This window comes from Rutilus rutilus (assembly GCF_951802725.1).
Source record: "Rutilus rutilus genome assembly, chromosome: 5".
NCBI lineage: Eukaryota > Metazoa > Chordata > Actinopteri > Cypriniformes > Leuciscidae > Rutilus > Rutilus rutilus.
The window spans coordinates 40,209,984-40,497,283 of record NC_140213.1 but is presented as its reverse complement, the minus strand read 5'-3'; the positions used below and the strand labels follow the sequence as shown (position 1 = coordinate 40,497,283).

The window sequence follows — 287,300 nt, the reverse complement described above, 5'->3', positions numbered from 1 at the left end:
GTGACTTTCAGACTTGCGGTCTTCAAATCCACTTGAACATTTGGGACAAATGCAGGAAATACGAGTAGTGCAAAAAACACAAATGCTGGTTATGGGAGTGATTCACTGAATCATTCATTCAACCGCTTCGATCAAAACACTTAATTTATTATGAATCTTTTACTGAATCGATTCACTAAAAACTTGCAATTAATTTAGGAACGAAAAACGTAAGTGAGTAACTGAATAATTCACTCATGGTTTGTTCAAAAACTCTGTGATTCACTGAATCATTAAGGCAAGCAATACGCTCAAAACACTTCATTCATTCAGGAACCATTAATTGAATTGTACTCAAATGATTCGTTCAAAAACAATGATTCTTTCAGGAACGCGATTGAAGTGTTGCTCGAATACAGAGGTGCACAATGGTAATCCGGCTTTTCTACTTCTGTTCGAAGCAAAGTAACTGGCAATATTGTGTCAAAAATGTAACATAGACCCTGTTGTCACAGTATAGGCCTACATGATGTTGACAATTATGCGTTTGATAGATGCTAAATGCATTCAATGTATACATTTCATTAGTTAATTCACAGCGCGTCTGTCTTCAATGGTGTGTAAAATAGTGAATTCTTTCAGTCTTACTTAAAATATTGTTACATCAGCAGCTCTTCCCTCGCCCAGAAACAAATGTGCCATGATAGATAATAGCCCTTAAATTCCTTCTCCATGTTCACTCATTAAATTCAGGAAGACAAAGGGTAATTTATCACTCAGGAAATCCTGATATTGCCCATTCCAGCTCCAAGCAAAACTAGCACACACTCCCATATTAAAACTCGGCCCAAGGGGCTGAATCTAGTTTACTTTCTGGAATTCTCTTTCTCTTCACGCAGATTGCTAGAGATAGAAAATGTATATTAGCTTCTTTCCCTCGCATTCCTTCATTTTTGTTCGGCCCTCTCTCTCCTTTTCCCTCTCTCTGTGATAGATTCATCAGAAAAGAATCGAGGGTAAATCTGATGTGTTGAGGTAGATACAATGAAATGTGAGACAACATGGGCTGATGGAAAAGGAAATAGTTTAAAGAGATAAAGAGGGGATTTATATGGAAAGAGAGTGAATGGATATAAGATTGAAACTGTTGTAAAAAAAAAAAACCAAAAAGCAGATTCTTTAAAATAGATGTATCAGCATAGATTACTAGCAGATGAAAACTTGCACATTACAAATTCTGTGAAACTGTGAAATTTATGGCATGTATCAAATGCAAATAGTCAGGATTTGTTTATTACACTGTACAAATTACATATTCATAGACTATAATGCTGAAAAATAACAACATGTGTACACTAATATAGTTTATCTTTTATAATATAATATTTCCCTTTACTTAAAATATTCACTTAACATTATTTCCTATGTGTTTTGAATCTCATTTTGACATTGACGACCACAGAATTTAACTTTTAAAACTTGTTGTCATCCTAACAACAAACAGAGTGGTTGTGCGTAATGGAGTGCAGCAGATACAAATGCAGTAAATGCATTATATTGATTCATTTAATTTAAATGGAACACTGCATAAACCTCTTATGCATGTTAAGAAATCTTAATTGGTAATTGCAATGCAAACCCATCTTTCTTTCTTTCTTTTTTGCTATGTCATTTTCATAAGTTGCTAGTAAAGAATAGTTTCTCTTTACAGTGATTGACTTGCCTCTATATACTAAATCAATACTTGCTTACACGCTTGGCTCTGTATCTCCCTATGGGCCCATTCTCCTGGCCAGATGAGAGTCTGCTTCTTCTTGTATTTCATGCTGATAAAAGGTACATGTTTGTTTTAATAATTATTAATTAATAAAAACCAAAGTGTCACCAAAAATGATAATCAAAATAAGGGGTTGCCTATACTGTTTGTGTGTGTGTTTATGAGTGTTTGTGCTCTTACAAAGCTGTGATTCATTTTTCACTGCTGCCATATTTTAATTCCCTGCTGAGTTAAGAATGGTCCCTGAAAGAGTCCCTGTGGAAATCACAGGAGGTAGTGGTGGGCTTGCAATTGCTTTGCACTCAGGAAAAGAGTAATGAATAATCTATTGGCACTACAGGAGGGGCGGGTTAAAACGGATATTGGTTAGGAGGGAAAACATGGAGACGATCACCACACACTGAAGTGTGATTCCTACATGTTTCACATATGGTAGTTCTCACTGACATCGCTTTATAATGACCTGTTCTGTACACACATTTGATCCCAATGGTATTAACCTACTTTTTACAGTTATGTTTTTCTTCTATATTGTCACAGACAATTTTTAGCTTCCACAATGCTCAAAACAATACAACTTTTTTACAGAAACATAAATATAAGCGCAAACATTATTGTGACATTCGTTAAAATCGTTAAATGTCGTTAAATATATCGTTAAATATATCGTTAAATATAAGCGCAAACATTATTGTGACATTCGTTAAAATCACAAATGATTTACTTTTAGCTTCTGACCAAGGCTGTATCTCAATACTAGTTTTACTTGATCTTAGTGCTGCGTTCGATACTATAGATCACACAATACTCTTAGATCGACTACAAAATTATACTGGTGTTCAAGGACAAGCATTAAGCTGGTTCAGATCATACTTATCTGACCGCTACCATTTTGTCTATTTAAATGGAGAAAAATCGATCATAACTCCAGTAAACTATGGAGTGCCGCAGGGATCTGTGTTAGGCCCTCTATTATTCTCAGTATATATGATGCCACTTGGAAATATTATAAGGAAACATGGAATTAGTTTCCATTGTTATGCTGATGACACTCAAATATATATTTCATCACGGCCAGATGAAAACGCTAATTTATCCAAATTGACAGAGTGTGTTAAAGATATAAAAGATTGGATGACGCGAAATTTTCTTTTATTAAATCCAGACAAAACAGAGGTACTAATCATCGGTTCAAAAAACCGCCCACAAAACCTCTCGCAATACAACTTTAATATAGTAGGATGTCCTGTTAATTTATCCTCTACAGTAAAAGACCTGGGTGTTATACTCGATTGCAACCTGTCTTTCAAAAATCATATTTCATATGTTACAAAAAACGCCTTTTTCCACCTTAGAAACATTGCTAAGCTACGTAATATGCTATCAGTTTCTGATGCAGAAAAGTTAGTTCATGCATTCATGACCTCGAGACTAGATTACTGTAATGCTTTATTAGCCGGTTGTCCTGCATCCTCAATTAACAAGCTACAGTTAGTCCAAAATGCCGCCGCTAGAGTTCTTACTAGATCAAGAAAATATGATCATATAACACCGATTTTATCATCACTACATTGGTTACCTATAAAGTTCCGTATTGATTACAAGGTATTGCTACTGACTTATAAAGCCCTAAACGGCTTAGCTCCAGTCTATTTAACGGATCTTCTATCGCCCTATAATCCATCGCGCTCTTTAAGATCACTTAATTTAAGGCTTTTGGTCATACCTAGGATATCCAGAACCACCAAAGGAGGGAGAGCATTTTCACATTTAGCTCCAAAACTCTGGAATAGCCTTCCTGATAGTGTTCGTTGCTCAGACTCGCTCTCCCAGTTTAAAACTAGATTAAAGTCGCATCTCTTCAGCCAGGCATTCACATAATATTTTTAATCTTACAGTTCAAATTACAATCCGGCCTCTAGTTAATAAACGCCAGAGGAGAACTGGCCCCCGACTGAGCCTGGGTTCTCCCAAGGTTTTTTTTCTCCATTGGGTCACCTGATGGAGTTTTAGGACACTATTAGGTCACTTGATGGAGTTTTTCGGTTCCTTGCCACTGTTGCCTTTGGCTTGCTCAGTTGGGGATATTCTGGGGATATCTAATTTGATTTTATCAATAAATTCCACTAGAAACAAACCTTGTTGTATTATTTAAATTTAATACTGTGAAGCTGCTTTGATACAATCTGTATTGTGAAAAGCGCTATACAAATATACTTGACTTGACTTGACGAACATCATTTTTCCTCCGAGGAAATGTTAATTAAAAGGCCAACGGTTTCTTGTGGGCGCCTGGTGGCAGAAAATGTCAGCTCTGCAGTTGCAGTCTATGGAAGTCACGGTAATTTCGAGTTTATATCTCACAATTCTGAGAAGAAAAATCTTTTCCTCAGAATTGTGAGTTTACTTTAAACCTTGAAATTCTGACTTTTTTCGCCCCTTTAGAATTGTGATAAAAGAAAAAAGTCTAAACTATTTAGTTAACTGAAAACAGGGCATATTGTGACAGGAAATGGCATAAGTTGCCACAATGGAACCTGCCAGATGCCACGAGATGGCAACCCGTGACGGATTTATGCATTTGTCAACACCATCAGCACCGAAATGAAACTGCAGTAGTCAGGTGGTACAAATCCAAGCTCTGTAAGTAAGTAATAGCACAAATAAATACAATCAGGGCAGGACTGAGGGGGCATGGGGCCCCTGGACATGAGTTTATGTTGGGGCCCTACCAATGCTACACATGACCTCAACTAGAACATCATTATGAGCACAAAATACACAAAAACTAAAATATGTTTTGAAGTTCCTAGAGCAATTAATATGCAACATGCCTAGCCTAGTCAAAGTTTAGATGTGATATTAAATATTATAATACAATAAAATACAGGATTTGCTCTCTCAGTTGAGAGAAGATAAAACCCCTGAAATAACACTGAGCAAGAAAGCAAGAGATGAACAGTATGGCTATTGCCAATCAAATATAATCAGTATCAGTAGGCTATCAACAAAATCCATCTTTGTATTTACACTAAATGCAGCTCAGATGCGGCATGAATGGATTTACACTGCAATTATAATTACATAATCCGTGATAACATAATGCATAACTAATTCATGAATTACTGTTAAAGGGATTACTTTTAATTTTGGTTTAATTTCATTTAATTACAGCTACTTCTGATGTAATTCCATTAAATACTGTATAGAGTACATAACAATTCTATATAAAACAATAGATTTAACATCAAAATGTTTATTATGTTCAAATGTAATGTATCCTCCCTTCAAATACTTTGGTCAGTTCAAGAGCAATTTATGCAATTTTATATTATTTATTTGAACAATTAAAAGAGCAATTTAATGTCTATTCTTTGCATTGCTCAACTGGTCGAGGTTGATATGGGATTTAGAAAGTAATTAGTAATAACTAATGGAATAATTTTAGAGAGAGCGTAATTAATCTAATTACACTCTTGTAGATGTAATTAGTAGCTAGTAATTAATAACTTTTTTTTCTAAAGAAACATCCTTTGCAAACACTTTGCATAAATTATGTTAGGAGATTAATGTTTTAAAATAACAGTTTTAATGTAGAAACATTAAGGGATTGAAAAAAATGAAATGATAGGCTACTTTTTAAATACGAAACTACAACCAGGGAACTCAATTTATTTCTACTATCTCAGTTTAATATTCAGGGAGTGTTTGGGAAACAGGCAGTATTTCATTTTGTGCCACTAGTGTGAATGTGTGTGTTTGCTGCTTCTGGAGCTGCTCAGATAGTTCAGAGATCTCACTCAGTATTGAGCTCACTGTTGTGACATCAGTGGAGATTCAGTTCTGGCGGCTCTAAACTGCAGCTCTGACTCTGGTCTGCTGTTGGTGTGTTAGGAGTGAATAGATAGAAAGACTTTCTGCAGATATCAACAACAAATTTTGAACTTGCAGCATTCGGTGTCCATAATGGCAGTGTTTAGCAGTGTATTTAGACTTGAGAAGTACCAATACCAGCTGAGTAAGACTCAGCCTTGAAAAGATGGACATCTACACCAGATAAAAAGAGAGATGCACAGTCTGGAAAAGTTGATTCCAAAAGTTGGAAGTGAGCTTAGGGAAGCTGCATGAGAAAAGAAAAGGAAGGAGAGAAAAAGGAAGGAACGGGAGATCACAGAGCCAACGCCACTTCTTGTGGAGGTCAAATCTCTGCATACTACAGTCAGATCTTCCTTCTTAAAGCCAAAAGAGGGAGAACTAGTGCTTCCAAGTGTCTCTGGACTCCTCAGTTGCTCGCTTCAAACCCCTTCCGCCAGTGACAGAACCACCCGCTCCAGCACCTGAGAATGTGTTATCCCTGCCATGTTCTCCGCTTCAAGTGGATCCTTCCAAACTGTTGGCGGTCCCTCCATGTCAAGTCAAGTCAAGTCAAGTCAAGTCAAGTCAAGTCAAGTTTATTTATATAGCGCTTTTCACAATATAGATTGTATCAAAGCAGCTTCACAGTATTAAATTAAAATAATACATCAATGTTTGTTTCTAGTAGAAAACGTCCACGTTTGGTAATGCTGATCAATAGTATTGTTGATTGATTAATTAAATTAAATATCCCCAAATATCCCCAACTGAGCAAGCCAAAGGCAACAGTGGCAAGGAATGTCCCGATGAAGTTGTTTCCCTCCAACGCTCTTCATCCCAGATGGTTCCACTGGCTGTTCTTCCGCTTCCCACTCCAGCACCTGATGAACTGTTTTCCATTTGACGCTCTTCATCCCAGATGGTTCCATTGGCTGTTCTTCCGCTTCCCACTCCAGCACCTGATGAACTGTTTTCCATTTGACGCTCTTCATCCCAAGTGTGTCATCCCAAACGACTTCCTCCGAACCCCACTCCTGCACCTGATGAAGTCATTGCGCTGCGACGTCCTCCCAGTCGTAAGCCTCAGCCGTTCACTTCTTCCCCGTTTGAGCCACCTCCACAACTCATGCTGGTTGACATGGAGGATAAGGAGAACGAGACACAGGGAAGACCATCCGGGCCAGTGACTTACTCAAGTCTGAATGCCCTCAAATGCCGGAGGCTGAAATGAAACCGAGAAAGATGGTTGTGGTGGAGGTCCAGGGTTTTGAGGAAGAGGAAGGTGACCCCAGTGAAATGGGAGACTCCAAGGCCATTCAAGGCCATTCAGATGATGTCTCTCATATTAGCTCTTCTGTGCAGCCTCTCCTGCCGGTCCCAGGAGTGAGACCCAGCATAATTTTAATGTCCAGAAAAAGTGCAAAAGAAAAGTGCCACTTGTTCTGTTCACCTAGGTAGAGGAGAAGGCCAAGAAAAAGGAGGAGAAGAAAATAATCAGGGGGAAGGAGAGAAGAGAAAAAGAGTTGCTGCTTGAACGCTACATGAACGATCCGAAACTGAAGCACTTGTGGATCAACAAGCACAATGGCAACTACAACCCCTCCTAATGCAGATCATCGTCCCTCTCGCTGATTCTTTGACGACTAAAGCTCGAAGACACAGTGGTTCTGTTTGTTCTGTTTTCTTTGACGGAGCAAAAACAGAATGTTTCTATGAGTAACTTGTTGTGTATTGAACTGTTGTATTAAATCAGTGCCACATTTGCGCTCGTGCAGATGTTGGAAAGATAGCACTCTTGCTTGTGTGATAACTCATATCTCTTACGTTATAAATATAAAAAACAGGAAATCATTGTCTGTAAAGAAATGAGGCGGGCCTGCTCTGAAGGGAGGGTGGGATCATGCTTTCAAAGCTAGCTTGCTATTGCTAGCCATTCTGAAATTGCCTACCCTGCCTTTAAAGTAACATATCAAACCATTGTTTTATCCAACCAATACTATGACATTTAAAACGCATGAAAATTTGCACTAATAAAAATGTGAAAATTACTTATAAATATAGTAATGTTATTTATATTAAAAGCGTAGTTCAGAAGGCAGAATTCAGCAACAACAACAACAAAATCCTAATAAAGAAAACCTTAAAGTAACTAAGATAAAGCCATTGTCATTTCCCCAACGTGACAACTAGCCCCGCTCTCCCCATTAATCCACAGATATAAGAGGTTCAGCTGAAAAGAATTGTATTCTAAAAATAGAGCAAGAATGTTGGATGTTAGCTTTTTGAATTATAGTCAGATTCCTCATGTTTAATAGCCCATCCTTTGAGGCATCCATTCACCTTTAATAAGTCCGGAAATTGTATGTGTTTGGTATGAGAGGAATGTCTCAGATAAAATTCTCTGACTCAGATTTGTGGAATTACATTTTTGAGAGTGTATAATGAAGACAGACATTTCGATTAATAAATAAAACTCCTTTTTATTAATTAATAGTCGTCAGATTCATTTCATGTTTAAATTTCTTTTATAAAGCCTGCAAGGATTCCTGTCATGTTGACATTTATCAGTCGAATATTTTCAACGAAACACAATCTGTTGGAATAAACCACAGTTTCACTCTTCAAGCCCGTCAACTGCCCACCGTGTGCAACTCTGACTATACAGAATGTTCTTTAAACTCAGGGAAGGGTCACGTATTTCAGTGCCAAACTCTGAAATTAGATTTTACTTTGCTCCCATCAAACAGTTATTGAATTACTTTGACGACTTCACTGTATCCCATTAGTGCCTGAAAGCAAAACCAGGGCAGAGAGGTTTTCTTTCCCAAAGAATCTTTTCTTCTGAAAGCTCCTCCATATCTCTGTTTGACTCTCTTGTCTGGGGAGCAACCCAGGCCACCTTAGAAGTTAAGAAATATGAGTGTGAACCAAGAATAGCATATCTGCAAGAAAATGTGTCTAGAATTTTATGTCTTTCTAACAACAGATTACGTTGCCAAATCACTGCATGGTTCTTCTGTGTAAAGTTTAAGGTTTCAAACGGCAAAGCGGTCTGTTCAAGATGTTCTTTCACAATCGTCCAAATATTTGGACATCCAGTCTAATCTCCATGCGTAATGAGCTAAGGGAATTAAATAATCGAGGTTGTCTGCTATCAACAAACCCAAGGATGTTAAATGATCTCAAACTGGACTTTGCACTCAGATGACTGCCAAATTTAGTGCCCATTTTGCCTGTTCCGGCGCTCCAGCCCTGACAGCCCCACGGGGTAAGACTAATTATCATGAGAATAATTGAGAGAGAGGAAGAGTCAGTGCTGCTTTTAATAGAGCTGTTTCTATCTTCATACTGATAAATAATGCACAGCAGTCAGCATATTTGGATTTAACGGATGATATTGACCTTTTTGGGCAGATAGTGAGTGGGGTGTGAGACGAGGAGAGAGAGAGAAACTGAGAGAACGGATGAAAGAATGAGAATGAATTAAGAGTGAGAGAGAGGGACGGAGAGAGACAGCCTTGAAGGCCAAGCAATCAATCATGCTGATATTGTTGATTTGCTTTGCATATTGTTATGAAGATAACAAACAAACATAGATTATAGAGTGACAAAGTCAATTTAACATTAAAGAAATCAGTCATCGTTTATTGGAGGCAGAGCAACAAAGCCTTATAGGACTGAAATTAAATTCTGTCATTGTTTACTCACCATCAAGTTGTTTCAAACCTGTATGAGTGTCTTTCTTCTGCTGAACACAAAAGATGATATTTTGAAGAATGTCAGTAATCAGATAGTTGACCCCATTGACTTCCATAGTATTATTTTTTTTTTTTTCCTACTATGGAAGTCAATGGGGTCCATCAACTGTCTGGTTACCGAAATTCTTCAAAATATCTTCCTTTGTGTTCAGCAGAAGAAATAAATTCATACAGGTTTGAAACAACTTCAGGGTGTGTAAATGATGACAGAATTTTCATTTTGAAGTGAACTATTCTATTAATCCATCATTTTGCACCACACTACATGTGATATCATGTGAAATACAGGGTTAATTTTGTCACTGTGAAATACAGCATGACACAACAGTTTGGTCAGTCAGCGTTCCAAGAGTGCTGATATATAATATAACATTCCAAAAAATGGTGGGGCTTTTCAGTAACTCTTTCTGCAGGTTACATTGTTATACCGGTAGGTGACTAACTTTAGTGAATCATTGAATCATTCATTGAACCAATTAGTTAAAATCACTTGATTCATTCAGGAACAAAACAAGTCTTGATTCATTCAACGGATTTGTTTAAAAAAAAAAAAAAAAAAAAAAAAAAAAAAACACTAAAGGGTGCGTCTGAAATTGCATGCATCCCTAATATACAGTGGGTACGGAAAGTATTCAGACCCCCTTAAATTTTTCACTCTGTTATATTGCAGCCATTTGCTAAAATCATTTAAGTTCATTTTTTTTCCTCATTATTGTACACACAGCACCCCATATTGACAGAAAAACACAGAATTGGTGACATTTTTGCACATTTATTAAAAAAGAAAAACTGAATTATCACATGGTCCTAAGTATTCAGACCCTTTGCTCAGTATTTAGTAGAAGCACCCTTTTGATCTAATACAGCCATGAGTCTTTTGGGGAAAGATGCAACAAGTTTTTCACACCTGGATTTGGGTATCCTCTGCCATTCCTCCTTGCAGATCCTCTCCAGTTCTGTCAGGTTGGATGGTAAACGTTGGTGGACAGCCATTTTCAGGTCTCTCCAGAGATGCTCAATTGGGTTTAAGTCAGGGCTCTGGCTGGGCCATTCAAGAACAGTCACGGAGTTGTTGTGAAGCCACTCCTTCGTTATTTTAGCTGTGTGCTTAGGGTCATTGTCTTGTTGGAAGGTGAACCTTCGGCCCAGTCTGAGGTCCAGAGCACTCTGGAGAAGGTTTTCGTCCAGGATATCCGTGTACTTGGCCGCATTCATCTTTCCCTCGATTGCAACCAGTCGTCCTGTCCCTGCAGCTGAAAAACACCCCCACAGCATGATGCTGCCACCACCATGCTTCACTGTTGAGACTGTATTGGACAGGTGATGAGCAGTGCCTGGTTTTCTCCACACATACCGCTTAGAATTAAGGCCCAAAAAGTTCTATCTTGGTCTCATCAGACCAGAGAATCTTATTTATCACCATCTTGGAGTCCTTCAGGTGTGCTTTCATGTGTCTTGCACTGAGGAGAGGCTTCCGTCGGGCCTCTCTGCCATAAAGCCCCGACTGGTGGATGGCTGCAGTGATGGTTGACTTACTACAACTTTCTCCCATCTCCCGACTGCATCTCTGGAGCTCAGCCACAGTGATCTTTGGGTTCTTCTTTACCTCTCTCACCAAGGCTCTTCTCCCCCGATAGCTCAGTTTGGCTGGACGGCCAGCTCTAGGAAGGGTTCTGGTCGTCCCAAACGTCTTCCATTTAAGGATTATGGAGGCCACTGTGCTCTTAGGAACCTTAAGTGCAGCAGAATTTTCTTTTGTAACCTTGGCTAGTGATGTGACATTTGAACCGAGGCGTCGGAGCGTGTGTCGAGAAAAAGTGGGCGTGCCAGATGAAGCCGCGATTCGAGGCTTGTGTTGTTAACGTGAAAATCACGTGACTAATGACAAACGAGGCCTCGGTTTGTGTAAATACGTCATCGGTTCGGTCCGAGTGTCGCTTCCGGATAAAAGGATTCGAAACTCGCGCCTCCTTGTGGGTGTTGTCAGGAGTTGTAGTAGTGTCAGAGAGTTAGAAAACTATCATTGTCATTGTCGTTATTGTGTCATATGTGAGGGCTGTAGGCCTATATTATTACATTATTAGGTTAGAATAGTTATAGTAGTCTATATTATTATTATAGTAGGCCTAGCTATATTATAGTCTTGTTATATTAATTAGATAAGATTATTTGGATTGCTCTGGATTTTTGCATCTGGACTGGATTGCTTTTTTATTTGGATTGCCCTTTTGGATTTGTTTGCTTTTTGTGACTCTTCCTTTTTCCTGGTAATGGAGCCAGCAAGAAAGAGGGAATCCTCCCCTGTCTGGGCTCAACAGAAGCATCAGTGTCCTCATTTATACCAGCTGGCACTGGCATTTATATGTTCCCCTGCATCCTCTGGTCCTTGTGAAATGATCTTTTCCAAGGCTGGAGAGATTTTGTCCAAGAAGAGGAATCGTCTAAACCCCAACACACTTGAAATAATTCTGTTTCTCAATAAAAAATCTATTGTAATCCTTCCTTCCGGACTATTCTGTTGCAGTTTACTTTAATCTGTTATCTATAATCTGCTAAATGAATAAATGTACTTTATTACACTCCCTCAAACATAAGCACTGCACTCAACACGGTGTCACTGTTGTTGTTCATAGAAAGATAGGCTACATATTTTATATTATACACAGTAATGGACAAATGTCTGATCATGTCTTTTTATTATTGCAAATGAAAGGTTACAGACATCAACAGTGAGTACAAAATAAATAAATATTTTTATTTATAAAAAAATATTTTTATAAAATATATATTTAAATATAAATATACAAATAAATATACATATTTATTTGTATATTTACATTAAAAATAAATATTTTTATTTATAAAAGTATTTTTATAAAATATATATTTTTTTATAAAAATATATAATTTATATAAAATTAGGGAGGGTCTAAATAAAAATATTTATTTTTAATGTAAATATACAAATAAATATGTATATTTATTTGCCGGGGGAAGGCGCGCCCTGAGAGAAGGAGGTAGGTGTCACTGGTTCAGAATGAATGAATTTGTCTGCTATTTCTTTGCACAGTAGCTAGGTGTCACTAGTGAGCGATGCTGAATGAAGCTTCGAGTAATGAACCTTTAGCTGAAGCAATGGCCTGCAAGGTCTCAGTGGTTCAGGAAGCCTCATTTTGCCATCACTAACCTTGGCCAGATCTGTGCCTTGCCACAATTCTGTCTCTGAGCTCTTCAGGCAGTTCCTTTGACCTCATGATTCTCATTTGCTCTGACATGCACTGTGAGCTGTAAGGTCTTATATAGACAGGTGTGTGGCTTTCCTAATCAAGTCCAATCAGTATAATCAAACACAGCTGGACTCAAATGAAGGTGTAGAACCATCTCAAGGATGATCAGAAGAAATGGACAGCACCTGAGTTAAATATATGAGTGTCACAGCAAAGGGTCTGAATACTTAGGACCTTGTGATATTTCAGTTTTTCTTTTTTAATAAATGTGCAAAAATGTCAACAATTCTGTGTTTTTCTGTCAATGTGGGGTGCTGTGTGTACAATAATGAGGAAAAAAAAGGGGGTCTGAATACTTTCCGTAGAAGTATGTGAAAAGAGTACTATGTCCGAATTCATATTCATTAAACAGTAGGCGAAAAGTCCTTCTGGGAGGCACCTGAATAAGTAATTACTTTGTGACCATTAAAAAAGTACATTCTATATAGTATAAATGTGTGCAGCATGAATGCATTCTGGACATACTACATTCTTCATGTTGTCGTTGTCAAATGGCCTAGTGTCATCTGCCATTCATAAATCCTCTCCCATGGCCTCATTGGATAGAAAAGTGTCCATTGGATTTGCACTTCAGAATCTCACTAGAAATAGTAGATCATCTGAGAAATTTTTGCCTACTGTTTTATGAACACTACAAATTCAGACATGCTACTCACATACTTTTTTTCATCTAATATATAGTAGGGAAGTATGCGATTTTGGATGCAGCCCTTGTCTTTATGACTGAATCACTGAATCATTCATTCAACCATTCCGATCAAAAACACTGCAGTGTGTTGCTTAGGAATGCACAATGATTAATTCTTCTTTTCTGCTATTCTGCTCGGAACTATTTTCGTGTGTCACTCATTACTCTCTTCTTTTATATTGAACTATTCTGGCCATAAATGCAATAGCCTCGCAATCGTGTTGGTTTTCTAAGAGCTGCCGAATCACAGCCGTGCTTTCAGAAATATAGCACTTTTGATTGTGTGATATTGCAAAGGTGTGTTCATTTATAATGGACGACAGGAGGTTCTTTGTAAAGCCTCCTATTATGTTACATGATATTTTGTCTGTTTTGATTTGACATAAAACAGAAGTTGCGATAGTCTTTCTTATTGTGATGTATTTCCGAATACAACGGCCTCTCAAACAAGAAAAAATGAAGGGCGTGACATGATTTTGTCTATCAAGAATTGATTGGATTTTTGTGGTTTGCTTTTGTTGTGATCTCATGTGAGTGACAACAATGCAGTCACATTGTAAGGCATGATGATCTGCAAACTTCATACATCTATCCTTCATTTCTCGTTCTTGATTACTCTCTCTTGTCCCAGCTACCATCACACTGTGTGTCAACACTTTCTCACTATGCTTGTCTGATTTTTTTCATTCGGATAGTTGGTGCCCTTTTGTGGTAATGGATGGATCTGATCCAGCCTTTTACTGCAGGGACACAAATCCACTGGCATTTCCTCTGAGCATTAGAAGTTACACCGCATTATATTATCATCTTGCCCTGCTGGAGCAATTGTGAAGCGATTGCTTTTTTAGAGTGGTAATATCACAAAAGTCCAGAAATAAGAGTTCAGCGGCTTTACCCCTTGTCATGGGTCATATTACAGATAGGGCTATGATAGAAATGAAATAATTAGTCTTAGAAATACATTCAGGTGTTTTTGTATTAATGAAGTCTGTAAATGCATTCTCTTAGTTTAGCACTACCAACAGCACATAACAAAACCTGAACCAGTGAAATATAGCAACAATTTGCTGCTATTTGGAGTTGATATTATTTAAAGAACAGCACCATCTATTGGTGGATGAATCGAATATTTTGCGAGGTGTTGTGTGTCAAAACCAGAGGTCAAAACCTTCTCAGCATGAGAAGAGAATGGACATTCAACTGTAATCTAACATGAAATATATATATTTTAAAAAGAACATGAAATAAAACAGCTCATATAATAAACAGGTTGACCTCCTAATGTTGATGTTTCAGGCCCTATTTAGTATTCTACATTAATTATTTTCAATGCAAATATAGGCTTGAATACTGAATAAAAAACAAAAAAATAATGGAGAAATATTTATCAACGCATTACATATATTGACAGGCTGGTATAAATTCATTAACTTAAGTAAACAAAAAGCTTAGTGTTAAAAGTGTAGATCGTCATATGTAAGTAGTCGTCAAATTGAAGCAAGCTACGATACATGCCAAATAGTGGGAGAAACAGATTTGTACAATATAAAAGTCCCTTCATCCGAATCGTCCTGAAAGCGAAAAGTAGTTTGTAAAGTGAAATGTTAAATAATTCGGGCTTTTGTATTTTTAAAATTCGACAATAATTGCTTTAAAATGACACCTTAATTAAGAAATGGCGCAAACTTATACTTAATTTAAATCGTACACCTTTACAATAGTACAAGAGATAGTTTATTTGTATGAATAATTAAACTTTGCAAAACATATTGGTTTTAACAATATGTAGATTAAAAAAGTATTTGTGCAAACTCGGATACATAAAGAACTAGCTATGAAATGAATAAACAATAATTTAAAATAAAATAGTTGTGACAATAAAATAAATTGTGCATTTCAAAAGATAAAAAAATTCAAGAAAAAAAACTACAAATTTACAAACGTCTTACATTGATGAGACATATTTCACAACCTTTTGTAAATTATTTCACATACTAAATTTTAAGCCAGAAATTAATATAATCTTACAATTTTACAATTCAGTCATTAGTCTGTTTGTACAGAATGCAGATGCATACATTGACGTTTATCCTAAAAACACTCGATTGACATTATCCGTAGTTTGTTTCTCGGCCAAATTTATGATTCTGGCTGGCTTCACGTTATTTTTTGCAGGGGTCGAAGCAAGCGGAGGTCTTTCCTTTCCCAAAAGAAAAGGAGGAGAAAAAAAAAAAAAAAACGGAGAGGGGGGAGAAAGAAAGAAAGGTCTACACAGGAAAAAAGGTGGTCCCACTCCGAAAACACCGTTTCCAAGCAGGCGGTCTCTATTCCATACTTTTCTTCTCATATCGCATCGCGTTAAAAGTGATACAAACACGTTAACAACCCTTATTTTTGGACTCAGCATGTTCATGATAGCAAAATCTAATGGGATGCTATCATTCTAGCAGGATTAAAGTTTTAGAAATACGGAAAAATGGAGAGAAGAGCTGAAACTGGGGTGAAGAGGCTGGCGCTGGGAATCTCGCCTTACTCCCACCATCGCCTGTAAGAAAATCCCTCTTAAGGTAATTTTCACATCTATTTGGACTTTTAAAGTTTCCAGTTTGGGTCTTAAGTTGATACAATTGTTGTTAAAACTACAACATTACGGAAACTTTGGCGATTAAGCTCGATTTTAGATCCAGGCCTCGAGAAAACAATTGATTTTGTGCTGGACGGGGAGGGTTTTTTTTGTGATTTTGGGGGGTAAGTTAACGTATATCCGGTGTATCGTTCACTTTTAATTATATTAATGGTTTGTTAACGACTTTGTAACATAACTGGCTCCGTTAAGGCATGTAACAGGTAACGAAAAGTTGAAGAAAAGTGTTTCAAGTTTGTTTTGAGCGATGAAAAAGTGAACAAGTGTTTGAGTTTGAGTCTTTGTGGGGGGCCAGTGGAATTTTTGTGGTAAAGTTTAGTTGTAAGATCGGTTTATAGTTTAACTATACTAGTTTAACAACATAAAGTGCTTAATTGATATGCTATGACACAACTGATATGAATAGTGGTGTCATAGTTATTCATTTTATTACCCAGTCCCAGACTCATCTTTTCTCACAACAGCCCCTAATATCAGTTTCTGACTTTTAGTGATAACACGGTTAAACTCTATAACGATTACATATAGCCTACGGTTAACGGAACAAATATCCTTTATGACTAAACGTTGTATAAACCTATTTTAGTTGGACATCTATCCATCCATCCATCCATCCATAGATGTGATATGATAGCATTTATTCAATTATATTGATGATTTTTTTTTATTCACTATTCCTTAGCACTTATTAATAGCACTAATTTACATAGTACATTTCAGAAATAATAATAATTTATATAATATTATTTTATCCATCCATCCATCCATATATGTGATATGATATAACTAATATGTTTTATTATAGAATTTACAGTATAATTTACAACAATCATTGTTACAAAGTTTTATTTTCCAATATCAGCATGAACTGTTACAATTCACACTTGATATCAACCATAAGCAAAAATGTAACCACCCATACTTCATGCAAAATATACTTGTTATATACTTACTTAATATACATAATCATATATACTAGTCTTAATAAATGAAGTATTTTTTTTATTTCAGATTAACATCTGATTAAATTAACATTTCACGTCGACTGGAATTCACACAGTGCCGGTGTGTTGACTGAAGAGGTAACTGAGCGTGGGACTGGACGTGTTGCCCAGGAGATGAGGATGTGCTGCTGGCACCAGGAAGGAAGGATTTTGATGTGATGGGGTGCAGGACGAGCAAAGTCCTCCCAGAGCCACCCGCTGACGTCCAACTTGACCTAGTCAAAAAGGTAGAGCCGCATCAGACCGATGTCTATAAAAACTTCATCAGAAGTGAAGGTGGCGGGGAGAAAACAGGCTCGCCATCCCCTCAGGGTCAAAGCCAGGCTGCTGCGAAGGTGAGCCAGTCCCCTCCACCAGCTAACAGCCAGACAGAGCCCGCTGACCCACACCGGAAAAAAGTAGCCAAATACAGGGCCAAATTTGACCCTCGAGTGACTGCTAAGTATGATATCAAAGCTTTGATAGGTCGGGGCAGTTTCAGTCGGGTAGTACGGGTGGAACACAGGAGCACACGGCAGCCATACGCCATCAAGATGATCGAGACCCGCTACCGTGAAGGCAGAGAAGTATGTGAATCTGAACTTTGCGTCCTGCGACGGGTGCGCCACACTAACATCATCCAACTGATGGAGGTGTTCGAGACAGCTGAGCGGGTCTACATGGTGATGGAGTTGGCCACCGGCGGAGAACTGTTCGACCGCATCATCGCCCGTGGGTCTTTCACAGAAAGGGATGCCACGCGGGTGTTGCAGATGGTTCTCGATGGCGTGAAGTACCTCCACACATTGGGCATCACGCACAGGGACCTGAAACCTGAAAACTTGCTTTACTACCATCCTGGTGCTGACTCCAAGATAATGATCACAGACTTTGGCTTGGCCAGCACGCGGAAGAAAGGCGACGAATGCCTGATGAAGACGACCTGTGGAACGCCTGAGTACATCGCTCCTGAGATACTCGTTCGTAAGCCGTACACCAATGCAGTGGACATGTGGGCGCTGGGAGTCATCTCCTACATACTGCTCAGTGGCACCATGCCTTTTGAGGATGACAATCGCATGCGCCTGTACCGACAGATCCTCAAAGGGAAATACAGTTTCTCCGGCGAGGTAAGGACTATGCGACCACTTTAAAATAATCATTCATTGCGATGTCAGAATGATATGCATGTTCTGTAGTGTACATAACCTATACTGCATGTGTACAAATAATATACTTGCGGAGTCTTTAATAACGTTTGTGTGATCTCAAGTCAACGCTACCAAGCATTAAATAGATAATTGTGGGCTTACAGATTTGAGATCAACCTCATTAAATGGTAAAATATGTATTATTTCAACAATGTGCTTGTCACACACGTTACACCTGAAGGGAGTTGATTCTGGAATCCACTGCTGCGTCAATGTATGTCTAATGTGTGATTATAATCAAGGTATTAATCAATATTTTAAATTCCCTAACACACCACGCCTTCACGTCTTATAGATAAAACTTAAAAAAAGCTTTTTACCAAGTTCAAGTCAGCATGAAATGGACGTTGCGATAGCCTAGTAGTTTCTTCCCTATTATTGGCGTATGTCCAAGTGAAAGGGCTTCTCGAACAAGAACAATTGTAGGGCGGTCTTGATTTTGTCCCTAGGAATTGATTGGATCTTTGTCGTTTGCGATTGTTGTGATCTCATGTGAGTGACAGGTTGTCCCGCCCTCATGCCAGTAAACATATCATCAGAGAAGAGAAGAGATGTTACTGCAAGAGGGAGGGTACGGTGGCCCAGTAGTGCACAACACAACGAAATGAATCCACAACACAACGGAAATAAGTTTTCCTTTCCATTGTTCTATGTCAATAGAGTCAGCAGTCTTAATATATCAATACCACGATTAGTTTTAACAGTATGTAACCATTGTATATTGACATAAAATATTACTTTAAAATCACCTACATGAATTATAGCTGTGTACTCGAGAATGCTTTGACGCGCTTCCACAGCGGAACGTCTGGCAATTCCCCCAAGTGTTAAAACGTATAAATTATTATAATATAATTTGATAAATAAAAATAAAAACCATTTGGTGAATTGCAGAATTACAGGAAGGTATTGGCACAATTTCACCTGTAATTAGTCAGTCTGGTCACTAGGAACCTACCACAAGCTTTGGGACATGAAAAAAACAAACAAAACACCTTTAGGTGAATTACAGTAGGCCTAATGTTTTTATAAAAAACTAATTGTGTACTGTGCATACAGGGAGGGAGCTATTGGCACAATTTCACTTGTTGTAAGTCAGTCTGGTTAATAGGAACTACAACCTTTGAAACATGATAAAAGAAAAAAAACTTTTACAGAAATTTCCTAAAAAATAATTGTTTACTGTAAATACATGAGTCACCTGTAGTAAGTCAGTCTACTACCAATACAATCAAGCTTTGGATTTTGAACATGTCTGTTTTTGAATGTTAAAAGTCATTGTAATTAATACAAATTATACATTTAACAACTTGGAGGAATTGGCAGACATTCCCTCAGGGATCGCTGTGGTAGAGCGTCAAAGCATTCTAGAGTATAAATATGCAACTATAATGCACGTAGGTGATTTTGAATTAATAAATGTCGATATAAAATGGTTAGCTACATACTGTTAAAACTAATTGTGGTGTTGATATATTTTTTAGACTGCTGACTCTATAGAACAGTGGAAAATGCTCCGAGAGCCCTCTAGTGGTCGGGGGCATTTCTGTTGTGTTACGGCTTTATTTTGTTGTGTTGTGGTCATTTCTGTTGTGTAGTGGATTCATTTAGTTGTGTTGTGAACTTATCTTTGCTTTTTAAATTTCGTTGTGCACTACTGGGTCACCGTAGGAGGGGAAGTCATTTTTACTAAAGATCACGAGGGCATGTGAATTAAAAAAGTGTGTAATGTGTAATAAATGCTGCAATATTCATGGTTACTTTAAAGTTTCTAATAAATAATAAACTCGATGTGTCATACCCCAAAGGGATAATCAACAGAGATAAAATCTTCTTAAATGATGTACCCTAATAATGCCTGTTTTTGCACTAGCTGTAGTTATGTATATTTCTGAGCTGCATGAGTGTGCTCTATATATATGAGATTTATGTGAGAAGTCACTTCAGTGTGGATCATGCATGTGCAAAACAAGAGTTGCTGGGAGATTGGAAATGCAGATGTTTTTGATTAGGTATAGAAGTGCTATAAAGCATATGCTAATGTGACTTGGTTTTATTAAACCCAGAAGTATTTGTGTGCCATGTTTTTGGGCTCGCTTGCAATGTTCTATACTTAATGATTTATTTGTTTTTGGCTGACTGCTCTTGCAAACAAACAAGCTCTCATGAAGTATATGTGCTTTATGTACATGTTAATGGGTGGTGGTATTCACCTTTAAATGTCCTTAAAGTGCTCTGAAGTGTTATTATTTGATGTTACCCCAAATTTAATGCTGATGTGTGTAATTGTTTTGTTATGTAAAAATTCTTTCTCTTATGCCCGCTTGCTTACATTTGTGCAGAGACAAGTATAAGTAAGCCAGTCGTAGGTTGATTTCCCCGAAAAGCGTAAGCACTGTGGTCTGTGGCGCTTTCAGCATTGCACTGTTTGTTTGAGCGGCTTGACATAGCAACATTGACTCAACAAATGGTTTGAGTTTGGGGCGGTACTACCTGTTTGTCCGTTGGGCGTTAAGGGAACATATTTTTTGCACTTATTCAGTGCCAACATTAGAATTTAATTATTCGTTTTTCATAACCTCACAAACCCCCTGCAGTTTTCCCGTAGAATATAGCGGTTTTCATCTCCTGCATATGTAAAACATAAATCAGAATTAAAATGTTTAAAGTCTTTAAATTCTTAAATAGAACTGTATTATTATAAACTCATTTACATAAATAATTTAGGAATTTATGCATTTGGCAAATGCTTTTATCTAAAACGACATAGCATTTAAGCTTTCCCTGGGAATCGAACCCATGACCTTGACATTGCTAGTGCTATGCTCTACTTTTTGAGCTACAAAACAGATGTGGCAGAATTTCAGTTACAGTACATCTGTACAGTTTAATAATGTCTGAACAACACTTCAGTATGTGTCTTTACCTCTATGAGTGACCCCAGGAAAAACGGTCTTCATTATCATGTGGCTTAAAAACATTATTTTCTTGACATTTCTTGAAGACTGGCCTATTGTAACAATGCAATTTGTTGGATTATTTTTATTTTTTTTCAACAGTGAGAAAGTAAAGAACAATGACGTGTTGCTATATGGCAAAATATCATAAATGGGAAGGGTTTGTGAAAACATTTGGTGCCACTAGTGACATATAAAGCAAACAGCAGCTTTTACTTTAACTTTTAATTGTACTGCAAAATATATAAAAATTCTAAATGCGAGGAATACATATAAATTATTACATTTACATATGTACATTTGCAGATGCTTTTATCCGAAGCATCTTGGATTGCATTTAAGGTATATTTTTTAATTAGTTCATCCATTGGCTGACTAAACATTTAAAATGCCAAAATGTAAATTTTTAAGAAATATTTAATTAATTTGAATTGATTATATAAAAAAAAAAGGTTTAGATGAATGACTCAATGACTCACTCATAAAGACTTCACTTGTTTCATTACTGGATTAATCGACGTTTTTAAACGCATCTCTTGAATGATTGATACAATGACACTTTTTTTTAATAGACAGCCGTATCGTTATCATTTCGGAATAAGATCACATGGGTGTTTTAATCCAGATCGCAGTCTTTTAACAATTAATCGTGTAGCTCTAGCATATATTTAGTGTCCGTAGTCTGGTGACTAAAGGCATTTTGACGTGTAATCAATGCCTAGGCCTATTCGCTTTGAGGCCATCTATATGCTAATATTCTCTGATAACTTGACAAAATTAGCCATTAGCAGATACACATTTAAAATGTTCAGTCTTTCTTTCTGGTAAAACGGTCCAAAAATACTGATGACTCATTCTGCACTACACAAACTTTTAGAATAAGAATGACAGTGCCCCACTGAAAATGTCTGTCTCCTGCTATATATCTACTTGAGGCTTTTATACAGTCCATTCAGATCTGCATTCCTAAATAGAAATATTCCCCACAAAGCCACCAGAACACAACAGGCCATGATAGTTCTGCCTCTTTCTGTCTTTTGACTCTGGTGTGCTCTGTTTCTATTCTTCGCAAAGTGCTTTTCAAACACTTTAAACTTTTGCCAACCATTTTGTCTTTGTCTGTTGACCTTGGATTTCTGAGTATGTTTATTTGCAATGCCTCTATTTATCGTATGAGTATTTATATGCAAGTTTTGGTGTGTTCGCATGTGCTTGTATTTTGGGGAGAGTGTGTGTGTGTTTGTGTTAGCTGGACAATACCCAGCGCAGTCCTGTCATCGTGTGTTATCCCGCAGTAACCCCCTGCATGAGCGTGTGATGTAAGGCCACAGAGTTCCTGGCAGAGTGTGTGCGTCAGGGCCTATCTGCTGCTGTGAGTCACAGACAAGACCAATGTGGACTTTACAGGGAAAAGCCCTGGAGAAGTCATGCTAACCAACAAAAACTCAGCCATGTTTTGTTTTCTCTCTTGCTTATAGAGCTGCTAGTGTTTGGCCAGTTGTCATAACATATCAGGACATGCACGACTAGTCTAAAGATGTTCTTGGAAGAGTGAAAAATTAACTTAAAGTAACTAGTTTGTATAATGTATTTTGCATTGCTGAAACCTTCTTGTATTGGTCCTTGCTTTCTCTTTCAACGAACTTGAATTATGCTCTCCAATCTCGGCTATTGTTATAGTTGACTGGACCTTGTTTGTTTCTTGTTATATTATATTATATTATCGTTCAAAAAGTTGGTAGGTACAGCAAGATTTTTCATTTCTGAAAGAAATGAATGCCTTTATTCAGCAAAGACACATTCAATTGATCAAAAGTGACAGTAAAGACATTCATAATATTATTGTAATGTTTGGATTTGTACTTTGTTTAGAGTAAGAATCTTGAAAAAAATGCATCACGGTTTCCAAATTTTTTTTGAATCAGAACAACTGTTTTCAACATTGATGAGAAGAAATGTTCTTGAACACCAAATCAACATATTATAATGATTTCTGAAGTTATTACAGTTTTTATTCATGTTTTAATAACATGTTTCATGTAGTAATAACAGCAAGTTATGCATAATTACAAGTATTAAAGGATTAGTTCACCCCAAAATGAAAATTTCCTAATAATTTACTCACCCCAATGCCATCCAAGATATCCATGTCTTTCTTTCCTCAGTGGGAGAGAAATTATGTTTTTTGAGGAAAACATTTCTGGATTTTTCTTCTAACGATGGACTTCATTGGTTACCATCGTTTTTAAGTCCAAATCAATGCAGTTTCAAAAGTCTTTGAAGTGTTTAAACGGGCTGTGCGCGATCACAGCTGAAGAAGAGGTTGTTATCTAGCGAAACATTTATAATTTATAGACTTTTTACCTTCAATAGTTCGGATTGAGCTGATCAACAAACGGAAAGGTCACGCCGGCGCCGGCAAAACTATTTGAACTACTATTCATATTCATCAGAATGTTATTCATATACTACTGAAATTCATATTCACTGAATTCTATTACTATATATATATATAATAGCAAACAATACTATTTGAACTATCCTCCTACGTACGGTCGCATTGTAAACAGTGGGGCGGTACTTCTGCCGGCGCCGGCGTGACCTTTCAACGTGATGACGTAGTTCCCTGTCCGTTTGTTGATCAGCTCAATCCGAACTATTGAAGGTAAAAAGTCTATAAATTATAAATGTTTCGCTAGATAACAACCTCTTCTTCAGCTGTGATCGCGCACAGCCCGTTTAAACACTTCAAAGACTTTTGAAACTGCATTGATTTGGACTTAAAAACGATGGTAACCAATGAAGTCCATTGTTAGAAGAAAAATCCAGAAATGTTTTCCTCAAAAAACATAATTTCTCTCCCACTGAGGAAAGAAAGACATGGATATCTTGGATGGCATTGGGGTGAGTAAATTATTAGGAAATTTTCATTTTGGGGTGAACTAATCCTTTAAGTATACAAGTATAATTAAAATGTATTATCTTATATTATAATTATCTAGGTTGTTGTGTATACAGACCAAGTCTCAAAATCTTTTGAGAATGTCTGAATAATTTTATTTATGCCATTTTTCTATTTCTTTTCTGTTTTCTGACAGCCATGGCCAAGTGTTTCCAACCTTGCTAAGGACTTCATTGACCGCGTCCTCACGGTGGATCCAAATGAGCGTCTCACTGCGGGCCAGGCACTTAAACACCCTTGGATTGTCAGCATGGCAGCTTCCTCCTCTATGAAGAACCTGCAGCGGTCCATTTCCCAGAACCTCCTGAAGAGAGCGTCCTCACGCTGCCACAGCACTAAATCAGCCCAGTCCACTCGCTCCAGCCGCTCCACAAAGTCCAGCAAGGCACGGCGCGTTCGCGAGAAAGAGCTGCGAGAACTCAACCGCCGGTACCAGCAGCAATGTAACGGTTGAGGGCGAGACGTAAAGACTATGTGACAAACATTGGAGAGAGCAAAACAACATTGTGCCTCAACTTAGATGTCAACTTCCTGCTCCATCACAACAGAGCCAATTAGCAGAAAACCTCCTTCTAAACTTTTCATTCACTTTCTATTTTTCTGCTGTTTTTCTTTCGTTTATTATCTTTTATGTGAGTTTTATTTATTTATTGTTGGTGTATTGTCATGTTTATGTTGTCTTTGGAAATTATCTCATTCAGCCTTTTACCTGATTGTATCTGTTGAACAGAATTTTACATAAGTTGCTGGAAGGACTAAGAATACACCTTCCTGATTTTTGCTGTGAATTATTTGTTACGGTACCCACCCAGAAGATTGTTCTTCTGATAGGGGAAATGTGCTGTTTATTCATTATTTGCAACAAATCACATGACCTAGTTATAGTTTATTGTGCCTTAACATCACTTTGAACATGAGGGGAAAGTTGATAATTGCTTTGGAAGCGACCACGCAAATCACATTTATAATAATACACACTGCTGTTTAATTATGAGCCTTAAAGGGATAGTTGACCCAAAAATGAAAATTCTGTCGTCATGTACTTATTACCCTCGTGTCATTTCCAAACCCCGTATGACTTTTGCGGAGCACAAAGGATCATGTCTTGAAAGAACTGCTTTTACCAATACAATGAAAGTCAATGGGGTCCAAAACAACACTGGACCTCATTGGCTTTCATTGTATAGTCTAAAAAACATGGATAAATAAATAAAACTCTTCTTTTGTGTTCTGCAGAAACAAAGTTATACGGGTCTGGAATGACAAGAGGGTGAGTAAATGTTTACAGAATCTTTGGGTGAGCTATCTATCTAGGGACCTACATTGCCCAACATGTCTGTTGTTTATCCTGAATAAGACGTAACTGACCCTTTTCCGGACGTTTCTGCAACCCTACTAATAAGGACCCTAATTGTAATAGCAATCATTAATACCTGTCGGAAAATACACCGAAAAAAAGTGTAATCAGGATTTTCAGAGACTTTAATTTGGTCAGTGAAGAAACTCGCCGTGATTCATGACTTCTACTGTTGTAGTGTCTGATATTGATCGCTCTCAGTGTATGGGTGGCCAGTATCGGGAAGCCCCGAATCAGAATCGGTTACTTTCTCTGTCACCAGCTGTTGTGCCTTGAGCAAGGCACTGAACCACCGTGAAGGCCTTTTGGCAGCCTTTCCACTCTCACTCCCCTCTGTCAGAAAGCAGCAGAAATGTGCCAAAGAAACTCCTGTGTGCCTGGATTACCGAGCAATGTTTGGTGAGAGCGGACATATGAAAATAATTAGTATTAAAACTGTGATGAAATGAAGACTTTTTAAAATATGTTCTTAAATCTGTTCCTTGTTTTATATATATATATATATATATATATATATATATATAAAATCATATATCAAAAATTAAAGGGAAAAGTAATCTGTGTATCTGGGTTGTATCCCGTTTCACAGCAAGTGCCTTGAATTTGTTATACAATTGATGTAACGAGTGAATAATATTTTGAAACAAATTGCAACCACATTGGTTTTGGATACTTTGAATAACTGTTTGATTACAGAAATATTGTCATTTTTGGTTTCTTCCACATTCTCTCACTTCTAAGCTTGTGTAATTTTCTCAGACTTTAGGAAAATATATTTCCCTCATTTCGGTTACATTTATTAGCTACATTTTTAAACCTGCAAAAATAATAACTCGAAATTTGAATCGGTTAAAGTTTCTTGAGGGTTCATGAGTGTTAAGGCTGTCATACATTACTTGTTAATTTTAATCTAGTAGTATCCATTAAAATATCAACATCAAAAATGACTTTGGGAAAACCACTGTTTGTATATGCCTTTATACCCCAAATATTTTTTTCTCTCTCAAGGAAAAAGCTATTTTATATGTGCACGTCAAATTGAGACTAGTAAAGAAAATGCTCTTAAAAGTGCAAAAATATTTTTAATTTAGTGTATCACCAACATTCATGTAAGGAATGTGTGTTTGTAGCTTCAGTTGAAATAAAACTGCAACTGTTGTCCATTTGTTGAGTTCAGTCCAACACTGTCTCATGTTCCTTTTTGTCCATTTTTAATGAACAATTACAGAATATTGCTTTTTTTTAATCATTAATTTTTAGTAAAATGTTGCAATTAAATAAAAAAACAAAGGCTCACTTTGCTTTAACCTCCTGGGACCCAGGAATAGACTTTTGTCCACTGTAGTGGACATTATATTTTAGGGAATTTCTCTGACACCATACATGTCACATGTCACATCTGGGTGTCCTGTAAAGGTCCCACATTCAGGACTTTTCAGATGTTTGGAGGTTTCACCATGAAAACAACTTATCCTTGGTCTTTAAAAATGTCTGACATTCATTTAGTGATCAAATGTAGCACTCTTATGGAAATATGATAATATTTTGAATTTATCATTTAAATCTGACTACTTTTCAAATTGTATTTCATAAACCAACATCTGAGGAAAACGTTATGGGGTTTCAAAACAAAAAATGACTTTCTGTTACAGAACAGGGCATTGATTTCATCTGTATCACATTTCATAAGCTTCATATGAGCTAGGACATCAGGACTTAAATCATGTTTATCAGGCATTTTGGTAGACACAACAAGTGAATATGGAAATAAATGATACATCAATATTCCTATGAAATATTAGATATTATAATTAAAATGTTGCTAATTATTACTCCAATTATTACACTCCTTTTTTCATTAAAAAATGTATTGGTGATTGAAAAAAATGTATTGGTGATTTTTGCCTATACATAATAATTTCATGTCATTTTATTTGTTAAAAAACGAAGTCCTAGTGTCCACTACAGAGGACATAGTATAACATATGAATAAAACATAATTTAAAATAAAATAAAATAATTTGTACCATTTGTTTCTTATGCTCTAAACAATGTGATGACATGAAGAAAAAAATGTCTGGGTTTCAGGAGGATATTATTTTTGTGCAACATAAACTATGATCAATTTTCCTTTAGTACGGATGAGACAAAGGACATGTTAGTCATATATCTATGAAGCAAGATGTTTTCACATTGTGTAAATTTTTTGGCTGCTGTGCTTTGTAAAACTGTCTAACTGTCTGTTATAAAGGAAGACAAACAATAGTGATTCATTGGTAAATACACAAGTCATGATGTTCAGCTGTGACGTAAATTTTTAGGCCAACTGGTTTCCGATATGTAGCCTAAGTAAAATAAGGTTTGTGGTCAAGGGATAGTCCATCTAAAAATCTTTGGATATTTGGATCATTTACTCACTCTCATGTAATCCCAAATCTGTATGACTTTCTTCTGCAGAACACAAAAAGAGATAGGCCTATACTTTAAAGAACAATGTGTATACCAAACAAATTGGAGCCCAGTGAACTTCCATTGTACGGAAAAAAAAAACACTGATACATTTCTCAAAATATCTTCTTTTATGTGCAGAATTTTCATTTTTTGGGGTGAACTATCCCTTCAAAATTACTTGAAGAAAAAGATTCTCCTTTAATATAATTAGGCTATACACAGTCAAACATCAAACAAAGTTGCCACAGTTTTTTTTTTTTTTTTGATACAACGCACGTTGCTATAACAGCTTTTTAACAGAGAAAATATGATGAAAAGTTAAGTTTGTTTTAAAATATAACTAAATTGCCAGGCTGTAGCAAACGAAAGCTAGCAGACGGCAATGAAGCTGACTTTTATTTTGAAAAATAACAACAACAAAAAAATGGCGCCATGAATTCTCGCAGCTAGCTTCACATTTCACTTCAGCACAAGACAGGTCTGTACCGGTCTTTACCTATGGTCTGTACAGTTATTCGCAGATTTATTTATAATTGTATAATATTTATTTTATTTATAGCTTAATCTATATTTTAAATTATTTTTCGTTTCATAATATGTTTTATTATTTTTATTATTTTATGTGGCATGGCATTCTGTGTCAGCCTTGCAGAGTCTGAAACGAACAAATCAATGAATTGCAAAATAATGTAATCTTTGAATGTAATGAAGCAGCCTTCCTTTACATAATCCAGACATGTCTAATGAATGTCACCCTGTCCTATGACTATTTTGTCTTTTATGTACTTTCAGGTTCAGAAACAAATAATCAGCCTGTTGTTGTTTAGCTGGTTGATGGGATAACATATGAACAGACCGGTATGGAGTCTCGGATGGGGAAAGGCAGCTCTTCTAATAGAGGCAGTGCCAGAAAACTCTCGGTCACGAAGAAAAATAGCCAGAGAGTCAGTGCAATCAAAGAGAGAACAAGCAATGGAGGTGGGGCTGCTTCCATAACTTCATTTTTCAGGAATACACCACCTTGTAAACTGGCCTGTCCTCTGTGTGGCAAACTTGTACCTCGTTACAAGATTAATGAACACATAGACTCTCAATGCCAGAGGTTTCTTGGAGAGGATCATGAAGATGCATTGGCTGTCAGTGATGACAAGCAGGAGAAAATAACCAAAACACCCTCTAAAGTTGCAGTAACTCGAAATAGCGGGAAAGAGAAAAGCCCAGGAGAGAAAGATGCTGATACGAGTCCATATTTTAAAAAGAACTGTGTGATGAGGCAAGAATCATCCAAAACAAATGTACAAACTAAAGCGGTTAAAAAAGTTGGTCTTGGGAGTTTATCCTCTAAACTGTCTAGAAGAGCACTTAGGCTTTCAGGGGAATCTGAGACGGATAATACTCACGTCTCTGGAAAAGAAGAGGCCTGTAATGCAGAATCGAGCAGTTCACAGAAGGAAAATTACGTGAGGAGTTTAACTTTTGAATCTAAAGCCGATGGCATGGATACAGATGACACGCTACCAACAGCTTCAATCCAACCTCAGGTGAAAAACGTTGAGAAATCTGTGGCAGTTCTGGCAGAATCTAGCAGCAGCGCTGACGTTCAGTCAGTGAAATGTTCATCCTCATCCAGAACAATGAAGCGGAAGTCAGAGGAGGTGCCAAAAAACGACACAAACACTACAGAAACCTCCATCATACATAAGAAAAGTAGATATATTCAAAGTAAAACTGAAAACAGACAGGACACTAATGTCAAGTCAGATCAAACTGATGCCTCGTCCAGTGTCTATGATGTTTCATCATCAGAGAGTCAAATCAAAAGCAAGACCATGTATGAGGACATTGAGACTACAACACCAGCTAATGAACCCAAAATGCTTGCCGTAGAGAAAGCCAATGAGGATTCAGAGCATCAGCACACCAGGCGGCCGTATTACCTGCAAAACTTTCGGACTGTCCTTGAGGCGGTGTTGGAAAATGAGGATGATAGGCTGCTCTTCAATGAAGATGACTTCTCAGCAATTCACACTTTTCAGCAGCTTTCAGGTAGAGGAACTACTTCAAAGTCACTTTGAAGTCTCACTTCTGTGCTTATGTGCAATAATAGTCTTTTAAAACTCAATGCACTCCAGGGAAGTTATGTAACATACACTATCATTCAAAAAGCTTATGGTCAGTATGATTTTTTTTTTTAAAGAAATTGATACTTTTATTCAGCAAGGATGCATTAAATTGATCAATAAATATCAAGATTTATCACAAAAGATTTATATTTCTTCAAAAAAATCATCCTGAAACCTGAAAAAAAATGCATCCACAAAAATATTAAGCAGCACAACTGTTTCATCACTGATAATAATAAGAAATGTTTCTTGAGCACCAAATCAGCATATTTTAATCTTTTCTAAAGGATCATGTGACTGAAGACTGGCGTAATGATGCTGAAAATTCAGCTGTGCATCAGAGGAATAAATTCCACATTAATTAAATTAAGATAGAAATAATTTATTTTAAATAGTAATTATATTTCACAATATTATTGTATTTAGTGTATATTTGATCAAATAAATGAAACCTTGGTGATCACAAGAGACATCTCTCTCTCTCCCTCTCTCTCTCTCCTGTAGTTCCTGGTCAGATGCTTTATGTCCGTCTGTTCCAAAGGAAGCTGAAATGGCTTCAGGTCAGCAAGGTGGAATATACAGAGATCAGCTCAGACCTCAGACCTGTTTTTCAAGAACTGGTCGCATGTGGCTTCTTACAGTCAGGTTAGTGGTGAGATTTGTCGACCCTTTTGATTTATCAACAGTTTAGAACCCGATATCAGTCAACATACTTAACTGCAGCTCATGACTTCTTCCCTATGACAGAATCGGAGCTTCACGACATCCAAGAAGTGTTAGATCTGCTTCCTGCACCAGAGCTCAGAAACCTGGCCAAAACATTTCACCTTGGCCGTGGAGGGAATGGGACTCAGAAACAGCAGTTGGTAGAAGGGCTGCTCCAGCTGGGGAAACAGCGTTCGCTCTTTGTTAGTCAAAACAACACGTCTGCAGTCATTCTCAAGAGGTGAGATGTTCAAGATACATGCAGCATCTGTACTTATATTGACTGGGTTTCATTACCTTTTAATTTAAATTGTATAATTGTACGTTTTATTATGATTGCACTTTGTAAAGCACTTTGTGATTGTATCTGTGAAAAGCGCTCTATAAATAAATTTTACTTACTTACTTACTTACTTATATCCCAGTAAGTGATGTTGGCCAAAGGTTATGGTATTAGGTAATGTCATAGACATTAAATTAAAAAGATGTGTTTAGCAGACACTGATTTATACAGTGCCTTTAAAATTTTTTAGGTCAGTTAGATTGTTTTTAAAGAAATTAATACTTTTATTCAGCAAGCACACATTAAATTGATCAAAAGTGACAGTGAAGACTTTTACGTCATTACAAGACATTTCAAATTTCTATTTCAAATAAATGCTGTCTTTTTTTACTTTCCACTCATCCAAGAAAATCCTGAAAAAAAATCACAGTTTTAAAAAACAGATATATATACAGTACAGGCCAAAAGTTTGGAAACATTACTATTTTTTAATGTTTTTGAAAGAAGTTTCTTCTGCTCATCAAGCCTGCATTTATTTGATCAAAAATACAGAATTTTTTTTTTAATATTGTGATATATTATTACAATTTAAAATAATTGGTTTTCAATTTATTATACTTTAAATTATCATTTATTTCTGTGATGCAAAGCTGAATTTTCAGGATCATTACTCCAGTCTTCAGTGTCACATGTGACATCCAGTCTATCACATGATCCTTTAGAAATCATTCTAATATTCTGATTTATTATGAGTGTTGGAAACAGTTCTGCTGCCTAATATATTTGATGAATAAAACGTTAAAAAGAACTGCATTTATTCAAAATAAAAAAAATATTTTCTAATAATATAAATCTTCTTTACTATCACTTTTTATCAATTTAACACATCCTTGCTGAATAAAAGTATTGATTTATTTCAAAAAAAGAAAAAAAAGAAAAATTACTGCCCAGTAGGCTAGTGTATATTGTTGTTACAAAAGATTTCTATTTTTAAAACATTTGCTTCTTTTTTTTTACTTTTTATTCATCAAAGTATCCTAAAAAAGTATCACAGGTTATGAAAAAATATTAAGCAGCAGAACTGTTTCCAACTTTGATAATGAATCATCATATTAGAATGGATCATGTGATAGACTGGAGTAATGATCCTGAAAATTCAGCTTTGCATCACAGAAATAAATGATAATTTAAAGTATAATAAATTGAAAACCAATAATTTAAAATTGTACTAATATATCACAATATTACCTTTTTTTTCTGTATTTTTGATCAAATAAATGCAGGCTTGATGAGCAGAAGAAACTTCTTTCAAAAACATTAAAAATAGTAATGTTTCCAAATTTTTGGCCTGTACTATATATATATATATAAGCAGCACTGTTTTCAACATTGATAATAATTAAAAAAAGTTTCTTGAGCACCAAAAACAACATATTACACTGATTTCTGAAGGATCATGTGACACTGAAGACTGGAGTAATGATGCTGAAAATTCAGCTTTGCACCACAGGAATAAATTACATTTTAAAATATATTAAAACAGAAAAGAGTTAATTTATATTGTAATAATATTTCACAATATTGCTGTTTTTACTGTATTTTTTATTTAAAAAAAAAACAAGGCTGCATTTATTTGATCAAAAATACAGTAAAAACAGCATAATTTAAAAATCGTAGGCCTAATTTAACAATCTTACCGACCCTGATTTTTTTAACACGAGTGTATAATGTAAACTGTACAAAACAGATGTCCTGTTACGAGTAAAGCTTGTCTTTTTCAGGGCCAAGCAGGCTGCAGGTTCCTGTGTGCGTCTGTGCCGCAGGTCCCGCGCTGTGTTCTCCCGCATCCTGCTCCTGTTCTCCCTCACAGACTCTTTGGAGGAGGAGGAGACGGCCGCTGGAGGTCAGGGGCAGCTCTACACCATTCTGCTGGTCAATTCTGGCCGTCTAGCTTTCCCAGAGTACACTGTACATCGCTCAGCCAGACTGTTTCAGGACAGGGATGACCTCATCAGGTCAGTGTTATATTTATTTTTTAACAAAACTTTGATCAAGTGGTAATCTTACTCCAAAATCAGAAGAAAAGAAAAAGATCCTATTTGTCTATTTCAGGACCATTATGATTTTTTAATTGTGATTTTTTTTTTTTTTTTTATGACAATTATGTATAGTAATTAAAAAAATCTATTTTGTAACACAAACATGTATTAATAAATTAAACAAGCATAAATTATAGGAACAGATACTACCAGGATGTGTGTGTGTATATATATATATATATAAATTAATTAATAAAATATTTAAACATAATTTACTGGTATATTTTGGTATATAATAACTCTGTTATTATTCTAAAATGTTTGATTCTGTGCATATTCTTCTGTACAGGTACGAAACTGCGATGCGTACACTGCAGGAAGTGATTGCTGCAATGCAGACAGGCAGTTGGGAGGACGCCCATGACCTCTATACTACAGCAAAGGCCACTTGGCAGGAGATTAAAGACTCCTGTGACATAAGGTTTGAAAAAGAAATTGCAACTTTCATTTAATTTGCTTGCTGTTATAAGATGGATTGAGTTTCAATATGTGCGCAGTCATCAAGAACAACTGCCTGTTTTTCTGCGGTGTTTCACTGTGGGCTGGACCTACACCCGTATACTGTCCCGAGGAGTTGAGATTTCACAAAGACTTCGCCGCTATGATGTGGGTGGATAATACATGGAATGAATTATGCCATTGTAAACACTTTATTCTTTATATTGATTTTACACGGGTTCATTAATTCAATTATTTATCTTTGCGTTTCTGCATTGTAGGAATCTGTGGAGGAGCTTAGGAATCTTCTGTCCCAGTCAGTGTATTGTGTAACCAGTAGGGGGCGCTGGTGGGACAGACTTGCTCTCAATCTCCAGCAACATCTTAAACAACATGAGCAGGTACCTTATTCGATTGTAGATAAATCTAAACAGAGATATTGTTTTAATGCTACTTGTATATGGGATACATAAATGTTCTTTTAAAGGACTGAATGAATTTGACACCTTTTGTATCCAGGCCATCTGTGCTATTCGGGATGGACTGAATGACCCTCTGGTCCGAACAGGCCACAAATTGTCACTTCATCAGCGAGCTTCCCGAATGAAGGAATCTGCTAGCTTGAAGAAGTACCGTCTGCTGCTACGAGATCTGCCCACTGTGCACGTACAGGATGTCACTCATGTGAGTCTCCATTTCTTCCTTATTTTTGATTATAATATAGTGTTATTCACTGTATATATTTTGTGGTCAGAATGACTAAATACTAAAGTTGTATCTTTTTAAAAGCAACACTGACTTACAGTTTACAACTGTGTTTTAACAGGTCACAATTCGAGGCCAGCTCTTTCCTCACGAGGGTGGAATGGGCAAGTCAGTGTTCCTTAGAGCAGCCAATGAGCAAGGTTCCAGAGAGGGACGAGGGACTATGGTCATGTGTTCTGTTGAGGAACTGGCTCTGGAACACTACAGAACACTTGGATTTGATCAAGGTCTGGCATCACATTTTGTTTGTGCACAATCAAGATGAAGGAAGTTAAAGGATAATTCACTCAGAAATTAAAGTTCTGTTATCATCTACATAGCCTCATTGTCATTTTCAAACCTCAGAAATGACATTCTTTTTTTCTGTGGAACAAAAAATGAGAAATTTTGAAGAATGTAGCCTGCAGTTATAAATGAGGCAGAAGATGAAATCTTGACATCTACTTTACAAGCCTAGCTCTCCTTAGTGCATCAGAGATGTACAGATGTCTGAAACATTCAGAGTGGTTCTGAACCAGATCAGGTGATTCATTGAAAAGATTTGACTTCATTGAAACAAATTTGACATCGCTAATTACGTCATGTACAGATTTACACTGAAAATTGTTTAAATTTCAGTCTGTTTCTCTCTTTAAAAGCAATATATGACTTCAGAAGCATTCAAATATAAATGATAAAGACCTCTTTTATGATCCTTAAAAGCTTGAAAGCTCCAGTCCTCATTCATTGTAATTGCGTGTAAAGTACATTATTTTTTTGGTGTTTTAAAAAATATATTGTTTCAGAATCATTTGCTAAGAAGAATCAAATATATTTTCATAAAATCATTCAAATTTGTAATTAAAGCTAGCAAATACAAGGATTCCCAAACAATTTTTGTCAGCCTAACCCCTTTGATCTAAAATATTTGCTTAAAATACTGCCTGAGATTTTACACGTTTGCATGTTCACGGTTCTCTGATGCCGGATAATGGTTACGTGCAGGGGTTAAATTGTGATTTATTATGTGGGGGGGCTCTCCCTAGGGGGGTCCGGGGGTATGCCCCCCCGTGAATTTTTTTGAAAAATAAACTATTAAATGGCATTTTCTGGAGAGTTTTGTGCAAAGAAATGGAGAAATTGAGTCTTACATGATATGTGAAAAACTGCAAGGTTAAGAGCATATTTGCATTGTTGTAGTATCAACAGGTATTAGGACATTTAGCATTTACATTACTGTTAATCAGCAGTGGTGGAAGTAACGAAGTACAAATACTAAGTTTCTGTAGGCCTACTTTACTTAAGTAGAATCAATAGTGCATACTTTTGACTTTTACTTCGTTACATTTTGCAGCAATTATTATACTTTCTACTCCACTACATTTCTACAACGTTTCGTTACATTTTCTGATCAGTTTTCCCCCTGCCAAAACAGGGATTGAAAAAAATGTCCTGTTTTCGGTGCTGATGCGGTGGTGACGCGTTCATGTAACATGTGAGGGCGGCGCTGCCAATAAAGCACCTAAAAGTTGTCACAAAGAACCGGTAAAAGTAATGATTAATATGTAAAATATTATAGCAAGGAGACATTTTAATTGTTTATTAATAAACAAGAGTTTTCTGTGTCAGTGCCCTGCATAGATGAAGTTGACGATGCTATCCTCGCAATCTTCGCAGTAGTGAACTCGCCAGAGAGAAATGCACATTTCATACGGATTAGGCTACTCAAGCAGCGGTCTGTTTTCTTTTGTTTTGCATTGTTCTGTTTAAAAGAAGACCTTCCAAGCTTTCTATAGATATATTTATCAGGTCTGTCAGGCAAGTATAGCTCCCTTATACGCTGAGTTTCGGTTCATTTATGAGACGAGAGTCCAGTTCACTCGCCGGCGCGTCCGTGTCGTGATTATCTATTGTCTATATACTATTTTTACTTCTTGTTTATTACAGGCAATTGTTTGATGAAACATTGATTAAAATTAAGATACAATTAATACAAAACGAAATTCATTTTAAAGAAAGGCTTTGTGCTTTCTGTTTGAGGTCTCAGTGAAAGTTTTAAACAGTCTTTTAGTGCCGCTTTCAGAGCGGTCCCGTCCGTAACATTGTTTTTTCCTCATAAATGCGAACATGAAAAATAAAATAAAATAAAATGAATATGTTATGTTCTGTGAAGAGCCAACCCTTCTTCATCCGGTGGGTAGTATTGCTTTGGTTTGCAGTGTAATTCACAGAATTACAAAAACATATTTTGCCACCTAAAAGTTAAAGATTTTTTTGTGTCACGTCCACGGCATGTGTAGCCTATTTCCCTCATATTAAATAAAAAACGCTTGATTACACATTGTATTACCTTGTTATGATAGTGACCCACAATGTGCCAAACATTTTTCCTTACCTTGTCATTCAAGGCCAGGGCACTTTTTGTACAACCAACGTTGTGCTGAACTTGACAAAACTGATCTGTTGCTGCAGCGGCGGTCAGCAGCTAGGTTTTTTTTTTTTTTTAAGGCAGTAGAAGGTTCTGGAACTTTTGCGCGCTTCCACATCCCGCACAACTACGGATCTCCCAGGAACATTCATTATTGCTGCGTACATTTATCCATGTCGGAGTTCTGAGTAGTAGTTTATCTGTAGATGCGCATGGCATGCGCGAGCGGTGCGCGATCATGGTCGACTGACAACGAGATTAAGCAGCTGAACAAGAGTACGGGCGTGTTCCGATTGTTCTCATCTCAGCTCCGCCGAGACAAAATAGACATGCCATTTCAAAATCGTTCATTTATAATCAGAAATATGTTTTCAAAAGCGTCACTTTCATCAAATTTTATGTGACATAATTTCCAGTAGGCAACTGACTGCAAACGAGCAGGCTTATGTGCCGGGGCTGAGCCCCGGAGAGCCCCGGCCCAATTTAACCACTGGTTACGTGCAATTAAGCCAATACAATTTTGAAATCTTTTTTGTTTTTATTTTTAAATTATTCATTTTACATTTGTATGATGAATTATTAGCTTTAAATCAACTCACAAACCCCCTTCAGTTGCCACACGACCACGAGTTTGGGAAACCCTGCACTAGCGCATACATTCTGCATTCTTTATGTTGCTGTAATCTGTTTTCCCATTTTAAGGTATTCACGGAGAAGGCTCTACATTTTCCACTCTGTTTGGACTCCTCATGTGGGACATCATCTTTATCGACGGGGTTCCTGATGTCTTCCGAAACCCATACCAGGTACAGAATAATTAAGGAAGGAATGCTGTGTGCTTTACTCGTTCAGGGTCTCGCTTTATTGTCAGGTCATACCACCCCAAGAGATCAGTGATCAATGACTCTATGCCCTTTCCCAGACTTGTCCTTTAGATTTGCACACTGATTGTTTCTATGGTAACCGGCGGGAAGCCATCGAGGCTCGCGCTGAGATGTTGCGCGAGGCGTCTGCAGAGACGCTGCAGGAGCTGCTCGCTGATGTGTGGACCGCACAAGAGGGGAGAGTGTGTGCGCTGATAAACTGGGAGCGCTTCTCCTCTCTTCAGCAGGCACAGGTAATCACAGATTCTTTACGCCATGTTCGTTCTTACATACCATCTTGGTAATAGCTTTCCGGCAGCTCCGGTCTACTTGAATGGGGAACCTTTTTGCAAAGATTAACATATTTCGGTCACACTTTAGATTAGGATCCAATTCTCACTATTAACTAACTATTAACTATGACTTTTGCCTCAATAAACTCCTAATTACTGCTTATTAATAAGTAGTTGTTACGTTTAGGGATGTAGAATATGGTCATGCAGAATATGTGCTTTATAAGTACTAATTAACAGCCAATATCCTAGTAATATGCTGATAAGCAAGTAGTCAATAGTGAGAAATGGACCCTAAACTAAAGTGTTACCCATATTTAGTTACTAAACCCATATTTCAAATGAGCAATAAAATCAAGTTAATGTTCAATTGTGTTTTAGAGTAAAAAAAACAGACAGCATCTCAATCTAAAAGACAATTGGCTCTTTTTCTATTGCTGCCACATTGAGTTTTGCAATTGCTCCCATTCATTTTTCTACTAGTGGTCCGTCACTCAAAGTGTCTTTAACGTCATTAAAGGGATACTCCACTTTTTTTGGAAATAGGCTCATTTTACAACTCCCCCAGAGTTAAACAGTTGAGTTTTACCGTTTTCGAATCCATTCAGCCGATCTCCGGGTCTGGGGGTCCCACTTTTAGCATAGCTTAGCATAATGAATTGAACCGGACAAGACCATTAGCATCTCTCTCAAAAAAATGAACAAAGAGTTTCGATATTTTTCCTATTTAAAACTTGACTCTTCTGTAGTTACATCGTGTACTAAGACCGACGGAAAATGAAAAGTTGCGATTTTCTAGGCTGATATGGCTAGGAACTATACTCTCATTCCTGCGTAATAATCAAGAAACTTTGCTGCAGTACCATGGGTGAAGCAGGCGTAATGATATGATGCAGCACCTGATAATAGTCCCCAGCTCAGTAGCCTATTATCAGGCGGCATGCGCTGCGTCATATCATTACGCCTGCTTCACCCATGGTACGGCAGCAAAGTTTCTTGATCGAAAGCCTAGAAAATCGCAACTTTTCATTTTCTGTCGGTCTTAGTACACGATGTAACTACAGAAGAGTCAAGTTTTAAATAGGAAAAATATCGAAACTCTTTGTTCATTTTTTTGAGAGAGATGCTAATGGTCTTGTCCGGTTCAATTCATTATGCTAAGCTATGCTAAAAGTGGGACCCCCAGACCCGGAGATCGGCTGAATGGATTCGAAAACGGTAAAACTCAACTGTTTAACTCTAGGGGAGTTGTAAAATGAGCCTATTTCCAAAAAAAGTGGAGTATCCCTTTAATTAAAGGTACACTATGTAACAAATTTAAAATAATGAGTCAATGCATGATCAATCCTTTTTCCAAAACATGTTTTTGTCTTACCCTGATTCACTATGGTAAGCTTATTATTAGTGTTTATATTTTAGACCTGTTGGAATGGTTTACATGGGAAATTGCGTACTTGCATCCCTCGCCCATGCTTATCTTGTCATATTGGTACAAAGAGAAAAGGTGCTCCGGCTACTTTGACGAGTGTATGGTGTGGGAGTGGCGTAGGTTAGTTGTCACAACGAGTGAGAAAGGTTGACATGAAGCAAAAATCTCAAACCTCCGATAAAAAAAAAAAAAAAACACCGATCAGGGGAGAGTCTGCTGGCAAAAAGAGAACTGAGTGATTGTAAAAGTGACAAGGAGATAAATTGAAGAGTTAATTGTAAAGCATCATCTATTTTTTACTACTAGAGAGCCAAAAGTTACTTAGTGTTACTATAAAACTTACATTGTTTAATTTTTTTCTTAGACAAGCATACTTCTCTTAGTGTATTTGAACATTTAGAGTCAGCATGAAACTGAAGTTGCAATAGTCTTTTCTTCCCTATTGTAATATGCATATCTGAGTGAAACTTCTTGAACAAGAAGAAATGTATTGATTTTGCCCACGGGGAATTTATTGGATCTGTCATTTGCTTTAGCTACGATCTCGTGTGAGTGACAGGTTGTCCCTTTCTCGTGCCAGTAAACGTCATCAGAGAAGAGAAATTTCTGCAGGTGGGAAGGGAAGTTATATTGATTAAAGATTACGAGAGCACATGAATTAAAAAAAAATAATGATGATAATAATGCAATATTCCATAAAAAAACAAGGATTATCAGTTTTAATTTTATGGTGACTTTAACATTTTCATTCGACATCATTAAAATATGAACTGATTATACTGCGTGTGCCAGATTGTTCACTACCGTGAACAAGCACATTGTACTTAATTTACTTAAGGCACTTTGTACAAAATTTTCTTCGTCTGGTTTTAGAGTCTAGTAGAGTGTTTGGGTGGCCACTTCTTAAGCGGTGTGGTCCTCAGAATGGCAAAGGACTACAGGCACTGCAGAGGAGGACTTCCAGATCTGGTAGTCTGGAGCATGTCCAACAAGAAGTACAAGGTGAGTCAGAGACGTAGCTTGCTAGTTAGGAATTTCACTGTGTCTTCAACTTTTAAATACTCCACAAAGTAACTTATGTAACCGATTTAATACGATTACGGTGTTACGGAACAACGGAAATGCTTGAAAACATTGCTTATTTGAGTTGTGTTCTTCTAGCTGGTGGAAGTGAAGGGTCCTAATGACCGTCTGTCACAGAAGCAACAGATCTGGCTGGACGAGCTGCGTAAGCTCGGGGCTGATGTAGAAGTGTGTCACGTCACTGCCATTGGAGCACGGGGAGTGAGGCGGGAATGAGGCTGCTGTCACTCTGAGAAGAATGAAGACTCGAGCATGCATGGTTTACCAAACAAGCAAAGTTAGAAATGTTTGAAGCACACAGGACGGATTTAATGTTGTATTAAAACCTCAGCTTGGCGCTGATCTGGTGATGTAACAGAAGAGTATTATTAGGAAGTTTAAAAAGACTTATTCTCCTGAATTGTTAACTTACCTCATGGCACAGAATGGCTGATTTTTATTCTTGTGCTCATTGTAAAGGACAATATATTATATATATATGTACTTTTCTGGTGTAAATAATTTTAAAGACATTGAATAAAAAAATCACATTTTAAAAGTTTTTGTTATTTAATGCTTAAATATTTATGGAAGACATAAGCACATCATTTTAATGAATCATGCTTTTCAGTGTAACCTTTAAACATTATGAAGTTTGCAACATCATGCCAATCACTTTCCTTAATGTCCTATGCAGACCAGACAATCTCAGTTACTTCAACATTTCATTTATAGAACAATGGGGATGAACAGAATCACATAGAGCATTAGAACACTGAAGCAGACTACATATATATATATATTCATATACAGGGCTGGAAATGGGGGGTAACGCGGGGGGGCGGAGTCCAGGGACTGAATTCCGAAGGGGGGCGGCGTTCCAGTTCATATTGTTTAAAAAAAATATTGGGAAATGAAGGGATTTCTGTCATCACCAGCAGAATGTGATGAAACGGGTTGTGAGAAGGAGGGGGAGAACAACTCATTAATAGGATACTCTTTAAATTCTTGGGGGAAAAAAAAGTAATTGGCAGTTGAAATTATTTCAGAGAATTAAATTAGACTAGAGCAACATGTTTACGTAGCAATGTTTAAAAAAAAAAAAAACCTTCATGTCATTTTATTAATTTAGGAAAGAAAAAGTAGGTTAGCTGAAACTGATCTTTGATTCTCATACTAATTGCTCATATGCCTCTGGACACAGAAGGATTGCATTGGCATTTGATTGAAATCCGTGAATCATTTATTTAAGGCCATTCCCGTTTCGAATATGTGATTGTGTATTGTCAACAATAAGCATACAAATATTCGGCATTTCCATTTTGTGGTGTGGGTCATTCATTGCGACATTTAAACTGATTCTCATCTGCTTGACAAAAGCATTTATGCTACTGCCCACTGACATGCTTTTAAAGCTACTGTCAACCATTTTTTTTGACCTCGGTATTTATAAAACCCTGCGTACGGCCCTGATGGTAACATCCTCAAAATATCTTCACATTTCAACCATTGTATAAGAAAAACAATGTTTTATCCAAAAACGTTTATCCAAATTATTTTGTATTTTAGAATGCACATCAGCTTACACTGGATTCACCTTTAAATGTTTAATAATTGTTGATTTTAAGTACTAAACTGAGAGGCTGCTATCCAAAATATTCCTCCGTTTTCTTTAACCCGAGGTCAAATGTATTTAAAAGGTTTGTGTGACCTGTTCAATTCTGTATGCACCACATATACAGATCTTTAATTTGACCAAAATCAAAAAGGTCATTTTCTCCAAGCAGAGATTCTGTTGAATAAATGTGTTTCTGCCACACACAATTAATAAATGTTGTTTATTGACCTTTCATGTGCCTGTCTTGATAATTAAGAAAATATTATTTGGAGGAAACATGGAATCAGCGTGTTTAAATGCTATTATAGATTATATAATATTTAAGAGTACATACTTTTAGGGCGTAGTATAAGTAGGCGAATTGAGACGCAGCATTGGTTTGAAATCGCTGGTGTTTCTAACGTCAAAAACTACCTTGTAACCAGAGCCATATGTAACCAGTCATGTCAAAGTGTGATCGTCAAGGAGTATGGCAAGCCGTTTTAACTTTTATTAATTTCCAGGATATCAACAATAAAATGTTCACTAGTTAAAATGATAATTTTTTATATCTGTAATTGTATTTTTACTAGTGAAATGTCACCATAGGCTGCCATTCAAATTCAATTGTTGATATCAACTCACATATGAAATACAATTCTTACTAGTAAATCCTTTATTTTCGATATCAAGAATTCAACTGTCACTAGTTAAAATGTCTATTCTTGATATCAACAATTGAATTGCTACTAGTAACAATGTTAATTTTTTATATCAATAATTCGATTTTCATAATTCGAGACGTTGGTGTCCGTGCCGGTGTCCATTCCGGAGACGTTGGTGTCTGTGCCGGAGACATTGGTGTCCGTGCCGGAGACGGTGGTGTCCGTGCCGGTGTCTGTGCCGGAGACATTGGTGTCCGTGCCAGAGACGGTGGTGTCCGTGCCGGAGACATCGATGTCCTTGCCGGAGACGGTGGTGTCCTTTGCGGAGACATTGGTGTCCGTGCCAGAGACAGTGGTGTCCTTTCTGGAGACGGTGGTATCCGTGCCGCAGACATTGGTGTCTGTGCTGGAGACAGTGGTGTCCTTTCCTGAGACGTTGGTGTCCATACCGGAGATGGTGATGTCCGTGCCGGAGACGGTGATGTCCGTGCCGGAGACGTTGGTGTCCGTTCCGGAGACGGTGGTGTCCATGCCGGTGTCTGTATCGGAGACGTTGGTGTCCGTGCCAGAGACGTCCGTGCCGGAGACGGTGGTATCCGTGCCGGAGACGTTGGTGTCCGTGCCGGTGTCCGTTTTGGAGACGGTGGTGTCCGTGCTGGAGACATTGGTGTCCGTGCCGGAGATGTTGGTGTCCGTGCCGGATTCGTTGGTGTCCGTTCTGGAGACGTTAGTGTCCGTGCCGGAGACGTTGGTGTCCATTCTGGAGACGTTGGTGTCCGTGCCGGTGTCCGTGCTGGAGACGTTGGTGTCCATGGCGGTGTCCTTACCGGAGACGGTGGTGTCCGTGCCGGAGACATTGGTGTTTGTGCCGGAGATGTTGGTGTCCGTGCCGGAGACGGTGGTGTTCGTGCCGGAGTCGTTGTTGTCTGTTCTGGAGACGGTGGTGTCCGTTGGTGTCCGTGCCGGAGACGGTGTTATGTTAAAAGCCTTAGGGGGTATGATCCTCTAAAAAGTTTGAGAACTTAACTCAAGTCAACTTAACTTGAATTTTAAACGGACATGGTGTTGCGTTGAACACCCTGTTCTGATGACGCAAGAGTTGCAACAATGGCAGCTGAGAAGGCCATTCTTTGTGTTCTTTTAGAAGAATTTTCAGAGCCTGATGAAATCGGTATAAATATGTGTTTATTAATACTGCAAAATACGCTTGATGTTACAGTCACTGCCCTTGCCATCCAGAATAAAAGAGAACATCCCAATCGAGTGAAGGGATTTGTGGAAACTGTGGTTCCTAATTATTGTAATCCAACATTTGCCAAACATTTCAGACTGAAAACACATCTATTTAGCCTCACATTCTGCTGACTAATTATGTGCACCCCATTTAATGATCTTTTTTATCTCCTGCTAATCAATTCTAATTTTTATTTATTTCTGGTTCTTACTTTTTTAATACCTTGCATTTCTTTCTCATTTTTATGTAAAGCACTTAACCACTGTGTATGAAATTTGGTATATAAATAAACTTGCCTGGCAATGATATATAAAAATGTCTGCCTTATGATCATAAAATACATTACAAAATCTTATCTTATATCTTCTGTAGGCTAGTGTTTATTGCATGCCTATACATTTTTAAATTAATCACAGCTATAATCTAGAAACATTCTAAATAGATTCATAATATTCCCCTCTGCTGTGTTCCTCATTATCATTGCTCATACAAACAAAAAGGTGTGTTATTTTCGCAGTTCCTCACAAAATTGAATAAAAGCATGTGAAAATGTTGTTTAGTTGTCTGCACAGTACTTCAGCTGCTTGAGTCTGTGAATGAGTATAATTGATGGATGGTACTTTTAAACAAGTTTATGAACGTGGTTTCGACAACAAATGTACAACTGCATAGCCTAACGTAAATAGTATGTTATTAATCAGTCAGCAAAGCCAGACTGAATGACCAAATAGACTAGTGTGTACACAGTGTAACTTCAGTCTGGCCATGCTGGGAAAACAATCGACCTCACAAACACCAAATTAGACCAGGGGAAACCATCTTAAACCAGCTAAAACTTGGCAGCTAACTACTTCAGGCCTGCCTTAACTGTATTCCGCTATTTAAGCTATTAGGCTATGATCGGATTCTTCACTTCATGCTAATGTAGCAGTTCAGGGTAAAACTTTTTTCAGTATGGGGAAATCACTGCGTGCGCCTTTAACGCTAGCTTTTGAAGCACCCTATTATAGGTATCGTAATAACCAATCAAATGGAAGCGCAAAGGAATAAACGTTTTCTATTGGCTGAACGCACATCCCTCCCGAGTCGAGACGTGACGCAGCGATCGATAATTGGCTACTGGTTGTTGTGTTTAATACCAGTTTCTCACGTTACAGTCTAACAGCTTGCGCCATTAGCTTGTGTACAGTTCTAATATGTAACTTATTAAACCTAAGATACGAAATTTGTCAGACAACCTATTCCGGGAGTTAATCATTTCCTGCGTCACCGTTGCACATTCCGTTAATAGTAAGTATACATATATTATAAGTATAATATGGGGTTGTTGGTCATGTGTGGGAACTCTTATGCTCATGCTTGGCTAATCTAGCTGTTAGCTTGTAGCAGGATGGTGGCGAGGCCACATGCTTGTCTGATTTAGAGACAAAACATGATCTTTGAAGATTTTTTTTACATGAGAGGATAGTAAATAACGGGCCATTCTGTCAAACGGCTTTACGCAACTAACATTGATGTTTTGGCGGTGTTATAGCTAGCAAGACATGCTAGTGTTTTTGTCTTTAGCTAATGTGCAGTGTATTGTTGAAAGTAAAATAAATTAAATGATATTAGATCTATCCATCAGACAAAGTGTTGTGGTCAGTACAGAACCAAACCAGACTCCTTATGTTATTTTTTACTTCCAATTTGAGCATTGCATCCAATGCAGAATGCTGTAAATGCTAAGGCTTTGTTCAAATATCTTTTGCAGATAATCTTTTGTGTGCAAAAAAAAGCAGAGCTGGTTATCACTTCGGTTTCTATTTGATTCACATATATTTTATAATTTGTTAAATGGCTAATGCTTTGGCCAAGAAAACAATGGCTTTTGCAGGCCAGTGTCTTTTGCTGATAATAATTGGCCAGAGGCTGGAGTAAGTTAAGTGACTTCTGCTCTAAACTACATGGTCAAAAGTTCAGTATTGCTTTAGTTGTTTGTTTTTAAGGAGGATCCACCCAAAATGAAAATTCTGTCATTAACTTACACAAGGGTAGACACAATGACAGATGTGTGCTGTGTGCTCTATTCATTCTGCCTAAAACCATCTTTTGAGTTCTACAGAAGAAAGTGGTCAAACAGGATGAGTAAATGATGACAAAATTTTGGGGGGTGAATTACTTTAGCTTTTACACTAACATCCTTGATTGTGCTATTCTACAAACAGAATGAAAGTAAACATTGATTCTGTTAAGATCACATCCGTTTGACTTGTTTGCTCTGGCCACCATTAAAGTTGCGATTCCTTTTCACTTTTCCTGCTGTTCTCAGAAGCTAAAGTTGGGTCAGCTTTTATAGTGGTGAACAGACACTGTAACAAATTTATTTTGAGTTCCCAATTCCCATTTGCTCCAACTTTAAAAGAGAGGAAAAAAATATTGAGAGTTTGATTAACTTGGTCAGTTGTATTAGAAATGCTCACGCAGCAGCGTTAACTAGTTTTCTGCAATTTAATGCCAAGGTAATATATAAAAAAAATTGTGTTATAAATGTAGGCTTCATTGCTGTTGTTAGATTTACCATATTAATGACTGTGGAAAGGCGTCATCACAGTCTGTGAAATGTGGATCAGATTGAGAAGAGCACCGCAACAAACTTTTAGCCAATCAGCATTGATTGGGGCGTGTCCACACATGATGGGGGAGGAGAGAGAGCGAGCAAGAGGGAGATTTGAAGAAAGACTGTAGAAAGAGAAATAGCTGAGAGACATTACAAAAGAGAAAAGTTCAGAGGAATATCACTGGAAATAAAAGGGTTATGATCAGGCAAGAGTTTTAGGACCTAAAGGATTTTTTTTCTGTCATCTTTGCTTTATTTTTTAAGTATTATTTTGCTTCGCTTCTGCTATGATAAGAGACATTCTTGCATGCCTTGTTTGTGCATTTTGGGGGCGGAGGAATAAAGGGAAGGGTATGTTTGTTTGGGTTGATTTCAAATATCAACAGTGTTCAACAATGATTTTGAGAAACCGCATCTTTAAGCTGACTAAGGGTTTGGAGAAGTCCTTCATACGTCACCAAAAATAAGTCTGTTATTTTCACCGGTCAGATTGTGACATTTTGATTTAACATTATGAGGTCAAAACATTTAAAAATAATAATAATCATGCAGGAATGAATTGTTTACAACATCTATAACATGCATTTAATAATTTGGTGAGCTTTTTTTCTTGTCATGTTGACACAAGTCAGCAGGGATGGTCTGGTCTGTAGTAAAGAACCATATGGTGTGCATATTGAGCTGCATAACAGCTCAGCCCATCTGAGTTAAGCCCACTTCTTGGCGTTCACAGCCTGGAGTCAGTGGGAAATTAAGCCTCTGGAAGGGTGCCTGTGGGTGGGGGACCGTGTTTTCAAGGAAAATGTCCTTCACATTATCCTGAGGCTAACACTTTGTGGTAAATTACAGGCATCATTCTAGATGTCTTTAATGCAGCACTCGAACTGCATGAGCGGCAACAGACAGGGGTAACACCAATCCGACTAAACCCGATGAATGTGTATGTTGCCGTCGGTCTGCGTCTGTCAGTGCAGAGTGGCTTGGCCTTAACCACACTTGATTTTAAAATGAATGGTCCTTGTCATTTGAGTGTCTTAACACTACTGTTCTCTTATGCTCACATAGGCTGCGTTTAATTGAGCAGAAATAAATCAGTAATGTAAAATTATTACAGTTTAAAATAACTGTTTTCTATGTAAGCTCGATTGTAGAGTTCACGCGCATAGGTTTAGTACTTATGATCACGCGTGTGAACTCGACAATCGACTACTGTGGACTTCGACCGAAAACAGGATGTGAATACAGGTATTTGCGCTGGCTGAATAAACATCATTTTTATTCATATCTTTCACATCTACTGCAGTCAGATTAACCCGCGTTCACCCTGAAGGAATCACTCACATGACCTGTGCACTTGTAATGACACATCAAGGATGTTAAGAGGCTAAAAGCAGGTTTAAAACTTGCCCCATTGAAGTCAACAGGGTGCAAATTTTAAAAAGAGGATAACTCGGTGTAGGAAACACCGATTTTTGTCGTTGTTCTCTGTACTGACAGCACTCCAAATGTACAAAAAAATTAGCTCAATGTTAAAATTGACCGGAGTTCTCCTTTAAGATGGATAATTATTGGCTAAATGTTGACCTTTTGAAATTTGTGTTTTCCAGCAACTAGCTGAACGTAACTATTGTTATTCCCTCTCAGCCTACAGGAAGAATAGAAACCCTTTGGCCATTGTGAGGAAGCCCATCACCAGATGAACACCCCTCCTGATCTACTGTAGTTTGTTTTACACTTTCATGAAGATGGCCCCTCTCCTCCTCCTCCTCAGGCTGCCACACTGATCACCTCCACTGGACCACAAGCACACAATGGAGAGAAAACGCAGAAAGAAATGAATACTCAAGCCGTGCGTTATTCAGGCTTCTCTGCATTCTGGACCTAAACTATTTCATAAACTGCAAATACCCATACGCATTTGTTACCTTTGAGGACACATGTATCTTTAGATGGGTAATAACCAGAAACGGACCACAGGGACCATGATTGTACGGCTGTGCTTGCTTGTGGCTGCTTTAGGGGGTCGATTGCCTCTGGTGGGCACAGAGGAAAACAGAGGGCCGTTCTCAACTCCCTTTCATCCTCCTCTGAATGCTGATGCACTCTTGAGCTCAAACTGCTCGCAGATCCTGCTGAAACTGGACTTTTCTACCAAAGTGGTCAAGCATGGTAAGTGATTTCATTTTACACTGAATAAAACTTGACTTGTTTGTGTCTGTAACAAAACAAATAGGATTTAATTTGTCTGAGGTTTGAGATTGACCGCGAGGAGAATGCTGAATTCTTCATCGGCTGCAACACGTTCAAGACATTGTGTTTTAGTACTGTAAGCACAATCATTTAGTGCTGTATTCTAGTATTTAGTGTTGATAATGACATTTTATTGCACTGAAAATCAGTTATCAACCGGTTTATGGACCTAAATGAGGGCTTAAAGCAGCTTTTGCACTTCTCATTGTAATTTAGGGCAGGACAAAACGTGAACGCTTCAGGTCAAACAGTGCTGGTGTAATGTACTCCACTGTGTCGCAGCTCTCTCTCAGGACTCTGTCCATTCATTGGCTGGATCGTGCCCTCTGTTCTGTGTGTTTGCTGGCGTCCGGCCCAGAGTGTTGGCAATACATTCCTAAGACTTAATCTGAGTCCAGCGTTGTTTTCAAAGGGCAGATATTTCACTACATTGGGTGTGGTTGGGATGTGGGTATACAAGACCAGAACGTAACACGTTATTTATAGTGGCCTGATTACTGCTCTATGAATGCGGCCCTTTGTGCCATCCTCTAATGTTTAATTCATTGCCACTTCCCTCATCCAAAGCTGTGAATTGTGGGATTGGCAAACATATTTTAATTCATTCCCACTTCCCTCACCCAAAGCTATGATTTGTGGGATTGGCAAAAAGATTCGTTTTGTTCGGCGTTTCTAAAAGTTGATTTGATCTGTTTGGATGAATTGTTCTCAATAAGATGAATAACATGCTGACTTTAATTGTATCTTATTATTTGCATTTGTTTCTCTCTGCTGTCCTCAAAGTCACTAAGCCCTTAATGTAGTCTGTGTCTGTATTTTTGTATTGCATTCCCTTATGTACTATGGGCTTTGTTCGTAGTCGTGTCAAGCACTCTGGAGGACGGCCACATTTCAAAGCATTCTGATAGCGTCTCTGTTCAGGTTTGTCAAGCAAAGAAAGAATATGGGTGTTCCCCTATACCCGCCCTGGCCTAAAGTTTCACTAGCAGCCGTTGTTTCTGTTAAAGGCTCTATTGTGGTTGTTAATGCAAGGTTGGAACTTGGATCCATTTGAATGATGTGTTGCCCAAATAGAGGCAGAACCAAGACGTTAAGTGAATGCGAAACCTTGCTTACGGTGCAAGGTTTTCTCAGTAAATACACGTGCATTTATTCTGTGGGGTTTTGCAATACCTTTTATTCTCTCTCCTGTCTCTTCTAGAGTACATAGTTGCATTTAACGGATACTTCACAGCCAAAGCACGCAGTGATTTCATCAGCAGCGCCCTGCGAGATGTGGATGCGGTGAACTGGCGCATCGTAAGGAGGGACAATCCTGCTAGCGATTACCCCAGTGACTTTGAGGTGGTGGAGATCCGGCAGGACACCCGCAGCAGCCTGCTCACCCTGCAGGACCACCCCTATATCAAACGAGTGACGCCTCAGCGCATGGTCCTCCGCAGCCTCAAAATGACTGACTGTAAGTTGTACTGTACCTTTATAACACTGACATTCAGAACATAGGCATAATACTGCTATCTATCATACCTTTACTAAAATGCAGTACTAGTACACGGTATTATATTGTACTGCAGTGTTTCCCAACCCTGTTCTTGGAGGCACACCAACACTACACATTTTCCAACTCTTCCTAATCAATCACACCTGAATCAGCTCATCAGCTTGTTATTAGAGACTCCAGCCATGAAAATAGCCTTAGATGCTGACATGGCATTAATTAAAACAATCTATCTATCTATTAGAGACTCAAAGACCAGAAATATATGGGTCAGATAAGGGGGGCATCCAAAATGTGCACTGTTGGTGTGCCTCCAGGAGCATAGTTGGGAAGCACTGCTGTACTGTATAAGTCACACTTGAACCCTGCAGTGCTGTGCACTATCACAGAGGTTACATGCAATTTATTCTTTCCCAGCTCTCTGGGGTGGCTGCAGGGAGGAAAGTCATCAGCAGGGGGTGAACCGAATAGGAAGTGTTTATTTACTGCATGGGGTGGAGGAAATGGCTTTCAGAAGTGTTTGAGGTGAAAGAATGTTTTGTCTTTGAGCACTGAGTTCTCCACCATTAGAATAAAAAAAGAAATCACTTCCTCTGCTGTCAATCTGTAAATCTACTGTCAGTGTTTAGAAACTCTGGGAGAGTGATTACAGTTTACTGCGTCATAACATTGTGACATTCTTCCTTTACCAACATCCTAAACAAGCTGCACGGCTTCTGTATAATGCTTATGTTTACTGCAAGATTTTGCAGCATCATTTGCAGATTTCTGAAGGATCATGTGACACTGAAGAAGACTGGAGTAATGGCTGACAACTTAAAGGACAAGTTCGGTATTTTACACTTAAAGCCCTGTTTTCAGATCGTTTCTGATGAAATAGAACGGTTAAGATTGAAATTTGGACACATGCTGCTGGCCCGAGAATTTTCGGTTTCTGTGGTAGCACCCCCCCCACCTCCACAATGGCTGCATAGGTGCACTGGAACAATCCTTCCTAAAACGCATTAAACTTTCGTTTACAAAGACGTGAAACTCACCGAGTGGTCAGGGGTGTTCACTGATATGCTCACACAAAAATCGCTGCAAAAGATGCTTTCCAACAGGTGTTTTACCATTCGTTGTAAAACTGTGGATCTATTTTTCCAAACGCCTCACACCCGTACATTCTTCCGTTGAGAGCTTCCGCGACTGCATAATGCATAAGACTACAGAAAGAATACAAACAACCCCATTTCCGTTTCCGGCGGCGGAGTAATACCGTACCTCACAGCACATCCAATACAAGTCAATGGAGTTGGACAAAAACTACGATAAAACCTGTTGGAAAGCATCTTTTGCAGCGATTTTTGTGTGAGCATATCAGTGAACACCCCATACCACTCGGTGAGTTTCACGTCTTTGTAAACGAAAGTTTAATGCGTTTTAGGAAGGATTGTTCCAGTGCACCTATGCAACCATTGTGGAGGTGGGGGGGGTGCTACCACAGAAACCGAAAATTCTCGGGTCAGCAGCATGTGTCCTTTCAATCTGAACCGTTCTATTTCATCAGAAACGATCTGAAAACAGGGCTTTAAGTGTAAAATACCGAACTTGTCCTTTAAATATATTTTTGCCGACAGCACCATTCTGAATTAACACTCAAGGAGCTGCTTATCAGTCGGCACCCCTAAATGCTAGCATATCTCACTCTCCCACTACAGAGTATACATAGTACAGCTTCGAGGCACTTTGGTTTCAGTAATAAGAACAAAAATACATCATTAGCTGCTATTAGCTGGGTCTGTTTCTCTAAGAATAACCCCTGGTCACAGTTTGAGAGCATATATGCAAGTAATTATCATTTAAATGGTGTCTGGGTCAGCTCTACAGGAGCACGAGTGGGGGATTGAGATGTAATATAATTACAGTATATGCACTAGTCTCGTCTGTATAGCTCTAGGGGGTATTAATGAGCAGTAATCAGCCAGAGAGGAAGACTGACATGTCAGGGCTGGTCAAAGTGGTTGGTTCTGCAACTCAGCCACGCTTAAACGCCTACGATTCCTTTCCAACCGCTACCGCCTGCACTTTACAAGAGTTTTGTTTTACTCTTTAAACCTTTATGATGACACTTTTACATAGAGTTAAGGTGATCACTGTTATTAGCACTTTGCCCCATTTGAATATTCCTGAAAGCACAGGCTACTCATCTCTGGTCTCGCCGGAAATTATTCACAGGGCCAATAAAAATGCTTGTGAAGGTGTAGATGTTGATGCTGTGTGCTTAGGTTGGTGTTAGACAAATCTAGAATCTGATACTGGGCAAGCTCCGTTGATATTTACCTCCAATTACAGGTTTAACAATAAGGATAGCCTAATGACTTGGGATAAGTGTGAGAGGGTTTCAGACTAGAACTGAACGATAGAACTGTCACTTTTGGCCCATTGTTGTTGAATTTAGCTGTCACCATGGTTAAATTATCTAACTAGTCTTAGAAGCAGTTACAATGGGTTGAAAAGTATTGACAAATTATTCTATACTATCTTTAAAAACCTCAGATTGTTAATTTTAATGATTTTAAGACTTAATGAAAATTATGAAAACTAAATGTGAAATGAAAAATTAGGAAAAGTCTAATAAAAATATTTCCTTATGACATACGTTGCTAAAAATGTATATTATATTTATAAAATATTAGCAGGGGTGATAAAAAGCTGAATTTCTAAAATTGTTGAGCCCTGATATTTTTTTGTGAGGTTTGAAGCATTCATGATAATCACATTTGAGTTCTTTGGAGATTGTGTCTTCGGGGAGGGCATAAAATTGCTATTGAGTTATGAGAAATAAATGTGTGCACTCATAAAGTATTAAATGGGGAATAGCCTGAAAGAGTGATAAATTGAAATCATTCAAGAGGAATTGAAAGACAGGATTTGAAGTGAGTAGGACATTATGGCATATTCTATGGGATGGCAGAAATTGCAGTAGAGGTTCTTCTATACCATTTATATTGTATATCCATGGCACAAATAAAACATTCAAAAGGGATGAGGTATAATTTATTGAGAATGATTTCTCATTGCTTTTCTCTCTCAGCGGGCACTGATGGGGCGTCCCCTTGCAATGACACACGCTGGGTGCAGAAGTGGCAGTCTTGGCAGTCATCAAGGCCGCTTAGGAGAACCAGTCTGTCTCTGGGCTCTGGATTCTGGCATGCCACAGGAAGACACTCCAGTCGCCGTCTCCTGCGGGCCATTCCGAGACATGTCGCCCAGATACTGCAAGCAGATGTGCTCTGGCAGATGGGATACACCGGTATGTGTGAGAGAATGTGAATGTGCGCTACCGTAATTAATGTTCTACTATTGAAGATCAGGTTTGCGTTAAAGCCTGCGTTTCTGTTTATATGTGTTCATATACAGGCTCTGGGGTGAAGGTAGCGGTATTTGACACTGGGTTGAGTGAGAAGCACCCTCACTTTAAGAATGTTAAAGAAAGAACCAACTGGACCAATGAGAAAACACTGGATGATGGTAAGACGAATTCTCAGTGTATGTCATGAAACAAGTTTAAACATGTTTAATCAGTCATATTTTATTATTGAGTGAACTTGAATGAATCAACCCAGATTAAACTTTTTCTGTCTCTTATTCTTTCTTCAGGGTTGGGTCATGGTACCTTTGTGGCTGGGGTTATCGCCAGCATGAGAGAGTGCCAGGGCTTCGCTCCTGATTCTGAGCTTCATATCTTCAGAGTTTTTACTAATAACCAGGTAACGACATACATACCCATTTCCGTATATATGCAACCACTTTCACATGTCATTAATGAAAGTAATTACATTGTCATTAGACAATGTAATAAAAGTTTTCTATTTCAAATAGATAAGTTTTTTAAACTTTCTATTCATCAAAGAATCCCCCCCAAAAAAAGCACAACCATGATTTCTACAAATATGAAGCAGCACAACTGTTTTCACTATTGATGGTAATAAAAAAAGAGCACAGAATCATCATATTAGCATGATTTCTGAAGGATCATGTGACACTGAAGACTGGAGTAGTGATGCTGAAAATTCAGCTTTGCCATCACAGGAATAAATCACATTTTTAAATATATTAACATAGAAAAGGTTTTTTTAAATTGCAATAATATTTCAAAATATTACTCTTTTTATCAAATAAATGCAGCCTTGGTTAGTGTAAGAGACTCCTTTAAAAAACATTTATTATTGTTTATGGATGTATTATGTTTTTAGCTATATAGCCCAGTTCTATAACGGACATCAGTTTTTAATTTCTATTTTTTTATGATGTATTTAAGAAGATTTTACACGCCTCCTCCTATATGTTATTCTTAATTTTTCTCTTCTTAGGTGTCCTACACCTCCTGGTTTTTAGATGCCTTTAACTATGCCATCCTGAAGAAGATAGATGTCTTAAATCTCAGTATAGGGGGACCAGACTTTATGGACCATCCATTTGTTGATAAGGTTTGGGCAGATTTAATTAAATTGACATTCAGCAGATGCTTTTATTCAAAGCGACCCACAAATGCGCAACATGTCAAACAATTTGTCACAAGTGTATTTTTGCCGGTACATTAAATATGGTTTATGCACTCTGCAGTGTAGTCCTCTAATAAAAGCATAACTTCTGTTTAACAAGGTTTGGGAGCTCACAGCCAACAAGGTGATTATGGTCTCTGCTATTGGCAATGATGGCCCTCTCTACGGGTAAGTGGAGCAGATCAAGGACAAATTATTTAAGATTTGGTTATTAGTCCCAAAAACTTTTTATGTTTCTTCCAGAACTCTGAACAATCCAGCAGATCAGATGGATGTTATTGGTGTTGGAGGGATTGATTTTGAGGACAACATTGCCAGGTTCTCATCCCGAGGCATGACAACATGGGTGCGTTCCTTCTTGTGCTGACGTCTCATTACTGCTTTTTTCCCTGTGCAGCTGCCTGAAGAGGCCAGTGAGAACATGTCTGTGCTTTTTGATCTGACCTAAAATAGGCAGACAGACACCTCCTGCTAGACAAAGCTGGAGATTCCTGGACTTCTCTCCTTTAGGAAGGAGAGTAAATTGAAGAGAATTTACATAGTCTTCAAAAATCCTCTGTTACACCTTTTGAAGTGGTTCAGAGAATTATGGCTTTGTAGATTTACAATATAGCTGTACATAAATGAATGGCCTTGATGTTAATAAGGAATTTAAAATAAAAGCTGAATCCCCTGCTGTAGGATTAGGTGATATAGCTACAAACATAGAAAAAAAAAAAATTAGATTTGGCCTTCTATAAATAGTCCAGTTAAAATGAAAAGGAATGTTTTCACAGTATTTATTAATTAAAACAAAGATGAATATCTAATCCATTTTATTTATTTAGATGCATTATAACAAGTGGCAATATTTACCTAAATATATTAAATGGTTTTAGTAAAAATACATTTGAAAAATGTCATGCAAGGACTTAAGTTTAAATCAAAACAAAACAAAAAAAGTTGTGAGACAAGGAATGTTGTCTAATTAGAAAGTAGTCTATTAACATGTCTTTAGAAAAGGTTGAATAAATAAATGCATTTAAAAACATTGTAACGTTTCATTTTACCATAATGACACGTTCAAACCCCACAAAATCAGCAAGTCAGGCTAGTAAGAGTGAAATCCCAATGTGGGGTTCAACACATCACTGGAGCCATATAAAGAAGTACACCATTTCTGGCCATGTGTGTCTGTAGAATTTTGACTCTGTCTCCACTCAGCCACTTGTACTGCTCTTCTCACTCATCACAATATCTGTCAGTCTGTCTTGTCAGCTCAATTGACTCGTTGCTTCCTGTGCTATCTGTTGATCAGGAGCTGCCAGGTGGCTATGGCAGGGTGAAGCCTGACATTGTGACGTATGGCTCTGGTGTGCGTGGTTCAGGATTGAAGGAAGGCTGTCGTTCTCTCTCTGGCACTAGTGTTGCATCACCTGTAGTGGCTGGAGCTGTCACACTGCTGGCCAGGTGAGACACAGTTGAACAAAATGTGTATGAAACTAAAATATTGTGCATTAATATTCACAAACTCACTATCCAGTCTACTGTTCTTTTTTATTTATTTTTATTTTGAATTAGACACCACCACCTACAGTGCATTTAAACTGTTTATATCTTACCCCACCGTAAGTAATAATGCTGAATTTTCAGTATTATTACTCCTGTCTTCATTGTCACACTATCCTTCAGAAATCATTCTAATATGCTAATTTGGTGCTCAAGAAAATGTATTATTATCAGTGTTGAAAACGGTTATGCTGCTTAATATTTATGTGGAAACTGCAAATTTTTTATCAGGATTCTTTGAGTAGAACGTCTAACAGAACAGCATTTATTTGTAACATTATGAATGTTTACGGACACTTTTGATCAATTTAATGCACCTTTGATCGATAGTGTATGTATACTCAACACCTAAACTAGCGGTATCCAATTTTAGGCCTTGAGATATACTCATAAAACGTGTCTACACCTGACATAATGAAAGAGAATGCTGTTTTATTATCAATTTTCATCAGCGATTCAAAATAGGGTTTCATCATATGACCTATTTTTGCTGCTTTATCAGGACGCAGATAGTGATTGATAGTGGGCTCACCTGTACTTCGTACATTTATTGCTATAAACACACTGCTCTTTGAAACATATGATATGAAGTAGAGCTAAATAAATTGGTTCTCTAAACCTATGGTTTTCTTCAGAATTGTTTTTGTTACTGTGGCCTTATGGGGAAAAAATGCATTTGTAAAAAAAATAAATAAAATACAGCCCGCAAACAAAGAAAAACTAGAAACAAATTAATTGACAGAATGTAGCCCCGCCCCTTTTCAGCGCTGCACTCGTTGTCTTTTGTCTTCCGGTCTGTACTTTCACAGCGATCTTACGTATTTATGAATGAACAGCTCGTTTTAAAATCTTCCCGGTCTACTGACATTTGTTAAGACATCTGCTTTAAACATTACAATCTTCATGATAACTTTCGTTACCTTTACAATAAGTAAATCCACTTCACCAGCTAATTACTCCTCGACAGCGATGCTATTGAAATACACAGAGCGACCGCAAAAACGATAGTTCAAAGACAATATTCTAAAGATGGCTGCACGCTTGTTTCTCTGGTGCATAAGGTCTATATATTTGATAGTCCATCCTCGCAGTCTGATGGCTAACGTAATTTTGTTGGTGTTTCCAATTTGTAGAGTTTATATAGCTCTCATTTGTATTAGTCTCTTATTGGTACTTGACCCCATCCACCTCTTTGCTTTATGGCCTCTGAGTGACCATGTGTTTCTTTTAAGTCTGTTTTCCAGTCTTCAGCCTGCACTGAAATGATATTCCATCAAGCCTCATCCATTTAACTGAAACTTGTTTATTTGTCTTTTGTCTTTCCAGCACTGTGCTGAACAGAGACTTGGTGAACCCGGCCAGTATGAAGCAGGCCCTGATCGCCTCAGCGCGCAGGCTGCCAGGTGTCAACATGTTTGAGCAGGGCCATGGCAAACTTGATTTACTCAGAGCCTACCAGATCCTTAACAGCTACAAGCCGCAAGCCAGGCATGTCTCTCGCACACGCACAAATATTGTGTTCTTCTCTTTGCCTTTACACTTACGTATTTAGCATGTATTTACTTTTTATCCAAAGCAAATTACAAGAGGGAAGTATCTTTCTCTAGCTTTCTGCTCACATAGAATGCTCAGTTTTTTATTCATGTATGCAAAATTGGTCCATTTAAAATGTAGCCAGCGTCTCCATCGCACACTCATTCGGATTTAATTACATTCCAGCCTTTTATAGAGTAGATTTGACCTGGTTCATTATCTTGCACTGGCTCTCAGTAAGGTCATCGTCCTCTAATGAATTTCTGATGGTGTTTTTATTCTTTAGCCTGAGCCCGAGCTACATAGATCTGACCGAGTGCCCTTACATGTGGCCCTACTGCTCACAGCCCATTTACTACGGTAGCATGCCGACAATTGTCAACGTGACCATTCTTAATGGTATGGGTGTGACTGGAAGGATTGTGGACAAGGTAGGGAATAATAAAGAGACTGACTGCAATTCAGTGTAAACTGATATGTTGTTTCATACGTTGAATTTTAATTTCAAATATTATTGTCCCCTTTGAAAAATAACAGTTATGTTTGATGTTCACAGCCCATCTGGCAGCCCTACCTTCCTCAGAATGGTGATTTTGTAGATGTGGCAGTATCTTACTCACCTGTGCTCTGGCCCTGGGCCGGTTACCTGGCTGTTTCCATATCTGTGGCCAAGAAAGCTGCATCATGGGAAGGCATCGCTCAGGGTCATGTCATGGTTACAGTGGCCTCGCCGGCAGAGAATGACGTGAGTATCAGCACTGTCCCTGAGATCTCCAATAAAGTAGTACAACATGCTATTTTAATTTTATTTGAAAGTGTGAGTTAAATTAATTGTATTACTTTATGAACATTTGGGTACTTTACACTTCTAAGTGTAAAGTAGTGTTCCCCCCCATTGGAATTTTCTGTCATTTATGACAAAGCTTCTCTGCCATTGACAGAACTTTCCGGCAATCCATGTTTTCACTGGTAGGGGGCGCTATTATTCATCGTCTGAAATAGTACAGAATCTCTAAATCCAAAAACAAGCAAAGAAGCAGAAACAAGCGATAGAAGGATTGCTTAGGCACATGTAAACGAACGCAACCATCAAATATTAAAATTAACATGAAGAGATTTAGGACTGTGCAGCTTTGGGGGTGTTGATGGAAGCAATTTACTCAATCTATGATTTGATCATTGTTCTGAACCCGATCCAGCCAGTCTTTGAAAAAAAAACCCCTGCAATTTTCTCAGCCTTTTGTTCAAAATGTTCAGATATTCATGCAAAAAAACAAAACAAACAAAAAAAAAACCGCTGGCAAGGAAAGAGTTAAGATCCATTCACACCAAGGGCAATTACTATAATGATAAAGATATAGTCCAAAAAAATCATTCTAAATATAGAAGAATAGCTTCAGTCCACACCTCAACCAATGATAACGGCACAGAGAAACGATATTGGTAGAATTACTCTCAGAACAATTTTTTCCAGTTGATGAACGATGAAAACATTGACAGCCAGTCAGAATCCATCCTGCTTTAAAGAGCTCAAGCATTTAAAGCTTCAGATGACAGAACTGCAGCCCGCGCTTAGAACATACAGAACAATATCGTTTGCTGGTGTGGACTCGAATATAGTTATCTTTATAGTTCTAGTTCTTGGTGTGAAGGAGCCAAAATGAAAGATTTTCAGAAAACTTCTAAGAAGCCTGAAAACCTTCTAAAAGCCCGAAGTAGTGTAAATCGAGATCGTGACCTGCTGGGATCTGTTTTCCATGTGTTTGCATCCAGTCAGCAATAGGTGGCGAAATGACCTCCACAGTGAAGCTACCAGTGAAGGTAAAGATTGTCCCCACTCCTCCGCGTAGTAAAAGGATTCTGTGGGATCAGTACCACAACTTGCGCTACCCGCCTGGCTACTTCCCCCGAGACAATCTGCGCATGAAGAACGATCCACTTGACTGGTGAGCCTCAAATACCAAAAATGATCCATATTCAATCAGTTGTTAGAAAACACAAGAGGGTAGCTTTTCATAGCTGGTCTCTAGTACCATTATTCACTTATGATGGTGTAGATTACATGGGTTTTCTCTTGTTTTGCAGGAATGGTGATCATATCCACACTAACTTTAGAGACATGTATCAGCACCTTCGCAGCAATGGCTACTTTGTTGAGGTCTTGGGTGCACCAATAACATGCTTTGATGCCAGTCAGTATGGTAGGTGTTCATTCAGTATAAAAAAATTCTGTCTTGAAGATGAATTGTTTTGGGGAATATGTAGTGATGGAATAAGGCCTGCTTAAATCATCTTTGCAGTCACCCCTGTCTGTGTGTTTTTTAGGGACCTTGATGATGGTGGACAGCGAGGAAGAATATTTTCCAGAGGAGATTTCCAAGTTGAGAAGAGACATAGATAATGGCCTGTCTCTCATTATCTTCAGTGACTGGTACAACACATCAGTCATGAGAAAAGTCAAGTTCTATGATGAGAACACCAGGTACAGAGTACATCAAGGCACAGTAATCTTGAAATATATTATTCATCAGTCCACTGTATTGCATGTATATCTGGGTAAAATGTTCAGTGGGGTCCAATAGTCTGATGCCGCCACCGAAAATTCTTCTGCTTTCTTATATTTATTTTATTTCTTCTATAATGAAAAATAGTAAATAAAATGAATTTCAGAAATAAATGTATTTATTTTATAATAGATTAATTAAATCTAAATTAAATGCAATAATGTTTTTCTTGGTCATAGATGTTTCTTTAAAGTCCCTGTAAAGTCAAAATTAAGTATGTGTTCTGAGTTTGTCACACCACAGAAAAATGTGTTATTAGCCACCCAGCCAAATTTGAATGTTAAAAAAAGCCGGCAAGTACATAAAATAAGCTATCAAAATCTTGATAAAATGAGCATTGGTCTCTGCTCTCAAACGCTGGGGGCGTGTCCGCTGGCTGCGCTGAAACCACGCCCACTCGCGGGAAAGCTGTCGTCGCCACACTCAACTGTCACCGCTACAGATGGAATGGATGCTCCTAGCAGCTTACAAAGCCATACATGTTCGAGCCTGGACTACCAATTATAATTATAACATAAGCACACAAGGCAACTTACACTCATTGGTGGTCGACGGGAGGATGAAGGCCGAGACGGGAGATAGTCGGTTCGGCCCCATTTACCAGTAACAGCGGATTATCAGTGAATCCCAGTTGTCTCCGACGGAAGTTTATAAAACTATCCCGTGTAAAATGATCACTACAGAAGCGGGTTTTGGCGGTGATCCTCAGCTGTCCATCAAGGTGGCTCTTCACAAAATGAATCCACCTCTTCTTGATGTGATTGTTTTTCGGAAATTTAAATAAGGACACCGATCTGTTTTGTACGTGATCGCATCCAGGTAGTACGCATTTCCGTGACGAAGGCATAGCTAGCTAGCAAACTGTAGGCTGTACTAGTACTGACAGTAACTCGCGATCGGCAAACTGATGTGAAGGTGCTATATTGTTAGGGGAGGGGCCAGCGTCAGGGGCTCCAGTGCGTCATCGAGTAGGGGCGTGTCCAGGAGCTCAGGGGCTCCAGTGCGTCATCGAGCCCCCGTTTTAGCCCCGCCCAAAAAATCCGGAACACAGCAATGGTGAAAAACTGTTTAACGGTCTAACTCCACAATTCAGCACTTCACAGTTCACAGTCTTTGTAATATGTTTAAGCAATACATTTCTAACATTTATAATGTGTTTAGAATTTTTTTTTAGAATTACCTTTACAGGGACTTTAATATTGTAACTTTTTTCTTATTGCTATAAACCTAATTTAAAATTTATGTGAAGTCTCTAGGTATAAATAAAAAATATCATATTTCAGTGTGTTCTAAAACTGAATATGGCAAAAATATATATAGCTCATGCTAACTAGCTCATATCAAGACTGCCTTGCTAATTACTTGATTAATTGTGATTTCACCTGATATTTTTATTTCAGCATTGTGTTTGTCTAATTTTCCAATTTCTTTGTTTTACCTGTCCTAATTTAAATGAAAGTGTGCTTCCCATTAGGGTATTTGAGTGCCCTAATTCGTAACTAATGTTATTTGGGGGGGATTGAAATGGTGTGGTTTCTATTATTGGATCCGACAAATAATTTTTAAATGGGGCTCTTAGTAAAGTGTCCAGTTCAGGGCAAACGTGTTTTTATCAAATAAAGGCAACTTTTGTAACGTGCATTACACATTAATTCACAGGCAATGGTGGATGCCGGACACAGGGGGCGCTAACGTGCCAGCTTTGAATGAGCTGATCTCAGTGTGGGGTATGGCCTTCAGTGACGGTCTGTATGAGGGAGACTTCACAATGGCAGATCATGACAGTAAGATGATATAACATTGCATAGATTTCGGTTAAATACACAATATTGAGTAGATTGTTTTAATGGAGACATGTTTTCCTAAATTTTATTTCAATAATGTATCTTGTCTTGTCGCTTTTCAGTGTATTATGCCTCAGGGTGCAGCATCGCTCGCTTTCCTGAGGATGGGATTGTCATTGCTCAGACCTTAAAAGATCAAGGTACACGGATCACCTGCTGTGATCATACATCTCACATCACTGCTGTATCCATGGAGACCAGCTAAATGCTCCCTCGTTTACTTAATCATCTTGTTATTGTTATCCATGTACTCAAATTTCTAGGTCTAGAAGTCTTGAAACAAGAGACGGCAGTGGTGGAAAATGTGCCTGTGCTTGGTCTGTACCAAACACCCTCTGAGGGGGGAGGTCGCATAGCGCTTTATGGAGACTCCAACTGCATTGATGACAGTCACAGACAGAAAGGTAATGGACATATAATGGATATATATATATATATATATATATATATATATATATATATATATATTAGGGCTGTCAATCGATTAAAAATTTTAATCGATTAATCACATGATTGTCATGAGTTAACTCGTGATTAATCGCACATTTTTTTTATTTGTTCTAAATGTACCTTAAATTAATACTTTTCAAGTTAGTAATACTCTAATCAACGTGGGCATGGATAAATATGGATGCTTTATGCAAATGTATGTTTATTATTGAAACCATAGTCAACATCGAGCATGAAGACGAGACATGTTTCAAAGGTCATAGATGTTTTTCAAAGAACTTGTTCATGTCTATTAGACACATGCACAAAAAACAAAGAAATACCAGGTTCCCATTACTTCTCTTTCTTTGCACTGAGCAATTAACACAAACATGTTTAGATTTTTGCATGACAGGGCAGCTCTTCTGAAAATGCTAAATGTACATTTATTATTTATTATTAGGCTACATTATAGTTTGTCTCTCTCTGTGCCCATTTTGATGAAGCTAAATTCTCAATAAAACGGTTTTCATTGGTATATTTGACTGTTTCTGTTGTCAAACAACGGAATGAATATGAAATGGTGACTGAAACGTGACCCATTAAGACATAACCAGCTCTCCCTTCCAAGATAATAATCTGCACAATAATCCTGATAATCGAGCCGTCGTCTGATGAAATCAAATACACATAAGATAAACACACTATCTGTTTTGCGATTTCCGCTATACTTGCATGTAAAATTAGAGAAGCAACATCATATCTGTGTTTAACTGAATTAAAGCGGTGCTCCTCTCTCCAGCGCGAGACGCAGAGATAGAGCGAGAGAGAGAGAGGCTCGCGCGCGTGCTGGGAGAGCAGTACCGGCGGTACCGGTAGATTCTCAGAAACTAAATAAGGTTTGGGCGCTTTGTTGAAGGGAAAAAATCGCTAAATGGGTCTGCAATGTCGCTAAGTTGGCAACACTGTGTATCTCCATTTCTCCAACTAGGTTTTGGGCCACGGGTCAAACAGAAAATACACGCTGCGTTAATCGAGCGTTAAAAAAAATAGTGCCGTTAATATGATTTTGCGTTAACGCGTTATTAACGCGCTAACTTTGACAGCCCTAATATATATATATATATAGATAGATAGATAGATAGATAGATAGCTAGCTCACATTTTGTGCAAACAAGTCTGTCAGATTCACTATACATTTTCAGACTTGTTAATTTAATTTGCATGTGTTTGGGATCTCCTATTTAGACTGTTTTTGGCTGCTGGACGCTCTGCTGCAGTACACCTCATATAGCATGACTCCGCCCAGCCTCACACACTCTAAAAACAGAGTGGTTCCCCCTACAGGCACAGACAGGCCATTACCACAGAGATTGGAAGGTGATTTATTTTTTATTTTCTTATAATTCATTATTTTTTATTCATTATATATTATATAATTTTTAATATATATTTTTACTGCTTTGTTTTTAATTAATTAATTTAATTATTTATATATTTATTATTTTTAATTTATGTATTTAATTCATTTTTATGTATTTATTTTTTTGTTGTTTATTTATTTTTGTTAATTCATAATTTTTATGCATTAATTCACTTTTTTATTAGTCATTAAATTTGATTCAATTTCACTTAAGTTTATTAGTATTTTTTTTTTCGCTTTTTTATTTAAAGTGTATTTTTAATTGATTGTTTTAAATTATTTCTATTTATTTATTTTTTGGTAATTAATTTATATATTTAATTCATCATTTTTATTCATAAAGTAATTTTTCTCATTTGATTTTAAATAATAATAATAATTTAATAAAAATAATTTAAATAATAATAATTTTTTTTTTAATAATTTCTATAATTTGTATTTAATTCATTTATGTGTATAATTCATTATTTTGTATACATTTTTCTCATTTAAATCAATTTATCGATTTTATTTTAATTCATTGTTTTAAGTCATTTATTTTTTGTCAATTTATTTATGCATTTAATAATAATTTTTATTTATTTCTAATTCATTATTATTTATATTTTAATTCATTGTTTTGATCAATTGAACATCATCATTATTGTTATTATTATCATTATTTTGGCAGGTAATCACCTCTACCGTTACTCCAAAGTGCTGGAGGCTCATCTGGGTGACCCCAAGCCTCGTCCTCTCCCTGCATGCCCTCATCTGTCTTGGGCTAAACCCCAGCCACTTAATGAGACTGCTCCCAGGTCAGTACACATGAGACCGGTGCCATTCTCAGTGCAAAACAGATCTCAATCTGGACACGTTGTATTTTAATATCCCCATTTGACTAGATTTGTTGACTCTTTTTCTTTTTTTTTTCTTTTTTTCAGCAATCTGTGGAAGCACCAGAAACTACTGTCAGTGGACATGGACAAGGTTGTTTTGCCTAATGTAAGGCCATATCGGCCTCAGGTTCGACCCCTATCCCCTGGAGAAAGTGGAGCCTGGGACATACCTGGAGGTGAGCAAGGAGCATTTGCTGTGTGTTTAGAAAATAATCAACTAGATATCACCCGCAAAATGGCCTTTAACATTCAGACAATGCATTGCAGTAATCCAATTTCTGTGTGTTTCCTCAGGAATAATGCCTGGCCGCTATAATCAAGAGGTGGGCCAGACCATCCCGATGTTTGCATTTCTTGGTGCCATGGTTGTGCTTTCCTTCTTTGTGGTGCAGTTGACCAAGGCCAAGAGCAAACCCAAGCGCAGAAAGCCCAGAGTGAAACGGCCACTTTACCTTCAACAACAACAACAGCAACAACAAACCCCTCACTCAGGCAAAAACCCCAGTGTATGATTGGCCACATGCCACATCTGGACAAACTAATAAGGAGTGTGTGGCCGTAACCCAGAGATAATGAGATTGTGGACTCTGAAAGGCTGTGTCTGTACATTCTTGAGATGAACCAGCCACCTGCGCCCAGATAAGGGCCTTGCTTGGACATCAGTGTTCCCTCTCCTGTCTTTATTCAACACATGCCTTTCAATTCAGTGACCAAATAGAGGAATGTTTCCGTTTTTAATTTATTGATGATAATTGACTATTGACCCTTGCTTTGTATGTCAAATTGGACAACCAAAACCAGCCATTCAGTTTTTTTGATCAACATATTGGACTTTTCCACATGTCCTCTTTTTTGTATTCTGTCCGACTGTGTTTTTTTTATAAAACGGTTGTGTGCTTGCATCTTTTGTAAATAGCCATCATGATTTTACTTTTGTTGGTGTTGAATTATCAGTGTTTTAAATATATCTTATCCGATATAAAGCAAGCAAACCTGCCTCTGTCTTTGTAATAGATCTTAGATGACAGTCTTATAAGGTTTAGAATGGAAAAGAACAAGAACAGTCTTCATCTTGTTTTTTTCATGGGATGATTCAGGTAAACTGTCAGGAGCATATGTGCCTATGGATCGGTTCTGTTTACTTTTGCTACTTTCGATGATGGATGAACCTATTTGTTTTTTGTTTGCATAAGATACATGTGCATAAGATAGATGAAGCTGTCACGGTTTGATTGTGTGGCCCGCTAGTTTGCCTCAGTGCTCTGCTCACAAGTAAAATATCACTTCAGGACATTATTTTGGAGGAGAGCCATATTTAACTTGATCTATCTTTTTGCAGTGATCTTCATTACACCAAACACAAGCATATATGCTGCTGTATATCTGTCAAAACATGTTACAAAACCTTTTATTAGATTATAATTAAATGCACATTATATATTTTAAACGCATTTAAAAATGTAATGTATTCCTGTGATGGCAAAGCTGAATTTTCAGTATCATTACTCCAGTCTTCAGTGTCATATGATCCTTCAGAAATCATTCTAATTTGCTGATTTGGTGCTCAAGAAAAGTCTCGGTTACGAATGTAACCCTCGTTCCCTGAGGAGGGAATGGAGACGTTATGTCAGTGAATGACGAAATGGAGGTTTCGCTTAGAAGCCTATCACCTTCGAGTTCTAGAAAACGAGCCAATGGCAAAACAATGCCATGGGTCTGCGGAATTTGCTTAGCACAACTCTGTCCCACCGCGTGGGTATAAAAGGAGCAGCGCGGCAATCTCGCATTATGTTATGCTGAGGAGCCGAGACTGAACTCCCGGGTTGTGGCAGGGGGACGTAACGTCTCCGTTCCCTCCTCAGGGAAAGAGGGTTATACATGTAACCGAGACGTTCCCTTTCGTTCAGTCACTATGAGTTACGTCAGTGAATGACGAAATGGGGGTCCCAATTCAATCACGCCACAGCGGCTGTCTTCCAGTGCCCTCAGCAAGTCTGAGCTCCGTCATGAGACTAGCACGGACGAAGGGCTAGGCTTTACGCAAGAAGACATGTTACATATCCAAGGTGGAATATGTAACACTGCGCCTACCCGTAGGGAGGACTTAGAATACACATATGACCCGAGAGCGGGATGCATATGGAAAGCTCAGAGGTATCCAGCCCGCTGGGTGGAAAGTTTCAACCTCGAGATGTCAAGAGGTCTTGCCGAAGGAAAAAACGGTGGAGACTTACCATGGAAATACACATGTGGGGGTTGCCCAAGCGGGGAACCATGCACATGGAAGCACCTAGCAAATCACGAGGACTGACCAACCTGGCATGGACGACCCTGCGTCTGGTAAGCCAAGACAATGGCCTCCACTATCCAGTGAGACAACCTTTGCTTGGAGAGAGCCTTGCCCTTCAGCTTCCCACCAAAACTGAAACACTGCGTTCTGTCTATGTAAGCATGAAGCAAGTACTGGGCAGAGCAGTGCCAAGGCTGGGTCTGCCTCCTCCGAGGGCAGCACTTGCAGGTTCACCACCTGATCCCTGAAAGGAGTGGTGGGAACCTTGGGCACGCATCCAGGCCGGGGTCTCAAGATCACGCGAGTTAGCCGGCCAGAATTCTAGGCACGCTTCGTCAACCGAAAATGCCTGCAGGTCCCCTATTCTCTTGATGGAGACCAAATCGACCAGGAGGGCTGTCTTCATAGACAGGAACTTAAGCTTGACTGATCGCAAAGGCTCAAAGGGAGCTCTCTGCAGGGCTGATAAGACCACTGCGAGGTCCCAAGAGGGTATAAGAGGAGAGCGAGGAGGATTTAGTCTCCTCGCCCCCCTCAGGAACCTGACGACCAGGTCATGCTGTCCCACCGTTTTTGACTCCACAAGGTCCTGGTGCGCAGAGATCGCAGCCACATAAACCTTCAGGGTTGAAGGAGACAGCCTTCATTCCAACATTTCTTGGAGGAAGAAGAGCACCGATCCGATCGGGCATTTCCTGGGATCTTCTCTGCGAGAAGAACTCCAGGTGACGAATAGGTTCCACTTCAGAGTATAGGCGTGTCACGTGGACAAGGCCCTAGCAGAAGTGATGGTAGCCACCACCTGAGGTGGTAGGGTACTCAAACCTGCCGCCTCCCGTCCAGAACCCACACATGCAGGTTCCACAAATTGGGACGTGGATGCCAGAGGGTGCCCCATCTCTGAGAAAGGAGGTCCTTCCTCAGAAGGATTGGCCTGGGAGGGGCTATCGCAAGGAGCACCAATTCAGAGAACCAAGTCCAGGTGGGCCAATGAGGTGCAACCAGAAGGACCTGCTCCTAGTCCTCCCTGATCTTTCACAGGACCTGTACAAGAAGGCTCATTGGGGGAAATGCATACTTGCAGAGGCAAGGTGCTGGCACACCCAAAGGAGGCAGCACAGCCGAGTCTTCATCTCCAGAAGACTCTAGCCCACCTTGTGATGCGGCGATAGACATGGTGTCATCTTCTGGAGCGCCGAATGAAACGTGGGGCACGTCTGAAGACGGGCCCGCGACCTCATTCGGCAACCTCATGGGTTGCAATGTGCAAGAGGGGGGTGTGGTCCGAGGAAGAATCCGTCTGGGCTTTGTTCCACACCGTGACACTCACCCTGGCCACCAGCCAAAGTATCCCCTCTCGTGGAGGAAATGGATTGGGGTGTGACGGAGGGGACTCTACCTCTATGGAGGTCGAGTCTCCATCGCAACATTGTGATGGTCATGTTCCCGCAATGAGAACATGACTCCTCCGCAAACGCTGCCTGAGGGTGATTAATGCCCAAACACACCAGGCAGCAATCGTGCCCATAAAATCACAACACCTGTCTACAGCACCCAGAAACACACTGTTGGCAGATCACTGTACAGACCAGCAGCAGGAAATGTGATCTCGCTGGAACACGCCGTAACACAACAGCACTGAGGAATCGCTCGTCTCGTAGAACTCAGAAAAGGCTTGCAGAGGAGTGAAGAAGACTCTTGGCTCCGAAGCAAAAACATGATGCGCGATTGCCGCGCTGCTCCTTTTATACCCACGCGGTGGGGCAGAGTTGCGCTATGCAAATTCCGCAGACCCATGGCATTGTTTTGCCATTGGCTCGTTTTCTAGAACTCGAAGGTGATAGGCTTCTAAGCGAAACCCCCATTTCGTCATTCACTGACGTAACTCGTAGTGACTGAACGAAAGGGAACATTTCTTATTAACAATATTTATAACTTTGCTTTTTAATTAATACTTTATCAAGGACACATTAAATCAGTATTTAATGAAGTAACCGTAGAGACATTTATAATGTTACAAAAGATTTCTATTTCAATGCTGTTGTTTTAAATTTGCTATTTATCAAATAATCCTGAAAGAAATGACTTCCACAAAATAAGCTTTATTTTTTTTTAAATTGATAATGAGAACCATTAATTATATTTTAGCAACAATAATTGAGTACTAAACTATCATATTAAAAAGATTTCTGAAGGATCATGTCAAAATTCAGCTTTGCCATCACAGAAATATATTGCATTTAATAATATAGTCAAATGGAAAACAGTCCTTTTAAATTGCAAGAAATATATCAAATATCAAATCTGAGATAAAAAGCATTATTCAGACTATCCCACACAATCATGATGTAATGAATGCAGGTGTAAATGGACAACCAAAATACGCTTCTTCCTCTTTGTTCTAAATCAGATCAGCACTGTCTGCTAAGCAGTCTTGTAGTTGCCTGTGCTTGTGCTTCGAGCCAGTGTGAAATCGACTAATTCCATTAGTCCCAGTGATAGGGTCTGGGAAGTCTTTCTAAATCTCGGCCCTGATCCATTTTTAATGGGAAGAATAGCCTGTGAAAATGTCACCAGTCTCTTTCAGGTGACGAAGCGTGATAGAGGTTAATGACATGAAGAACATGGGAACCAACCCTGACCAGTTATCTGTGCTTAAATGGATTTCCCAAATCTTGTCATAACGGAGGTCACAAGTTCTATTTAAGTCTGTATTGTGAAAATTCCCAACCAGCTTTGGGCTCTAGGAGAGTGGTGAGCCTGTAGCATCAGTGCCAAACTCCCACCCCTGGAACGCATGCTGTTAAATGTGGGATATCCTGCACAGTGCACATGATCTGCAAATTACTTTCACAATACATATTGTGCCAACATTTGTCTTTTGATCTGTAAAGAAAAGATTACGATTTCAAACAATCAAAAAGAATTCCTAAAAGAGTGGGAATTTGGGAGTGAATTTAATAGCACTGGAAGCGTAACAGTTTTACATCAATTTAAACAATTAACCTTCTTGCAAAATAAAAGTAAATAGTTTCTGCTAAAATAAAATAAATAAATAAATAAATAAATTACCATAGTTTCTATAGTTATTGGCAAAAATACCAATGCCATATAAAAGCAACCAATCTATCAATTAAATTAATGTTTGTTTGTTTGTTTGATTGAGGTCCTATAATAATTCATTATGATTTTACACTAGGCAAAAAGGTAGATTTAGTAAGGGATAATTTAATGCACAGCTAGCCGTGGATTGTCCCGCTTATACCATGGTCATTTGCCAGCATTGACAACTTAAAGCTGTTATCGATGTTTGTAGAGCAATATTTGATAAGGGTAAAACTGACGGTTATTTTTGCCAATTATGGCTCGCTAGATCTAGCATTCTGCCCACTTTGAATCAGACAGGATATTTGACAACATAATGTAAATCTCTTCCACTCGACCTCTTATGGCTGGTGGAACAGTGGAAACGGGTCCAGCGTTTAATTGGTCGAACACCAAACTCCACCTCTTAGTTACCTGACCTAATGTTTGAACTCTCAGAGAGGAACAGAGATTGAAACAGGGCCAAATATGGAGGAGCTGGCAAAAGAGAGCATCAGCTTTTTAACAAAGCCCTCGCTGGACACGAACGGGCCGAAGTTGGGCTCTTTAGGAGCGGTTTTTATCTTGCTGAAGTCCGCGCTGGGTGCAGGGCTTCTCATCTTTCCCTGGGCGTTTGCGAAAGCTGGAGGAATTCACTCTGCTGTCACTGTGGAAATGGCAAGTAACTCTTTGTGAATGCTATAATGAAACCAGTTAACCTGTTTTCATCACTGTGGCTTCAACCACATCAATCATGTGCACTAACAGAATTATCTTGTCAATGCATCCACTGGTCATTTGTTCAGTATGCACATTGTTGTTAACTCTATAATGCCTGAATGAAATATTTGAATTCTGTGCATGATATTATATATGATATATTTCTATCTTACATAGATTTCTCTTGTGTTCCTGATCAGCGGACTGGTCATCCTGGGATATTCATCTTCAATCAGTGGACAAAACACATATCAGGCTGTGGTCAGAGTCGTGTGCGGTCCTGCCATAGGCAAACTCTGTGAGATCTGCTACGTCTTCAACCTTTTCATCATATCTGTTGCTTTTCTAGTCATCGTGGCTGACCAGCTTCAGAAATGTAAGCAACATGTTGATGGGACTTTGATCTTTTTTTTATTACTAATTGCTCATATAGTGTCATTATCCATTAGATCTTCACACTGATCAATCTCCATTCATTTCTCGCAGTATGTCTCTCTATGTATGAGTTAATCACAGGCTTGCCAGAATCAGAGATGCCGTACCACTGGTACACAGACCAGAGATTTGCCCTGTTTCTCCTGTGTCTCTTCTTCATTTTCCCTCTCTCTGTCCCGAAGGAAATCAGCATACAGAAGTATACTAGGTGAGGAACTATATTCTGTCAATTTCTTGCTTATTTCCTTGACTGTGTTGTTCAAAAAGTAAGTAAGTATTGTTATTTAAAACAGTACCACTTTACAATCGTTTCATAGGTTAACATTAGTTAATGTATTAACTAACATGAACTAACCACAAGCAATACATTTGTTACTTTATTTATTCATCTTTTGTTAACGTTAGTTTATAAAAATACAGCTGTTCATTGTTTGTTCATTTTATTTCACAGTACATTAACTAATGTTAACAAATACAACTTTTGATTTTAATAATGTAATAGTAAACATTGAAATTAACATTAACAAAGACTATTAAATGCAGTAGAAGTATTTTCATTCTTAGTTCATGTTAACTAATAAAACCTAATTGTTAAGTGTTGCCACTAAACCTATTAAACATTGGTTTTTGGTATTTGAAATAAAGCTGAAATTAAATATATATAAAAAAAATAATAAATTTTTTTTTTTTTTTTATTACAGTTAGTTTCCAGGGCAATATATATTTATATATTTTAAAACTAATAAAATGACAAAACGCACATAACCAAATTACTAAAAACTGGAAATTGAAATAATTCAAAATAGTATATAGTATATAAATAATACTAAAATGACACTAATTCAGAAAACACTGTTGCGATGACCAAAGCAGATTTATTCAGGAAGGTGAAAAAATCATTAAAGTTAAAACCATTGAAATAATGGTAATTCCTATAGTAGTTATTTTTCTAGTTTTCAAGAATGTGTTTCAACGGCACTTCCTCAGAAGACACAGTGTCGTCCGATTTGTGGGCGAAAGATTTTTAAGTTGGTTCTTTTCAAAGATTTGTGTGCAACAAGTCACAATCTGTTCGTATTATTTATTAACAAATTTATTTTGAAAATGGTATGGAAATTGATTGGTCAAAACTGTGGAAACCCTGTTTAGATGGAAGGAGTTGAAACTGTAAGTGAATAAAAAGACTGTGACTGTGACTTTAATTAAATTTATGAAGCATTGTTATTGCTTCTGCTTTTCATTTATGGTCAATTGCCTTCACAGTGCACATTTTGAATAGCTTTAAAGGGATAGTTCACTTTGAAATTAATTTTTGATATGTTTTAGCTTACCTCAAGGGCATCCAAGATGTAGGTGTCTTTGTTTCCGCAGTAGTTTCAATTTTGATATTTTTAGGTCAAACCGTTCTTGTCTGTCAGTCATATAATGCAGGTCGATGGTCACTGGCTCAAAACACAAGCACAGAGTCCAAATTAAAACAATTCCCCATCGTCCAAATGAAACAATTCCCCATCATAAGTACACATTGATGGCCTAAGACACGAAACGAGCGGTTTGTGTGAGAAAACGAACAGTATTTATATCGTTGTTATCTCTTGAAAACAGCACACGTCCAAATGATCTGACGGCGCGGGCGGGTATAGATATATACATAGATGTCGCCTTGGCTACGGTTTCGTTCCAATGAACTGCAGTAGCCAAGGCGACATCTATGTATATATCTATACCCGCCCGCGCCGTCAGATCATTTGGACGTGTGCTGTTTTCAAGAGATAACAACGATATAAATACTGTTCGTTTTCTCACACAAACCGCTCGTTTCGTGTCTTAGGCCATCAATGTGTACTTATGATGGGGAATTGTTTCATTTGGACGATGGGGAATTGTTTTAATTTGGACTCTGTGCTTGTGTTTTGAGCCAGTGACCATAGACCTGCATTATATGACTGACAGACAAGGTTTGACCTAAAAATATAAACATTGAAACTACTGCGGAAACAAAGACACCTACATCTTGGATGCCCTTGAGGTAAGCTAAAACATATCAAAAATTTATTTCAAAGTGAACTATCCCTTTTAAATGAGACTGACTAATAAGCGCATTTTTTTCATCACACATCATCAAGATAATTTGTTTAATGTCAACTCGTCTTTGATATTTGTTTTTGTTCAGCGTTCTAGGAACTTTCGCTGCTACATATCTCACTGTAGCCATTACTGTGAAATACCACAGGAGGCCTGTCCATGAGATCAATCTGTCACCTCTTTACAGCAGTGGGTGAGTGGAGAGTGACTATGCTTTCAATTCAGTGGCAAGCTATATAAAGCATCTATACCTCCTCCTCATCATCTTTTCCTCCTGCAGTGCGTGAACAAATCTTACCGTCATGCTTACTGACCTCTGAGAGAAAGTAATTGGTTCATTTAGCCAGTGTTCAGGATAACGCATTACAAGTAATGCGAGTTACTTAATCAGATTACTTAAATTTATAACAACATATCGAAGTTACTTCTTCAAGCAAGTAATGCAGTTTACTTTATTTTCCATTGTACTGAATGACTCCTGAAAGAAATAATGAGTGAGAGGTAAAGGGGTTGTGTGCGCTATGTGAACATGATAGTTATTGTAGTTCTAGAATAAATGTTAGCATGCATTTACTCATCTCACTTGCACAAAAACTGATTCAGAATCCCTTAAAATGAACAAAAACAGTGAAATGCAAACTCAGAATATTATGAAAACCCACAATAATTAAATGTTAAATCACACAATATACCTTATATATTTAATCGCACTTTATTAACTCTTTCCCTGCCAGCGTTTTAAAAAAAAAGAAAAGTTGCCAGCCACCGGTAGTGTTTTTGATCATTTTCGCAAAAATGTCATGGCCCCCTGAGGATTTTGTTGTCTAAAAATTTGAACGGGCAATATATCAAAAGAAAGAACAGAGCCTCTGCTTTTAAACAACAACAAAACTTTTAACTTTTATCATAAATTATGGAAAATTTTGTCTATGGCGAGTAAACGTCATAAATGATGGAACATTTCGTCTATGGCGAGTAAACGTTGTCATAAATGATGGAAAATTTCGTCTATGGCGAGTAAACGTCATAAATGATGGAAAATTTCATCTATGGCGAGTAAACGTTGTCATAAATTATGGAAAATTTCGTCTATGGCGAGTAAATGTTGTCATAAATGATGGAAAATTTCGTCTATGGCGAGTAAACGTTGTCATAATTGATGGAAAATTTTGTCTATGGCGAGTAAACGTTGTCATAAATGATGGAAAATTTTGTCTATGGCGAGTAAACGTTGTCATAAATGATGGAAAATTTTGTCTATGGCGGGGAAAGAATAAACCAATGTTCTTGCTGTTGACCTTCGATGATCCAATTCAACCATAGTAATTAGCAAAAGTGTCTTTAGATAAACATGACATTTGTGTTTCATTTTTGTTTTGTTTTTATTGAAGTAAGAGTGTTGAACTTTCTTCTCCTGCGTCCTATTCCTCTGTGTTCCAAAAAGTAACTAAGTAATGTAATTAGTTACTTTTTTAGGCAGTAACAACGCAATATTGTAAAGAATTACTTTTAAAAGAAACTTTCCCCAACACTGCATTTAGCTGAAAGCAAAATGTGTAAAACCGCCTGTTTAACTATCATTGTTGTTATTATTGTTTAGAGTAAGCTCATGGGCTTCGATGTTCACTGTCATCCCAACTATTTGCTTTGGCTTTCAGGTGAGTTTTCTTGCGTTTATCCAACATACTAACATTTGACTCTTGGAGAAAAAGAGAAATTATTTCACTGAATATCATCACTAGTCCACAAATGAGGGGAATTCAAGTTGTTTTTGCTCTCACTTTAATATTTAAGGTCAGGTCAGATGCAAAGTGTGAAAAATGGGGCATCTTTGAGGTGTTTTATTTGTCAACGCTGGGGGATTGTCTAAAATGTAATTAAAGTCCACCGGCATGGTAGAATAGCGCAGAACTACTCTGTGTCCGCTGCCTGGGGCTGATTGATTACGAGGCGGGAATGGAGATATGAAGATATGAAAAGAGCTGTGTGGCAGGGGAACCGGTGAGGAATGAGCTAGTGCAGGAAGTTAGTTATTACAGGAAAAGCTTTTGTTTAGTGTAGACAGTGTACTGGAGATCTGATGTTTGTGGTCAGTTGTGCTTGTGCTGATTCGGTGTCTGTTTTAGTGCCACGAGGCCTGCATTGCTGTCTACAGTAGTATGGAGAACAGGAAGTTGTCCCACTGGGTCTTCATCTCTGTGGTGTCCATGTTGATCTGCCTCCTCATCTACTCTCTCACTGGTCAGTGATTACAGCTCAATTACCACAACTCTATATGCACTTCATATGCAAGCATGCTTCACGTGAATGAACTTTTTTTCCCATCAGCAAAAATGGTGGTGAATGCAGAATTTGCTTTTTTTTTCTTTCCAGATATATCGAATAATTAGCATTAAATAACGTTATATCCTGGCAGATGCTATTGCTGTTTTTTTGTATACACACTACCATTTAAAAGTTTAGGTTCAATATTATTTTTTTAAAGACATTAATGCTTTTATTCAGTAAGGATGCATTAAAGTGACCAAAAGTGACAGTAAAGACATTTGTTATATACATTTCTAAATAAAATTTGTTCTTTTGAACTTTCTATTCATTAGAGAATCCTGCACAACTGTTTTCAACATTGATAGTGATAAGAAATGTTTATTGAGCAGCAAATCAGCATATTATAATGATTTGTGAAGGATCATGTGACACTGAAGACTGGAGTAATGATGCTCAAAATCTTTTTTAAATTTTTTTTTGAACATAGTAAATAAGTTTTTACTGTATTGTTGATCAAACAAACACAGACTTGATGAGCAGAAGAGACTTCTTTCAAAAACATAAAAAAAAATCTTACAAGGTTCAAGGATGACTTGATTGAACCCAGGGTTTATATATGTCAGTCCTCTTGGCTCATACCAGATCTCTTTTTTTTTTTTATCAGGAAGAGTGTAATGGTTGATTAGGCATTTAGTTTAGTAATGAGTGTATTGTTTAACAGATGACTATTTTGCAGGAGTCTTTGGGTACCTGACGTTTGGGAAGAACGTCGCTCCTGATATTCTGATGTCGTACAGTGGAGGTGATGTGACCATGATCATTGCCAGGCTGCTGTTTGGAATCTCAATCATCACCATCTACCCCATCATTGTCTTGCTTGGAAGGTATGTGATAAACTGTGTCTTATGGTTATTAGGAGAACAGTTACATATATAGATAAACTGACCAGTCTATGCGTGTAGATCTGTGATCCAGGACCCACTGCTGCGGCAGCGACACAAACACACCGCGGTGACGGAGTCTTACGAGAGCCGTACGCGTGTTGCCTTGACCACAGCCTGGGTCACAGTCACTTTTCTCATAGCAGCGTTCATTCCTGACATCAGCAAAGTGATCAGTGTTGTCGGGGGAGTCAGTGCTTTCTTCATCTTTGTATTTCCAGGTAATTGTACTTGTAAGATTGATGCATGTCTCATAATTCATTAACAGAAAAATGAATATTGACATTTATAAAGAGAAAAAATATTCCTCATGATATGAACCTTGAATGATTTTTAGCTTGATTCTCACAACACTTTGTCTGAGCATATAAATATAATGTGAATCATTTATTGCTTTTCATGTTAGCATGATGTGTATTCATCTTTTTTATATTCATGTGCAAACATTTTTATTGAAGGACTTTGCCTTATATTTGTGGTGCAGTCAGAGTCAATTTCTCCTACAATGAGGTGAGAGAAGTGTGGTTCTTTAGGATCCTGTATGGGATGTTTAATAAAATTCACACTCATTCTATTACATGTACAATAACAGTGTTGTTATGCCTTGTTTGCCCCCAGGTATCTTTTGATTGCATGGGGAATGATCACACTTTTCTGTGGCATCTATATCTTTGGGCAGAGCACTTCAGTTGTGATTATGCAACTCCTAAGTGAAATTTAATTTGTTGACTGTTACAGGACTTTAAACTGTATGGTCTTTCAGAATTTTTGACACCGCTCCAATACTTCAAGTGTGGAGTAATTGCTTGTAATGGAGATTGATGTACAAATGTAATAATAATCCAACTCGAAATGAAATACCTCAGACAAATTACCTGTCATGTAAATCTGAATTATTTGTGTAGTCATTTTTTAATGTTCTGAAATTTTGATGTCCATTGTCATGTCAGCATAGATGTGAGCTAAATTATACTTAAAGAATAAAGGCCTTATGTGCCAGAGAAACAAGCGCACAGCCATCTTCAGTATATTGTGTTGAACTGTGGTAGTTCTGTATATATTTCTATGGCATCGATGTCAAAGATGAGTTATTGTAGAGTTAACCAACGTTATCACGAGCATTGTAATGTTTGAAGTGGACGTCATAACAAAGGTCAGTAGACCGGGAAGATTTTAAAACGAACAGTTCATATACAAATACTCAAGATCTTACCTTCGCAAGTACGAACCGGAAGTTAACACAACGAGTGCAGCGCTGAAAAGGGGCGGGGCTTCTTAAGGCTTAAAAAAAGAAGAAGAGCGGAAGCTATGTGTACATATTTTGACTCTTTATATTTCATTGGAACCGCTTTGGTATGCATAAGTACATTTGTAAATAAGTGACAATGTAAAAATGTTTATTCTTCTTGTGTCCTTTCAACAACCAATGAAATATGACTCTTATTGAAAATGAATGAAGCTGAAAAATGCAATGACAGATCCTTTTCCAGTACTTTATTGAATAGCAGCACTCTACATAATCTAGAATGTTAACAAATTTAAGACGAATATAATACTTTGCATCCCTGCAATAAATCTCTACACTCACTTATAAGAGAGAAAGCCAGTATACGGAAACATACATGGGTATAAGAAGTAGTATTTCATCAAACAATGCCATTAAAAGTGACTGCTCATATAGTTTTGTTCATTTAATATAGTTTTGTTTCTTTTTGTTCCGTTACTGGAGTAATATAAAAGAAAATAAGAAATGCACAAAATCCATTTAAAGTAGCATTGCTAAATTCTACGGCAAATAATTTACTGGACATTCATTTGTAACATGCACTCACTGTGAGGGATAAACAAACCAAACAGAAGGCAGGATTGGTGGGAAAGGAACGCTGCAACTTGGGCCGTGTTTGTTTCGTTGTTTACATTTCGAGCCAACCAGAAATTCACACAAATACAACAGTCTTACTGGTCAACAACATCAATTTTGAAAAATCCTCTATTAAATTTTGTCTTGTCCTGAGAAATGAAATGATTTGATGCCATATGTTTAATTATTTAGAAGCAATCAAACTGATGGAATATTAAGTCAGTGCCACTCTTTCCAAGATCCATATATTATCGGTCAACAATGGTCGACATAAAATTTTCAAGATAATTCTGTTATTACTCAGGAGGATATTCTCTACTCTCTATCAGCAAATCTCATTTACATAAGCATTTCAGCTACAGTTCAGGTACATTGTGCTTTTGGAGCAGATGTTTATTTGGTGTGTTGTAAATGTGGGCCCTTTGACTGGCAGTATGTGTCATGCTCATGGTTTGACAAAAATACCAGTCTCTCTATATCAGTGGTCCTGGGGACCCACAACTCTGCACATTTTGAATGTCTCTCTTATCTGAAACGCTCAGTTGGAGCTCTCTCCCTAACAATCTGATGATCTGAATCAGGTGTGTTAATTAGGAGACATACAAACTGAGCAGAGTCGTGGGTCCAGGTTATAAAAACCACTGCTCTACATGGCTCATGAAGATACAGTTCAAAGTATTTATAACACCAACCTATAACTAGTATCAAATGACCTTTACAGAAATGCTATAGTCCATGAACAGCTGTAGAAATACTTTGCTGCACAGTTTTTGTCTTCTCAGAAGTTGTACCAAAGGGAACTGTTTGCAAAGCAGCGAATGCATGTTTGAATTGGGATGAAATATTAATCAGCCTCGTTTAGTTAGAAGAGACTGTTTATGCAAGTTGATATTTCAAATGCAAATGCGAATCAGACCAGGTGAGGTTCCCAAATGCTTTGGGGAGTTTTAATGTCGTCTCTGCACGTTGCAATGGAGGTGAAAAGGGAACTGGGACTGTGTCCGGCGTTCTCTGCAGCCGACACTACTTTTGGCTCAATATCAAATGGATACCGTGTAAACAAGTAATTATAAAAGAGGAGACAGAGTGGGGGGAGCGCTGAAAGAGGGGTAGTTAAGATAGCAGGGACTGTGACAGGGATAAAGAGGGGGAAGTGGAGGAGAAGAGAAGGGTTTCAGGCATAAGGCGGGACCGTTCCACCCGCAGACTGGCTCGCTTCTCAGTCTTTGTTCAGGTTGCACCAGGCGGCTAGAAAGAGAGAGATAGCGTCAGTGTCATTATCAAACAGATAAGCAACAGTAAATATTTAATGCCTCAACTGCACGTCTTTATGTTTGTCCACCTTATTTTTTTAAGCTGTACAAAACAGCTCATTATGCTGGTTGATTTTGCAAACTGGTATTTCTTATTATATGAATTTAACGTACAGTATTGTCATAATTCTAAACACTAGTTCAAATGGTTTTACCGTTTACTGCATTTTGTTATTCTACTAGTTATTTACCTACGGTGGATAATGAATCGGAATTTATGCACGTTCGTTAAAAAATAGCTTGCTTTCACGTTGCAAAATAAGGTGGATAGAAATTTGTCAACCAGCATACATATACAAGCCTATCGTTTCTGCTGCGGTTCTGCAAAACGGTACACATGGCTGTTGAAATCACATCACGTTCAAAGAGAAATCAGACAAAAGGTTTCTATTATGCCATGGATTGGAATGTAGCTCATGCTTTCCTGTGGCTTAAACAGGTCATGGGTTCGATTCCCAGGGAAAGCAAGAACTGATAAGAATGTAAATGTGTACCTTGAAATGCAATGTAAGTCGCTTTGGATAAAAGCGTCTGCCAAATGTAAATGGGAAATGAGAATGTCTGATGGAGAAATTTGACTTTGTAGCAGCTCTCTTTTGAAATTACTTCTCTTAGGGTGTAGTAGTTTGGTTCGTTTGGTATGGGCTCAATTTTTTTTATAAAATGTAGTCCTGGTTAGCGTTCACTACATATAATGGTATTTTGACCAGCTGAGAACTGGTGAAGAGCTTATCAAATGTGTAAAGGAGCCAAAACAGCGGCAAGCGGCTGTCACACTCGAACGAAGATCTGTGACGAGACACGGTTCTGATGCCTGTACCAAACTGTGATGGGCAACATCGCGACTATGAGGAGAAAAAACAGGTATGCTTGAGCTTTCTGTCCTTTTTAGACTCGCCTGTTTTTGGTTCGTTTACATGTCTTTTGTCTATGTTGCGTTCATATTTCATTATCATGCACACCAACCAGGGTTCGGATGGCAGAGTTCACATTTATTCAAATGAAACGCACTAACAGAGCAATCGCACCAGGGTTTGTTTTAATCAAATCAAACATGCCAAGCGTGAACACACCCTAAATGCAGAGACTATCAGAGGACGTAATCCTGCAGGGCGCGTAATGGCTGTGACACCCCCCCCCAACTACGCAAGACAATAAATGTAGCATCAAAGGCTGGTTTGGCACCATAGCCCATAACAGCCTCTACGGCAGGCGGCAGTGAAACGCACCAGGCACAGCGACAGAGGACACAGCCTCGGGCTGGCATAGAGTATCCACTTTCACATGCTGGAAGGCCTTGCAAGCTGCAGTCTGAAGGTGCCTGAGAGAGAAGCAGAGACAGTTAGAAAAGGAGCTAAATAAACACAGTTCCAGAACTCTAATATCTTCAGATGCAAAGTAGAATCAATAATAAACTGTAAAAGTGGACTTCCAAAAAGGTTTGTTTGATATGTATATAATAATGCTCAGTTATTAATTGAAAAACAAGTGTTTGTAAAGCGTGGTCACATTTTGGCAAGATTCCTCAGACAAAAAAAGGTCCACTGTCTAGAGTGTAGTGATATATGAAGCTCACACAGAAGTCACTTTCTGTTGGTAAGGGCAGCAATTTCGAGGAAAACAAGTGAAATCTGCATGGGGAATTTTTCACTCTCATGTGAAACTCCCAATCACATGGATTCCTATCAAAATGACTGAATGATCGGCCACAAATTTTCAAAGAGCAATGGCAAAATACAGCACCTTAAATTAGGTCAGTTTAAATTAGTTTATAATTTGCTTTAAAATGAAAATTCTGTCATTATCTATCCACCCTCCTATCACTCGCAACACGAATGGAGTTTATCATCAAATTGTGAAAGCTGCTCTTTTCCATACAAGTTAAAAACCAAAAGACAAAAAATAAATTTATTTAAATTTAAATCTTTAAATCTAGGTCCCTTTTAGGGGGTGCAACGGATCACAAAACTCACTTTTCGGATCATATTACTTTTTTTGATACATGGATTGGATAGTTTTTCAGTTCAAAAGAAGTATGTGTGTGACTAAGATACAAATTAAATAGTGCTTCAAGTTTTTTAGGTCTAACAGTATTCAGGTAGAAAATGAATTATAAATGGTAAGATAACACTGCATAGTCTTTACTGTATAAAATATATCATATATTTTTTGTCTTTTGTTGTTATATAAACAGGTATATTAGGCTGCTGTCACTTTAAGGCCGAATGCACAGTATATAATGATACGCATCTGTTTTCTTTCTCAATTGGTTACGTTCACTTAAGACATAACCAACTATAAATACGAGCATACTCGCCATACAGGGTTTTTTGACAATATTTTGAGTATGTGTCTGTTCGAGCGCAAGGAAATATTAAAGAGATTTTGGGACTCAGAGTCCCGAATTCTCTTTTGTGTTTTCTTGCGCTTGAATGGTTTAAAATGGCTTGAATGTTTAAATTGACAGGACTTAAAAACATGGTTTTTATGGTTAATCTTTTCAATTAATTCATGAATCACACGCATTCCAAACCGTGGGACCGGGTCCCTACGGATCAACTACGATCTTTCACACCCCTAGTCCCTATATGCTAATGGAAACCATATCAATAGACTAATGCATTTGACACTTAACTTCTAAGTAAAAGCTTTTTTTTTCTCATGTCTTGTCTCGTGATAATTCAGGTGCTCATGACAATCGAGATGAGCATAGTTAAGTGTGAAGATCCCAGTGAACACAACAAACACAACAAGAGGTGTTTTACCTCTTCCACTCCTCCTCTCCGTCCCAGAACTCGTACACCACAAAGGAAAGGCCGTCAGGCAGCCGCACAGCCGTCACACTGGAGAGAGGTGAACAGAAGAACAATGACACTTACAATCTCACGTTTCACGAACACAGATTCAGCAAGCTGATGGAAAACAATGTTAAACCTTGTAGAAACAAACAGTGAGAATAAAGAAAACAAGGATCCTGTTTTCAGAGAGACGGCAATTAACCTGCCATACAGAAAACGTTAACAGAAGCATAATTATTCATTGTACTGTATGACCCTCCACTTGATGGCAGTAACTCTTCAGATATTTCTGCAGCTGCAGCCCTTTGAGCAACAAAACAGCAATGATTAGCATTAGCTCAATAAATCAACAGAAATCGAAACATTAGCAGGTTCTGACAACCCCCACTGACTCCTCAAACTCTCAGCAAACTGCAGCAAGTAGCTTTTTCAACGCTTTCTGGATGTGGAAATGATTCAAGCTGTCCTCAATCTTGGGTCGCCCACATGTTAGAGAACCTGTCAGGTCATGTCTCCAGCAGACATTTAAAGTCAACGCAAATATAAAAACTAAATCTAATTCAAAATAGTAAAGTGTATCAATGATATAATAGTATATCAATGTTATTAAAATAACACTGCTGTCACTGTGTAGCGATGCAAGTGGAAAGTCTTTTGAAAGGAAGTTACATTTGGATTAAAGATTATGAAGACATGATTCTTTCTTGCTCCAATGAATCCCTAAAAAAATGCGCATTAAGAAAGTAAATAGGTTCAATTTTGATGTTATGTTGACTTTAATAACTGTACAGAATTATTATTGTTGCCGAACAGTGAACAAAAGTATCTGAACAAGTCGGTCAGTGAGTTATAAGTTAATTTGCATAAAAAGTGCTGTAGTAGAAATCAAAGAGCATTTCAATCACTGTTTCACAAACAGAACATGAGAGGAGGAAAGTTGAAAGAAATAAGGGAGGCTACAGAGATGACAGTTCAGCAGAGAAGCTTGCAGATGTTCTCACTGATCAATTATTCACTAGTCTGATGTGAATCATGACGGCAGTAAATGCTGCCACACAAAACCCTCTCTCAGAGAACAGTCTCAGGGAGCTTCCATGAAAAACACTATAAAGGACCTCTTTTACTCACTGCTATTACATCATTATTTTATACTGTGGGGCTGAAAAATGCTCTCAGTCATGGCCTGACCACACTTTTGAAAATGAAGCAACCTACTGTTCAAATGTTTGGGGTTATTAAGATTTGTTTTGTTGTTTTTCAAAAAAGTCTCTTATGCTCACCAAGGCTGCATTTATTTGATCAAAAATACAGTAAAAACAGTAATATTGTGAAACATTATTAAAACTGTTTTCTATTTTAAATTATGTTAAAATTGTATTTGTATTTGTGATGGCAAAGCCGATTTGGGGCTCAATTAATTTCTTATTATTATAATTAGCATTATGTGCTACTTTTTTTGTGTAGAAACCATGATTTTTTTTTTCAGTTCAAAAGCATTTATAAAAAAAATATATATATATATAGTTTGTAACAATGTAAAAGCCTTTACTGTCACTTTAAATAAATTGAATGCATCCTTGCTGAATAATTTAACTATTCATTAAAAAAAAAAAATCTTACTGATCCCAATCTTTTGAACAATAGCTTATCCAGGTTTAACCAGGGGACAAAACTGAGTAACTTACTGATTTTAAAGTAGTTCGGAAGATTTCTTGTTTTTTTAGGGATTTGTAAACACTATCTATTGATAGTGCTGAAAAACGGCAATTGTTTAACCAGTTTCATCATTAATTCATGAACTAGAATAACAACACCTGCTCACCTGCCATCTTTATCTAAAGGAGGTAAAACGATACAGTGTCTTATTTCAACACATCAGGGATAAATACACATTGATGAGACGCATGTATTTATTAGAGGCACAGGTTTACTCTTTAAAGGTCCCATTGCATGAAAATGTCACTTGATGAGGTTTTTTAACCTTAATATGAGTTTCTCTAGCCTGCCTATGGTACCCCAGTGGCTAGACGTTTTGATGGGTGTAAACCAAACCCTGGGTATTTTTGAGAAAATGAAAGCTCAGACGGGCGAATCTAGAAATCTTCCCCTTATGTCGTCATAAGGGGAAAGGTCACCTCCCCTTTCTCTTCTTTGCCCGCAAAAAGAATTTGGCCCGCCCATGAGAAAATGAGCTGCGCAAGCGCGATATTGGTTTTTCCACGAGAGACATGATGGCTTGCAAACGAGTGAAGCATGGCAGTTGCTCAGTGTTTGGATGTAAATGAACACAAAAGTATTTTTTTAGTTCCTTCATCCGAGCCTCTGAAGAACCAGTGGGTAATGTGAATTTCTGATGTGTAATTGTTCAAGTTCAGACAGATAATCTTTCTCTCAAAGTCGTTCAATACTGTTTATGCATCAGTAAATCAAGCCAGTGGCTAAACTATCAACTTCACGTCGTTTCTCTTAGTAGGATGAAAATAATCTTACTTAAACTGTGATTATATACAGAAAGCGATCAAAGAACAATCCCTTTCCAATCGCCCAAGCTGTCATTCACACAGCGAGAGTTTATCTGGACACTTGCCAAAACTCGTTATGAAATCAGTGACGCTGTTACACTGCACAACAAAGCTCTTACTGTACTTACCTCATGTTTGCATTGGTGAAATCATTAGTGAGAGTGCAGAAACTGCGTTGCAATGATAAGATCTTCATTCACACGATCAACAGACTGTCATCTGCTCAATGCTCATCACTGCAACCTTTTATGTGATGGGAATAGATCTAAATACTTAAAAAACTTCTCACGATTCGTTAATCTCGATAGCTGTAATAGTAAAAACGTATAATAGCTGTAATAGTAAACGTTTTCGAGAGAGTTCCACATGTAATGCTAGTTATTTCATATGCAAGCATGTCAGCCAATCACAGCAGTGGGCGTTTAGTCTCACAGCAGACGACAAGAGCGTTCAAATCAGAGGATAAAATCAGGCTAGGAAATATGCCTTTTATTTCTAAATTATAACAACTTTTGATCTAAAAAACATACTAACATTATAAGGGCATCCCAGGAAACATTCTAAAATAATAAAATAATCCATGCAATGGGACCTTTAAGAAATGCATAGCAGTTATAGCAGTTATGCAGTACAGTTATTGCTACCCTCCAACAGACATTTTGAAACATTTGAAACTTAATATAGAGCATGTGCTTTTCCCTTAGCAGATAAAAACTGAAAACACTTAAGTCTGACAGCACAAAAAAGCACTATGTACTAGCATACTTATAAGACACAATGAGAGAGAAATAGGGAATTAGAAAAATACTCACTAGAAGGTCAAAGTAAGACAAATGAAGTCAACTCACTGGAAACAGTCTCTCTGAGTAGACACATTCTTCAGGTATTGTTTCAGGGCATCGCAGAACTCTCCCAGCTGCTTCTGGGAAACATTCATCTCCTGGCGGATCAGGTAGAGGGACTAAAGAGAGAAAAAGAGCGATAGGATGGGGACAGAGAGAAAGTGGTTTGAATAGTCTGAATGCATAATGAAAACTGTGAGTCTGGGGGGATTATGAGAATGTCTTGTCCTATTGTTAATATTCTCTTTAGGCAAAGTAAATAAATAAAACCAGACTTATTTAGAGACTCAAATCACAGTGTAAGGGTTCAAGACACTATACGTTATAAAAACACTTAAAGGGATAGTTCACCCAAAAATGAAAATTCTGTTATTAATTATTCACACTCATGTCTTTCCAAACCCGCAAGACATTTGTTTATCTTCGGAACACAAATGAAGATGAAATCTGAGAGCTTTCTGTCCCTCCATTGACAGCTACGCAACTACCGCTTTGATGCTTCAAAAAGTTCATAAAGAGATTGTTAAACTAATCCATATGAATTGAGAAGTTTAGTCCAAGTTTTCTGAAGAGACACGATCGCTTTATATGATGAACGGATTGAATTTAGGCTTTTATTCACATATAAACATTCATCAACTCGCACATCATTTGTGGTAAACAGAAGCTCAAGAACGTTTTCTTGACGTGTGAGAACCAGTGAAGTTCAGTCTCATGTTATGCATCACATTTGAGCTTCTGCAAGAACCAATGAGGTTGTTTGTTGCGTGTCAAGCAGGTTCGGTTGAGCTTCTGTTTATGTTCACTGATCAATGTTTAAATGTTAATAAAAGCCTAAATTAAATCTGTTCATCATATAAAGCGATCGAGTCTCTTCAGAAAATTTGGACTAAACCTCTAAATGAATAAGGATTCGTTTTACAATCTCTCGTCAAAGTTGTAGTTGCGTAGCTGTCGATGGAGGGACAGAAAGCTCTAATTTTTGGGTGAACTAACCCTTTAACTCTAACACTGCTTAGAAAAGCAAACGGTCTTAAAAGCTTTGATCCTCATTTAATAAGAGTTATGGTCTATATTGCAGCTGAAAGGTTAAGCAAGGGTTAATCTTCATTTGGATATTCCTTCAGGAGGAGAAATATATACAGTATGAAAAATACCAGAGTAAAATCAATTCAGCTACTCCTTTGGATTGTCGCCTAAGTAACTAATTAATTCCCAGTGTAATCTAAAAGATGTAGAATTGTGGGAGTGTGGTTGGCTACCAAATGAAGTTCAGTACAAATAACAGGGCAGGCTTTAAACCTGCTTCCCTGCAACAAATAATGAAAAAAAAGATATAAAAAAAAATAAAACCTGATTCGCTGTATAAAATTGTCATAACATTTCTTAAAGGGTAAATTTAGACCTTCACGGAAATGAAACTGAACTGCTTTTGACTCGACTGTTTCACATAATTGCACTTTTCTCATGTAACATGTCACTCAGGGCTCCCACTCGTTTCTAAATCTTCAACCAATTTTATTAAGTCTAAGAGATTTTATTAAATAACTAATATTACTAAGAAACGATGGGTTTAAATATTATAATTTCTTGGCAGACTATTTCCACACCGCAGAGCACCCCGAGGAGCCTGGAGCGTTGATTAACATCTGCATTTATATGCTGAATATCATGCCAATCTGCTTTGAGATGCCAATATGCAAACCATTTCAACCTGAAGTAATATCCCTTAAAATGTTTATAATACACTACCGTTCAAAAGAGTCAGTACAAATTATTTATAATAATTAATACTTTTATTCAGCATGTAAGCATTAAATTGATTAAAAGTGACAGTTAAGACAATGTTACAAAAGATTTCTATTTCAACCAAATACTGTTCTTCTGAACTTTCTATTCATCAAAGAATCCTGTAAAAAAAATTATTTAAGCAGCACAACTGTTTGAAACATTGATGATAAAAAGAAATGTTTCTTGAGCAGCAAATCAGCATATTAGAATCATTTCTGAAGGATCATGTGACACTGAAGAGTATTGATGCTGAAAATTCAGCTTTGCATCACAGGAATAAACAACATTTTAAAATATAGTAAAATAGAAAACTGCAATACTATTTAACATATTACTGTTTTTACTGTATTTTTGATCAAATGACTGACAGTTTTGCTGACTAACCACAAACTTTTGAACGGTTGTGTATGCAAATCCTCTGTTAGACCTGGTGAACTATAGAAAGAAAAAAGTCTGCAGATTCGGGGTGGGCTCGCCTATAACTTTTATATGCCATATTACAACCAAACAACTGCACCACAACACATGACATATCTTTAAAGGCCTAAAAAAAGTGAAAAAGGGCATGTTTTTTTTTAGGAGATATTAGGGCATATTTCGTGTGTGGTGTATGCTATAACTAAAGTGTCACATCTTCAATAGAGCATGTGTAGTTCCCCAGCAGGTGGGGAAGATAAAACCCAAGAGAAACCATTAGGCCCTTCGATTTGACAGCAGTCCCGTTCCCCGAAGGCGAGGGCAATAAAAGAGCAGAAGCCTGGTAATAAACCCTGAACTTAATCAAGAGCACTATGCCACCCAACACCAGCCAGAATGCAATCAGAAACACTACATTAGCCGACCTACACACAATGATGAGTATCATTCTGTTTTCCCATTCTCCTCCACTGGAGGCCTGATCTGATAGGCACATAAGAATAATTAGAGGAATGCATGAGGATACGCAAACCCAATTTTCTTTGCATTTCGACATCTGGCTGATCCGAACGCATTGAGACCGATTGCACTAATGTCTTTCATTAGTCTTCAGTGTTTGTTTGAACAGTGAGGGGGGCTTCATTCAGACTCAATGCCGTGGAATAAACTGATAAATCATAGCTTGGTAGACGATGCAAATGTGACCCATAGTGTAAGGCTTTGTGCTCTGTGGGATATTCTCATTGTATTATTAGAATCCTTAAATCTGTCGCTTTGACAGAAGCCAGATTAAATTTCCTTTAGCAATATTTCTTGGGTGTATTGTAATGTCTCTCATTTGGCTTTATGCGGAATTAGCAATCCCTGATGTGGTGAATGCGCTTTGCATATATGTGAATGATGTGTGTCTCTTTAGCTCAGAAGGGAACCTAAACTAATGAACCCTAAAGACCCCCATGTGGAGTTGAACTGCTCCACTTCTACATTATGCATCAGACTGTGACACACACACACAAACACAACGAGAGGAAAGAATATTTTATGTGCACAATTTCCTACCATGTGAGTGAGGAGATCGTCTCAGGTACAGTACGAGTCCTTAGAAAAAGTAAGAAACCTCAGAGGGTTTGAGAAATTTCACAGTTACCATGGAAACTGGGGAATACCGTCCCCTTTCTTTCTGATTGGCATCTTTCTACCCCCATTTATCCTTTCTCTGATTTAACTGCATTATTCCCCCCTTTTTTGTTTAAGTCCAAAAGGCATAAATGGGGGCGTCTCAATGTCCCTCTCTGCATCCGTCCCATAATTCCCTCCAAATGAGCAAATACGGCTTTCAGACATGTAGTTGTCCTTCTCCCTTTCTCTTTCGGTCTGTCCTCTGTGGTTTTATCAGCAGACAGCTGATTTATATTCCTCTTGGCCAATCAAGACAAGCACTGCGGGTGGTGTAAGTCTAGTGAAGTCAGTGAATACAGCCTGTAAAGTACTAAACTGCTGAGCTAACAGATGCATTGAGCCATTGGACTGATCAGTCATTAGTCCACTCTCTATAAACATGTCTTGAAGAGTAGATAAGAGCTCCCCCCTTCTTGCCGCATCTCCACTCTGCTATAGACTTCAAAAAGCCATTGTTTTCTTATATCTGGAGGTGGGAACACATTTTAGATGCCTGAACATTTTGTTTATATATGTATGTATAGCTCATTGCAATGATTTCCATAAATATTTACAGGAGGAAAATAAAAAAATTAAGTAGCAATAATTATATGCTAAAATATGCATTCATACATATTCAAATATATGAGGGTGTGAAGAAAAGCTCTACCGCTGCAATACTTAAGAAGATCTACCTGCTCATTTAAATATTCGGCATCACTGTTCAAATTCCTGTTTCTTGTTACTAGGATTAGGTGCATTGTTTTTTAATGTTTGTCATCCAAATGTCAAAACGCATGCAATTTACTAGAAGCAAATGGAGCAATAATCAGTTGTAAACAGGAATAGCTCTGAAATGGCACAGTTATTGTTTTAAAATGGCTCTTTTCTGCTCTGTGTAATATGGCAAATAACACTGCGGGAGACCCTGATATTATTATAGGTGTGATGAACTAATTCCAGAAATATCTAATGGGTCCCAAAACAAAGCTTGTGTTAACCAACAAACACAGAGGCACACGCTAAAGCTGTCAGGTGGAACCTGCCCAACCCCAATTTTGTCCTGAAATTGACAAGGATTAATGGATAAAAAGGAATGATTCAATTGCCCCTGATCCCTGCAATGTCAATAAGAAGTCAATTTGAGCTAAGATCTGTTACACACTGAACTCAGTTGCACTTTTTCCTTTTTTTTAAACACAGCAATCTTTTCCTTATTAGATCTAAAACTTTTAAACCACAAAGTTTTACAAGAGATTAAATCCCAGCACTCCCACACTTTAGCTGAACAAATCCGTCCGATATTTCTGTGCATTCCCATCATGCTCTGCTGTGTGTATCACTAAGTCCACAGAGCGAGATTGATTTGTGGCCAGGTGAGTTGTAGCTTTATACTGCCTCTTATCTTTTAGAGGCACAAATGACTCCTGGAACATGTTGGTATTAAACACACTGAGCTGGTGCTTTCATATGGAGAAAGAAATGTGACTTAATCCTGAGGAACAGGTGGCAGATCTGCTGCAGGTGTGTGGAACAGCATGAGGAGCTCTGGAGAGACCCAAGCTTCATTTGACAGGGGTTTATTCATTGGTTTTCAGTCTGCTTTTGTGTTTTAAGACGAAGGGAGGGGGGGGCATGCATTGTCTTGGAGGATTTTATGCAGTTTTCTATCATGCTCTTTGGTATATAAGACGTGCTTTAATACTTACTGCGCTAGTTGTGCCATCAGTGTCTGTTAGTCGCTGATGTAGGTCAAACCAAACTGTCTGCAACACAAACCAGAACAGAAAAGCCACCAGTGAATTGACTGTCCCCCTCAGCTGCCCCTCGCTGCTTCTGTCTGTCTGCAAACACTCAATCAGGTGAGCTCAGAGGAGATCAATCACAAACACAACTGCCTGACTTTTTACCAAGAAAAAAAATGTCTAAAGCAGTCTGCAAAACGTCTTGCGACTTTTGCATGACATGGTATTCTAAAAACAAGGCACTCAACTTTTAAAAAGACGCATCTCTATACCTTGCATTTTAAACCTCTGTAAACTGACGCTTATAATTAATTTGGTCATCAGCATTAATTTGTGTAATTGCCCATTATTCAATGTGAGTCAATAATTAATTTGTGAAAATAATGTCTAATTCTTTTTTATATTTGCAGGTAATTCTTGCATTACTGAATCAATGGTTTCAAACTGATTTGCAGCTCCATTTTTGTCACCACAGTCAGAAAATAATACGGTACTATAGCAGTGTTGACAAAATAACTATACTTTGCATTTCACATAAACATTAAATACAGTAGCCATTTAGTTTTCAGGTGTTGCTAGCTACTAATAGGATGTAAAATCTCACATTTCTTTACAATTTGTGTTATAGAGTTGACATATGAAAGATTATGGTATAAAAGTATAGTACAAAACAACAACTATACAGTAGAACTCACCAGGGCCTGTGTGATGTTGTGGAACTCGTAGCAGGATGGCAACTGACTTTGATTTTACCAGAATTTTTTTCTTGAATGTTTTGTCTAAATGTTTTCATAAATGCCTGACAGTGTTGTGAAAGGGTATAGAGGTATATTTTAATATGAACCTCTTTAGTGAGTTGCAGGGCTGTAACAACCATAGACATTGAGGGAGACAAGTCCCCCCTCAATAATTAGAAATGGCCAAATTGTGCCTCCCAATATTTAATATTCTTAATTCTGCTGCACTCCATTACGCATCGCTCTGTTTGTTGTTAGGATGACAAAATGTTTTAAAAGTTACATTTTTAGCCTGATCTGCCTCAGCGATCTAACAGCACTCATTATCATTGAGATGGCCAATCGAATCAAAGAAGGCGGGGCTTACTGTTCATTAAAGAGGAGTGCGAATTTCAACGCAATGCTTTAGTTAACAGTGAAAGAGTGTGTGGTGCTAGTAGCTAAACATTTAATATTTGACTACTGTTTTATGTTAGAAATGTTCAGCGACAGATAGTAATATCCAATTGAAAAGTTTACTATTCAAGTTTTGAATTGAAAATATGCTATCATTTACATAACTGAATGTGACGAGACAAGAACCATTTTGCGTTTCTGAGATATTAGATAGACACGAATAAGAGTGAATGTGGGCATATTTTTCAAATGTAAACATTATTAGCAAATAGTTTAAATTGATTACTAGGCAACAATTATAACTTATTTCACTTTTAAAAATTTTTTTTTTTTTTATTGTAATCCTTTATTTAATTCCTTTTAATAAAAAAGTAGATAAAATAAAAAGACAACTTTGGTTCTCCCCAATGTTTAAGGCATGGTTATGGCCTTGCTGAGTAGTACAGTTAAAAGTACACATACAGCATATACTGTATACAAGTTTTTTTTTTTTACATACAATTTTTTTTTTTTCAACTCTGATTCATTTCAAACTAGAAATGTTGCTATTTGATCAAATAATGGCAGGTAAAGTTGTAGGAGATGTTTTTTTTAGTAATCAAGAATCTGAGCACTGAGAGAAAGCCTGCTAGTATTATTTCCCTTCCTCCATGTAGAGGCTACAAGCACTGCCACTAGGATGCAATGATGAATGCACATAATAATAAAAAAAATACTGAGAACAAGAACAGTATAGGCTATGTTTCAAATATTCTCACTATATTCCAAATATAGGTACTTTATGAATTCAAGAGGAATTCACAGCAGCCCTGGCTCTGAAAAGTTAACACCACCGCAATGTAAGAATCATTATGTGCTTCATAAATGAGAGGCGCTGGTATCTCCTGTCAGACCATCCACATGAAGTGAACAGGGATGGTGCGGGATATTCTTTCCCATCATGGAATGACAGAGTACATAATGGCCAGTAATGATGCCACAAATTTCGTGCAGCTGTCTCTCTCACTGATAAAAGCGACAGCGGGTTATCCATCAAAAATAATAGCAAGAATGACAACCGCCATACTCTCGAGTATGAAGACTGCAGGACCGGCATGAGCGTTAGTCTCCACAGTGATTGGAGGCTATCAGGATGCCACAACTGGATGGAAAAGAGAAATGATGCGTTTCCTAAAGCTGTGGGGGCGCATTATGCAGACAACAAGAGCGCTCTGATGACTGATCCAGCTCTGAGCCAAAGCGGGTCACTGAAGTCAGGCTGCCCTGTCTGCTAAGCGACAGCGAGAATGGAGAACGGGACAGGACAGACGTGCAGTGCTATGTTTGACATTTCAATTAAAGTGAAGGCTCTGAGGATGGATGTTTAGAGGAACATGCGCTAATTCCTGCACAGACCCAGGTGTGCTGCAACAGTTGTATTGATCAACTATGGCAGATTTCACAGTGGACCGAGTTTGACATGGCAACTGGAAAAATTGTCCCTGACTCGAGAACCTTGAAGGCAAGCCAAACTATGACGATTGCAAAAGGTTGCATGGCTTGCAGGGGTGGGTGGAAAAAAGGTATTTCAAAATATTGCAATGTTTTACCTCAACACACTGAACTGACATTGTCATGCGGGGAGGACCACCACTGAGTCCTGCGAGAAGGTGTAGTATTAGGTCAACGCAGATATGTTTTCCAGCTATGCCATTAAAGAACCATTTTCATGGAAAATAACTTTTCATGGAACATTTTTAAAAAGAATTGGACCCTAAACTAAAGTGTTACTTATCAGCATGCATATTACTAGGATATTGGCTGTATTTTAGTACTTATAAAGCACATATAATGCCTCCAATACCTAAACTAACTACCTTACCTAACTATTAATAAGCGGTAATTAGCAGTTTATTGAGGCAAAAGTCATAGTTAATAGTTAGTTAATAGTGAGAATTGGATCCTAATCTCAAGTGTGACCAAAGAACCATATTTTTGTGTGAAGAACTTTTTAATAATCTGAAGAAACTTTTTCCACTATAAAAGAACCTTTCCATTGCACAAAAGTGTCATGTAGGTTCTTCATGGAACCACGTATGCCAATAAAGAACCTTTATTTTTAAGAGTATATTAATTACCGGTCAAAAGTCTGGGTTTTAATGTTTTGAAAGAAGTCTCTTCTGCTCACCAAGACTGCATTTGTTTGATCAACAGTACACAAAACGGTAATATTGTGAAATATTATTACAATTTAAAATAACTGTTTTCTTATTTACCATATTTTAAAATGTACTTTATTCCTGTGATTTTCAGTCACATGATCCTTCAGAAATCATTCTAATATGCTGATTTGCTGCTCAAGAAACATTTCTTATTATTATCAATGTTGAAAACAGTTGTGCTGTTTAATATTATTGTGGAAACCATGATATATTTTTCTCAGGATTCTTTGATGAATAGGAAGAACAGCATTTATTTGAAAGAGAAATATAAATGGTTTTACTGTCACTTTTGATAGTCTTCTTGCTGAATAAAAGTCTTAATTTCTTTTAAAAAACCCACTTTCGAATGGTAGTCTATATTACAAAATTAGGAATATTTATTTATTACGCGAATTAATTTAAAACTCATTTTCACTTCCTGCGTACAGTCTATGTGCATGTACCGTATCCTTGTTAATCTGGACTGACCCCAAACATCTCCCAGTGCCACTGCAGTCTCTGCTGCTCAACCCAGATATCCTCTCATTCATACCGTCTCACCAGGATGTGTCAGAACCTCCCTTCCACTGAGAGAGGAATAAACCAGTTGGGTTGCTTTGGCTATTCTTAGCTCCAGCAATAAGAACCTGCCTGCCAAAGACTCCAGTATTAACTGGGGACTCTATTAGTGCACTGAGCTCAATGTCTATCAGACACGCATCTTTTCTGAGAGAAAGAGAGATGGTAAAATAATGGTTAACCAAGAAAAAAAAAGTTACATAAGTGTTGAATAAAAAAAAATCTAAGGGTAAAAATCAGCCATTAACTATTGCATTACTGTTGTTGTCAGGTCTGTTTAATTGCTTCCTTTGTTCTCCAATTCATTCCTGCCCTCCTTCACTGCTCTGCATCCTGAGCAATGGAAGTAATAACTGTAAGGAGGAAAGATTACTGGCTTTGCAAAATGCAATCTGAATCTCATCTCATGCTTTTACATATGAATGTGTGTAATTATCAGAGCGTGCTTGTGTGTGCATGAGTAATGGAAATTACAGGAGGGACAGAAAAGCTCCACACCAAAGTTTTACTTCCTAATCGACCGGTGGACTTCTGAAAGGAAGCAAAATTTGGGTTTTTAGACTAATGTAAATTCACGTTCAAGCTCCATATTGATATTTCCAGACCTTTCAAAAGTTTGTGGTCAGTAAGATTTAAGGCTGCATTTATTTGACAAAAAAAGGTTAATACAATTTAGAATAAAATAGTTAATTTATTTATTCCTGTGATGGCAATGCTTAATTTTTTCAGCTGCCAACATGATCCATGTTGAAAAAAAGTGCTGTTTAATGATACATATTTTTCCAGGATTCTCTGATGAATAGAAAGTTTAAAAGAACAGTATTTCAAATAGAAATTGTAATATTGTAAATCTTTTTACTGTCACTTTTTTATCAATGCATTCTTACGGAATAAACGTTTTTTTTTAATCTTACTGACTGACTTTTGAATGGTAATGTATACTTCTTGTACTATAATATTTGTTTTCAAAAATAATAACTACAATAATGCTGTAACAAGCAAAGCTAATTTACAGACTGATATAACAATAACAGGGATATCAGCTAACCACCATAATCTGAAAACCTTATTTGACTTTTTGGCCTTTATTTCACCCCCTCACAATCAATAACTGCCATCCTCTAAAATATAAACAGTTTAGGACAGTGTTACTTTAGATATGATCTTTTTATTTGAAAAATAAATCAATAAAATAAATATGAAATATCTACTCTATGTATTATAATCTTTCCATTTACTGTCAATCATGTTTTTATGTTCTGGTTATTATAACACTGGATAGTATCTGCACAGGTCTGTGGATTCTGACTCTCAGTATTATAAGACGTTTCCCAGGAGGAAAGCACTTGACCTCTCAGTATTATAAGACGAGCCTCTCTTACCTTGTTCTCCAGACGTCCAATCAGCTCAGCCAGTCGGTTGATCTGTGCCTCGAGTCCTTCTTTTCTCACCTCCACAGCTCCTGACAGAGACAGAGAGGCACAGTGCATAATTTGCAGATAGTTTCAATGATGTTTTACTCTTCCTGAAACCTCGTCTCAGAGTGGCTGTCATAGCAATGCGACAGGGTGAATCAAACGTTCAGACATTATTAGTGAGCTCAAGTCATTACATAGATTACAATGGACATTTACACATTTTTGCCAACTTCTTTGAGTGCTGCAGATGACACTTATAAAAGAAGCACTGAAATATGCTTTTTTGGACATGGTATTACCACCTGATACCATGGTACTGCCACCGCGAATGATAAAGGAAGAGTACGCGCTGTAACAATATTGCATTTCGCATAAAAAACAAAATAAAGTGGAGAGCGATTAACATGATTTTCACCTTTCCTTTATTTCTTTTATGCAATGACAGATCCTATTAATGAGGGAAAGGTTTTCCTGCCTTTGAAATCAGCCCCACTTGAGGTGCCAAACCAATTATACTCTAACACCTCCCTTGTGTTGATGAGGCCAGCATAATGGGGAGGGGAGACATTTTGGAACACATTAACTGTGTTACCATAGCAATAGCATGACCAAGTGAACAGGGCCTGAAACCTTTTAAAGGCATAGATAATAATGAAAATCATAGAAATAAATAATACAAATAATAATATTCCACAGAATTCTAGAAATTTTACCATAAAATCAGCACAGAAAATGCTAATAAAGTTTGTAATTCCATCTTGGCCTTAGTAATACAACAGACATTTCTTCATAATGCACTTATAAAGACTAGAATGTGTGAAGATAATCTGGGAGTCTTGCCACATGCTCTTCCTACTTAGGAGGATGTCATGTTAATTATCTTGGGAGCTTCAGCCACAACATCAGTTCAGTTCAGGCTCCAGTCAGGACCAAAACTTTCCCTGACCACCTGCTCCTCTCCCGATTTAATGCTGTCAAATGAATAACATGCACTATACAGTTTCTACGGAAAAATTGGAAAATGTTACAAAGTCTTGCCAATAATAGAACATTATGAAGTACAATGACCCTTTGAAGAAACATCTCAATGAAATTATTGATTATGTTATGCACTGTAAAACAAATAGCCAAATTCTGACAGTAACATACTTTTTTCCCCATTAAAACAGTAATCTGCTGTAGAAAACAATGTAAAGCAACTGCTGTTAACTGGTACAGGCAGAAGATTGAGGCAACCCTTGTGTTAGGCAACCCCCGTGAGGCATGGCAGGGGATCAAGACCATGACCAATGTCCCCCACAAGGGCAGAGGGAATCCTTCCCTGATTCTGCCTGGAGGTGAGGGACTGGAAAGGGCAAACCAGCTGAACGGCTTCTCCTGTCGCTTTGAGAGCGGCAGCGGTGCTGGAGCTGGCAACGTGCTGCCCCCTCCATCCCCTGCATCTGCATCTGTATTAAACATCAGACAGTCGGATGTCTTTCACCTTTTTAGTTGCTGTAATCTACAGAAAAGTCCTGGCTCTGACAAAATCTGTGGTAATATCCTCAAGCACTGTGCAGAACAGTTAGCAGTAACAAATTCATGCACTAGCACTTTTCAAAACAGGCACTTTGTTAAATATTCAGATGACACAGCTCTAGTGAGTCTGCTACAGGATGGGGGAGGTAGATCATGGGCCAGTTTTTGACTCCTTTTTAGAATGGTGCAATAAGTCACACTTCATTTTAAATACCAATAAGACCAAAGAAACGTCCATAGATTTTAGAAAGTCACAGCAACCCACCGACCCTTTTATCAATGGGGAGATTATTCAGGTTGTTACAAACTATAAATACCATGGCATTGCACTGGACAACAAGCTTAAATGGGACTCATGGACTGATGTTTTGCACAATAAGACACAGCAAAGAATGAACTTTTTAAAGAAACTGCTTGTTTTTAAAGGAGTCATAATGTAGAAATTTCACTTTTCCACGAGAATCAATGTATGTTATGATTGCATAATGATTATACACTGGCCGGGAAGCCGATATTTAAAAGTGAAGCGTTTGTTTACCTCGGGGTTTGTAAAATAGGCCACGTGCACGCGCACGAAAAAACAAGATTTTGATTTCTTCCCCTTCTTGACGTCAAGACGGGGGAGGATATACCAAATATGGACACCGCAAACCTATGCCGCGGGAAGCCCGCCCCTCTCCCCCTCTCCCCCTCAGATTCAGTTTAGTTGACTCGAGAAAGATGGAGAAATCGAGTGCACACCTGAGATGCTCTGTGGGTGACTGCCACAAACAACATGCAAATGTGTTTTATCTACCAAAAACGGACGAAACTATCAGGGAACAGTGGATGAAATTCATTTTTAATGACGCTGTCCCAACAACTCTTTCAAGTGGCGTATCGTTAGGTGTGTGTGCTAAACATTTTACACCGGAATCTTTTACAAATTTGGGGCAGTATCAGGCGAACTTGGCCTCGAAGCTCCGTTTGGGAAAAGGTGCCATCCCAACCATCAGGGACTTGCCAGAAATTGAAAAGGTAAGACTGTGTTTTTATACTGTGGTTAACAAATAGCAGCTAACTGCTAATGCGGCTATTGTATGTAACGTTACCTTCGAGGTAAACACGGGGAATGGACTCTACGAATGCTAGCCACATCTTTCCACTTTGTTTTACACTAGCAGCTACAGTAGTGACGGTACAGGAGTCCATGCTCAGTGGCTAAAACTGTTTAAATGCAAGTATGAAAACAATATACCACTAAACATTATTAGCCAAACTCATGCAAAACATGCAGTTTGAAAATAGCTTTCAGTTAGTGGGGCTTCTGTAAGAATGTATCTGGCAATGGTGTATTTTTTCTTTTTTCTTTGGTTGTGATTACAATTTCACTAACAATAAGTACCGTCACATTTATTGAGCTATTGCAGTATTCTGTCTATGTTTTTGTACCGCTTGGAAGTAGTAAAATACATTCCTGCAACCAATCAACGCGCCCCTCATTTGCATTATTATAATGACCGTCCACGACAGCCAAAACATCGCATCAGATCTCGCGAGACAATAATGCCTTTAGAAATAAGGGTCTGAGGGGCTCTGTGTTGATTTTTTTTCCACTTTTCTTTTTTAGAAGTGCCTAAAATACTATAATAGAGCATTTGGGTATCCAAGGTAACACAACATTATGACTCCTTTAATGTCAATAACAAAATGCTTCAAATGTTTTATACTGCTTTTATTGAAAGTGTTTTAACTTGCTGTATTATCTGTTGGTTCGGAAATGCCACTGAATCACAGAAAAAGATAATCAGAAAAACAGTTACTACTGCCAGCAAGTTACTTGGGATAACATTACAGAGCATTGAGCACATTTACAAAGACAGAATGGTGAGAAAGCCAATAACATTGTATGTGATTACACACACCTGTTGGCATCTCATTTTAAATGATTGCCATCTAGGCGTCGTTTCTGCCCACCCCTTATGACCAAGAACAGATCCAAATTTTCTTTTGTAACATCAGTCATTTCTGAAATCATAACATTTTCGTTCACAAGCCATAAAAGCCTTAAATCAGTCAAAATAAGCTAGATGTCCAGCTGGCCTGGTCAGACCCAAGGGTGTGTATTGCATTGTATTGTATTTGATTGTGTCATATGTTCGATGTTCTGTCATGAAGTGCCTTGCGACTGCGCCGCAAACCCAATTGCCCCACGGGGACAATAAAGTTACCTACTACTACTAATTTACAGCCCATTTTCAACACCGATCTACTGTATTAATGGATTATGGTTTTGTACTGTAGTACCCAATGCATTGTGGGCTGGTGCATTTTTGAAGCAATAGCACAATGCCCGACCCAACACCCGTATACAGGGTGTTTCTCAGGAGTTAGAGTAAGAGTAAGTCTTCCTAAGTTCGCGGTGCTCATGACAGGAATATGAAGAAAATAGAAGAAAACTAATCAAAGTGGAGAGGAGAGGGAACTTTGAAACTGACTGCTGCGAGGAGCGCGTTGTTTTTAAACTTGACCGGTCGGAGTGTTTTTTCTCACATCCAAATCACTTGAACGATGACTGATGAGCTGGAACTGAACAAGCCGGAATAGCGCTTGAGAGTGCTTATAAGTGAGTGATTATAAATGCATTAAACAGAGATACGCTGTAATACATAATTTATTCCCAAATTTCAGTGTTTATTAAGGCTTTTCAGACTGTGTATTTCCTGGTGGCACTCAGCCTGATGGTTTTGCCCATCTAGTGCTCGTTGGCAGGAGAAAAATAAACTAAACGAAATAACTGGTCAAATTTGTTCTTAAACATGATTGATTATTAAACTTTTAAAACGCAATTTCATTTACCTGTATAAGCTATACAACAGAGTTTAGGTTTGCATTCTTTAAGCTAATGCAATCTCACAGTATTCATAATTACAGCTGATTGCTGGCGTCTCTGCAGTTAGTAGTTTACCGTTATTTGATACATTTAGGCACCACAATAGTATAAATGTAATATAAATGTAGAAAATAGGAGAAATTAGCATGTACAATTAAATATTCAATATTGGTAATCCAATATCAGTATTGATTAGGGCTGCCCCCTAATAGTCAACTAAACGTTAGTCGACAAGAAGAGGCTTAGTAGTTAATATAAACCCCCCTTAATATAAACGTGCAATTAGTCTACTAATGGCTTAAATGAATGACTACTAGTCGCCTAGAATAATCTTTAGTCAGGGGCAGCCCTAGTATATAAATAAAAAATTCCTATTAAATCTCTACATAAAAAAAGAAAAGACTCACTGTATATCAATAAATTATACAGTATATCAGATTTATTGCTTTGAGCCTGTGTGTGTGTGTGTGTGCAACATGAACAGAAATAGAGAGGAGAGTAGAGTAGAGTGAGAGAAAGAAAGCAATTTGAGAAAAGCGTATGATTGACTGATGGGAGAAAAAGTGCCATGTGCAAAGCAAGTCTCGCAGAAGTATTGATCAATATTCTCATCCCGTTGCTCATAAACTACAGCTTGGACAGTATGCTCCAATCATGGCTCTCCCTGCCGGAGCTGACAGCTAGAACGGCGCTTTTATTGTGAGCCGAGTCAGCTTTATCTGTGTCTTGGGGAAATTTAAAACTAGTGCCAGTGTTTGAACGTCACCCATAAAACAGACCTCTTCGATTCAGCGCTGTGGTGTCACTCGAAGAATATTGGCATTTCAACAGGCCAACCTTACAATAAAACTGAACGAGAGGACAATTGAGATCTAATGATTACTGCCAATAAGGAGTGTGCACATCGATGGGAACTTCTTTTACAGCTTTTTGTGCTGAAATGTCAAATGGCGTTTAACATACCTGCTGAAATGAGGACTAAGATAAGCCACTACTCCAAATAAGCTCTGGTTCTGTTGAATGATAAATCCACAGCAACAGAAATGTCTGTATTGCTTGGCTGGTTTGGCAAGAAATTGACTGCATGACTATTCTTTTAGCACTGAGAAGAAGAGGAAAGTGAAATGGACATTTAAAAAAGATTCATAAACTGCTTTTCTCTGTCTTACAGAAAAAAGAAAACCACTAGAATTAATTTGTTACCATATCTCCAGGCGCCCTCTAACTCCTGACTGAAGCTCAGAAACGCTTTAAAGAAAGACCTTTTTTCCACCTTCTCATTAAAAACTCACACATTTCTTCCGTTGCATCATCCATACGAGACGGTCGTGAGCGTGTGGTATGTGCTGACTTGGCACACGAAAGGCTTTGTGTTGTTTTAGTGTCTCTTTAGAGCGGTTTCATTTCCAACTCAAAGGAGCTCAGGCCCAAATCTCATCAGTAATGGAAATGTGGTGTATGTTGATACAGAAAGCCCACGGGAGAGCCTGCGAACCACATCTTTGACTTTGCTTTCGGCAATTAGACGGCATGAGAAATGGTAAATGCGGATGTTTTGCGTGATAATGTAGTTGGCCACCAAGTCTGCACCACAAAAAAAAAAAAACCTTACCGAATTGATTTATGCGATGTTTGGAAAAACATACCCCAAGAAGCAATAAAGCACCATGCCTAATAGACCTTTAAACAAGTCCTTGAGTAAACCAAGGAAAAAAGGATTGAAAGAGTGGCTAAAATGGCATCTATAATCTATGTGCCAATTGTTCTAACGGGGTTAATATTGCTTAAGTCAGTCTTTTCCTCTCACAGACCCTGGCCGAGGAACAGCCACCAAGTCTCAATAAAGATTTCTCAGAGTCTCCATTTGCTTGTGACTCACTGATTGATACTATAGTAGTTTAGTATTTTTATGCATTTTAAGTTATCATAGGTGAGGTACAAAAGGTAGGCAATTTAATTATGCTGCCTTCTAAGATATCTTCTGTTGGCCAAATTCACATGTACTGTATACATCACAAGTAACACCAGAATAGATGAGAAACGCCATATTGATATTACATTCTTGTTTTTAGATTTATTTATTTATTACTATTTATTTGTTTGTTAAGCACTGAGAGAAATGTCATCTAATTTCATCTAATGACAATAAAGAATTCTATTCTATTCTATTCCATTCCATTCTATTCTATTCTATTCCATTCCATTCCATTCCAAGTATTCAAATAGAAGGAAAGCCCAGAATGCATTGTGCTGACCTCAGTGAAAACAAAAAAACACATCATAGATGGCAGATGAGGTGAAAGAAATGATTATAAATAAACATATTTCATTCAATATAAAAATAGTTATAGTATAATAGTATATAGTATAATAGTGTAATAACAGAAAATTATAATTTTACTCTATATTTGTGTGTGCTGTACACCGTTCAAAGGTTTTGGGTCAAGTTTTTTTTTTAAAGACATACATTTATTCAGCAAGGATGCGTTAAATTGATTAAAAAGTGACAGTAAAGACATTTATAATGTTACAAAAAATATTTCTATTTCAAATAAATGCTGTTCTTTTGAACTTTCTTTTCATCAAAAAATCTATCTATCTCTCTATCTCTCTATCTATCTATCTATCTATCTATCTATCTATCTATCTATCTATCTATCTATCTATCTATCTATCTATCTATCTATCTATCTATCTATCTATCTATCTATCTATCTTATTTATCAATTTTTTTTGCTTATTAGGGAATTGTGACATTATATTAGCAACATTTTATACCATTCCAAATCAGTCACTTCATCTAGGTAGTAGACAGCAAGGCAGCTCACTAGGGTTTAGAACAGAGCTTATGTAAATGAAGAAATAAATGAGAGGTTTCTTGGAAAAGAACTCTCTGGCGTATGAGGCAAGACCCAACTATTTCATCGCAACCTTATTCAAAATGCCTCATCACAGCTGGTTCTGCTCACATAAACAGATGCATGCTGCATTTATGCTGATACTTGGAGACATAAGTGGATTCAGTCTGTAAAAGTAAGTCACTTAGCAAATTTTGTACCATTGTGGTTATTTTAGATTCTTTCAGACTTGAATTCCAGAACACATCTACTGCATAAGTACATACATGAGTTCCAGTAAATTCATGATGCATAAAAATGCAAATGGTGAATGGTGTGCACTATAATATTAGTGCTATTATAATGCTATCAAACTCCTTTTGTAAACAATTGAATGCATGTATCTTGAAAGGTGTGTTTGGAAACAGCTGGATACAGAAGTGATCCCCTCACCTGCACCTGTGTTGATGTTCCTCATGCTCTCCTTTGCACTGACTCTGTTGTTGGGAGGATAATCTGGCACCGGGGCCTCATAGCGCCTATCTGGGACGCGTGGGCTGGTCTTACTGGGGTAGGATCTAGGTCACAACAGGGAAAACAAGGATGATTAAAGTGTTTGAAATCAACTAAATATGACTTCATTTTTGTGTTTTACTAGAAATAGTCATCTTCATTATTTAACTTTAGTTATCAAATCATATTCAAATGTATGATGGCAGCCCAATAAACAAATTTATAGATTGCTTTCAGTCACATACCCGGGTGAGATGCCAAACCTGCTCTATTATTATTGTGCATTTAAACCCCGCAATTAATGTAATGTAATCTACTTAACTGTTGATGACTGATGTCCTAATGGACATTTATGTTGATGGAACTGTGGTACACATGCTTTGGGTCATGATGGGTGATGCTCTTTCTCACCCCACTGATGAATGCTGCTCATCAATGGCATCCACAGCACTCTCTACAGAGTTCAGCAGAGACTGGATCTGATTGGCTGATTCCTTCAACAGGAAGCGGGTCACAAACTGCTCAACATTAGTTCCACGTTCATACACCTGCAGTGAGTGAGGGAGAAAGAGACAGAAAGAGGAGATTGAAGGAGGGAAGACAGATAAGAGCACATCAGCACTTTTCCGACGATCTTAAGCATGTATATTTGATGAAGTCCTGTTTAAGAAACTCTAGCAAACTTTGCTCCAGCTTTAAGCAAAACGCGATCCAGAGGTCTCAGGGAAAGAACAGAAGTGGAACGAGTTTAAAGAAAGGAGTTCAACAAGATGCTGCTCATGTGGGTGAAAGCTTAGGGCAAGTTAAGTTCTGAAAGCTCGTAATGGTGTTGGACATTAGAGGAGCCAACACTCATTGATCCAGTGACATTTTGACCGCCTCCCCAAACACTCAGGGTCTGTTTTACACCACAGAGGCATAATGTTTCACAAAGGTGTTGTATTGGAAGTAACAGACTTTGAAAGTGTTAAAGACTTTGGCCCCGAAGCTGCTTTAGTGCTGAACTTTAAGCTTTATAATTGTACATATAAACACATGGATTCTGTCAAACACTCCCAAGAGCCATTGTGGACTCTTAGTTTAGAGTTTTATGACCTTTTAACCACACTTTTTTTTTGCAATTTCCTCATATATTCTTGATCGTTGTCCTATATTGTCTATATGGCAACAAAAAAAAAAAAACTTCTTGTGTAGCAGCCAAGCCATAGACATTGTAAAAAGTGAGTTAACATCTAATCTCTGGCTTGCTCAGTCATTGTCCATTGGCACTGAGATTTTGCTCTGATTTGCAGAAAGATTGTCACGGTCAGCGTTTTAACCAAACCTGGCCTTCACGGATCGCAAATGAATATCTAAATGGGGAGGCAGCATTGGCAAGGAAGTCAAATTGGACTGCAGTGCTGGCCTCTGTAAGGTCTCTCATAACTTATGCTGCATTGCCATGCAGACTTAGGATGACTGTGTATAAAAAGACCATAACAGAAGGATTAATAAAGGAGACTGGGAGCACTGACAGCCTGGACATGGAGGGGTTTGCAATACAGATGTTGTCCTATTCACAACATGACCATGTGTAGCCGCCACAGTGGACTACTGCGTCTAATGAGGCAGAGGCAGAAACGTAGGAGGCTGGTATGAGCGGCTTTATTCCATTCCAACATGTCTCCGTTATATTGTCATTTTCTGCTCGTACGACTTTCAGCATTTCTATATAACAACGTCTGACGTTTTACGTGGCATGAGAGAGTGACATAAACCAGTGCGCGAAATCGATCAGAGCAGTCAGACTGAAACGGATTTGCAGGAATGCGATTTGAAAAGTATTTCAAATCACATATGAATGTGATTTTATTTATATTTTTTGTCATTCACACATGCTTAAATCTGATCGGATTTCAATCGGATATGCACAAAAATCGGATTTGGACTGACAGTCTGAACGAGGCCTTAGCTTTTAAAATGACTGATTTAATTTTTTTGCGTTTTAGTTTTAATTGAAGTAAAACAGTATAGAATTTTAATATATAGGTTATTAACAATTATTCATTTAACATTGTGCATAGTACCGTTTCAAGGTGAAACTGCATTAAAAAAGACTTCCTCTGGCCCTGTTTGTGTGGTGAAAAATAAAGATTCTTTTCTAAATGGAGGATGGATGCTAGTGTTTGTCATGCTCACCTGCCTGAACGAGGAGCCACCAGGTGATGACGGTGGCGGTTGGGAAGGCTCAGAATGATTTATTCTAACGGTATGCCAGGTCAGTGGTTCTGCAGTGCGTTTTAGTGCCAGCAAGGGCCTTAACACAGACCAGCAAGCGCGGAGGCAGGGCTTACTGTCCATGCCAAAATAAACATGATTTCTCAAAATAACTTGCAAAACAAATAACTTTTCAAATCCAGAAAATTGCATCAACCAAATGACAGCAATGATGCCGTTAGACGTAAATCAAGAAGTAAAACAAATAACCTGAAGATCAAAACTCTATATAACCGTGGCAGGCCTTTAATGAGCTGTAAATGTGTTTGAACTCTCAGGACAACAACAATGCTTGGAGCAAACTAATGATTTGGTGCCCAGACTGCATGAGTGCATAAGGATATGGGTTGTCATGAAATATTCATTCTTCTCTATTATGGCTCAGGCAACACATATACCCGAACACAAATGTACAAATGGTCTGTCACCCTTCTGTAAAATATGCTGTAGGCACTTCTGAAAGTATGACTGATAAGGTGAATTACTGAATAACAATGAGTGACATTCTGGACTAAAGCATCCTGAGACACCTGCGCTCGAGCCAAAACCTAAATATTCGAAAAGAGCATTATATGTGATGCACAAATACAGGTTTTCCACTAAATAAACAATGTCACATACAAGATGAATACCATCAGGGGCTGAGGGGGAGGTTGTGAGGAATTGTGATCTTATAGTTGGAGATTTTCCAGATTGTAGATTGTATGTCACCTTTGGTAACATTTTTTTTTATAAAATGGAATCCTGACAGCTAATATTTTTTGTCCTTTGCAGAGTGAGCATTAAATATTATAAGCATGGCAAATGCAGACAAGTGCTTACTTACGCAATATTTCAAAGTTCAAAGTAAAACAGGGTATTAAGAAATCCTCATATCAAGTTTAATAACCAAAGCTGGTCATTTTAAACAGCCATCGGCAAATGAACCCCAGAATAAAATGGCATATTATAGTGGGACATGTAATTTGACTGATTTGTCCTAGCCTCTTTAAACGCAATTTTGCATATCACAAAATGTTGTTGCTAAGAAACATATTGACTGCTGTTGCTAGGATACGATTAATTGGCTCATGTCTGAACAGAGAATGTCCTGTGTTTTTGTCTTAAAATAGATGAAAGCTTACAGTTATACTAACATATTTACAAAAAAAAGTCACACCCTTCTATTTGTTGACGAGGCTAACTAATAAAGATACACAGATACTGTGCCAGATAATTATACAAGATATATGCATCTGCTTGTCTCCATTATATTATCCAATACAATAAATTGCTATTTATCTAATTGTTATTGTCTTTTTTTTTTTTATTATTTATGAGCACCCCCTTAACACAGTAATTACTAGGCTGGTCGAAACCATCTTAGGTTGACAGACACCCTATTTTTCTTTTCTTTTGACATGCTGAAGAGCTACTCAAGGGACTTTTGTTATATTATATTGTAAATATACTAAAAAATAAATGTATAATATTAAATATAGTATTACATTAAGTATATGAATATGTAGTGCTGCAGAGCAACTCTTTCCCTTCCACTCTAAATGACATTTTCTTTTAAATACAGTATATTACAAATATATATTTATAACAAATATAATATATTCAATTTGTCATACTGAAGAGTTGAATTAAACTTTATTCACAAATTATGTGTGATTTTTTAATATTATGGAGGGGCATGGTCAAGTTTCTGTGTGTACTTTGAGATTAAATTCTGTGATCGAACCTGGTTAGGGTAAGGGTTTCACAGTCATTCGTAAGTTCTTACTCAAATTGGAACATATAGTCCACACTAGAGGCTTAGTAACCACGAGCTAGTTTGTAACTAACTACTTTATTTGGTTGCACCATTTGTTCTTAAGGCAGAACGTAGCTAGTAGGTAGTAAGCTCTCTGTAAAGTCACGCGTAGTCGCATATGACATCTACCAATGAACCAATAGCAGCATTCAAATATATGAGCAGAAGTTGTTTAAATGCTGTAAGCTTCAGTTTATTCTTCATTCTTTTGCCTCACGTTACTAACAGTAAAAATAAGTTTTCATTAAATATAACAACCAATTATTCAATCATGAATAACAGGTATTTTTAAATGTAAATAACATCTGAAACCATAAGAAATTACATTTATTTATTATGACTGATTTTTTCTGACATGCACAACATGGAGCGATGCTGTTTAGGACAGGTTCGTGTTGAAGAGCCGCTAACAAAGTAATTTATTTACATAATGTTCTCTCTCTTAAAATGTATGCGAGTGTAAATGTCAGCATTATCATATATGTCTAAAGAAGTGAAGTCTGTCAGGTAAAACAAGAGCTTATCAGGGGCTTTTCCACCGGAGGAACCTTTTCATAGCTTCTATTACTAATGGCAGAAGTATATGCTTCTTGGCGCGGAACTGGGAACGATTTTAGTTCTAGGAACGCTTTTTTTGGGGGAACTAAATTAACTCCTACTTCAGAGTAGGGTCTAACCCAGCACAATAGGAACTACCAGTGACTTAAGTGTATGTTGATTGGCTGAACGCATGCAAAACACTGGCACCTGCCATTTTAAAAAAGCTGTGTAAACACAGTTTATAGCCTACATATTTACTCCACGAACATGGAAAGCAGCAATAGATGGACCGACACCGAAGTCCAGGCACTTCCATATCCAACGTGACTTTGAAGGGACCAAACGAAATATGATTTCCTATGTACCCGTATTTCTGCTCAGCTATAGCGACTTTTTCGTATACCGTAATGAAGACGGAGAATGGGAGCGCTGTGTGCTCAGGCTCTGAGCCGTTCTCAGCGTTGTCAAAATAAAAGTCAGCCACGCCATCAAAATTAAAGTCCAGCACAACAACCAGAGCCACTTCAACCTATAACTGAGCTCCTACTCAGTGTGAAAGCCCCAATTGATGCAGTTCAGTCAGTCTGCTATTTTATTCCAATCGTTACTCCAGAATATTTCGTTTATACATAGAGTCACACTCCAACTAAGTTTAATGGTGCAACACAAAAATATTTAGCAGCATGTAAGTTGTAAACTGTGCCCATTTACGTCAAAACAGGCCAAGGTGTTACTTACGCACATCCGGTGCAACCGGTCCCTGATCATCATCTACTCTCTGCTGCTGCTGGTTCTTCTTCAAATGCTAAATGAAAAGAGGGTTAAACAGTTCTCTAGAATAAAGGGTAAACAACTCGAAAAGAACATCCCTTCCAAAATTACAGGGCACAACAGAGACAAGCAAAGGTTTTCTCTCACCTACATTCTAAACCTGGGCTCAACCTAGTTAGACAAAGCTTCCGAGAATTGAGAGAAGAGATTCAATCACAATCGCATTAGCCAAGCCTGAAAACAGAAGTCATGGCATAATGCAGTTATTCAGCCAGGGACACATCCATTCACAGACCCGAATCACAGTTGCTGAGACTTTACAAAACCAGGATTAAATCCCAGTCTGGTAGAAAATGAAGAGATGAGAACACAGACCTCCTATTGTAGAAGGATGATTGAGCTGTGCCTCCATTATTGTCTGAGAGTGTGTGGGAAATGGGTTGTCTAATGCTACAAGATAAAGATGTACACTTTGATTTCTGCTGGTCACTGTAGGTGTCTTGAGTATTTTTCAGTGTGCTGCTAAAGGTTTATCTAACTTTGGGCATCACAGTTTCAGGAACCCAAGCCTTTTTGGGAGGCTTTCATCTGTTCCAGTTACTGCATTTTCACTTTCATCTCCCCCAGAGAGAACAGTTTAACCCAGAGTCCTTTGACAGACTAGAGTTAGGATTTTATCCTTTAAGAACATATAGAGTGTGACAGTGCAGCTTTGAAAGGCAGAGCATTTTAAGAGACGCATAGTCACGCAATCAGCTATTTCTTGTTCCTTTGACCCTTCTGCAGTGCAATCTGACAGAGAAAGGTTGGAAGTACATTTATAGTTTTCGAGATTGTTCTTCCTTGTATTCAACAAAGCAAAACATATTCCTGTGAGAAAAACGCATTTCAGCTACACAACGGCTTTCTTTTAAGCCTATGCAAGGCAGCGATAAAAGTGAGCAACTCTCTTTTCCAACTTGCTTGGCTGAATTATGGATCAAAATTAATACATCGGTGTTTGTAGGAACTGTTAGTGACTTGAATTCTGTCGATTTAGTCATTCTGGCAAGAAGCACAAACAGCAAAGATCGCTTGGTAATAAAAGGAACATAAGCTGAATTTGCAGAGGCACTCAACAAATAATCTTTTCATCGCCAAATCTCCATATCCCCATGTGAAAGAATTTACGTAAGAGAAAACACCATTTCACAGAACCTTATTCACAAACATTATTAGATTGGATCACTTACTACATGTCAATTAAATCCTCTGTGGGTTTGACCTTTATTGGTTTGACATTTAGATTCCTGAGGGCATCTCTAGGGGATAGATTTCATGGCAGGCTTATATGGGAACTTGTATAAATAAGTTAATTCTAGCTTACCTCAGAGAGTGCACAACAACATAAAACAACAACCAGTGAACTTGAAAGTGCAAATCTTTATTCACACCCCACAGGCAGTGGGAGGCATCTGAGAACAATGTTATTCTCGAGCTGCAGCCACCACCAGCAAACATGAACAGGGCTTCTAATTATAACCGCCTCTTGCAGAGTTTCCCAGGCAATTCTAATCAGGCGGATTGATGTTGGAGAATTATCATCACAAAAACAGGACTCGGTGTAACAGCGACAGCCTTCTCTTTCGACAATGAAGAAACACAGGTCCACCGATCTGTGTCACGGTGGGAGCGTTTTGTAACCGCATTGATTGAGACAGTAGTCAGGAAATCTAGCGCTCCAGCTGTGTTTCAATTGTGCCCACCTCTATAAGCCATAATGGTGATGAGGCAAGTATTTACCATCAGTCTCTCTTTCAGCCATCATCTTCTTTTTTCCACACAATTCATGAGATTAAATGACACTATGCTACTTTCAATGAAAGAATGGTTGACCTTATCTGTCGAAATATACCATGTCGCTCCCAACTTGCATGACTTTCTTCCGCGGAACACAAAAGGAGTAATTTAGGAGATGCTGTCGCTCTTTTCATTGCAACAACCAAAAAATAGTAGTCCATATGACTTTGTTTCAAGTCTTCTATTGTCATATAATGCTCTGTGAGGGAGAGAAGCAATTTTAAGTCGGTATATTCACAAATCATCTTATCTAGAATTAAAATTACAACAGATGTCAGCATTTTTTGTGAATAAAGTCTGTTCCTTACACAAAGCTATTCAATTGTTTTTTTCATATTTGAAATATTGCGCACAAGTCATATGGCAACCTTTTTGAAGCTTGAAAGCTCCAGTATATTCATAAAAATTTCAATGAAAGAGAGAAAGTAATGCAAGTTTGAACACCATGAGGGTGAGCAAATAATGACAGAAGTTTTATTTTTGGATTAATTATTCATTTAACTTCAAAGTGGAATAAATCAGAGGAGGAAGGACTACTCATTGAGATCGTTCTTCACACAGGCAGTGAATTTCACCAGCAATGACGCTTAATGAAAAGCTGTGTAAGATTCGGGCTATAGAGTTCACGATTCTCCAGCCAACGCAATCAGCCATAAAACGCAGTCAGAGACAAACTGCTATGGTTGTGGATTGCAGTTCATAAAATGCAGCTGCAGAGAGATTTATAGAAGAAGCTTCAGAAGTTTAATGAACGAGTGAAGGCAAGCGCTGTGGCAGCACTTAGCTCTCACTGAGCAGGCGCAGGGTCCACCGTTGCGCTGGAGCGTATGAGCACAGCCTGCTATTCACACACTAGCAGTGGAGAGATGAGTCTCAGGACACTAATAAATGGCAGAGGTGAGATCTAGCAAAATGCCTGGAGCTTCACATGCTTTTGAAATGACCACTTCACACCACAGATACAGGAAAGGGTTCAAGATGGAAATAGTGGAACATATTGGAAGCACGGCAAAAATCAGTGCTACCGTTTAAATCAGTGATGCACCTAAATGAAAATTCTTGGATGGAACCGAAAAGCAAAATTGAGGGTACACGAAGCTGGAAACCAAGTTCCTGATTTTTTATTTGCTAGTTTCATTGCATACATTATTATAATCATGTCATAATATTGTTATAATATATTCTGCTGTGCTTTTCTCATATCGTGCGAGTAGAGGTGCATCTGCCAGGGTTAAAATGAAAGTGTCAGACCACATGCCAACAGTCAGTGATTTAATATTCATTAAACTGATTGCTTATTGAATGATTGCAAACAAAACAATAAAAACAAGTTATCATCAGCATTGTACAATACTGTTCAAAAGTTTGGGGTTGGTAATATAGTAAAAAACATTACCATTAATATTGTGGATTATTATTACAACTTAAAATAATTCTATCATTATTTATTTATTTATTCCTGTGATGACAAAGCTGAATTTTCAACATCATTACTTCAGTCTTCAGTGTCGCATGATCCTTCAGAAATCATTAAAATATTATCACTGTTGAAAACAGTTGTGATTCTTAATAACTTTGTGATACATGACACATTTCTCAGGATTCTTCGATGAATAGAAAGTTCAAAAGAACAGTATTTATTTGAAATTGAAATATTTTGTAACAATGTAGATAAGTGTCTTTACTGTCACTTTTGATCAATTTAATACATCCTTTTCTTGCTGAAAAACAACAACAAACAATCTTCCTGAACTTCTGAATGGTAGTGTATTTATATTATATTATTTAAATACAAGGGAGCAGAGTTAAATTAAATTAAATTCAAACAATTCATATTACTGATGTAAAAGTCCTTATTAATAATACATGTAATTTTTCAGTATGACTTGCTCATAAACATGTTATATAATACAGACATATATGGTGTAGCCTATTACCAGAAATTGATGATAATAATTAATGTTTGAAATGCCTGAATTCTTTGATTAATTTAATTATATTTCATAACTTAACCATTTCATAGACCAAAGTGGCAGAGCAGTACTTGAAGTACTTGTTCCTGCCATTCCAAATCAAATTTCAAATCAACTTCCTGTGAAATGTCTGAAGTTCCAAAACATGAATTGAAATGGAATATTTCTTAAAATCTTTATTTTTGCTGGATTTTCTGAATTGGAGATTCAATAAACCAAGCACTTCAGAAAAACAATGATTTTGGTTTCCTGTCAACTGATCTACAACAATTCAACTCAACTGTGGCCTTCTGATTCACTGCTCTCCTCTCATTATATTCCTATGTCTGTTGTTGCTGCAAAAACTGTCATTTATCCAAATGCAGATGAAACAATGGGATGTAAATATAAAATGACTACCAATGAATGGAGTTTAAAGCCACTCATGTTACACAACACCATACTTCAAGTTTTGGAAGGCAATTCCATAACAGCAGCTTGAGACATTGAGCCAGTCTCATTAGCACACAGCCTGCGCAAGGATAACATTATGGCAACATGCAAAATCTAAATTCCAGGCTCACCACCTCATAAATAATCATTCACACTGTGGAGAAAAGCAAAGGAGGAAAGAATGAATTTGCTTATTGTTTGGGGAAGTTTATTTAATCCTGTCCCCAGCGCTAGGCCTTTAGATCCCCTAACAGGCCAGAAAACAGCCCACTGTAAATGACAATAGTACAAGTGTATGAGCAGACTGAAGCCCTCCACACTAACTGAATCATCAGCAGTAACATTCCAATAAGCCCTGAATTAAATTACCTCTGTGCATAGTGGTAACGCACCATAGTAGGAGTAAATGTCTCTGTATACAGCAGCTTTATGTTCTGGAAAACACTTCTAGTTTAAAGTGCCTCTATTATGCTATTTTAAAGGGTCCTAATTTTGTTTTGGATGTGTCCTACAAAAGGATTACATGCATCCAAGGTAAAAAAATAAAACACTTTCATTTTTTTCAAAATATACATTGCAGCATCAACTCTTTTGTCACAGTTTCTGAAACAGTTTAATAAAGATTCAGTCTCTCTAAACCCCTCCTTTCCACCAGCCTACTCTGCTCTGATTGGTCAGATGGCCTAGTCTGTTGTGATTGGTCTACCGCTTACAGCACGTGTTGAAAACGAAATGCCTATTACCATATCTGAATATCAGCTCAAGAGGCTTCCTCAAACTTGATACACAGTAATACGAACAGTAACGATGGTTTTACCATATCATTTCCAACACGATTCCTCATCCTTTGGAAGTGCATGCAAAGTGGATTTGCGTTTGCAGTGCAGAAAACAGCGTCTTCTCAACATGTCGACAACACAAACCAAACTCTTCCAGGCCTCAGCTATATCTACAGTGTTTGAGGGCGGGTCAAAGTAGACGGTCAATGAAGACCGTTGGCGGGCATGACAATGTGTTGGAATTACTGACGAATCACTTCAGGCAGTTCAGAATCGGTTCTTTCTTTTGGGAGACTAGCTCCATTTATCGTGCACTTTGATCTTTAAACCATTTTACATTCACAAACAGGTATATTACACACTGCATGAAACGTTAGATCCGAAAAAGTATAATAGTATAATAACAATTTAAGGTCCATGATGCTACCTTTAACACTTTGCTCTTATTGTTATTATTCTACCTACATGTACTATAAGGCCAAAAGTATGTGGATATGTCATAAGTGGTTACCAGGGGAACTAGGTAACCTTTCTGCAACTAAAAGCAAATGAATGCAAGGGAGAGTGACTGAACACAGGAGGTGTGTAATAAATGTCTATAACAATGTCCAAACCCCCTTACCTCAGGTCAGAATGAAATGAAAGGGGAGAGAAGTTCTGTACCATCTGCGGCTAAGAAAAACATTTTTTCAGGAAATGTCCTTCACCTCTATTTGGGACCTCAGATGTTCACAGCATGAGTCTATGATAGAATGCACTTATTGACCGAGATAACATTTTTTTAAATAAGACAGAGATTCGCTGCATCTAAAATCGAATACCTCCTTACTATATAGTATGTGAAAAACAGTAAGCCAAACAAGTGGTGAGTTTGAATACATCGTATTCGAAAAACAATACAGTAGGTGCAAAGTCCCTGGATGACCAACTATTTCCGCCGAGATTCTGGAGTGCGCTCTCCATGGACACTTTACTATCCCATGAATTTATGAATGCAAGTGAAGCGATGCAACTGACGCTGGTAGGTCATGTGACAATAACAAGGCGGATGTAGTAAGTCCATGTTTCATACATCCAGAAACTTCCATAGATTATAGATTCAGGGCCCACAACTTTAACGATTTCAAGTATTTAGTTGTTTATTTGTACATAATTTGGGCTTCCAGCTCATAAAACCCACGAAAACAGGATTTCAAAAAATCTGAATATTACATGAAATCACACAGTAATTACACAGTGATACCATGGTCATTGAACCAGGTTTGGGTTACTTTGGCAGTGTGGGCAGGTGCAAATCCTGCTGGAAAATGAAGCAAGCATGAAGTGCTCTGAAAATGTCCTGGTAGACGCCTGCGTTGACTCTGGATTTAATAAAGCACAGTGGACCAAAGTCCTCTTTTCTGATGAGAGCAAATTTTGCATCTCATTTGGAAACCAAGGTCCCAGAGTCTGGAGGAAGAATGGAGAGGCACACAATCCAAGAGGCTTGAAGTCCAGTGTGAAGTTTCCACAGTCTGTGTCGGTTTGGGGAGCCATGTCATCGGCTGGTGTTGGTCCACTGCAGCCGTCTACCAGGACATTTTCAGAGCACTTCATGCTTCCTTCAGCAGACAAGCTTTATGGAGATGCTGACTTCATTTTCCAGCAGGATTTGCACCTGCCCACACTGCCAAAATAACCCAAACCTGGTTCAATGACCATGGTATCACTGTGTAATTACTGTGTGATTTCATTCAAATTTTTTTAAATCCTGTTTTTGTGGGTTTTATGAGCTGGAAGCCCAAATTATGTACAAATACACAACTAAACACTTGAAATCGTTAAAGTTGTGGGCCCTGAATCTATAATCTATGGAAGTTTAACATTTTGAATGGAATTATGGAAATAAATAAACTTTTCCATGATATTCAAATTGTTTTTTTTTTTTTTACTTGCATGAAGTGCCTGTTATCATAGATTATAGGCAATATATTTAAGTGTATTGCAAAATATTCTCATATATACATGGTTTGGAGTCAGTAAGATTTTTAAAAGAACTTAATACTTTTCTTTTATTCAGCGAGGATGCCTTTAAAATGATCAAAGGGAAAATAAAGTACTTTATAACGCTACAACAAAATCTATTTCAAATAAATGCTATTCTTTTGAACTTTCTATTAATCAAAGAATTCATTAATTCAACATTGATGATAAAAGGAATATAAGCACATTAGAATAATTTCTGAAGGATCACGTGATCAAGACACTGAAGACTGGATTATTGGATGCTGACTATTTAGCTTTGCCATCACAGCAATAAATTATGTTTTAAAATATATTCAAATAGAAAACAAATAAATAATAATAATATTTGACAACATAACTGTTTTTACAGTATATGTGATCAAATGAATGCAGCCTTGGTGAGCATAAGCGACTTCAATCAAGAGCATTATACAAATATAAGTAGTGAATCACAATGGCTTGTGGCTACAGAAAATAATATCACCACTTTACAAACTTAGAGAGTATGGTATGACTATTAGTTTTACAATGGATGAAATGAATAAGAAACCCAGCTGATGCTCTCCATAGGCTTAAATATTTGCCTAGCATACAGTGTCACAGGAATAGCAGGGGTTTACAGTAAAGCTGGCAGGAAACTGTATTTTAGAACCTCAGAGACCAAACCGAACACTGTCCAATCCTCAATCTAATCCTGTCAAGTTAGAAAGAACTGGAAAATTGATATAAAACAGTCCCCAGTCCACCCCCTACCTGCCAAAATCTCTTCCAATAAGCATAATTACTGTTTGCCATGTGACAGGCTCATTAATATCAACTCTGGCATCAAACAAAGGCTTCAGAGTGCACAGCACAGCCAACCTGTTCAAAACGCGACAGCTCCCAGCTTGGCATCCTAATGAATTTCTGCATTTACATTTTAAACAACAGACAGTCCTACAATAACTGCTTTTTCATCCTCTGACAAGTGTGCTCACTTTAGCGCATGAAAAAACACACATATGGCACGTCACTTGAAGCAGGCTGAAATGAGCTGAAAGACAAGCGGAGAACGAAAAAACGGAATCTGAACAGGCCGATTAGAAGAGGTGATAATAAATTACGAGAAACTTCTGTCATTGTTTAAACCGCTCAAACAAAATCTTATCCTCAAACAGAAAAATAGAAACAAACTACAGGGAGTGAATTGAAGAGTAAACGCTCTCTATTTGAAGACTTAGCCAAAGGAACAGTGTGCGAATGTCTGGGCAAAGTCCAAGCGCTTTAACCAAGAAGCAGCTAATGAGAGGAGCTCATTAAAATTGTGTGTGCAGGACGGGCAAAGGAAAGATGAAATGTGTTTAATGAATTCTTGCTTTTCTTTTGTACCCATCATCTTCCCTCCAATGGCATCCCGCTTCAGCCACTTCCAGTTGCTAAATGGCCAATTAAAAACATGTTCTTGACGTGTTAAAATTGAGCGTGCCATGGGTGATGATGACCCTTGCACGCTTTATTGAAAAACAACCGCCGTTATTTTTGTCGTTTATTTGCATGATAGGATTTGGTTAAGTATGGCACTTCATATTATTCTGGCTTACTTGATCGCTTGGCTTTCTTCAGTTTTTGACTTCAGTAAATGCTGTCAGTTGAAGAATTATCTCGAAGTATGCAGCAGGAAAAGATTTCTATGACACATTTAAAGGTGAACTAAGTAACTTTTTTACCTTAACTGAACAGCTTCGGAGTCATTGGAATGGTTATATTACTTATTTCGGGTTGAATGGTGGTCGTTTCGCACCCCCCTGGTGCCCGTGAGCGGAAAATCCGCACTTGCAACTTTGAGCCGGCGGGTCGCCGTATCGCGAAGTATCGCGTGATATCAGGTCTGGCGATGTAAACAATTCCTTTACGGCCAAAAGAAATCTGCTATAATGCTGTCATTATTGCGCTCCCTCATGCTGTCCGAACCCGAATGAAGAAGACGTTTTAAAGAATGTCCCATCTGCTTTGATGTCGTTGATCAACTAGCCTTTGGTGTCTGAGAATCGCCAACGAGTTTTTACAACAGTGTTGTCAAATATCTATTCCGAAGCTGTGGGGGGAGCTCTAGAGAGAAACCTGCGAGCAAAAAGCGAGAATACAGCGAAGAAATCCCTAAACTACTGAGCCCCGCTTTAATTGGCATCATTCTTCATATTTACAATAATAATAAATCATATATTCTGTGAGAGACAGAGAAAGCGCACACTAGGAAACTATGTCATTTAGACCATCTGGCAGCCTATGTGTGTGACCGGTGATCTGATATTAAAGGGATAGTTCACTTTGAAATACATTTTTTATATGTTTTAGCTTACCTCAAGGGCATCCAAGATGTAGGTGTCTTTGTTTCCGCAGTAGTTTCAATTTTGATATTTTTAGGTCAAACCGTTCTTGTCTGTCAGTCATATAATGCAGGTCGATGGTCACTGTCTCAAAACACAAGCACAGAGTCCAAAATAAAACAATTCCCCATCGTCCAAATTAAACAATTCCCCATCATAAGTACACATTGATGGCCTAAGACACGAAACGAGCGGTTTGTGTGAGAAAACGAACAGTATTTATATCGTTGTTATCTCTTGAAAACAGCACACGTCCAAATGATCTGACGGCGCGGGCGGGTATAGATATATACATAGATGTCGCCTTGGCTACGGTTTCGTTCCAATGAACTGCAGTAGCGAAGGCGACATCTAGTGTATACATCTATACCCGCCAGCGGGCGGGTATAGATATATACACTAGATGTCGCTTGGCTACGGTTTCGTTCCAATGAACTGCAGTAGCCAATGCGACATCTATGTATATATCTATACCCGCCCGCGCCGTCAGATCATTTGGACGTGTGCTGTTTTCAAGAGATAACAACGATATAAATACTGTTCGTTTTCTCACACAAACCGCTCGTTTCGTGTCTTAGGCCATCAATGTGTACTTATGATGGGGAATTGTTTCATTTGGACAATGGGGAATTGTTTTAATTTGGACTCTGTGCTTGTGTTTTGAGCCAGTGACCATCGACATGCATTATATGACTGACAGACAAGAACGGTTTGACCTAAAAATATCAAAATTGAAACTACTGCGGAAACAAAGACACCTACATCTTGGATGCCCTTGAGGTAAGCTAAAACATATCAAAAATTTATTTTAAAGTGAACTATCCCTTTAAGATGTAGATGTATCTTTTGTACGCTCCCCGCAACATTGTGCATTAGATTTGTTCCATTCGCCCAAAAATATGCGGAGGACAAGCGGCAAGCAGGTAACGTCAAGATGATGTGCGAACGACAAAGCAGTTGCATGTAGGCTACAGATAACATGAGTCCGCTGACAGTGTGTGCGAGTGTTTTCGTCTCAGTCACTGGCTCTGATCTACTTCCTTTGCTCTCTCGCTCTGACAGGTTGAGATAGTAGGAGAGAGCTGTCCTCTTTTCTGACATCAGTGCTCTTATACTGAGCTCATTTGTTCAGTGGGATGTCAGCAATTGCAGCTGAGAGACTTAATGAGAAGAAAGGTAGAGAGCATTCCCAAAAGACAAACTGCTAAAAAACGTGCATTGAATAGGCCACAGTTACAGAGTATGTGAGCGGTGTGGAATAGGAGTAAAGTTGTTTACTTGTGGCTATTTTTATGGAACAAAATAAACCATTACATAGACAGACCAATAACTGGATTGATAATAAATATATTTTTTCAAACAAAAAATATTTGTTTGATGATCACAGTCCATGAAAATCTGAGAATAAAACTATATTTTAAAGTTTGCTCTGCATATCAGTTATCGGATACTTGCATAAACAAAAATAACCTCTATCGGTATTGTTAATAAAAAGGCAATATCAGTTGATATCTGCTAGAATGGAGCGAACCATAATAACAATAATAGCAAATAGTAATAGTAAAAATAATATTTATACTTTTTTTTTTTTACATATTTTTTCTACAGTTCTTAATGTGTGAAAATCAGAATAATTTAAAATTGGTTCTGCATACTGGTTATGGTATATTTACATAAACATAAAAATAGCCTGACTGTACTGTATTGTTGATAAAAGCGCAATATTGTTCATTCCAGAATGCTTTGAGTGAAGAGGGGGAAAATTGCTCTCTATAATCTATAAAAGATTTTACCGCAATGGCTACACCTCAGATAAATTCACCATGGCATATTTAAAGCATCTGATCCTATTAGAGACCATAAAAAGAATTATCTAGTCTATACACGGCACTTTAACACAGTACACATATCTGGGAAATGAGGCAGATTTAATTCCACCATTGTTACACTAGAAGCATGTCCCTCCATACACATGATCACACAACTCAAACTGCACATAAGCTACAGTGCAAATTGATGCCTGGTGTGCAAGAACATGAATATTTCATGGGCTGTATGAAAAAACACATTTACATTAATAATTAGCAGCAGACCTTAACCTTTTCCAGTGAACAAAGCACTATATTTTGAGTAATGAAGAGGTGTGAGAGGACTCAACATAACACTTATCAATATCAGTGGCTGTGGCAAACATCTCTTTGATTTAAGGACATCTGATTATTCGCCATCAGACAGACATCATGGCTCTGCTACTCAGCTAGTGGAAGGGTTTGAATCTCCAGAGACGTGGCAGTAATGGAGAAGAAAGTGGATAAACAAAAGCTGTAGCCCATGTTACTCAGTGTAATGTCAAAGGTTCATGTCTAGTAATGTAGAGAGAGAGAGAGATAAAAAAATTACAGATACAAAAAATTACAGAAAGCTGCTGTCACTCCAGTCCACTCACATACCATGTTCCAGTCCGTGCTTTACTTGGCAGGCAGCAGACAAAGCTTGATGCTACTATTCTTGTTGGCAGATAAAAAGTACACAAACGAACTGGTCACGTTTTGTCTGAATGTAAATGACTTAATGTAAAGTGTGAGATATTACTTAATTGTGAGTAGCTGTTAAAAGCCAACATTCCTAGATCTTTAACATACTGATCTCCTAGGATTTCTCAGTCCCAATATATTCTGAAACACTGCCATCTTCATTGCAGGAGAGGCAGCGTGTGGTTTTGCTACTACCCCGTATTAGATGACAGTTGCTGTTATACTAACACTTTGCACAGCATCTGGTATATTTCACATTACCACAACTACTGCGATGACAATGTCTGTCTCACTTAGTCTGTCTCCATCTCATCGACTCAAATACACACATTCATACACAAACACATCCAGTGCAACAAGGAAAACATTTACAGGCCTTATGAAGAGCTGCTTTGTTGTTTCTGTTTGAGTGTTTCAACTGTCACCTTATTGATTACCTTATTGAACTCTAGATGGCGCAGGCTGATAGGTCGAACACATTTAGTAGCAATCGCGTAATTATCTACATTGCACAGCTGATTGGTTGTTGGATCAGCGGCAATTGAGCTCTGGCTCAACATTCAAACAAATGCCAGTAGTGCTGCTGTTAGCAGTCTGCAGCGCGCTTCAGAAACCCTCCACCTTCCCCAGCTCCACCTGTATAGATCTGCTACGGGGTTATTTCATGTGTTACATGTGCAGCAGCAGCAGCAGCATGTCTTAAATGCTCACAGCAATGTCTGTAAATGAATTGGCAGTAAACAAAACAACAACAGCCTTGCGTATTAAAAAACATCCTCGCTCTCATTTTACTTTCTATACAATGATGATTTTCAAACCTTTTGATGCCAAGGACCCCTCAAAAATGATCCCTTCATTAGGGACCCCCTTCCTAAAATGTAATGACAGATGAGATATATATTAATGTAGAAAGATACATTTTAACTGTGTAAGAAAAACATTATTAAGTGTGATATTAATAAAGACAACATGTTTCTAAAATAAAAAAAATAATAATTTATATTGTTTTTGAACTAAAGCCAAAAGTACTGATTAAATAAAATTGTATGTGTGTATATATATATATGTATATATATAAAATTGTATTAAAGCCAAAAATACTGATTAAATAAAATTATATATTTCATTTGTATTAAGATATTATTGTCACGGCCTGTGTAGCATAAATCCAGAGAAGGAGCGTGATATGGTATTCTGTATTCAGGCCCCCAAAATGCCGCAGGCGTGTAAATTAATGACCAAAACGCATAAACAGTTTTCAGTATTTAGTAAAAAACTGAATAATCAAGAATAATCAACATAACAAGGAACAGGTGAAAAAAATAATTAGAAACCATGGTAACAAATGAACGAAAACTCATACAGAACAGGACAATTTTGTGACAGTCATGAAAATTCTGTGTATCGTTTTAACTACTCACTAAAATAATAAAATAAAATAAAAAGTTTTTATTTCTTACTATTAAAAACTAAGGCTGTCAATAGAATAATAGATTCATCTAATAATCTCTAACCAGTTTTTAGAAAGAATGATTGCATTAAACAGATTAAATAATATCTCAAACACATTAACTTTGAAAGGTGTAAAAATACAGTGATTTTTTTCCTTTGTTATTTTCCTATCCTTTGCATCCCCATCAACATACATCTGCACAGTCTAAAAACTTTACATTATGGTCAGGTAAGAATCTTATGCCTGAAGATGCAAAAACACAAGCAGAGCATTGCTGCGTTTGCAAAAGAAAGGAGAATTCAAAGAGAAAATGGTGTAATTGTGAGTGGCTTTGGTAAGAAATCACCTGTCGAGAACAGAAATGCAAATGTAGGGGGTAGTGAAGAATCACAGGGTGTAATAATTTGCTTTGCGAAATCAATGAAGGTTTGTTTGCAATCAGCCAGTCACATTAAAACACAAGTGTTTAAGAGTGTCTTGGAGCCCACAATCCATCGCTGTAAATCTTACACGCACACAGACGAAACAAACACTAATAACTGTACCCCAAATGGGCCATACATTTTTAAAGAGTAAACTCCGTTTGTATTGGGACAGATTTTTTTTACAACTATCACTCATCCAGGTATTTAAGACCTCTAACCTGCAGTATTAACAAGAACCTTAGTAACATCAATTACATTCTCCAGCTTGCCGGTGGGAAGTGTAAAATACAAGGAGGAGGGAGGAATACGCTCAAAGATTGATACAAGACGAGCTGGAGGAAAAAAAACAGAGACTGGGTTTTAATCGCTTCTATAAATCAGATTACACACTCGGTTAGAAACGGAAAGGAAGAGAGAGCCACATATTTGTGATGGCCACAGCTCAGTAATCTGCAGCCCTGTCTAACTGAGCACCAGCTTGCTAATGAGAAGAAAACCACAAACAGAATATGCAAGCCAAGCTTTGAAACGAGAGGTTATATTTAGACGAGTAGGAGAGACTGCATTAACATGCTCACACTCCTCTCTCGAAATCTATTCCTCATCTGAGGAGGGATTTACAGTAGTATTCTTATTGGAGATGGTTTTCTCTTTATAGACCCCCAAAGACACATCTGATACAAGCTATGATTTAGGAGCAGAGCTAAACCAGCAATTCTTTAATAAAAATGTGCTTGTTTTCAAAAATCTGAATGTATGTTATTGGACCATGTATTGACAAAAACGTAGAAGGAGAGATACACTGAAGCAGAGACACACTTGAGTCAGTTTTTGGCACATTACTAACCTTCTTGGTGAAGTCCATGGCTTTGAGAATCGCCAGGTTGAGTGTCTCTAGGGAGGCCAGCACACCTTCATAATCTCCCATGTGGTTGGCAAAGTAGTCTGATGAACAGAGAGAGATGAGGCAGAACTGAATTATGAAATATTTTCTCCATGGGAGAATGAAAACATGGAAGCAAAAAAAAACTGCCTCAAAAACTAAATTGCCCAAGATATTACAAAAGAAAAATTGTGCACAATGCATTGACTTATGTTGTAACTGACACTAGGTTGAATGACTAGAGTAATATTGCTTGGTCCATATATTGTTAATCAGTAAATATACTACACAACTGTATTCTAATAAAATTGCTTTTTTGCGAAGCATATTCAATTCGTTGTCACTAACACAAACTGACAGTTTATTTTCTGATACTCACCACATAGTTCCTTGGTGTCGACATTACTAACACATCACAGGAAATGGGTAGCATACAGAAAGACAGAACAGAAGAGGGAGGAAAGGAAAGGGATAAGAAACAGGGGGGGAAATCCAGCATAAATCACACATTATATTATGTCCTACAACAGTGGGCAAAAAGAAACTCACTAAACTATCTATCTATTTACATGGATCGTCAATACAATACAAAAAAACTTAAGCATATGTTATTTTTTAAACAAGATCCTCAGCAGACCTTAAAGTTTACAGCTTCAATATAATGAATTATGAACTGATAAATTGACAGATGCATATATTGAATATAATGTTTCTATCTGTTTGATTTTACTTTTAATGTTTTAAGTATTTTGTGTATAACTCAAGTGTTATACAAAATATAACACAAAAGTTGGTTATGTATTTTGTTCTATTGCAGTTAGCATCTATCAAGTTCTAAATACATTTTTTTAATAAAAACAAACAATAAAATGAGGTAAAGTATCTAACATTTCTAAGTATTTAATAGACTGAATTTTTTTATTCATATAAAAATTACTCTGCTGTGATATACAATGTTACAAAAACTACTCATACTGGCAAAAGAAAAGGAGAAAAATATTAGATTGAGAGAAACAAGCTACAGAAAACCATTAGTTTACTGATTCCTGTTGCCATTTCTCTTAGGATGCTCTTGCATTTTTCATCGCTCAATTCTTTATACTTTCCCTCACTTGTTAAAATGGAGATGGCATCAGTATAGGGATGCATAAAATAGATATACAGTATATGACATTTACAAGTGTAGGGTGGGCACTGAAAGTGAACATGGCAAACAATCTTCTCTCCTTTCACTGGTACTGAGCTCTCGACGCCTTGCCTGTCAAACAGGCTACGTTCACACTGTCAGTTTTTGGGATTGACAACCGCATTTACTGGTGTGAGTCTCAAAATGTCCTGATCACATAGCAACTTACAGTAGTGTCTTGAATACTGTCTGTATGAACGTGCAACGGGAGTCAAGCCCGTATTCTCTTACCAGTAATCATAGCGACGGTGACCAAAGTAATATAAAAAATGGCGACATCCATAAAACTGAAAAGTCTTATCACTTATCATCGAAGAGCGGCTCTCCCACAAATAACCATACTGTGTGTGAACACAACTGTATTAAGACTCAAATACAGGACTGACAACTGTATCCTGCTGCTGTGTGATCATAAGAGTACGTCCAAATCTGCACAGTACAGAAGAGATGAGAAGACTCTGCTTTGTATAATACTATGTGAACATTATGAGTCTTATTATCTGTTAGTGGCCTGTCTACTTCAAACCCATTAGCACTGTGCTAGATAAGCTAAATAGTGATCATCTTCATTAGTGTTATTATTTTCTGTCCAGTATGTTGATGGATGGATGGAGTCAACATGAAACTGAGCCTATTTCCTTTATTAATGCATGTTCTAGGTCTCAGTGTGAATGATTCAGCTGTGCATGTTATTAAAAAGAATAAAATGTCTTTGTAATATTTAATCAAAATATAATAACTGGTTCTTCCCCTCAAATGACTTTCCTGACGCCACTTAGGCTGCCAGGGCTACTAAATCATGTTAACCAATAGCTATTAAAGCACTGTTTTAGCAAACTTGCATTCAGTCCGGCTCTGTTCTGGTATGTAATGCCCACTTTTCACAATCCAAATGATTCTCAATCAATAAAATTCTTGATTTTTTTTCTTGCTGAAACTGTGTAATGTAACTGTGTGAAATTAAAGAAGTAAAATGATTTGCAAACAGACATTTTTTTGACCAATGAGATCTCATAATGGGAGGAGCTAACCTTGACTCAACACAAATAACAAAATGCCCTGTCGTTAGTAAATGAGAAACAAGCACAAAAAGGCGACATGCATTACACTCTCAATTTTCTTTCTTCCATTTGAGCTTCATCCACCTCAGTCTCTCTCAGCACCCCCCACCCCAGTGTCTTTCCCAACCCTCCCCCATCTCATCATCTAGCCCTCTTGTCTCCGAGTCCATCCCCTTCTCTGCACCAGTCCTTATGGGCTCTGGTGGTTCATTATTTAGAGAGAAGGCTGTGTTGGACCTGAGAGCAGCGAACGCATCCCAGCAGCTGCAGACTTCTCCTCATTTTTTTTTACATAATTCATTCTGAAATGTGATTAAAGACAACACACACACACACTGAAGCTGCTCTGCCTCCAGAGACCAGCTCACACACCTATACACACAAACACTGAGAAATAGGGTGTGTGAGACGGAGAGAACAGAAAGAGAGAGAAATGGCAGCAGATCGCTTGATGAGACAGATGTACTCACAATGACAGAAAGACACTTTCCAAACACGAAACTTTGAGAGAGACAGAGATAGAGAGAGAGACAGTAAAGCAATTTAGAAGCTGTTCTGAAGGGGCTAAGGGTTTTCCCTTTTTCTTGCTGTCCATTAACCATCATTATGTCCATCAAAATGAAATCTGCCTCATTTTTCTGCCTGGTTCCTGAGAAACCATTAACTATAATAAGAGGTTAAATTTGGAAACAAGATTTGACGATCATGGTACATAGAAGATATCTACCCTACAACTTCCAAAGATTGTACAGCAGTTTCTCCAAATACAGATAATTTTGTCCCAGCGAGTGAATTTTATTACATAGAACCAGACTTTTAATCTTAAAATTTTTAAAATCCATTATAAAATTATTACCATTAAAATGGTTTTGCTAGCCATAATTTTCAGACAAGCTCTATTTTTGCTAAATGTGTGAAAATATGAATTTATTGATTACTTTAAAGGAATAGTTCACTCAAAAATGAAAATTATCCCATTATTTAATACAATCAGAGTTTTGTTAAATAATATCCTGGCTCTTCCAAGCTTTGTAATGGCATTGAATAGTTTTTGAAGCTCCAAAAAGCACATGCATTCATCATAATCCAGTGGGTTAATAAATGCCTTCTGAAGCAAAGCAATGGGTTTTTATAAGAAAAATATCCATATTTAAAACTTTATAAACTATAAATCACTGGCTTTCGGCAACGACCGTACGGGCGTTCATGAGAAAGTTGCGTGGTTTTCGCGAGAGGCGTTTATTCTCACCTAAGGTTATGCTACGCCTACATCATACGTCGGGTCAGAGGTCACCCTTCCGCTACCCTCGACCCTCGATAATTAAAATGTTTGGGTGAACTATTGCTTTAAGATACATTAAAAGCTGGTTATTGAATGTATTGATGTGCCTCAGCAAGACAAAGGAGAGAAAAGCAGACTAGTTCAATAAACTACTGAAAGTGTGAAGGTTAGAATTTATTTTCTGAGTCCACAGGGCCAAAACTGATGAAACAATTACAGTGTTTTGCAAGGCAGCTTGCATGAGGTAAAGCTTGTGCTCTAGGTGAATGTCACCTCATCTTCGCACCGTCACTGACTAGATTCTCATGTAGACAAATGCATAATACTTAATGTAGTGAACTATAAAGACAATGGTAAATCTAGCTTTAATTTGTGTACTAGAACAAATAACAACCTGAATGGGATGTGCACACACAAAATGAAATGAACTGATAAACAAAGATCCATTCATTTTTTGTCATTCTGGATTATTCCCTGACAAGGTAACCAATGTTGTATTGTTTCCTATTCTTACTGACTGAGATCTGTTCACTGAATGTGTTTTGAGAGTTGTGTGTCTCTGTAATCACCTGGTATTATCAGAGTCAATGGTGTGAAACAGTTTTTCCAACTCCTCTTCATTCAGAGTCCCATCAGAGAAGAAAGCCTGGAACTCATCAAGGGAGAGCTTTCCATCATCTGCAGGAGGAAGAGAAGAGATTCAAGCTGCACGCCTCATTCATTTTTAAAACACCAGACAGAACTGTATATCAGCACCATGGGTATTTTTGTAACTACATCTTAACAGGTAGAACACCCTGTGTGTTAGTCACAGCATCACAAGTACAATCTTTTTTTAATGTTTAAAATCAAAATACACCTATATATGAGTTCCATACACTCCTATGTGTCTCATTCACTAACATGTGAACAACACATCCTTATTAATAGTATGCAAAGAAAATGCTCTCACACAAAATTGATGGATTTAAGTGTGTATGCACATTAATTTTTTCTTAACCCTCGTTATTATGTTAATAATGGTCTTAATTAATGAGGAAATGAGAGCCCACAGTTAGTAATTAACATGATACATGTCCAAACCATCTCCACCTAAGGGTTTTTTGCACAACTTCTTTACAGCTATTTGTCACTCTTTGCAGATGAAGGCTTATGCTCTCTATAGACGCACATCAAGATGAGTAAGCCTAGTGTGCCATTCTTTATGCAGAACTTGATACATAATTGTAAGTGATTATAAGCAATTTTTACTACTCTGAAATTATTGCATTTGGTTATTCAATTTCTAATACATACTGTACATACATATGCACTATATGGACAAAAGTATTGTGACTCCTGACCATTACACCAACAGGGACTGTAACGACATTGCATTCTAAAAAACAAACTGCTAAACTGTTCCCACAAATCTGAAAACATAGCATTGTCCAAAATGTCTTGGTATGCTGAAGTATTAAGATTTCCCTTCACTGGAAGTAAGGGAACTAGCTCAGCCCCTAGAAAACAGCGCCATACCATTATTTACGGTTTGGCACAAGCAGGTAAAGTTCTCCTGGCATCCACCAAACCGAGAAGTGTGATGTCTCGGCCAAGGAAACCCATTCCATTAAGCTCCCGCCGCACAGTTTTCGTGCTGATTTCAATACCAGTGGAAGTCTGAAACTCTTCAGCTATAGAATAAGCAGAGTGTTGGTGACCATTACACACTTGGTGACCCTGCTCTGTGACTTTATGTGGTCTTCTGCTTCGTGGCTGAGTTTCTGCTGTTCCTAAATGCTTCCACTTTCAAATTATAGCACTTACAGTTGAGCGAGGAATATCTAGCAGGGATGAGATTTCACAAACTGACTAATTGCAAAAGTGGCATTCTATCACAGTAGCTACCATGCTTACATTCACTGAGCTCTTCAGAACGACTAATTTTGCATGGCTAGGTGCTTGATTTTATACATCTGTGTCAATGTGTCTGATTGAAACACCTGAATACAGTAATTAAAAGGTGTGTCCCAATACTTTTGTCCATATCGTGTATATACACACACTACCGGTCAAAAGTTTGGGGTTGGTAAGATTTAAAGTTTTTGAAAGAAATCTCTTACGCTTACCATAGCATTTATTTGATCAAAAATACAGTAAAAACAGTAATATTGTGAAATATTATTGCAATTTAAAATAACTTTTCTATTTGAATATATAATTTTCAGCATCATTACTCTAGCCTTCAGTGTCACATGATCCTTCAGAAATCATTCTAATATGCTGATTTGCTGCTCAAGAAACAATTCTTCTTATTATCAATGTTGATAACAGTTGTGGTGCTTAATATTGTTGTGGAAACCATGATATATTTTTTAGTTTTTCTGATAAATTCAGCGTTCAAAAGAACAATTTAATTGAAATAGAAATTTTTACAGCTACTTTTGATCAGTTTAATGTGTCCCTTATTAATTTCTTATGTTATAAATTCTAACTGACTTAAATATATAAAGATCGTCATGGTAACTGTATAGATGTGTATGATTTTTTTTTAAAAGCATCACCAGTAAAGAGAGACAGAAGGCTACTAGAAGAATATTTTGTATTGACTTCCTCTGTGGGGAAGGGTCGAGAAAAGGGTAGTGAGAAAGTGGGGGAGGGGTGTTACAAATAGGAGTCTCAAATGCAGTCAATGCTGGGTGAAATTAAATATTCATCACCCTGGATTTGTCCTTGAAGAAAGAACTGCACTTATTGGACAAACTGAAGCCGAAATACAATATGAAAGTAGGTGCAGCCAACCCTACTGTTTCCAAAGAAACTATTAGATTGTAGTTTAAAAATCCCAAAGCTTTTACTGGAAATAAGAACCAGTCTTGGCTTGTCAATGCAGTTCTGTATGAACAACCATAACACACAGCCAATGCACATGACCTTTAACCATTCTGCACTTTACTGTCTCTTTACCTTTGTGTTTTTTTCTTTCTCTACCTCCATAATGTTCTCATTCTTTCTGTCACCATCACATGCCTCGCTCACAGTTAGAAAATGAAGGCGGAAGGGAAGCAAAATCAAAAGCAGATCTTTCTGTGAACCATAGCTCTTCCATGGAGTGTGTCTCTGTCTTTCCCCCATCTTTATGCAAGGCTGAGGAGCACGGGGAACCCAGCCCATAATTAGGCAGTGACCCACTTTTCTTATCTTTTCCTCTGGAAGAAGTGCAAGCCCAGGAAACAGGCATACTTCCCCAGTTTCTACGTTCACCATTGTGCTCTGATGACATCTGATGCATAACAGTAACATTATGCCTGTAATAGATTTTAATGAGTCAATAAACCTCTCTGCACTGGGTTGGGTTGACAAAGTAATCTTATACAACTAGCATTTCATGTCGATGATCATTGTTTGCATGATGCTGGTTAGAAAGAAAGATTTTTATTTTCTTGCAGAGCTATTTAAGAGAGTGAACAGTCCTGCTGTGCAATTACCTCAGAATTGCTGCCCTCACCTAAACTGCAGGTGGGCTACTGTAATGCTGCTTGATGGACAGAAATGGTTTATCTTTCCAGATAATGTGAATGGCCTTTCAGTGGGATTTAAAAGTGCAAAGTTTCATTTGACACAGTAAGAGTGTCATGACAACGGCAGCTTTTCATTTACACAGAACCAAAGCTTAAAACCTAAGCTTATTTGAAACTTTAACAATACTCTTTTACTGCCTTGCAAGTACTAGAAATTAATACTGTACTACCATTAAAAAGTTTGGGGAGAGTAAGAAGTCTCTTATGCTCACCAAGGCTGCAATTATTGCAATAAAAAAAAACATTTTTTGACATTGAGATTTATGCATCATCTGAAAGCTGAACAAATATGCTTTCCATTGATGTATGGTTTGTTAGGATAGGACAATATTTGGCCGAGATACAACTATCGAAAATCTGGAATCTGAAGGTGCAAAAAAATCTAAACATTGAGAAAATCGCCTTTATAGTTGTCCTTTTATGTTCGCGATTGTGCTGCATCCACTCACAAAAATAAATGTTTTATATATTTATGGTAGGAAATTGACAAAATATCTGCATGGAACATGATCTTTACTTAATATCCTAATGATTTTTGGCAGAAAAGAAAAATGGATAATTTTGACCCATACAATGTATTGTTAGCTATTGCCACAAATATACCCGTGCTACTTGTGACTGGTTTTGTGATCCAGGGTCACATATGCTGATTTGGTGCTCAAGAAACATCCCTTATTATCAATGTTTTATTTAAAAGTGCACTATGCAGAGTTTAGTATAGTAACATTACTTTAAAGGGTTATTTTCACCCAAAAATAAAAAATCTGTCATCATTTACTCACCCTCATGTCGTTCCAAACCCATAAGACTTTCATTCATCTTCGGAACACCAATGAAGTCCTTTTTTATTAAATCTGAGAGCTTTCTGTCCCTCCATTGACAACTACACAACTGACACTTTAACGCTTCAAAAATTTCATAAAGAGATCATAAAACTAATCCATTTGAATTGAGCAATTTATTCCAACTTTTCTGAAGAGACACGATTACTTTAAAAGATGAACAAATTTAACTTAGGCTTTTATTCACATATAAACATTGATCAGTGAACATAAACAGAAGCTCAACAGACCTCATTGGTTCTTGCGGAAGCTCAAACGTGCTGCGTAACACGAGAATGAACCTCATTGGCTCTCACAATGGGGGGGGGGGGGGTGGTTCGTGTTTAAGATGTTCGTGCGCTTACACGTGCCTTACGAGATCTTATAATGACTTACAAAGATACATTACAGCTACAAGTGTATGCACTATGCAAGCACTATAGATAAATCACTATACATGATTTACCCTATTATACTTTATCGACACGAATTGATAAGTCAAACTGCAAACAGTCACCCACAAATAGTCTATAAATAGGCTGTCTTTGAGTTCACATGAACAATGGTTAAATTACTCATAATACCATAATTCCTCCGTTCAATTAGGCCTAAGACATAGAGAGACACGCAGACCTATAACAACCCAGCCACAACACAGTTGGGAATAACATGCCTTACCTTAACACAGAATGGATTTCAAGGACTTCGCGCGCAGATCAATGGCCTCCAACGTTTATATTTTTTCAACGAATCTTTGAGTTAACACATGTACTAAACGATGATTGGAATTTGCACCGCAGCGCTACCACACCTTGATGCTCATGACAAGAATAGCATGTATAGTTATCTTTATTGAAGTGAATTAGGTTTAAATCGCCGTCATGCATGAATTAATGATATTTTTTCTATTTTACACATAATAGTCCACGATGATCACATTACACAAAACTGAAATTGCACGTCAAAATCACACATTGTCAATATTTTTTGAGACCCCCCAAAATTTCACAAATCACGTTTTCAGGGGAGCCCATCTCTTATTAAGGGGAGCCGAGCTCCCTATAGCTCCCCCGTAGTTCGCACCCTGCTCACACGTCAAGAAATCATGCTTGAGCTTCCGTTTAGCATAACTGATGTGCGAGTTGATGAATGTTTATGTGAATAAAAGCCTAAATTAAATCAGACTAATTTGGTCCAAACTAGTACATTTAGACTAAACCGCTAAATTAATAAGGATTAGTTTCACGATCTCTTTATGAACTTTTTGAAGCATTAAAGTGTCAGTTGATTAGCTGTCAATGGAGGGACATAAATCTCTCAGATTTAATCAAAAAGATCTTCATTTGTGTTCTGAAGATGAACGAAAGTCTTAAGGGTCTGGAACAACATGAGTGTAAGTAGTTAATTGACCACTGCGACATATCTCTTTTAGAGTACATCGTTGCCTCTAGCTGCCTCTGACTGAGTGTAGACGGATGGATTATACTTCATGTAATGGCCAGGCATAATGTTCTCTTCTCTGTCTTCATCTTTTCTCTGTCACCATTATATTCTCCAGAGATATGCGGACTTTGGCACATAAACCAGTCCAGTTGCAGTGAGAATGTAGATGGGAAAGGCATTGGGCTACAGCAATGCTGCTTGATGGACAGAAATGGTTTATCTTTATAGACAACATAAATTGTCTTTTAAGAGTGGAAATTTTATTTGGTGACGAGGAAATCAAACAGACAATGTTCCTCTGTCTTGAGAGCTGGGTAAGGGGTTTGGGGAGGTGTAAATGGACCAAGAGGTGAAGTTTTAGTTTATGTGTGTGGGAAGGCAAGAGCCTACAGGGACTGGACACTGTCACAGATCTCGCTACTTCCTATGAAACGGAGGCAATTAGCACTTTTCACAACCAATGGCCCCGGCACATCTTAGCACCTCCTTACAAACACGTCTCTTCCCATCTCTCATCTCCCAGCGCATTTCGGGGAGAACTGGGGTACATGTTGCCATGGTAACCAAAAGAACAGGAGCAGACCTTCTGAGGGATCTGAGATGTCTTAATCGTTCATGCGCTTTGCCCTTATTTTTTTTTCTCTCATTCTGTTTTTCTCTTTCCCTAGCCTTTCTTCTCCTATGTTCAGCTCTTGTTCCACACCAGTGGCACGTGGGTGACTTCTGTAATCAGGAGGCTCTGCGTTTGTTTGTTTTTAACCCAATGTAAATTCATCTTCCAATTACATATGAGGTTTACACAGTTTCTGTTTTAAAGTAGGAATGCATCAATATTAAAATTATGGCCAATACAATAAAAGGTAATTATGTCACCACCTATTATCGATTAAAATTCTATACTATTTCATTCTATTTTGACAAAAAAAAAAACAACATATTTTAAAAACTACAAGTGAATTTAGGCATCACAATATTATAATGTACAGTATTAAAATGGTTGTTCATTATTAAACATTTAGCAGTGTTATTAAATGTTACGTGTTTTAAAGATTAACTTTAAGTGAGTGTTAGATGACAGTAAAGGACATCTAAATGCAAAGAGAGATTGGAAATGAGCCTGAACAATTAAATATCAAATATTGGCCAGCATATCGACTGTTACCATAACAGAATCAGACATATTGTGCATCCTTACATTAAAGGCATGTAAAACCATTTAGCTTCAACAAGAAATCAATAATAGCCTACTATTTAAATATTTTATATTCAAGTTTCATTATGTTTATGCTTTTAATTCTTTTTGTCCATTGATTGATATTAACTGATATTAACAACAAGCTTTTGAAATGTAGTTTTAAGGCTCTTCTGAAAAAATCTTTATCTGTTGGTGTCACTACTGGAAAGTTCCTTAGAAAAGTGGTCAAATTGAGCAAAATCTGAGAAAATACCCCTGATCCACACACATTTCAGTTCACCTTGTAGAAGAAAAGTATTACTTTTCATTGCCTAGTGCTCATTTTGTCATTGCGATTCTGCTCATGGTTATAAACAACCTCCGGCTGGAAAAAAAACGTCCTTTCTGCATCAGAAAAATCACAGAGTATATACTGCGACCCTTTTTCTCATAGCGTAATGATGCTGGAAATGATTGGGGTGCAGAAGCAGAAGTCTAAAGTAAGACCGTAAAAACCTGCATTGCCCAGTCCGCCCGCTCCATTGCCAAAACAGTAATAAACTCAAAAGTTAAACTAAAATGAAAGTCGCACACTCCCTCTGGCCTGTCGAAAAGACACCAGTCAGCGAAGATGGATGAACAGTAAAAGAGCCTTTCACAGGCCTGTCAGCTTCTCTTGCTCTGTGACATCAATCAACATGGAAAAAACTAGCCCTACCTGCCTGTCTCACAGTAAGCCTGTCTGTCAAAGCATCATTTAATCTATCTGCCTTCAGATTGCCTGTCTGTCTGCGGTGGACATCAAGTACCTTTGTTTGTAGTCCGTCGGGTTTTAATTCAGCCATATGTCCGAACAGTGTGATGGCGACATGAGAGGACCCATCAGCACATGCTAAACATTTACCCAACTCATCCTCCCACTTCCATATGTCTCCAGCACAGACGTGTTTTTCTAAAAGTGTAATTGTGCACAGTGAGACAAATTAGAAATAGGTGTTGCTGAGACTGTACAACATGCTCAAGCTCTTGGGCAGCATCTTACTGGGTTTAGCTCTGAAACAAAGAAGAAAACAATCTCATGGAGCAAACTCAAATGAGCAGAACGTAAAATAACACGATTTGATGTGCAAACACATACTGTACAACATTTGGCCGAAATACAACTCGAAAATCTGGAATCTGAGGGTGCAAAAAAATCGAAACATTGAGAAAATCGTCTTTAAAGTTGTCCATTTATGGTCGCAATTGTGCTGCATTCACTCACAAAAATGAATGTTTTATATATTTACGGTAGGAAATTTACAAAATATCTTCATGGAACATGATCTTTACTTAATATCCTAATGATTTTTGGCATAAAAGAAAAATCGATAATTCTGACCCATACAATGTATTTTTGGCTATTCCCACAAATACCTCTGCGACCTGTGACTGGTTTTGTGACCCAGGGTCACATATGTGTTTGTGGTGCCGCTGACCCAAAAAGAGCAGTTGTCATCTGTAGGTAGGTCTTTTAAATCACACAGTATCATTAGTTCTGTTACAATAACTTGAAGGCAGCATAAATTACCTTTTCAAAGCAACTTGACGCTAAAATTTTTATCCAATACACCGTTACACCAGTAGGTGGCGACAAGTTACTGTTAACATTTTTGATTAAAATAACAGTAAAATAACACGATTTGATGTGCAAACACATACTGTAGACGTTACAGGATTACTCAAAACAAAATCCCCATCAGTCAAATGACATGCAAACAATTAAGGAGCAATGTTTAAACTCGTCGCGATGAAGATACCAGCTAATACGCCACATGCATTAGCCCACTGCACCCTGTCTCTGTGGAGAAGATAAGGGATGGCCGTATGAGAACTGATCCAGAATCTGATTGAATAAAAGTGAATCCTAATCCTCGGCACCACTGACAGAATCAATTAATGCTTCATCTAACAAATCTGATTCAATCACAATTCATTCAAATGAGTCATTAACCTCAGCTGCCTGAGTGGGCATTTCACATGGAAATCCTATTAGTGTGACCCAGCCACCAGAAAAGTGCATTAGCACAGAGAAGCGAGGGCTACAAATCTGCAAATCTCGAAAGCAAAGCTCTTAGAAGTACTGTAGCTCTGCACCAACCCAACAACCTTCTCAAGAGAAACAGACATAGAGAAAGTAATACACTTTTTTAAGAAATGAGGTCTCAAGCAGTCTCGAGTAGCAAGACCTTTAGACTGACGGCAGAAGGTCTGGACTCCATTGCAGCTTTCATTGGCCAAGGACCGCCAAAGAGGACATCTGATCAACATGCAAAGCAACCAATCACAGTTTGTTTTGTTCATGTTTAGGGGTGGACAAATTTAAAGTCAATGTCCCTACGATTACAGAAGGGCGTGCATCTAATAAATTATTCATAGTGTTGTTCAAGTTTACTTCAACAGTGGTGCCGCTAACTTCACATACTTTTTAGGTTAGTTGATCCTGATAAGCACTCACTGTCACAGTTGTAAACATGACAGCTTCTTCCATGAGGGGGTTTGGCATCACAGAGGCTTTGTTTCCAGGCAGACCGATAAAGAACGCTAAGAAATCCAGTATAATTCAACCAATCTGTACTTACTACTTTTAACCAGGCATAAATTCTGATCACAAAGTCTCCACAGATTTGTGCTAATTTCTTCTGGGTTTTCTGTACAACAGACCATGAAATGACTGAATTAATTTTTCCCACTGTGACAATTATAGTGTTGACTATTATCTATAGATAAACCCACCACTAAAAGGTTGTGTAAAAAACACAACACACTCTGATTAGTTTCTAACTATTTAGACAGAAATATGATATGACCAAAATATGACCTTGGTGATATGACCAAAATATTTACCACGACATGAGTAATTTTCAACCACAGTAAGGAAAGACAATTAAAGCCATTCCTAACATTTCACAACATTGCCACTTAAAGGTGAAGTATGTAATTTCTGAGACACTAGTGGCACCTAGCAGAATTACAAAATAGACATATTTTCAAACAGCCTTGTAAAAAACCCTTTCGCATGTCGGGCCTCCCCCAACTCAAACGTTATAAATACAGCTTGCATTTTGGTTTGCAATTCTATAACCAAAACTGAATGTCTTTTCCTATATAACGTGCCAGCCACGGCCCCACACTATGCTAAACCCCCTCTGGCTCCGCCTCCTACTGTAGCCACGCCCCAACCTCTCGCTATACAGTAGTTTGAGCTGGAAAGTGAACCGCTCTCATTGATGGTGCCAGGGGGGCTCATGTTATAATAACAGAAAGCATCATTTTCTGCCTCTTAGACAAAAAGGCCAATTCAGAAGAGTGTTAGATGCATTTTTTCAAAAATGGAGATTGGTTTAGTTTGTTTGAGTATGACTGAGTGTATATTTGGGCCATTGGGAAATGGGTGGGGCTCTATTAGTACTGCACCATTCAAAGCAATGCCATCAGTCAAGGATGAAGAGTCTGCCAGGCGACTAATGTAAGTTCAGCCTGTTCTGTGGTCAATAAAGTCCATGAATCCTATCTCTAATGCAATGCAGACTGCAGTATGATGAATATGCAGCTCAATGCTGCAGTCGGCTAATTATTAGAAGAGAAGATTCATGACTATGATCGCCAGAAGTGTTAAGGGACAATTAAAAAAATGAAACAACTGGCTTAAAGCAAAACCCTAAAAATGTAAAGAACTATAACAGGGGATTTCCTGATAAAATGTATTAGTTGAAATGGTAATACACTAGGGCTGCCTGATATTGGAAAAAAATGACATTGCAATATTTAGTTTTTGTACAATTTGTATTGCGATGACTGGTGAAGATCGATGCTGAAACGATATATTGTGTAGCCTTATAATACACATAAGAAAAAAAGTACAATGTTTGGTTGGTATTTCTAGAGGAATAAGAATATTCCCTATAGAAAAAATGTGCATTATACATTTAGAAAGAATCTGCATTGCACCAATATGTGGCACTGGCAAATGTCCACTTGCTTTACTCAGAGATTCAATCTGGAAGTAAGCCATCTGGATTTTAAAAGTAGACACATACCAGTTTAACATTCAACATCAGCAAAGAATCGGATATAAAGTCAGTAGGTGGCTTATCCTTTCTACTGTGTACATTTCATTGGGCGTGCAGAACATCTTTTAATGTATCCTGAATAGAGTTTTACACTAAAAGCTTCCTTGGAGAAAGGTTGTTAAAGGATGAAACTTATCTCTCTGAATACTTTCCTTCAAATATCTATTATCTGCAAGACAGATGCACATTCTGCAAGCAAAGAAATTGCCTATTAAATTAGATAAAAATATCTCTAAACAAAGAAGGTAGTACTGGTACTGGGACACTATCCAAGATGACCTTACAAAGTTTCAAAATCCTCTTAAAAGGTGTAAAATAAAAGAATATCTCACGGCTAACTAATTATTCAGTAGTTGTTCCCCCCATCAAGCTCATACTCTTACATTCATAAAGTGTGAAAAGATTTTAGGAAAAGAACTTCCTCCCTGCTCTCAAAAAATGAGTTGTGCTACTTGCTCAGTTTACTTGACGCATTATACAGCATTCTGTCACAGCTTAATTTAATGGCACTCAATCCATTTAAATTAGTAAAATAAAAGTTTACTTAATCCATTTGCAATGAGACTACATGAATAATTTAGGTTGGAATTAACATAGCATCATTGAAACGATCAAAAGATTTCCAATTTCCAGCATGATTTTGGTGGGATCAGATGGGGTTAAAGGTATTGTTCACCCAAAAATGATAATTTACTAATCCTTACGGCATTCCAGACTCATAGAATTTTCTTTCTTCTGAACACAAAAGATATTTTAAAGAACAGTTCTGTTTCAATGTTTCAAGAAGATACTTGTCTCAAGTGTTTTTTGTCCATACAATGAAAGTCAATGGGGTCCAAAAAAAAACATATTTTTGTGTTCCATAGAAAAAAGTCATACAGGTTTGAAATGAGGATGAGTAAATGATGATTGAAAATTGTGGAGAAGGACGTTGCTTAAATCAAAAAGCAATTACTGTTCATATGCCAGTTGAGTGACCAGCTTTTTCTTCCTTGTGGCTCCTATCAACACAATATTTTATATTATGTTAAAAGAAAAGTGACATTTAGTATGCTCATGTGCTCTGTTGCTCGCTCGTTATTAACTGCAAGAGTTGAGTTTCTTTTGACATGTCTAATTCTATTGAGTTTTAATCAATGCAGTTAGATTTTGCTACATAAAAAATAGAGTTCACAGAAGCGCTGCACAATTAATCGTTTAAAGATTGTGATCTCAAATCAAACATCCACACAATCTTATTTCTAAATGAAAAAGATTCGGCTATATCTATTAAACCTTTTACAAGCACGATCACAACGAAACATTCAAATATGTGACCCCGGACGACAAAAACAGTCACACGGGAGTGAAATTGAGATTTATACATCACCTGAAAGCTAAATAAATAAGCTTTCCATTGACGTATGGTTTGTTATGATAGGACAACATTTGGCCGAGATACAACTATTTGAAAATCTGGAATCTGAGGGTGCAAAAAAATCAAAACATTGAGAAAATCGTCTTTAAAGTTGTCCATTTATGTCCGCAATTGTGCTGCATTCACTCACAAAAATAAATGTTTTATATATTTACGGTAGGAAATTTACAAAATATCTTCATGGAACATGATCTTTACTTAATATCCTAATGATTTTTGGCATAAAAGAAAAATCGATAATTTTGACCCATACAATGTATTTTTGGCTATACTTGTGACTGGTTTTGTGATCCAGGGTCACATATGTGTTTGTGGTGCCGCTGACCCAAAAAGAGCAGTTGTCATCTGTAGGTAGGTCTTTTCAACCACACAGTATCATTAGTTCTGTTACAATAACTTGAATTATCACAGGAGTACAGGGATACGTTTATAGTTCCTAGGCACGACTTCAGAAGTGGGAAGTAAGAAATTTCCGATAGCATGTGAAGGCAGCATAAATTACCTTTTGAAAGCAACTTGATGCTAAAATTTTTTATCCAATACACCGTTACACCAGTAGGTGGCGACAAGTTACTGTTAACATTTTTTATTTGTCATTGAATCATAAATTCAAGAGATTCGTTCAGAAACGCTATTCATCCAGTAATGAAACAAGTCTTTATGAGTAAGTCATTGAATCATTGATTTCTCTAACAAAAAATTGTGATTCTGTGCAGAGAAGAGAAGAGAAGAGAAGAGAAGAGAAGAGAAGAGAAGAGAAGAGAAGAGAAGAGAAGAGAAGAGAAGAGAAGAGAAGAGAAGAGAAGAGAAGAGAAGAGTTTATTCAAAATAACGCCTCACACCCCCACATTCAGCTGTGGCAATCAAGCAAGTCTGCCTTATTTCCACAGAGGATTAGAAATTCTCAATTAATTTTCTCTCTTTTATGCTTCAAGGGACTCAGGACAAAAATCATCTGGCTTTGGGTGGGTGCCTAAGAAGAAGTATTTGTCTTTCATTATATAGACATTTAACATAATTGAACACTTCTGGGTCAGCCGACTTAAGGACTCAGGGAGACGTGAAAGAAATGAAGACATGGATGTGACCCCATATTGGGTTTCCATTTGATTAAAGCCTTCAGGCATCTAAGGAAACAAGCTTAGGGAGATGATGATGGCACCATGGCAACATCAGGAGCCAGAGGCCTAATGGGATATATAGGGATCGCAGTTTGCTGTAACCATGGGTAACTGGCTACAGGGAGGTTGGTAGGGAAAATGCATTATTACAAACCATCCCCACTGATTTCTGCTAAATGTGCTCAAGAACATTCCTAGATAGTGGCTTTGATGCTGTCAAAAGTGGCCAGTTTAACTGAATTCACCCTATTTATAGTCAGAATCACACGAGAAGCTGCAAAGAGAGCGCTCTGAGGGAGCTCAACGCAGGGTTACGGTGCTGCTCTTGACAAATCTCTTTTCAATTGCAGTTATTGACTTACAGGTTGATTTATGGAAGAAAGTGGCCACCACAGCACTAAATCCTACTGTCACTGTTCCGTTGCAATACAGGAGTTGTGGCTGTATTGCCATTGGTACGATAAAACCATAAGAACTTCATGTAGTGAACTGATTTCTCTGTTTGATTACAATAATAAAGTGGAAAGATTATAGGGATTATAGGGATATAAGGGCTAGTTCACCCAAAATGTTTTATTTGGTCATCATTTACTCACCCTCATGTCATTACAAACCTGTATTTTTTTTCTTCTGTGGAACACAAAAGAGATTTTGAAACCTGTCTCAGTGGGGGTTTTCTTGTTCATACAATGTTGTTTTAGACCCCACTGGCTTTCACAGTACAAACAAAAGTAGTTAAAACATTAAAACACCTTCTTCTTTGTTCCACAGAAGAAAGGGCCATCAGAAGATGTTACACTTACAAAAAGACATACAGATACAACACAACTTGTTAACATGTATGAAGACGCTAATTAACTGACTTTTAAGTGGCATTTAACAACTTAACCATCTGTCATTAGTTAGAGCAGGAAAAGGACACAAATTCACATATGCCTGTAGGGTACCCTCACAATGGCAATTATTGCAAGTACAACCAGTGTGATGTTCATCATTACTTTTGTGATGTGTGCTTCCAGGAAACTCAGACCATATAATACTTAATCATGGCTCAATAAGATAACCTGCTTTTTGGCTACTTAATTATGTCACAGATCTTAAGATAACTTGTATATTTTGCAGTAATGCCACAAATACAAAGGACACTAGAGTAAAATACTACACAGTGTTTTCTGTGGCACTAATGAGTCTATGAAACATTCGTTTGTATCCTCATCTGAATCAGACACCTGTTCAAAAACTGTGCATGCAATCATAATCATGGTGGTACATGTAGGTCATCAGCAGGTTCTTGAAAACAAGACACAGAATATTAACGAAGGTCGTGATTAGTACTGATTAATAGTGATTTTTTTTATTTTTGCATAAAGAGCTGCTGTTTGCCCCTTCATTCACCTCATCTTAAATTCTTTATAGTTTTCCACAAACAGGAGCAGAGAGGTCACCCTTGATTCTAATAGCTGTATGCTCAGTTTTTGTGAATTGCGTGTTTGGTTCATTATGGAAGTCAGAGGTGCTGTCCATGTGGAGAGAGGTTTAAACGGAAAGGTCAGGTTGATGATTCACTCCCACATTTTACACTTTACTCAGGGGAGCTGTGCAGACCAGATAGCACTTTCTGTTATTCTGAAAATAGCATGTCAAGGATTAAGTTGTAAGGGGAAAAAAAGGAATTATCTCCAATGGGTGTCACTAGCGTGTAGTCTAATCCATTATCCAAGACACGTGATGCAGGATGAAAGATACTAGGAGACTTTAATGACAACACGGAGTATACACAGGAGAACTCGTAACACACACTATTAACATAAGACGACACCGAACAAGGAACAGAAAGAACTGAGAGAATAAGTATACAAAGGGATAATTAACAGAACAAGAACCAGGTGTGTACCTCAATCTGAAACCATGGCAACAAACTAGAAATGAGAACTCAGGCAACATGGGAAAACGTCTCGGTTACTAATGTAACCCTCGTTCCCTGAAGGAGGGAACGGGAGACGTAACGTCGACGTGACGACGTAATTGGGATCACTTCAGGGAGCCCTATCAGCTTCGAGTGTCTACAGAACAAGCCAATGAACGTTGGCGTGCGTGAAACGCACACATTGTTTTTCGCTGAGGAGCCGAGATTGTGATGGCCATTGCAGCAATGGTCAGCAACGGTGGCGACGAGACGTTACGTCTCCCGTTCCCTCCTTCAGGGAACGAGGGTTACATTAGTAACCGAGACGTTCCCTTTCAGTCGCTTATGTTCGACGTAATTGGGATCCCATGGAAAACGCCACGGTTGCTGCCAAAAACAAGCCCTACGCAGACTCTCAGACCCCCAACTGGCTGGGGCAGAACACCTGCGTAGAAGGAGTTCAGCTGCTGTTCCGTTATACCCCACACAGAGGAACTCTTGGATAACACTAGGAAAGCGTGCCTTTCCAGGGGAGAGGGACGCTGCGGAAGCCACATCCTGCCCGAAGGGAGGTACCATGTGGAGAATACACATATGGACTGGCCGGATAGGGGCAGTGCAACATATGGAATGTCACTGGGGTGGCTCCACCTAAGAAGGGGGAGGCAGCACCGGACAGTGACGGCAGAGCGGACTCTGCCAAGGGAAAGACACAGGCTCACCGCAGGGAGCTGGTCGTGGAAGAAAACGCATATGGGATCGCCGCAGGGATCACCACATATGGAACCCAGCCTAGCACAAGTTACACAAGCATACGAGCACTAGGCCTGTCATCGGACGCTCCACAACGTCCGACTGCCGAAGGGGTGCGGAGGAACTCTGCAGGGTTCGTCTGAATGGGGAACTCGACTGGAGCAAAAAGCGCACATATCCGTTCCAGTGGAAGGGAGTGGCGCAGCAAGCCAACACTAGAGCGGGAACTTTGGTGTTACCGCAGGGAGCACAGGAAGAAACCTGCTAAACACGTAGGCTATAAAACCTAGCGAACGTCTTAGGTGTCGCCCAGCCCGCAGCACTACAGATGTCTGTCAGCGAGGCGCCGTGTGCCAGCGCCCAGGAAGAAGCGACACCCCTAGTGGAGTGGGCTCCCAACCCGGGCGGGCGGGGCACACTTTGGGCTTCGTAAGCCAAGGCGATGGCATCCACTATCCAGTGGGCCATCCTCTGCTTGGAGACAGCCTTTCCCTTCTGCTGGCCTCCGTAACAGACGAAGAGCTGATCTGAGGTCCTGAGGCTTTACGTTGTCCACGTACAGACGCAGAGCGCGAACGGGACAGAGAAAAGCCAGGGCTGGGTCTGCCTCCTCCAAAGGTAGCGCTTGCAGGTTCACCACCTGGTCCCGGAAGGGAGTGGTAGGAACCTTGGGCGCGTATCTGGGCCGGGGTCTCAGGATCACGTGAGAGTTATCCGGGCCAAATTCTAGGCACAATTCGTCGACCGAAAATGCATGCAGGTCCCCTACCCTCTTGATGGAGGCCAATGCAACCAGGATAACTATCTTACAGGACAGGATTTTTAACTCAGCTGATTGTAAGGGCTCAAAAGGTGGTCTCTGAAGTGCCGAAAGGACCAGAGACAAATCCCAAGAGGGTATAGAGCGTGAGCGAGGCGGATTTAGTCTCCTCGCCCCCCTCAGGAACCTGACAATCAGGTCGTGCTTTCCCAATGACTTACCTTCAACTGCATCGTGATGTGCGGCAATCGCGGCAACATACACTTTAAGGGTGGAGGGAGACAGCCTTCGCTCCAGCTCTTCTTGCAGGAAGGAAAGCACGGCTCTGATCGAGCAAGATCGGGGGTTCTCCTCGTAAGAAGAACACCAGTCAACAAACAGGTTCCACTTCAACGTATAGAGGCGCCTCGTAGAGGGGGCTCTAGCGGAAGTGATGGAGTCAACTACTGCTCTCAGAGGAATGGAGGGGCTGTCGCGAGGAACACTAGTTCCGGGAACCAGGTCCGGTTGGGCCAATATGGCGCAACTAGCAAGACCTGCTCCTCGTCCTCCCTGACTTTGCACAAGGTCTGTGCAAGAAGGCTCACTGGGGGAAACGCATACTTGCGTAGGCCCCGGGGCCAGCTGTGTGCCAGAGCATCCGTGCCGATGGTCACCTCGGTCAGGGAATAGAACAACTGGCAGTGAGATGTGTCCGGGGCGGCAAACAGATCTACCTGTGCGGTCCCGAAGCGTCTGAAAATTAGCTGGACCCCTTGGTATGGAGTCGCCATTCTCCCGATAGCACCTGCTGCCGTGAGAACTCATCGGCTGCACGGTTGAGCAGGCCCGGAATGTAAACAGCACGAAGCGACCTCAGATGCTTCTGACTCCAGAGGAGGCGATGGCGGGCGAGTTGTGACATGCGGCGGGAGCGCAGACCACCTCAGCGGTTGATGTACGCAACGGTCGCAGTGCTGTCCGTACTTGAGGTAAGCGAGTCTCGATCTAAGCGCTGCCATAGTCATATTCCCGCAATGGGAACATGAACTATTCACAAAAGCTGCCTCAGCGTGCTGAATGCCCAAACACGAGAGGCAACTATTGTGGCCGTCTGCTGGCGCCAGGGAACGACCGCACTCAGAAACGCACAAGCGGAATGACATCCTGAAAAGGACGCAGGGTTGCTCTTTTAGTGAAAACCCCAAAAAAAACAGAAAAACTCTCTCAGTGCTGAGGCACCCAGGGGTAGCCGCAGAGTGTATTTACACACACTCAGGAGGAAACACCCATCGAAACCGACACACACACACACACAGAACTGCAGTCTGTGAAACAGCAGTTGTGAGCTGCAATACTCGCGGCCGCCACTGATCGCGCCGTCACACCAACACTGGAACGAGAGTCCTCTTTGAAGTTTTCAATGCAGTCAATGCATAGAATTCTGAAGTCAAACAGAGGCTCGGCTCCGAAGTGAAAGACAATGTGAGGCGTTTCACATACGCCAACGTTCATTGTCTTGTTCTGTAGACACTCGAAGATGATAGGGCTCCCTGAAGTGATCCCAATTACATTGTCACATCGACGTTACGTCGAACGTGAGCGACTGAAAGGAAACCAAACTAAACAGAACATGGCCGTGACAATGGGTATATAGGTCGGGTGTTACTGCTGTAAGCCCTGAATGATTCGAGTCAGGCATTACATGTGAGCATACTAAATGTAAATGTCTTTTTTTGTGGTCACAAACTGAATTAAATATATTGCTTATACATAAATAATATTTCTACTAATGATAGATGGAGAAGTTTAAGGTTTACTTTAGGGAAGGTGGGGGAAGGAAGACCCTCAAACCTGCATCCCTTAGGAGAGTGCAGTGCAACACCTCATTACACCATGAACACAAGCACTAGCGCATCGTAAATGATCCTGACACTGAGAAGCACTGAGGAACCTGACAGCCAAAACCTTACAAACAATGTGAGAGAAAGAGAACAAATCTGAGACAAAGAGTGAAAGAATGGAGAGAAGACAACATCTCTAGCAGAACAGTGTTTTTATTATTAAACTAAAACTACAAATCATTTTCGTTAGAGATAAATTGAGATCACGATTTTTTTTGTTTCAAACAGAGATCAGAATTCTCCCACGATTCTGAACAGACAATTAAATAAAGTAACATGTAAATTAGAGGTTTTGACAAAATATTAATTGCTGCAGTCTATTTAAAAATGTTTAATTAGAATGAATATTTAAAAATATATATGTTTGAATGAATGATTCAATGACTCACTCATAAAGACTTCACTTGTTGAATTACTGGATGAATCAGCATTTTTGAACAAATCTCTTGAATAAATGATTCAGTGACAAATACATTTGTAATAGTCACCTGTCGCCACCTACTGGTGTAACAATGTATAATCGATACAATCAGTATAATATAAAAAAAAAATCGAATTCAAAATATAATATAAATACTATATCATTATATAAATAAATAATGACCAGAAGATGTGACAGCTCCCCGCTGAAAAGACAAAAAAATTCCATGCTGACGCTGAAATTTCCATGCTGATTCATGACAATGACTGGTTTATGACAATCTTTGTATGGTGGCTTGACAAAGCCTTTGAAAAGCAAATTTTAAAATCTTATCATGTCACCTGGTTTTACCCTCACCCAATCTCCTTCATCTTGTCCTGTCAAAAACAAAAATAATTTTTGGCAAGATCCACAACAACACAGCCCACTGCCAGACACTAGAAACAAAGCTCTCCCATCATGCCCATGGCACCACAAATACCTCTCTGAACCCGGAGCACATAAACAATTAAGACATGCACCCTTTGTGCTTGTTTTGATATACCATTGCATATGATAGCACACGAGTCTTAAGGAGCACCATCTCTGTTCATCTGAGTCCCACTGGATCTCCATCTCACTCCCGCTGTTGTGTGAGCAAACTGATCATGCTGACAGCATTCTGTACATGTTCTCCTTGCAGGCTGCACCACAGCGGTACAACTGGCATCTCCCCTGTGAAACAACTGCTAAGAGTGACAGTTAACATTGTGCTCTAGCACTATTCTTTCAGGACAAAGCAACGACTCTACGGAAATGCTACAGTGCATATTGTGTGTGACCACTAATAACATAGTGAGCACATTGCTTGTGTACTAATAGTCCTATTTGGTTGTGACAGGCTAAAGCAAAGGGGAACCCAGTGGTTAGCCTACACTATCAATTAAAAAAGCACCTAAAAAGGCTTCTTTGTGATTCTAGCACACATATGATTGTATGGACACTGAAACAATATCACCACATTTTGACAGCATCTAAAAGGTAAAACCTTATACATACGTATACACTGTAAAAAATTTCTAACCTCCCTAACTCAAAATTTTCTAGTGACTGATAACATCTAAATTTTTCAATTGGCCCAAGTGAAATTCTGTAAATTTCAATTGGCCCAAGTGAAATTCTGTAAATTTTATTTAATAATTTACAGAATTTCACTTGGGCCAATTGAAAAATGTAGATGTTATCAGTCACTAGAAAATTTTGAGTTAGGGAGGTTAGAATTTTTTTACAGTGTAGGTTCATGGGTATTTACGCTCATTTCCCCTATTTTAACATTTTGATTACCTCTGCTATCTTTAAAAGGTTCATCTTTAAAAATGCTAATTTAGCAAATCTCAAAATGAATATCACAATTTTAAAACTTAGAATCTATATAGGTCAAGAAGACATATAGTGAAACATTTTGTATCTGCATTTCAAGCAATCCTCCACAGGACAGTGTTTCAAAGATATACCTTTGAGAATAGAGATGGAATGAGACCTCATTAGAATTACTGTCATTTCTCTAGAGGTCGACCGATTGATCGGTTTTGCCGATTAATCGGCACCGAAAACCAACTGCTGGAACAATCATTAACGGCAAAAATCCATACAGAGAAATCTGGGTTGTGGTCCGTTGCTGGATCGGCTAAGAATGTCATTATACAGTACGAGTTCATTCAGTTAAGTATCCATTTTAAAGGGTAACTAAACCCTAAACCAACTTTTTTTAGTGAATGATCTGAAAGAATGGGGCTTTATTAGTGCTGTTCATTGATTCAAGTAATTTTTTTGACATTTGTGTTTAAAGTATTTTAATTTGACTAAATAGGGTGTAAAAGCGTCTGAGTGCTGCCCTCTTCAGGTTGAACAGGGGCTACTGCAGTTGAATTTTCCTATTGGAAGTTGTGGTACACTCTGATGTCAGAGGGTACCAGCTAACCACGCCCTTGCCTGCAGAGAGATAGGTCTCAGATGCACGCCCCCTCTCCACTGGGCTCTGCCTACTTTTCCAGCATTTTTCAAATATTGCCAGTGGGTGGAGTCAGGCTCTGACCAGGGGTTTAGTTACCCTTTAAAAACTATCGGTTCATTAATCGGTTTTCGGCCAGTGTGGGCCAACCTAGTTATTGCTATTGGTAAAATGAAATCCACCTATCGGTCGACCTCTATCCTAGTAAAAAATAAATATACTAAAATGTATTTGAAATACATTTATTTTATGCTAAGTATACTACAAATACATTTATGTACTTAATATAAATACCCTGCCAGCAATTGTACTGTTGGTATACTAAATTGGTATACTTAAAGTTTGCTAAACTAATTTTGTTTAGTTAATTTCCAGAAATAGTTTTGTTTGTTAATATCCAGAAATAGTGCTGAGGTCCAACTACAGATATACTTAAGTATATTTGATTGTGCTAAAGTGGAATTATTGCAAGTATACTTTAGGTACACTTTAAATATCTTGACACAGAGATCATACTGTCCTTATATTAAACACATTTTAAGGTGTAATATTAAGAAATGTGCACTGTGCAATAAAGAAGTACTCCAAATAAAGCTTCATTATAATATGTATATCAGTAAGTCTCAAGCGATATGTCAGTAAATATGTTAATGGATTTGTAGTATACTTAGTACGAAACAAATGTATTTTAAATACATTTTGGTATAGGTGTTTTTGTCTAGGGTATACTCTATGAAGATGCTTGATGAAGGTTTCAGCTTTGCTTTACATACAGTATGTGGTTTTAAGTAAATAAATATAAATATATTCCATTAATGCTCAGCAAAACAAAAGTCAAAGACATCTTGAAGAGAAACACTGACATGCCACATCAATTCTTTCTCTGTCAAGCAGCCAAGTTTAGCACAAAGCGTGGGCCGCCAGGTCAGCCAGGTGAACTCCCACGAGTCTCCGCTAACATCAAAAATCAACCAATCTCCACTGCCTCGGATCCAATCAACCTTCTCCCATAATGCCTGGGGACATCCTCTGAAAGCACTAGGATTCCCTAAAAAACAATTCTGGCATGCTACTTCCTTATCTGCAGTGCAGTCCTGTGACTGCGGCGTTTTCTCGCACATTAAAGAGAGTGTTTCCTTTGATGTGGCATTGCGCGGTCGGGTAGATGGAGAAATGTGGGGAAATACCCTCAGTGCACACAGAAACAAGTACTGCAACCGCCTCCTCAACAGCTTATCGCTAACTCAGAGAACACAGTATGTGCTTATCTACTTTAAATGAAGCACTACCACATATTCAAAGTTTCTTTTATTCTATTTACACGTGGAAGAGTGGAAACTAATCAGATACATCAAACATAAATTTGGCATTAGCGGGTTCGGAAAAAAGAGCGAGCATGGGGTGGAGATGGAAGGCAAAACAATGGAAGAATAGGAACAAGCCCACACCTCTTAGCTGGAGGCCTGAAGTATTTTTAATTAGGCAAAGTCTCTTGGGACGGAACAGTGTGATTTGAACAGACCTGCGGGATCCCAATGCATTTTCAAGTACTTTAAAAAAGATTCCCTGCTGACTTTACTTAATGTTGCATTTTGCAACAGCATAATCTTAGCAAAGAAAGTTCTTCTCTGAATGCAGTCTGATGTATGTTTAAAGCTTCTCTAAAAATACCTCATTGCATTACGGCAAATCTTTAGCAACAGATGTGCGAAAAAGGCAAGAACTTTTCAGAAAAACTTTAAATGCGCTAACAACAGTGCTTTGTGCTCGAGTAGTTTGTGAGAGAGCCAGTATTTGATGCATTACAAAAACAGATCTTGAAAAATGCACTTAAAAACAAAGAGTACAAAGCACTACCTTCATAACCAACAGTGCATGAGACGCTTTGTAAACTCCTCTGTGCTTTAATTAAACTTTCTCTAACTGCTGCCTCTCAGGAGCTGTTTTTGACCACTGTGAGGACGGACACAGAGAAGCATATGGGCTCGGGATATTCATTTATCTTCCAGATCCATTTTTAAGGCAGCAGTTAGCTGGCATCAGACTGTTTTTTTGCAGTTCAGAGAGCGGATATCTGTCCAGAAGCCCCAGTAAGGCTTTAATTAGTGGGGATAGTAGGGGTTTCAGATCTCAGGCCAGCTTCCATCAAAGCAGGGCTCATCCCGAGGAAGATGTGAGAGCCGACGTTCTCCTAGTGTTCTGTAAATGCATTCATAAATGAGTTGTGTTGGGACGGTGCCCACTCTGAAGAGCATTAGCCATGCTTACACCTGCCTGTGTCTTACAGTAGAATAATTATGCTATATAGACTTTGGCACATGAAATTTTTCTATTCATCTGTTACAGACTGGGATGTAAGGCCCAAATCCAGTTTAAAAGATGCATGCAGTTATTGACGGGAAGTTAGTATGGGATAATATTATTTGGAGTCATTCATATTTTTTATTTTTAAAGGACTTAGTACTTTATTCAGCAAGGATGAATTAAACTGATCAAAAGTGACAGTAAAAGACATTTTTTAATGTTTCTATTTCAAATCAATGCTGATATTTGGAACTTTGGAACTATTGATCAAATGTTCCTGAGGAAAAAATGTATCACATTTTCCTCAAAAATATTAAGCCGCATGACTGTTTTCAACATTGATAATAATAAGAAATGTTTCTTGAGCTCCAAATCAGCATATTAGAATGATTTCTGAAGAATCATGTGACACTGAAGTAAATGCAGCTAAAAATTCAGCTTTGCCATCACAAAAATAAATTGCATTTTAAAATATATTAAAAAAGAAAGCAGTTATTTTAAATTATAGTAGTTCATGATATTACTGGTTTTACTGTATTTTTGTTAAGATAAACGCAGCTATGGTAAGCATTCACACCCGGTATTAAGATGTGTTTTGGTCGATCGGATCACAAGTAGACGAGCCAATTGCGCTTGGGCCCGGTTTCACAGACAGGGCTCAGATTAAGCCAGGATTAGGCCTTAGTTCAATTAGAGCATTGAATTAGGTTTTATAAACGTGCCTTAGCAAAAAAACATTACTGGTGTGAATCTTGAGACAAAACAATGCCACTGACATATTTTAAGATATGCCAGTGCAAGTTGCTTTCAGTTAAAACAGCAGATATGCATTTTAGTCTGGGACCAGCTTAAGCCTTGTCTGTGAAACAGGGGGGTAGTGTTTTAATCCGTCTGTTTTGTCCACTTTCGAACACTTCTGTCCTGATTTGTTCGAGGGGATGGTCTATGGGTAAATACATGGGCTTTTTCAGGTCAGAAATGGTGAAAGAACAACACAGTGCTTGGTTTGTTTTTCATCTTCAAACCAAACTTGAGTCTTCGGCCAAAGTTTAAATCTCGTTTGGCCTCCTAATGTTTACGCATTAGTTTAGTAGGCAGAGAGTAGGCAGTGTTTTGTGGTTGTTTGAACACATTCGACCACATGAGCATTTCCACAAAAGCAATCCGGTCGAATATGCGTTTTCAACTACCTAAGTGGTCGAAAGTGGCCAAGCTCAAATCATTTTAGAACCTGTTTACATCTGTATTCAGCGTCGACCACTTGTAATCAGATTGACGAAAACACAGGTGTAAACATGGCCTAAGAGACTTCTTTCTGGAACATTTACCAGAAGAGATTACCTCTCTTGATGCTCCAGCGCGTTTTGACCCATAATGTCCTAGACAGTAATTGTCACTCACATTGAAAGATGGAGAACAGGTCTTTATACTTGTATACATTCCCTGTTTAGGTGTGGAAATCTGTGATGTTTTAGATACAGTGGGTACGGAAAGTATTCAGACCCCCTTAAATTTTTCACTCTTTGTTATATTGCAGCCATTTGCTAAAATCATTTAAGTTCATTTTTTTCCTCATTATTGTACACACAGCACCCCACATTGACAGAAAAACACAGAATTGTTGACATTTTTGCACATTTATTAAAAAAGAAAAACTGAAATATCACATGGTCCTAAGTATTCAGACCCTTTGCTGTGACACTCATATATTTAACTCAGGTGCTGTCCATTTCTTCTGATCATCCTTGAGATGGTTCTACACCTTCATTTGAGTCCAGCTGTGTTTGATTATACTGATTGGACTTGATTAGGAAAGCCACACACCTGTCTATATAAGACCTTACAGCTCACAGTGCATGTCAGAGCAAATGAGAATCATGAGGTCAAAGGAACTGCCTGAAGAGCTCAGAGACAGAATTGTGGCAAGGCACAGATCTGGCCATGGTTACAAAAAAAATTCTGCTGCACTTAAGGTTCCTAAGAGCACAGTGGCCTCCATAATCCTTAAATGGAAGACGTTTGGGACGACCAGAACCCTTCCTAGAGCTGGCCGTCCGGCCAAACTGAGCTATCGGGGGAGAAGAGCCTTGGTGAGAGAGGTAAAGAAGAACCCAAAGATCACTGTGGCTGAGCTCCAGAGATGCAGTCAGGAGATGGGAGAAAGTTGTAGTAAGTCAACCATCACTGCAGCCATCCACCAGTCAGGGCTTTATGGCAGAGTGGCCCGACGGAAGCCTCTCCTCAGTGCAAGACACATGAAAGCACACCTGAAGGACTCCAAGATGGTGATAAATAAGATTCTCTGGTCTGATGAGACCAAGATAGAACTTTTTGGCCTTAATTCTAAGCGGTATGTGTGGAGAAAACCAGGCACTGCTCATCACCTGTCCAATACAGTCTCAACAGTGAAGCATGGTGGTGGCAGCATCATGCTGTGGGGGTGTTTTTCAGCTGCAGGGACAGGACGACTGGTTGCAATCGAGGGAAAGATGAATGCGGCCAAGTACAGGGATATCTTGGACGAAAACCTTCTCCAGAGTGCTCTGGACCTCAGACTGGGCCGAAGGTTCACCTTCCAACAAGACAATGACCCTAAGCACACAGCTAAAATAACGAAGGAGTGGCTTCACAACAACTCCGTGACTGTTCTTGAATGCCCCAGCCAGAGCCCTGACTTAAACCCAATTGAGCATCTCTGGAGAGATCTGAAAATGGCTGTCCACCAACGTTTACCATCCAACCTGACAGAACTGGAGAGGATCTGCAAGGAGGAATGGCAGAGGATACCCAAATCCAGGTGTGAAAAACTTGTTGCATCTTTCCCAAAAACTCTCATGGCTGTATTAGATCAAAAGGGTGCTTCTACTAAATACTGAGCAAAGGGTCTGAATACTTAGGACCATGTGATATTTCAGTTTTTCTTTTTTAATAAATGTGCAAAAATGTCAACAATTCTGTGTTTTTCTGTCAATATGGGGTGCTGTGTGTACAATAATGAGGAAAAAAAATGAACTTAAATGATTTTAGCAAATGGCTGCAATATAACAAAGAGTGAAAAATTTAAGGGGGTCTGAATACTTTCCGTACCCACTGTATATAAACAAATGTATGTGTACTGTACTTTAGCGTTTGGGGTCGGTACATTTTTTCCATCTAAAACATCACAGATTTCCAACCTAAACAGTGAATGTATACGACTATAAAGACCTGTTCTCCGTCTTTCAATGTGAGTGACAATAACTGTCTAGGACATTATGAGTCAAAACGCGCTGGAGCATCAAGAGAGGTAATTAGGTCCAAGCAGGCTTTCAGTCAGGCATTCACAGTACCGCTTCTAGGCAGCCATTTGCTATGGCAACACAAACCTACAGTAAATGTGTTTATATGTACAGTATGTGCTTATGTGTTGGGGTTATGCATTAAGAGAAGATGATTTTGACCTCTTATGTGCATGAAACGCCACAGCATTTACAGCATGATACAGCCAAATATATATATGTTTTTTTCAGAGCTATGACTTATGTGCCATTCTGCCAAAGTCTGAATCAGCATATGTGCGTATTTCTCATTTTAGCAGCATGTCAAAATGCCATCTCAAAGGTGGCTAAATAATATATGTCCCTGCCCACTGTAGGCTAAAGCACATGCTGTGTAAAGAGCCTTCAAACAATATATTCTTGTTCCACGGGCCAACATAATGTGCGCTTTGGTATATGACTAATGGTCTAAAGCCTGGAATATCCATTGAATTTAAACAGCTACATATAGCGAGTACAGCTGAACTGATCAAGCACTCATTTAACAGATTTTGACATTCTAAAGTACTACAACAGTGACAGTGACAATATCCAGATTAGGACAATAAACGGCACAAAAAATCTCATCTCAACACCTTTAATGAATGGATACACTATCTTTAATTTTGTCATTTCATCTGAATATCAATATTTTTGGCTATTTGTTAATGAGGAATTTGTGGACATTCATGTTTTATATATGTGGAGTAAAAATGTAAGTTTTTATTTTGAATTGAAAAGATAAAATCAGACCCTTGGGGTAAAATGGCCCATCAGAATGTGCACAGAAGGCCCCTAGTGGAATGTTGTTACTAGTAGGGTTATTACAGTACCAACACTCAGTATAGTCGGTACCAATACTAATAAAATTTCAACAGTCAATAGACCGAAAGCAAGAGAAGCGCCTGCCCTTTATAATCACTAAGGCTGTCAATCTCTGAAGAGCCAGTTCACTGAATTCTGCACTCTCGCAAAAACTCAAGTTACAATAAAAAAGCTGTCTTAATTGTACAATGAATCTCTTATTTACATCATGTTTACACTTTGTTGGTTATAATGAAAGGATTTGCAAGCCAACAAAACAAAACCTTTTCAAAAAGTGTTTTCAGCGGTTTTAAGCAGATTCTGACTAACTTACTGACTAGCACCTCTGATAGGCCATTGCGTTCACGTGCTCAACGGATGTTTGTGATTGGCTACAATGCTCAACACTTGTAAAAACACGCTGTATATACTACCAGTGCCGCAGAAATGCTGGTACCGTTACCCTTTTTAGTACCAGTACGTTTGGCAACCTAAGTTACTAGTGTTATTATTTTTAATGCTTATTGTAATTCATGTGGTTATTATTCAATAATTAAATTAATTAGATGGACGTTTCAGACATCTTCATTTTTCATAAAAACCTATAGGCTATTGAGTGAAATTCTTAAATTTGATCTCATGGTATTTTTTACAGTATTATGACATATTTTCATTTCAATTATGGAAAATTAAATATTCATTTAATAAATAGATGAAATAAAGAAATCAGACAAATATATTTTACTGAGATTCTGCTTTGTCTGCCATCAGTTATTTACTTATTCAGCTAAATAGAATAATTTTACATTTTGTGCAATGACAATGAAATTTATCAAATGTTACTCTTTATTTCCCTAAATAATAACACACTGGCAGATGCATTATCATCCTGGACATGCATATAAACTCATATCAAAATATATTACAATTTAAATGTAAATGCACATCGTTCTTACCCAGATATGAGGCAGTTTATACAGCACGAAGGTTAATGTAATTTAATACAAAGCGCTCTGGGTGGGAGCAAATGGACATAATACTGAAGTAACTGAAGTTTAATCAGACAAAGTGGCTTCACTTTCTGCTTGTTTTGCATGAGGACAAAGCTGCTTATCCACACAAACAAGTGAATCATGATGAAATATCAAAGAGAATCAAGCAATGTGCATCTATATTGATCCAAAGAGACGACAACATGTGTTGCTGCTCTTTGTGGCGATAGCTTCAGAGTTGGCCTCAGGAGGATACAGACATGTGGTGTCCAAAAGCTCCACTATTAATGAGACTATGCACGACTAAACTGAAGGTACACAAAGTACGCATTCATCTGAAGTAAAAACCAATCCACATTCTCATCGCAAATCCTTCAAGTCTTTAATATTTATCAGTACACTGTCCAGTAAACACACTACAAGATTAATACCAGGAATATTCAAGACTAAGAACTATCCTGAGACATTATTTACCCATCATGTCATTTTTACACAACTTTAATGATTCATAAGATCTAGAGCAGGGAAGCCTTGATGCTTGCACGCTGTGCGGGAGGTTGCTGTCAGCATGTTTATTTTCAGTGAGCACACACGTAAACACTCATTTACTGCCAGTGATAACCCGCAAATCTAGAGCAGAGAGGGGGAGAGTACTAGAGAGGAGAGAAGCGCCCATTATACGTTCTAACGCACAGATTAGCTGCGACAAAAACATTTAAAATGAGTCGGAAATCGGTTTCGTCATACACTGTATCCTTTCGTTACAGTGCAAGCCAAGCACGTAACCTTACGGTTTTGGAACGACATGAGAGTGAGTAATTTTTGGGTGAACTATCCCTTTAAGGGCTAAACTTCCCTTTATCATGGCACACAGTGATTCTGTAATTCGTCAATGAGGAAAAAAAATTATTTGGTCCCTAAATGTTTCTTTTATCTGCCAATGACTCCCTCATTTTATCTGTAGCACTTCAGCTCTCTCTGTCCATGTGAGATCTTTTTGATGTGAAAAGCATTGCACAGAGAAACAGTACAGAATTTAAAACAGCTGAAATAAATTAAATTTCCATTACAGGTACCCATGCCGCTCTTTCTCTCCCTTAAAATGAGTGATTTATTCAGGGTGGGCGAACTGCAGATGCAGATAAGGCGATGGGTCATGCAGGTCTCTGCCATGTCTGCTCTCATGTCAACAGCCCTTGCAGATTTATGGTCACAGTATACAAAAAGCAGGAGGCTGACTCTACCAGACCAAGCCTGCATAAAAACTCTCAGGCCAAAAGAGCATGTCATATCCTCTATACAACAGAGGTTAATGATTCTCTCTGCCTGCTCCACACGCATGATGAAACCAATCACTCTTGCAGTAAGAGACATGCGGTGGGGGGGCATGACACTGTGTGTTTGCTCGAAAATATGATTGAGGTTTATTCTGTAAGATAAATTAATCCTTAAACAATGTATTTCTTAGATATAGTTAACTTAAATGAATTATGAAAAATGAAAATTAGTTTTATTTATATTTTGATTTTATATTATGTATTTATTTATGCATTTACACTGCAGGTCAAAAGCTTATCCAAGCTTCACCAAGGCTGCCTTTTGATCAAAAATAAATCACAATCACTAACTTTCTCAATACCGAATATGGCATGTTATTTATAGAAAATATTACTTATTGAAAAATAATATTTAAATGAACAATATTAGCCATTATAAAAGTATAAATAGGAAATAAACAAGCAAGCAGTTCAGTCAAAAGTACAAAAGCAGCACTAGTTATAGTACAGGATTTCAGTTAAATAAAAATTTGTGCCGTCAAATCGATGAATTGATTCTAAATTAAAAGTTTGTTTATATAAGTTTGTGATACATATATATATATATATATATATATATATATATATATATATATATACAGAGACACACACACACAAACTTTTATTTTTAGAATCGGTTAAACACGATTAATCAATTTGACAGCACTAATAAATATATAAAGTTATGAAACTAAACTTTGCCCTTGCCTCATGCATAAACACTATCTACATAAGAGCCAGCGGCAAATTCCTGAATGACTGGCCGAGATAAAGCTGTTCTCTGCGGGTATATGAGCAATGAACGGCCGCTGACGGTCTGGAGCTCACATCTTCGAAAACATCTGAATTCTGAACAAATTGTCAAATGTGCACTATGTTTATATATAAGTCCCATATCTGAGTTCTAAATAACTACATTCTCGCTTGAAAAAAACTCTTAAAGCTACACTGTGTCATTTTTTATGTTGATTCTTAGCAAAAAACACTTTGTTCTTTCAAAATGATATGTGCTCATTAATGTGTAATTACTTCTACCAACTGATCAAGTATTCTCGTAAGCGTAGAATCTGCCATTTAGAATACATACGAGCGAGTCGCTCGAATGGCGGCAGCCATGTTGCGCCTCCATCTTGAAAATACATTAGCCAAAGAGGGACATACCTGGAAATTCAAGTTGCGCCTTTCGCGTTTTGACACTCAGTGGCACCGTGACGAATGTGAGGGGGAGATTACTCACGACTGCCGGCAGATTTGAAATAATACGGCCACCGTAGGAGTTAAAACGCCCTCGGAATGGGAGGGGCTAGAAAGTAATATTCAGTTGGTAGTCATAAACTATTTCACCGCTATGGGAGAAAATCCTACACAGTGTAGCTTTAAAACTACATTCCGTGACACAACAACAGTAGCATTTGTAAAATGATGGTGGTTTGGTCATCCGGCATGACACTCGCTGTGAGAGAAATGCTGCAAGCGGAGTGATACAAACGGTGAAACGGTTCCCATAGTGCCACTGGTAGAATTGGTTTAAAATTACATAAGGCTAAGTAAATGGGGACAAAATATTATTTTGGGGGAAAATCAACCCTTTAATGTATGTAGCCCTATTCGAAAAGAAAGAGGATAATAATGTTTCACTCCTAGGAGTAAAGTTCTAAACGCTGGAGGCAAATTAGACTGCTGTGCTTTGTTTCTTGTTAGTCCTTGTGTGATTGAAAACCAAAGTGTAGCAAAACATGGCACCCATCTCCTGTGGTCCCGATTCTTGTTTTTTCTTTCTCCCCCACCCTCTCTCTCTCTCTCTCTCATTAAAACTGTCACCAAGCTGCTCCCCTGGGAGTGGTTTAAAAATAACACAAACGGCACAAGCATCACACATCAAATAGCCACTACTCCTTTTAACAAGGTTTGTTGCAGGTTTTCTCTCTCTGCTATTTGTATCGACTCTCTTTTAAGCCCTGGTGCAATAACTAGTTTCACAGCATGGAGTTTTCCTTTTTCAAGAAAGCTAAAACAAAGAAAAAATATTTTGTAAATATATATTTCATCTCAAACCAAAAGCTGAGACCAGATGTGACCGGGTCTGAGCCCATAACGACGGACAAGAGCTCAAGGCTAATCGGGAATCAGGAATCATATAGAAAACTGCATTACAATACAACTGGATGAAATGTAATATGAATCTTCTCATACAGTACATGAATTGTAGCATTGCAAAATATGTATCGGGGCCTCTCTTCATAATCATAATTGTTTTGTGGACACAGGGTATGAATATGGATAAAGAGGCGAATCTGACTAATGAGACTAATCTAAAATCAATTAGTAAATACATCTGGAATTTTTGCAGCAATTTAATTAGCATTGTAATATAGAAAACTTAGTTTAGAACATCTAGCAAATGCAATCACTAGTTGATGCATTACATATTGATTTTCCTAGCAGATGATATCTCATTGAAATGATGTTATAATACTGTGCAGAAATAATACTGGTCAGGCATCTGAGAACAAAAACAACTGAACTTTTAATAAGCCCCGCAAATGGGAATTATTTAAAAGATTATGCGTAAGGCAGCACATTTCCATTGTGTTTTCTGGAATGTTTCATCAAGTTCTGTCTTTTCAGCTGTCAGTACCGTGCGGACAGATGGTCAAGATCTTCAGTGTTGTGTAAAGTTATAATAGCTGTATTTTATTCTGTGGATTATACACCACCATCCATAAGTCTGGGGTCAGTAAGATTTTTTACCACTTTTATTCAGCAGTGACAGTAAAGACATTTATAATTTTACAAAAGTTTTCCATTTCAAATAAATGATGTTTATTTCCACATTAATAATAATAAGAAATGTTTCCTGAGCATCAAATCAGCATATTAGAATGATTTCTGAAGGATCATGTGACACTGAAGACTGGAGTAATGATGCTGAAAATTCAGCTTTGTATCACAGGAATAAATTACATTTTAAAATATATTAAAAACCGAAAACAGCTATTTTAAATTGTAATATTATTTTACAATATTACTATTTTACTGCATTACTATAAATACTGTAGAGCATATACTGTATGTATACTGTGTTTTTTCTTAAATAAATGCAGCCTTGGTGAGCATAAGAGATTTAAAAGAAATCTTATTGAAACAAAGCTTTTGAACAGCAGTGTACATTGAAGAGATGGGAATTGTGTATTAAACAGGGTTGAGTTTGATTTCATTTTAGGAATAGAACAGAGTCTAAGAATCACATTCACATTAATGATTTAACATGACATGATATGAAGCAGATTACACTCACCATCCTTATCAGCTCTCCGGAAAATCTGAAATGAAACACACACACACAGAGAGAGAGAGAGAGAGAGAGAAAGAGAGAGAAATACAGTATATTAATACAAATTACTAATCATTTTAATTTACATTATCATTTGAATTCACCTAAACTTGTGAATTATTTAGCCAAAAACCTGATCAACTGCCAATCAAAGTCTCTAGGACTCTCTAAAGCTCCTCTAAAACTAATATTAAATGTACATACCATTTCTGGCATGAAACTCTAGATGGCGCAGGCTGATAGGTCCTTAACTCAATTTGGTTGCGATAACATCGTTATCTACATAGCACAGCTGATTGGTTGCTGTTGCATCAGCGGCCAATGAGCTGCGGCTCAACATTCAAATACTGGTAGTGTTGCTGTAAGCAGTCTGTAGCGCGTTTTCAGAAACCCTCCACCCTCCCCAGCTCCACCTGTATAGATCTGCTATGGGGTTATTTCATGTCTTACATGCTCACAGCAATGTCTGTGAATGTATTGGCAGTAGAAGTCTCGGTCCTTGCTCTGCAGAAGCAGCAGCGTAGCAGATCTATTCCGCCAAGACCAAATACATTAACATTGCCATAGCCATTACCATGCCCATCTCTATTACCATGTCAGTCTCTCCTGAAGAAAAGTAAAGTACTGTATGTATTAGAAAAAAAACCCTGATAAAAGTAATTAAAAAATGTCTCTCTGTAGGGTTCAATGTCAATCAACCTAAGGAGGAGGTGGTTCTATAGATAGGCTGTTTGCAATTGCATGATACCTCAGCCCTTAACACGGTGCAATGAATCCTTCCATTGCATTTAGAAAACCACCAGCACAAATTACAGTATAACCTTTAAGTTTCTTTTTGTTTTTTTTAATCAAGACTAAGCTAGTTTGTCTATTGCCGATGTGTTTGATTGAACTTGTGAGAGATTTAGCGAGTTGCTTATATCTGTAAGAGCAACCTGATCACACTGTCCAGTCAGATGTGAAATGGACCACTTAAGACTCTCTTGTAACAAAGGAAAATCACAGTCAATAGAATGTGCTGGGAAGCGTTTCTCACTACGGGCTAATTTTACAGCAGTCGATCCATTCAGACCTTCTCATTTTCCTAATACATAAATACATGAAGCATGAATTTGTTGTGATCAGATCTGGATGTTAAATGTACTGGCTGCACAACAAGCAAGCATGGAGCTGCATGTTTGTGATTGGACACGCATGACACGGAGGAAGTGTGTGCCAAACATCCAATAATTGAAACACGTATTGACAGCGCACATTTTGATCTGCTTCAATAGAGTGATCACCTTCTGTTGTTGGTCTAAATCACTTCTCAATTGGATGAGCCAGCTGCCTCATTCATTCCTGACAGCTAACAGCATTCCACCTGTCAGGATTCTTCACCATCACAAAACAAACTCAAAAGCCACACTGGACAACCACTGAAACATCTGCAGTAGAATAAGAACAATGGGGGGGTTTCCTTCTTTTGAACTAGAAGCATATTCTTGGCCATTAAAAGAGGAGAGTGATTGTAGGAACAGCAACATTAGCCATGTTCGATCAATACTGTAATGTATTTTACAAAGCGCACGAGAGGCACTATTGGTATTTAATCTTCCTTGCCGTTTTATATCTTAAAGCAAAAGTGTCTGCAGCATTAATCGCCAGTAGTGGTTCTCAACTGGAGGTTCATGACCCAAAAATAGGTTGCCGCAGATCTGCTCTTATTTCGTGGACTGTGAATTACAAAACTATAACCATAGAATCATGCATATTTAAATAAATAAAAGTAATAGGATTATCAGCTTTTAAATGGGAAGAGAAAGCAATTCACATGCATCAAGGTTTGTGTGGATTTATTTGATTAAAAATAGAGTAAATACTTTCTGCTTGGCTATCTGGGAAGAATTAGATATAATTGTTTGGTTGTTTATTAATTTGATTTGATTTTACTTTTTTTTTTTGTGTATGTCTGTTTTTGTAATGCTTTTGGTGTGTTGTTCTGTATTGTGAAAATCTGAATAAAAATAATAAAATATTAAATATTATTCCAGACTTTAGTGTCACTCACGTGATCCTTCAGAGATCATTTTAATATACTGATTTGATCTCAGTTGAAAACAATTATGCTGCTTAATATTTTTTTTTATAAGAACAGCATTTATTTGAAATAGATTATTTTTTTTATAACAGTTTAAGTTTTTACTGTCACTTTTGATATATTTAAAAAAAAAGATTAAAAAATCTTACTAACCCCAAACTTTTGAACGGTAGTGTATCATGTTAATAAATTTGCATATTGTTGGGCCTATTAAGTGCATGGTAGTATTAATTAACTTCCATATTAGATTTTAAAGAAAGATGTTTTTGTACAGTGTCAGATCCTCAGCAAAACCAGTTGAAAACCACTGAACGACAGGAACCAAAGAATTGTTATCACAGAAGCATATCTCAGATCTCGATTATACTGCGCCTTTAACTACTATGTACTAACATTTAAATTAATAATTTGCACTTATTGTGCACATACATGTTTTTACAGCTGTAATTCATTTCTGTAATCACAGCTGTAATTCATTTCTGTAATCACAGCTGTAATTCATTTCTATAATCACATCTAAAATTACACTATTGACCCTTCCCTAATACCTTTTACCCTTAAAAATACCCTTAAACCTAACCATACCACCAAACCTGTGCCTAACCTTACCCGTATCAGACCTCAATCGCAGCTAGTGTTTTGCAATACAATATGAACATAATAAGTAAACTGTACATATTTTTTGATGTAAGTACATTGTAGTTAAGGACATCTAATATGAAGTGTCACCTATCATCCTTTCTTCATCATTATCTTCCTGAACTGTTTGAGAATAAAAGGGATGCACAAAAGGTATACGGTTGTTAAAAACCATTTGTACGGTCTGACAATATGAAGTTACCTAATGTAGGTGACCCAATTTGTTTGTACCTCGGAAGATTTATCTCTGTGTGATAGGAAAAGGGGACAGCTACAAAAAAAAAAAAAAAAATCACAAAAGTGTTCATGTGAACTACAAAGCAACATGTTGAGAAAAGAGAGCCACACTTACAGAGGGAGAAACTAAATGAATAGTACAGTTAAAGTACATATTCACAGAGCTATTCTGGTTTTATATGGTTAATATGTATTTGAAAAAAAAAAAAAAAAACACATTGCTGAGAAAAATACTCTTTAGTTGTTCATTGGTTTCTCAGCTACAAAACAATGAACAACTAGAAAGTGTAAACCAAAACTACCATCTCATTATCCAGCAGAACAATAATCAAATCAAATACTGCAACTGGACTAAATCCAGACATCACAGGAAAAAATTAGGCTCTACTTTACGACTGTAATCTAATTATTGACCTTATTCTGAAAAAGACAATATTCTGATTAAGGTCTGACTTTCCCTCCGTGTCAACATACAGCTCGTCTTTGTTATGGAGCCATATACAGTTTAGGGTGTTTTCATTCTTAATTTTAAGAAAGCTTCATGTGCAATTAATTATTTGTCATGCTATACGTGCAAATAGACGAGCGGATACTAATTCTGAAGCCACGCTCTCTTGTTTGCCGTCAAAAGGTTGACCACTGCCGTGTGTGTATGTGTCCTGTCACAAAATGCGGCGAGAATTCCCACACGACTTTAATAGTACTGTACCTTTAAGATGTGTACATGTCTATAATGCACTTCGATAATGCGATTGAAATAGGAATACTCCACATGTTTTAATTCAATTTGTGTTTACTCATATGACTTTAGCTAGATTAAGGTAATCAGAAATCCCTGTTAACATTGTAGTTTCTTAATCAGAGTATTGTCTTAATATCGGAATATTGTTGTCCATGTAAACGTACTGACACTTGTTTCCAAGTTTCTCTTTACGGCTAAAATACTCTTAATAACACTGATTCTTTTTGTCGATGAAAGGAAATATAATGAGAGTGAGATATTAGGCAAACAAAGAATGATAAAGATTGATAAAGAGTGTTTGAATGGAGAGAGTGTAGCTCAATGAATGGACTTGTTTAATATGTGGACTCACATTTAGACTTGCTAAGTCAGTTGGATTGATTCTCTGTGCTTTGGATCAAATCCAGTTCACTGAACAAATGCCAAGTATATTTGTATTTTAAAGTTCAAGTCAATAGAGCGATGAAGTCTTTAGTAAATGTCAAGTGCAGTCACCATTTGATCATCTATCTGTTCTCACACATGTACATTAAAGTCACCATGAAATCAAACTTGACAATTCCTGTTTTTATGGTATTATTATAAATGAGTTATCCGTCCGTGCAGATCATTATTTTTTTTAATTCATGTGCCCTCCTAATCTTTAATAAAAATATCTTCCCCTCCCTTTTGCAGCGACATCTCTTCTCTTCTCTGATGACGTGTTTACTGGTGCGAGGGCGGGACAACCTGTCACTCACATGACATCACAGTAATAGCAAACCACAACCATCCAATCCCGACGGACAAAATCAAGTCCCACCTGACATTTTTTCTTGTTCGAGAAGCCGTTTCATTCGGATATACGTCACAATAGGAAAGAAAAGACTCTCGCAACTTCCGTTTCATGCCGACTTCTATGCCTAACGTCCTCGCTTTTAAAGCATAAACGAGAGCGCTACTGTAATTTAGTGCACAGCATTCAACCCCAGTGGAAAAGAAGTGTTCAAAAAACATTAAATTGACTTAATTACTTCCTTAAGCCAGATGAGGTCTGGGACCTGAGACATGAATACTGTGAAACACACTTAGCCTTTTTTATGACAGCTTGTTACTTAGTTTTTCACTGTCTGGTTTGGGGAAGCCGTGCTGAGAGAATTCAACACACCTTGAATCCATAACTTGTCTAGCCGGTGAATCGAAAGCTTTCTGAAATGGAAACAGTGGTCTTTACAACTGCATGCTGCTTTAGACACTTTTAAAATGAAAAGTAACGATAAATGACGCTCTGTGGCTCAAGTTGTTTACCAATACAGTGTTAAGGCTCAGTCAGGCTGATCCCGGAACAGAGGTGGCAGCAGACGTGTCATTTGGTAGAGATAGATTGAGTTAAATAATGGAATTCTCTCACAAAGCATAGGGGAAAATCAATTCCCCTACAAGCACCTGCGCTCCATGCCGAAGTCTCCACGAGAAATCATGTACAAGCGCTCACTATCCATAAAAGACAAATTATCTACAGCACCTCATTATCTGCTTAACCCCTCCCTTATTAATTTCCTCCACCTTCACTATTGTATTTATACTAGGGTGCATCGGTGCCTCTGGTCTTTTTCTGAGGTTTTTAATTAGTTTTTGTCCCCTTTCCTTTCTAGTCTGGTTACCTGAGACTGTAGGCTATCTGGGTCTGAGACTGATCTACTTATCACTCTCTTAAATGTTTTAACTTCTCCCCAAAAAGTAAAGTAGAAATCTCAGGAGGTATGACCATCAAATACATATAATTATCTAGCAGCAATGAACAATACTGAGGCAATAATTTGACCTACTAAATCAATACTGCTGAGACCTTGCCACAGCAGCCAACCACACAGCATAACTGCCGGGCTCACAGGAAAAGCGCAATAAATTATTTAGATTCGGGTATGCTTCTCTGAGACAGCCTTAAAATCAGAGCAAAAACTGTTGTAGGCTATAACCTAAAAATGCAGAAAGCTACAGCTGGATGTATCACTGCTGTTTTGTACTAGAATGTGTGTTCATATTATTTTACAATTGGGAGGATTATTTCATTGCACATACTTAAAGCTCAACGGTATTTCCATTCAACTGTGAATGCGTGTGCAGACTGTGCACATAAGAGTCACATTAGGGGAGGAGGACTGTCACACCCTGAACGGGGTTTATTAAGCAACAGTGACCATCTGACAGTATATTATCTGACTTATTACGTGACTACTTAGCAAATAAATAACTACTTGTCTTGTACATAAAATATTGATTGAGCTGAGAAATTATTTTTTATCATCGTAGCCTACTAGTAGATTATCTTAGCTTCCGCTAAGAAAAATAGTCCATTACTTCATACATTAACGCTTCAACAATATTACATCATCAATTTAAATATTATAAATTAAATTGCTGTAAATTAAAATAACTTCTTTTTTTAGTTATCTGGGATTTAGAACCGTAACTTATTTGTAAGTAGGCTATCTCTCATCAGTATTCTTTTCGGTTCATTGCTTTATTTTTTGTTTTCTTGCTTGGGCACTCTTGCGCTTTTATCAAAGGTTTTAAGCTCACAACACAATGTAGGCCTATACTAAATTAAAACAAACCATTTTTATCGAAGTATGTAACCATTTTTAGTCGCACGATGGCGCCAGGTTACTTTGCGTCATATGTAAAGAGTAGCCTAAGTGCGCGGAGTGATACGTGAGAGTAGCGTCGGTGTTTAACAATGGTATTTCCTACCATCGTCAAGTTCAACGCGAAATATCTAATTTAGGTTATTAGCTATTATACAAAAATTGCTTGCTTGCGATTAAACAATCAGAATTTAGTACTCCAGAAAAACGTGTAATAATCTAAAATATTACATAACATTGACATGCAAAGTGTCAAATTCATAACTGTTCTGCAAAATGGATGGACTGAATGAAAAAAAGTTAAATAGATTTAAATGCATAAAGTGTATTTGCCTTGCTGCTTGAGTATCAAAGGTTGGCGAGATATTTTTTTTAACTGTTCAAAACTTGGTTAATTGTTTAATTAATTAATTATGGCGATTGAATAAAGTTGTACGACTGCATGCATTTCATGTTTCTTTATACATACAATGATAAAATATTAAAAACCTACGTCCAAAATGACAGAGATGCCCTTTCGGGGCTCCGGTGCAAAGAACTGCTCCTGAGCCACCGCCGCCTCCTCCTTCACATATTCCCGAGTAGAGATGCTTTTATTGTCGCTCATCTTGGTGACTATCCAGCGGACGAGCCCGTCAATTCCACCGGGCTGAGAACCGCTGTTTCCGGACTGTGCAGCCGTCGCTGTCTCGCTGTCCTGAGCCCCGGGTTTGGGCTGGTCTTTGCTGTCCTGTGCCCGGAGTTTAGCTTGTTCTTTGTGGAGCAGTTTTTGGACACCGTCCCTGCAGTAGCGCGCTGCTTGTTCACACATCCTTTTGCCGCGGAGCGTTCATGCTGCGCGCTATGGGGGCGATCCCTCCTCCTCTATGACATCAGCGGCGGCACACATCCCAAAACTCAGCCCTCCTGTCTCACCTAACCGGAGCAGTTCAATAAGTGCCATCCATTTAGTCCAGATGCAGAAAAATGCGAGAAAAGGCATTATTAGCACTTTAGAGAGTAGCTAGGCCTACTATTAAATAGCCAGACTGTAATGCTCATTGATCCCAGACAGCTTTTAAATAAACTATGGTAATGTTGTTAAAGTCCATTTTTGGCATAGTTTACTGCAGTAACTCTCGGTTTTAGATCTTTGCCATTCGTGGAAACATATGATCCGTATTTTCCTCTTTCCTCTACATGACTATCTACTTAAAAAGACACAATAAATACACCTAATTGCATGCTTTTAAGTCATTATCCCACATAAATAACGATATTTAGGCCTATTCTTTAAAGGCTAGATGCAGTTAAAGGTAGGGTAGGCAATATTTTCATAAACACTTTTGTTATTCTTGTTGAAACTCTCTTAAAGGAATAGTTAACTTTAAAATGAAAATTCTGTCATCATTTACTCACCCTCAAGTTGTTTCAAACCTGTATGAGTTTCTTTCTTCTGCTGAACACAAAAGAAGATATTTTGAAGAATGTCAGTAACCAGACAGTTGATGTAATGATGACAGATTCATTTTTAAGTGAACTAATCCTTTAACATCCTGATAGCAATCAATAACAGAAGTGGCCTAAATATTACAAAATGTACAGATATCATCTGTTGAAGTCACAGAACCAAAAAAATGTTTGTCCAATGTCACCTGCCTGTCAGTGTATGTACAGTATTTACAGTACTGAACCAAAACAATGAGCTTATGCTGCGTTCACGTCATGTCATAACGTATACAATATTTTAGCGACGGCAACCTGTGACGTTCTACTTGGAGTTGTTCACGTCCCCAGACTCGGATTTATGCGTTTCTATGTCAACACTATCAACGGCCAAATGAAACTGCGCAGCAGTCAGGTGGTATAAGTCCAAGTGCCATCTGTTGTTTAATCAACATCCCAAATTATTTGTATAATTTGTAAAAATTACAAAACAGCTTGCAATTTTTGGGGTGGGTACTCCTTAGAAAATCCCTCATTACCTTACAGTCTCTATAATGGTCTGAAATGACCTTTGTGACATGAAAGACTGTTGAAAGGCTCCCCGGTCCTGCCCTTTACGAGGGGTGATTAAGTCATTCTAGCTAAAAGGGCCTTTATTTAATTGGCACCAAGTACAACCCCCCTGCAGTTTGCGATCCTATAGTGAGCCATTTAGCCAAACAGAAAAAAGTGATTGGATGCATCACTTTAATGTAGAGCAACTCACAGCAACCTGTTACTCCTTCTTCACCACAGAGGGTGCTCAGATAATTACAACAAGCAGTAATCCCTTGTCTTTGGACATGCTCAGATCAACACCCCTTGCAGCCAGTTTGTGTGTGGCGGTGACAGGCCTCTCTTTACCACACGTAAACAAACTCAGTGGTATATTGTGGCACGTGCAGGGAGCAAAATGACACTAGCGAATGGTTATTCTGGCTCCTTTTTCTGTTTGAGGCTGACAAACCAGATGCAGAGACATTGGGGATGTGCCTTTCACATGAGATTGGACACACTGAGGCAGACTGATAATATATGTGTTGTTCATTTATATATATTATTAGACTGCATAAATGTCTCAGCTAACAGCAGTTGTTAAATGTATATTGTTAAGGTGAATATAACCACAATAAAGGAAAAGAAAATGTGTGTGTGTGTAATAAAAAATACTAAGCTTTATAGTATATTCATTTTTTTTAAAAACTATAAAGCTTAGCATTTTTGATCACACACACACACACACGCACACACACTCAAGAGTATTTGGAACACTTAAATTATTGATGACACTTCATATGGGCAGTGTTATTTTAGTATAATTTACATATATACTATTATAGTTTTTATTAATATTTTAAATTAGCTTTTAGTTTAATATTTTTAGATTTCATTTTCATTTTGGTTACTTTGTTATGAGCTTTTGACATTTTTATACGTTTTATATATATATATATATCTTTATCTTTAATTAATTTGAATTCAGTTTTAGTTGTTTTGGTACTTAGTAGTTATTTATTTTTGCCAAGGCTACATTTTTCATTTTCATTTGAGTTTATATATATATATATATATAGTTAACAATAACAGCACAGATGTAATGAGTAACATCTAATGTCAGCCTGTCTCTGCAATCACTCCACTCACCCACTTTCTGTTTTTGAGATTTAAATGTGGCCAGACAAGCGAGTTGAAATTATTTCCAAAAAGCATGCAGGAAGGCTTGGCTGGGAAACTTAGAGATGAACCCACACATATGCACTGCATATGAGTATGAAATATACACACTATGCACACACACATGAACCTAGAGGGAATATACCTCCCATCATGCCTCAGTAGATGGGACATGTTAAAGGTGATGTAAGAGCAACACGTGCTCCTCCTGGTGGACTAAAGAGGAGCACCTGAAGCTACAGCAGTTCACTTGATACTTGACTGGTGTCATTCAAACAGCAAACCTGAGTGCTACAGAAATGTTTATTTTTCCTGTTCATTTTGAGTCTTTACAATACATTTGTGTTTTGTTTAAAGAAGCATATTCCTTTAAACTGAAAGATGGATTAAAAATAAATAAAATCATCTTTATGTGAAAAGAACAAATTTAAAACTTAACAGCCCCAAGAGACATGTATATACAGTGGGTACGGAAAGTATTCAGACCCCCTTAAATTTTTCACTCTTTGTTATATTGCAGCCATTTGCTAAAATCATTTAAGTTCATTTTTTTTCCTCATTATTGTACACACAGTACCCCATATTGACAGAAAAACACAGAATTGTTAACATTTTTGCACATTTATTAAAAAAGAAAAACTGAAATATCACATCCTAAGTATTCAGACCCTTTGCTCAGTATTTAGTAGAAGCACCCTTTTTTTATCTAATAGAGCCATGAGTCTTTTTGGGAAAGATGCAACAAGTTTTTCACACCTGGATTTGGGTATCCTCTGCCATTCCTCCTTGCAGATCCTCTCCAGTTCTGTCAGGTTGGATGGTAAACGTTGGTGGACAGCCATTTTCAGGTCTCTCCAGAGATGCTCAATTGGGTTTAAGTCAGGGCTCTGGCTGGGCCATTCAAGAACAGTCACAGAGTTGTTGTGAAGCCACTCCTTCGTTATTTTAGCAGTGTGCTTAAGGTCAATGTCTTGTTGGAAGGTGAACCTTCGGCCCAGTCTGAGGTCCAGAGCACTCTTCATCTTCATCTTTCCCTCGATTGCAACCAGTCGTCCTGTCCCTGCAGCTGAAAAACACCCCCACAGCATGATGCTGCCACCACCATGCTTCACTGTTGAGACTGTATTGGACAGGTGATGAGCAGTGCCTGGTTTTCTCCACACATACCGCTTAGAATTAAGGCCAAAAAGTTCTATCTTGGTCTCATCAGACCAGAGAATCTTATTTATCACCATCTTGGAGTCCTTCAGGTATGCTTTCATGTGTCTTGCACTGAGGAGAGGCTTCCGTCGGGCCACTCTGCCATAAAGCCCCGACTGGTGGATGGCTGCAGTGATGTTTGACTTACTACAACTTTCTCCCATCTCCTGACTGCATCTCTGGAGCTCAGCCACAGTGATCTTTGGGTTCTTCTTTACCTCTCTCACCAAGGCTCTTCCCCCCCGATAGCTCAGTTTGGCTGGACGGCCAGCTCTAGGAAGGGTTCTGGTCGTCCCAAACGTCTTCCATTTAAGGATTATGGAGGCCACTGTGCTCTTAGGAACCTTAAGTGCAGCAGAATTTTCTTTTGTAACCTTGGCCAGATCTGTGCCTTGCCACAATTCTGTCTCTGAGCTCTTCAGGCAGTTTCTTTGACCTCATGATTCTCATTTGCTCTGACATGCACTGTGAGCTGTAAGGTCTTATATAGACAGGTGTGTGGCTTTCCTAATCAAGTCCAATCAGTATAATCAAACACAGCTGGACTCAAATGAAGGTGTAGAACCATCTCAAGGATGATCAGAAGAAATGGACAGCACCTGAGTTAAATATATGAGTGTCACAGCAAAGGGTCTGAATACTTAGGACCATGTGATATTTCAGTTTTTCTTTTTTAATAAATGTGCAAAAATGTCAACAATTCTGTGTTTTTCTGTCAATGTGGGGTGCTGTGTGTACAATAATGAGAAAAAAAAAAAGAACTTAAATGATTTTAGCAAATGGCTGCAATATAACAAAGAGTGAAAAATTTAAGGGGGTCTGAATACTTTCCGTACCCACTGTATATAAAAAAAAAGATTATTACATTTTTTAACCACTACCATGAATCATTTTATCCAAAGAATAGCAGACCTCCTTCTTCATGCTGTTTTCTTCATGGCTCTCCATACGCGGGCAGGAAATTGTCAGCTTTCCGTGACATGGGCCTTTGGAGCTCGTAGGAGGGCCGTCAAATGTAACCTGTATGTGCTGAGTTTTTGGATGTGCAATAGTCTCTGCACCCTTGACAGTGAAGGCAGGGTTGTCTACCTGAAAGGAGAAGGTGGTGGCCTTTTTAAAAGACACTCTTAAAGGAGATAGAGACACTGGAACCTAAGCTGATGGTGAGGGGACCCTGTGGTTTAGGGGTGCAGGTGCCAAACAGAGGGAAGACATACTCCCCCTTCGACATCTGAAGAGATGGTGAGGTGGCTCTGGATGTCTCCCACCTGGCAAGGTTCAAAATGAACTGGCACGCTGATATCTGTGCCAGTCTAGTTCCCCGCTGCTGCTTTAATGTTCTTTTCAACAGTGAAGTTTGGGTTGTCCATCTGAGTCAGAAACCAGATTTGAGAGGGATTATTTTAGCAAAGATATTAGAATGTATGTTGCTAATGTTGTTGTAAACCTGTATGACTTTCTTTTGTGAAAAGACTTGAAAAATGTCTCAGTGGGTTTTCTTTTTGTCCATACAGTGAAAATAAATGGATTGTTTTAGACACCATTGACTTGCATGGTATGGACAAAAATAATTCTTTGGAATTGAACATCCTTTGAAAACATCCTTCAAAATATCTTCTTTTGTGTTCCACAGGTTCATACAGGTTTGGAACGACATGAGGGTGAGTAAATGATGGCAGAATTTTCATTTTCTCTTTAAAACTTATTATCATGCAGATAAAATCTGCTAGATAATAATGGGAAAGTAGGGTCCCTTACCTTGCAGATATATTTGGTCTTGACACGAGTGAAGTTGGTGAACTTAACTTTGACACTGTGTTTGCTGCCAAGTGGTGCTCTGAAATATAAAGGCTTCTCAAGGGGTGCAGGCAGGGCCTTCAGCTGAAGCTCATAAAAGAAGTGTCCGAGTTCAGCAGCGTACAACACCAGCTGGGCTGTGGACTCTCCCTCACACAGAGGTAGATATTCAAATGTAAATCTAACTTAAGTAATAAAAATCTACAAACAAGACTCTTAAAAAAACAGCCATTAAATACTAGGGTCACCACAGCAAAATCACCTTGGTTTTTTCTTCTTTTGCACTGAAAATTTATTTCATTTACATTTTTGAATTATTTTTTAAATGGCCCACGACGGTGCACACCCAAAATTTTTAATCCTGTCACCATTTACCCCTCATGTCGTTCCTAACCTGTATGACTTTCTTTCTTCTGTGGAACACAAATGAAGAGATTCTTAAGTATGTTAGTATCTAAACAGTTTTCAGTGACCATTGACTTGCATTGTACAAACCAAAAAATACAGTGGAATTCAATGGAAACTGAAACTGTTTGGTTATCAGCATTCTTTAAAATATCTTCCTTTGTGTTCAGCAGAAGAAAGAATTTCATACAGGTTTGGAATTACTCGAGGGTGAGTAAATGATGACATAAATTACATTTTTGGGTGAACTATCCCTTTAACTTTGTATTTCTGAAAGTATACCTACCGTAGACTGAGCACGCACAACAAACTGTGGCGGAAATCTGATGTCTGAATTCTGGCACTTTACAGAGAACGACACGTCCACAAGAGGAGGGTTCTCCACCTCCGCGTGCCCTGTTGTCATCTGCCTCACCCGGGTCGCCATTTCTATAGTGTCAATCAGTCCCGGAGCCATCGCTTTAAAGTTCAGATTGTAGAATAGGAACTCGCCAGTTGCCTCATTCTTGAATGTCACCTGTGTGAGCGAGGAATATGATATTTCATGGGCCATAAATCTGTTTTATAACCAAAGTAGTCTGTATTAGCATTTGTATGGGTGTATGATGGCACTTGCTTTAGCATTGTACTGGCCCTCTTTATAAGTGAAGAAGGAGAGTTTGTAGTTCTTCGTATCCAGCGCAGGCACATCAATGTATTCCAGGCCCTTCAGGGAAACTATGCCGTCTGAACGATCTGGTTTGATGAGCTCCATCACAGAACGGAACCTGCACAGCAGGATAAAAAACACACAATGATCAAACATAAATTATACAATGTAGCTAAGAGGAATAGAATTTGCAACCGTAGCTTCAGAATTTATGGTCAAACGAAGGTTTTATGATCATTACAAAGCATATCTCAAGAGGCACTGTGTTGTGTGGCTGTTTTATGGGTATTTTCAGGATTAACAATGTTTATCCATGTGCAATGAGCATATGTTTATGTGCAATGCATCCAAGAAATGTTAAGGATAATATGGCATTTTGTGGCAAATATAATCTCTGTAGGTTAATTCTAGCATTTTTATCCTTTTATTTGGAAGTCTTTGCAATAAACTTGTATTTAATTAATTGAAAAATAAGAAATAGATGACTTATTTCGTGATTGTGAAATACTTCGTTGTGATTATTAAACTTGCACGTATATGTTTCGGTGTGGATGAGGTACCTCTGAGGTCTGGGCAGCCAGTTGTGGACAGGTAATGTCTGTGTGTGGTAGGTTTTCCATTTGATCTCTTCGGTTACTGTGCCTTCAGCCTTTGGTGGCTCAGCTGTGCCTTGCAATATGTACAGTATTCCACTGCCGTCAGGAAAGGAGAAGAACACAGAGCCCTGCACCAGAAACAAGTCACCATGAAATCAAAATTCACAGTTCTTATTTTAACGGAATACTGCAATAAATGATTTGTCTGTGCACATCATATATTTTTTTTAAAATTAATGTGCCCTCATTATCTTTAATCAAAACATCTTCCCCCTCCCTCATGCAGTGACATTTACTTTCTATCAAACTTTTATTTAATGCCGACTTTTGCCTCTCCCCGTCTGTAGTCATGGCCAGAGGCTTGTATGTGATCTCATAGGTGTTCTGCTGTGAAGGCTCAATGAGGAGAGTGGGTGGCCCACTCCAGTGCTCTCCCTCTATGACACATTTCAGAGTCCATGCGGCCGGGCAGAACCAGAGACTGAGTACACTGCACCTGACATACGAAATTCGCCACCTGCTCACACAAAAGAGAAAGAAAGCAAGAAAAGTGACACAATGAATAGTCCTGGCCTTTAACTTCAACATTTTTATCAGCACATCTATTATTAATAAATATACAAGGTTGCAGTACTCATTAAAGAAAATGGTTCCACAGTCACATTCAGACTAAGCCACTTATCTCTGCTGCGATCTGCGGGACAATGCAGGAGCCAGTGAGGGTGAGTTTTAACGGTTTGCCCCCCTCTACAGCACAGCAGAGATCATCATAGCGCAAATCTTGACTCAGCTCCGTAGGGGCATAGGTCACTTCAAGAGATACTCCTGTCCCTGGGGTCATGTAGCCCTCAGCAGGGACATTTATGTAATCGGGAGCAAAACCCTTTACATCCCACTTAAAGAGTACAAGGAAAAGCTGAAGATGCAGAAATACAAATATATATTTCTATTTGAGTCCATTTCATATTTTGTTTCTCAGATTTATTCATTTACAGAATCAGCTACACATTTTAGATGCAACCAGTCACTGAATTGTGATTACGCATGAATGTGTACCTCGCACCAATTTCTCCTGTGCTCTGCATGATAATACGACGGGTGGCTCCAAACTGCAGGTAGTCTGTGTCCAGTGTGACCTCCACCCCCTTGCAGCTGCCCTTCATGACCAGCAGAGGGCGAATAGCAACTAGACACTCCAGATGCAGCTCCTCTATGAAGGAAGGCATGCACTCTTCAGGAGAAAAGAGAAGCTCCACCACACAGCGGCCGCCCCCCTCTTTAAGTGTCACCTCCCCCTCTGGATGAACAGACAAGATCTGAAAAAGCACAATGATTCTTTTTAATGTATAGAGTGCAGTGGAATGAGTGCATGTTTTCATACACTCAGGTCCACATGTCTGGGACTACATTGTAACATTGATCATGTGACTGATTGTACAGAAGGTCAGATTTAAGCTCTTTTGAACTCTTTCACTACCGTTCAAGTCTACTGTACACTACTGAACCAAGTCTATGAGATTTTACAAAATTATTTATTCAGCAAGGATGCATTATATCAAAAGTGACAGTACAGACATTTACAATGTTACAATAGATTTCTATTTTAAATAAATGCTGTTCTTCTGAACTTTCTATACATCAAAGAATCATACAAATATTAAGCAGCACAACTGTTTTCAACATATATAATAAGAAAGTTTCTTAAGCAGCAAATCAGCATATTAGAATGATTTCTGAAGGATCATGTGACAGTGAAGACTGGAGCAATGATGCTGAAAATTCAGCTTTGCCATCATAGGAATAAATAAAAAAATTAAATACATTAAAATTAGTGCTGTCAATTATTTATTTATTTTACTAATTAATCGCACATTTGTCTGTAATTAATTGTGATTAATCGCACCTAACATTAAAGTTTTTGTCCGTTCAAGGTGGCATTCTGTGCGGGCCTTTCGGGTGTTCATTCACAGAGAACCTCTTCACAAACAGCGTGTCAGGAAAAAATGTTGCTCTTTTTTTGCGTCTTATCGCACTTGAATGGTTTAATAGCACTTGAATGAATGATAGCGTGATCATATACTGTAGCGCCGCAAAAGGATAAAAAAAAAAAGGATGCCGAGTTAATTGCGTTAAATATTTGTAACGTGTTAAACTGAAAATCTTTTGCATGCATTAACGCATTAATTTTGACAGCCCTTATTATAATAGAACATTTATTTTAAATTGTAATAATATTTCACAATATTAATGTTTTACTCAAAAACATTAGAAAATCTTCCTGACCCCAAACTTTTAAAAAGTAGTGTATAAGAGAGAGTGCATGTGCACGTGTTACCCTTGAGTCCTGGAGAGTTATCAGAGTGTCTGCTAAGACAAAAAGTCAGGGAAGAGTGGCTGTTGTTCACCAGAGGGACCAATTTCTGACTTCGCTGCCCAATCTGCTGAGCTCCAAAATTGACCACCTTATGTGCTGAGTCCTCTAAATTAATCTAAGACAAAAAAACAGATGAATATCTGTTCATCAGGATGTAGGAGAATGAGTAGGATCATTCAAATCTCTGACACCCTCTTTGTCACCTTCATTACTGTCCCAGGATCTCTACTACTTGTTTGGCACACTTATTCATCTCAAAAACCACCTTTTCGTGGTAACGAACTGCTTTGCGTGGGTAGAGTAAAAGAAACATAACAATCTCCCTTTTTTCGTAAAAAATTAAATAAAATACTGTTCAAGTTTTAGAACATAAGCATTTGTTATTATTATAACAGAGTAAAACATAGTTAACTTAAGTGCTTCAGTTTAAATGACTAGACATTTACAAAACATATAAGCAAATCATTGTCAAATCCGTTCAGTGCTTAAGATAGCAAACACCTGTGCTGAGAGCTTTCAGAAGGACAAGTGCAGATGCACCCTTTTTTGTCAAGCACAAGAGGGCCTTTTTAGTGGCTGACCACAAGATCTGCTGAATAGTTCCAGTGTATAAGCTCCTTCATACTGCTGATTTCTAGGCGCAGTCTCTTTTCGGTTACAGATTTTGTAGATTTGCGAGCATCGAGAAGGGAATGATTGTCTATTACACACACAATAGGCGTGTGTCAATGTTATATCATAACATTGATGCATGAGCAGCCACCAGTGGTAATCTCAGAGTTTAGTGTAGTGAGGAAAACTGCACTGTCAACTCCATCTGCAAGTGCCAAAGTCTCTCCTGCTAAGGTACTCCGTACGACTCTCCTGATCCGTTTTGACTGCCAAGATATAGGTGAAAATTTTTCCCCATAAGCACGATGAAATGTCCACCCTGTGTGCCACCGTCCGGAAGACTTCCCATTGAGGAATCACTGTACATCACTAATTTAACAGAACTCTTTTCCCCTTAGTACTGGAACCTCAAGATGATCTCTTCTTATTTCAGTTTTCTGATAAGTTTATTTGCACAATGCAGGGTCTGAACAGTAGCATGCTTTGTGTTAGAAGCCAACATGGATATTCATATATTATGTCAGGTCGGCTTTCCCTGGCAACCCACAATATTTGTCCAATCTTTGATTTTAGCGTGTCCATCTCAACGTCTGTCAATGACGCTTCACGTTGTGTTGCTCTGGTGGGGTCCACTGGGATGGGTTGCAGATTTTTTTTGTCCGTTCCTTGTTGTACTTGTATTTCATCCTCCTTAGAATGTACTTCTATTCCAATGTAGAAACTGTCATGTTCTTCCTGTCCGACTTGAAAGGCAGCTTTCAATTGGTTCCACATCCACATGTGACGCAAGAATCCCCATCACCTTGCAGAAATCATCCACCCAGTAAAATACTGCTGGATCTACCTTTGATACTGTAGCTCCCAATTGTTGCATGGTGTCTTTCACTCTATTATACCAGAATAAAGAAGCATCTGTTAGGCCATAACATTTGTTTCAACTTCCATATGGTTCCTTTGTTCTGCACTTCTTGTGGTGGGCGAATGTAAATATCTCTGGTTAACTCTTTACCTTGTAAAAAGGCTGCTTTAATGTCCATGGCTGCCATTTATTTTGACATATGACTGCTATGATTTAGAGACTCTGAGGCACATGTAGGTGAGTCTTTGGGAAGGTCTTGAGTGTTCATTTCTTCAAAGCCTCTGGCCACTAGTCTAGCCTTACGTACAACTCCAGCAGTTGTTTCTTTAAGTGTGCACACACACCTCGTGGAGATGCAATTCTGGCCTTCATCTATCACTTCTTCAAATACGTTTTTTCTCTTCCAGGTGCTGAGTTCTGTATTTTTTGCAGGCATGAAGAGATCATCATGTACTATCAATATATCACCTTCATTGTAGTCAATGCTCAACTTAGCATGTTCGGATGGAATCACCTGAACATTGTCCATTTGTCCTAGATTGACTGATGCAGTTGTGCCAGCAATTTCCTCAGGCACACTGTACTGCAAAATGTACCAGTTTTTGTGTGTACATTTTTCCAGTATGGATTTGTCCACTTTGATTATCTGTGTATTTAACTATTTGATCTTTTTTTAGTCTTTGACCTTCACAGTTCGTGGATGAGCAGGTTTGTGACGTGTGGGATTGATCAAGACTATCAACTCCAGGTAGCACTGATGCAGAAGGTTCACTGACATCTTCAGCATTAAAAGGTTCATCATTTTCAGGTGTCATTTCCTCATTTTCACTTTCAGTATCACTGAGATCTGCTGCTGGTGTTATTGTGGGATTTTCATCTGTTTTCATTTGTTCTCTTTCTGTCTCCTCCAGTTTTGTTTGTGGGTAATCCACCTTTCTTAGTCTGGACTGATGCACTCGAACATAGGTTCTGTGAATGCTGTTCTCATTGCATGTAGTGTGGTGATTTGTTTAGCTATCCAACTACTCATACTTGTTTCCAGAGCTGGAGGCTTATCGTTGAGGACTGAGGGAAGATTTGGGTTCTGCCCAAACACTAACTGGTAGGGACTATAACCATGAACATCGTGCATGGAGTTCTTTGCCATTAGTGCCCAATCTAGAGCTGTCTTCCAGTCGCAGTTGCTGTCCCTCTTCAATTTCAGCAAAATTTCAGTTAGGGTCAGATTGTGCCTTTCAACAAGGCCATTGCTCCATGGACTGTACGCTGCCGTTGTTTTAATTTCAATATTAAACTTTTCAGCCATGTCCTTCATTTTTTGTCAGTCTTACATGTTCCTTTTTATTTGGACAGTCCTTTGCCCAGTGATCCGTGCTTTGGCAAATTGTACATTTCGTTCTTCTTCCATATTTATCAAGGGGGTTTGTGCCTAGAGCTATGGTTTGGGGTTGTTGTGTAGTGTTTGACTTGTGTCCCCGGTTTCCTGAGTATCTCGTGTAACAGGCAGTGTCACTCTCTGTGTTTTGCAGTGCACTGCTGCCCTCTCGTGGTGAAGCAACATTATCGGCAAAAATATTTTTCAAGGCAGATTTCATAACAGTGAAAGAAACACTAGAGCAAGCTGTAAGTGCTAACTGTTTATCTTTAACAGTAAGTGCGGCAGTATCGAGTAGCTTAAAGGCTAGTACGGCGTCAGGAAGCTCCATTTTGAACTTACGTAGCCTGTTGTATCGACCATAGACAGTAAAAGAAATGGACACAGCGACCCCATTGGATTCAACGGAGACAAAGTGAAGCCCATTAGAAACTTTTACTTCCTGGGGGTCCAGCGTACTGCGCAGACTCAAACTGAGCTCGACGACGTAGATGTGACGTGAGCAAACCGTCTGTCTTCTAGTGGCTGTGCCAAGATCAATCTGAATCATTACCTTCCGAAACTCGCAGAGACGGAGAGCGTGAGTAGGAGCTGTCCATGATCTTGGAGCAGGAGAAACTTTTTGTAGGTGTTCTGATTAATTACTTTGTCATTTTGCCTCGACGTCCTCCCGATTGCCCGCGAGCTTCTCCTCCTGTCCATACGGTAATTTCCTACTGTGCGACAGAGAGTCGCGTGGCTGTGACGCAATCGTTAGCCTACTTTTACAAAAACTGCTTCTACAGGGCCATAACGTAAGCTACAAGGTAATGGAGCCTTTTATACATTTTCGTGTTTCTTTAGAAATAAATAATGGACAAATGGAGTCTTTAAACGCCTCAGATGTGAAGTTATTCGCTGTCAAAGTGACGCCAAAATGAATGGGAGTCAATGGGATGCTAACTGCAGGTGGGGTTCCGTTAGCCAATGGCGGCGTCCGGGGGTGCTTCAAAATAATACAAATCGCTGCACCCTTGGTATCGACGCTCGAACTCGACGATGTATTCCACCATAGAAACACTGCTCTCTCTAGTGATCCGGTCAAACTCTTGTGTATGCCTCGTATTGCCGATCTTTTTCTTCTTTTAAAAACACAGAGTCCAATTTCGCTATGAGTGTTTGCATTCCAGTGTCATCATTCAAATCCAATTTCAAAAAGAAATTTCCAGAGCACTGTCCCTTGCTCTGCCCGTTAGTGACAAAGTAACTGCCAAGGCTTGTTTTTTCTTTTCCAGGTCAGTAACACGTCTCCAAATTTCAATCTCATTTTTCCAACTTTCGTAAGCCGTCTTCTCGTCAAATGGTGGGGGATTTTTGTAATTCCCAGCAGCAGCCATCCTCTGCTACCAGTGTTGACTCAATAACTACAACTGTTAACTGACAATAAACTCTTTATTGTTCCATCACATTCAACATAGCCGCTCTTCCTCTCATAGGACGCCAGACCGAACAACCAAAAAAGAAAAATGCGCTAACCCATAAAGGGTGCTCTTCACACATGCGCAGTAAAAGAAACATAACTTAACAGTGCTTGAGGAAAGAAAATTCCAGGTCTGGAGTCATAGCTGAACCCATCCGGGCACAACAGAATGTCGGCCCATTCTTTATCTACAAACAGAGGAAAGAAAGACAACAAATTATAAAATGGAAAATAAAACAAATTATGTAAATGAGATGGGGACAATAAGAATGACAAAAAACCGTAATGGAAAAAGTCAGATCTTGTTTGAGCACACATTTTCGCTGCAATTCAAATTCTTAATTCAAAGCCTCCTTCAGCTAACAGCTCCCTCAGCTTGTCAACCAATTGCTTAGCCTCCTCTGGTGATGACAAGCTCTGCAAGCAATTGTCAACGTAGAAGCACCGTTCAACTGAGAACCTCACATCTTCGTTAGGTTGGCTATGTTCTCTCACATGCCGTTGTAAGGCAAATTCACTTCATGTCTTGCAATTGTGACTTATTGTGAATTGCCATTTTATATCTCAATTGCAACTTCCTATTGTATAATTGTGACTTTATTTCTCACAATGAGACTTTCTTATTTTAAACTTTGTCAAAATGTTGGCATTTTATCAAATGTGCAATCTTTTTCTAGATGACCTACTGCATTTGCTTTATTATAATTTGTGCTATTGTCATCTCTATAACTGATACTACAAAACCCACCTTACGTTTGTTTGGCTGTTGTGATGACTTGTCTGCATCCACCCATTTAACAGTCCTGTGACAATCATCCCAGTCTGGGACCTGGTCTACAGGCTGCTGAAAGGTAATACTGCTGCTGAGTTTACATTTTATAGTTTGTGCATTCAGCACAATTGGTTGCTCTGAGCAGAAGGTCAGAGTCACAACTTTGGAGCACTCGGCATGCAGGTGGCCAACTTGCGGAGAAAAACTCAGCTGTGGGCCATTGGGCAGCCATTCAAAGCGTAGCACCTTGGAGCTGCTTGGGTTTGTCATGGTAAAAGTTTCTTGATAAGTGTGGCCCACTTGACAATCTCCGAAATCCATAAGGTCAGACGGACCTGAGAGGAGCAATCAGAAGGGATAATTACTGTATAATACTACACGGGTATTGAAACCAAAAATATCTATAAAATAAATAGCACAAATTTTATTTTAATCATGCTTAGAAATGTTTGAAATATTCAAATATTCGAAAAGTTAGCAACAATGACAGAATATCCAGAACTTAGCACAGGAAAAATTTCTGTCCAATGCATTACTTGCTTTCAATACTGTCCTGCTGAACCTTGCTGCCAATGTTATCCAGGACGATGATGTCATGGTAACCCTCGCCCACAAGCTGCACCACTGTCTGATCATACTGGTTATCCTTTAACATTAACTTCATGCTGGCCTCAAACTTCTGAGCCACCTTTGGATGAAAACCGACTTGGAATTCTGCTTGTTGTCCAGTCATGAGGATCAGAGAGGCTACATGAGCTAGCTGTGCCTCTGAAGAGGAACAAAAATGCTGTTATGTCACATACATTTGATTTTAATATATTTTTTTCTTAGCATATCTCATTCTAATGTTCTCTTTACTTCGATTTATTGCCTGTCTCCAGCTAAATGTTTATACACAAGTCATGGAAGAAATAACATTTTGTTCCTTCTCGTACAGCACTCCATAAAAAAGTAGCAATCATAAAGCTTGAAATGACTTAATTAAATTTTAAAATATTCTTTAAGTTTATTACACAGCTCTCTAGAATACATGATTCTGACTGATCAATGGTGCATTGTTTGGTCAAACACGCCTGCTTGACATCAGGGTACTGATTATTCTGTATTTTGTGATAAACCAGTCTCTAAATGATCCCTTACATAACCTATAAACAATGATACCCAATTTAATGAAATGGAACAAGGTCCAACAAAATCTGCTGCTGTTTGTGGTGATAGTTTCATAGCTGTTATTTGGAGAGCAAGACATAACAGCATTGTGCAGAAAATTACAGTGGGAACACATTTCATTTGTGTTTAAGGCTTATCTTTTCCGGGATTGCTTTCCGTGTGTGAGGAGGCCAGTCTGCATACAGTGCCAGGAGCAGCTTTTAGAGTGAAAACTTCCAGGTGACACTGTAGAACAAGGCTAACCTGCAAATAAAATGGGAGAATGGATTATTCCAATGAATATTCAAGTTAAAGAAATAGCAATTCAGTCATAAACTAATTCTGATCTTACCTGTGCTGGCACATTGCCATTGTTCTTGATCACTAATGGAAAAGTCTGCCCTCGTCCCACCAATAAGCGCTTAAACTGTAGCACTGGCTGACCTCGATTAATCCTCTGAACAGGTCTCAGAACAGTGATGCTGGGCAAGTTTCCTTCACCCATTAGATCAAACTCAAGAGCTTTGTGTCTGTGGGCAGAAGTTTGATTGTGATACAAAACAGAACGAGTAAAGCTTCAACATACTTTAAACAACCATCTAAACAGTTCAACCTGCACTGAGAGCAGTTACCTTGTGTTCACTTTCAGAACTGCCTCAAACACTGCATGATATGTGTTCATAGAGTTACGACCCTGCGCTTCCTCTTTCCGCCTGCTGGTTGCGGGATGACTTGGGAGGGTGTGGTCGAGTGTATACCCCTGCTGAATAATCTCATCTGATTGTGGAGAGGATAAAAGATGGGACTGATACAATCCATTTCACTTTTCCTTTGGAGATCGGCAGTCCCCAGGAGAAGTCATTTGCTCGAACCTTTGCTTTTGCTTTATCAACATTTCCTCACCATTTGGATTATTATTTTTCCCCTTTATTTAAACCCTAGACATTAAGTTATATTATTTTGTATTGTATCATTTTGACACTTAATAAAGAAACTTGCAAGTCAAACAATCTGAACAAGTGCCCTTTTTTATGTTACGGCCGAGAGCAAGCTGGCCGTGACAATATTCAAAGGAGAAAAAGAGAAAAAGTGACTGAGTGGCTGGGGATACACATCTCTGCAGGGGTCAACTCAAAAACCTCATTGTGCATTGTCTTCTAGAATGATCAAAAACAGGTTAAGCAAAGATACAGTTAAGCAACAATTTGCCCATTAACAGTTAAAAAATTTCAAAACATAAAAACGCTATAATATTCTTACATATTCTGCAGAATAACGTAAATAATGTAAACCTCTCACAAACACACCTTGACTGTTTTGATCGCCAGGTTGAGTTCACAAGACACTTTTCCTGGATTGGTCAGCTGAAACTTGGCTTTGGCTGACGGACCCACCAGTACATTGTTAAAAGCCAATAGGCAGAGCTACACCATGAGGCCCACTGAGCCCAGAGGTGGAGCTGCACCACAGGACCCACTGAGCACTGGGGTGCACCTGCACCATGGGGCCCATTGAGCCCAATGACATGCACCATAGGAAGATATTTGTGGGTAGATTCAATGTAATCAAAATAATGGGTGGGTAATATAAAATCAAGTATTTCAAGACCAGGTTATGATGACTGTTATGAATTTTAACAAGTGAGTATATATTTTATAAATTAAATCAGTTAATTACAATTAAGTTTCATCTCTATACTTATCAGGACAATTTAAGTCATTTGGTAGTCCTTTAGGTGATTTATAGTAAATAAAGTGATTAGAAAAACTAAAATCTACCATCAAAGAAAAAAATAATAATCAAAGTACATACATAATCAGAGAACATACTTCACAGAACTTTAGAGCTACTCATTCATAGTCACAAACCTGGCATACAGACTTCTGTTACTAGCTTGTATGGAATTCCATCTGGGCTGTCAGAGGGGTCTCTGTCAGTGATGTCTATTGCTAGACATTCCTCCCAACTACCTTCATGCTCTTCCTTGCAATCCACAGTAACAATGAGAAACATGGAGACAATGAGAAAACACCACATGTCAAATGTATCTGTAAAAAAACAACAACAACATGCATATAAAACAGAATTTGTAATATAGTACATGTATTGTACACTCCATTAAAACTGTAAAAAAAGAAATATTGTTTCTTACCTGTGTTGTCGTGCCAAACTCATTCTGCATAGTGTTTCGTGATTCATTGGCACTGGATGGTTTTGCAGCATAAATGTTTTTTGATGGTTTCTTCTCAAGCTAAAAAAAAACAAAACAGAAACCAGAACATTTAATATTTAACTATTTAATTTAATTTAATTTAATTATAAACAATAGCCATACCCTCTCCTCTCAAAGTTGCCTTTATTCTCCACAGTGAGAGTCTGTTTTTTACATGAGCCGTACACAAGTGGGCCCAAGTTGATATAATTAGTGGGACTGATACTATATTTGGAGAAAAGTGCCTGGACTGACACTTTGATTGGTACAGTTTTAATGGTCTCGCCACCCTCCAAATTGGGCTCAATAACCTATTCAGAAAATTCAATAAAATACATTAGTTTAGTTTTTGATGACAGCAGAGCTAAAATGTAACAAATACTGCATGGTAAAGAATATATTAAGTGTTAAAATTAAAGACCTGACAGCAAAGGATTGGACTATCTCTGATGGACATCTTTTGTTGTGGTGGTAAATAATCTGGACATTGCTGGGTTTATTGTTGGGGCGCAGAGAGCCCTTCTGAGGAGTGATGGAGAATATTGAGTTCAGATCTGGCATTTCTGTCTCTGGCGCCCCAGTGGCCCCCACAAAGAAAATTATTTACAAAAAGAGACAAAAGAAACATTACAGACATATGTGATGTTATTATTTTTATTAAAATAGAAACATATGATTAAATATCTACATAGTAACTTACTTAAAGGCTATGTCATATTTGCTTTTGGTTTTCAACTTAATTGACCGCTTGACCTCTTCTGATACTTTGATTGTTCCAAAATCTAATGAACCATCAGAATCTACAGCAAATTAAAAAAAAAGCATGAAATGAATAAAAGAAAAGTTCAATTAAAAATGAATGTAGACAGAAGTTTCTTTTTTTAAATGCATAATAACATGCATACATAGACTTTAATGCTCTGCCTTGACGCTTTAAGCTTAACGTTGACTAGACGATAAGAAATCTGTTCACTTTATGTGGAACAGTGAAAAATGCGAAGTCCACTTTTACGCTTTGACAAATAAAAAATAATGACAAATAAATACATAATCCGAGAGCATTCCACAATATATATTTGATTATACCATCTGGATGCTCAATTTTGATCTGGTGAATGCACGTTTTAAACAGCTTATTGTACACCTAAGTTAATCGCCGTTCTAAACTAATGCGCTGCTGCATTAGCCTACACATACACACACACAGACAGTAGCTCGTACATCACATGCAGATCGCGCGCACAGAAACATTCAGCACCACAGAAATGTCTTGTCAACACTGTTATGTGATTTATCAACAAAATAGCTAAGAAACTGAAATGTTCTAGCATATTCTTAGTAACTAAAACCCACAGCTTCACTATTACTAGAGAGACACTGCCAGGTAGAATTATTTCACATGCAATCGCTCTCTCACTAATGCATTCATATATGTAATCTTTACTGTGTTACTTTATCTGTATCTGATTTAGAAGAGCATTCAAGTCTCAGCTCAAGATTCAGGCTTATTTGTTCATTATTTACATCATTAGCGACTAGTCGACGTCGACTCGACTTTAAACACATAAATGTCGACTTAAAACAATCTGAAGTCATTTAACCCCCAACATATAACATATATACATTTAAATCACACGTTTGGAACAACATGAGGGTGAGTAAATGATGACAGAATTATGATTTTAGTGTTAACCATCCCTTTAACATATAATTTGCCGCTGGAAAATGTTATGATGTGATGAACCAATGAGCTAACTGTTAGTTAAGTACCTTCTGGAATGGTTATGTCCAACGCAACATCATAGGCCTCCGCCTTCATTGTAGAATTGTTGTAAATTACAAACTCATCCATATTCTCAGGATATTTTCCTTCTTTAAACCTGGGTCAGGATAACATAATTTATATTAATAAAGACCTAATATAGATAAGCATTTATTATCGAAGAACTTTAACAGAAAAGTACTGTTAAGACAACCAATAATGCAAAAGGGATAGTTTGGCACTAAATGCCAGCACCTGCCCCTGGTCTTTCCACACAGTAGAGGTCCAAACTCATACAGCTTCGACTGGATAATGTAAGTCTTTTGGAGTCCACTCTCAGGCCGCAGGATCTTTTTGCAGTGTGCAAACACAATCCTATTAAATAAACACATAGACAGTAATTAATTCATGTCTAAGTTCAATGATAACAATTTTCCCTCTCACTTGGGGTCTCTGCTTATAGATGGGAAAGCACAAATTCCTTTACAGTGTAGCTGATAACATCATAAATGTATCAATATCTTTACAAAAAAATCTTACTGTTTGCAAAATTTTGACCAGTAGTGTATATGAAAAACTAATAACTGTGTAATCATACAGTATCTAGTGTCTGTGGTTGACTTTACCCCCTCTGCTGGGCTGAATTTGACCTGCATGTTGGTTCTGTCACCAGGATAGAGTGTGCCATCGCAGGGCAATAACTCAAAGACAATTGGCCGCTGTTTCAGCAGAGCCTGTCATCTGAGGTACAGTGGGGTGTGCTTGTCAATCTAATCACAAAACCAAAACAGAAAACAAAACAACAAATGGTAAGAGCACTGAAGTAAACCTCATAGTGCAGCCTGATCTAAAACTAGAAGCAGCAAACATGCCATAAAGACAAATGAATCTCAGCCCTACTAAACCAGCTAATAATGATCAAAATGTCCCAACATTAAATCAAAATGGACTATTTACTTTTTCAATACATGATCATATTAATTCTGTGAATAAATAGTGCATATTATTCAAAAGAAGAAAAATTACTTTGGCCCTTTGCTTGTAGCGTAAAAGGCTTGTACCATCTTTGGCCGTTCCTCCTGTCTGATACTCCACCGTGATCACCTGGCACAGGCCACACTGGATGGTGTCGAACTGCAGTGTGTCTATTGACACTGTGAGGGAGGGCATGGTGACCTCTGCACATAAACACACCTGCACTTGGGGTCCCTTAGTCACCTGTCACACACACAGGATTTAGTGACAGAAAATCAACAAAGGGGCTATAATGTACAATACACATAGCAGTGTGTACTGTACAAACAATATGCAAAATGTATCAAATTCACTGATAAATTGTAGCTAACTGAATACATTTTTATTACAAATATTTTATATTATCAGCATAATAATGCGTGAGAAGTTGAATAAAAATGTAACAAATTTTAAGATGTCACAATTTTGCTTCTATTAATATTTCTTATTCATTTTGTCATAACATTTATTTGTATTAGCTTTTTCTGCACAAGTCTGTATGAGTGAATGATTATGATGGTGAATGTTTGCAATCTCAACAACAGGCATGAAAAGTCAATATTTTATCTTCGTCCTGTACTTCTTTGCTTGTCTCAGATATTTAATGTTGCTTTCATCAAACCTGTATGGGCATAACTGCATTGATCTTTCCCAGACTGGCCTCACGGGTATCAAACATCACTTCAAACGTCTCTGTCTCACAGAAGGGCAAATTCTGCAACCTGTCCAATTCTGTACTAAAAAACTGAATATTAATGCAGTGGATCCTCAATACAGCTATAATGAACAATTCTGTTTTAGGCTTTGCTGATACTAACATACTGGAATAATAACACTCAAAGAAAAAGCTCAATTTTAATCAAGCCACAAGCTTCATGAACAATCTAAACACATCACAAAGATTGACGCCTACTCAAACATCTGTTTCGCTGAAATGGATGATATCCAGAACAATAATCCCTGGCTATTTTAAATCTATTGAACATTCTGCGGTATGGACCCTAGGGTGACCACCTGCTAATAAGCCCACGGGGGGACAATGGGTATGTTTCTGAGGGACAATGTTGGACACTGCCTGGCGCGGCGGTGCCCCACTGGCAGACTCGCTGATAGTGGTTTACCCATTTCTAGCACATACCACCTTGCATAGTATTAATAATGCCCTATTCTCCTAAACGTGTAATTTTTGATGTATGCTCATGAATAGGCCAACCAATGTGTGTTTTTTTTCTAAATAAAGACTCATAATATTTTGAACATTCAATGAATTGACAGATGTACTTCCACTTAAGATTTACTATATAATTTTATTTATTTTTCATTACAATTTATTTACTTTAAATAAATTAATAAATTATAATATAATGTATAGGATTAACAGGAATTGTAGTTGCTCAACACCACAGGAACAATTTAAAAAAAAGTATTTAAAAAAAAAATACGATTAACCTCGTATTCCCCTCCCTCCATGTCCGATTGAGAAGGACATTTTTGCAAAGGTCACAAAAAGCCCTCTCGGTATCCCCCTCAACACCTTTCAGCCACAAATATTCATTTCCCCATTCTTGTTTCTTGTACTCACACCTTCTCTTTTTAATTGATGATGGCGTTGCCTCTCAGACAGTCTCTTTCTCGAATTTTTCGAATTGGAAAGCGCGCATCTAAAAGTTCCTTCCTTCCCAGTGTGTCTGGTATGCGCGTGCGTGCGCTGTGATGACAACAACGAAAAAGTTGACAACAACCTAGTCAGCAGTTCAACTGAGGGGTTTGTGTGGCAACAATAGCGTGCTGAAATGTCAAGTAATGTTCGTTTGTCTGCTTGGGGCTCGAGTATATAGAGCGACCAACTTTTTTTTGAGGAAGCATAGATTATGCGTGACACGGTCTCAGCGTGAATTGGGCTTCAAACGCTGTGCGCGCACGCGCTACGCGGGACGGGTGGTCACCTTAGGACCAACCTGTGCCTGCCAATGAGCTCTTGTCAGCTCTGAAAGATACAGCCACTGGACAAGTGTTGGTTATTTTGACAATGTGGGTCACAATGTTGCCATTGATGACATACCCAAAGTCCAGTGTGTACTCAGGCAAGATTAACCTAGAAGAGAAGGTCAATCAGACACACGCATTGATCGCTTGTAAAAAATCCTTAATAAGGTTTCATAGCCTCTTCCGAAAGCCCTATTCAAATGAGATTTCATTTCAGAACATATGTGTGTACACAAATGTATTACTTTGGATGTCTGTAATTTTGTCAATTCGCACAATGTTTGCAGGAATTTCAAAGATAGGTAATGCAAATGCTGAATTGCTTTCACACATAACTGACCTATTACCTATTACCAATTTTGTTTAGAGAGTCGTTTCTCCCGCACCCTCTTCCTCAAACTTGGCACTTGCCAGATTGAGGACACTCTAGCACTGTTTTTCAGAGAAACAAGTGTTTGAACAAGCATGTTTCCTGAATCTCTGCAAACAAATCATGGTATTTTTATGATTTAGTACAGTCAATCATTAGCGTCAATCTATGATTTAGGCACCTTTAAAGAAAAAGCAACAGTAAAACATTCAAATGGTTTAGTTAAAAATCAAATCATCTTACAAATTGCTATTACAAATTCAACAATGTCTTATTATAGGCCTTATAGTGACTTCGGCTAATGTCGAAGTATTTACCTTATGATGTAAAAATATATCTTGAGCAACAAAGTCTGCTATTTCTTCTCTCTTTAGTACAAACTGCCTGTGTTAGTAAAACAAAGAATCCGATCAATAGGTAATCAGAGAGCAACACAGCACTCAATAATAGTTGCACTATTTGCTCTATAACCACAAGACCTAAGTTCCCACTGAGAGCAAAACTGCTTGTTTCTAAGATAAATAGCATTCCTTCTGGCTGGCTGCATATCAGGCAAGAAAATGGGTTTGAACAGTTCTAGCGCAGGGGCTGAGCTAGTCCAAGGTCAAGACCATTATGTCAGTCTGCAAGCTGGCATGGTGCGACTGTGTTTGATTAAATGTTAGGCGAGCCAGGACGCAGGGCTGGCCTCCTTTCAATTGTATTTGATGAGAGTGAAAGTTGGATCATATTCAGGAATTTAAAACATCCTGTCGGAAATTTGCAATGTGTCCGACAATTTTGTGATGCTCTGTTGGCCTCAGAATGGCTAATTCATTTATAAGGTTCGATTAATTAGATCTTATGAAGACGTGGTGTCTGACTTGGCCAATAACATGTTTTGTGTGAACCTTTCCTGAGAGCACATTGTCCTCAACAAGCCACATAATTTGAGGTTCATAGCACAAAGTTAAATACTTTGTGTTAGTTAGAGGTTTGTTCAGATCTCAGATTTTTGTTTTAATGCTTTTTTAATAAGTCTCTTATACTCACCAATGCTGCATTTATTTGATCAAAAACTTTACATTTTTATATAATTTAAAATGTTTTTTTTTTTTTTCTTGTGGCGGCAAAGCTGAATTTTCAGCATCATTACTCCAGTCTTCAGTGTCACATGATCCTTTAGAAATCATCCTAATATGCTGATTTGGTGCTCAAGAAACATTTCTTATTGTTGTCAATGTTGAAAATATTGTGCTGATAATCTTTTTGTGGAAACTATGATACTTTTTTAGGATTCTAAAAAGTTGAAAAGTTTAGAAGAACAAAATTTATTTGAGTGTGATCTCATAGGTGGGCCCTCCTTCCACCTCACACAATACCAACACATGCGTGCTGATGTCAGCGTGACCAAGAAATGAGAAGGTCACCAGCTTGGCGTCACCAGGCTGTAGTTCCCCATACAGTGAGGAGATATCAAACACCTATGAAATAGATGAGAATGAAAAAGAGCAGTTTCAAAATGTATAATACTTTTAGCGACTATATCAACATATTGTGGTTATACGGACCTCTTTCACACTCGGATGTGCATCGGCTGTGAGACTGATGCGGTTTGAGCTCCGTGCTCACTGGCCGTGTTGAGTAGGTCCTATTCTGCTTTTGTCCACTACCATGATGCAATTCATCCTCTTCCAATTGAGGCATGATTACTTCAGTCTCCCTGCAAAAATATAAACAATGACACTTTATTCACCAATAATTAGATCTCCATCTCTCTTACTTCACGTTCTTGTTCCGCCTTAAGGGTCAGGCGGAAACTAAGGTTCTTGCAGGTTTCAGTAAGTCAAATTTAAGACCTTTTTAAGACATTTTTAAGACCATAAAGATTGACATTTAAGACCGACAAAGGTCTTTAACACACCTAGCTGTGAGTTTCTAGTGATCCTGAAGACATTGATTAGCTTGCTCAGGTGTGTTTGATCAGGGTTGGAGCTAAACTGTGCAGGACAGTGGCCCTCCAGGACCGAGTTTGAGAAAACCTGGTTTAGTGAAAGATTTTTGCCCATCTTTTGGAAAATGAAGTTTTAAAAGTAACATCACTTTAACCAGTAGATGGCTGCAGAGCTCCACTATTTACTATTTGACTAACTGAAATACATCTTTTCACAAGGTCTTCCAGTTGTATTCATATCTACATATTATGAAATCATAAATTCATCCTCAAAATCAGAAACAATAGAATCATATGGAAACCGGATGTTTGAAATAAATGATGAACTCTAAAGACTCCAACTTTTCTCTTTGTAACATCCTGATCAGGTTTGATTCTAATCATAATGTAACATTATTGAAAAACTGGTCTTTTTTTCAGTACAAAAACTGCTAATCTAATGCATTTTCCAAAATATGGGCAAAAAATCTTACACTAAATCATGTCAAATTATCCATGTTATCCCCATGAATGAAATTTGGAAATGTGGGCCTTTTATAAGGTGAATTTAAAATTTTCTTTCTTTTTATTTTTTTTATAAAAACCTATTTAAAAAATATTTTTTTATATTTTTATATAAATTTGATGGAGTCCAAATGTGGAGTAAAAACATTAATAAACGGAGTAAAATTGCATTTGTTAAAAAAAAAAAAAAAAAAATATATATATATATATATATATATTTTGTTACAAAATTACATTTTGATGCCTGGGGTCATTTGCCCACCAGCAACTATAGCAACTATATATACATTTGGACTTTTGACTAAGTATACAAAAAACTATATATCTCTTGTAAGATTTGTTTTGTTTGGATGATTCTAGAGACCTTCATGATTATGTAGATATATATATATGTCAATAAAAAATACTAGTAACATGAAAATGACCTTTCTTTGGGAGGGTTTGCCTTCGCCATGCATCTTGGAAGTAGGGGTAGGAAGTTGACAGCCTCATGTGACAGGAAGCAAGTGAATACATTTTTTTTTTTCTTGAAATCCTTTATTTGGTTGTTTGCTTGCATGTCATTGAGACATAGAACAAGGACAACATCTAGAAAAATACTTACAAAAGGAAAATGACAACTATTCACTGCAGCAACTATAGTTGCCGGTGGGAGGCTATGACAGTGGGTGTCATTATAAACGGAGTCAGCAGGGGGCACTGTTAATCAAAAGATGTAACTTCATTTTTTTGATAAACCAGGAGGCAATAAGAATTGAAATTATGATATGATTAGCAGAGGCAACACAACTTTTTTTAAATATTTTTTATTTTAATTTAATTTTTTATAGTGGTGCTTGCCATAGGCAAATATTATTATTATTTTACCCTTTTTGTGAACTATTGTAGTACTTATTCATGGATTTCATCAGGTCCCTATACAGGACCAGTCTGCGGCTAGTCAAATTCAGAAACAAATTGATTCATGTCCAGACCTTTTGTGATTTTTTTTTTTCGTGTGCCAAAATGACCAAATCTCTTTTCCTTGAATGCAGCATTGATCTTCGGAGAGGTGTGAGAATGCGGCTCAAGGTAGAAAAATAACTTTCACATGCAGCTGAGGACACACCAATGATGACATACAGCTTATGCAAAATGGGGAAGGCCTCTTTGTACTGCTGAATACACTTGCATACTTCAGAGAGGTTAGCATCAGTGGACAGTTTATTGAGCAACATTGCTTTTGCCACAGCAATTTAATTTTGCAAGGTCATACTATTTTGCTCTGTGCCTGCAAGCACTTGAAGTGGCTTCAGGAGAGAAGGGTCAAGGAAAGACGCTGATTTTGGTAGGATAAATGATGTTGCCCTCATTAAATCAACATTTCTTTGAGAGAATCTTGTCTCCATCTCCACAATAGCCCTATCAAGGATGTTGAACATAGCCCTTTTAAAAGTCTGATTAGGAGCAGTTTGGTCATGAGTCATCACCATGCCCTATTGTAGACAAGATAACACTACTGACAAGTTGTGAATTAACTATCCGTCTCCTATTAGGTGGGTTGGTAGGCCTACTTCCACACTGAGAGAAATGCTCCTCCCAGAATGAGTCGCATCACATCTCCTTCAGTGTGACCAGGGAAGCTGTCACCACTTCTACTGCAGTGCACAAATCCACTGTTTGTGACTGCAGAATTGAATTGGCTGGCTTCAGCGCACCAAGCACATGCAGAAGAAATTTGCCAGTGTCAAAGAAGTTCTGTCTGTTAATCTGGGTCAAAAGACCACATGCCTCTGTGTTAATGTCAAATGGAGCACGGTCATCCTTTGCTATCTCAGACAGAAGCCTCCTAATGACATCCTCATTGTGAACAATAGACTTGGTGACATCATAATGACTGGTCCAGCGAATTTCTAGCAGTCTTTTCAGTGTGGGTGTAGTGTATCTATTTGCAACATAATGTCTGTGACAAAATGTGTTCAGTGAACTGGACCAGTCAAAGAACTTCTTTGCCACAGGTTCTGCATGCATTGCATGTACCACTGCCAAATGGAGTTGGTGGTTAGTCAGAATGTACAGTAAGTCTCTTCACAACAACACACTGACACACTGGCCCACACAGAAGAAAATTAATAGTTGAATAAAGTCGTTATTTTTGTTTTTGCGCACAAAAAGTATTCTTGTCGGTTGATAAACTTATGGTTGAGCCACTGTAGTCACTTGGACTATTTTAACAATGTCTATACTAACTTTTCTGGGCCGGCAAGTTTCGATCCCATAGAAGCCTATGGAGTGATCCAGCTCTCAGATTTCATCAAAAATATCTTAATTTGTGTTCCGAAAATGAACAAAAGTCTTAAGGGGTTGGAACAACATGAGGGTGAGTAATTACTAACAGAATTTTTTATTTTTTTTGGTGACCTAACCCTTTAAGAAAAGGTAACAAATGTATGTTCCCATTTTCAGAAACCATGCAAAATACTGACACAGTTTATCAGAGCGCCCCATATTTTTTTAAATAATAGATTTGAGATATTAAATATATACACATAAGGCACCATGACAAGGGATATGCACATCATATAAGCCAGGCGTTAAGTCACATGACTCCACATATTGCTACCTCTTTTGTGCATCACTTATAGCAAGATAAAGTTTTATGCTGATATCTGGTCCACTCGTATGGACTCATGTTCTACCCTATCGATCACCCTGCCATGTTTACGGGGCTTGTGCAGCCAAGACTTCTGACTTGACGGCATCCACTAGGAAGCTGAGCTCATTGCACAAGGTCTCGTGACGATAGGCCATACGGATTTGCGCCACATTTGTCATACGGATGTCATTACCCTCTGGTCCATCCTGTAGATAATTCTCACCCAGGAAGTGTTTCTTCTCCTGCAAGGGAAATCTAAATGTCAGCTTTTACATAGGCTGATGTTAAATTTAGCATTGGAATGTGTTTAAAATTAGTACTAGAAAACTTTTCTCAAGGGAATATTACTTCACCGCCATGAAAATGCAATAACATAAACTCCAAAACCCTTAAATTACTGTAAAAATAGTTTAAACAGATTTACAGCTCAAATAATACATAAGTGTTAAGAGAAGAATTAAAGGTAGGCCTACACTAACTTTTGCCGCTCTAGAGGTTAATAAACAAAAATGCGATTAATAAACAAAACCGCATGCGTTTTGCGGAAGGACATTGTAGCCGGAGCCACTTTTCTGTTAATGTAAAGTCACGCAGGTACTGGGCTACCTCCATAGACTGTAAAAAAAATGTACACCACAGTGGTAGTCACTCCGTCCGGTCTAAAATACTTAGAATATAAACGCTTATAGGCGCACCGTAGTGATTCTGGATAAGACAAAAACCCTGTTTTGACGATGGATGCATGATGTACTCACTCATATAAATTTTGAACAATTTTTATTTTATTTAAATTTTCAAACAAACGAGGACGAGCTAAAATTATTTGTAAATCTGAACCTAGAATATTCTTTATAGGTTAAGACAGACAGAGAAAGTACCTGATGAGACAGACCGCTCTGAAGCACACTATTTCTGGCGATCTCACACACATCGCATGTGCTCAGTTTCCACAGTTGTGCTGCTATGGCGTACTCCTCCATCAAGGCCTCCTAAAGATACATAAACAACAGAATCACATCACCTGACTGCTCTAGATGATTACACTCAGTGTTGGCAGTGTTCTATGAGCGTCATTCACACTGCTTTCCCAGACCTTTGTGTAGTGGAACTGTAATGGGTCATCCGTGGAGAGGGACACACACAGGCCCTTTTGCAGGAACTCCCTGAGGGGATTCTTGGAATACTCCAGGAACAGGCTATTGTTACTGAGCGGAGACATGGCAATGGGCACCTGGGCCAAGTAAAACAAGTACTGCAGCACAGGACTCTGTATTGAGAAATTAACAAGAACAATGTTAAACCACTAGAAAATACTAGGCTACTATCCCGATCTTCAAGCAGACAGAACTGCACTGAAAAAAATTTGGAGTAGGATTTACTTGAAAAAAGCTAGGCAACTTTTTTCACTCAGAAAATGCTAGTAAATTTACAAAGATTTGCCAAGTAAAAACCTAAATATATTCATCAGTAGCTTTAATTAGAAATCTTTAAGTTAAATTTACTTGGAATATGGAATTAAGTAAACTTTACTTAACCTAGTTAAGTGAAAGTAACACAGAAAATTTGTAATTTTAACTTGGCTAGTAAAAGGTTGATTAATATCGAATTAGTTGAAATTTCCTTTGCATTACATTTCACTTAAACAATAATATTGAATTATACCAGTCATTTATAGTATGTGCTTTACTTAGATTATCTGAGTAATTTATACTACAACATGTCAGATGTTAAGCATCATGTGAATGCAAAGACCTCAATACTTGGTAGACAATACACAATGACGGTAACATTTGGATCGTTTTTGTGTTTGAATGTGTCATTTTGAGCAGAAAATGTACTCGAAATGTCACAAAATGGCAAGTTACTAATCCTGACAACAAAAGCAATGATAAAACAGTGTAAATACAGCTGGAAACCAGTGAAAAATTAACCTCATTAATTATTCAAGGTCCAGTGCATGATGGGAACCCCAGTATCAGAAAAGCTGAGTAATTTTTACTTAATTTTATTGAGTTCATAGTTACGCTTTCATTTCTACTCGCTTGAATTAAGTACTGATATGGAATTTACTTCGTTTTTTAAATTCTTACCTGAACTAACTTTTTCATGTAAATTACAAAAAATCATTTTTTACAGGGTGGATGAAATATTCTGAATGATATCAATCCACAATTTGACTTATGCAGCCTGGAATTAAACCACACCATGTTCTTTATCTGGCCAGAGGAGAACTACTCGGTTACTATCGTAACCTCAGTTCCCTGAGATAGGGAACGAGTATTGCGTAGCTATACGCAGTGGGGAAACTCCTTTTCCTCGATTTACTGAAGCTTTTATTTAAAACGCATTTGCAGCTGCACAGCTAGCACATTGAGCGTGGCTCGCTCATAGGCTGTGCTGCAGCAACTGCTTAAACCAATGGCGCGGGCGCCTCAGACAGGCCACCAATGAACAACATTGTACGTCAGAGCTCCCAAAGGGGGCGTGGCCTTAGTCTATATCAGAGCCCCGCATTCGCCATTATAGCAGGTTCCACGACTGAAGCGACAACTCAACAGGTTACTATAGTGCGGCCGGCTACGCAATACTCGTTCCCTATCTCAGGGAACTGAGGTTACGATAGTAACCGAGTAGTTCCCTTTCGAACGGTCACTTCGTATTGCGTAGCTATACGCAGTGGGGACGCCATGCAAAACGCCGCACCGACAGTAACTGGTTGCCACTGAACTCAGGACCCCTGAGCTCAACAAGTCCGAACCATATAAAATATATTTATATATATAGACCAGACACCGTCGGGCCTTATAAAATATATATGTCAGTATCAATACCAACCCAATATACTAATGAACCCGGACACCGTCGGGGCTATTTAGTAAATTAGAAATTAACCAGCAAGCGGGTTTTATATATATATGTGAATGATTATGCACAGTACACTGTAGAGAAGACCGGGCACTGCCGGGTCTTCATCATACTGAAAGCACCTTCGCATGCAGAGAAGGAACTTCCATGTTATAGAATTTCATAAATGTGGAAGGCGAGGACCAGCCGGCCGCATCACAAATATCCTGAATAGGAAAACCAGATGACCAAGCCCACGAAGAAGCCATGCCTCTAGTCGAATGGGCTTTAATACCTATGGGGCAAACCTGACCCATTGAAGTATAAGCCATAGATATAGCATCCACAATCCATCTAGACAGCCTTTGCTTGGTGACTGGATCGCCTTTGGATCAGCCACCAAAGCAGACAATAGCTGTTCTGACTGCCTGAAAGACGCAGAACGCTCCAGATAAATTCTCAGTGCCCTGACAGGACACAGAAAATTCACCTCCCCATCTTCGGCAGAGGGGGGAAGGGCTAATAACGTAATGACCTGTGCTTTAAACGGAGTTGAAAGCACTTTAGGCACATAACCATGCCTGGGTTTGAGGACGACCTTAGAGTCACCTGGGCCAAACTCCAAACATGAAGGGCTCACAGAGAGCGCCTGCAGATCCCCTACTCGCTTGATAGATGCCAGTGCCAGCAGGAGAGCAGTCTTTAGCGCGAGAGGTTTCAAATCAACCGACTGTAGCGGTTCAAATGGTGGGCCCTTTAAGGCCCCTAAGACCCTGGAGAGGTCCCATAGGGGCACAGAAGGGGGTCTGGAGGGGTTAATCCTCCTAGCACCCTTCAAAAACCGCACCACCAAATCATCCCTTCCTATCGACTGGCCAGCTATCGGGGCATGATGCGCTGCAATAGCTGCCACATACACTTTGAGCGTGGACGGGGAGCGGCCCGCATCCAACAGCTCCTGCAGGAAGGATAATATTGTATCTACCTCACATGACTCTGGGTCCAGACAGTTTTTCGAGCACCAGCTGGAAAACACTGACCATTTCAAAGCATATAGGCGCCTAGTAGACGGGGCCCTGGCTTCGGAGATAGTGTTTAGGACCTTCCTTGGAAGGTCCCCGGGTACCCGTTTAGGGGCCACACATGGAGGGCCCATAAATCGGGACGCGGATGCCATATCGTCCCTTTCGCCTGGGAGAGGAGGTCTTTCCTCGTCGGAACAGGCCAAGGGACTGTGTCTGATAACTGAATCAGCTCCGGAAACCACGGTCTGGATCTCCAGAGAGGGGCCACCAGCAGGACTGGGCACCCGCTCTCCCTGACCCTCTTTATGACCTGTGGAATCATCGAGACAGGGGGAAAAGCATATAGGGGGCGATTGGGCCAACGATGGGTCAACGCATCCCTGCTTTTCGAGAAGAACATCTTGCAATGAGTGTTGGATCTCGAGGCAAAAAGGTCTATTTCGGCCTCTCCGAACACACTCCATATCAGACGAACCGTCTGAGGGTTTAGGGACCACTCGCCTGGGGGAGTGTTGCCCCGTGAGAGCATATCCGCGCCCAGATTCTGAACGCCCGGGATATGCATTGCTCTCAAAGAGCGCAGATTGCTCTGTGCCCATATAAGGAGTTCTCTCGCTAGGGCATACAGGCTGCCTGACCTGATGCCGCCCTGGCGATTTATATAGGCCACCACTGACATGTTGTCCGTGCGGACCAGGACATGGTGGCCTTTTAGGTTTGTTAGTAATGCTTTCAGGGCTAAACCAACCGCTTTCATTTCCAGACAGTTGATGTGTAAGCTCTGCTCCGTGCTCGACCAGAGGCCGGAGACAGGCTTGCCCTCGTGCAGAGCACCCCAACCTAGGTTGGATGCATCTGTAAACACTACTTTCCTTCTGGAAACTACTCCCATGGTCACACCCTTGATGTACCAGTCCTGAGCTCGCCAGGGAATCAGGGCTCTTATACAACCGTGATTCACCATGATGCGCAGGCTGCCGGACTGCCATGCATAGGTTGGCACACGGCGTTTCAGCCAGTGTTGCAGCGGGCGCATGCACAGTAATCCCATACAGAGTACTGGCGATGCTGCTGCCATGAGGCCGAGAAGTTTCTGAAATTTTTTCAGGGGCGCGCGCTCTCGCGCACTGAACGAGGCTGCTAGCATCTGCACTGCGAGCGCGCGCTCTCGTGTGAGCCGCGCTGTCATCTCCACTGAGTCTAAAACTGTGCCCAGAAAAACTACAGTCTGGCTGGGTGTCAGTTTGCTTTTGGCAACATTGATTGTGAGACCCAGGCATTTCAAATGGCCGAGAATCAAATCTCTGTGAGCTACCAGCTCTGCTCTCGACTGTGCTAGCACCAGCCAGTCGTCGAGATAATTCAGCACGCGCACTCCCTGATGTCTCAGGGGAGAGAGCGCTGCCTCCATACACTTTGTGAATGTACGGGGTGCCAGGGACAGGCCGAAGGGCAGGACCGTGTACTGATAGGCTTGACCCTCGAAGGCGAATCTCAAAAATGGCCTGTGACGAGGGTTTATCTGAATATGAAAGTACGCGTCTTTCAGATCCATTGTTACAAACCAGTCTCCCGGGCGAATTTGCGCTAGGATGTGTTTGATAGTCAACATTTTGAACGGCCGTCTCATGAGAGCTTTGTTCAAATGTCTCAAATCTAGTATGGGTCTGAGACCGCCGTCTTTTTTCGGAATTAGAAAATAACGGCTGTAAAACCCTGAATAAGTTTGCGCTGGAGGGATTAATTCTATCGCCCCTTTTGCTAACAAATTCTGTACTTCGGCGCGAAGCACGTGACCCACGCTGCTTCTCACTGAAGACTCGACTACCGCCTGAAATTTTGGGGGTCTGCGAGCGAATTGGAGCGAGTAACCTCGCTTTATAATGTTTATGACCCAACTCGACACACCGGGGATGGCTTGCCAGGCCTGCACCCGTGTGGCTAGGGTTTGATACACAGTTTGGGATGGGCCGCCTAACACAAGGGGACCTGATACCCTTACATTGTGATTTGTGCACATACTGAGTGTTGGACTGACTGTACAGGCTTTTGCCTGGGGAAAAGTCAGTGTAACAACTGGGAGGGGGCCGCCTAGCGAAGGGGGACCGTGAACCCGTGTGTTGTGATTGTGAAACATACTCTTTTTGTGCTTTACGTGGGTCGCCGTGAAAAGGCGTTTGTTTGTAGAGGCGCACACAGTGCAGTGGGCCTGTTGACAATAATAAAATCTCCAGCCACCTGAATTAGACAGGGAGCTGTGAGAAGTGTCATGGGATTTTGAGCAGTGACTATCTGTGGCGGCGCACGCTTCATAGCGGGCGCGCTGACTGCAGTGATAGTGTGCGGCATGAGTGGCATGCTTGTAACGGGCCTAATGACTGATTTGAGAACGTTCCCAGCTACCTGTGAGCGGGGGCTGTGGGGGAACATTTATTTCTCACTCTGTTTGAGCTGCTGTGAGAACAGCGATAGTTTGCAGCAGTGCACGGTTTACCGGGCCCCTAGACTGCAGTTATAGCTTTGTTAGAATCGTGATTCAACATGACTAGCTGGCCATTCTTCTTCCAATTGCACTCCTACTGGGTTTAGATGGGGGCGGGGTCAACGTTGAGCCCGATCAACCCCTTTCCCGGACGTTGCCAACGAGGGTGAGTCACGCGGGGGCGGAGCCGACGTGAACTCGTTCGCTTTGGTGAAAAGATTTAGTCCAGCCGAGAGGTGAGAGTCTCAGAATCCACCACTGACAGAGGGGGATTGACAGAGAAAAACTCTTATAATGCTTAGAATGGCAGCTTGTTCTTGCAGTGAGAGAGAACGGTTTCAGCGTGGTTGATTCCAGGCATGAAAACGCGCTGTTGTGTCTGAATCACGGAGAAGGTTCTGCGTGATGAACAGAATGTAAGGGAGCGGTAGCTCTCGTGTCGTAAAGAGAGATAGCCGCGTGCACATCTGACCGCGCGCTTCTTGCGTTGCTGCTGCACGAGAGAGCATTTTCAGAGAAAACGCGCTTCTGTGTGACATGCAAAACAGAGGGCGGGGTAGCTCTCTTGTGTCGTAAAGAGAGCTAGCCGCTCGAAACATCTACCCACGCGCTTCTTCCGTCGAGGCTCGACGAGGGAAGAAACGGGGGGAGCGCGAGAGGCGGTTTGCCGTCCCAAAGGAGAGCTAGCCGCGAGCGCATGACGTAATAAGCCGATCCGCACATCTGACCGCGCGCTTCTTCCGTCGCTGCTCAATGAGGGAAGGAAGCGGGCAAGCGCATGAGAGCATTTTCAGAGAAAACGCGCTTCTGTGTGACGTGCCAAACCGAGGGCGGGGTAGCTCTCTTGTGTCGTAAAGAGAGCTAGCCGCTCGAACATCTACCCACGCGCTTCTTCCGTCGAGGCTCGACGAGGGAAGAAACGGGGGGAGCGCAAGAGGCGGTTTGCCGTCCAAAGGAGAGCTAGCCGCGAGCGCATGATGTAATAAGCCTCATGCAGATGCATCCACACGTGGCACACATCCGCCGGCAGAGAGTGCATTTTGCGTGGAGAACTCCCAGGCAAGAAATGCAGCTCGCGTGTCCATCGGCCTCGTGCAGCTTACCTCCGCACGTGGCACAAGATGAACCAGGCATATTAGAAACATTAATTGCTAGTAAAAGGATATGTATCGTCGTCGTCGCCGGATAGCCACAGGTGAGACGGCGTCAGGGGAAAACGGCAGAAAGGGCGTAGTCCGCTGAATAGATGCTCGCTCAGGCTGAAGGGCTTGTTCAAACGGCGAAGCTCAGTAAAACAGTCAGAGACATGCAGTTGTCGCTGAAGGAGTGAAATCTGCTATAATGGCGAATGCGGGGCTCTGATATAGACTAAGGCCACGCCCCCTTTGGGAGCTCTGACGTACAATGTTGTTCATTGGTGGCCTGTCTGAGGCGCCCGCGCCATTGGTTTAAGCAGTTGCTGCAGCACAGCCTATGAGCGAGCCACGCTCAATGTGCTAGCTGTGCAGCTGCAAATGCGTTTTAAATAAAAGCTTCAGTAAATCGAGGAAAAGGAGTTTCCCCACTGCGTATAGCTACGCAATACGAAGTGACCGTTCGAAAGGGAACTGGCCCCCCGATTGAGCCTGGTTTCTCAAAAGGTTTTTTTTTTTCTCTCCATTCTGTCACAGATGGAGTTTGGGTTCCTTGCCACAGTCACCTTTTGGCTTGCTCAGTTGGGGACACTTGATATTCGGCAATATTACTGATTTCGATTTGACTGCACTGACACTATTGGATGAGAACTGAGCTGAGCTGGACGATGACATCACTGTTTTCTCCAGAGCGGCTTTATAGATGAATTGAACTCATTCCATAACTGATTAATTTTACACGGTTATTGAAAGAGAAAATCTTTCATTGCTCTTGACTGAATAAATTTTGTAGCTTTAATAAGATTCAGTGTTTATTTGTTTATTCACCTGACGGTTTTAGTTTCATATTTAGAGTATAATTTCATTCTTTACTAATTTCAATTAATACAAAAATGTATTAACAATAATAAAAAAAACTATTGTCCATACAACCTTAAAATAATGTATTAAAATGAAGAAGAAGAAAAAAAACTAAAATCTGTTCCTGACTGTTTCCTGACTTTCTTATGCAAGCTAGTTTCCATCACAGAATAAAAAAGGTAATTGGGACTTTTAATCGCACAATTGACTTTGTTTCTCACAATTACAAGTTTATATCACACAATTCTGAGAAAAAAGTAAGAACTGTATTTTATTTTTCACAATTCTAAGTTTAAAACTCACAATTCGGATGTTTTGATCTCAGAACTTATATAATTATCTCACAATTGTGACTTTATCTCACAAGTTTATAACTATTCTGATCAAATCAGTGCTCGCCGCTAAATGTTAGCCCAGTGCGAATTCCAGGATCCAGAGATCACTCCAGGAGATCCTATTGACTGTGCCAAGTATGTAGGCAACTTTAATCTCGATGTTTGGAGGAAAGTCAGACGATCTATCAGTTACAGTGAGTCAATCCATGTAACAATTCAAACACTAGTTAATGCACATAATACAGCCTTTCATTTCAATCCATGTAATTTCTGGTTTTAAACTCTCTCTCTCTACTCTCTCTCGGTCGATAGGTCCTGTGGTTCTGGACCCTAACACAGCCACTAAACCTAACACTGATCTGATGAGTGTGTGGCATCAATACGAGATAAATTATGACGAGATTCCCAATAACCTGGAGAGATTTGATCATTGTCCCTGTGTGCTGGGCTCTGTGGGCTTTTCCACAGGGACACACACATGGGACGTTGACGTGGAGGACAACACGTCCTGGATGGTAGGTGTCGCCACAGAGTCTGTCCAAAGAAAAGGAACCAACGGCTTGCCCAATGGAGTCTGGTGTATTGGACATGAAGGGGAAAATCTTAGTGTCATAGATCCTCTGGCTGTCAGTTCTTGATTTCCTTATTCCGTGTTACTGTTATTGATATGGTCTCTTTAGTTTGTAATTACTTTGAGGAATGTTGAAGGATAATGTGGATTAAGTGTTAATGTTACTGGTATAGTCTAAAACAATTCCTGCAATCTCAATTGTATGTTGAGAACAAACAAATAAGCTTGCAAGTGGAACTAAAATCCAGAAATGCTCAGATTGTATTAATGAATGCATGTTAGAGACTTTCATAAGGTCAACAGCATAAGATTAAAAAAACAAATTTCTACAGTTTCTTGATTGTAACTCTCGATTAATGACAAATTAATTCAAACTGAACAAAAACATGTTTTTGGTAGGGTTAGAAATACACATATCTTTTATTAAACACTAGACTTGGAAGACTTATTGTTATTGATTACACAATAATAGCAAATGTTAGCAAATTTAATCAAGTCCTCAATAAGCTAAGAAGGAAGTAAATCCACCACTTCAATTTAATTATAAGAGGTTTGCCATTTTTGCAACCCCATTTTCAAAATGGGGCATATAAACAGTTATAGTTAAAAAAATAAAAAAAAATAAAAAAAAGCACATTTATTTAAAAATAAGTAATAAAAGTATGTCCAAAATGGGTATTTTTCTATAATTAGTTAGATTAACACATAAATCAAACTTAAAAATAATGACAAAAAATATTACTGAAGTGAATTACATAAATAAAGATGATTTATATACACCCATTTATATACAAGAAATGTTAAGCTACTTGTTTATGTTGTATAAGCATTTTTTAAACCCAAATACCAAAGAGCAACGTACCTATGACGTCACAATGTGCGTGACTATGCTATATTCAAGTGAATATTACTGTGCTATTGCGCTCCAGTGTGATTAAGCTCATGAGAGAAAAAATGTACAGCAATAAAGAAGGATTTCACAGAGAACAGCAATTTTTGTCTTGAAAATGTTTCAACCTTATTTAAAGGGGCTATATGTAGTTTTCAGCGGCCTCTAGCGGTGATGTTTCAGATTGCAACCAATACAAAGTGGAGGTTTCTCCGTGATTCAAAAACCCTGCCGATGTTGATCTGTGTTTTCGTCCAAAGTTGATCTGATTCACGTTTGGCCTGACGAGCTTCAGCAGATAAAACTTTTTTTTTAATTTTTTTATGTGGAGTTTGTGTTGGAGTCTGTGTTGTGCTGGGAGCAGGTCGTTTCTTAGTGTTAGCAGACTCCATGTCATAAGTTGCAGTGTCGTCGCTGTTCAGTGCAAAGTCAGTAGACGAGGCGAGAGGCTTGGGAGCGCGCATGCAGCGGCCGGTTGCATGAACATAGCCATAATGTTAAGACAGTGTCTTAAGTTCTAGTATGACCTACTAGCAGTTAGTCAGGGGCAGTCAGTCTTAGTTTCGGTATCAAAGTAGGCTTATCTACGTTTTTATGTAACTGATTTAAAAAAGCTATGAACCGTCTTAAAGAAAATAAATTGATGTCTAACTTGTAATACTAGTCTTAGAGGTTTATGCAACCGGCGCCAGGTCTCAGTCACGTCACTGGATTTCACGGTAAATCCGACCCGGAGCCTTAACATAGAAATAGGAATACTTGCTTTCAGAGGTAATAGCAAAACCCGCCAAGTGGATCATTTTAATGTGAGATTACAACCCCTTCACACACCAGCAATAAAAAAAGGACAATTTTAGTAGAAAAACTACATATAGCACCTTTAAGTTCATCCCATATCGTTCTCCCGGTACCGCCATCATCAACCATTAGGCAGTATCACTGTGTGCAGAATGAGATACCGTCAACTCGACAAAAGTCTGTGGAGTTCACTGGTCAGACAGCCACGCAAAACTTGTTTTGATCCTATCATAATAAAAGTCAAAAACTCCAAAATATATTTATTTAAACTGGTGCCAGGTAAGCTCCATCCACACGCAAAATAGAATCAGCATTTTTTAAGCCATTACATCAACACCTCTCATAATGGGAGTGGGGGAATGGATTCCGACAGCTGTTTTTTTTTGCCGTCGGATTCTGTTCCCCCCATATTTCTGACACACTGAGGTTCTAATATTTAGCAAATTGCAGCAAATTGCTAGCCTCAATGGCCTAGTGGTCAGTGACCAGACAATGGTTTTTTTTTTTAGCTTTGGGCGACCCGAGATCAAGTCCCGGGTCGTCGAACTTTACTATACTGTCCTATCATAATAAAAGGCAAAAAAAATTAAATTCTTTAAACTGATGCAAGTTAAGCTCCATCCAAGCAGTGTGAATGACGCTCATAGAACACTGCCAACACTGAGTGTAATCATCTAGAGCAGTCAGGTGATGTGATTCTGTTGTTTATGTATCTTTAGGAGGCCTTGATGGAGGAGTACGCCATAGCAGCACAACTGTGGAAACTGAGCACATGCGATGTGTGTGAGATCGCCAGAAATAGTGTGCTTCAGAGCGGTCTGTCTCATCAGGTACTTTCTCTGTCTGTCTTAACCTATAAAGAATATTCTAGGTTCAGATTTACAAATAATTTCAGCTCGTCCTCGTTTGTTTGAAAATTAAAATAAAATAAAAATTGTTAAAAATGTATATGAGTGAGTACATCATGCATCCATCGTCGAAACAGTGTTTTTGTCTTATCCAGAATCACTACGGTGCGCCTATAAGCGTTTATATTCTAAGTATTTTAGACCGGACGGAGTGACTACCACTGTGGTGTAAATTTTTTTTACAGTCTATGGAGGTAGCCCAGTACCTGCGTGACTTTACATTAACAGAAAAGTAGCTCCGGCTACAATGTCCTTCCACAAAACGCATGCGGTTTTGTTTATTAATCGCATTTTTGTTTATTAACCTCTAGAGCGGCAAAAGTTAGTGTAGGCCTACCTTTAATTCTTCTCTTAACACTTATGTATTATTTGAGCTGTAAATCTGTTTAAACCATTTTTACAGTAATTTAAGGGTTTTGGAGTTTATGTTATTGCATTTTCATGGCGGTGAAGTAATATTCCCTTGAGAAAAGTTTTCTAGTACTAATTTTAAACACATTCCAATGCTAAATTTAACATCAGCCTACGTAAAAGCTGACATTTAGATTTCCCTTGCAGGAGAAGAAACACTTCCTGGGTGAGAATTATCTACAGGATGGACCAGAGGATAATGACATCCGAATAACAAATGTGGCGCAAATCCGTATGGCCTATCGTCACGAGACCTAGTGGTCAGTGACATGACAATATTTTTGTTTTTTAGCTTTGGGCGACCCGAGTTCAAGTCCCGAGTCGTCGAACTTTACTATACTGTCCTGTCATGATAAAAGGCAAAAAAAAAAAAAAAAAAATTATTTAAACTGATGCAAGTTAAGCTCCATCCACACACAAAATAGAATCAGCATTTTTTTAAGCCATTACATCAACACCTCTCATAATGGGAGTGGGGGAACGGATTCTGACAACTGTTTTTCTTTTTGCCGTCGGATTCAGTTCCCCCCATATTTCTGACACACTGAGGTTCTAATATTCCTCAAATTGATGCTGTTTAAGCTCCATCCACACACAGAATAGAATAAGCATATTTTAAGCCGATACATCAAGATCTCTCATCATCGGGGTGGGGGAACGGATTTCGACAGCTGAATTATTTGCCGTCGGATTCTGTTCCCCCTATGTTTCTTACACAATAAGGTTCTAACATTTATCAAATTGCAGCAAATTGCTTGCCTCAATGGCCTAGTGGTCAGTGACCTGACAATATTTTTGTTTTTTAGCTTTGGGCGACCCGAGTTCAAGTCCAGGTCGTCGAACTTTACTTGATACTATACTTTCCTATCATAATAAAAGGCAAAAAATATATTCTTTAAACTGATGCAAGTTAAGCTCCATCCACACACAAAATAGAATCAGCATTTTTTAAGTCATTACATCAACACCTCTCATAATGGGAGTGGGGGAACGGATTCCGACAGCTGTTTTTTTGCCGTCGGATTCCGTTCCCCCTATGTTTCTTACACAATAAGGTTCTAATATTTATTAAATTGTAGCATTTTGCAAGCCTCAGTAGCCTAGTGGTCAGTCCCCTGACAATATTTTTTTTTAGCTTTGGGGCGACCCGAGTTCAAGTCCCGGGTCATCGAACTTTCTTGATACTATACTTTCCTATCATAATAAAAGGCAAAAAATATATTCTTTAAACTGATGCAAGTTAAGCTCCATCCACACACAAAATAGAATCAGCATTTTTTAAGTCATTACATCAACACCTCTCATAATGGGAGTGGGGGAACGGATTCTGACAAACTGTTTTTCTTTTTGCCATCGGATTCTGTTCCCCCCATATTTCTGACACACTGAGGTTCTTATATTTATCAAACTGATGCTGTTTAAGCTCCATACACTCACAAAAATAGAATCAGCATTTTTTAAGCCATTACATCAACACCTCTCATAATGGGAGTGGGGGAACTGAGTTCGACAGCTGAACTATTTGCCGTCGGATTCCGTTCCCCCTATGTTTCTTACACAATAAGGTTCTAATATTTATTAAATTGTAGCATTTTGCAAGCCTCAGTAGCTTAGTGGTCAGTCCCCTGACAATATTTTTTTTACCTTTGGGGCGACCCGAGTTCAAGTCCCGGGTCATCGAACTTTCTTGATACTATACTTTCCTATCATAATAAAAGGCAAAAAATATATTCTTTAAACTGTTGCAAGTTAAGCTCCATCCACACACAAAATAGAATCAGCATTTTTTAAGCCATTACATCAACACCTCTCATAATGGGAGTGGGGGAACGGATTTCGACAGCTGATCTGCCGTCGGATTCCGTTCCCCCTATGTTTCTTACACAATAAGGTTCTAATATTTATCAAATTGAAGGAAGTTACTAGTCTCAATAGCCTAGTTGTCAGTACCCTGACACTATTTTTTTTTGCTTTGGGCAACCCGAGTTCAAGTCCAGGGTCGTCGAACTTTCTTGATACTATACTTTCCTATCATAATAAAAGGCAAAAAATATATTCTTTAAACTGTTGCAAGTTAAGCTCCATCCACACACAAAATAGAATCAGCATTTTTTAAGCCATTACATCAACACCTCTCATAATGGGAGTGGGGGAACGGATTTCGACAGCTGAACTATTTGCCGTCGGATTCCGTTCCCCCTATGTTTCTTACATAATAAGGTTCTAATATTTATTAAATTGTAGAATTTTGCTAGTCTCAATAGCCTAGTGGTCAGTCCCCTGACAATATTTTTTTTTACCTATGGGGCGACCCGAGTTCAAGTCCCGGGTCATCGAACTTTCTTGATACTATACTTTCCTATCATAATAAAAGGCAAAAAATATATTCTTTAAACTGTTGCAAGTTAAGCTCCATCCACACACAAAATAGAATCAGTATTTTTTAAGCCATTACATCAACACCTCTCATAATGGGAGTGGGGGAACGGATTCTGACAACTGTTTTTCTTTTTGCAGTGGGATTCTGTTCCCCCCATATTTCTGACACACTGAGGTTCTTATATTTATCAAACTGATGCTGTTTAAGCTCCATCCACACACAAAATAGAATCAGCATTTTTTAAGCCATTACATCAACACCTCTCATAATGGGAGTGGGGGAACGGATTTCGACAGCTGAACTATTTGCCGTCGGATTCCGTTCCCCCTATGTTTCTTACACAATAAGGTTCTAATATTTATTAAATTGTAGCATTTTTCTATCCTCAACAGCCTAGTGCTCAGTCCCCTGACAATATTTTTTTTTAGCTTTGGGCAACCCGAGTTCAAGTCCAGGGTCGTCGAACTTTCTTGATTCTATACTTTCCTATCATAATAAAAGGCAAAAAATATATTCTTTAAACTGTTGCAAGTTAAGCTCCATCTACACACAAAATAGAATCAGCATTTTTTAAGTCATTACATCAACACCTCTCATAATGGGAGTGGGGGAACGGATTCCGACAGCTGTTTTTTTGCCGTCGGATTCCGTTCCCCCTATGTTTCTTACACAATAAGGTTCTAATATTTATTAAATTGTAGCATTTTGCAAGCCTCAGTAGCCTAGTGGTCAGTCCCCTGACAATATTTATTTTTAGCTTTGGGGCGACCCGAGTTCAAGTCCCGGGTCATCGAACTTTCTTGATACTATACTTTCCTATCATAATAAAAGACAAAAAATATATTCTTTAAACTGTTGCAAGTTAAGCTCCATCCACACACAAAATAGAATCAGCATTTTTTAAGCCATTACATCAACACCTCTCATAATGGGAGTGGGGGAACGGATTTCGACAGCTGAACTATTTGCCGTCGGATTCCGTTCCCCCTATGTTTCTTACACAATAAGGTTCTAATATTTATCAAATTGAAGGAAGTTACTAGTCTCAATAGCCTAGTTGTCAGTACCCTGACAATATTTTTTTTTAGCTTTGGGCAACCCGAGTTCAAGTCCAGGGTCGTCGAACTTTCTTGATACTATACTTTCCTATCATAATAAAAGGCAAAAAATATATTCTTTAAACTGTTGCAAGTTAAGCTCCATCCACACACAAAATAGAATCAGCATTTTTTAAGCCATTACATCAACACCTCTCATAATGGGAGTGGGGGAACGGATTCTGACAACTGTTTTTCTTTTTGCAGTCGGATTCTGTTCCCCCCATATTTCTGACACACTGAGGTTCTTATATTTATCAAACTGATGCTGTTTAAGCTCCATCCACACACAAAATAGAATCAGCATTTTTTAAGCCATTACATCAACACCTCTCATAATGGGAGTGGGGGAACGGATTTCGACAGCTGAACTATTTGCCGTCGGATTCCGTTCCCCCTATGTTTCTTACACAATAAGGTTCTAATATTTATCAAATTGAAGGAAGTTACTAGTCTCAATAGCCTAGTTGTCAGTACCCTGACAATATTTTTTTTTGCTTTGGGCAACCCGAGTTCAAGTCCCGGGTCATCGAACTTTCTTGATACTATACCTTCCTATCATAATAAAAGGCAAAAAATATATTCTTTAAACTGATGCGAGTTAAGCTCCATCCACACACAAAATAGAATCAGTATTTTTTAAGTCATTACATCAACACCTCTCATAATGGGAGTGGGGGAACGGATTCCGACAGCTGTTTTTTTGCCGTCGGATTCCGTTCCCCCTATGTTTCTTACACAATAAGGTTCTAATATTTATTAAATTGTAACTTTTTGCAAGCCTCAGTAGCCTAGTGGTCAGTCCCCTGACAATATTTTTTTTTAGCTTTGGGGCGACCCGAGTTCAAGTCCCGGGTCATCGAACTTTCTTGATACTATACTTTCCTATCATAATAAAAGGCAAAAAAATATATTCTTTAAACTGATGCGAGTTAAGCTTCATCCACAAACAAAATAGAATCAGCATTTTTTAAGTCATTACATCAACACCTCTCATAATGGGAGTGGGGGAACGGATTCCGACAGCTGTTTTTTTGCCGTCGGATTCCGTTCCCCCTATGTTTCTTACACAATAAGGTTCTAATATTTGTTAAATTGTAGCATTTTGCTAGCCTCAACAGCCTAGTGGTCAGTCCCCTGACAATATTTTTTTTTAGCTTTGGGCAACCCGAGTTCAAGTCCAGGGTAATCGAACTTTCTTGATTCTATACTTTCCTATCATAATAAAAGGCAAAAAATATATTCTTTAAACTGTTGCAAGTTAAGCTCCATCTACACACAAAATAGAATCAGCATTTTTTTAAGCCATTACATCAACACCTCTCATAATGGGAGTGGGGGAACGGATTCCGACAGCTGTTTTTTTGCCGTCGGATTCCGTTCCCCCTATGTTTCTTACACAATAAGGTTCTAATATTTATTAAATTGTAGCATTTTGCAAGCCTCAGTAGCCTAGTGGTCAGTCCCCTGACAATATTTTTTTTTAGCTTTGGGGCGACCCGAGTTCAAGTCCCGGGTCATCGAACTTTCTTGATACTATACTTTCCTATCATAAACAAGTTAAGCTCCATCCACACACAAAATAGAATCAGCATTTTTTAAGCCATTACATCAACACCTCTCATAATGGGAGTGGGGGAACGGATTCTGACAACTGTTTTTCTTTTTGCCGTCGGATTCTGTTCCCCCCATATTTCTGACACACTGAGGTTCTTATATTTATCAAACTGATGCTGTTTAAGCTCCATACACTCACAAAAATAGAATCAGCATTTTTTAAGCCATTACATCAACACCTCTCATAATGGGAGTGGGGGAACGGATTCCGACAGCTGTTTTTTTGCCGTCGGATTCCGTTCCCCCTATGTTTCTTACACAATAAGGTTCTAATATTTATTAAATTGTAGAATTTTGCAAGCCTCAGTAGCCTAGTGGTCAGTCTCCTGACAATATTTTTTTTTAGCTTTGGGGCGACCCGAGTTCAAGTCCCGGGTCATCGAACTTTCTTGATACTATACTTTCCTATCATAATAAAAGGCAAAAAATATATTCTTTAAACAAGTTAAGCTCCATCCACACACAAAATAGAATCAGCATTTTTTAAGCCATTACATCAACACCTCTCATAATGGGAGTGGGGGAACGGATTCCGACAGCTGTTTTTTTGCCGTCGGATTCCGTTCCCCCTATGTTTCTTACACAATAAGGTTCTAATATTTATTAAATTATAACTTTTTGCAAGCCTCAGTAGCCTAGTGGTCAGTCCCCTGACAATATTTTTTTTTAGCTTTGGGGCGACCCGAGTTCAAGTCTCGGGTCATCGAACTTTCTTGATACTATACTTTCCTATCATAATAAAAGGCAAAAAATATATTCTTTAAACTGATGCGAGTTAAGCTCCATCCACACACAAAATAGAATCAGCATTTTTTAAGTCATTACATCAACACCTCTCATAATGGGAGTGGGGGAACGGATTCCGACAGCTGTTTTTTTGCCGTCGGATTCCGTTCCCCCTATGTTTCTTACACAATAAGGTTCTAATATTTATTAAATTGTAACTTTTTGCAAGCCTCAGTAGCCTAGTGGTCAGTCCCCTGACAATATTTCTTTTTAGCTTTGGGGCGACCCGAGTTCAAGTCCCGGGTCATCGAACTTTCTTGATACTATACTTTCCTATCATAATAAAAGGCAAAAAATATATTCTTTAAACTGTTGCAAGTTAAGCTCCATCCACACACAAAATAGAATCAGCATTTTTTAAGCCATTACATCAACACCTCTCATAATGGGAGTGGGGGAACGGATTTCGACAGCTGAACTATTTGCCGTCGGATTCCGTTCCCCCTATGTTTCTTACACAATAAGGTTCTAATATTTATCAAATTGAAGGAAATTAATTGTCTCAATAGCCTAGTGGTCAGTCCCCTGACAATATTTTTTTTTAGCTTTGGGGCGACCCGAGTTCAAGTCCCGGGTCATCGAACTTTCTTGATACTATACTTTCCTATCATAATAAAAGGCAAAAAATATATTCTTTAAACAAGTTAAGCTCCATCCACACACAAAATAGAATCAGCATTTTTTAAGCCATTACATCAACACCTCTCATAATGGGAGTGGGGGAACGGATTCCGACAGAGGTTTTTTTGCCGTCGGATTCCGTTCCCCCTATGTTTCTTACACAATAAGGTTCTAATATTTATTAAATTGTAACTTTTTGCAAGCCTCAGTAGCCTAGTGGTCAGTCCCCTGACAATATTTTTTTTTAGCTTTGGGGCGACCCGAGTTCAAGTCTCGGGTCATCGAACTTTCTTGATACTATACTTTCCTATCATAATAAAAGGCAAAAAATATATTCTTTAAACTGATTTCAGCTCCATCCAGCTCCATCCACACACAAAATAGAATCAGCATTTTTTAAGCCATTACATCAACACCTCTCATAATGGGAGTGGGGGAACGGATTCCGACAGCTGTTTTTTTGCCGTCGGATTCCGTTCCCCCTATGTTTCTTACACAATAAGGTTCTAATATTTATTAAATTGTAGCACTTTCCAAGCCTCAGTAGCCTAGTGGTCAGTCCCCTGACAATATTTTTTTTTAGCTTTGGGGCGACCCGAGTTCAAGGCCCGGGTCATCGAACTTTCTTGATACTATACTTTCCTATCATAATAAAAGGCAAAAAATATATTCTTTAAACTGATGCGAGTTAAGCTCCATCCACACACAAAATAGAATCAGCATTTTTTAAGTCATTACATCAACACCTCTCATAATGGGAGTGGGGGAACGGATTCCGACAGCTGTTTTTTTGCCGTCGGATTCCGTTCCCCCTATGTTTCTTACACAATAAGGTTCTAATATTTATTAAATTGTAACTTTTTGCAAGCCTCAGTAGCCTAGTGGTCAGTCCCCAGACAATATTTTTTTTTAGCTTTGGGGCGACCCGAGTTCAAGTCCCGGGTCATCGAACTTTCTTGATACTATACTTTCCTATCATAAACAAGTTAAGCTCCATCCACACACAAAATAGAATCAGCATTTTTTAAGCCATTACATCAACACCTCTCATAATGGGAGTGGGGGAACGGATTCTGACAACTGTTTTTCTTTTTGCCGTCGGATTCTGTTCCCCCCATATTTCTGACACACTGAGATTCTTATATTTATCAAACTGATGCTGTTTAAGCTCCATACACTCACAAAAATAGAATCAGCATTTTTTAAGCCATTACATCAACACCTCTCATAATGGGAGTGGGGGAACGGATTCCGACAGCTGTTTTTTTGCCGTCGGATTCCGTTCCCCCTATGTTTCTTACACAATAAGGTTCTAATATTTATTAAATTGTAACTTTTTGCAAGCCTCAGTAGCCTAGTGGTCAGTCCCCTGACAATATTTTTTTTTAGCTTTGGGGCGACCCGAGTTCAAGTCCCGGGTCATCGAACTTTCTTGATACTATACTTTCCTATCATAATAAAAGGCAAAAAATATATTCTTTAAACAAGTTAAGCTCCATCCACACACAAAATAGAATCAGCATTTTTTAAGCCATTACATCAACACCTCTCATAATGGGAGTGGGGGAACGGATTCCGACAGCTGTTTTTTTGCCGTCGGATTCCGTTCCCCCTATTTTTCTTACACAATAAGGTTCTAATATTTATTGAATTGTAGCATTTTGCAAGCCTCAGTAGCCTAGTGGTCAGTCCCCTGACAATATTTTTTTTTAGCTTTGGGGCGACCCGAGTTCAAGTCCCGGGTCATCGAACTTTCTTGATACTATACTTTCCTATCATAAACAAGTTAAGCTCCATCCACACACAAAATAGAATCAGCATTTTTTAAGCCATTACATCAACACCTCTCATAATGGGAGTGGGGGAACGGATTCTGACAACTGTTTTTCTTTTTGCCGTCGGATTCTGTTCCCCCCATATTTCTGACACACTGAGGTTCTTATATTTATCAAACTGATGCTGTTTAAGCTCCATACACTCACAAAAATAGAATCAGCATTTTTTAAGCCATTACATCAACACCTCTCATAATGGGAGTGGGGGAACGGATTCCGACAGCTGTTTTTTTGCCGTCGGATTCCGTTCCCCCTATGTTTCTTACACAATAAGGTTCTAATATTTATTAAATTGTAGCATTTTGCAAGCCTCAGTAGCCTAGTGGTCAGTCTCCTGACAATATTTTTTTTTAGCTTTGGGGCGACCCGAGTTCAAGTCCCGGGTCATCGAACTTTCTTGATACTATACTTTCCTATCATAATAAAAGGCAAAAAATATATTCTTTAAACAAGTTAAGCTCCATCCACACACAAAATAGAATCAGCATTTTTTAAGCCATTACATCAACACCTCTCATAATGGGAGTGGGGGAACGGATTCCGACAGCTGTTTTTTTGCCGTCGGATTCCGTTCCCCCTATGTTTCTTACACAATAAGGTTCTAATATTTATTAAATTATAACTTTTTTCAAGCCTCAGTAGCCTAGTGGTCAGTCCCCTGACAATATTTTTTTTTAGCTTTGGGGCGACCCGAGTTCAAGTCTCGGGTCATCGAACTTTCTTGATACTATACTTTCCTATCATAATAAAAGGCAAAAAATATATTCTTTAAACTGATGCGAGTTAAGCTCCATCCACACACAAAATAGAATCAGCATTTTTTAAGTCATTACATCAACACCTCTCATAATGGGAGTGGGGGAACGGATTCCGACAGCTGTTTTTTTGCCGTCGGATTCCGTTCCCCCTATGTTTCTTACACAATAAGGTTCTAATATTTATTAAATTGTAACTTTTTGCAAGCCTCAGTAGCCTAGTGGTCAGTCCCCTGACAATATTTCTTTTTAGCTTTGGGGCGACCCGAGTTCAAGTCCCGGGTCATCGAACTTTCTTGATACTATACTTTCCTATCATAATAAAAGGCAAAAAATATATTCTTTAAACTGTTGCAAGTTAAGCTCCATCCACACACAAAATAGAATCAGCATTTTTTAAGCCATTACATCAACACCTCTCATAATGGGAGTGGGGGAACGGATTTCGACAGCTGAACTATTTGCTGTCGGATTCCGTTCCCCCTATGTTTCTTACACAATAAGGTTCTAATATTTATCAAATTGAAGGAAATTAATTGTCTCAATAGCCTAGTGGTCAGTCCCCTGACAATATTTTTTTTTAGCTTTGGGGCGACCCGAGTTCAAGTCCCGGGTCATCGAACTTTCTTGATACTATACTTTCCTATCATAATAAAAGGCAAAAAATATATTCTTTAAACAAGTTAAGCTCCATCCACACACAAAATAGAATCAGCATTTTTTAAGCCATTACATCAACACCTCTCATAATGGGAGTGGGGGAACGGATTCCGACAGAGGTTTTTTTGCCGTCGGATTCCGTTCCCCCTATGTTTCTTACACAATAAGGTTCTAATATTTATTAAATTGTAACTTTTTGCAAGCCTCAGTAGCCTAGTGGTCAGTCCCCTGACAATATTTTTTTTTAGCTTTGGGGCGACCCGAGTTCAAGTCTCGGGTCATCGAACTTTCTTGATACTATACTTTCCTATCATAATAAAAGGCAAAAAATATATTCTTTAAACTGATTTCAGCTCCATCCAGCTCCATCCACACACAAAATAGAATCAGCATTTTTTAAGCCATTACATCAACACCTCTCATAATGGGAGTGGGGGAACGGATTCCGACAGCTGTTTTTTTGCCGTCGGATTCCGTTCCCCCTATGTTTCTTACACAATAAGGTTCTAATATTTATTAAATTGTAGCACTTTCCAAGCCTCAGTAGCCTAGTGGTCAGTCCCCTGACAATATTTTTTTTTAGCTTTGGGGCGACCCGAGTTCAAGGCCCGGGTCATCGAACTTTCTTGATACTATACTTTCCTATCATAATAAAAGGCAAAAAATATATTCTTTAAACTGATGCGAGTTAAGCTCCATCCACACACAAAATAGAATCAGCATTTTTTAAGTCATTACATCAACACCTCTCATAATGGGAGTGGGGGAACGGATTCCGACAGCTGTTTTTTTGCCGTCGGATTCCGTTCCCCCTATGTTTCTTACACAATAAGGTTCTAATATTTATTAAATTGTAACTTTTTGCAAGCCTCAGTAGCCTAGTGGTCAGTCCCCAGACAATATTTTTTTTTAGCTTTGGGGCGACCCGAGTTCAAGTCCCGGGTCATCGAACTTTCTTGATACTATACTTTCCTATCATAAACAAGTTAAGCTCCATCCACACACAAAATAGAATCAGCATTTTTTAAGCCATTACATCAACACCTCTCATAATGGGAGTGGGGGAACGGATTCTGACAACTGTTTTTCTTTTTGCCGTCGGATTCTGTTCCCCCCATATTTCTGACACACTGAGATTCTTATATTTATCAAACTGATGCTGTTTAAGCTCCATACACTCACAAAAATAGAATCAGCATTTTTTAAGCCATTACATCAACACCTCTCATAATGGGAGTGGGGGAACGGATTCCGACAGCTGTTTTTTTGCCGTCGGATTCCGTTCCCCCTATGTTTCTTACACAATAAGGTTCTAATATTTATTAAATTGTAGCATTTCCCAAGCCTCAGTAGCCGAGTGGTCAGTCCCCTGACAATATTTTTTTTTAGCTTTGGGGCGACCCGAGTTCAAGTCCCGGGTCATCGAACTTTCTTGATACTATACTTTCCTATCATAATAAAAGGCAAAAAATATATTCTTTAAACTGATGCGAGTTAAGCTCCATCCACACACAAAATAGAATCAGCATTTTTTAAGTCATTACATCAACACCTCTCATAATGGGAGTGGGGGAACGGATTCCGACAGCTGTTTTTTTGCCGTCGGATTCCGTTCCCCCTATGTTTCTTACACAATAAGGTTCTAATATTTGTTAAATTGTAGCATTTTGATAGCCTCAACAGCCTAGTGGTCAGTCCCCTGACAATATTTTTTTTTAGCTTTGGGCAACCCGAGTTCAAGTCCAGGGTCGTCGAACTTTCTTGATTCTATACTTTCCTATCATAATAAAAGGCAAAAAATATATTCTTTAAACTGTTGCAAGTTAAGCTCCATCTACACACAAAATAGAATCAGCATTTTTTTAAGCCATTACATCAACACCTCTCATAATGGGAGTGGGGGAACGGATTCCGACAGCTGTTTTTTTGCCGTCGGATTCCGTTCCCCCTATGTTTCTTACACAATAAGGTTCTAATATTTATTAAATTGTAACTTTTTGCAAGCCTCAGTAGCCTAGTGGTCAGTCCCCAGACAATATTTTTTTTTAGCTTTGGGGCGACCCGAGTTCAAGTCCCGGGTCATCGAACTTTCTTGATACTATACTTTCCTATCATAATAAAAGGCAAAAAATATATTCTTTAAACAAGTTAAGCTCCATCCACACACAAAATAGAATCAGCATTTTTTAAGCCATTACATCAACACCTCTCATAATGGGAGTGGGGGAACGGATTCCCGAGTTCAAGTCCCGGGTCATCGAACTTTCTTGATACTATACTTTCCTATCATAAACAAGTTAAGCTCCATCCACACACAAAATAGAATCAGCATTTTTTAAGCCATTACATCAACACCTCTCATAATGGGAGTGGGGGAACGGATTCTGACAACTGTTTTTCTTTTTGCCGTCGGATTCTGTTCCCCCCATATTTCTGACACACTGAGGTTCTTATATTTATCAAACTGATGCTGTTTAAGCTCCATACACTCACAAAAATAGAATCAGCATTTTTTAAGCCATTACATCAACACCTCTCATAATGGGAGTGGGGGAACGGATTCCGACAGCTGTTTTTTTGCCGTCGGATTCCGTTCCCCCTATGTTTCTTACACAATAAGGTTCTAATATTTATTAAATTGTAGCATTTTGCAAGCCTCAGTAGCCTAGTGGTCAGTCTCCTGACAATATTTTTTTTTAGCTTTGGGGCGACCCGAGTTCAAGTCCCGGGTCATCGAACTTTCTTGATACTATACTTTCCTATCATAATAAAAGGCAAAAAATATATTCTTTAAACTGATGCGAGTTAAGCTCCATCCACACACAAAATAGAATCAGCATTTTTTAAGTCATTACATCAACACCTCTCATAATGGGAGTGGGGGAACGGATTCCGACAGCTGTTTTTTTGCCGTCGGATTCCGTTCCCCCTATGTTTCTTACACAATAAGGTTCTAATATTTATTAAATTGGAGCATTTTGCAAGCCTCAGTAGCCTAGTGGTCAGTCTCCTGACAATATTTTTTTTTAGCTTTGGGGCGACCCGAGTTCAAGTCCCGGGTCATCGAACTTTCTTGATACTATACTTTCCTATCATAATAAAAGGCAAAAAATATATTCGTTAAACAAGTTAAGCTCCATCCACACACAAAATAGAATCAGCATTTTTTAAGCCATTACATCAACACCTCTCATAATGGGAGTGGGGGAACGGATTCCGACAGCTGTTTTTTTGCCGTCGGATTCCGTTCCCCCTATGTTTCTTACACAATAAGGTTCTAATATTTATTAAATTGTAATTTTTTGCAAGCCTCAGTAGCCTAGTGGTCAGTCCCCTGACAATATTTTTTTTTAGCTTTGGGGCAACCCGAGTTCAAGTCTCGGGTCATCGAACTTTCTTGATACTATACTTTCCTATCATAAACAAGTTAAGCTCCATCCACACACAAAATAGAATCAGCATTTTTTAAGCCATTACATCAACACCTCTCATAATGGGAGTGGGGGAACGGATTCTGACAACTGTTTTTCTTTTTGCCGTCGGATTCTGTTCCCCCCATATTTCTGACACACTGAGATTCTTATATTTATCAAACTGATGCTGTTTAAGCTCCATACACTCACAAAAATAGAATCAGCATTTTTTAAGCCATTACATCAACACCTCTCATAATGGGAGTGGGGGAACGGATTCCGACAGCTGTTTTTTTGCCGTCGGATTCCGTTCCCCCTATGTTTCTTACACAATAAGGTTCTAATATTTATTAAATTGTAACTTTTTGCAAGCCTCAGTAGCCTAGTGGTCAGTCCCCTGACAATATTTTTTTTTAGCTTTGGGGCGACCCGAGTTCAAGTCCCGGGTCATCGAACTTTCTTGATACTATACTTTCCTATCATAATAAAAGGCAAAAAATATATTCTTTAAACAAGTTAAGCTCCATCCACACACAAAATAGAATCAGCATTTTTTAAGCCATTACATCAACACCTCTCATAATGGGAGTGGGGGAACGGATTCCGACAGCTGTTTTTTTGCCGTCGGATTCCGTTCCCCCTATTTTTCTTACACAATAAGGTTCTAAAATTTATTGAATTGTAGCATTTTGCAAGCCTCAGTAGCCTAGTGGTCAGTCCCCTGACAATATTTTTTTTTAGCTTTGGGGCGACCCGAGTTCAAGTCCCGGGTCATCGAACTTTCTTGATACTATACTTTCCTATCATAAACAAGTTAAGCTCCATCCACACACAAAATAGAATCAGCATTTTTTAAGCCATTACATCAACACCTCTCATAATGGGAGTGGGGGAACGGATTCTGACAACTGTTTTTCTTTTTGCCGTCGGATTCTGTTCCCCCCATATTTCTGACACACTGAGGTTCTTATATTTATCAAACTGATGCTGTTTAAGCTCCATACACTCACAAAAATAGAATCAGCATTTTTTAAGCCATTACATCAACACCTCTCATAATGGGAGTGGGGGAACGGATTCCGACAGCTGTTTTTTTGCCGTCGGATTCCGTTCCCCCTATGTTTCTTACACAATAAGGTTCTAATATTTATTAAATTGTAGCATTTTGCAAGCCTCAGTAGCCTAGTGGTCAGTCCCCTGACAATATTTTTTTTTAGCTTTGGGGCGACCCGAGTTCAAGTCTCGGGTCATCGAACTTTCTTGATACTATACTTTCCTATCATAATAAAAGGCAAAAAATATATTCTTTAAACTGATTTCAGCTCCATCCAGCTCCATCCACACACAAAATAGAATCAGCATTTTTTAAGCCATTACATCAACACCTCTCATAATGGGAGTGGGGGAACGGATTCCGACAGCTGTTTTTTTGCCGTCGGATTCCGTTCCCCCTATGTTTCTTACACAATAAGGTTCTAATATTTATTAAATTGTAGCACTTTCCAAGCCTCAGTAGCCTAGTGGTCAGTCCCCTGACAATAGTTTTTTTTTAGCTTTGGGGCGACCCGAGTTCAAGGCCCGGGTCATCGAACTTTCTTGATACTATACTTTCCTATCATAATAAAAGGCAAAAAATATATTCTTTAAACAAGTTAAGCTCCATCCACACACAAAATAGAATCAGCATTTTTTAAGCCATTACATCAACACCTCTCATAATGGGAGTGGGGGAACGGATTCCGACAGCTGTTTTTTTGCCGTCGGATTCCGTTCCCCCTATGTTTCTTACACAATAAGGTTCTAATATTTATTAAATTGTAACTTTTTGCAAGCCTCAGTAGCCTAGTGGTCAGTCCCCTGACAATATTTTTTTTTAGCTTTGGGGCGACCCGAGTTCAAGTCCCGGGTCATCGAACTTTCTTGATACTATACTTTCCTATCATAATAAAAGGCAAAAAATATATTCTTTAAACAAGTTAAGCTCCATCCACACACAAAATAGAATCAGCATTTTTTAAGCCATTACATCAACACCTCTCATAATGGGAGTGGGGGAACGGATTCCGACAGCTGTTTTTTTGCCGTCGGATTCCGTTCCCCCTATGTTTCTTACACAATAAGGTTCTAATATTTATTAAATTGTAGCATTTTGCAAGCCTCAGTAGCCTAGTGGTCAGTCCCCTGACAATATTTATTTTTAGCTTTGGGGCGACCCGAGTTCAAGTCCCGGGTCATCGAACTTTCTTGATACTATACTTTCCTATCATAATAAAAGACAAAAAATATATTCTTTAAACTGTTGCAAGTTAAGCTCCATCCACACACAAAATAGAATCAGCATTTTTTAAGCCATTACATCAACACCTCTCATAATGGGAGTGGGGGAACGGATTTCGACAGCTGAACTATTTGCCGTCGGATTCCGTTCCCCCTATGTTTCTTACACAATAAGGTTCTAATATTTATCAAATTGAAGGAAGTTACTAGTCTCAATAGCCTAGTTGTCAGTACCCTGACAATATTTTTTTTTAGCTTTGGGCAACCCGAGTTCAAGTCCAGGGTCGTCGAACTTTCTTGATACTATACTTTCCTATCATAATAAAAGGCAAAAAATATATTCTTTAAACTGTTGCAAGTTAAGCTCCATCCACACACAAAATAGAATCAGCATTTTTTAAGCCATTACATCAACACCTCTCATAATGGGAGTGGGGGAACGGATTCTGACAACTGTTTTTCTTTTTGCAGTCGGATTCTGTTCCCCCCATATTTCTGACACACTGAGGTTCTTATATTTATCAAACTGATGCTGTTTAAGCTCCATCCACACACAAAATAGAATCAGCATTTTTTAAGCCATTACATCAACACCTCTCATAATGGGAGTGGGGGAACGGATTTCGACAGCTGAACTATTTGCCGTCGGATTCCGTTCCCCCTATGTTTCTTACACAATAAGGTTCTAATATTTATCAAATGGAAGGAAGTTACTAGTCTCAATAGCCTAGTTGTCAGTACCCTGACAATATTTTTTTTTGCTTTGGGCAACCCGAGTTCAAGTCCCGGGTCATCGAACTTTCTTGATACTATACCTTCCTATCATAATAAAAGGCAAAAAATATATTCTTTAAACTGATGCGAGTTAAGCTCCATCCACACACAAAATAGAATCAGTATTTTTTAAGTCATTACATCAACACCTCTCATAATGGGAGTGGGGGAACGGATTCCGACAGCTGTTTTTTTGCCGTCGGATTCCGTTCCCCCTATGTTTCTTACACAATAAGGTTCTAATATTTATTAAATTGTAACTTTTTGCAAGCCTCAGTAGCCTAGTGGTCAGTCCCCTGACAATATTTTTTTTTAGCTTTGGGGCGACCCGAGTTCAAGTCCCGGGTCATCGAACTTTCTTGATACTATACTTTCCTATCATAATAAAAGGCAAAAAAATATATTCTTTAAACTGATGCGAGTTAAGCTTCATCCACAAACAAAATAGAATCAGCATTTTTTAAGTCATTACATCAACACCTCTCATAATGGGAGTGGGGGAACGGATTCCGACAGCTGTTTTTTTGCCGTCGGATTCCGTTCCCCCTATGTTTCTTACACAATAAGGTTCTAATATTTGTTAAATTGTAGCATTTTGCTAGCCTCAACAGCCTAGTGGTCAGTCCCCTGACAATATTTTTTTTTAGCTTTGGGCAACCCGAGTTCAAGTCCAGGGTAATCGAACTTTCTTGATTCTATACTTTCCTATCATAATAAAAGGCAAAAAATATATTCTTTAAACTGTTGCAAGTTAAGCTCCATCTACACACAAAATAGAATCAGCATTTTTTTAAGCCATTACATCAACACCTCTCATAATGGGAGTGGGGGAACGGATTCCGACAGCTGTTTTTTTGCCGTCGGATTCCGTTCCCCCTATGTTTCTTACACAATAAGGTTCTAATATTTATTAAATTGTAGCATTTTGCAAGCCTCAGTAGCCTAGTGGTCAGTCCCCTGACAATATTTTTTTTTAGCTTTGGGGCGACCCGAGTTCAAGTCCCGGGTCATCGAACTTTCTTGATACTATACTTTCCTATCATAAACAAGTTAAGCTCCATCCACACACAAAATAGAATCAGCATTTTTTAAGCCATTACATCAACACCTCTCATAATGGGAGTGGGGGAACGGATTCTGACAACTGTTTTTCTTTTTGCCGTCGGATTCTGTTCCCCCCATATTTCTGACACACTGAGGTTCTTATATTTATCAAACTGATGCTGTTTAAGCTCCATACACTCACAAAAATAGAATCAGCATTTTTTAAGCCATTACATCAACACCTCTCATAATGGGAGTGGGGGAACGGATTCCGACAGCTGTTTTTTTGCCGTCGGATTCCGTTCCCCCTATGTTTCTTACACAATAAGGTTCTAATATTTATTAAATTGTAGAATTTTGCAAGCCTCAGTAGCCTAGTGGTCAGTCTCCTGACAATATTTTTTTTTAGCTTTGGGGCGACCCGAGTTCAAGTCCCGGGTCATCGAACTTTCTTGATACTATACTTTCCTATCATAATAAAAGGCAAAAAATATATTCTTTAAACAAGTTAAGCTCCATCCACACACAAAATAGAATCAGCATTTTTTAAGCCATTACATCAACACCTCTCATAATGGGAGTGGGGGAACGGATTCCGACAGCTGTTTTTTTGCCGTCGGATTCCGTTCCCCCTATGTTTCTTACACAATAAGGTTCTAATATTTATTAAATTATAACTTTTTGCAAGCCTCAGTAGCCTAGTGGTCAGTCCCCTGACAATATTTTTTTTTAGCTTTGGGGCGACCCGAGTTCAAGTCTCGGGTCATCGAACTTTCTTGATACTATACTTTCCTATCATAATAAAAGGCAAAAAATATATTCTTTAAACTGATGCGAGTTAAGCTCCATCCACACACAAAATAGAATCAGCATTTTTTAAGTCATTACATCAACACCTCTCATAATGGGAGTGGGGGAACGGATTCCGACAGCTGTTTTTTTGCCGTCGGATTCCGTTCCCCCTATGTTTCTTACACAATAAGGTTCTAATATTTATTAAATTGTAACTTTTTGCAAGCCTCAGTAGCCTAGTGGTCAGTCCCCTGACAATATTTCTTTTTAGCTTTGGGGCGACCCGAGTTCAAGTCCCGGGTCATCGAACTTTCTTGATACTATACTTTCCTATCATAATAAAAGGCAAAAAATATATTCTTTAAACTGTTGCAAGTTAAGCTCCATCCACACACAAAATAGAATCAGCATTTTTTAAGCCATTACATCAACACCTCTCATAATGGGAGTGGGGGAACGGATTTCGACAGCTGAACTATTTGCCGTCGGATTCCGTTCCCCCTATGTTTCTTACACAATAAGGTTCTAATATTTATCAAATTGAAGGAAATTAATTGTCTCAATAGCCTAGTGGTCAGTCCCCTGACAATATTTTTTTTTAGCTTTGGGGCGACCCGAGTTCAAGTCCCGGGTCATCGAACTTTCTTGATACTATACTTTCCTATCATAATAAAAGGCAAAAAATATATTCTTTAAACAAGTTAAGCTCCATCCACACACAAAATAGAATCAGCATTTTTTAAGCCATTACATCAACACCTCTCATAATGGGAGTGGGGGAACGGATTCCGACAGAGGTTTTTTTGCCGTCGGATTCCGTTCCCCCTATGTTTCTTACACAATAAGGTTCTAATATTTATTAAATTGTAACTTTTTGCAAGCCTCAGTAGCCTAGTGGTCAGTCCCCTGACAATATTTTTTTTTAGCTTTGGGGCGACCCGAGTTCAAGTCTCGGGTCATCGAACTTTCTTGATACTATACTTTCCTATCATAATAAAAGGCAAAAAATATATTCTTTAAACTGATTTCAGCTCCATCCAGCTCCATCCACACACAAAATAGAATCAGCATTTTTTAAGCCATTACATCAACACCTCTCATAATGGGAGTGGGGGAACGGATTCCGACAGCTGTTTTTTTGCCGTCGGATTCCGTTCCCCCTATGTTTCTTACACAATAAGGTTCTAATATTTATTAAATTGTAGCACTTTCCAAGCCTCAGTAGCCTAGTGGTCAGTCCCCTGACAATATTTTTTTTTAGCTTTGGGGCGACCCGAGTTCAAGGCCCGGGTCATCGAACTTTCTTGATACTATACTTTCCTATCATAATAAAAGGCAAAAAATATATTCTTTAAACTGATGCGAGTTAAGCTCCATCCACACACAAAATAGAATCAGCATTTTTTAAGTCATTACATCAACACCTCTCATAATGGGAGTGGGGGAACGGATTCCGACAGCTGTTTTTTTGCCGTCGGATTCCGTTCCCCCTATGTTTCTTACACAATAAGGTTCTAATATTTATTAAATTGTAACTTTTTGCAAGCCTCAGTAGCCTAGTGGTCAGTCCCCAGACAATATTTTTTTTTAGCTTTGGGGCGACCCGAGTTCAAGTCCCGGGTCATCGAACTTTCTTGATACTATACTTTCCTATCATAAACAAGTTAAGCTCCATCCACACACAAAATAGAATCAGCATTTTTTAAGCCATTACATCAACACCTCTCATAATGGGAGTGGGGGAACGGATTCTGACAACTGTTTTTCTTTTTGCCGTCGGATTCTGTTCCCCCCATATTTCTGACACACTGAGATTCTTATATTTATCAAACTGATGCTGTTTAAGCTCCATACACTCACAAAAATAGAATCAGCATTTTTTAAGCCATTACATCAACACCTCTCATAATGGGAGTGGGGGAACGGATTCCGACAGCTGTTTTTTTGCCGTCGGATTCCGTTCCCCCTATGTTTCTTACACAATAAGGTTCTAATATTTATTAAATTGTAACTTTTTGCAAGCCTCAGTAGCCTAGTGGTCAGTCCCCTGACAATATTTTTTTTTAGCTTTGGGGCGACCCGAGTTCAAGTCCCGGGTCATCGAACTTTCTTGATACTATACTTTCCTATCATAATAAAAGGCAAAAAATATATTCTTTAAACAAGTTAAGCTCCATCCACACACAAAATAGAATCAGCATTTTTTAAGCCATTACATCAACACCTCTCATAATGGGAGTGGGGGAACGGATTCCGACAGCTGTTTTTTTGCCGTCGGATTCCGTTCCCCCTATTTTTCTTACACAATAAGGTTCTAATATTTATTGAATTGTAGCATTTTGCAAGCCTCAGTAGCCTAGTGGTCAGTCCCCTGACAATATTTTTTTTTAGCTTTGGGGCGACCCGAGTTCAAGTCCCGGGTCATCGAACTTTCTTGATACTATACTTTCCTATCATAAACAAGTTAAGCTCCATCCACACACAAAATAGAATCAGCATTTTTTAAGCCATTACATCAACACCTCTCATAATGGGAGTGGGGGAACGGATTCTGACAACTGTTTTTCTTTTTGCCGTCGGATTCTGTTCCCCCCATATTTCTGACACACTGAGGTTCTTATATTTATCAAACTGATGCTGTTTAAGCTCCATACACTCACAAAAATAGAATCAGCATTTTTTAAGCCATTACATCAACACCTCTCATAATGGGAGTGGGGGAACGGATTCCGACAGCTGTTTTTTTGCCGTCGGATTCCGTTCCCCCTATGTTTCTTACACAATAAGGTTCTAATATTTATTAAATTGTAGCATTTTGCAAGCCTCAGTAGCCTAGTGGTCAGTCTCCTGACAATATTTTTTTTTAGCTTTGGGGCGACCCGAGTTCAAGTCCCGGGTCATCGAACTTTCTTGATACTATACTTTCCTATCATAATAAAAGGCAAAAAATATATTCTTTAAACAAGTTAAGCTCCATCCACACACAAAATAGAATCAGCATTTTTTAAGCCATTACATCAACACCTCTCATAATGGGAGTGGGGGAACGGATTCCGACAGCTGTTTTTTTGCCGTCGGATTCCGTTCCCCCTATGTTTCTTACACAATAAGGTTCTAATATTTATTAAATTATAACTTTTTGCAAGCCTCAGTAGCCTAGTGGTCAGTCCCCTGACAATATTTTTTTTTAGCTTTGGGGCGACCCGAGTTCAAGTCTCGGGTCATCGAACTTTCTTGATACTATACTTTCCTATCATAATAAAAGGCAAAAAATATATTCTTTAAACTGATGCGAGTTAAGCTCCATCCACACACAAAATAGAATCAGCATTTTTTAAGTCATTACATCAACACCTCTCATAATGGGAGTGGGGGAACGGATTCCGACAGCTGTTTTTTTGCCGTCGGATTCCGTTCCCCCTATGTTTCTTACACAATAAGGTTCTAATATTTATTAAATTGTAACTTTTTGCAAGCCTCAGTAGCCTAGTGGTCAGTCCCCTGACAATATTTCTTTTTAGCTTTGGGGCGACCCGAGTTCAAGTCCCGGGTCATCGAACTTTCTTGATACTATACTTTCCTATCATAATAAAAGGCAAAAAATATATTCTTTAAACTGTTGCAAGTTAAGCTCCATCCACACACAAAATAGAATCAGCATTTTTTAAGCCATTACATCAACACCTCTCATAATGGGAGTGGGGGAACGGATTTCGACAGCTGAACTATTTGCTGTCGGATTCCGTTCCCCCTATGTTTCTTACACAATAAGGTTCTAATATTTATCAAATTGAAGGAAATTAATTGTCTCAATAGCCTAGTGGTCAGTCCCCTGACAATATTTTTTTTTAGCTTTGGGGCGACCCGAGTTCAAGTCCCGGGTCATCGAACTTTCTTGATACTATACTTTCCTATCATAATAAAAGGCAAAAAATATATTCTTTAAACAAGTTAAGCTCCATCCACACACAAAATAGAATCAGCATTTTTTAAGCCATTACATCAACACCTCTCATAATGGGAGTGGGGGAACGGATTCCGACAGAGGTTTTTTTGCCGTCGGATTCCGTTCCCCCTATGTTTCTTACACAATAAGGTTCTAATATTTATTAAATTGTAACTTTTTGCAAGCCTCAGTAGCCTAGTGGTCAGTCCCCTGACAATATTTTTTTTTAGCTTTGGGGCGACCCGAGTTCAAGTCTCGGGTCATCGAACTTTCTTGATACTATACTTTCCTATCATAATAAAAGGCAAAAAATATATTCTTTAAACTGATTTCAGCTCCATCCAGCTCCATCCACACACAAAATAGAATCAGCATTTTTTAAGCCATTACATCAACACCTCTCATAATGGGAGTGGGGGAACGGATTCCGACAGCTGTTTTTTTGCCGTCGGATTCCGTTCCCCCTATGTTTCTTACACAATAAGGTTCTAATATTTATTAAATTGTAGCACTTTCCAAGCCTCAGTAGCCTAGTGGTCAGTCCCCTGACAATATTTTTTTTTAGCTTTGGGGCGACCCGAGTTCAAGGCCCGGGTCATCGAACTTTCTTGATACTATACTTTCCTATCATAATAAAAGGCAAAAAATATATTCTTTAAACTGATGCGAGTTAAGCTCCATCCACACACAAAATAGAATCAGCATTTTTTAAGTCATTACATCAACACCTCTCATAATGGGAGTGGGGGAACGGATTCCGACAGCTGTTTTTTTGCCGTCGGATTCCGTTCCCCCTATGTTTCTTACACAATAAGGTTCTAATATTTATTAAATTGTAACTTTTTGCAAGCCTCAGTAGCCTAGTGGTCAGTCCCCAGACAATATTTTTTTTTAGCTTTGGGGCGACCCGAGTTCAAGTCCCGGGTCATCGAACTTTCTTGATACTATACTTTCCTATCATAAACAAGTTAAGCTCCATCCACACACAAAATAGAATCAGCATTTTTTAAGCCATTACATCAACACCTCTCATAATGGGAGTGGGGGAACGGATTCTGACAACTGTTTTTCTTTTTGCCGTCGGATTCTGTTCCCCCCATATTTCTGACACACTGAGATTCTTATATTTATCAAACTGATGCTGTTTAAGCTCCATACACTCACAAAAATAGAATCAGCATTTTTTAAGCCATTACATCAACACCTCTCATAATGGGAGTGGGGGAACGGATTCCGACAGCTGTTTTTTTGCCGTCGGATTCCGTTCCCCCTATGTTTCTTACACAATAAGGTTCTAATATTTATTAAATTGTAGCATTTCCCAAGCCTCAGTAGCCGAGTGGTCAGTCCCCTGACAATATTTTTTTTTAGCTTTGGGGCGACCCGAGTTCAAGTCCCGGGTCATCGAACTTTCTTGATACTATACTTTCCTATCATAATAAAAGGCAAAAAATATATTCTTTAAACTGATGCGAGTTAAGCTCCATCCACACACAAAATAGAATCAGCATTTTTTAAGTCATTACATCAACACCTCTCATAATGGGAGTGGGGGAACGGATTCCGACAGCTGTTTTTTTGCCGTCGGATTCCGTTCCCCCTATGTTTCTTACACAATAAGGTTCTAATATTTGTTAAATTGTAGCATTTTGATAGCCTCAACAGCCTAGTGGTCAGTCCCCTGACAATATTTTTTTTTAGCTTTGGGCAACCCGAGTTCAAGTCCAGGGTCGTCGAACTTTCTTGATTCTATACTTTCCTATCATAATAAAAGGCAAAAAATATATTCTTTAAACTGTTGCAAGTTAAGCTCCATCTACACACAAAATAGAATCAGCATTTTTTTAAGCCATTACATCAACACCTCTCATAATGGGAGTGGGGGAACGGATTCCGACAGCTGTTTTTTTGCCGTCGGATTCCGTTCCCCCTATGTTTCTTACACAATAAGGTTCTAATATTTATTAAATTGTAACTTTTTGCAAGCCTCAGTAGCCTAGTGGTCAGTCCCCAGACAATATTTTTTTTTAGCTTTGGGGCGACCCGAGTTCAAGTCCCGGGTCATCGAACTTTCTTGATACTATACTTTCCTATCATAATAAAAGGCAAAAAATATATTCTTTAAACAAGTTAAGCTCCATCCACACACAAAATAGAATCAGCATTTTTTAAGCCATTACATCAACACCTCTCATAATGGGAGTGGGGGAACGGATTCCCGAGTTCAAGTCCCGGGTCATCGAACTTTCTTGATACTATACTTTCCTATCATAAACAAGTTAAGCTCCATCCACACACAAAATAGAATCAGCATTTTTTAAGCCATTACATCAACACCTCTCATAATGGGAGTGGGGGAACGGATTCTGACAACTGTTTTTCTTTTTGCCGTCGGATTCTGTTCCCCCCATATTTCTGACACACTGAGGTTCTTATATTTATCAAACTGATGCTGTTTAAGCTCCATACACTCACAAAAATAGAATCAGCATTTTTTAAGCCATTACATCAACACCTCTCATAATGGGAGTGGGGGAACGGATTCCGACAGCTGTTTTTTTGCCGTCGGATTCCGTTCCCCCTATGTTTCTTACACAATAAGGTTCTAATATTTATTAAATTGTAGCATTTTGCAAGCCTCAGTAGCCTAGTGGTCAGTCTCCTGACAATATTTTTTTTTAGCTTTGGGGCGACCCGAGTTCAAGTCCCGGGTCATCGAACTTTCTTGATACTATACTTTCCTATCATAATAAAAGGCAAAAAATATATTCTTTAAACTGATGCGAGTTAAGCTCCATCCACACACAAAATAGAATCAGCATTTTTTAAGTCATTACATCAACACCTCTCATAATGGGAGTGGGGGAACGGATTCCGACAGCTGTTTTTTTTGCCGTCGGATTCCGTTCCCCCTATGTTTCTTACACAATAAGGTTCTAATATTTATTAAATTGGAGCATTTTGCAAGCCTCAGTAGCCTAGTGGTCAGTCTCCTGACAATATTTTTTTTTAGCTTTGGGGCGACCCGAGTTCAAGTCCCGGGTCATCGAACTTTCTTGATACTATACTTTCCTATCATAATAAAAGGCAAAAAATATATTCGTTAAACAAGTTAAGCTCCATCCACACACAAAATAGAATCAGCATTTTTTAAGCCATTACATCAACACCTCTCATAATGGGAGTGGGGGAACGGATTCCGACAGCTGTTTTTTTGCCGTCGGATTCCGTTCCCCCTATGTTTCTTACACAATAAGGTTCTAATATTTATTAAATTGTAATTTTTTGCAAGCCTCAGTAGCCTAGTGGTCAGTCCCCTGACAATATTTTTTTTTAGCTTTGGGGCAACCCGAGTTCAAGTCTCGGGTCATCGAACTTTCTTGATACTATACTTTCCTATCATAATAAAAGGCAAAAAATATATTCTTTAAACTGTTGCAAGTTAAGCTCCATCCACACACAAAATAGAATCAGCATTTTTTAAGCCATTACATCAACACCTCTCATAATGGGAGTGGGGGAACGGATTTCGACAGCTGAACTATTTGCCGTCGGATTCCGTTCCCCCTATGTTTCTTACACAATAAGGTTCTAATATTTATCAAATTGAAGGAAATTAATTGTCTCAATAGCCTAGTGGTCAGTCCCCTGACAATATTTTTTTTTAGCTTTGGGGCGACCCGAGTTCAAGTCCCGGGTCATCGAACTTTCTTGATACTATACTTTCCTATCATAATAAAAGGCAAAAAATATATTCTTTAAACAAGTTAAGCTCCATCCACACACAAAATAGAATCAGCATTTTTTAAGCCATTACATCAACACCTCTCATAATGGGAGTGGGGGAACGGATTCCGACAGCTGTTTTTTTGCCGTCGGATTCCGTTCCCCCTATGTTTCTTACACAATAAGGTTCTAATATTTATTAAATTGTAACTTTTTGCAAGCCTCAGTAGCCTAGTGGTCAGTCCCCTGACAATATTTTTTTTTAGCTTTGGGGCGACCCGAGTTCAAGGCCCGGGTCATCGAACTTTCTTGATACTATACTTTCCTATCATAATAAAAGGCAAAAAATATATTCTTTAAACTGATGCGAGTTAAGCTCCATCCACACACAAAATAGAATCAGCATTTTTTAAGTCATTACATCAACACCTCTCATAATGGGAGTGGGGGAACGGATTCCGACAGCTGTTTTTTTGCCGTCGGATTCCGTTCCCCCTATGTTTCTTACACAATAAGGTTCTAATATTTATTAAATTGTAACTTTTTGCAAGCGTCAGTAGCCTAGTGGTCAGTCCCCAGACAATATTTTTTTTTAGCTTTGGGGCGACCCGAGTTCAAGGCCCGGGTCATCGAACTTTCTTGATACTATACTTTCCTATCATAATAAAAGGCAAAAAATATATTCGTTAAACAAGTTAAGCTCCATCCACACACAAAATAGAATCAGCATTTTTTAAGCCATTACATCAACACCTGTCATAATGGGAGTGGGGGAACGGATTCCGACAGCTGTTTTTTTGCCGTCGGATTCCGTTCCCCCTATGTTTCTTACACAATAAGGTTCTAATATTTATTAAATTGTAATTTTTTGCAAGCCTCAGTAGCCTAGTGGTCAGTCCCCTGACAATATTTTTTTTTAGCTTTGGGGCAACCCGAGTTCAAGTCTCGGGTCATCGAACTTTCTTGATACTATACTTTCCTATCATAATAAAAGGCAAAAAATATATTCTTTAAACTGTTGCAAGTTAAGCTCCATCCACACACAAAATAGAATCAGCATTTTTTAAGCCATTACATCAACACCTCTCATAATGGGAGTGGGGGAACGGATTTCGACAGCTGAACTATTTGCCGTCGGATTCCGTTCCCCCTATGTTTCTTACACAATAAGGTTCTAATATTTATCAAATTGAAGGAAATTAATTGTCTCAATAGCCTAGTGGTCAGTCCCCTGACAATATTTTTTTTTAGCTTTGGGGCGACCCGAGTTCAAGTCCCGGGTCATCGAACTTTCTTGATACTATACTTTCCTATCATAATAAAAGGCAAAAAATATATTCTTTAAACAAGTTAAGCTCCATCCACACACAAAATAGAATCAGCATTTTTTAAGCCATTACATCAACACCTCTCATAATGGGAGTGGGGGAACGGATTCCGACAGCTGTTTTTTTGCCGTCGGATTCCGTTCCCCCTATGTTTCTTACACAATAAGGTTCTAATATTTATTAAATTGTAACTTTTTGCAAGCCTCAGTAGCCTAGTGGTCAGTCCCCTGACAATATTTTTTTTTAGCTTTGGGGCGACCCGAGTTCAAGGCCCGGGTCATCGAACTTTCTTGATACTATACTTTCCTATCATAATAAAAGGCAAAAAATATATTCTTTAAACTGATGCGAGTTAAGCTCCATCCACACACAAAATAGAATCAGCATTTTTTAAGTCATTACATCAACACCTCTCATAATGGGAGTGGGGGAACGGATTCCGACAGCTGTTTTTTTGCCGTCGGATTCCGTTCCCCCTATGTTTCTTACACAATAAGGTTCTAATATTTATTAAATTGTAACTTTTTGCAAGCGTCAGTAGCCTAGTGGTCAGTCCCCAGACAATATTTTTTTTTAGCTTTGGGGCGACCCGAGTTCAAGTCCCGGGTCATCGAACTTTCTTGATACTATACTTTCCTATCATAAACAAGTTAAGCTCCATCCACACACAAAATAGAATCAGCATTTTTTAAGCCATTACATCAACACCTCTCATAATGGGAGTGGGGGAACGGATTCTGACAACTGTTTTTCTTTTTGCCGTCGGATTCTGTTCCCCCCATATTTCTGACACACTGAGATTCTTATATTTATCAAACTGATGCTGTTTAAGCTCCATACACTCACAAAAATAGAATCAGCATTTTTTAAGCCATTACATCAACACCTCTCATAATGGGAGTGGGGGAACGGATTCCGACAGCTGTTTTTTTGCCGTCGGTTTCCGTTCCCCCTATGTTTCTTACACAATAAGGTTCTAATATTTATTAAATTGTAGCATTTCCCAAGCCTCAGTAGCCGAGTGGTCAGTCCCCTGACAATATTTTTTTTTAGCTTTGGGGCGACCCGAGTTCAAGTCCCGGGTCATCGAACTTTCTTGATACTATACTTTCCTATCATAATAAAAGGCAAAAAATATATTCTTTAAACTGATGCGAGTTAAGCTCCATCCACACACAAAATAGAATCAGCATTTTTTAAGTCATTACATCAACACCTCTCATAATGGGAGTGGGGGAACGGATTCCGACAGCTGTTTTTTTGCCGTCGGATTCCGTTCCCCCTATGTTTCTTACACAATAAGGTTCTAATATTTATTAAATTGTAACTTTTTGCAAGCCTCAGTAGCCTAGTGGTCAGTCCCCTGACAATATTTTTTTTTAGCTTTGGGGCGACCCGAGTTCAAGTCCCGGGTCATCGAACTTTCTTGATACTATACTTTCCTATCATAATAAAAGGCAAAAAATATATTCTTTAAACAAGTTAAGCTCCATCCACACACAAAATAGAATCAGCATTTTTTAAGCCATTACATCAACACCTCTCATAATGGGAGTGGGGGAACGGATTCCGACAGCTGTTTTTTTGCCGTCGGATTCCGTTCCCCCTATTTTTCTTACACAATAAGGTTCTAATATTTATTGAATTGTAGCATTTTGCAAGCCTCAGTAGCCTAGTGGTCAGTCCCCTGACAATATTTTTTTTTAGCTTTGGGGCGACCCGAGTTCAAGTCCCGGGTCATCGAACTTTCTTGATACTATACTTTCCTATCATAAACAAGTTAAGCTCCATCCACACACAAAATAGAATCAGCATTTTTTAAGCCATTACATCAACACCTCTCATAATGGGATTGGGGGAACGGATTCTGACAACTGTTTTTCTTTTTGCCGTCGGATTCTGTTCCCCCCATATTTCTGACACACTGAGGTTCTTATATTTATCAAACTGATGCTGTTTAAGCTCCATACACTCACAAAAATAGAATCAGCATTTTTTAAGCCATTACATCAACACCTCTCATAATGGGAGTGGGGGAACGGATTCCGACAGCTGTTTTTTTGCCGTCGGATTCCGTTCCCCCATGTTTCTTACACAATAAGGTTCTAATATTTATTAAATTGTAGCATTTTGCAAGCCTCAGTAGCCTAGTGGTCAGTCTCCTGACAATATTTTTTTTTAGCTTTGGGGCGACCCGAGTTCAAGTCCCGGGTCATCGAACTTTCTTGATACTATACTTTCCTATCATAATAAAAGGCAAAAAATATATTCTTTAAACAAGTTAAGCTCCATCCACACACAAAATAGAATCAGCATTTTTTAAGCCATTACATCAACACCTCTCATAATGGGAGTGGGGGAACGGATTCCGACAGCTGTTTTTTTGCCGTCGGATTCCGTTCCCCCTATGTTTCTTACACAATAAGGTTCTAATATTTATTAAATTATAACTTTTTGCAAGCCTCAGTAGCCTAGTGGTCAGTCCCCTGACAATATTTTTTTTTAGCTTTGGGGCGACCCGAGTTCAAGTCTCGGGTCATCGAACTTTCTTGATACTATACTTTCCTATCATAATAAAAGGCAAAAAATATATTCTTTAAACTGTTGCAAGTTAAAGGCAGGGTAGGTAGGATTTATTAAAAATTAAAGATCCAAATTTGTTAAAACTTTCTATATATATCAATACATAATTAAAATGTAAGAACTCTGAAAAAAAGAGTATAAAAATCAAGTGACTCTAGACCGTTTAATCTGTATTAAACACAGCTCATTATTTCGATTCGGGACGAATCAAAGGATTGGCTTAGGCGACTGTCACTCTCTCGCAACCATGGCAACCACCCTTTTGCCACACAGCACCTGCCCACTTGCGCGCGACCGTTTGATTTGAGGAGTGCGAGAGGCACGGAACCTGATCACACCTCCGTCCAGTAGATGGCGGTAATGCACTATGTTTGCAAGCTGCCAATAAAATCTATCGAAGAAGAAGAAGAAGGCACTGAACCTAGGAATACCAAAACAATGGCAGAGAAAGAGCAATCTAAATTTACAGTACCGGCATATGCAGTTAGTGAAGGCAAACCAGGCAAAAAAATGCCCCTTCCCCTCCGCTTGTCTCAGGTAAATAATGCGTCCTCTAGCTCAGCGGTCGGAGTCGCGCGTTCATGTGTTTTGGGGGCGTGGCTTTGGAAGAAGCACAGAAATGAGGGGGTGGAGTGAATGGAAATAATGAGATGTCTTTAAAACAGTCGTGAGAGGTCTACAGACACTCGATTTTGATACTTTCTTTTTCAGAGTACTTACATTTTAATTATGTATTGATATGTACATAAAGTTTAAACAAATTTGAAAAATAAAATTTTTAGACCATTTCTACCTACCCTGCCTTTAAGCTCCATCCACACACAAAATAGAATCAGCATTTTTTAAGCCATTACATCAACACCTCTCATAATGGGAGTGGGGGAACGGATTTCGACAGCTGAACTATTTGCCGTCGGATTCCGTTCCCCCTATGTTTCTTACACAATAAGGTTCTAATATTTATCAAATTGAAGGAAATTAATTGTCTCAATAGCCTAGTGGTCAGTCCCCTGACAATATTTTTTTTTAGCTTTGGGGCGACCCGAGTTCAAGTCTCGGGTCATCGAACTTTCTTGATACTATACTTTCCTATCATAATAAAAGGCAAAAAATATATTCTTTAAACTGATTTCAGCTCCATCCAGCTCCATCCACACACAAAATAGAATCAGCATTTTTTAAGCCATTACATCAACACCTCTCATAATGGGAGTGGGGGAACGGATTCCGACAGCTGTTTTTTTGCCGTCGGATTCCGTTCCCCCTATGTTTCTTACACAATAAGGTTCTAATATTTATTAAATTGTTGCACTTTCCAAGCCTCAGTAGCCTAGTGGTCAGTCCCCTGACAATATTTTTTTTTAGCTTTGGGGCGACCCGAGTTCAAGGCCCGGGTCATCGAACTTTCTTGATACTATACTTTCCTATCATAATAAAAGGCAAAAAATATATTCTTTAAACTGATGCGAGTTAAGCTCCATCCACACACAAAATAGAATCAGCATTTTTTAAGTCATTACATCAACACCTCTCATAATGGGAGTGGGGGAACGGATTCCGACAGCTGTTTTTTTGCCGTCGGATTCCGTTCCCCCTATGTTTCTTACACAATAAGGTTCTAATATTTATTAAATTGTAACTTTTTGCAAGCCTCAGTAGCCTAGTGGTCAGTCCCCAGACAATATTTTTTTTTAGCTTTGGGGCGACCCGAGTTCAAGTCCCGGGTCATCGAACTTTCTTGATACTATACTTTCCTATCATAAACAAGTTAAGCTCCATCCACACACAAAATAGAATCAGCATTTTTTAAGCCATTACATCAACACCTCTCATAATGGGAGTGGGGGAACGGATTCTGACAACTGTTTTTCTTTTTGCCGTCGGATTCTGTTCCCCCCATATTTCTGACACACTGAGATTCTTATATTTATCAAACTGATGCTGTTTAAGCTCCATACACTCACAAAAATAGAATCAGCATTTTTTAAGCCATTACATCAACACCTCTCATAATGGGAGTGGGGGAACGGATTCCGACAGCTGTTTTTTTGCCGTCGGATTCCGTTCCCCCTATGTTTCTTACACAATAAGGTTCTAATATTTATTAAATTGTAGCATTTCCCAAGCCTCAGTAGACGAGTGGTCAGTCCCCTGACAATATTTTTTTTTAGCTTTGGGGCGACCCGAGTTCAAGTCCCGGGTCATCGAACTTTCTTGATACTATACTTTCCTATCATAATAAAAGGCAAAAAATATATTCTTTAAACTGATGCGAGTTAAGCTCCATCCACACACAAAATAGAATCAGCATTTTTTAAGTCATTACATCAACACCTCTCATAATGGGAGTGGGGGAACGGATTCCGACAGCTGTTTTTTTGCCGTCGGATTCCGTTCCCCCTATGTTTCTTACACAATAAGGTTCTAATATTTATTAAATTGTAGCATTTTGCAAGCCTCAGTAGCCTAGTGGTCAGTCCCCTGACAATATTTATTTTTAGCTTTGGGGCGACCCGAGTTCAAGTCCCGGGTCATCGAACTTTCTTGATACTATACTTTCCTATCATAATAAAAGACAAAAAATATATTCTTTAAACTGTTGCAAGTTAAGCTCCATCCACACACAAAATAGAATCAGCATTTTTTAAGCCATTACATCAACACCTCTCATAATGGGAGTGGGGGAACGGATTTCGACAGCTGAACTATTTGCCGTCGGATTCCGTTCCCCCTATGTTTCTTACACAATAAGGTTCTAATATTTATCAAATTGAAGGAAGTTACTAGTCTCAATAGCCTAGTTGTCAGTACCCTGACAATATTTTTTTTTAGCTTTGGGCAACCCGAGTTCAAGTCCAGGGTCGTCGAACTTTCTTGATACTATACTTTCCTATCATAATAAAAGGCAAAAAATATATTCTTTAAACTGTTGCAAGTTAAGCTCCATCCACACACAAAATAGAATCAGCATTTTTTAAGCCATTACATCAACACCTCTCATAATGGGAGTGGGGGAACGGATTCTGACAACTGTTTTTCTTTTTGCAGTCGGATTCTGTTCCCCCCATATTTCTGACACACTGAGGTTCTTATATTTATCAAACTGATGCTGTTTAAGCTCCATCCACACACAAAATAGAATCAGCATTTTTTAAGCCATTACATCAACACCTCTCATAATGGGAGTGGGGGAACGGATTTCGACAGCTGAACTATTTGCCGTCGGATTCCGTTCCCCCTATGTTTCTTACACAATAAGGTTCTAATATTTATCAAATTGAAGGAAGTTACTAGTCTCAATAGCCTAGTTGTCAGTACCCTGACAATATTTTTTTTTGCTTTGGGCAACCCGAGTTCAAGTCCCGGGTCATCGAACTTTCTTGATACTATACCTTCCTATCATAATAAAAGGCAAAAAATATATTCTTTAAACTGATGCGAGTTAAGCTCCATCCACACACAAAATAGAATCAGTATTTTTTAAGTCATTACATCAACACCTCTCATAATGGGAGTGGGGGAACGGATTCCGACAGCTGTTTTTTTGCCGTCGGATTCCGTTCCCCCTATGTTTCTTACACAATAAGGTTCTAATATTTATTAAATTGTAACTTTTTGCAAGCCTCAGTAGCCTAGTGGTCAGTCCCCTGACAATATTTTTTTTTAGCTTTGGGGCGACCCGAGTTCAAGTCCCGGGTCATCGAACTTTCTTGATACTATACTTTCCTATCATAATAAAAGGCAAAAAAATATATTCTTTAAACTGATGCGAGTTAAGCTTCATCCACAAACAAAATAGAATCAGCATTTTTTAAGTCATTACATCAACACCTCTCATAATGGGAGTGGGGGAACGGATTCCGACAGCTGTTTTTTTGCCGTCGGATTCCGTTCCCCCTATGTTTCTTACACAATAAGGTTCTAATATTTGTTAAATTGTAGCATTTTGCTAGCCTCAACAGCCTAGTGGTCAGTCCCCTGACAATATTTTTTTTTAGCTTTGGGCAACCCGAGTTCAAGTCCAGGGTCGTCGAACTTTCTTGATTCTATACTTTCCTATCATAATAAAAGGCAAAAAATATATTCTTTAAACTGTTGCAAGTTAAGCTCCATCTACACACAAAATAGAATCAGCATTTTTTTAAGCCATTACATCAACACCTCTCATAATGGGAGTGGGGGAACGGATTCCGACAGCTGTTTTTTTGCCGTCGGATTCCGTTCCCCCTATGTTTCTTACACAATAAGGTTCTAATATTTATTAAATTGTAGCATTTTGCAAGCCTCAGTAGCCTAGTGGTCAGTCCCCTGACAATATTTTTTTTTAGCTTTGGGGCGACCCGAGTTCAAGTCCCGGGTCATCGAACTTTCTTGATACTATACTTTCCTATCATAATAAAAGGCAAAAAATATATTCTTTAAACTGATGCGAGTTAAGCTCCATCCACACACAAAATAGAATCAGCATTTTTTAAGTCATTACATCAACACCTCTCATAATGGGAGTGGGGGAACGGATTCCGACAGCTGTTTTTTTGCCGTCGGATTCCGTTCCCCCTATGTTTCTTACACAATAAGGTTCTAATATTTATTAAATTGAAGGAAGTTACTAGTCTCAATAGCCTAGTTGTCAGTACCCTGACAATATTTTTTTTTAGCTTTGGGCAACCCGAGTTCAAGTCCAGGGTCGTCGAACTTTCTTGATACTATACTTTCCTATCATAATAAAAGGCAAAAAATATATTCTTTAAACTGTTGCAAGTTAAGCTCCATCCACACACAAAATAGAATCAGCATTTTTTAAGCCATTACATCAACACCTCTCATAATGGGAGTGGGGGAACGGATTCTGACAACTGTTTTTCTTTTTGCAGTCGGATTCTGTTCCCCCCATATTTCTGACACACTGAGGTTCTTATATTTATCAAACTGATGCTGTTTAAGCTCCATCCACACACAAAATAGAATCAGCATTTTTTAAGCCATTACATCAACACCTCTCATAATGGGAGTGGGGGAACGGATTTCGACAGCTGAACTATTTGCCGTCGGATTCCGTTCCCCCTATGTTTCTTACACAATAAGGTTCTAATATTTATCAAATTGAAGGAAGTTACTAGTCTCAATAGCCTAGTTGTCAGTACCCTGACAATATTTTTTTTTGCTTTGGGCAACCCGAGTTCAAGTCCCGGGTCATCGAACTTTCTTGATACTATACCTTCCTATCATAATAAAAGGCAAAAAATATATTCTTTAAACTGATGCGAGTTAAGCTCCATCCACACACAAAATAGAATCAGTATTTTTTAAGTCATTACATCAACACCTCTCATAATGGGAGTGGGGGAACGGATTCCGACAGCTGTTTTTTTGCCGTCGGATTCCGTTCCCCCTATGTTTCTTACACAATAAGGTTCTAATATTTATTAAATTGTAACTTTTTGCAAGCCTCAGTAGCCTAGTGGTCAGTCCCCTGACAATATTTTTTTTTAGCTTTGGGGCGACCCGAGTTCAAGTCCCGGGTCATCGAACTTTCTTGATACTATACTTTCCTATCATAATAAAAGGCAAAAAAATATATTCTTTAAACTGATGCGAGTTAAGCTTCATCCACAAACAAAATAGAATCAGCATTTTTTAAGTCATTACATCAACACCTCTCATAATGGGAGTGGGGGAACGGATTCCGACAGCTGTTTTTTTGCCGTCGGATTCCGTTCCCCCTATGTTTCTTACACAATAAGGTTCTAATATTTGTTAAATTGTAGCATTTTGCTAGCCTCAACAGCCTAGTGGTCAGTCCCCTGACAATATTTTTTTTTAGCTTTGGGCAACCCGAGTTCAAGTCCAGGGTCGTCGAACTTTCTTGATTCTATACTTTCCTATCATAATAAAAGGCAAAAAATATATTCTTTAAACTGTTGCAAGTTAAGCTCCATCTACACACAAAATAGAATCAGCATTTTTTTAAGCCATTACATCAACACCTCTCATAATGGGAGTGGGGGAACGGATTCCGACAGCTGTTTTTTTGCCGTCGGATTCCGTTCCCCCTATGTTTCTTACACAATAAGGTTCTAATATTTATTAAATTGTAGCATTTTGCAAGCCTCAGTAGCCTAGTGGTCAGTCCCCTGACAATATTTTTTTTTAGCTTTGGGGCGACCCGAGTTCAAGTCCCGGGTCATCGAACTTTCTTGATACTATACTTTCCTATCATAATAAAAGGCAAAAAATATATTCTTTAAACTGATGCGAGTTAAGCTCCATCCACACACAAAATAGAATCAGCATTTTTTAAGTCATTACATCAACACCTCTCATAATGGGAGTGGGGGAACGGATTCCGACAGCTGTTTTTTTGCCGTCGGATTCCGTTCCCCCTATGTTTCTTACACAATAAGGTTCTAATATTTATTAAATTGTAACTTTTTGCAAGCCTCAGTAGCCTAGTGGTCAGTCCCCTGACAATATTTCTTTTTAGCTTTGGGGCGACCCGAGTTCAAGTCCCGGGTCATCGAACTTTCTTGATACTATACTTTCCTATCATAATAAAAGGCAAAAAATATATTCTTTAAACTGTTGCAAGTTAAGCTCCATCCACACACAAAATAGAATCAGCATTTTTTAAGCCATTACATCAACACCTCTCATAATGGGAGTGGGGGAACGGATTTCGACAGCTGAACTATTTGCCGTCGGATTCCGTTCCCCCTATGTTTCTTACACAATAAGGTTCTAATATTTATCAAATTGAAGGAAATTAATTGTCTCAATAGCCTAGTGGTCAGTCCCCTGACAATATTTTTTTTTAGCTTTGGGGCGACCCGAGTTCAAGTCCCGGGTCATCGAACTTTCTTGATACTATACTTTCCTATCATAATAAAAGGCAAAAAATATATTCTTTAAACAAGTTAAGCTCCATCCACACACAAAATAGAATCAGCATTTTTTAAGCCATTACATCAACACCTCTCATAATGGGAGTGGGGGAACGGATTCCGACAGCTGTTTTTTTGCCGTCGGATTCCGTTCCCCCTATTTTTCTTACACAATAAGGTTCTAATATTTATTGAATTGTAGCATTTTGCAAGCCTCAGTAGCCTAGTGGTCAGTCCCCTGACAATATTTTTTTTTAGCTTTGGGGCGACCCGAGTTCAAGTCCCGGGTCATCGAACTTTCTTGATACTATACTTTCCTATCATAAACAAGTTAAGCTCCATCCACACACAAAATAGAATCAGCATTTTTTAAGCCATTACATCAACACCTCTCATAATGGGAGTGGGGGAACGGATTCTGACAACTGTTTTTCTTTTTGCCGTCGGATTCTGTTCCCCCCATATTTCTGACACACTGAGGTTCTTATATTTATCAAACTGATGCTGTTTAAGCTCCATACACTCACAAAAATAGAATCAGCATTTTTTAAGCCATTACATCAACACCTCTCATAATGGGAGTGGGGGAACGGATTCCGACAGCTGTTTTTTTGCCGTCGGATTCCGTTCCCCCTATGTTTCTTACACAATAAGGTTCTAATATTTATTAAATTGTAGCATTTTGCAAGCCTCAGTAGCCTAGTGGTCAGTCTCCTGACAATATTTTTTTTTAGCTTTGGGGCGACCCGAGTTCAAGTCCCGGGTCATCGAACTTTCTTGATACTATACTTTCCTATCATAATAAAAGGCAAAAAATATATTCTTTAAACTGATGCGAGTTAAGCTCCATCCACACACAAAATAGAATCAGCATTTTTTAAGTCATTACATCAACACCTCTCATAATGGGAGTGGGGGAACGGATTCCGACAGCTGTTTTTTTGCCGTCGGATTCCGTTCCCCCTATGTTTCTTACACAATAAGGTTCTAATATTTATTAAATTGTAGCATTTTGCAAGCCTCAGTAGCCTAGTGGTCAGTCTCCTGACAATATTTTTTTTTAGCTTTGGGGCGACCCGAGTTCAAGTCCCGGGTCATCGAACTTTCTTGATACTATACTTTCCTATCATAATAAAAGGCAAAAAATATATTCTTTAAACTGATGCGAGTTAAGCTCCATCCACACACAAAATAGAATCAGCATTTTTTAAGTCATTACATCAACACCTCTCATAATGGGAGTGGGGGAACGGATTCCGACAGCTGTTTTTTTGCCGTCGGATTCCGTTCCCCCTATGTTTCTTACACAATAAGGTTCTAATATTTATTAAATTGTAAATTTTTGCAAGCCTCAGTAGCCTAGTGGTCAGTCCCCTGACAATATTTCTTTTTAGCTTTCTGGCGACCCGAGTTCAAGTCCCGGGTCATCGAACTTTCTTGATACTATACTTTCCTATCATAATAAAAGGCAAAAAATATATTCTTTAAACTGTTGCAAGTTAAGCTCCATCCACACACAAAATAGAATCAGCATTTTTTAAGCCATTACATCAACACCTCTCATAATGGGAGTGGGGGAACGGATTTCGACAGCTGAACTATTTGCCGTCGGATTCCGTTCCCCCTATGTTTCTTACACAATAAGGTTCTAATATTTATCAAATTGAAGGAAATTACTTGTCTCAATAGCCTAGTGGTCAGTCCCCTGACAATATTTTTTTTTAGCTTTGGGGCGACCCGAGTTCAAGTCCCGGGTCATCGAACTTTCTTGATACTATACTTTCCTATCATAATAAAAGGCAAAAAATATATTCTTTAAACAAGTTAAGCTCCATCCACACACAAAATAGAATCAGCATTTTTTAAGCCATTACATCAACACCTCTCATAATGGGAGTGGGGGAACGGATTCTGACAACTGTTTTTCTTTTTGCCGTCGGATTCTGTTCCCCCCATATTTCTGACACACTGAGATTCTTATATTTATCAAACTGATGCTGTTTAAGCTCCATACACTCACAAAAATAGAATCAGCATTTTTTAAGCCATTACATCAACACCTCTCATAATGGGAGTGGGGGAACGGATTCCGACAGCTGTTTTTTTGCCGTCGGATTCCGTTCCCCCTATGTTTCTTACACAATAAGGTTCTAATATTTAGTAAATTGTAACTGTTTGCAAGCCTCAGTAGCCTAGTGGTCAGTCCCCTGACAATATTTCTTTTTAGCTTTGGGGCGACCCGAGTTCAAGTCCCGGGTCATCGAACTTTCTTGATACTATACTTTCCTATCATAATAAAAGGCAAAAAATATATTCTTTAAACTGTTGCAAGTTAAGCTCCATCCACACACAAAATAGAATCAGCATTTTTTAAGCCATTACATCAACACCTCTCATAATGGGAGTGGGGGAACGGATTTCGACAGCTGAACTATTTGCCGTCGGATTCCGTTCCCCCTATGTTTCTTACACAATAAGGTTCTAATATTTATTAAATTGTAACTTTTTGCAAGCCTCAGTAGCCTAGTGGTCAGTCCCCTGACAATATTTTTTTTTAGCTTTGGGGCGACCCGAGTTCAAGTCCCGGGTCATCGAACTTTCTTGATACTATACTTTCCTATCATAATAAAAGGCAAAAAAATATATTCTTTAAACTGATGCGAGTTAAGCTTCATCCACAAACAAAATAGAATCAGCATTTTTTAAGTCATTACATCAACACCTCTCATAATGGGAGTGGGGGAACGGATTCCGACAGCTGTTTTTTTGCCGTCGGATTCCGTTCCCCCTATGTTTCTTACACAATAAGGTTCTAATATTTGTTAAATTGTAGCATTTTGCTAGCCTCAACAGCCTAGTGGTCAGTCCCCTGACAATATTTTTTTTTAGCTTTGGGCAACCCGAGTTCAAGTCCAGGGTCGTCGAACTTTCTTGATTCTATACTTTCCTATCATAATAAAAGGCAAAAAATATATTCTTTAAACTGTTGCAAGTTAAGCTCCATCTACACACAAAATAGAATCAGCATTTTTTTAAGCCATTACATCAACACCTCTCATAATGGGAGTGGGGGAACGGATTCCGACAGCTGTTTTTTTGCCGTCGGATTCCGTTCCCCCTATGTTTCTTACACAATAAGGTTCTAATATTTATTAAATTGTAGCATTTTGCAAGCCTCAGTAGCCTAGTGGTCAGTCCCCTGACAATATTTTTTGTTAGCTTTGGGGCGACCCGAGTTCAAGTCCCGGGTCATCGAACTTTCTTGATACTATACTTTCCTATCATAATAAAAGGCAAAAAATATATTCTTTAAACTGATGCGAGTTAAGCTCCATCCACACACAAAATAGAATCAGCATTTTTTAAGTCATTACATCAACACCTCTCATAATGGGAGTGGGGGAACGGATTCCGACAGCTGTTTTTTTGCCGTCGGATTCCGTTCCCCCTATGTTTCTTACACAATAAGGTTCTAATATTTATTAAATTGCAACTTTTTGCAAGCCTCAGTAGCCTAGTGGTCAGTCCCCTGACAATATTTCTTTTTAGCTTTGGGGCGACCCGAGTTCAAGTCCCGGGTCATCGAACTTTCTTGATACTATACTTTCCTATCATAATAAAAGGCAAAAAATATATTCTTTAAACTGTTGCAAGTTAAGCTCCATCCACACACAAAATAGAATCAGCATTTTTTAAGCCATTACATCAACACCTCTCATAATGGGAGTGGGGGAACGGATTTCGACAGCTGAACTATTTGCCGTCGGATTCCGTTCCCCCTATGTTTCTTACACAATAAGGTTCTAATATTTATCAAATTGAAGGAAATTAATTGTCTCAATAGCCTAGTGGTCAGTCCCCTGACAATATTTTTTTTTAGCTTTGGGGCGACCCGAGTTCAAGTCCCGGGTCATCGAACTTTCTTGATACTATACTTTCCTATCATAATAAAAGGCAAAAAATATATTCTTTAAACAAGTTAAGCTCCATCCACACACAAAATAGAATCAGCATTTTTTAAGCCATTACATCAACACCTCTCATAATGGGAGTGGGGGAACGGATTCCGACAGCTGTTTTTTTGCCGTCGGATTCCGTTCCCCCTATTTTTCTTACACAATAAGGTTCTAATATTTATTGAATTGTAGCATTTTGCAAGCCTCAGTAGCCTAGTGGTCAGTCCCCTGACAATATTTTTTTTTAGCTTTGGGGCGACCCGAGTTCAAGTCCCGGGTCATCGAACTTTCTTGATACTATACTTTCCTATCATAAACAAGTTAAGCTCCATCCACACACAAAATAGAATCAGCATTTTTTAAGCCATTACATCAACACCTCTCATAATGGGAGTGGGGGAACGGATTCTGACAACTGTTTTTCTTTTTGCCGTCGGATTCTGTTCCCCCCATATTTCTGACACACTGAGGTTCTTATATTTATCAAACTGATGCTGTTTAAGCTCCATACACTCACAAAAATAGAATCAGCATTTTTTAAGCCATTACATCAACACCTCTCATAATGGGAGTGGGGGAACGGATTCCGACAGCTGTTTTTTTGCCGTCGGATTCCGTTCCCCCTATGTTTCTTACACAATAAGGTTCTAATATTTATTAAATTGTAGCATTTTGCAAGCCTCAGTAGCCTAGTGGTCAGTCTCCTGACAATATTTTTTTTTAGCTTTGGGGCGACCCGAGTTCAAGTCCCGGGTCATCGAACTTTCTTGATACTATACTTTCCTATCATAATAAAAGGCAAAAAATATATTCTTTAAACTGATGCGAGTTAAGCTCCATCCACACACAAAATAGAATCAGCATTTTTTAAGTCATTACATCAACACCTCTCATAATGGGAGTGGGGGAACGGATTCCGACAGCTGTTTTTTTGCCGTCGGATTCCGTTCCCCCTATGTTTCTTACACAATAAGGTTCTAATATTTATTAAATTGTAGCATTTTGCAAGCCTCAGTAGCCTAGTGGTCAGTCTCCTGACAATATTTTTTTTTAGCTTTGGGGCGACCCGAGTTCAAGTCCCGGGTCATCGAACTTTCTTGATACTATACTTTCCTATCATAATAAAAGGCAAAAAATATATTCTTTAAACTGATGCGAGTTAAGCTCCATCCACACACAAAATAGAATCAGCATTTTTTAAGTCATTACATCAACACCTCTCATAATGGGAGTGGGGGAACGGATTCCGACAGCTGTTTTTTTGCCGTCGGATTCCGTTCCCCCTATGTTTCTTACACAATAAGGTTCTAATATTTATTAAATTGTAAATTTTTGCAAGCCTCAGTAGCCTAGTGGTCAGTCCCCTGACAATATTTCTTTTTAGCTTTCTGGCGACCCGAGTTCAAGTCCCGGGTCATCGAACTTTCTTGATACTATACTTTCCTATCATAATAAAAGGCAAAAAATATATTCTTTAAACTGTTGCAAGTTAAGCTCCATCCACACACAAAATAGAATCAGCATTTTTTAAGCCATTACATCAACACCTCTCATAATGGGAGTGGGGGAACGGATTTCGACAGCTGAACTATTTGCCGTCGGATTCCGTTCCCCCTATGTTTCTTACACAATAAGGTTCTAATATTTATCAAATTGAAGGAAATTACTTGTCTCAATAGCCTAGTGGTCAGTCCCCTGACAATATTTTTTTTTAGCTTTGGGGCGACCCGAGTTCAAGTCCCGGGTCATCGAACTTTCTTGATACTATACTTTCCTATCATAATAAAAGGCAAAAAATATATTCTTTAAACAAGTTAAGCTCCATCCACACACAAAATAGAATCAGCATTTTTTAAGCCATTACATCAACACCTCTCATAATGGGAGTGGGGGAACGGATTCCGACAGCTGTTTTTTTGCCGTCGGATTCCGTTCCCCCTATGTTTCTTACACAATAAGGTTCTAATATTTATTAAATTGTAACTTTTTGCAAGCCTCAGTAGCCTAGTGGTCAGTCCCCTGACAATATTTTTTTTAGCTTTGGGGCGACCCGAGTTCAAGTCCCGGGTCATCGAACTTTCTTGATACTATACTTTCCTATCATAATAAAAGGCAAAAAATATATTCTTTAAACTGATTTCAGCTCCATCCAGCTCCATCCACACACAAAATAGAATCAGCATTTTTTAAGCCATTACATCAACACCTCTCATAATGGGAGTGGGGGAACGGATTCCGACAGCTGTTTTTTTGCCGTCGGATTCCGTTCCCCCTATGTTTCTTACACAATAAGGTTCTAATATTTATTAAATTGTAGCACTTTCCAAGCCTCAGTAGCCTAGTGGTCAGTCCCCTGACAATATTTTTTTTAGCTTTGGGGCGACCCGAGTTCAAGTCCCGGGTCATCGAACTTTCTTGATACTATACTTTCCTATCATAATAAAAGGCAAAAAATATATTCTTTAAACTGATTTCAGCTCCATCCAGCTCCATCCACATACAAAATAGAATCAGCATTTTTTAAGCCATTACATCAACACCTCTCATAATGGGAGTGGGGGAACTGATTCCGACAGCTGTTTTTTTGCCGTCGGATTCCGTTCCCCCTATGTTTCTTACACAATAAGGTTCTAATATTTATTAAATTGTAGCACTTTCCAAGCCTCAGTAGCCTAGTGGTCAGTCCCCTGACAATATTTTTTTTTAGCTTTGGGGCGACCCGAGTTCAAGGCCCGGGTCATCGAACTTTCTTGATACTATACTTTCCTATCATAATAAAAGGCAAAAAATATATTCTTTAAACTGATGCGAGTTAAGCTCCATCCACACACAAAATAGAATCAGCATTTTTTAAGTCATTACATCAACACCTCTCATAATGGGAGTGGGGGAACGGATTCCGACAGCTGTTTTCTTGCCGTCGGATTCCGTTCCCCCTATGTTTCTTACACAATAAGGTTCTAATATTTATTAAATTGTAACTTTTTGCAAGCCTCAGTAGCCTAGTGGTCAGTCCCCAGACAATATTTTTTTTTAGCTTTGGGGCGACCCGAGTTCAAGTCCCGGGTCATCGAACTTTCTTGATACTATACTTTCCTATCATAAACAAGTTAAGCTCCATCCACACACAAAATAGAATCAGCATTTTTTAAGCCATTACATCAACACCTCTCATAATGGGAGTGGGGGAACGGATTCTGACAACTGTTTTTCTTTTTGCCGTCGGATTCTGTTCCCCCCATATTTCTGACACACTGAGATTCTTATATTTATCAAACTGATGCTGTTTAAGCTCCATACACTCACAAAAATAGAATCAGCATTTTTTAAGCCATTACATCAACACCTCTCATAATGGGAGTGGGGGAACGGATTCCGACAGCTGTTTTTTTGCCGTCGGATTCCGTTCCCCCTATGTTTCTTACACAATAAGGTTCTAATATTTAGTAAATTGTAACTGTTTGCAAGCCTCAGTAGCCTAGTGGTCAGTCCCCTGACAATATTTCTTTTTAGCTTTGGGGCGACCCGAGTTCAAGTCCCGGGTCATCGAACTTTCTTGATACTATACTTTCCTATCATAATAAAAGGCAAAAAATATATTCTTTAAACTGTTGCAAGTTAAGCTCCATCCACACACAAAATAGAATCAGCATTTTTTAAGCCATTACATCAACACCTCTCATAATGGGAGTGGGGGAACGGATTTCGACAGCTGAACTATTTGCCGTCGGATTCCGTTCCCCCTATGTTTCTTACACAATAAGGTTCTAATATTTATCAAATGGAAGGAAATTAATTGTCTCAATAGCCTAGTGGTCAGTCCCCTGACAATATTTTTTTTTAGCTTTGGGGCGACCCGAGTTCAAGTCCCGGGTCATCGAACTTTCTTGATACTATACTTTCCTATCATAATAAAAGGCAAAAAATATATTCTTTAAACAAGTTAAGCTCCATCCACACACAAAATAGAATCAGCATTTTTTAAGCCATTACATCAACACCTCTCATAATGGGAGTGGGGGAACGGATTCCGACAGCTGTTTTTTTGCCGTCGGATTCCGTTCCCCCTATGTTTCTGACACAATAAGGTTCTAATATTTATTAAATTATAATTTTTTGCAAGCCTCAGTAGCCTAGTGGTCAGTCCCCTGACAATATTTTTTTTTAGCTTTGGGGCGACCCGAGTTCAAGTCTCGGGTCATCGAACTTTCTTGATACTATACTTTCCTATCATAATAAAAGGCAAAAAATATATTCTTTAAACTGTTGCAAGTTAAGCTCCATCCACACACAAAATAGAATCAGCATTTTTTAAGCCATTACATCAACACCTCTCATAATGGGAGTGGGGGAACGGATTTCGACAGCTGAACTATTTGCCGTCGGATTCCGTTCCCCCTATGTTTCTTACACAATAAGGTTCTAATATTTATCAAATTGAAGGAAATTAATTGTCTCAATAGCCTAGTGGTCAGTCCCCTGACAATATTTTTTTTTAGCTTTGGGGCGACCCGAGTTCAAGTCCCGGGTCATCGAACTTTCTTGATACTATACTTTCCTATCATAATAAAAGGCAAAAAATATATTCTTTAAACAAGTTAAGCTCCATCCACACACAAAATAGAATCAGCATTTTTTAAGCCATTACATCAACACCTCTCATAATGGGAGTGGGGGAACGGATTCCGACAGCTGTTTTTTTGCCGTCGGATTCCGTTCCCCCTATGTTTCTTACACAATAAGGTTCTAATATTTATTAAATTGTAACTTTTTGCAAGCCTCAGTAGCCTAGTGGTCAGTCCCCTGACAATATTTTTTTTTAGCTTTGGGGCGACCCGAGTTCAAGGCCCGGGTCATCGAACTTTCTTGATACTATACTTTCCTATCATAATAAAAGGCAAAAAATATATTCTTTAAACTGATGCGAGTTAAGCTCCATCCACACACAAAATAGAATCAGCATTTTTTAAGTCATTACATCAACACCTCTCATAATGGGAGTGGGGGAACGGATTCCGACAGCTGTTTTTTTGCCGTCGGATTCCGTTCCCCCTATGTTTCTTACACAATAAGGTTCTAATATTTATTAAATTGTAACTTTTTGCAAGCGTCAGTAGCCTAGTGGTCAGTCCCCAGACAATATTTTTTTTTAGCTTTGGGGCGACCCGAGTTCAAGTCCCGGGTCATCGAACTTTCTTGATACTATACTTTCCTATCATAAACAAGTTAAGCTCCATCCACACACAAAATAGAATCAGCATTTTTTAAGCCATTACATCAACACCTCTCATAATGGGAGTGGGGGAACGGATTCTGACAACTGTTTTTCTTTTTGCCGTCGGATTCTGTTCCCCCCATATTTCTGACACACTGAGATTCTTATATTTATCAAACTGATGCTGTTTAAGCTCCATACACTCACAAAAATAGAATCAGCATTTTTTAAGCCATTACATCAACACCTCTCATAATGGGAGTGGGGGAACGGATTCCGACAGCTGTTTTTTTGCCGTCGGATTCCGTTCCCCCTATGTTTCTTACACAATAAGGTTCTAATATTTATTAAATTGTAGCATTTCCCAAGCCTCAGTAGCCGAGTGGTCAGTCCCCTGACAATATTTTTTTTTAGCTTTGGGGCGACCCGAGTTCAAGTCCCGGGTCATCGAACTTTCTTGATACTATACTTTCCTATCATAATAAAAGGCAAAAAATATATTCTTTAAACTGATGCGAGTTAAGCTCCATCCACACACAAAATAGAATCAGCATTTTTTAAGTCATTACATCAACACCTCTCATAATGGGAGTGGGGGAACGGATTCCGACAGCTGTTTTTTTGCCGTCGGATTCCGTTCCCCCTATGTTTCTTACACAATAAGGTTCTAATATTTATTAAATTGTAACTTTTTGCAAGCCTCAGTAGCCTAGTGGTCAGTCCCCTGACAATATTTTTTTTTAGCTTTGGGGCGACCCGAGTTCAAGTCCCGGGTCATCGAACTTTCTTGATACTATACTTTCCTATCATAATAAAAGGCAAAAAATATATTCTTTAAACAAGTTAAGCTCCATCCACACACAAAATAGAATCAGCATTTTTTAAGCCATTACATCAACACCTCTCATAATGGGAGTGGGGGAACGGATTCCGACAGCTGTTTTTTTGCCGTCGGATTCCGTTCCCCCTATTTTTCTTACACAATAAGGTTCTAATATTTATTGAATTGTAGCATTTTGCAAGCCTCAGTAGCCTAGTGGTCAGTCCCCTGACAATATTTTTTTTTAGCTTTGGGGCGACCCGAGTTCAAGTCCCGGGTCATCGAACTTTCTTGATACTATACTTTCCTATCATAAACAAGTTAAGCTCCATCCACACACAAAATAGAATCAGCATTTTTTAAGCCATTACATCAACACCTCTCATAATGGGATTGGGGGAACGGATTCTGACAACTGTTTTTCTTTTTGCCGTCGGATTCTGTTCCCCCCATATTTCTGACACACTGAGGTTCTTATATTTATCAAACTGATGCTGTTTAAGCTCCATACACTCACAAAAATAGAATCAGCATTTTTTAAGCCATTACATCAACACCTCTCATAATGGGAGTGGGGGAACGGATTCCGACAGCTGTTTTTTTGCCGTCGGATTCCGTTCCCCCATGTTTCTTACACAATAAGGTTCTAATATTTATTAAATTGTAGCATTTTGCAAGCCTCAGTAGCCTAGTGGTCAGTCTCCTGACAATATTTTTTTTTAGCTTTGGGGCGACCCGAGTTCAAGTCCCGGGTCATCGAACTTTCTTGATACTATACTTTCCTATCATAATAAAAGGCAAAAAATATATTCTTTAAACAAGTTAAGCTCCATCCACACACAAAATAGAATCAGCATTTTTTAAGCCATTACATCAACACCTCTCATAATGGGAGTGGGGGAACGGATTCCGACAGCTGTTTTTTTGCCGTCGGATTCCGTTCCCCCTATGTTTCTTACACAATAAGGTTCTAATATTTATTAAATTATAACTTTTTGCAAGCCTCAGTAGCCTAGTGGTCAGTCCCCTGACAATATTTTTTTTTAGCTTTGGGGCGACCCGAGTTCAAGTCTCGGGTCATCGAACTTTCTTGATACTATACTTTCCTATCATAATAAAAGGCAAAAAATATATTCTTTAAACTGTTGCAAGTTAAAGGCAGGGTAGGTAGGATTTATTAAAAATTAAAGATCCAAATTTGTTAAAACTTTCTATATATATCAATACATAATTAAAATGTAAGAACTCTGAAAAAAAGAGTATAAAAATCAAGTGACTCTAGACCGTTTAATCTGTATTAAACACAGCTCATTATTTCGATTCGGGACGAATCAAAGGATTGGCTTAGGCGACTGTCACTCTCTCGCAACCATGGCAACCACCCTTTTGCCACACAGCACCTGCCCACTTGCGCGCGACCGTTTGATTTGAGGAGTGCGAGAGGCACGGAACCTGATCACACCTCCGTCCAGTAGATGGCGGTAATGCACTATGTTTGCAAGCTGCCAATAAAATCTATCGAAGAAGAAGAAGAAGGCACTGAACCTAGGAATACCAAAACAATGGCAGAGAAAGAGCAATCTAAATTTACAGTACCGGCATATGCAGTTAGTGAAGGCAAACCAGGCAAAAAAATGCCCCTTCCCCTCCGCTTGTCTCAGGTAAATAATGCGTCCTCTAGCTCAGCGGTCGGAGTCGCGCGTTCATGTGTTTTGGGGGCGTGGCTTTGGAAGAAGCACAGAAATGAGGGGGTGGAGTGAATGGAAATAATGAGATGTCTTTAAAACAGTCGTGAGAGGTCTACAGACACTCGATTTTGATACTTTCTTTTTCAGAGTACTTACATTTTAATTATGTATTGATATGTACATAAAGTTTAAACAAATTTGAAAAATAAAATTTTTAGACCATTTCTACCTACCCTGCCTTTAAGCTCCATCCACACACAAAATAGAATCAGCATTTTTTAAGCCATTACATCAACACCTCTCATAATGGGAGTGGGGGAACGGATTTCGACAGCTGAACTATTTGCCGTCGGATTCCGTTCCCCCTATGTTTCTTACACAATAAGGTTCTAATATTTATCAAATTGAAGGAAATTAATTGTCTCAATAGCCTAGTGGTCAGTCCCCTGACAATATTTTTTTTTAGCTTTGGGGCGACCCGAGTTCAAGTCTCGGGTCATCGAACTTTCTTGATACTATACTTTCCTATCATAATAAAAGGCAAAAAATATATTCTTTAAACTGATTTCAGCTCCATCCAGCTCCATCCACACACAAAATAGAATCAGCATTTTTTAAGCCATTACATCAACACCTCTCATAATGGGAGTGGGGGAACGGATTCCGACAGCTGTTTTTTTGCCGTCGGATTCCGTTCCCCCTATGTTTCTTACACAATAAGGTTCTAATATTTATTAAATTGTTGCACTTTCCAAGCCTCAGTAGCCTAGTGGTCAGTCCCCTGACAATATTTTTTTTTAGCTTTGGGGCGACCCGAGTTCAAGGCCCGGGTCATCGAACTTTCTTGATACTATACTTTCCTATCATAATAAAAGGCAAAAAATATATTCTTTAAACTGATGCGAGTTAAGCTCCATCCACACACAAAATAGAATCAGCATTTTTTAAGTCATTACATCAACACCTCTCATAATGGGAGTGGGGGAACGGATTCCGACAGCTGTTTTTTTGCCGTCGGATTCCGTTCCCCCTATGTTTCTTACACAATAAGGTTCTAATATTTATTAAATTGTAACTTTTTGCAAGCCTCAGTAGCCTAGTGGTCAGTCCCCAGACAATATTTTTTTTTAGCTTTGGGGCGACCCGAGTTCAAGTCCCGGGTCATCGAACTTTCTTGATACTATACTTTCCTATCATAAACAAGTTAAGCTCCATCCACACACAAAATAGAATCAGCATTTTTTAAGCCATTACATCAACACCTCTCATAATGGGAGTGGGGGAACGGATTCTGACAACTGTTTTTCTTTTTGCCGTCGGATTCTGTTCCCCCCATATTTCTGACACACTGAGATTCTTATATTTATCAAACTGATGCTGTTTAAGCTCCATACACTCACAAAAATAGAATCAGCATTTTTTAAGCCATTACATCAACACCTCTCATAATGGGAGTGGGGGAACGGATTCCGACAGCTGTTTTTTTGCCGTCGGATTCCGTTCCCCCTATGTTTCTTACACAATAAGGTTCTAATATTTATTAAATTGTAGCATTTCCCAAGCCTCAGTAGACGAGTGGTCAGTCCCCTGAAAATATTTTTTTTTAGCTTTGGGGCGACCCGAGTTCAAGTCCCGGGTCATCGAACTTTCTTGATACTATACTTTCCTATCATAATAAAAGGCAAAAAATATATTCTTTAAACTGATGCGAGTTAAGCTCCATCCACACACAAAATAGAATCAGCATTTTTTAAGTCATTACATCAACACCTCTCATAATGGGAGTGGGGGAACGGATTCCGACAGCTGTTTTTTTGCCGTCGGATTCCGTTCCCCCTATGTTTCTTACACAATAAGGTTCTAATATTTATTAAATTGTAACTTTTTGCAAGCCTCAGTAGCCTAGTGGTCAGTCCCCTGACAATATTTTTTTTTAGCTTTGGGGCGACCCGAGTTCAAGTCCCGGGTCATCGAACTTTCTTGATACTATACTTTCCTATCATAATAAAAGGCAAAAAATATATTCTTTAAACTGATGCGAGTTAAGCTCCATCCACACACAAAATAGAATCAGCATTTTTTAAGTCATTACATCAACACCTCTCATAATGGGAGTGGGGGAACGGATTCCGACAGCTGTTTTTTTGCCGTCGGATTCCGTTCCCCCTATTTTTCTTACACAATAAGGTTCTAATATTTATTGAATTGTAGCATTTTGCAAGCCTCAGTAGCCTAGTGGTCAGTCCCCTGACAATATTTTTTTTTAGCTTTGGGGCGACCCGAGTTCAAGTCCCGGGTCATCGAACTTTCTTGATACTATACTTTCCTATCATAATAAAAGGCAAAAAATATATTCTTTAAACAAGTTAAGCTCCATCCACACACAAAATAGAATCAGCATTTTTTAAGCCATTACATCAACACCTCTCATAATGGGAGTGGGGGAACGGATTCCGACAGCTGTTTTTTTGCCGTCGGATTCCGTTCCCCCTATTTTTCTTACACAATAAGGTTCTAATATTTATTGAATTGTAGCATTTTGCAAGCCTCAGTAGCCTAGTGGTCAGTCCCCTGACAATATTTTTTTTTAGCTTTGGGGCGACCCGAGTTCAAGTCCCGGGTCATCGAACTTTCTTGATACTATACTTTCCTATCATAAACAAGTTAAGCTCCATCCACACACAAAATAGAATCAGCATTTTTTAAGCCATTACATCAACACCTCTCATAATGGGAGTTGGGGAACGGATTCTGACAACTGTTTTTCTTTTTGCCGTCGGATTCTGTTCCCCCCATATTTCTGACACACTGAGGTTCTTATATTTATCAAACTGATGCTGTTTAAGCTCCATACACTCACAAAAATAGAATCAGCATTTTTTAAGCCATTACATCAACACCTCTCATAATGGGAGTGGGGGAACGGATTCCGACAGCTGTTTTTTTGCCGTCGGATTCCGTTCCCCCTATGTTTCTTACACAATAAGGTTCTAATATTTATTAAATTGTAGCATTTTGCAAGCTTCAGTAGCCTAGTGGTCAGTCTCCTGACAATATTTTTTTTTAGCTTTGGGGCGACCCGAGTTCAAGTCCCGGGTCATCGAACTTTCTTGATACTATACTTTCCTATCATAATAAAAGGCAAAAAATATATTCTTTAAACTGATGCGAGTTAAGCTCCATCCACACACAAAATAGAATCAGCATTTTTTAAGTCATTACATCAACACCTCTCATAATGGGAGTGGGGGAACGGATTCCGACAGCTGTTTTTTTGCCGTCGGATTCCGTTCCCCCTATGTTTCTTACACAATAAGGTTCTAATATTTATTAAATTGTAACTTTTGGCAAGCCTCAGTAGCCTAGTGGTCAGTCCCCTGACAATATTTCTTTTTAGCTTTGGGGCGACCCGAGTTCAAGTCCCGGGTCATCGAACTTTCTTGATACTATACTTTCCTATCATAATAAAAGGCAAAAAATATATTCTTTAAACTGTTGCAAGTTAAGCTCCATCCACACACAAAATAGAATCACCATTTTTTAAGCCATTACATCAACACCTCTCATAATGGGAGTGGGGGAACGGATTTCGACAGCTGAACTATTTGCTGTCGGATTCCGTTCCCCCTATGTTTCTTACACAATAAGGTTCTAATATTTATCAAATTGAAGGAAATTAATTGTCTCAATAGCCTAGTGGTCAGTCCCCTGACAATATTTTTTTTTAGCTTTGGGGCGACCCGAGTTCAAGTCCCGGGTCATCGAACTTTCTTGATACTATACTTTCCTATCATAATAAAAGGAAAAAATATATTCATTAAACAAGTTAAGCTCCATCCACACACAAAATAGAATCAGCATTTTTTAAGCCATTACATCAACACCTCTCATAATGGGAGTGGGGGAACGGATTCCGACAGCTGTTTTTTTGCCGTCGGATTCCGTTCCCCCTATGTTTCTTACACAATAAGGTTCTAATATTTATTAAATTGTAACTTTTTGCAAGCCTCAGTAGCCTAGTGGTCAGTCCCCTGACAATATTTTTTTTAGCTTTGGGGCGACCCGAGTTCAAGTCCCGGGTCATCGAACTTTCTTGATACTATACTTTCCTATCATAATAAAAGGCAAAAAATATATTCTTTAAACTGATTTCAGCTCCATCCAGCTCCATCCACATACAAAATAGAATCAGCATTTTTTAAGCCATTACATCAACACCTCTCATAATGGGAGTGGGGGAACGGATTCCGACAGCTGTTTTTTTGCCGTCGGATTCCGTTCCCCCTATGTTTCTTACACAATAAGGTTCTAATATTTATTAAATTGTAGCACTTTCCAAGCCTCAGTAGCCTAGTGGTCAGTCCCCTGACAATATTTTTTTTTAGCTTTGGGGCGACCCGAGTTCAAGGCCCGGGTCATCGAACTTTCTTGATACTATACTTTCCTATCATAATAAAAGGCAAAAAATATATTCTTTAAACTGATGCGAGTTAAGCTCCATCCACACACAAAATAGAATCAGCATTTTTTAAGTCATTACATCAACACCTCTCATAATGGGAGTGGGGGAACGGATTCCGACAGCTGTTTTTTTGCCGTCGGATTCCGTTCCCCCTATGTTTCTTACACAATAAGGTTCTAATATTTATTAAATTGTAACTTTAAGCAAGCCTCAGTAGCCTAGTGGTCAGTCCCCAGACAATATTTTTTTTTAGCTTTGGGGCGACCCGAGTTCAAGTCCCGGGTCATCGAACTTTCTTGATACTATACTTTCCTATCATAAACAAGTTAAGCTCCATCCACACACAAAATAGAATCAGCATTTTTTAAGCCATTACATCAACACCTCTCATAATGGGAGTGGGGGAACGGATTCTGACAACTGTTTTTCTTTTTGCCGTCGGATTCTGTTCCCCCCATATTTCTGACACACTGAGATTCTTATATTTATCAAACTGATGCTGTTTAAGCTCCATACACTCACAAAAATAGAATCAGCATTTTTTAAGCCATTACATCAACACCTCTCATAATGGGAGTGGGGGAACGGATTCCGACAGCTGTTTTTTTGCCGTCGGATTCCGTTCCCCCTATGTTTCTTACACAATAAGGTTCTAATATTTATTAAATTGTAGCATTTTCCAAGCCTCAGTAGCCGAGTGGTCAGTCCCCTGACAATATTTTTTTTTAGCTTTGGGGCGACCCGAGTTCAAGTCCCGGGTCATCGAACTTTCTTGATACTATACTTTCCTATCATAATAAAAGGCAAAAAATATATTCTTTAAACTGATGCGAGTTAAGCTCCATCCACACACAAAATAGAATCAGCATTTTTTAAGTCATTACATCAACACCTCTCATAATGGGAGTGGGGGAACGGATTCCGACAGCTGTTTTTTTGCCGTCGGATTCCGTTCCCCCTATGTTTCTTACACAATAAGGTTCTAATATTTATTAAATTGTAGCATTTTGCAAGCCTCAGTAGCCTAGTGGTCAGTCTCCTGACAATATTTTTTTTAAGCTTTGGGGCGACCCGAGTTCAAGTCCCGGGTCATCGAACTTTCTTGATACTATACTTTCCTATCATAATAAAAGGCAAAAAAATATATTCTTTAAACTGATGCGAGTTAAGCTTCATCCACACACAAAATAGAATCAGCATTTTTTAAGTCATTACATCAACACCTCTCATAATGGGAGTGGGGGAACGGATTCCGACAGCTGTTTTTTTGCCGTCGGATTCCGTTCCCCCTATGTTTCTTACACAATAAGGTTCTAATATTTGTTAAATTGTAGCATTTTGCTAGCCTCAACAGCCTAGTGGTCAGTCCCCTGACAATATTTTTTTTTAGCTTTGGGCAACCCGAGTTCAAGTCCAGGGTCGTCGAACTTTCTTGATTCTATACTTTCCTATCATAATAAAAGGCAAAAAATATATTCTTTAAACTGTTGCAAGTTAAGCTCCATCTACACACAAAATAGAATCAGCATTTTTTTAAGCCATTACATCAACACCTCTCATAATGGGAGTGGGGGAACGGATTCCGACAGCTGTTTTTTTGCCGTCGGATTCCGTTCCCCCTATGTTTCTTACACAATAAGGTTCTAATATTTATTAAATTGTAACTTTTTGCAAGCCTCAGTAGCCTAGTGGTCAGTCCCCTGACAATATTTCTTTTTAGCTTTGGGGCGACCCGAGTTCAAGTCCCGGGTCATCGAACTTTCTTGATACTATACTTTCCTATCATAATAAAAGGCAAAAAATATATTCTTTAAACTGTTGCAAGTTAAGCTCCATCCACACACAAAATAGAATCAGCATTTTTTAAGCCATTACATCAACACCTCTCATAATGGGAGTGGGGGAACGGATTTCGACAGCTGAACTATTTGCCGTCGGATTCCGTTCCCCCTATGTTTCTTACACAATAAGGTTCTAATATTTATCAAATTGAAGGAAATTAATTGTCTCAATAGCCTAGTGGTCAGTCCCCTGACAATATCTTTTTTTAGCTTTGGGGCGACCCGAGTTAAAGTCCCGGGTCATCGAACTTTCTTGATACTATACTTTCCTATCATAATAAAAGGCAAAAAAATATATTCTTTAAACTGATGCGAGTTAAGCTTCATCCACACACAAAATAGAATCAGCATTTTTTAAGTCATTACATCAACACCTCTCATAATGGGAGTGGGGGAACGGATTCCGACAGCTGTTTTTTTGCCGTCGGATTCCGTTCCCCCTATGTTTCTTACACAATAAGGTTCTAATATTTGTTAAATTGTAGCATTTTGCTAGCCTCAACAGCCTAGTGGTCAGTCCCCTGACAATATTTTTTTTTAGCTTTGGGCAACCCGAGTTCAAGTCCAGGGTCGTCGAACTTTCTTGATTCTATACTTTCCTATCATAATAAAAGGCAAAAAATATATTCTTTAAACTGTTGCAAGTTAAGCTCCATCTACACACAAAATAGAATCAGCATTTTTTTAAGCCATTACATCAACACCTCTCATAATGGGAGTGGGGGAACGGATTCCGACAGCTGTTTTTTTGCCGTCGGATTCCGTTCCCCCTATGTTTCTTACACAATAAGGTTCTAATATTTATTAAATTGTAACTTTTTGCAAGCCTCAGTAGCCTAGTGGTCAGTCCCCTGACAATATTTCTTTTTAGCTTTGGGGCGACCCGAGTTCAAGTCCCGGGTCATCGAACTTTCTTGATACTATACTTTCCTATCATAATAAAAGGCAAAAAATATATTCTTTAAACTGTTGCAAGTTAAGCTCCATCCACACACAAAATAGAATCAGCATTTTTTAAGCCATTACATCAACACCTCTCATAATGGGAGTGGGGGAACGGATTTCGACAGCTGAACTATTTGCCGTCGGATTCCGTTCCCCCTATGTTTCTTACACAATAAGGTTCTAATATTTATCAAATTGAAGGAAATTAATTGTCTCAATAGCCTAGTGGTCAGTCCCCTGACAATATCTTTTTTTAGCTTTGGGGCGACCCGAGTTAAAGTCCCGGGTCATCGAACTTTCTTGATACTATACTTTCCTATCATAAACAAGTTAAGCTCCATCCACACACAAAATAGAATCAGCATTTTTTAAGCCATTACATCAACACCTCTCATAATGGGAGTGGGGGAACGGATTCTGACAACTGTTTTTCTTTTTGCCGTCGGATTCTGTTCCCCCCATATTTCTGACACACTGAGGTTCTTATATTTATCAAACTGATGCTGTTTAAGCTCCATACACTCACAAAAATAGAATCAGCATTTTTTAAGCCATTACATCAACACCTCTCATAATGGGAGTGGGGGAACGGATTCCGACAGCTGTTTTTTTGCCGTCGGATTCCGTTCCCCCTATGTTTCTTACACAATAAGGTTCTAATATTTATTAAATTGTAACTTTTTGCAAGCCTCAGTAGCCTAGTGGTCAGTCCCCAGACAATATTTTTTTTTAGCTTTGGGGCGACCCGAGTTCAAGTCCCGGGTCATCGAACTTTCTTGATACTATACTTTCCTATCATAAACAAGTTAAGCTCCATCCACACACAAAATAGAATCAGCATTTTTTAAGCCATTACATCAACACCTCTCATAATGGGAGTGGGGGAACGGATTCTGACAACTGTTTTTCTTTTTGCCGTCGGATTCTGTTCCCCCCATATTTCTGACACACTGAGATTCTTATATTTATCAAACTGATGCTGTTTAAGCTCCATACACTCACAAAAATAGAATCAGCATTTTTTAAGCCATTACATCAACACCTCTCATAATGGGAGTGGGGGAACGGATTCCGACAGCTGTTTTTTTGCCGTCGGATTCCGTTCCCCCTATGTTTCTTACACAATAAGGTTCTAATATTTATTAAATTGTAGCATTTCCCAAGCCTCAGTAGCCGAGTGGTCAGTCCCCTGACAATATTTTTTTTTAGCTTTGGGGCGACCCGAGTTCAAGTCCCGGGTCATCGAACTTTCTTGATACTATACTTTCCTATCATAATAAAAGGCAAAAAATATATTCTTTAAACTGATGCGAGTTAAGCTCCATACACTCACAAAAATAGAATCAGCATTTTTTAAGTCATTACATCAACACCTCTCATAATGGGAGTGGGGGAACGGATTCCGACAGCTGTTTTTTTGCCGTCGGATTCCGTTCCCCCTATGTTTCTTACACAATAAGGTTCTAATATTTATTAAATTGTAGCATTTTGCAAGCCTCAGTAGCCTAGTGGTCAGTCTCCTGACAATATTTTTTTTTAGCTTTGGGGCGACCCGAGTTCAAGTCCCGGGTCATCGAACTTTCTTGATACTATACTTTCCTATCATAATAAAAGGCAAAAAATATATTCTTTAAACTGATGCGAGTTAAGCTCCATCCACACACAAAATAGAATCAGCATTTTTTAAGTCATTACATCAACACCTCTCATAATGGGAGTGGGGGAACGGATTCCGACAGCTGTTTTTTTGCCGTCGGATTCCGTTCCCCCTATGTTTCTTACACAATAAGGTTCTAATATTTATTAAATTGTAACTTTTTGCAAGCCTCAGTAGCCTAGTGGTCAGTCCCCTGACAATATTTCTTTTTAGCTTTGGGGCGACCCGAGTTCAAGTCCCGGGTCATCGAACTTTCTTGATACTATACTTTCCTATCATAATAAAAGGCAAAAAATATATTCTTTAAACTGATGCGAGTTAAGCTCCATCCACACACAAAATAGAATCAGCATTTTTTAAGTCATTACATCAACACCTCTCATAATGGGAGTGGGGGAACGGATTCCGACAGCTGTTTTTTTGCCGTCGGATTCCGTTCCCCCTATGTTTCTTACACAATAAGGTTCTAATATTTATTAAATTGTAACTTTTTGCAAGCCTCAGTAGCCTAGTGGTCAGTCCCCTGACAATATTTCTTTTTAGCTTTGGGGCGACCCGAGTTCAAGTCCCGGGTCATCGAACTTTCTTGATACTATACTTTCCTATCATAATAAAAGGCAAAAAATATATTCTTTAAACTGTTGCAAGTTAAGATCCATCCACACACAAAATAGAATCAGCATTTTTTAAGCCATTACATCAACACCTCTCATAATGGGAGTGGGGGAACGGATTTCGACAGCTGAACTATTTGCCGTCGGATTCCGTTCCCCCTATGTTTCTTACACAATAAGGTTCTAATATTTATCAAATTGAAGGAAATTAATTGTCTCAATAGCCTAGTGGTCAGTCCCCTGACAATATTTTTTTTTAGCTTTGGGGCGACCCGAGTTCAAGTCCCGGGTCATCGAACTTTCTTGATACTATACTTTCCTATCATAATAAAAGGCAAAAAATATATTCTTTAAACAAGTTAAGCTCCATCCACACACAAAATAGAATCAGCATTTTTTAAGCCATTACATCAACACCTCTCATAATGGGAGTGGGGGAACGGATTCCGACAGCTGTTTTTTTGCCGTCGGATTCCGTTCCCCCTATGTTTCTTACACAATAAGGTTCTAATATTTATTAAATTGTAACTTTTTGCAAGCCTCAGTAGCCTAGTGGTCAGTCCCCTGACAATATTTTTTTTTAGCTTTGGGGCGACCCGAGTTCAAGTCTCGGGTCATCGAACTTTCTTGATACTATACTTTCCTATCATAATAAAAGGCAAAAAATATATTCTTTAAACTGATTTCAGCTCCATCCAGCTCCATCCACACACAAAATAGAATCAGCATTTTTTAAGCCATTACATCAACACCTCTCATAATGGGAGTGGGGGAACGGATTCCGACAGCTGTTTTTTTGCCGTCGGATTCCGTTCCCCCTATGTTTCTTACACAATAAGGTTCTAATATTTATTAAATTGTAGCACTTTCCAAGCCTCAGTAGCCTAGTGGTCAGTCCCCTGACAATATTTTTTTTAGCTTTGGGGCGACCCGAGTTCAAGTCCCGGGTCATCGAACTTTCTTGATACTATACTTTCCTATCATAATAAAAGGCAAAAAATATATTCTTTAAACTGATTTCAGCTCCATCCAGCTCCATCCACATACAAAATAGAATCAGCATTTTTTAAGCCATTACATCAACACCTCTCATAATGGGAGTGGGGGAACGGATTCCGACAGCTGTTTTTTTGCCGTCGGATTCCGTTCCCCCTATGTTTCTTACACAATAAGGTTCTAATATTTATTAAATTGTAGCACTTTCCAAGCCTCAGTAGCCTAGTGGTCAGTCCCCTGACAATATTTTTTTTTAGCTTTGGGGCGACCCGAGTTCAAGGCCCGGGTCATCGAACTTTCTTGATACTATACTTTCCTATCATAATAAAAGGCAAAAAATATATTCTTTAAACTGATGCGAGTTAAGCTCCATCCACACACAAAATAGAATCAGCATTTTTTAAGTCATTACATCAACACCTCTCATAATGGGAGTGGGGGAACGGATTCCGACAGCTGTTTTTTTGCCGTCGGATTCCGTTCCCCCTATGTTTCTTACACAATAAGGTTCTAATATTTATTAAATTGTAACTTTTTGCAGGCCTCAGTAGCCTAGTGGTCAGTCCCCAGACAATTTTTTTTTTTAGCTTTGGGGCGACCCGAGTTCAAGTCCCGGGTCATCGAACTTTCTTGATACTATACTTTCCTATCATAAACAAGTTAAGCTCCATCCACACACAAAATAGAATCAGCATTTTTTAAGCCATTACATCAACACCTCTCATAATGGGAGTGGGGGAACGGATTCTGACAACTGTTTTTCTTTTTGCCGTCGGATTCTGTTCCCCCCATATTTCTGACACACTGAGATTCTTATATTTATCAAACTGATGCTGTTTAAGCTCCATACACTCACAAAAATAGAATCAGCATTTTTTAAGCCATTACATCAACACCTCTCATAATGGGAGTGGGGGAACGGATTCCGACAGCTGTTTTTTTGCCGTCGGATTCCGTTCCCCCTATGTTTCTTACACAATAAGGTTCTAATATTTATTAAATTGTATCATTTCCCAAGCCTCAGTAGCCGAGTGGTCAGTCCCCTGACAATATTTTTTTTTAGCTTTGGGGCGACCCGAGTTCAAGTCCCGGGTCATCGAACTTTCTTGATACTATACTTTCCTATCATAATAAAAGGCAAAAAATATATTCTTTAAACTGATGCGAGTTAAGCTCCATCCACACACAAAATAGAATCAGCATTTTTTAAGTCATTACATCAACACCTCTCATAATGGGAGTGGGGGAACGGATTCCGACAGCTGTTTTTTTGCCGTCGGATTCCGTTCCCCCTATGTTTCTTACACAATAAGGTTCTAATATTTATTAAATTGTAACTTTTTGCAAGCCTCAGTAGCCTAGTGGTCAGTCCCCTGACAATATTTTTTTTAGCTTTGGGGCGACCCGAGTTCAAGTCCCGGGTCATCGAACTTTCTTGATACTATACTTTCCTATCATAAACAAGTTAAGCTCCATCCACACACAAAATAGAATCAGCATTTTTTAAGCCATTACATCAACACCTCTCATAATGGGAGTGGGGGAACGGATTCTGACAACTGTTTTTCTTTTTGCCGTCGGATTCTGTTCCCCCCATATTTCTGACACACTGAGGTTCTTATATTTATCAAACTGATGCTGTTTAAGCTCCATACACTCACAAAAATAGAATCAGCATTTTTTAAGCCATTACATCAACACCTCTCATAATGGGAGTGGGGGAACGGATTCCGACAGCTGTTTTTTTGCCGTCGGATTCCGTTCCCCCTATGTTTCTTACACAATAAGGTTCTAATATTTATTAAATTGTAGCATTTTGCAAGCCTCAGTAGCCTAGTGGTCAGTCTCCTGACAATATTTTTTTTTAGCTTTGGGGCGACCCGAGTTCAAGTCCCGGGTCATCGAACTTTCTTGATACTATACTTTCCTATCATAATAAAAGGCAAAAAATATATTCTTTAAACTGATGCGAGTTAAGCTCCATCCACACACAAAATAGAATCAGCATTTTTTAAGTCATTACATCAACACCTCTCATAATGGGAGTGGGGGAACGGATTCCGACAGCTGTTTTTTTGCCGTCGGATTCCGTTCCCCCTATGTTTCTTACACAATAAGGTTCTAATATTTATTAAATTGTAGCATTTTGCAAGCCTCAGTAGCCTAGTGGTCAGTCTCCTGACAATATTTTTTTTTAGCTTTGGGGCGACCCGAGTTCAAGTCCCGGGTCATCGAACTTTCTTGATACTATACTTTCCTATCATAATAAAAGGCAAAAAAATATATTCTTTAAACTGATGCGAGTTAAGCTTCATCCACACACAAAATAGAATCAGCATTTTTTAAGTCATTACATCAACACCTCTCATAATGGGAGTGGGGGAACGGATTCCGACAGCTGTTTTTTTGCCGTCGGATTCCGTTCCCCCTATGTTTCTTACACAATAAGGTTCTAATATTTGTTAAATTGTAGCATTTTGCTAGCCTCAACAGCCTAGTGGTCAGTCCCCTGACAATATTTTTTTTTAGCTTTGGGCAACCCGAGTTCAAGTCCAGGGTCGTCGAACTTTCTTGATTCTATACTTTCCTATCATAATAAAAGGCAAAAAATATATTCTTTAAACTGATGCGAGTTAAGCTCCATCCACACACAAAATAGAATCAGCATTTTTTAAGTCATTACATCAACACCTCTCATAATGGGAGTGGGGGAACGGATTCCGACAGCTGTTTTTTTGCCGTCGGATTCCGTTCCCCCTATGTTTCTTACACAATAAGGTTCTAATATTTATTAAATTGTAACTTTTTGCAAGCCTCAGTAGCCTAGTGGTCAGTCCCCTGACAATATTTCTTTTTAGCTTTGGGGCGACCCGAGTTCAAGTCCCGGGTCATCGAACTTTCTTGATACTATACTTTCCTATCATAATAAAAGGCAAAAAATATATTCTTTAAACTGTTGCAAGTTAAGCTCCATCCACACACAAAATAGAATCAGCATTTTTTAAGCCATTACATCAACACCTCTCATAATGGGAGTGGGGGAACGGATTTCGACAGCTGAACTATTTGCCGTCGGATTCCGTTCCCCCTATGTTTCTTACACAATAAGGTTCTAATATTTATCAAATTGAAGGAAATTAATTGTCTCAATAGCCTAGTGGTCAGTCCCCTGACAATATTTTTTTTTAGCTTTGGGGCGACCCGAGTTCAAGTCCCGGGTCATCGAACTTTCTTGATACTATACTTTCCTATCATAATAAAAGGCAAAAAATATATTCTTTAAACTGATGCGAGTTAAGCTCCATCCACACACAAAATAGAATCAGCATTTTTTAAGTCATTACATCAACACCTCTCATAATGGGAGTGGGGGAACGGATTCCGACAGCTGTTTTTTTGCCGTCGGATTCCGTTCCCCCTATGTTTCTTACACAATAAGGTTCTAATATTTATTAAATTGTAACTTTTTGCAAGCCTCAGTAGCCTAGTGGTCAGTCCCCTGACAATATTTCTTTTTAGCTTTGGGGCGACCCGAGTTCAAGTCCCGGGTCATCGAACTTTCTTGATACTATACTTTCCTATCATAATAAAAGGCAAAAAATATATTCTTTAAACTGTTGCAAGTTAAGATCCATCCACACACAAAATAGAATCAGCATTTTTTAAGCCATTACATCAACACCTCTCATAATGGGAGTGGGGGAACGGATTTCGACAGCTGAACTATTTGCCGTCGGATTCCGTTCCCCCTATGTTTCTTACACAATAAGGTTCTAATATTTATCAAATTGAAGGAAATTAATTGTCTCAATAGCCTAGTGGTCAGTCCCCTGACAATATTTTTTTTTAGCTTTGGGGCGACCCGAGTTCAAGTCCCGGGTCATCGAACTTTCTTGATACTATACTTTCCTATCATAATAAAAGGCAAAAAATATATTCTTTAAACAAGTTAAGCTCCATCCACACACAAAATAGAATCAGCATTTTTTAAGCCATTACATCAACACCTCTCATAATGGGAGTGGGGGAACGGATTCCGACAGCTGTTTTTTTGCCGTCGGATTCCGTTCCCCCTATGTTTCTTACACAATAAGGTTCTAATATTTATTAAATTGTAACTTTTTGCAAGCCTCAGTAGCCTAGTGGTCAGTCCCCTGACAATATTTTTTTTTAGCTTTGGGGCGACCCGAGTTCAAGTCTCGGGTCATCGAACTTTCTTGATACTATACTTTCCTATCATAATAAAAGGCAAAAAATATATTCTTTAAACTGATTTCAGCTCCATCCAGCTCCATCCACACACAAAATAGAATCAGCATTTTTTAAGCCATTACATCAACACCTCTCATAATGGGAGTGGGGGAACGGATTCCGACAGCTGTTTTTTTGCCGTCGGATTCCGTTCCCCCTATGTTTCTTACACAATAAGGTTCTAATATTTATTAAATTGTAGCACTTTCCAAGCCTCAGTAGCCTAGTGGTCAGTCCCCTGACAATATTTTTTTTAGCTTTGGGGCGACCCGAGTTCAAGTCCCGGGTCATCGAACTTTCTTGATACTATACTTTCCTATCATAATAAAAGGCAAAAAATATATTCTTTAAACTGATTTCAGCTCCATCCAGCTCCATCCACATACAAAATAGAATCAGCATTTTTTAAGCCATTACATCAACACCTCTCATAATGGGAGTGGGGGAACGGATTCCGACAGCTGTTTTTTTGCCGTCGGATTCCGTTCCCCCTATGTTTCTTACACAATAAGGTTCTAATATTTATTAAATTGTAGCACTTTCCAAGCCTCAGTAGCCTAGTGGTCAGTCCCCTGACAATATTTTTTTTTAGCTTTGGGGCGACCCGAGTTCAAGGCCCGGGTCATCGAACTTTCTTGATACTATACTTTCCTATCATAATAAAAGGCAAAAAATATATTCTTTAAACTGATGCGAGTTAAGCTCCATCCACACACAAAATAGAATCAGCATTTTTTAAGTCATTACATCAACACCTCTCATAATGGGAGTGGGGGAACGGATTCCGACAGCTGTTTTTTTGCCGTCGGATTCCGTTCCCCCTATGTTTCTTACACAATAAGGTTCTAATATTTATTAAATTGTAACTTTTTGCAGGCCTCAGTAGCCTAGTGGTCAGTCCCCAGACAATTTTTTTTTTTAGCTTTGGGGCGACCCGAGTTCAAGTCCCGGGTCATCGAACTTTCTTGATACTATACTTTCCTATCATAAACAAGTTAAGCTCCATCCACACACAAAATAGAATCAGCATTTTTTAAGCCATTACATCAACACCTCTCATAATGGGAGTGGGGGAACGGATTCTGACAACTGTTTTTCTTTTTGCCGTCGGATTCTGTTCCCCCCATATTTCTGACACACTGAGATTCTTATATTTATCAAACTGATGCTGTTTAAGCTCCATACACTCACAAAAATAGAATCAGCATTTTTTAAGCCATTACATCAACACCTCTCATAATGGGAGTGGGGGAACGGATTCCGACAGCTGTTTTTTTGCCGTCGGATTCCGTTCCCCCTATGTTTCTTACACAATAAGGTTCTAATATTTATTAAATTGTAGCATTTCCCAAGCCTCAGTAGCCGAGTGGTCAGTCCCCTGACAATATTTTTTTTTAGCTTTGGGGCGACCCGAGTTCAAGTCCCGGGTCATCGAACTTTCTTGATACTATACTTTCCTATCATAATAAAAGGCAAAAAATATATTCTTTAAACTGATGCGAGTTAAGCTCCATCCACACACAAAATAGAATCAGCATTTTTTAAGTCATTACATCAACACCTCTCATAATGGGAGTGGGGGAACGGATTCCGACAGCTGTTTTTTTGCCGTCGGATTCCGTTCCCCCTATGTTTCTTACACAATAAGGTTCTAATATTTATTAAATTGTAACTTTTTGCAAGCCTCAGTAGCCTAGTGGTCAGTCCCCTGACAATATTTTTTTTAGCTATGGGGCGACCCGAGTTCAAGTCCCGGGTCATCGAACTTTCTTGATACTATACTTTCCTATCATAAACAAGTTAAGCTCCATCCACACACAAAATAGAATCAGCATTTTTTAAGCCATTACATCAACACCTCTCATAATGGGAGTGGGGGAACGGATTCTGACAACTGTTTTTCTTTTTGCCGTCGGATTCTGTTCCCCCCATATTTCTGACACACTGAGGTTCTTATATTTATCAAACTGATGCTGTTTAAGCTCCATACACTCACAAAAATAGAATCAGCATTTTTTAAGCCATTACATCAACACCTCTCATAATGGGAGTGGGGGAACGGATTCCGACAGCTGTTTTTTTGCCGTCGGATTCCGTTCCCCCTATGTTTCTTACACAATAAGGTTCTAATATTTATTAAATTGTAGCATTTTGCAAGCCTCAGTAGCCTAGTGGTCAGTCTCCTGACAATATTTTTTTTTAGCTTTGGGGCGACCCGAGTTCAAGTCCCGGGTCATCGAACTTTCTTGATACTATACTTTCCTATCATAATAAAAGGCAAAAAATATATTCTTTAAACTGATGCGAGTTAAGCTCCATCCACACACAAAATAGAATCAGCATTTTTTAAGTCATTACATCAACACCTCTCATAATGGGAGTGGGGGAACGGATTCCGACAGCTGTTTTTTTGCCGTCGGATTCCGTTCCCCCTATGTTTCTTACACAATAAGGTTCTAATATTTATTAAATTGTAGCATTTTGCAAGCCTCAGTAGCCTAGTGGTCAGTCTCCTGACAATATTTTTTTTTAGCTTTGGGGCGACCCGAGTTCAAGTCCCGGGTCATCGAACTTTCTTGATACTATACTTTCCTATCATAATAAAAGGCAAAAAAATATATTCTTTAAACTGATGCGAGTTAAGCTTCATCCACACACAAAATAGAATCAGCATTTTTTAAGTCATTACATCAACACCTCTCATAATGGGAGTGGGGGAACGGATTCCGACAGCTGTTTTTTTGCCGTCGGATTCCGTTCCCCCTATGTTTCTTACACAATAAGGTTCTAATATTTGTTAAATTGTAGCATTTTGCTAGCCTCAACAGCCTAGTGGTCAGTCCCCTGACAATATTTTTTTTTAGCTTTGGGCAACCCGAGTTCAAGTCCAGGGTCGTCGAACTTTCTTGATTCTATACTTTCCTATCATAATAAAAGGCAAAAAATATATTCTTTAAACTGATGCGAGTTAAGCTCCATCCACACACAAAATAGAATCAGCATTTTTTAAGTCATTACATCAACACCTCTCATAATGGGAGTGGGGGAACGGATTCCGACAGCTGTTTTTTTGCCGTCGGATTCCGTTCCCCCTATGTTTCTTACACAATAAGGTTCTAATATTTATTAAATTGTAACTTTTTGCAAGCCTCAGTAGCCTAGTGGTCAGTCCCCTGACAATATTTCTTTTTAGCTTTGGGGCGACCCGAGTTCAAGTCCCGGGTCATCGAACTTTCTTGATACTATACTTTCCTATCATAATAAAAGGCAAAAAATATATTCTTTAAACTGTTGCAAGTTAAGCTCCATCCACACACAAAATAGAATCAGCATTTTTTAAGCCATTACATCAACACCTCTCATAATGGGAGTGGGGGAACGGATTTCGACAGCTGAACTATTTGCCGTCGGATTCCGTTCCCCCTATGTTTCTTACACAATAAGGTTCTAATATTTATCAAATTGAAGGAAATTAATTGTCTCAATAGCCTAGTGGTCAGTCCCCTGACAATATTTTTTTTTAGCTTTGGGGCGACCCGAGTTCAAGTCCCGGGTCATCGAACTTTCTTGATACTATACTTTCCTATCATAATAAAAGGCAAAAAATATATTCTTTAAACTGATGCGAGTTAAGCTCCATCCACACACAAAATAGAATCAGCATTTTTTAAGTCATTACATCAACACCTCTCATAATGGGAGTGGGGGAACGGATTCCGACAGCTGTTTTTTTGCCGTCGGATTCCGTTCCCCCTATGTTTCTTACACAATAAGGTTCTAATATTTATTAAATTGTAACTTTTTGCAAGCCTCAGTAGCCTAGTGGTCAGTCCCCTGACAATATTTCTTTTTAGCTTTGGGGCGACCCGAGTTCAAGTCCCGGGTCATCGAACTTTCTTGATACTATACTTTCCTATCATAATAAAAGGCAAAAAATATATTCTTTAAACTGTTGCAAGTTAAGATCCATCCACACACAAAATAGAATCAGCATTTTTTAAGCCATTACATCAACACCTCTCATAATGGGAGTGGGGGAACGGATTTCGACAGCTGAACTATTTGCCGTCGGATTCCGTTCCCCCTATGTTTCTTACACAATAAGGTTCTAATATTTATCAAATTGAAGGAAATTAATTGTCTCAATAGCCTAGTGGTCAGTCCCCTGACAATATTTTTTTTTAGCTTTGGGGCGACCCGAGTTCAAGTCCCGGGTCATCGAACTTTCTTGATACTATACTTTCCTATCATAATAAAAGGCAAAAAATATATTCTTTAAACAAGTTAAGCTCCATCCACACACAAAATAGAATCAGCATTTTTTAAGCCATTACATCAACACCTCTCATAATGGGAGTGGGGGAACGGATTCCGACAGCTGTTTTTTTGCCGTCGGATTCCGTTCCCCCTATGTTTCTTACACAATAAGGTTCTAATATTTATTAAATTGTAACTTTTTGCAAGCCTCAGTAGCCTAGTGGTCAGTCCCCTGACAATATTTTTTTTTAGCTTTGGGGCGACCCGAGTTCAAGTCTCGGGTCATCGAACTTTCTTGATACTATACTTTCCTATCATAATAAAAGGCAAAAAATATATTCTTTAAACTGATTTCAGCTCCATCCAGCTCCATCCACACACAAAATAGAATCAGCATTTTTTAAGCCATTACATCAACACCTCTCATAATGGGAGTGGGGGAACGGATTCCGACAGCTGTTTTTTTGCCGTCGGATTCCGTTCCCCCTATGTTTCTTACACAATAAGGTTCTAATATTTATTAAATTGTAGCACTTTCCAAACCTCAGTAGCCTAGTGGTCAGTCCCCTGACAATATTTTTTTTAGCTTTGGGGCGACCCGAGTTCAAGTCCCGGGTCATCGAACTTTCTTGATACTATACTTTCCTATCATAATAAAAGGCAAAAAATATATTCTTTAAACTGATTTCAGCTCCATCCAGCTCCATCCACATACAAAATAGAATCAGCATTTTTTAAGCCATTACATCAACACCTCTCATAATGGGAGTGGGGGAACGGATTCCGACAGCTGTTTTTTTGCCGTCGGATTCCGTTCCCCCTATGTTTCTTACACAATAAGGTTCTAATATTTATTAAATTGTAGCACTTTCCAAGCCTCAGTAGCCTAGTGGTCAGTCCCCTGACAATATTTTTTTTTAGCTTTGGGGCGACCCGAGTTCAAGGCCCGGGTCATCGAACTTTCTTGATACTATACTTTCCTATCATAATAAAAGGCAAAAAATATATTCTTTAAACTGATGCGAGTTAAGCTCCATCCACACACAAAATAGAATCAGCATTTTTTAAGTCATTACATCAACACCTCTCATAATGGGAGTGGGGGAACGGATTCCGACAGCTGTTTTTTTGCCGTCGGATTCCGTTCCCCCTATGTTTCTTACACAATAAGGTTCTAATATTTATTAAATTGTAACTTTTTGCAGGCCTCAGTAGCCTAGTGGTCAGTCCCCAGACAATTTTTTTTTTTAGCTTTGGGGCGACCCGAGTTCAAGTCCCGGGTCATCGAACTTTCTTGATACTATACTTTCCTATCATAAACAAGTTAAGCTCCATCCACACACAAAATAGAATCAGCATTTTTTAAGCCATTACATCAACACCTCTCATAATGGGAGTGGGGGAACGGATTCTGACAACTGTTTTTCTTTTTGCCGTCGGATTCTGTTCCCCCCATATTTCTGACACACTGAGATTCTTATATTTATCAAACTGATGCTGTTTAAGCTCCATACACTCACAAAAATAGAATCAGCATTTTTTAAGCCATTACATCAACACCTCTCATAATGGGAGTGGGGGAACGGATTCCGACAGCTGTTTTTTTGCCGTCGGATTCCGTTCCCCCTATGTTTCTTACACAATAAGGTTCTAATATTTATTAAATTGTAGCATTTCCCAAGCCTCAGTAGCCGAGTGGTCAGTCCCCTGACAATATTTTTTTTTAGCTTTGGGGCGACCCGAGTTCAAGTCCCGGGTCATCGAACTTTCTTGATACTATACTTTCCTATCATAATAAAAGGCAAAAAATATATTCTTTAAACTGATGCGAGTTAAGCTCCATCCACACACAAAATAGAATCAGCATTTTTTAAGTCATTACATCAACACCTCTCATAATGGGAGTGGGGGAACGGATTCCGACAGCTGTTTTTTTGCCGTCGGATTCCGTTCCCCCTATGTTTCTTACACAATAAGGTTCTAATATTTATTAAATTGTAAATAAATTTAATAGTAGCCTAGTGGTCAGTCCCCTGACAATATTTTTTTTAGCTTTGGGGCGACCCGAGTTCAAGTCCCGGGTCATCGAACTTTCTTGATACTATACTTTCCTATCATAAACAAGTTAAGCTCCATCCACACACAAAATAGAATCAGCATTTTTTAAGCCATTACATCAACACCTCTCATAATGGGAGTGGGGGAACGGATTCTGACAACTGTTTTTCTTTTTGCCGTCGGATTCTGTTCCCCCCATATTTCTGACACACTGAGGTTCTTATATTTATCAAACTGATGCTGTTTAAGCTCCATACACTCACAAAAATAGAATCAGCATTTTTTAAGCCATTACATCAACACCTCTCATAATGGGAGTGGGGGAACGGATTCCGACAGCTGTTTTTTTGCCGTCGGATTCCGTTCCCCCTATGTTTCTTACACAATAAGGTTCTAATATTTATTAAATTGTAGCATTTTGCAAGCCTCAGTAGCCTAGTGGTCAGTCTCCTGACAATATTTTTTTTTAGCTTTGGGGCGACCCGAGTTCAAGTCCCGGGTCATCGAACTTTCTTGATACTATACTTTCCTATCATAATAAAAGGCAAAAAATATATTCTTTAAACTGATGCGAGTTAAGCTCCATCCACACACAAAATAGAATCAGCATTTTTTAAGTCATTACATCAACACCTCTCATAATGGGAGTGGGGGAACGGATTCCGACAGCTGTTTTTTTGCCGTCGGATTCCGTTCCCCCTATGTTTCTTACACAATAAGGTTCTAATATTTATTAAATTGTAGCATTTTGCAAGCCTCAGTAGCCTAGTGGTCAGTCTCCTGACAATATTTTTTTTTAGCTTTGGGGCGACCCGAGTTCAAGTCCCGGGTCATCGAACTTTCTTGATACTATACTTTCCTATCATAATAAAAGGCAAAAAAATATATTCTTTAAACTGATGCGAGTTAAGCTTCATCCACACACAAAATAGAATCAGCATTTTTTAAGTCATTACATCAACACCTCTCATAATGGGAGTGGGGGAACGGATTCCGACAGCTGTTTTTTTGCCGTCGGATTCCGTTCCCCCTATGTTTCTTACACAATAAGGTTCTAATATTTGTTAAATTGTAGCATTTTGCTAGCCTCAACAGCCTAGTGGTCAGTCCCCTGACAATATTTTTTTTTAGCTTTGGGCAACCCGAGTTCAAGTCCAGGGTCGTCGAACTTTCTTGATTCTATACTTTCCTATCATAATAAAAGGCAAAAAATATATTCTTTAAACTGATGCGAGTTAAGCTCCATCCACACACAAAATAGAATCAGCATTTTTTAAGTCATTACATCAACACCTCTCATAATGGGAGTGGGGGAACGGATTCCGACAGCTGTTTTTTTGCCGTCGGATTCCGTTCCCCCTATGTTTCTTACACAATAAGGTTCTAATATTTATTAAATTGTAACTTTTTGCAAGCCTCAGTAGCCTAGTGGTCAGTCCCCTGACAATATTTCTTTTTAGCTTTGGGGCGACCCGAGTTCAAGTCCCGGGTCATCGAACTTTCTTGATACTATACTTTCCTATCATAATAAAAGGCAAAAAATATATTCTTTAAACTGTTGCAAGTTAAGCTCCATCCACACACAAAATAGAATCAGCATTTTTTAAGCCATTACATCAACACCTCTCATAATGGGAGTGGGGGAACGGATTTCGACAGCTGAACTATTTGCCGTCGGATTCCGTTCCCCCTATGTTTCTTACACAATAAGGTTCTAATATTTATCAAATTGAAGGAAATTAATTGTCTCAATAGCCTAGTGGTCAGTCCCCTGACAATATTTTTTTTTAGCTTTGGGGCGACCCGAGTTCAAGTCCCGGGTCATCGAACTTTCTTGATACTATACTTTCCTATCATAATAAAAGGCAAAAAATATATTCTTTAAACTGATGCGAGTTAAGCTCCATCCACACACAAAATAGAATCAGCATTTTTTAAGTCATTACATCAACACCTCTCATAATGGGAGTGGGGGAACGGATTCCGACAGCTGTTTTTTTGCCGTCGGATTCCGTTCCCCCTATGTTTCTTACACAATAAGGTTCTAATATTTATTAAATTGTAACTTTTTGCAAGCCTCAGTAGCCTAGTGGTCAGTCCCCTGACAATATTTCTTTTTAGCTTTGGGGCGACCCGAGTTCAAGTCCCGGGTCATCGAACTTTCTTGATACTATACTTTCCTATCATAATAAAAGGCAAAAAATATATTCTTTAAACTGTTGCAAGTTAAGATCCATCCACACACAAAATAGAATCAGCATTTTTTAAGCCATTACATCAACACCTCTCATAATGGGAGTGGGGGAACGGATTTCGACAGCTGAACTATTTGCCGTCGGATTCCGTTCCCCCTATGTTTCTTACACAATAAGGTTCTAATATTTATCAAATTGAAGGAAATTAATTGTCTCAATAGCCTAGTGGTCAGTCCCCTGACAATATTTTTTTTTAGCTTTGGGGCGACCCGAGTTCAAGTCCCGGGTCATCGAACTTTCTTGATACTATACTTTCCTATCATAATAAAAGGCAAAAAATATATTCTTTAAACAAGTTAAGCTCCATCCACACACAAAATAGAATCAGCATTTTTTAAGCCATTACATCAACACCTCTCATAATGGGAGTGGGGGAACGGATTCCGACAGCTGTTTTTTTGCCGTCGGATTCCGTTCCCCCTATGTTTCTTACACAATAAGGTTCTAATATTTATTAAATTGTAACTTTTTGCAAGCCTCAGTAGCCTAGTGGTCAGTCCCCTGACAATATTTTTTTTTAGCTTTGGGGCGACCCGAGTTCAAGTCTCGGGTCATCGAACTTTCTTGATACTATACTTTCCTATCATAATAAAAGGCAAAAAATATATTCTTTAAACTGATTTCAGCTCCATCCAGCTCCATCCACACACAAAATAGAATCAGCATTTTTTAAGCCATTACATCAACACCTCTCATAATGGGAGTGGGGGAACGGATTCCGACAGCTGTTTTTTTGCCGTCGGATTCCGTTCCCCCTATGTTTCTTACACAATAAGGTTCTAATATTTATTAAATTGTAGCACTTTCCAAGCCTCAGTAGCCTAGTGGTCAGTCCCCTGACAATATTTTTTTTAGCTTTGGGGCGACCCGAGTTCAAGTCCCGGGTCATCGAACTTTCTTGATACTATACTTTCCTATCATAATAAAAGGCAAAAAATATATTCTTTAAACTGATTTCAGCTCCATCCAGCTCCATCCACATACAAAATAGAATCAGCATTTTTTAAGCCATTACATCAACACCTCTCATAATGGGAGTGGGGGAACGGATTCCGACAGCTGTTTTTTTGCCGTCGGATTCCGTTCCCCCTATGTTTCTTACACAATAAGGTTCTAATATTTATTAAATTGTAGCACTTTCCAAGCCTCAGTAGCCTAGTGGTCAGTCCCCTGACAATATTTTTTTTTAGCTTTGGGGCGACCCGAGTTCAAGGCCCGGGTCATCGAACTTTCTTGATACTATACTTTCCTATCATAATAAAAGGCAAAAAATATATTCTTTAAACTGATGCGAGTTAAGCTCCATCCACACACAAAATAGAATCAGCATTTTTTAAGTCATTACATCAACACCTCTCATAATGGGAGTGGGGGAACGGATTCCGACAGCTGTTTTTTTGCCGTCGGATTCCGTTCCCCCTATGTTTCTTACACAATAAGGTTCTAATATTTATTAAATTGTAACTTTTTGCAGGCCTCAGTAGCCTAGTGGTCAGTCCCCAGACAATTTTTTTTTTTAGCTTTGGGGCGACCCGAGTTCAAGTCCCGGGTCATCGAACTTTCTTGATACTATACTTTCCTATCATAAACAAGTTAAGCTCCATCCACACACAAAATAGAATCAGCATTTTTTAAGCCATTACATCAACACCTCTCATAATGGGAGTGGGGGAACGGATTCTGACAACTGTTTTTCTTTTTGCCGTCGGATTCTGTTCCCCCCATATTTCTGACACACTGAGATTCTTATATTTATCAAACTGATGCTGTTTAAGCTCCATACACTCACAAAAATAGAATCAGCATTTTTTAAGCCATTACATCAACACCTCTCATAATGGGAGTGGGGGAACGGATTCCGACAGCTGTTTTTTTGCCGTCGGATTCCGTTCCCCCTATGTTTCTTACACAATAAGGTTCTAATATTTATTAAATTGTAGCATTTTGCAAGCCTCAGTAGCCTAGTGGTCAGTCTCCTGACAATATTTTTTTTTAGCTTTGGGGCGACCCGAGTTCAAGTCCCGGGTCATCGAACTTTCTTGATACTATACTTTCCTATCATAATAAAAGGCAAAAAATATATTCTTTAAACTGATGCGAGTTAAGCTCCATCCACACACAAAATAGAATCAGCATTTTTTAAGTCATTACATCAACACCTCTCATAATGGGAGTGGGGGAACGGATTCCGACAGCTGTTTTTTTGCCGTCGGATTCCGTTCCCCCTATGTTTCTTACACAATAAGGTTCTAATATTTATTAAATTGTAGCATTTTGCAAGCCTCAGTAGCCTAGTGGTCAGTCTCCTGACAATATTTTTTTTTAGCTTTGGGGCGACCCGAGTTCAAGTCCCGGGTCATCGAACTTTCTTGATACTATACTTTCCTATCATAATAAAAGGCAAAAAAATATATTCTTTAAACTGATGCGAGTTAAGCTTCATCCACACACAAAATAGAATCAGCATTTTTTAAGTCATTACATCAACACCTCTCATAATGGGAGTGGGGGAACGGATTCCGACAGCTGTTTTTTTGCCGTCGGATTCCGTTCCCCCTATGTTTCTTACAAAATAAGGTTCTAATATTTGTTAAATTGTAGCATTTTGCTAGCCTCAACAGCCTAGTGGTCAGTCCCCTGACAATATTTTTTTTTAGCTTTGGGCAACCCGAGTTCAAGTCCAGGGTCGTCGAACTTTCTTGATTCTATACTTTCCTATCATAATAAAAGGCAAAAAATATATTCTTTAAACTGTTGCAAGTTAAGCTCCATCTACACACAAAATAGAATCAGCATTTTTTTAAGCCATTACATCAACACCTCTCATAATGGGAGTGGGGGAACGGATTCCGACAGCTGTTTTTTTGCCGTCGGATTCCGTTCCCCCTATGTTTCTTACACAGTAAGGTTCTAATATTTATTAAATTGTAACTTTTTGCAAGCCTCAGTAGCCTAGTGGTCAGTCCCCTGACAATATTTCTTTTTAGCTTTGGGGCGACCCGAGTTCAAGTCCCGGGTCATCGAACTTTCTTGATACTATACTTTCCTATCATAATAAAAGGCAAAAAATATATTCTTTAAACTGTTGCAAGTTAAGCTCCATCCACACACAAAATAGAATCAGCATTTTTTAAGCCATTACATCAACACCTCTCATAATGGGAGTGGGGGAACGGATTTCGACAGCTGAACTATTTGCCGTCGGATTCCGTTCCCCCTATGTTTCTTACACAATAAGGTTCTAATATTTATCAAATTGAAGGAAATTAATTGTCTCAATAGCCTAGTGGTCAGTCCCCTGACAATATCTTTTTTTAGCTTTGGGGCGACCCGAGTTAAATTCCCGGGTCATCGAACTTTCTTGATACTATACTTTCCTATCATAAACAAGTTAAGCTCCATCCACACACAAAATAGAATCAGCATTTTTTAAGCCATTACATCAACACCTCTCATAATGGGAGTGGGGGAACGGATTCTGACAACTGTTTTTCTTTTTGCCGTCGGATTCTGTTCCCCCCATATTTCTGACACACTGAGGTTCTTATATTTATCAAACTGATGCTGTTTAAGCTCCATACACTCACAAAAATAGAATCAGCATTTTTTAAGCCATTACATCAACACCTCTCATAATGGGAGTGGGGGAACGGATTCCGACAGCTGTTTTTTTGCCGTCGGATTCCGTTCCCCCTATGTTTCTTACACAATAAGGTTCTAATATTTATTAAATTGTAACTTTTTGCAAGCCTCAGTAGCCTAGTGGTCAGTCCCCAGACAATATTTTTTTTTAGCTTTGGGGCGACCCGAGTTCAAGTCCCGGGTCATCGAACTTTCTTGATACTATACTTTCCTATCATAAACAAGTTAAGCTCCATCCACACACAAAATAGAATCAGCATTTTTTAAGCCATTACATCAACACCTCTCATAATGGGAGTGGGGGAACGGATTCTGACAACTGTTTTTCTTTTTGCCGTCGGATTCTGTTCCCCCCATATTTCTGACACACTGAGATTCTTATATTTATCAAACTGATGCTGTTTAAGCTCCATACACTCACAAAAATAGAATCAGCATTTTTTAAGCCATTACATCAACACCTCTCATAATGGGAGTGGGGGAACGGATTCCGACAGCTGTTTTTTTGCCGTCGGATTCCGTTCCCCCTATGTTTCTTACACAATAAGGTTCTAATATTTATTAAATTGTAGCATTTCCCAAGCCTCAGTAGCCGAGTGGTCAGTCCCCTGACAATATTTTTTTTTAGCTTTGGGGCGACCCGAGTTCAAGTCCCGGGTCATCGAACTTTCTTGATACTATACTTTCCTATCATAATAAAAGGCAAAAAATATATTCTTTAAACTGATGCGAGTTAAGCTCCATCCACACACAAAATAGAATCAGCATTTTTTAAGTCATTACATCAACACCTCTCATAATGGGAGTGGGGGAACGGATTCCGACAGCTGTTTTTTTGCCGTCGGATTCCGTTCCCCCTATGTTTCTTACACAATAAGGTTCTAATATTTATTAAATTGTAACTTTTTGCAAGCCTCAGTAGCCTAGTGGTCAGTCCCCTGACAATATTTTTTTTTAGCTTTGGGGCGACCCGAGTTCAAGTCCCGGGTCATCGAACTTTCTTGATACTATACTTTCCTATCATAATAAAAGGCAAAAAATATATTCTTTAAACAAGTTAAGCTCCATCCACACACAAAATAGAATCAGCATTTTTTAAGCCATTACATCAACACCTCTCATAATGGGAGTGGGGGAACGGATTCCGACAGCTGTTTTTTTGCCGTCGGATTCCGTTCCCCCTATTTTTCTTACACAATAAGGTTCTAATATTTATTGAATTGTAGCATTTTGCAAGCCTCAGTAGCCTAGTGGTCAGTCCCCTGACAATATTTTTTTTTAGCTTTGGGGCGACCCGAGTTCAAGTCCCGGGTCATCGAACTTTCTTGATACTATACTTTCCTATCATAAACAAGTTAAGCTCCATCCACACACAAAATAGAATCAGCATTTTTTAAGCCATTACATCAACACCTCTCATAATGGGAGTGGGGGAACGGATTCTGACAACTGTTTTTCTTTTTGCCGTCGGATTCTGTTCCCCCCATATTTCTGACACACTGAGGTTCTTATATTTATCAAACTGATGCTGTTTAAGCTCCATACACTCACAAAAATAGAATCAGCATTTTTTAAGCCATTACATCAACACCTCTCATAATGGGAGTGGGGGAACGGATTCCGACAGCTGTTTTTTTGCCGTCGGATTCCGTTCCCCCTATGTTTCTTACACAATAAGGTTCTAATATTTATTAAATTGTAGCATTTTGCAAGCCTCAGTAGCCTAGTGGTCAGTCTCCTGACAATATTTTTTTTTAGCTTTGGGGCGACCCGAGTTCAAGTCCCGGGTCATCGAACTTTCTTGATACTATACTTTCCTATCATAATAAAAGGCAAAAAATATATTCTTTAAACTGATGCGAGTTAAGCTCCATCCACACACAAAATAGAATCAGCATTTGTTAAGTCATTACATCAACACCTCTCATAATGGGAGTGGGGGAACGGATTCCGACAGCTGTTTTTTTGCCGTCGGATTCCGTTCCCCCTATGTTTCTTACACAATAAGGTTCTAATATTTATTAAATTGTAACTTTTTGCAAGCCTCAGTAGCCTAGTGGTCAGTCCCCTGACAATATTTCTTTTTAGCTTTGGGGCGACCCGAGTTCAAGTCCCGGGTCATCGAACTTTCTTGATACTATACTTTCCTATCATAATAAAAGGCAAAAAATATATTCTTTAAACTGTTGCAAGTTAAGCTCCATCCACACACAAAATAGAATCAGCATTTTTTAAGCCATTACATCAACACCTCTCATAATGGGAGTGGGGGAACGGATTTCGACAGCTGAACTATTTGCCGTCGGATTCCGTTCCCCCTATGTTTCTTACACAATAAGGTTCTAATATTTATCAAATTGAAGGAAATTAATTGTCTCAATAGCCTAGTGGTCAGTCCCCTGACAATATTTTTTTTTAGCTTTGGGGCGACCCGAGTTCAAGTCCCGGGTCATCGAACTTTCTTGATACTATACTTTCCTATCATAATAAAAGGCAAAAAATATATTCTTTAAACTGATGCGAGTTAAGCTCCATCCACACACAAAATAGAATCAGCATTTTTTAAGTCATTACATCAACACCTCTCATAATGGGAGTGGGGGAACGGATTCCGACAGCTGTTTTTTTGCCGTCGGATTCCGTTCCCCCTATGTTTCTTACACAATAAGGTTCTAATATTTATTAAATTGTAACTTTTTGCAAGCCTCAGTAGCCTAGTGGTCAGTCCCCTGACAATATTTCTTTTTAGCTTTGGGGCGACCCGAGTTCAAGTCCCGGGTCATCGAACTTTCTTGATACTATACTTTCCTATCATAATAAAAGGCAAAAAATATATTCTTTAAACTGTTGCAAGTTAAGATCCATCCACACACAAAATAGAATCAGCATTTTTTAAGCCATTACATCAACACCTCTCATAATGGGAGTGGGGGAACGGATTTCGACAGCTGAACTATTTGCCGTCGGATTCCGTTCCCCCTATGTTTCTTACACAATAAGGTTCTAATATTTATCAAATTGAAGGAAATTAATTGTCTCAATAGCCTAGTGGTCAGTCCCCTGACAATATTTTTTTTTAGCTTTGGGGCGACCCGAGTTCAAGTCCCGGGTCATCGAACTTTCTTGATACTATACTTTCCTATCATAATAAAAGGCAAAAAATATATTCTTTAAACAAGTTAAGCTCCATCCACACACAAAATAGAATCAGCATTTTTTAAGCCATTACATCAACACCTCTCATAATGGGAGTGGGGGAACGGATTCCGACAGCTGTTTTTTTGCCGTCGGATTCCGTTCCCCCTATGTTTCTTACACAATAAGGTTCTAATATTTATTAAATTGTAACTTTTTGCAAGCCTCAGTAGCCTAGTGGTCAGTCCCCTGACAATATTTTTTTTTAGCTTTGGGGCGACCCGAGTTCAAGTCTCGGGTCATCGAACTTTCTTGA

General features: G+C 38.6%; 6 protein-coding genes and 1 long non-coding RNA gene across 10 annotated transcripts; 4 read left to right on the top strand and 3 right to left on the bottom strand.

Moving 5' to 3' along the window:
• The first annotated feature begins 15,483 nt into the window (after nucleotides 1-15,483).
• pskh1 (protein serine kinase H1) lies at nucleotides 15,484-26,616 on the top strand. The gene is made up of 3 exons (XM_084408758.1): nucleotides 15,484-15,911; nucleotides 17,000-18,101; nucleotides 24,238-26,616. Exons 2-3 carry the CDS (start codon nucleotides 17,151-17,153, stop codon nucleotides 24,553-24,555), a joined length of 1,269 nt encoding a protein of 422 aa, XP_084264884.1. The 5' UTR covers nucleotides 15,484-15,911; nucleotides 17,000-17,150; the 3' UTR covers nucleotides 24,556-26,616.
• A 1,714-nt stretch (nucleotides 26,617-28,330) lies between these two features.
• On the top strand, nucleotides 28,331-40,932 carry fan1 (FANCD2 and FANCI associated nuclease 1). The gene is made up of 14 exons (XM_084408562.1): nucleotides 28,331-28,387; nucleotides 28,702-29,955; nucleotides 30,537-30,677; nucleotides 30,780-30,978; nucleotides 32,802-33,035; nucleotides 33,409-33,540; nucleotides 33,617-33,725; nucleotides 33,839-33,958; nucleotides 34,077-34,241; nucleotides 34,384-34,549; nucleotides 37,432-37,535; nucleotides 37,652-37,846; nucleotides 40,188-40,316; nucleotides 40,476-40,932. Exons 2-14 carry the CDS (start codon nucleotides 28,770-28,772, stop codon nucleotides 40,611-40,613), a joined length of 3,018 nt encoding a protein of 1,005 aa, XP_084264688.1. The 5' UTR covers nucleotides 28,331-28,387; nucleotides 28,702-28,769; the 3' UTR covers nucleotides 40,614-40,932.
• Nucleotides 40,933-44,990: 4,058 nt separating this feature from the next.
• mbtps1 (membrane-bound transcription factor peptidase, site 1) lies at nucleotides 44,991-65,982 on the top strand. Its single transcript, XM_084410046.1, has 23 exons — nucleotides 44,991-45,162; nucleotides 48,116-48,640; nucleotides 49,923-50,180; nucleotides 53,296-53,514; nucleotides 53,622-53,732; nucleotides 53,862-53,971; nucleotides 54,575-54,691; nucleotides 54,867-54,934; nucleotides 55,010-55,112; nucleotides 56,064-56,215; nucleotides 57,641-57,802; nucleotides 58,134-58,278; nucleotides 58,404-58,592; nucleotides 59,621-59,793; nucleotides 59,933-60,048; nucleotides 60,173-60,329; nucleotides 62,071-62,195; nucleotides 62,318-62,395; nucleotides 62,519-62,659; nucleotides 63,933-64,064; nucleotides 64,778-64,904; nucleotides 65,031-65,161; nucleotides 65,280-65,982. Exons 2-23 carry the CDS (start codon nucleotides 48,421-48,423, stop codon nucleotides 65,495-65,497), a joined length of 3,252 nt encoding a protein of 1,083 aa, XP_084266172.1. The 5' UTR covers nucleotides 44,991-45,162; nucleotides 48,116-48,420; the 3' UTR covers nucleotides 65,498-65,982.
• Nucleotides 65,983-70,822: 4,840 nt separating this feature from the next.
• On the top strand, nucleotides 70,823-78,293 carry slc38a8a (solute carrier family 38 member 8a). Its single transcript, XM_084410039.1, has 10 exons — nucleotides 70,823-71,037; nucleotides 71,257-71,455; nucleotides 71,566-71,722; nucleotides 73,688-73,792; nucleotides 75,200-75,257; nucleotides 75,726-75,840; nucleotides 76,604-76,751; nucleotides 76,830-77,029; nucleotides 77,267-77,318; nucleotides 77,427-78,293. Exons 1-10 carry the CDS (start codon nucleotides 70,849-70,851, stop codon nucleotides 77,527-77,529), a joined length of 1,326 nt encoding a protein of 441 aa, XP_084266165.1. The 5' UTR covers nucleotides 70,823-70,848; the 3' UTR covers nucleotides 77,530-78,293.
• A 1-nt stretch (nucleotide 78,294) lies between these two features.
• On the bottom strand, nucleotides 78,295-168,487 carry necab2 (N-terminal EF-hand calcium binding protein 2). Of its 4 annotated transcripts, none has more exons than XM_084410040.1 (13): nucleotides 168,113-168,487; nucleotides 161,259-161,283; nucleotides 128,457-128,565; nucleotides 124,738-124,763; nucleotides 124,323-124,420; nucleotides 104,717-104,853; nucleotides 104,246-104,370; nucleotides 96,530-96,609; nucleotides 91,220-91,276; nucleotides 86,151-86,263; nucleotides 82,748-82,825; nucleotides 81,212-81,303; nucleotides 78,495-79,917 (listed from the first exon to the last, which is right to left on the bottom strand). In XM_084410040.1, the coding sequence occupies exons 1-13, from the start codon at nucleotides 168,428-168,430 to the stop codon at nucleotides 79,889-79,891; spliced, it is 1,287 nt and encodes a 428-aa protein (XP_084266166.1). In that variant the 5' UTR covers nucleotides 168,431-168,487; the 3' UTR covers nucleotides 78,495-79,888. The 4 variants fall into 4 exon arrangements, with proteins under 4 accessions (XP_084266168.1, XP_084266169.1, XP_084266166.1 ...); XM_084410041.1 differs by having other exon boundaries at nucleotides 104,252-104,370; nucleotides 168,113-168,461; XM_084410042.1 differs by lacking the exon at nucleotides 91,220-91,276 and having other exon boundaries at nucleotides 78,295-79,917.
• Nucleotides 168,488-174,781: 6,294 nt separating this feature from the next.
• On the bottom strand, nucleotides 174,782-176,047 carry LOC311290993. Its single transcript, XR_014627496.1, has 3 exons — nucleotides 175,701-176,047; nucleotides 175,369-175,532; nucleotides 174,782-174,926 (listed from the first exon to the last, which is right to left on the bottom strand). It is a non-coding gene; the product is annotated as an uncharacterized lncRNA (long non-coding RNA).
• A 20,339-nt stretch (nucleotides 176,048-196,386) lies between these two features.
• LOC311290644 (AMP deaminase 3-like) lies at nucleotides 196,387-197,677 on the bottom strand. The gene is made up of 3 exons (XM_084409255.1): nucleotides 197,514-197,677; nucleotides 197,299-197,409; nucleotides 196,387-196,662 (listed from the first exon to the last, which is right to left on the bottom strand). Exons 1-3 carry the CDS (start codon nucleotides 197,637-197,639, stop codon nucleotides 196,486-196,488), a joined length of 414 nt encoding a protein of 137 aa, XP_084265381.1. The 5' UTR covers nucleotides 197,640-197,677; the 3' UTR covers nucleotides 196,387-196,485.
• Between the last annotated feature and the right edge of the window lie 89,623 nt (nucleotides 197,678-287,300).

Bases quoted from the DNA above. Each gene is read 5' to 3' on its own strand.
- mbtps1 (XM_084410046.1), top strand. From the start codon at position 48,421: ATGGGTAATAACCAGAAACGGACCACAGGGACCATGATTGTACGGCTG. The intron at 50,181-53,295 runs GTAAGTTGTACT...TTTCTCTCTCAG, and splicing joins CAGCCTCAAAATGACTGACT to CGGGCACTGATGGGGCGTCC. The intron at 64,065-64,777 runs GTGATTTATTTT...TTATTTTGGCAG, and splicing joins ATTACCACAGAGATTGGAAG to GTAATCACCTCTACCGTTAC.
- fan1 (XM_084408562.1), top strand. From the start codon at position 28,770: ATGGAGTCTCGGATGGGGAAAGGCAGCTCTTCTAATAGAGGCAGTGCC. The intron at 33,036-33,408 runs GTCAGTGTTATA...TCTTCTGTACAG, and splicing joins GACAGGGATGACCTCATCAG to GTACGAAACTGCGATGCGTA. The intron at 34,550-37,431 runs GTCTGGCATCAC...TCCCATTTTAAG, and splicing joins AACACTTGGATTTGATCAAG to GTATTCACGGAGAAGGCTCT.
- slc38a8a (XM_084410039.1), top strand. From the start codon at position 70,849: ATGGAGGAGCTGGCAAAAGAGAGCATCAGCTTTTTAACAAAGCCCTCG. The intron at 71,456-71,565 runs GTAAGCAACATG...CATTTCTCGCAG, and splicing joins GGCTGACCAGCTTCAGAAAT to TATGTCTCTCTATGTATGAG. The intron at 75,258-75,725 runs GTGAGTTTTCTT...TGTCTGTTTTAG, and splicing joins CTATTTGCTTTGGCTTTCAG to TGCCACGAGGCCTGCATTGC.
- pskh1 (XM_084408758.1), top strand. From the start codon at position 17,151: ATGGGGTGCAGGACGAGCAAAGTCCTCCCAGAGCCACCCGCTGACGTC. The intron at 18,102-24,237 runs GTAAGGACTATG...GTTTTCTGACAG, and splicing joins AATACAGTTTCTCCGGCGAG to CCATGGCCAAGTGTTTCCAA.
- LOC311290644 (XM_084409255.1), bottom strand. From the start codon at position 197,639: ATGTCTCCGCTCAGTAACAATAGCCTGTTCCTGGAGTATTCCAAGAAT. The intron at 197,410-197,513 runs GTCTGGGAAAGC...ATGTATCTTTAG, and splicing joins TACAGTTCCACTACACAAAG to GAGGCCTTGATGGAGGAGTA. The intron at 196,663-197,298 runs GTACTTTCTCTG...TTTCCCTTGCAG, and splicing joins AGAGCGGTCTGTCTCATCAG to GAGAAGAAACACTTCCTGGG.
- necab2 (XM_084410040.1), bottom strand. From the start codon at position 168,430: ATGTGTGAACAAGCAGCGCGCTACTGCAGGGACGGTGTCCAAAAACTG. The intron at 124,764-128,456 runs GTGATTACAGAG...GTGATGTGTTAG, and splicing joins ATTGACTCTGATAATACCAG to TAATGTCGACACCAAGGAAC. The intron at 81,304-82,747 runs GTAAAACACCTC...CTTCTCTCTCAG, and splicing joins GGAGAGGAGGAGTGGAAGAG to GCACCTTCAGACTGCAGCTT.